Source organism: Callorhinus ursinus, unplaced genomic scaffold (assembly GCF_003265705.2).
Source record: "Callorhinus ursinus isolate GAN/ISIS: 27379988/994484 unplaced genomic scaffold, GSC_fseal_2.0 scaffold9, whole genome shotgun sequence".
In the NCBI taxonomy this organism is placed as follows: domain Eukaryota; kingdom Metazoa; phylum Chordata; class Mammalia; order Carnivora; family Otariidae; genus Callorhinus; species Callorhinus ursinus.
This window is the reverse complement of record NW_027397071.1, coordinates 24,069,606-24,357,963: the sequence shown is the minus strand read 5'-3', so window position 1 is coordinate 24,357,963 and position 288,358 is coordinate 24,069,606. Positions and strand designations below refer to the sequence as shown.

General features: G+C 38.1%; 5 protein-coding genes, 1 long non-coding RNA gene and 2 pseudogenes across 28 annotated transcripts in view; 5 read left to right on the top strand and 3 right to left on the bottom strand.

Annotated features, from left to right (window-relative positions):
- Positions 1–22,148, top strand: part of BTBD8 (BTB domain containing 8) — a 113,269-nt gene extending 91,121 nt beyond the window's left edge. For 13 of the 14 annotated variants that reach the window (XM_073896311.1, XM_073896308.1, XM_073896306.1 and 10 more), the window contains 9 exons: positions 3,055–3,237; positions 3,920–4,057; positions 4,942–5,071; positions 7,517–7,578; positions 11,346–12,051; positions 12,309–12,393; positions 12,797–12,936; positions 14,595–16,922; positions 18,203–22,148. In XM_073896311.1, coding sequence (XP_073752412.1) covers positions 3,055–3,237; positions 3,920–4,057; positions 4,942–5,071; positions 7,517–7,578; positions 11,346–12,051; positions 12,309–12,393; positions 12,797–12,936; positions 14,595–16,922; positions 18,203–18,672 — 4,242 coding nt within the window. In that variant the 3' untranslated portion in view covers positions 18,673–22,148. The remainder of the gene's footprint in view (positions 1–3,054; positions 3,238–3,919; positions 4,058–4,941; positions 5,072–7,516; positions 7,579–11,345; positions 12,052–12,308; positions 12,394–12,796; positions 12,937–14,594; positions 16,923–18,202) is intronic. The other variant, XM_073896309.1, reaches the window with a different exon arrangement.
- Positions 22,149–52,102: 29,954 nt separating this feature from the next.
- CUNH1orf146 (chromosome unknown C1orf146 homolog) lies at positions 52,103–87,096 on the top strand. 3 transcript variants are annotated; one of them, XM_025872187.2, is made up of 6 exons: positions 52,103–52,228; positions 72,848–72,959; positions 83,181–83,274; positions 85,335–85,503; positions 85,901–85,979; positions 86,645–87,096. In XM_025872187.2, exons 2-6 carry the CDS (start codon positions 72,891–72,893, stop codon positions 86,777–86,779), a joined length of 546 nt encoding a protein of 181 aa, XP_025727972.1. In that variant the 5' UTR covers positions 52,103–52,228; positions 72,848–72,890; the 3' UTR covers positions 86,780–87,096. The 3 variants fall into 3 exon arrangements, with proteins under 3 accessions (XP_025727972.1, XP_025727974.1, XP_025727973.1); XM_025872189.2 differs by lacking the exon at positions 52,103–52,228 and adding an exon at positions 52,382–52,423; XM_025872188.2 differs by lacking the exon at positions 52,103–52,228 and adding an exon at positions 70,585–70,632.
- Positions 87,097–87,551: 455 nt separating this feature from the next.
- Positions 87,552–120,596, bottom strand: GLMN (glomulin, FKBP associated protein). 3 transcript variants are annotated; one of them, XM_025872184.2, is made up of 19 exons: positions 120,498–120,596; positions 119,605–119,670; positions 119,075–119,200; positions 113,716–113,832; positions 111,921–112,029; positions 110,595–110,841; positions 108,593–108,695; positions 101,462–101,649; positions 99,589–99,642; positions 97,992–98,022; positions 97,798–97,887; positions 96,644–96,685; positions 96,125–96,198; positions 94,827–94,911; positions 94,230–94,336; positions 93,464–93,527; positions 88,561–88,684; positions 87,892–87,974; positions 87,552–87,791 (listed from the first exon to the last, which is right to left on the bottom strand). In XM_025872184.2, exons 2-19 carry the CDS (start codon positions 119,641–119,643, stop codon positions 87,675–87,677), a joined length of 1,800 nt encoding a protein of 599 aa, XP_025727969.1. In that variant the 5' UTR covers positions 119,644–119,670; positions 120,498–120,596; the 3' UTR covers positions 87,552–87,674. The 3 variants fall into 3 exon arrangements, with proteins under 3 accessions (XP_025727969.1, XP_073752406.1, XP_025727970.1); XM_073896305.1 differs by lacking the exon at positions 120,498–120,596 and adding an exon at positions 120,064–120,486; XM_025872185.2 differs by lacking the exon at positions 113,716–113,832.
- Positions 120,587–195,054, top strand: RPAP2 (RNA polymerase II associated protein 2). 2 transcript variants are annotated; one of them, XM_025872183.2, is made up of 13 exons: positions 120,588–120,740; positions 121,398–121,443; positions 125,439–125,553; positions 127,209–127,307; positions 127,470–127,535; positions 128,620–128,708; positions 140,214–140,249; positions 142,006–142,942; positions 148,679–148,761; positions 150,214–150,294; positions 160,991–161,059; positions 191,868–192,019; positions 194,754–195,054. In XM_025872183.2, the coding sequence occupies exons 1-12, from the start codon at positions 120,656–120,658 to the stop codon at positions 192,007–192,009; spliced, it is 1,848 nt and encodes a 615-aa protein (XP_025727968.1). In that variant the 5' UTR covers positions 120,588–120,655; the 3' UTR covers positions 192,010–192,019; positions 194,754–195,054. The 2 variants fall into 2 exon arrangements, 1 of the variants encoding a protein (XP_025727968.1); XR_003208419.2 differs by lacking the exons at positions 191,868–192,019; positions 194,754–195,054 and having other exon boundaries at positions 120,587–120,740; positions 148,704–148,761; positions 160,991–161,048.
- LOC112824673 (uncharacterized) lies at positions 163,709–241,781 on the bottom strand. Of its 2 annotated transcripts, none has more exons than XR_012379360.1 (6): positions 241,708–241,781; positions 240,945–241,067; positions 239,352–239,398; positions 239,011–239,204; positions 220,826–221,080; positions 163,709–164,776 (listed from the first exon to the last, which is right to left on the bottom strand). It is a non-coding gene; the product is annotated as an uncharacterized lncRNA (long non-coding RNA). The 2 variants fall into 2 exon arrangements; XR_003208488.2 differs by having other exon boundaries at positions 241,697–241,761.
- On the top strand, positions 172,293–173,258 carry LOC112824377 (mitochondrial sheath formation-associated protein pseudogene; annotated as a pseudogene).
- Positions 228,363–228,904, top strand: LOC141373451 (cilia- and flagella-associated protein 276 pseudogene; annotated as a pseudogene).
- Positions 241,782–271,424: 29,643 nt separating the features above from the next.
- Positions 271,425–282,785, bottom strand: GFI1 (growth factor independent 1 transcriptional repressor). Of its 4 annotated transcripts, none has more exons than XM_025872191.2 (7): positions 282,698–282,785; positions 280,106–280,312; positions 279,612–279,794; positions 277,342–277,832; positions 277,100–277,237; positions 275,895–276,060; positions 271,425–272,828 (listed from the first exon to the last, which is right to left on the bottom strand). In XM_025872191.2, the coding sequence occupies exons 2-7, from the start codon at positions 280,218–280,220 to the stop codon at positions 272,650–272,652; spliced, it is 1,272 nt and encodes a 423-aa protein (XP_025727976.1). In that variant the 5' UTR covers positions 280,221–280,312; positions 282,698–282,785; the 3' UTR covers positions 271,425–272,649. The 4 variants fall into 4 exon arrangements, with proteins under 4 accessions (XP_025727976.1, XP_025727979.1, XP_025727978.1 ...); XM_025872194.2 differs by lacking the exon at positions 282,698–282,785 and adding an exon at positions 282,349–282,619; XM_025872193.2 differs by lacking the exon at positions 282,698–282,785 and adding an exon at positions 281,158–281,917.
- Between the last annotated feature and the right edge of the window lie 5,573 nt (positions 282,786–288,358).

The following is a 288,358-nucleotide window of genomic DNA, read 5'->3' as shown; positions in this document are numbered from 1 at the left end:
GCTCACACTGAGTAGTAAGGAGCTAGATGAGCACTGGGTGTTATAGGTAACTAATGAATCATTGAACACTACATCAAAAACTAATTCTACTCCTGAAAGTAATATTACACTAAATGTTAATTAACTAGAATTTAAATAAAAACTTGAACAAAAAAACTAATGATGTATTATACAGTGGCTAAATGAACATAATAAAAAAAATGTAATACTTAGGTATTGGTAAAATTATATATCTGTAAAAAATAAAATCAAATATGAAAAAATATAAGTAAATAAAACCTCAACCCACAGTAAGAAATATATTTTACATTGTGATCTGATACACACATACGCATTGTGTGTGTGTGTGTGTGTCTATCAGTTTGAAATAAAAGTTTTATGGAATAAACCTTAAAAAAAAAAGAAAAGAAAACATACCCTTCCATTGGCTTTCCCTCCTTCCCTGTTTCACTTCCCTAATGCCCTCAGATTCTCTTGGGATCACTTCCCAAAATAAATAATCTGCATACAAGCCTGTTTCTCAGGCTCGAGTTTTAGGCAGAACCCAAGCTAAGACAGGTAGTAATGACCCAGCAATTCTGTTTCTAGGAATTTATCCTATAGAAATGTTCCCATATGTATGAAATAATTTTATTTACAAGATCTTTCATTACAACATTGTAAAGCAAAAAATCAGAAACAATGTAAATATAAGTAGAGGGTTGGTTGAATGATTTATCCATATTGTGGGCTATTATGTAGCTGTTAAAACAATAACAAGGCTCTTTATATTCAGATAAGAAAAATATTTAAGTTGTACTGTTAAGTATAAAGGTCTAGTATATAATATCATTCATATTAATGCCTCCATTTGAGTAAAATAAAGGCAATATTACATATATTTCTTGTGTGTGTATGTATGAAATAACTCTGGAAAGATACAGAAAATAAATAATATTGATTGGGAGGAGGGAAAATGGGTGGCTTAGTACTACCCTTTATATATTGTTGAAGTTTGGAGCATATGTTATGTTAACTATTGGATTAAAATTTTATGTGTTTGGTCTAGAAATGTATTACATTTTCTTCCTCCTTTGAACCTCAATCTTCTTTGAACTCTAACATTTAATGTTATGTCTTCAGATCAGTATTGGAATAAGATCACATACCACCTATGTTATCATTTATGTCCAAATTTAGTTTTCCAACAGATTCCAACATAAATTATTACTATACTTTATATTTGTATTTTTTTAAAAAATTGTCACAGCACATAACATTATGTGTGTAGTAAGCACTTTGTAGATAACCTGCCAAGTTTATTTGAATACCCTACATTTGGCTTCACCACCAGAACAGTCCCTATAGTAGAACAAATTGGGCTTATTGCCTAAAAGCACAGTTACTCAGGATGTCACCAGAGGAGGAAAGGGTTTTGGTACCAAAAAAAATAAAAAAATAAAAGGAATTATAGCAATGTATGATATTTTTACTCTAATAAAGTAAGGGAACTATATAATACATTTTAAAAGAATTCTTGGTAAGTGGGTAAAATGTTAAAAGTTTTGTTGTTCAAGGATTAAGCTTAATTCAGCTTAGGAATTCACATATAGACTCTCACCCTCTGATGATGCTAAGAAATGAACAAATATTTGAGAGTCTACTATGACCCAGTTTTGTACTAGGCCCTGGGGATATAGTGGTGAGCCAAAACAGACATGGTTTCACACTCAGTAATCATAAAGCCTAGTGAGGGAGACAGATAGTAATCAAGTAGTTGTGTTCATGATCAAATAATTACAAATGAATCAAGTACTCTAAAGAAAAGGGACAGGTTCTCTGATGGCATGTATAAAAGGGATCTGATGTAGGGCTAGAGATCAGGGAAGACAGAGTTGGAGTTGAGATCTGAAACATACAAAGGCTGTGCAAAGTTTACATCATGCAGCCTATGTTAAGGATTTCAGTCTGTCACTTCCAGATTTATCAGTTATCTATTGCTCTTTAACAGACTATCCCAAAACTAAGTGACTTAAAACTACAGTTTATTATTTCTCATAATTTTGTGGGTTGACCGGGTGATTCTTCTACTGATTCTTCCTGAGTTCTGTCCTGCAGCTGCTTTCAGCTGGTGGCTGAGTTGGAGCTTGGGTTCCCACTCTATGTGCTCTTTCTTACCCAGCTCCTTCGTGGCTTTGTGGTCCCAGAATTGCAAAAGCATAAAGACAGAAGCTGCAGGGCTTCTTGAGACCTTGGCTCTGGAACTTGCACAGTACCACTATTTCTGTAAGCAAGTGAAAAGGCCAGTTTAGATTCGAGGGATGAGTAAATAAATTCCAACTCTCAATGGATGGAGCTACAAAGAATTTGTGGCCATGTTTTTCAATCTGCTACATCTATTGGGTAACTATTTACTCATTAAACAGTTATTTACTAAGCATTGTTTCAAGAACTAGAAATCAAATATGAATAAGATAAAGTAATGTATATGTTGCCATTTTTTCCTTTCCCTTGCAGCACATGGTATTTGTAAATTGTCATTCTGCCTTCCATAGAGATCAGTATTCATGAATATTTTTTTCCTGTGGTATAAAAATGAATCATCATTAAATGAATAAAATATAAAGAGTCTTACCTAATTAGGAGGAAGAAAATCACTGGAGAATATAAGTAATTTTTAACCTTTCTAAATTTGTAATAAAGTACATGTATTTTATAGTCAGAAAAGAATTAAGGTTATATCAGTGTAGCCATACAATTATGAATGATATCTATAAGCACAAAAACTAATTCAGTAGTGAAAATCTCAGAGAGGTCAAGTTTTTCTTTGTACTTATATTATACCTCTGTTCTCAGGTTTTTTAGAGGTGGTTTGTTCCCAGCTCAGATTTTGCCCTTTTGGATAATTCTGAATGAACAAATAAGTATTATAAGTAATGACAAAGACATTAGCTACCTGGAATTTTGGGGTTTTTTTGCAGGAAACATCATAAGAAAACAAAAGTATTTTATTTGCTTAGAAAGTTATATTATGAATAGTAATTAACTTTTTTCCAATTTTTTTAAAATTACAAGAATGATAAGAATGCTGCTTTTCTTCTGATGGAAAGTGACAGGCTAATCATCAGTTTACCCAGAGTGAAATGGACAGAAGTAGCACTGACTATGGCATCTCAGCTGCAAGAAGAATGTATTGCATTTATTATAGAAAACTTCTCCAAGATCATTCAAAGTGAAAATTTTGCTCTTCTCTTACAGGTACTATGTCTAAAATCATATCCTATATTTAGCCCCATCTTTGTATTCTGATTACCATTATGTAAGAGTTTTTAAACGCAGGTTGCCTTTGATTAAATTAATGTGACTTAAATAAATTCCATAGCAGATGGCACGCTTGCATAGGATTTAGAGCAGTGATGGACAGGATTTTTGGCTCACAAGATAATGAAGGCAGGAGGGGGCAGGTATGAATGCACTGGCAAGGCATAATGTAACTCTGGCCAACAGTAGCTCTCAATCAGCATAAGCCATATTTTAGAAACCAGTCATAAAGATACTATTCTGTCAGTAATACACTTATGGTCCATGCAAAATTCTCGGTCTTATTGGGGATCCACTTGTTCTAAATTTAGTTATTGAATAAAGAACTTTGATTATTTATTTCTAGTTCTGTTTTTAGGACTATTTTGCCTCCTAGGAACAGAGTGTGTGTGTGTGTGTGTGTTGTGTGCAGATATTTTTTTAAAGGAAAGGGATTTTTATAATAATGGTTATTGTAACTATGTAATTATAATAATTATTATATTATTAACAGGGGATAAGATTTCTGGTTGACTTTATATGGCCAGTTATGATAAATGGTCTGTTGTTAAGCCAGACTTTCACATTTCTTACACATTTTACATGTATTCCTATTAAATAAAATTTCTTTGTTTTGTAGTCACAAGCAATGAGCAGCACAGCTGATCTATTGGACAAAATTTTAAAAGCAATTGAAGAAAACATTACCACTGAGAATAGTTGCTCTCTTCTTATGGCTCTGGACACGTTACTGAGCTCTGACATTACAAAGGAAATGGTATTGAAAGTGATGAAATTTATTTAAATGATATAATATTTGAATTGTTTTAAGATTTTAAAATATATGCACATTTTAAATGTTGCATGGTTCCTTGAAACTAGGTGATGGGGGGTTGGTTATAGTCCCTACCCTTGTGTCTGTTTGGAATTTTTCATAAAATAAAAATTTTTTAATTTCATTTACCTCTAAACAGACTTACTGCAAAAGTTCAGGATTTGGCAGTTTGACTCACTAATTCTAAACATAGTTTGGAACTTAACAATATTAATTGGTACAGTGTAACTCTAGTATTTCTCCCCTGTCACTATATTAAATGTCCTATATATAAACTTAAAGTTTTAAATAATTTTTTAGAATGTTTAATAATCAGTATTTTTATTTTTATAATATATTCTTAATTCCTTTTTGTCTTCAGGAAAAAATCATATTTAAAATTGGATTGACTAAGAAAAAGCAAAATTAAGATATTACTTATTTTTAAATATACTTAATCAGTGTAAGCTTATTGCAAATTATTGACATTTTGTATTTGTTCAACAAAAAAGATAAAAAATTTCATCATATTTATTACTGTTACATAGAGTATTTGACCTTGTAATGTCATAGTTGATTTGAAAAGGCTGTAGAAGGTACTCATGTAAAGGCCACTGGTGATTTAAAATAATGTTTGGTTAAAAGGATAAGGTTTAGCTTCATGTTCACTATAAAATTCTGTTTTTGAAGAGTAAGCCTTCATAAATAACATGTACCCGACGATTTAAAAAATCTAAGTGATGACATCATTGATCTAGCTTAGGAGTAAGTAGATTCGGAAAGGAATAATGACTGGTTGCTATGACAATGTGGCTCTCACCAGCTGCTGATTTGTTGCTTGAACACAGGGTTTTACGTGCAAGATCCAGGCTCTGCGTGATAAGCTCTGGATCTTCCTGGTTCAGTCTTTCTATGCTGTTCGTCACACAGAAAGCTGGAAGCTGATGAGCACAGATGATCAACAGAAAATCCAAGCAGGTATGTTAGCCTTGAGATTTTTTATCCTTATTTTATGATCTCTGTGACAAGAGATATTTTGAGGGGATGCTAATAAGTGGTAGGATTAATATTGTTTGCTTCTGTTCAATAGTAGCTTGCTAATTGAAACTAGTGATAGTATGTTTAGGCAGTTTTAATAAATCATGCTTTGCTGTTCTTGGAAAATGATTCATTTCCTTTATATATTTATTTATCAGTTTTTAATCCTACTCTGTATTAGCAACAATGTTCCGGCTAAATTTGCTTAAAAGCATTCTTATAAAGAGATTAGAAGTATAGGAAAATGTAATCCATGTAGAACATATTACCAAACATACTTTCTCTTCCTTTTTAAATATATTTTGCCGTAAAGCTTTTCCATCTTTTGCATAATATATCATTTCTTGTGGTTTTGTCTAAACTAGATGGCTTTATTTCACAATTGATTGGTTCAGTGATACGGTGTGTGCTATTGCGGAGTGTCCCTCAGGAGCCTCACAGTAGTCTCTGACATTTAATAGGTACCATTTGAAACGTTAGCATTAAATAAAAGATATAAAATGCTCAGAATGTATGTTTGTTTCAAAAATATTAAGATAAAAATTTTGAGGGTGTGGAACTAAAAATGGCTTCATGACTATTTTTGGGTTAAAGCAGGTGCCTTAGAAAAAATATTTGCAGATTCAGCAAGTATACTTTTAAAAACATTTTAAGAGACTATATTTTAGGAAACGAACGTTTTTGTACTATAAAACACGAAAGCCATATGTGATATATTCTTGATAGTACATAGATATGTTAAATTCTTTAATGGGATAGTCAGAATATGATTTGCTCTGTCTTGCATTATGAGCATAACATGATAGTGTAGCTAGATGTGAACTGAAGAGCACTTTTCACAGAAATTCCAACAAAATAATGAAAGAACAAAATCATGAAACAATGAAAATCACAAGGTCTTCAGGGGAATTTGAGATTTTTTTCCTTGTGACTATTTCTATACTGATTTTTAGATGACAGTTTTTACTACAAAAATCTATTCAGTGTGAAGAAATAAGATCAGCATTGCATGAGGTGTCATTCAGCTCTCTTCTGATTGGTAGTAAACTTTGTTTTTCTTCATTTTAGAGGATTTCATAGTTAAGTTGTGCCTTAAACAATGCTCTTTATCTTAATTCTATAAAGTGCTAATTAAAAATACATGCAAATACATATATATGTATACATATGTAAAATAAAATGTTATTGGTAATTGTACTAATTGTCAAAAAGAACTTTTCAATCTATCCTATCAGTGTAATAATATTTTTTTTTAATCTTCAGTATGTTGAATTATAATGAGTCCTGACTTACAGATAGTTACTGCATTGGGAAACCCCAGATAAAGGAATGATTCTAGATTGTCCTTGTTATAGCATTTCTTATATTCTAATTGAGTTACTGACCTTTGGGAGAAATCTTATATTAATTTCTTTTTGTATAGGATAGTGCAAAATCATTTGCTTACTATAAATCAGTCCTTATAATACCATTTCTAGGATCCTGCTTTGTCTTATAGCACAGATCCTATAGAACACAAGTAGTAGAAGATGCAATGGGAATGTTACATATAATTTAATATTTTTTTCATCAGCTGTTTCAATAAATATCAAATAATTTTGGAGATGATATTTCTTCAAATTATGTTTTAAATAGTTTGAAATATAACCTTCAAAAGAAATAAATACATTAGCTGAACTATATTTATATCTCTCATCCCATTATTTCTATATATTTTCCTGACGTCATTCAAATTCTTATTTGAAGAACATAAAAACATGAATTCCCCAATAATTCCCATTTAAACCTAATCTAGAAAGTGAATTTTTATTAATTCTAAAAAGAATGATATAGGTTTGAAGATTGTTTCTTGTTTTATTTTCAACAAGACCTTATTTTTTTCTCTTCTCTTTCCTTCTTCCTCATGATATCTCTGCAAAACCAGGAAATATTTGTAGTTAATTTCAACAGAGTATTTTTACATTTTTTTAGGATAGACACTTTCTCATATTTAATGGTTTATAAAATATTACATTTGCCACAATCCATAATTTTTTGAAATTTGGAGAACTAAATGAAACCATTTATCTCTAATAAAACTTCACAGCTTGAGAAAATTCTGGTTTTTTTGTAAATGTATGAATCCTCTCATGAGATTTTATACTTATTATTTATTAATTTTAATAATATAAAATCCAGAGACCAGAAAATAAGATTGAAAATGGGGTTCTTTAAAAAAGAAGTTCTAAAATATAATATGGAATTATTTGTGTGTACTAGATTGCTTTAGCCTTTTTTAAGTTACTTCCATTAAAACATAACCTTTTTCTGCTAGCATACTGTTTTCCCTCTACTTTTATGGTAATGTTAGTGTTTCCTATAAAAATAAATTGTTTCTTTCTACAGCTGCATTTGACAAAGGTGATGATCGAAGACTTGGCAAAAAGCCTGTATTCAGTAGTTCTCAGGTAAACTTAAAATTTTACAGGTCCAAATGAAAAAAGAAGCTAAATAATTTAAATTTCATTATTTTATATTTCAGTGATTGTTTAAATGTATTCTTTCATTAAGTAAAGCTGTTTCTTAATGAAAATAATTTTGAGTCTTTAATCAAGCAAATATTCTAGAAATTTTTTAATGATGTGGATTTTTAATATCCAGCTGGCATAGGAAGTGAAATATTCTGCCTTTTTTATTTCCTTGAAAACCTTTTTGGCAACTAACATATTGGAGCTATTCCAACAGATGAGAAGTTCTCTAAAATTCTAGACCTAATTCAATGTCTAATTTTCTAATTAACCTACTTCTTAAAGAAGATTTTAGTTGGCCCAGTTTTCTCTATACTAAGATTTTAATTCACACAGTACATTTTTGGTGTGAAAAAGGCAATCAGTACCAAGAGTATAGTTAGTTGTGTTTTACTTTAAAAGTTACTTGCTGTATTTATATGAGGTATCTAAAGTAGTCAAACTCTCAGAAAAACAAGAAGGAGAATAGCAGTTGCCAGGGGCTGGAGGTATAAGGAAAAGGGCAATTTTTCAGTGGGTATAGAATTTCAGTATTACAAGATGAGAAAGTTCTAGAGATTTGTTGCCCAAGGTCTATATAGTTAACATTACTGGGCTTCCCACTTAAAAATGGTTAAGATGGTAAATTTTGTCTTTTTTTTTTTTTACCCCTTCCCACACACAAATGAGTTGGTGTATTTATTATAATGTGAAACAGTTTTCTTCCCCTAAGCATGGAACGCTGCTAGACTCCCCTTTGACCATTCTTAGTTATACTGTACAGTTCCACAGAACATACTCTAAGAAGTGGTAACTTAGGATATTTTTCTCTATGTTTCCTCTTATCCCCAGTGTTTTTTTTAGGCCCCCTAAGAATTACCCTATCTGCCTTTCTTTCTGCTGTTATACTCACTGTTATCAACCAGGCTTTTCTTCTTTCCTTGCCTTACAGTGAAAGGGAACAGACTCTCATTGCTCTTCCTTACCTTCCTGGCATTCAGGTTGCCCGAAGGTTTATACTGTTAACCACAGTGGGAAGAAAACAGGGTAATATGTTCCCCTCAGAAGGGCAGTATACTGAAATGGCTGCTGGACATCGTATAATAAGAATTAAAACCTTGACTTCACTTTTTTTTTTTTTAAATCCTTACCTAGATTTCTACTGGTTTTGTAAGGCAGTGAAATGGAAAATGTGTGGCCTCCATGAGGCCAAAAGGCCGAATGCAGGGTACAGTTTTCCTGGGGCCTCTCAGCGTCATTTTTTATCTGCCTAAGGTGTTTTTGCCTACCCCTACATAGGGGCGGGAAAAGTTTGTGTGGGAGTGTGGGAGGGAAGGCTGGGTGGAGGAAGAAGGCTCTCCAGCCAAGCACAAGGGATGCAACACTGCCACCTGGCACAGTTGCCATGACAGTGTGGGCTTGACTTCACATTTGTTATCTCGGCCATATGTGAGCTTGCTTGTCTGTAAAAATGGACTGATAAAACCTAGCAGAATTATTGTGAAAATTAAGTGAAATAATTAATGTGCAGTTATTTGGTATGTAGTAAGTGCTTAGTAAGTATGGAATGAATAAATGTGTTTTACAAGAAGAGATGAGATCTTCTGAAAGTGGGAGAAGGTTAATGAGGTAATACAGATTTAAGAAGAGTGCTGGTACCAGAATACTTAAAGTAATGATGTCTGGGACTTGTTTCAAAATAAAATGGTAGTTATATATGAAACAAAACTGGCCAGGAGCTGATCACTGTTAAAGCTGGGTAATAGGTACAGGGAGGTTCATTATACTATTCTATCTTCTTTTGATTATGTGTAAATTTTACTACAATAAAAAGTTAACAGCAACAAAAAAGGAATAGTCCTGAAACCAAAAGGGTGTCTAAGGGGAATTCTCTCGAGAGTTGTCCTCTATTTCTCATTTTTCTCAATAGCATGTGGTCTCATATTTGTCAGTAGCATGCATCTTCCCACCTGGCCATTTGTATATAAGAAATACATGTAAACTTTGCAGATGTAAGTTAGAGAATGCCTAGGTATGTGTATACATTGAATCCTCATCATGCTATACTATGTTAATATAAAGCTTCTAAAGGAGTACGGTTACCCTCTATACTGCATAAATCTCACCCATAGCATGATGCTAAATTTAAAATAGACAGATTCAAGGACATGGTAAGTTAAGTAGATCAGTTTTAAGGGGGAGAAGAAGTCTAAAATCAGAACTCTACCTGGTTTTAGGTATTAAAAATAGAGAAAGGTTATTTTTTGAGCTAAGATTTGATCAAGAAAACAAAAAATGAGGACCAAACCTGTTTGAACTTTATAAATATTACATAGAATCCTGGAACACTGCACTGAGTAGGACCAGTCTCCACCCTCTAGAAATACAGAATATGAGGCCCAGAGATGTTAATGACTTCTTAAATATGCTAAGTCAATTAAAGATAAGAGCTAAGAACCTAATGATTACCTTTATTAGCACTACACCTAGCTTTTCCTTAAACTTAGCCAGGTTATTTATTACTTTGTGTGTGTGTGTGTGTATGTGTGCGTGCACGCACCCCCCATATATGTTATCTTTATCTCAGACAAATTTTTAATGTAAATGGAAGTTTTCTATATTCAGAAATATTAGCCCTTGAACTGTATACCAATATATGCTCAGGTTTGACAACATGCATCACATTTTTTAAGTACCCAGTATGTCATAGGCACAGTTCTAAGGGATAAAAAGATGAAGACAGCACAGGCTTTTCCTCAGACCTCTGCAGTTTCATACAGCTTTTCAAAGGGGGGTACGTATTTCATAGAGTGGCAATATAATCTTACAGTTTTATTCTGCACTTCCTACCACTTTTTAAAATGTTGTTTCCTTCCATAGGAAGGTTGGTTCTAACCAAAATGATATAGGCTCATTGTCTTCAGTGTCTTAAGTGTCCTCTTTCCCTCTTTTTAACTACTTCACCTGTTTTTAGGACCCCTTTTCCTCCACTTTCTCCATATAGCCAGAGCTGTATTACTACTGTTTTGTTTCTTCCAAAAGCCAAACTTTTCAGATGTACTGTCTCGTTTCCCAGGGGCCTGCAGCCCCCAGCTCCAAGGATTAAATCTTTAGTGATAAAATTTCTGGCATTTGGATAGGATTGAAGAGATAGTTTTTAATGAAAATCTTTATAATGTCCCTCAAATTATACCATATATAAGCCGGCATTATACTGTCTGCTTAAAGCAGTAAATCATGAGCTCAGGTCCTACTTCCATCCTTACAAGCATGTGACCTTGGTAAATCACATACCGGCTTTAATCCTGTTTCTTGTTTACGAAACAGAGATAACAATAGGAGCTCTCTCATAGGAGTATTGTGAGTATTAAGTGAGATAATGTATGAAAGTGTTTTAGCACAGAACCTGGGAGTGGGCCCTCAAAAAATATTGGGCATTGTTATCATTGACCCACGGCATCCTGACACCTCTCTACCATAACTTCACAAAGCTAAATAGTACGCCTTTTTAAAAAAGAATTGCCTTTTAATTTTTTATGCTATATTTCAGATTCAATTAAGGGAATGTGACTAAAGATACATTCAAATGGTCAAAGATAATTCAGATTTTGAGTGGCCCTATATCATAATGTGATCTTTCTCCTCTTTGAAAAGCTGGCTTATTGAAACAAAGTACTATAAGTCAAAGACTTCAGTCAAGTTATAAAGAATTTTTTTCTTCTTTGCAGCAAAGGAGACAAGTTTCTGACTCTGGTATTATAAAAAACAAATCTTGGAGAGGAAATATCAAGAAGGATTGTTGGAGTTATCCCTCTACTAAGCAAAAGATGAAATCTGATGGATTAGGAGCATCTGGACATTCAAGTACTAATAGAAACACTGTAAATAAAACCTTGAAACATAATGATTTAAAGGAAAAGGGTGGTACAAAAACAGCATCTAAGGTTACAAAAGAACTTAAAACTGGGGGGAAGAATGTTTCTGGAAAGCCCAAAGCTATAATAAAGTCCCAAACAGAAAACAGTGATAATGCTAAGTCAACAAACACGTCGCCTAGACAAGCTGTGGAAAGATCAGCAGCAGCAGCAAATGGACAGAAAAATTCATTAAATGAGAAAGGAGTGAGAAATCAGGAAGGGCACATTACAGGTGCCAGACCCAAGGTACTCACTGGAAACTTAAATGTGCAAGCCAAAGCAAAGCCTTTGAAGAAAGTGACAGGAAAAGATTCTCCATGCCTCAGCATCGCAGGGCCTTCCAGCAGATCGACCAATTCAAGTATGGAATTACTGATTTCCACTGAATGTCTGGATGAACCAAAAGAAAATGGATCAGTAGGAGAAGAGAAGCCTTCTGGTGATAAACTGTCCTTTTGTGAATCTCCAGGACAGACGGTGAAAAACAGTGTGGAAAGTACCAAAACTTCTACTGTAGGTGGGTTTTAGTACCCTCACTTTGAATAGCTCCTGACAGTTAAAGTTCCTAGAAAAAAATGATTCTGTGTTTGGATGTTTATTTAGTTTCAGATGCAAAAAGGCATTTATTTACATGTGCTCATGCAAACTGAGAGAAAACATACTTCTTCCCACATTAACGTTTATTTTTGGATATAGTGTCTGGCCAGTGAATTTATGCATGACTTTTACATATTCAGTGTTCTGTTTCATGACTGACTTTTTCTTAATTTACAGCAGTAAAATCTCGACCCGTTTCAAAAGTTACCAATGGAAATTCAAATAAAAAAGGCATTCAAGAAGAAACTAATATAAGTAGCAGGTAAATCTTCATTCGTTATTTTACCTCTATAGTAGCTTTCTCTGAAAGTTAATTATATGCTAACTTCTAGCTAAATATCTTAAAAATATCTTTTCTTCTTTGTTAGAGAATGTATTTATTTACACAATATTTTAAAACTTTATTAAATGAAAATAGTATGTGAAAAATGATTATTGATACAAAATGATAGATTACACTTGTGGAACTTGATTATGTATTGCTTTGTCATACTTGACCTGCAGGTTTATAAACTTAAAGACCTGTGAACATAAGGTTTTTCTATTTTTTGAAAAAAAGATACTTTTTAATTTCTTTGAGAAAAAAAATATTTCATATATGAGTTTTTTAAAAGTTCATGTGTTGCTATCTGAGTGCAGTACTGAATGCAAATCATTTTTCTTAGTGTGCTAAAGAAGGTCACTAGCAAAGGATATAGTGATCCAGTACCACAGGCAATTTTAAAGAAAAAAGGAAATGGCAGTGGATGTCCTACAGCTCAACAGAGGACAAAAAATGCCTCGTCTAATCTTGCTAAAACTCAAGGTAAAGCTGATATAATCCTGGGTATTACTTCTGTGTTTAAATTGAATAAGCAGAACTCTGATTTGGAACTTGAGCAACAAATAAGAATAGAACATGGTTTCACTCATTTTACATTTGTGTAATACTATAGAGATTTTACACACTTTTGCTTTTAGATAAGTTTTTTTTTTTAAGATTTATTTATTTGAGAGATCGTGGGCCTGCACACAGGGGGAGGGTCAGAGGAAGAGTCCCAAGTAGGCTCTGGAGGGCAGAGCTGGGGAGGAGGCGGGTGGATGGATCTCAGGACCCTGAGATCATGGCCTGAGCCTAAGCCAAAACCAAGAGTGAAACCCAGGTGCCCCTAGATAAGTATTTTGGTATTTCAGGGTGTGGGTTTGGTTTTTATTGTCTTTTATGAGAAATAATTAAGGAGTCACTAAGTTATCTGTATTTTTGGTCCTTTTATATATGATGCCCAGGTTTCTTCAGTTTCATTGATAACTATAGGAATTCCATGTGCAAAACCAGCACTAATACTAGAGCCCTTTAAAAAAGTAAGAAACAAACTGAGGGTTCTAGAGGGGAGGGGGGTGGGAGGATGGGTTAGCCTGGTGATGGGTATTAAAGAGGGCACATACTGAATGGAGCACTGGGTGTTATATGCAAACAATGAATCATGGAACAGTACATCAAAAACTAATGATGTAATGTATGGTGATTAACATAACATAAAAAAAAAGTAATGGTACAGTCATGAGAACTGTGATATATAGGAAGAAGAATTTTCCCTTTTCCCTCTGTGCTGTGCCTGTTGTTTTGCCATGTTCTAGGAAAGAAAAGCATACTGATCAGGTTGCATACTTTGCTGACTTAATAAATTAATTTGCTTTATGCATTAAGCATTCATGTAGGTTAAGAGCAGTATGTAAAAACCTAAAAACAATTTTGAGTTTGATAATGAATTAATACTGAAAGCAAATTTTAAAATAAGCCAGAGAAAAATTATTCATGTTCTAATTCTAGTAATAACTAAAAATTAAACATTTAAAAAGATTTGGCAATTCTGTTTGATAGTTTTAATTATCATCTCTAGGACTCAACCAGTGTAAACAAATAGATTCTCAAAATTAATCATTGCCCTCCAATTACCAGTTTTAGTTTCCACTGCACATCTAAGTAGTTAACCCAAATGATCTACAATAATAATGATCTTGTTATGAGAAGTAAATTAGTTTTGTTCATGTTTGACAGAAAAAAAAAACAGTAATTTCAACATTTCTATTTTATATTTAGCTTGATCCTTCTTTCAGCTGTGTGGAACAGTCTTTTTTTTTCCCCAAAAACGTCGAAGGGAAGACCCTTCCTGCTCTTTTGATATAAGAAAATCAGATTTTTCCACCCTCATTTATTTATGCAAATCCGATTCTGGCATAAGGATCAAGACTCTTGAGGAAGAAAGATCCTATTTAAGTAATTTTGCTAAGATGCTGGAATAGTCCCCATATATTTATAATAAAATATTTTTTATTTTATCATGTTACTAACACCTAATCTTTTGTCCTTTGTCATTTATGTCATTTCATTGTTTTATTTCTTCTAATGTAATTTAAAAACAGATATTGCATTTCATTCACAAACTAGAAAGTACATTATATTTTTTAATTTTCTTTTATTAGGATCTCAAGGAGAGTCACCAAATTCAGTAAAATCTTCAGTCTCTTCAAGGCAGTCTGATGAAAATGTGACAAAATTGAACCACAATACAACTACAGATAAACAAACACCTAAGAAAAAAATTGTCAAGCAAGGACACACACCTTTGCCTAAGGTTAATGCAAAAATAGCAGCAATGTCTAAAAACTTAAATCAGTCTAAGAAAAGTGAAACTTTGAGTAATAAAGATTCAAAACAGAAAACACTTCCTGGACAGGTTATATTGAAAACTCAGCCTTCTTCTCAAAGACCTTTAAAAAGTGAAACATGTGTTGTCCAAGAAAATATATTTCATGATGTACATGATAATAATAACAAGGATGATATTTCTGAACAGAAGCCTCACGAACCTCTAATTAATCTCACATCAGAAATCAGCAGTAGAGAAGCATTTCAGGCATCATGCAAACCTGACCCACAAAAGCCATTAAGCAATCAAGAGAAAGAGAAATTAGTATTAGAATGTCAAACTATTTCAAATCTGGATAAATCAATAAAGCATGAACTGGAGTCAAAACGGATTTGTTCACATAAAAGTGAAACAAAATTTTCCAGCGAAGAATCAGATCATCACAACACAGCTAAAATACATTGCCTTTCTGATGGGAGTGATAATGCAGATCCAAAATTTTATAACACCACTGTCCTAAAATCCATGATTTCAAATCCCAGTGAAAACTCCTTGAACTCTAATCCTGTTTGTGATTTAGACTCAGGAAATGGAGAGCAAATCCATTCAGTATCAGATAGGGAGAAGCAAGGAGGGAAACAAGATATAAACAAAAGATTAAGCATTAAATGTGTCAAAGATGTTTTACCATGTGTTCCTGAAAGGACAAATGGTACCTTAAATTCTGTCCAAGATGACAGAAAATCTAAAATTCATGTAGAAGAACAGAAAATTCCTAGTCACTTGTCTGATGACTCTGCTATGAGTGAAATCAAACATGCTACAGCAGACTCAGATATTTCCTCCAAGTGTGTTTTGGAACAAATATCAGGAAAAAATTCTCCTAAAGATATGGAAACAACAGAAACTCCAGAGAGCCATGAAACTCCAGAAGTTCCATTTCTGAGCCACTGGAATTTGAGTGCCAGTGGTCTGCATCAGAGAGAGAGTCCTGAATCTGACACTGGCAGTGCCACCACATCCTCTGATGACATAAAGCCCAGATCTGAAGACTATGATGCTGGAGGGTCTCAAGATGATGATGGGTCAAATGACAGAGGTATTTCTAAATGTGGCACTATGTTGTGCCATGATTTTCTTGGAAGAAGTAGCAGTGATACCAGTACTCCTGAAGAATTAAAAATATATGACAGTAACTTAAGAATTGAGGTGAAAATGAAAAAGCAAAGTAGTAATGATCTTTTCCAAGTTAATTCGACAAGTGATGACGAGATTCCTAGGAAACGGCCAGAAATTTGGTCTCGATCTACAGTAGTCCACCCTAGGGAAAAAGAAAATATTCTACGAGGCAGTGTCCATTTTGCTCAAGAAGTAGATCAAGTTTCTTCCTCAGCAGATGAAACAGAAGATGAAAGATCTGAAGCTGAAAATGTTGGAGAAAATTTCTGTACATCTAATTCAGCTCCTCAGCAGTTTCAGGGAATAATTAATTTGGCTTTCGAAGATGCAACAGAAAATGAAAATCACGAGTTTTCTGCAACTAAAAATTTTAAAAGATCAGTCTTACTTTCAGTAGATGAATGTGAAGAACTAGGATCTGATGAAGGGGAAGCCCATACTGCCTTTCAGCCTTCTGTAGATTCTCTTTCACCTTCTGATGTTTTTGATGGCATTTCTCACGAACATCATGGAAAGACATGCTATTCCAGGTACACACAAGGACGTGAAGGTAGTATTTTAGAATGTAAACAAGATAAAGGCAATAGTGTACATAAAAACGAAAGCTCTCTCTTGGGTCCCGGCAGCATTGACTCATCAAGAAAAGATAAACAGAGTGCTTCAGCCACAGGAAAAAAGTTCACAGTAGATGTCCTGTCCAAAGGAGGCAGACAGCTTCTTCCAGAAGATAAACAAGTAAACAGGGGAAGCAATGTAGATAATGACTTTCAGCAACGTAGCAAACTCTCAGATAATGATATAAAATCTCAAGAAAGACCATGTCATTTGGAGCTTCATCAAAGAGAACCCAATTCTGACATACCAAAGAACAGCTCTACAAAATTTCTGGACTCCTGTCGGAGTCAACTTCTGCCTCAGGAAGGTCAAGTGAAAGAGAACCATTCTACAGCTACCAAAAAAGCTAATATTGCTTTATCTGCAGGTAACGTACAGAAATAGAAATGCTAAATCCATAAGAAAATGAGTTTATAGAATTTTAAAGTTGTAGGTAGCCCCGAATGTTTTATTTTAGTTAAAATAATTACTTAAGCAACAGATACAAATTTCAAATGAAGACTTAAATTTCTTAATAATATGAAAAATAGCTAGTTAATCTTTATTGTTCCCTTAAAATCCTAGTGCAGAGTTAAGATCTAGTAAAATTTTGGTTATTATTAGAGCTAAACTATTAAGAGATTTTACATGAAAGAATAAAGAGAAAAACTTAGTTTGCTATTTAGTTATTTATGTCTAATTTAACATAGAATTCTTGACTATTAGAAATTTTATTATACATTGGATATGTTTTATGGACTATGCTAGTATATATCTAAGAGGTCTGTGCAATAACTATAGTAATATCACTAAAAGCACTGAACTATTTTAACTAGATTAATTATTACAATTTATATGCATTTTACAGAGATTAAGACTTTGAGGATCACTATAATTCTAAAATTTTCAAGTAAAAAGATAAATTTCCTAAAAGAGATTATATTTAGAAGCAATGATAATATATGAAAAAAGCCCAGGCTTATTTCATATGCATAGATGATTTCCTGTCTAATTGTTTTGTGTGTTTGTCTTCCTTATTATAGTAATTTAAACTAATGACCCACATTTAAAATATGCAATAGTGGCTGACTGCATAGCTATTGTATATCAGAACTAAGAAAAACGCTGATCAATAGCCCTTGTTCAGCAAAATCACAACAATAGGGAGCTCTTTAAAGTTGTATTTTTTTGTTTGTCCTTGCTTGCATCCTCTTTTGCATGTGCAATATACAAATAAGGCTTTAGATAAAATGTATTTATTCCCCTTTTGGAACTGACTTAACTTAAAGTCACCATCAAATAACCATGTCTTTTTTTCTCTTTAATTTCATATTGTAGTGAATTAGATACATGTGCACATTCTATGTTTATGTTTAAATAATTTTTGTTTTCTGTATCACAAGTTTTCAAATTAAAGTATGGAGAATTATTGTTAGTTGCCTTTGTTGATTTTGCTGCTAAACATCCTTCGGTTGTTGTTTTTTGTTTTTTTTTTAATATAGAAAAAGAAATGCCTCAATAATCTTGTCAATTTTGTATAAGTGTTATTTTTTCCATTCTGTTTTTTTGGACTATAACTATTATATTGTTTTAATATTGTTCTACAAAACTCTGAGGGGTACCAACATGTGCAATTTTTACATTGTGTAGTATTATGAATTATTTCAGGAGACATAGATGATTGTGACACACTGGCACAAACCTACATGTATGACCATCGGCCTTCAAAAACCCTCTCTCCAATATATGAGATGGATGTAATAGAAGCATTTGAGCAGAAAATGGAATCAGAAACACATGTTACAGACATGGATTTTGAAGATGATCAGCACTTTGCAGAACAAGATTGGACACTATTAAAGCAACTGCTCTCTGAACAGGATTCAAACTTAAATATTACGAATTCTGTTCCTGAAGACTTAAATTTAGCACAGTATCTAATCAATCAGACACTACTTTTAGCACGAGACAGCTCAAAACCTCAGGGTAAAGCACATGTTGACACTTTGAACAGATGGAGTGAACTAACCTCTCCCCTTGATGATTCCTCAGCAAGCATCACCATGGCTAGTTTTTCCTCTGAAGATTGTTCACCCCAAGGGGAATGGACAATTCTGGAACTGGAAACTCAGCATTAAGAGTATTAACACTTTGGAAAATTTTGAACTATGCTACCACTTTATTTTTTGATGCTTATATTATATCTAAATAATAATTGCATTAGCCAGAGATAGACTGTCCTTAATATTGAGGGAGTCTTTACAGTTTATTGAGGTAAACAATTTGTTTATTAATATATCATATGTAGAAAAAGGTGTTTTTCTAAAATTTTTGAGCATGTTTTATTATTAGAGAAATTAGTAGACTATAAAGAAACCCTTCAGTTTTCCTTTCCTAACTGATCATTTGTTCACTTGTTTATAATTCAAGAATTTAAAATGTTAATGCACAAGTAGATCAGCCCCTTTACTTTTTGCTCTGCGTATGGTAACAGTAATTTAACAATAAAAAACTTATTGTGCTTGTGTCAATTTATGTAGAATTAATCAGTGAGTACCATTCAAACTCAGATTGAGCCTGATAGCTGAATATTAGAAAAAACCTTCACTTTCCCAACATTGCAGGTCCAGGAAATTGTGAAGTAAATGCACTTCAAATTTCAGTCACATTGATACTGAAACAGAGAAATGGAATCCCTTGTAACTCTCTTTTTGGGGTATATCCAGAGAGAGACATCTGCCCTTGTTCAAAAGAAGTGGGATAACTGTCCATTTGTTTCACCTATATAGACTTTATAGTTAATCACTCTTCGTTTTCCATTCCATATTAGAGATATTTTGAAACTGTTCCAGCAGTAAGCCTGCACTAAATACTAATTTTAAAATGGGTACATGAGGCATTTGAGTTACTGAGTTAAACTGTGTGTGTGTATATGTGCACACACACACGTATGCTTGCTTTCTCCATGTGTCTATATACTCTAGTTCCTTATTTCCTTGATCACATTGTCTTTCAGTCTGTAATTTTGGTAGCAAGGCAAAGATAAAAATCTTTTCTATGAAATGGTACTGGAGAGTGATTGCTTGGATACCTGCTTGATATAAGTGGACACTGCTCTTAGGATGATGAAATTTAGTAGAATTAGCCTCTCTCAAAACTATGTAACTGAAAAAAAAAAACAACTATGTAACTAACACATAATTTCTCTAAAATTCTCTAAATTTCTCTAAAAAAAGTAAGGAAACCTTTTGGTTTAGATTTCCTTTTCTAAAATAACGGTTTTCAACAAATTAACAATAGAATGAATCTCTATATTGAATATCCACAATCATATTAATGCACAATCATTTGTTATTGTTGTATAATAACCTAATTATATTAACATTAGCCACTAACCTGTTATACTATAAATTTGCTATGCCTTTTTAAACTAGAAGCTCTGTAGGGTGCACTCATTCATTCAGTCAAGAAACGAGGCATTGGTTCTATGCACTGAGGTACAAAGATAAATAAGGTTTGATTCCTGTTTCCCACTCACAAAAAGGGTGTTCAGTTTCTAGTGAGGGGGGAAACCATGTAAGAGAAAGGTTAAAATATAGCATTGTAAGAACATTGTATTTTCAAGCCGGATGGGGATTTAGAGATTAGTCTAATCCCTTCAAATTCCAAAAAAATAACTCTGAAGCCCAGAGGAATTAAAAGATTGCCCAGGGTCCCACAGCTAATTCATGGGCTAGAACCTAGTATTCCTTAATTTTAATTTGATGTTATTTCTACCACACAACATGCTCATTTGATTTTTATCATAAAGCCTGAGAGCAAGTATATTTATAGGTAGTTTGTAATATAAAGAAGTAATGTATGATAGAAACAGTGCCAATTCCCAAGACATTGTGTTATTTCCTTTTCTCCAAATATGAAATTGTTTTATGTGTTCTTTTTAATAAATAACTTAGAAATTCAAAACTTTATAAATGAAATTTCTCTCCCAGGTCTAAGGTCTTAAAAACTTTTCTTCTTAAACTACTATACATTAAAAAACCATTCAGTTTCATGTCACATCTGCAGATAGGTAATAGGGAAGGCATTTTGCTTAAGTAGTGACCTCTTAGGTAATTTCAGGACATGTGTGTTTTCTTATGCTTTTTGTGCATCTACCAGTCTGTTTGCTGTGGGACTCTTTGGGGTAGTACTTCATGATTTAACAAACACAAAGGGAAAAATAATTGCTAACATTTATTTAGCTCCTATTATATGCTAGACACTGTGCTAAGTGCTTTAAATATGCACTAACATTTAATTCTCACAATAATTATATGAGATTTGTCTTTTTATCATCTTTATTTTACCCATGAGGAAACTGATAATAGAGTCCTTACCCTGGATTAGCTACCCTAGTGGAAGAAACTAAAAGAGAAATAACACAACTATACTATTATTTGGTAAGATAACAGTTGTATATGGTCAGAGTTGTGTGAGCCCAGAAGGAGAAGCTACAAACAGCTTGTCAGAAAGAGATTAGAGAAAGCTTCTTAGAGCAACTAATAGTCTGTGACTCCTTCAGAATTTCTATAAAGGGCTTAGTGGCCACAGTCTAGTTGGAAGTGTAGCCAGGGGACTTAGCTTGAAGATGTACTTGTATAGAAAGTACTTTGCTTTTACTTCGATTGTATGTTATAGATCAATAAAAATAGAAATGTCCTTAAAAGATGCTTTTATACATAGTTTATATGAAGTTGCAAACAGTCCAATTGTCCATACCAAAAAAAAATCTTATTTTTGATTTGGCTTGCTTTGGAAGACTGATAAAAGATTATGTAAACAGTCTAAAGCCCCTTTATACCATCTCTTGGAGCAACCAGGTAACCAGATGCTGGCTTTCAAGGATGAGTAAGAATTTGCTTGGTGATATGGAATACTAGACACAACAGTGCATTAAGAATGGTAACCAGGTTGTGTGTTGAGGATTAGGAGGAAGAGTGATAGGAGATAGAGCTAAAGAGCGTACTGGAGTTGGATTCTTAAAGTTATTATATACTATGCTATAGTGTTTAAGTAATCAAAATCCTGGATTTAATGAGAATTGTGTCTCCTTCCACTGTGCATTCCTTTATTTTTAACTCTCAATAGACAAGCTTTCCATGTTTCGAGGAAATAACCAACTACAATCAAAATGGGTAGTCATCAAAGTTGTTTTTTTAAGTAGGTAACAAAACCAGGTGTGTTTCAGAAAGATAACTGTCAGCTCTAGTGAAGATGGCCTGGTTTGGAGAAGGACCCAAGTCTCAGAATGCAATTAAAAAATAGTTTTGTCAACCTTAGAAATTGGAAATGGAGGAGAATCTATTACAGAGATAGCAGATAGATTGAGATTATAGAACTTGGTGAATGATTAGATGGTGGGAGAAGATTGAAAGGAATTTTATAATCGCTATCAAAAATAGCATTTATTCAGGGGCATCTGGGTGGCTCAGTTGGTTAAGCATCTGCCTTCGGCTCAGGTCATGATCCCAGGGTCCTGGGATCAAGCCCCGTGTGGGGCTTCCTGCTCAGCTGAGAGCCTGCTTCTCTCTCTCCTTCTGCCCCTCTCCCCCTGCCCCAGCTCGTGCTCTCTCTCTCTCTCAAATAAATAAAATCTTTTTTAAAAAATTATGAAATTGTAATGTGTCATAACATAGCTCTATATAAAGTGTAATCAGTGCATAAAGGAGAGAGAAATGATGGGATGATAACTTGGATAGGCTCCGTTATTATTGTAGGAGTTCACAAGACAAAAGAGGCACACTCTTGGCAAAAGGGGTTTAGAGGCAGTGGGGAATTCTAGTTGTTCCATATGGCTGGAGAGAAGGGAACAGATGGTAAGGGCAAGGGATAAAGTTGGATAGGGATGTAGAATCCAGGGAGTAACACAATCAGATTTGCATTTTATTCTCGTTATTTTTTTAAGTAGGCTCCATGCCTAGCATGGAGCCCAGTGTGGGTCTTGAACTCAAACCTGTGAGATCAAGACCTGAGCTGAGATCAAGAGTCAGACACTTAAATGACTGGGCTACCCAGGTGCTCCAGATAAGCATTTTAGAAAGATCACTCTGGGGGCACCTGAGTGGCTCAGTCAGTTGAGCGACTGACTCGGTTTCAGCTCAGGTCATGGTCTCAGGGTCTTGAGATCAAGCCTGGGGGGCTTGATGCTCAGCAAGGAGTCTGCTTGGAATTCTCTCTCTCCCTCTGCCTGCCCCCCCACACACACACACATTCTGTCTCTCTCAAATAAATCTTAAGAGATATTCTGGAAGCAGTATATAGAATGGAATGGAGCAGGGTGACAAAGCAGGGAGATCAGTGATGAGTATTCCAGTAACCAAGGCTTGGATGAGAGCCGTAGCCGGGGAGATAGAGAGGTGTGGACATATTTGAGAGATTTAACATGTGGGTTGGAAAAAGTTAGTAACTGATGTGGGGATGAGAGGAGGGAGTCATCTTAAAAGACTCAGGTTTCTGACTAGGGTGCCTGGGTGGTTGATGATATCATTAGCCAGAAATTGAAGCAAGCTTAGGATGTTTGAGCTGTCTGTGGGACGTTCAAGGGGCTGAGTACAAAATACTGTGGAATAGAAAAAAGCCTGAGAAGGAGAATGAAAAGGAATATTCTGAAGTAAGAGAACTAGTAGGCTAAGGTGAGGAGGAAAGAGTGATTAATGTATAATCTCACTACTATTCAGGGCAAATCAAGGCTAAGAGATTCCATTTGAACCTATCAAACTGAAAGGATTTTTAAAAAAAAATACAGTGTTAGCAAGAGTGATAAATTTCAGATACTTATGCATTGCTATGGGAATATAAATTACCTTTCCTTGTAAGTAATTACACAGTCTGTATCATGAATGTTTATAACTTCGTATCCTGAACCTAGTACTTTCCCTTCTTGGAATCTCCCATTAAGAAATAAGAATCTGAGACCTAGATATATTAGTGAAAATTGAAAACTAGCTGAATGTCAACAGTAGCAGAAGGCTAAATAAAGTATGGTACATCTATATAACACATTATGCAATGATTATAATTGTCTCCAAAACATCTGTTTAATGCCAAGGGAAGATGCTTAAAAGAAAAAACCCAAAATATATATTTATAATATCCCAATTTTTCATACTTATATAGAAAAAGGGACTTGAAGGAAATAAGATGCTAATGATGGTTAAGTGGTACTGATGATTTTATCTTTTAACTCACATATCTTTCATGTGTTCTACAAAGCACAGAAAATTAAGTAGGTTGGTTGGTTTGGGGGTAAGTAGAAGTAGTTAACAGTGTTGAATGCTGTTTGAGATGTCAACTAAGGTGCACACCTAGATTAGTTCATTAGATTTGGACATTATGATTTTACTGGAAGTTTTGTCAGTTGGTGTTTTTTATAGTAGGAAGGGCAGAAAGGTGAGCAGGAGGTAAAGAAGTAGAACTTACTCTTTCAAGGGAGTAGACTGAAAAGGAGACAGTGGTAGTTTGTTTTTAAGATAGAAGTAACTTCACTTTGAAAAGAAGAAGTTGGGAATAATCATTGAATCAGGACCATCAAGGAAGAGGCAGGGAGCAGTGGGATCAAGCACGAAGGGTCCTAACTGACAGAGGGCACTTAAAGGAACTTCAGGTATTTAATTCAATTAGAGCACCGAGGGGCGCCTGGGTGGCTCAGTCGTTAAGCATCTGCCTTCGGCTCAGGTCATGATCCCAGGGTCCTGGGATTGAGCCCCGCATCGGGCTCCCTGCTCGGTGGGAAGCCTGCTTCTCCCTCTCCCACTCCCCCTGCTTGTGTTCCTGCTCTCGCTATCTCTGTCTCTGTCAAATAAATAAATAAGGTCTTAAAAAAAAACAACAACAAAGCACCGAATGCATGTGGGACAGCAGTGGAAGATAAAGCTGGAAAAATACAGGCAGGCCAAAACATGAAGAACGCTGTAAGCCATGCTCAGGACTACAAACAGGCCATTTAGGGAACATATTTTTAAAAATTTTAAAAGACAAATACATTATAGGACTTTTATTAAGATTATATAAAAAATATTTTGGGTTGAGAAGAGACTGGAGGAAGGAAGACCTGTAAGGGGGTCATTGGAATAATTAAATAAAAAGACTGGCCCAAGCTTAGGTAGTAAAATCAAGGATAGAAATGAGAGGATGGATTTGAGAGATAATTGGAGGTAGAATGATCAAGATGTGGTTGCCATTTGAGGGTGAAGACTTGGGAGAAGAGATAAAGGTGATCCCCTACCCGTATCCCATAATTCTAACAAGTAAAAAAAAAATGGAAGGTAGATGGTTCCTGATTGGAAAAAAGATAATTTTCAATTTGGACATGTCACATTTGAGATTCAATTGAGACAACAAAGGTACACAGTATAACGTCTTTTGAAATTCAGAAACCCAACAAACTATGACCTTTCTACTCCCACCCCATCTTCTGCTAGTTTTGTGGAGGTTTGGACAGGTGAAAGTGGGGACTTGGTTTGGCTCAGTTTAATGATATATTGCAGGAGCTTTTATCAACTTGGAATTATCTATACACTCTTCTCCAGTGATATTTATATTATTTTCATATTGTAAATTCTTATACCAAGAACACTTTGAATCTGGCTTAGATATGAGAACTGTACATTTTTATCATGTTAATATTGCATGAGCTACTTTTAGTGTCCATGATTCATCTTTCATACAGTGGTTCCTTAACTACTTCCAAATTTAGCCAACATTAGCATAAGAATTTTAATTCTGAGAATTTCAGTTCTATTCTGATTCTACATTTTTATAATAATATCCCAATCAATTAAACAATGAATTTCCAAACAGGAAGATATTAAGAAAATATACTTTCACACAAGGACATATTTTTCCCTAAAAGAGTTTTCATATAAAATGTACAGCTTTTCTTTCCATTTATGCTCAATTTTAGCCTGGCAAGAGAACTTTATAAAAAACTGAAATAGAAATATACCTACATTTAAACTACTACATGCTTAGGAAGAAGATGTCTAACACCCTTACAAAACTGTTTTTTTACTTAGGTATATGCAACTCTCAAAAAAAATGCATAGTCTACTTTTAAAGTCAAAAAGATAAAATACTTTTACAGTTTTCCAATTTAAAGTATAGAGAACAACACTCAAGTTTAAGAAGTGAGAAAAATAACATTAAATTGAATCAGAGGAAAGGAATTAATACAGACAATAGTGGAACTTAATTAGAAATCAGAGATGAGTGAAACTGGTAAGTCTAAGAGCTGATTCTTAAAACAATCTCCACAATGGAGAGAAAAGCATAAATACACAATATTAGAGATGAAATAACAAAATAGTTCTAGAGAGATATAAATTACAAAAACAGGCTCAAAAAGAGAGAGAAAATATACAGCTTGGAAGAACTGAGAAAGCATTCAAGATCTATCATTTTGGAGTATGAAGAAAGAAGAAAAGCCTCCAGATGCAATTTAAGAAACCATCACAGTGTGATCAACAAAACCTGCCTAAAGATAGCATATAACAGAAAATTATGGAATAATATCACTTATAATACGCAAAATTCCTGAAAGACTCAAACAATTTAAGGTATGCAAGATGATTTAATGTAGGGAAACCTATATGTATAGTACATCCATATTATAATATGGATGAAAATATGAAAATATATGAAAAATAATACCTCCATAGATACCAAAATCTAACTTGAAACAATGAAGCCAAAAGAGTACTATACAAAAACATGCATAGTGTTTTATTTTTTTTAAATATCTTATTTATTTATTTGACAGAGACACAGTGAGAGAGGGAACACAAAAAGGGGGAGTGGGAGAGGGAGAAGCAGGCTTCCTGCTGAGCAGGGAGCCCGATGCGGGGCTCGATCCCAGGACCTTAGGATCATGACCTGAGCCAAAGGCAGATGCTTAAAGACTGAGCCACCCAGGCGCCCTTCACAGTGTTTTAATATAATCTTGAAATAAGGGGCGCCTGGGTGGCTCAGTTGGTTAAGTGTCTCCCTTCAGCTCAGGTCATGATCCTAGGGTCCTGGGAGCCAGCCCCACATCAGGCTCCTTGCTCAGTGGGAGCCTGCTTCTCCCTCTGCCTGCCGCTCCCCCTGCTTGTACTCTCTCTCGCTCTCTGACAAATAAAACCTTTAAAAATATGTATATAATCTTGGGTGGCTGGGTGGCTCAGTCGGTTAAGCGTCTGCCTTCAGCTCAGGTCATGATCCCAGGGTCCTGGGATTGAGTCCTACGTAGGGCTCTCTGCTCAGTGGGGAGCCTGCTTCTCCCTCTCCCTCTGCCTGCAGCTCCCCCTGCTTGTGCTCTCTCTCTCTCTGTCAAATAAATAAAAATCTTAAATAAATAAATATATATATATATATAATCTTGAAATAAAGTGCATGAACCTCAGAAAACTCATGCAACTCTGAAACATAAGACATAAAGTATAAGATTGATAATTTGGCTATGTAAAATTTAGAACTAACGTATGCCCCAAATACCATAAACAGAATGAAAAAGCAAAAGATAAATTGGGGGAAATTTTTGTTTTTTAACAAAAATTAAAATGCAAACAGCTGGTAAATAATGAAAATGTTTGACCAGACTCATGATTAACAAAGCATTAGAAAAAGAACCATAAAAGAAAAGGTTTTATTCCACGTTCATGGATTGGAAGAATAAACATTGTTAAAATGTCTATGCTGCCCAGAGCAATCTATACCTTCAATGCCATCCTGATCAAAATTCCAAGGCATTTTTCAAAGTGCTGGACAAACAATCCTAAAATTTGTATGGAATCAGAAAAGACAGTGAATCGCCAAGGAAATGTCGAAAAAGAAAAACAAAAGTGGGGGCATCATGTTGCCTGGTTTCAAGCTATATTACAAAGCTGTGATCACCAAGACAGCATGGTATTGACACAAAAACAGACACATAGACCAATGGAACAGAATAGAGAGCCCGAATATGGACCCTCAACTCTATGGTCAAATAATCTTTGACAAAGCAGGAAAAAATATGCAGTGGAAAAAAGACAGTCTCTTCGATAAATGGCGCTGGGAAAATTGGACAACTATATACAGAAGAATGAACTGCAACCATTCTCTTACACCATACACAAAGATAAACTCAAAATGGATGAAAGACCTCAATGGGAGACAGGAATCCATCAAAATCCTAGAGGAGAACATAGGCAGTAACTTCTTTGACATCGGCCACAGCAACTTCTTTCAAGATACATCTCCAAAGGCAAGTGAAATAAAAGCGAAAATGAACCGTTGGGACTTCATCAAGATAAAATCTGCTGCACAGCAAAGGAAACAGTCAACAAAACAAAGAGGCAACCCACAGAATAGGAGAAGATTTTTGCAAATGATACTACAGACAAAGGGCTGATATCCAAGATCTATAAAGAACTTCTCAAACTCAACACCCAAAAAACAAATAATTCAGTCACAAAATGGGCAGAAGACATGAACAGACACTTCTCAAAAGAAGACCTACAGATGGCTAACAGATACATAAAAAAATGTTCATCATCACTAGCCATCAGGGAAATTCAAATCAAAACCACATTGAGATACCACCTTACACCAGTTAGAATGGCAAAAATTGACAAGGCAAGAAACAAATGTTGGAGAGGTTGTGGAGAAAGGGGAACCCTCTTACACTGTTGGTGGGAATGCAAGTTGGTACAGCCATTTTGGAAAACAGTGTGGAGATTCCTCAAAAAATTAAAACTAGAGCTACCCTATGACCCAGCAATTGCCCTCCTGAGTATTTACCCCAAAGACAGAGATGTAGTGAAAAGAAGGGCCATATGCATCCCAATGCTCATAGCAGCAATGTCCGCCAGTCAAACTGTGGAAAGAGCCGAGATGCCCTTCAACAGTCGAATGGATAAAGAAGATGTGGTCCATATATACAATGGAATATTACTCAGCCATCAGAAAGGATGAATACCCAACTTTCACATCAACATGGATGGGACTGGAGGAGATTATGCTAAGTGAAATAAGTCAAGCAGAGAAAGTCAATTATCATATGGTTTCACTTATTTGTGGAACATACGGAATAGCATGGAGGACATGAGGAGAAGGAAGGGAAAAATGAAGGGGGGTGGAAATCGGAGGGAGAGATGAACCATGAGAGACTACGGACTCTGAGAAACTGAGGGTTTTAGAGGGGAGGGAGGTGGGGGGATGGGTTAGCCTGGTGATGGGTATTAAGGAGGACATGTATTGCATGGAGCACTGGGTGTTATACTCAAACAATGAATCATGGATCACTACATCAAAAACTAATGATGTACTGTATGGTGACTAACATAACATAATTACAAAAAAAAGAAAGAAAATGTTTTTAAAAATATGAATAGATTCAATAAGTAATAATAAATTTGATAAGTGAGAATATTATAAGTAAAATAAGTGAATATCCACTAACCCATTTTAATTAGGAATTACAAATGAAAACAAATTAGATGCTTTGCCAACCTTATAAAAAAATATTGGAACTAATTGGACTCAACTAACCAGTTGAAATATATTAAAGTAGAAAAATAATTCCAAGTATTACTATACAATACAAATTTAAATTATTGGTCAATTTAGATAACTTACCTGGAATTCAGTTTCACCTCAATTTTGAAAATCAAACTAGAATTCTGGGCAGATTATATTAAATGCAATTCAAGAACAGTGTGTGGGATGACTGTGCTTTTCATAGTCAATGAGATAAGAAAATCTAAAAATTACTAAGGAGGAAATGAAAATATTTTGGGCTGTCATATGTGGCACAAATGCCTGAGTCAATTTATATTGCCACACAGATTTATTTGTAGCATGTCAGTGTCAAGCAGCTATTATTACCATCACAGATTTAACACCGTTATTTGCTTTTTAAATTTTTCAATTTATTTAGAAGCAAAAAAAATCATAATTTCAATGTTTATTCTTCCATAATTTTTTTCTTAAAAATTACTGAACATCTCAAAATTTATTTGAACATAATGTTGACGACATCTTAGAAATGACAATTCAGTCAGTAGATTCTAAAGTTAGTAATACTACTAAATGAAGAAAAATATTTCATATGTAAGAATTCTAAGGGGAAAAAATGTGAGTTTTCCCAAGTATGTTTTTTGGAAAGGTGTGACTAGTTACCTGAGACATCCATGGGAGTAATGCTTCATTTGTGTATGAAAATAATCTCATTTTCATGTTTCATTTCCCTTAATTTTAATCACCAATAATATGATTATACCTTTATTAATTTTGATCAACTGTTTACCCTAAGTGAAAACTTGAAGTATCTATAGTTTCTTCCTTTACTTAAAGGAAGGATTTACTTTACTTAAAGTAAAGGATTTTATATTCTAAAAATTTTATACTAAGAAAAAACTAGAAAAGCAAGTTAGGAATCATATTCACAGCAAGTATGACCAAGATTTATATTCTTAATATATAAATACCTCATACATCAATCAGAAGAATGCTAGTAGCCTAGCAGAAAACTAGGCAAAAGGTAAAAACAAAATTAACAAAAGAAAAAATAGAAAGGATCAATAAAAGTATAGTGAATGATTAAATGTTTTATATAGCAGTAAAGAGATACAAAACAAAACATGTTCATCTATTAATTGATAAAATTATGAAACCTAATTTTGTCCAGAGTACAGTGACATCAGAATTGCATTCATATATTGTTGGTGTAAATTGGTGCAAACTTTCTGGAAAGCACATTGATATATTGGCAATAGGAATATAGGCCTTAAAAATCTTTATAATCATTGACTTGATAATCTTACTTTTAGAAATTTAATGAATAATCAGAAATAGTTAAAAATACATATATAGATATGTATATATATACACAATGTTTTTAAAGTCCTGAAATATAGGAATAATTTTATTTAGGTATGTTGGGATATCATGCCACTTTAATAAATATCATGTTTTATATGAATATCTGATGATTTGGGGAATGCTCACAATAAAATGAAGGAGATATTAATGTAAATATGTAGTATAATCTATTTATGATAAAGACTGCTATGATAGTCTTACGTGTCAGTTTGGCTAGACTATAGTACCCAGTGATTTAATCAAACACTAGCCTAGGTGTTGCTATGAGGTATTTTGTAAATGTACTTAGCCTCTATAATCACTTGACTAAGTACAGGAGATTATCCTCAATAATGTGAGTGGGCTGCAGGTTGAAGGCCTTACAAGCACAAACTGAAGTTTCCTGAAGAAATCCTGCCCTAAGATAAAAGCACCAACTCCTGCCTGAGTTTCCAACCTGATCTACAGATTTCAGAATGTCAGGAATCTTGTCACAATCCTGTGGGCTAATTCCTTAAAATAAATCTAATATATATCTCTGATTGGTTCTGTTTCTCTGGACAATCCTGACTGGTGCAACTGCTATATCCTACTCTAATATCATTCTTCTCCTTTTCCTTCCTAGTAGAACCCTGAATTTTATAGCTAGGCACTTGGCTACTCAGAGTAAATAGTACATTTAGACTTAGGAAGCTAATCTCGCAGCTAATTATAACCCTGTGGCCAAGTTCTTTCCAATGAACTATAAATAAAACTGTTGATTAGTACTTCCTAAAAGAAAACAATATCATTTATAACTGCATCAAGAATAACAAAATACCTAAGAATAAACTTAACCAAGGAGGTGAAAGACCTGTACTCTGAAAACTACAAAACACCAGTAAAAGAAATTCAAGACAACACAAAGGGAAAGATACAACATGTTAACAGATTGGAAGAACAAATTATTAAAATGGCCATATTACCCAAAGCAATCTACACTTGTAATGCAATCCCTATCAAAATACCAACAGCACTTTTCACAAAGCTAGAGCAAATAATCCTAAAACTTGTATGGAACCATGAAAGACCCAAATAACCAAAGCAATCTTGAAAAAAAGCAAAGCTGGAGGTATCACAACCCCAGATTTCAAGATATACTACAAAGTTAGAGTAATCAAAACAGTATGGTACTGGCATAAAAATAGACACATAAATCAATAGAATAGAATGCAAAGCCCAGACATAAATCCATGATTATATGGTCAATTAATTTTGACAAAGGAGGCAAGAATATGCAATGGGAAAAAGACAGTCTATTCAACAAACAGTGTTGGGAAAACTGGACAGCTACAAGCAAAAGAATGAAACTGGACCACTTTCTTACACCATACACAAAAATAAACTCAAAATGGATTAAGGACCTAAATGGGAGACCTGAAACCACCTAGATGAGAACACAGGCAGTAATTTCTCCGACATCAGCCATAGCTACATTTTTCTAGATATGTCTCCTGAGGCAAGGGAAACAAAAGCAAAAATAAACTACATCAAAATAAAAAGCTTCGGCACAGCAAAGGAAACAATCAACAAACCTAAAAGACAACCTACAGAATAGGAGAAGATATTTGAAAATGACATATCCAATATTATCCAAAATATGTAAGGAACTTATACAACTCAACACCAAAAAAACAAGCAATCCAAATTAAAAATAGGCAGAAGATATGAACAGACATTTCTACAAAGAAGACACACAGATGGCCAACAGACACATGAGAAGATGCTCAACATCACTCATAATCAACAAAATACAAATCAAAACCACAATGAGATATCACCTCACATCTTTCAGAATGGCTAAAATCAAAAATACAAGAAACAATAGGTGTTGGCAAGGATATGGAAAAGAAGGAACCCTCATGCTCTGTAGGTGGGAATGCAAACTGGTGCAGCCACTGTGGAAAACAGTATGGAGATTCCTCAAGAAATTAAAAATAAAAATACCACATTATCCAGCAATTTCACTATTAGGTATTTGCCCCCAAAAATGGAAGCAGCCCAAGTGTCAAGCAATAGATAAATGGAAAAAGATATGGTGTTTGTGTGTGTGTGTGTGTGTGTGCGTGTGTGTGTGTAGTGGAATATTACTCAGCCATAAAAAAGAATGAAATCTTGCCATTTGCAACAACATGGATAGATCTAGAGGGTATAAAGCTAAATGAAATAAGGCAGTCAGATAAAGACACATACCATATGATTTCACTCAAATATGGAATTTAAGAAAGAAAAATGAACAAAGAAAAAAGAGACAAACCAACTAAAAAGCAGACTCTTAACTATAGAGAACAAACTGATGGTTATCAGAGGGAAGGTGAGCAGGGGATGGGTGAAATAGGTGAAGGGGATTAAGAGTACATTTATCATGATGAGCCCTGAGTAATGTATAAAGCTGTTGAATCACTATATTGTACACCTGAAACTAATAAATACTGTATGTTAATTACACTGGAATTAAAATTAAAAATAACTAAAATATAGATGGTAGCCTTTAATATTATCATTAAATTTTTTTGCACACTGGGGCGCCTGGCTGGCTCAATCAGAAGAGCATGTGACTCTTGATCTCAGGGTCATGAGTTCAAGTCCCTTGTTGTGTTTAGAGATTACTACTACTACTACTACTATTAATAATGATAACAGGTAAATAAATGTCTACCCTTTGAAAAAACAATTTTTTTGCCCACCAAAACAAGTCAAATGAGTTTAAAAGCACGGAACTAACTAAGAAAGGACTCATTGGTCTTATTTCTTATTTTCATTAAAATTATGTGGGGTGCATGGTTGGCTCAGTTGGTGGAGCGTGTGACTCTTGATCTCGGGGTTGTGAGTTTGAGGCCCCACATTGGGTATAGAGATTACTTAAAAATAAAATCTTTTAAAAAATTATGTACGTATATGGTTTAAAAAGTGAAATCGTTCTGCAATTTTCTGTAGAAAAACAAACAAAAGTCAGTCCCCTGCCTGATTCTACCCACTCAAATCCCACTTCCTATAGCAACCAATTTCAAGTCTCTTAGCTATTTCTTGTTTGCTGCTATTTCTTTAAATAATATGAATTCCCTTTGACAGAATCTGTCACAAATTAATTTTTCAGTTTTAGACATTATCTGTTGTCTCACTTTGGAAGATGAGCACTTGGTTCTCATTCACCTACCCCGATGACCCAAAATAGTTGATTCATAATTTTAGTTGTGTCAGGAATTAGGGTTTACATTATTATAATTATGAAAATACTACTTAATCACTAAGTCGGTAAGTAACATGATTACTTTTTCTTCCCTTCTGTTTTTCCTTCTCCCTGGATTTATAACAGTGCTTTTTGTTTATCTGCTTCGCTTTCTATGTAAATATAATTTATTCATAGCTAAACCCTACCTCAGTTATCTAAGTAGTCTTTCAGTATGTTCAAACACATCAGGTATCCATTTCAATTTATCCTCCTGAAAATCTCTCTCTTAGAGCCTTCTAATTTGTTCCAATCTGGATAGTTTATTCTAGGGGTTCTACAAAGCTGTCTCCTTGGATCTCCCTTCACCTTCAACATGAAGATTCCTTCACTTCTCTCCTTATTAAACTCCCCATTGTCTAGGTCCCACATCTTCCTCTTTGTTTTATAGTCTTATTTTAGTAGAGTACTTCCTCCAAAGGAGTGCATGAGAGGCATAATTTTTGAGGACTTGAAAGTCAGAAGACACTTTTATTCTACTCATGTACTTACAAAGATAGTTTAACTGAATATAACATTCTTGATTGGGAGTAATTTTACTTCCAAATTTTGAATATGTTGTTTCCCGTGTTGTTGTTAAGTCTGATGCTATACTGGTTATTGATGTTTTGCAAGTAGTCTGAAGAATTTTAGGACTTTCTCTTTGTCCTTGATATTATAAAAGATTATGACCATGTACTTGATGTAGGTATATTTCATTCATTGTCCTACACATAAGTGAGGCCCTGTCAGTTTGGAAACTCATGTTCTTCCATTGTAGAAAATTTTCTTAGAGTATTCCTTCAATTATTTCTTCCTCCTCTATTTTCTCTGTTCTGTCTTTTTGGAACTCCTATTATTAGATATGGGACAACTTATACTTTTTCCCTCATATTAATCTCTTTGTCTTTGTCCTTTACTTCTTGGGGCATTTCTTCAAATTTGTCTCTCAGTCCTTCCATTCAGTTTTGCATTTTCATTACTGCTATTTTATTTTTTATTTTGTTCTTTGAAATTTTTGTTCTTTTTTTTTAAAGATTTTATTTATTTATTTGAGAGAGAGAGAGAGCACAGAGGGAGTGTGAGAGGGAGTGAAATTTTCATTTTTTTTTAAAGATTTTGTGTATTTATTTGAGAGAGAGAGAGAGAGAGAATGAGAGATAGAAAGCACGAGAGGGAAGAGGGTCAGAGGGAGAAGCAGACTCCCCGCTGAGCAGGAAGCCCAATGTGGGACTCGATCCCGGGACTCCAGGATCATGACCTGAGCCGAAGGCAGTCGCTTAACCAACTGAGCCACCCAGGCGCCCGAAATTTTCATTCTTAATAGTGTTTTGTTCTTGTGGTGGCTCAGCCGTTTAAGCGTCTGACTTCAGCTCAGGTCATGATCGAGCCCCGCATTGGGCTCCCTGCTCATCAGGGAGTCCGCCTCTCCCTCTGACCTTCTCCTCACTCCTGCTCTCTTTCTCTCAAATAAATAAATAAGATCACTGAAAAGAAAAATATAGTATTTTGTTCTTGCTCCTTGGATGCAGTTTTTTCCTCATCTAAACGTATAAATTATATATTTACAATTTTATACTCTCTACACAGTGAGTTTCTTCCAATTTGCTTTTTTCTATTTGTTTCAATCTCTATTTTTTACATTAGAGGCATTCTTTGGCTTTTTGCTCATATTTTAGGGACTCAAGTCTTTTTTAGAAACTATATGTGAGTTGGGCTTGTTGATGGTAGGCTTCTCTGCAGAATCAGCTGATTGGGTTCATTTGAAACACCAATGTCAGCATCTTGAGGATGTTTTCACCTAATCTAGTTAGATTACTCATAGAATAATCTTCCTATCCCCTGTCTGGAAGAAATGACCTTGATACCAATATTCTAAGAGCAATTGTGGGAAGAGGGCATCACTTTCTGTGTGCATGTGCTCTTTTATCCTCCTGTTTCCAACAAAGTCTACTTTCAGTTACACCTGTAGTCCCCCAATCAGAGACTGTCAGGTTACCCTCTCCAGAGAAAGAGCCCCTGATTCTGCTGAGGTGAGGGAGGAGGAGTCACCTGGTTATGTACAGAGCATCTTGAGTTCTGAATACTTCTTACACAGAATTTCAGTAATTCTTCTGCCTTTTAGTCACACCTCTGATACACCAGAAGCTCTGAAACAAATTCCTAAATCTCTGGGAGTTCTGAATTGCTTTCTGACTCTCCCCATTGCTAAGTTAGGCTTTAGCTTTCTTGGATTTATTAGATTAATTGTCACTCCTTTTGCTTCCAGCTTCCAAAACTGTTTTATCATCTCTACCATTCTCTTGTTTTATTTGGTGATGTATACTTTTATTTTTCTTTAAATATCTTCAGCACCATTTATAAGATTAAATTTGTTAATTTTGTTTAAGTTTTTTTACTATTTATTTGAGAGAGAGAGAGCACAAGTGGGAGTGAGGGGCAGAGGTAGAGGGAGAGGGACAAGCAGACTCCCCGCTGAGTGGGGAGCCCAACGTGGGGCTTAATCCCAGGACCCCGAGATCATGACCCAAGCTGAAGTCAGACGCTTAACTGACTGAGCTACCAGGCATGCGTTGTTTTAGATTTTTATGTTTTAAACTTCCTTCTTGTTTTTTGTGTCTTTTTCTCTACAAATCAGATTTCATTTGCTTTTCTGTAATGTTTTAAAAATTTAGATTTCCATTTTTAATTTTCCATACAGTTAACACCATTTTCCCTAAAACATTCTTTACCTTATATTTCTCCAACTCACAAGTATTAAATGTGTGATGACATCTTTTGAGTTTCCCCTATTGGAAATGAAAAATTAGCACAGCTCTCTCTCCACTACTCTCCTCTGGCCTTATGTCCTTTTCTTACTCCTTTGTGATACTGTTTAGATGTTTTGAGTGTTTGGATCCAGATTATCGTTCAGAATTTTTACAGTTTGTGTCTTACCTTTTAAGAGTAACTTTGACTTTTGTTTTAGCCCAGTTCTCCAGAAAACAGAACCTAAGGTAAAGCTTGTGGAACTGCTGTTTTATCAGAGGGTGCAGTCCCAGGGAAGCAACAGTGTGGGAAAAAGTGAAGTAAAACAGGGAAGGAAGGAAGCAAATACAAGGTAGCAAGCCATGCTCAGCTTCATGACAAATAGCCGCCTGCTTGGTTACACAAGACACCTTTGGAGAGGCCAAGGGAGCTTCTGAATCTTGGACCCATCAGGGGAAAGAAGGGTGAAAATTTAACTGCTTGCTCTTCCCTCTTTTCTCTTCATGGCTCAAAGTTTGCCCCATAGGAGTTAATTCCTCCATACTTACAGGCTGCAACATGGGCCCCTACTGGCAGCTACTGGAAAAGACAGAGCCTCCCTCCATGGATCTCACTGGGCCAGTGCAGCTTCCGGGGTGGCATGCATGATGGAGCCTCTGCCAAAGCTAGCCTTTAACACCTGCCTGGGAAGGCTGAGTCAGCTCGTGGTGTCAGGAGACAAAATCCAGTTGGAGCAATCAGGACTTATTATTGTAAGAATGGCAAGAGACTCTGACAGGTTCGTTTGGCCTGGGAAGCTGAGCCAGCGCTGAGACCAGGGAGGCAAGGCGTCAAAAGGATCTGAAGAGGGGCATAAATGAATGCATTACATTTGTGTTTTGCTTTGTGACTATATTTATAATTCTCTAGATTTATGTCTTCATTTAACTCGTTTGAGTGCTTATTGCCTGTCCTTATCTCTCAGTTGGCTGAAAAATAGCTTGGAGTAATTATCTCCTATAATTTAGTGTAGCAGCAGAGAAGTCTGAGGCGAACATGATTTTCTGTGCTTTCTAAGAAACATCTTTTGTTTCCTTCATAGATCTTAGTAGAACTTCTTCTGTAGCCTTGTAACTAAAAAAAAAAATGTCAGACTTGTCTAGATGTAGGTCTTTGTCATTTCTGCCAAAAAATGGCTATTTCTGTCTGCATCTATGGGCTTTTTTTTCTCATCATATATTTGATTTTCTCCCATTTGTTGTTCTCTTCTTCATGAATACCAATGACCTTTTCTCTCTTTTCCTGCTTTTATCTGTCCCACCTACCTCTGACCTATATCGCTTCACCAAGAGTATTTCAAGTAACCCTCATTATTTATTCAATATTCTTGCAGAGTCAAGTCTTTCTTTATTGCCAATGGGGATTTTAATTCTGTGGTTGCGTTATTTTTGTATCATTCCCTGTCCTTTATTTCAATCATAACATTCTATTGAATTTCCATTTCATCCTGTTTATATCTTTCTTCTCATACTTAATAGATGCATGTTTATAGAACTTGTGTGGCTTTTTGTACTCTATTAGGGATGCGAGTAGTCTCTTCAAGTTTTCTTTTGGGTCCTGTAGTAGATCATTTTTATGCTTTTCCTTTCTCTTTATGTTGCCATTTTCTTTCCCTTGTTCTGAAATTTTTTCCATAGGTTCCATGTTGAATTTTCTCTTACTCAGTTTCTGTAAGAGTCCTCAGACTTAAGTGTTTATCAACAGGTGGAATGCATATGTTTCTTTTGGTTCTGTTCCCTAGCCACTTATTTTTAACTTTTACTTATTTTTCTTAATTTAAATTCAGTTAGCCAACCTATAGTACATCATTAGTTTCAGATGTAGAGTTCAGTTACTCATCAGTTGCCTATAACACCCAGTGCTCATCCCATCATGTGCCCTCCCTATCCACTCGAATGTATGTCAGTTCTTATTTCAATTTCCATGCCTACTAGGCATTGAACAATTGAACTTCCACTCTACTGGCTTTGCCTACCTTATGGTCTGATCTTCTGTTACTTTGAAATGATGAGCTCATGAAAAACTACAAAATTCTTAGTTTACACTGCTCTTGGGTTCATCCTCTTTTTGCCCCTATCTAAAATGCTATATATTGGGACCATACTTTTCTCAGTATGCAGCCTTCTTCCTCCCTGCCCAGGTGTTTCCTTGGAGCTCTCTATGGATGTAGTACAAGAGAGAGATAGTGGAGATAAAGGGAGGAAGAGATAAAGAGATAATCAATATAACTCTAGCTGCTCCTTAGGCAAGTAAAAAATAAAAATAAAAATAAACAATTGGGATTACATTAAACCAAAAAATTTTGGCAAAGTAAAGGAAGCCATCAATAAAACAAAAAGGCAACCTACTGAATGGGAGAAGATATTTGCAAATGATATATCTGACAAGGGGTTAATATCCAAAATATATAAAGAACTTCTACAACTCAGCAACAAACAAACAAATAAACACAGTTCAATTAAAAAGTGAGCAGAGGAGCAAAGAGGCAGAACTTTCCAAGATGGCAGAGAAGTAGGAAACCTTAGTTTTGTCTGGGCCCGGGAATTCAGCTAGATAGCTATCAAATCATTCTGAACACCTGTGAACTCAACCAGAGATCTAAGAAAAGATTTGCTTCAATTCTACAAATAGAAAAGCCACCATTTTCTGCAAGGTAGGAGGTGCAGAGAAATGAGTCCAAAGCCATATACTGGAAGATAAAGGATAGAGGAGGGAGCCTCTCTAAGGCGGCTACCAAAAAGTGATACAGCAGCAGAGCACAAAATCAGAACTTTTAGAAATCTGCTCCAGTGAGGGAAGTCCCTGTCCAAAAGACACCCAGCTGACAAAGTAGGGCTGAATCCTACATGGGACAGTGTGGCCTCAAGATCCCCGGGGTCACAGGAAGACCGCAGGTACCTGAGTGTGGCAGAGCTCCCAGGCATTGGAGCAGGGAAGCTGGCTGCAACCAGCGAGTCCAGGAGTGGGCTCTCAGCTCTGGGTTGCCATAAACCTCGAACTGTAGCACAGATGGGTGACTGCAGGGGCCCAATAAGGGGCAGAACCCTCAAAACTCCCCTTCCTCCCCCAGAGGAGCAGCCACGGTGTGTGCTGCTGGAGTCTGCAGGGTTTGGAGACTCAAAGCCTAGTGTTGTGCCTGAGATAGAAATGCACAGTCACAGGCCAGGTGTGCACAGAGTGCAGATGGAGACCATGGAGACTGCTTTTCCCTGAGGGTGCACTGAGGAGCAGGGGCACAAGCTTTTGGCTCCATAGCTGGAGATTGAGAGGCTTCCATTTTCAATCTCATCCTCTAAAGTGGCGTGGAAAGCCTTCAGGAAACAAAAGCCACATAGAGCAATCTGGAGCTGCTTACTTAGCCTGGCCCCCTGGCATGGTGGTGCAATTCCAACCAGGTCAAAGACACCTGAGAATCAGCACAAGAGGCCCCTTTCCCAGGAACATTCCGGCTAAGACCAAGTTTACTGGTCACACAGAACTGTAAAATTCCAGCACTAAGGGAAAATAGTATATAGAATTCATGGTTTTTTCCTCATGATTCTTTAGTCTTTCAATTTTATTTTTCCCCCCTTTCCTTTTCAACCAGTTTATTATTTTATCAACTTTTTAAGTCTTTTTTAATTTTCATTTTTACAGTTACATTCTATCCTTTCATTGTATGTAATTTTATTTATACATATATAGGGGCACCTGGGTGGCTCAGTCATTAAGCGTCTGCCTTCAGCTCAGGTCATGATCCCAGGGTCCTAGGATCGAGCCCTGCATCAGGCTCCCTGCTCTGTGGGAAGCCTGCTTCTCCCTCTCCCACTCCCCCTGCTTGTGTTCCCTCTCTTGCTGTCTCTCTGTCATATAAATAAATAAAATCTTTAAATATATATATATATAATGTTTTTCTTTCTTTACAATTTTGGGATGCAGTTTCTTCTAACAAACAGACCAAAATACACACAGAATCTAGTGTATTGTTCTGTTCTGTTCACCTGTCTGCTTATATTCTCTATTTTTTTGTCTTTTAATTTTCATTTTTACAGTTACATTCTATGTTTTCATTGTATTTAATCTTATTTTTGTACCTGTATAAGTTTTTCTTTCTTTATAATTTTGGGATCCAGTTTTATAACAGACCGAAATACACACAGTATCCAGTATATTGCTCTGTTCTGTTCACCTGTCTGATTATATTCTCTCTCTCTTTTCTTTTGGTTTTAATTTTTTTTCAGTTTCGGGTCCCTTCTGATTTGTTTAGTGTATATTTCTCTGGGGTTCTTGTTACTATTTTAGTATTTTGTTCTCTCATTCATCTATTCTCCTCTGGACAGAATGACAAGATGGAAAAACTCACCTCAAAAAAGAGAACTAGAGGCAGTACTGACTGACAGGGACCTAATCAGTATGGATATAAGTAAGATGTCAGAACTAGAGTTCAGAATAATGATTATAAAGATACTAGCTGGGCTTGAAAAAGGCACAGAAGACACTAGAAATTCCCTTTCTGGAGAAATTAAAGAACTAAAATCTAATCAAGTCAAAATAAAAAAAGCTATTAATGAGATGCAATAAAAAAATGGAGGCTCTAGGGCTGCCTGTTTGGCTCAGTTGGTTAAGCATCTGCCTCTGGCTCAGGTCATGATCCCAGGGTCCTGGGATTGAGCCCGATTGGGTTCCCTGCTCAGTGGGGAGCCTGCTTCTCCCTCTGCCCCCTGGCTCATGCTCTCTTTCTTACTCTCTATCTCAAATAAATAAAATCTTTAAAAAAACAGAGGCTCTAACTGCTAGGATAAATGAGGCAGAAGAGAGAATAAGTGATATAGAAGACAAAATGATGGAGAATAAAGAAGCTGAGAAAAAAGAGACAAACAACTACTGGATCACAAGGGGAGAATTCAAGAGGTAAATGGTACCATAAAGTGAAATAATATTAGAATTGGGATCCCAGAAGAAGAGGAAAGAGAGATGGGGGCAGAAGGTATATTGGAGGAAATTATAGAGGAGAACTTCCCTAATCTGGGGAAGGAAAGAGGTATTCAATTCCAGAAGGCATAAAGAACACCCCTCAAAACCAATAAAAATAAGTCAACACCTCGACATATAATAGTGAAACTTGCAAATCTTAGAGACAAAGAGAAAATCCTGAAAGCAGCTCAGGACAAGAGGTCGGTAACCTACAAGGGTAGAAACATTAGATTGGTAGCAGAACTATCCGCAGAGACCTGGCAAGCCAGAAAGGACTGGCATGATATATTCAGGGTGCTAAATGAGAAAAATATGCAGCCAAGAATACTTTATCGAGCAAGGCTGTCATTCAAAATAGAAGGAGAGATTAAAAGCTTCCAGGACAAACAGAAACTAAAAGAATTTGTGATCTGGATACCTGGATGGCTCAGTTGGTTAAGTGTCTGCCTTCGGCTTAGGGCATGATCCCAGGGTCTCGGGATTGAGACCTGCACTGGGCTTGTTGCTCAGTGGGGAGCCTGCTACTCCCTCACCTGCCGCTTCCCCTGCTTGTGAGCTCTGTCTCTCTCTGACAAATAAATAAATAAAAACTTAAAAAATAAAAAAATAAAAATGAATAAAAGAATTTGTGATTACTAAACCAGTCCTGCAAGAAATATCGTAGGGGATCTTTTGAGCAAAGAGAGAACCCAAAAGTAACAGAGACCAGAAAGGAACAGAGACAATATACAGAAACACTGACTTTACAGGTAATACAATGGCACTAAATTCATATCTTTCAATAGTTACTCTGAATGTAACTGGACTAAATGCTCCAATCAAAAGACAGAGTATCAGGTTGAATAATAAAAAAAAAAAAATCCACCGATGTGCTGTCTGCAAGAAATTCATTTTAGACCCAAACACACCTCCAGATAGAAAGTGAGGGGTGGAGAACTATTTATCATGATAATGGATGTCAAAAGAAAGCTGGAGTAGCAATCCTTATATCAGACAAACTAGATTTTAAAGCAAAGACTGTAACAAGAGATGAAGAAGGACAATATATCATAATAAAAGTGTTTATTCAACAAGAAGATTTAACAATTGTAAATATTTATGCCCCTAACTTGGAAGCACCAAAATATATAAAACAATTAACAACAAACATAAAGGAACTCATTGATAATAGTACAATAATAGTAGGGGACCTTAACACCCCACTCACAGCAATGGACAGATCATCTAAGCAGAAGATCAACAAGGAAACAAGGGCTTTGAATGACACACTGGACCAGATGGACTTCACAGATATATTCAGAACATTCCATCTTAAAGCAACAGAATACACAATCTTCTCTAGTGCACATGGAACATTCTGCGGAATCAGATCACATACTGGGTCCAAATCAGGTCTCAACCAGTACCAAAAGATTCTGCATATTTTCAGACCACAATGCTTTGAAACTTGAACTCAATCACAAGAGGAAAGTTGGAAAGAACTCAAATACATGGAAGTTAAAAAAACAGTCTGCTAAAGAACGAATGGGTCAAACAGGAAATTAAAGGAAAACTTTAAAAAATTCATTGAAACAAATGAAAGTGAAAACACAACTGTTCAAAACCTTTGGGATGCAGCAAAAGCAGTCCTAAGAGGGAAGTATATAGCAATATAAGACTTTCTCAAGAAACAAGAAAGGTCTCAAATACACAGCCTAACCTTACACCTAAAGCAGCTGGAGAAAGAACAGTAAATAAAGCCTAAACCAGCAGGAGAAGAGAATTAATAAAGATTTTAGAGCAGAAATCAATGAAATAGAAACCAAAAGAACAGTAGAACTGATCAATGAAACTAGGAACTAGTTCTTTAAAATAATTAATAAGATTGATAAACCTCTGGCCAGACTTATCAAAAGAAAAGAAAAAGGACCCAAATAAATAAGATCATGAATGAAAGAGGAAAGATCACAACCAACACCGAAGAAATACAAGCAATCATAAGAACTATTATGAGCAACTCTATACCAACAAATTAGGCAATCTGGAAAAAATGGATGCATTCCTAGAGAAGTATAAACTAGCAAAACTGAACCAGGAAGAAATAGAAAACCTGAACAGACACATAACCAGTAAGGAAATTGAAGCAGTAATCAAAAGTCTCCCAACAAACAAGAAACCAGGGCCAGAAGGCCTCCTAAGAGAATTCTACCCAACATTTAAAGAATAATTAATACCTATTCTTCTGAAGCTGTTTCAAACAATAGAAATGAAAGGGAAACTTCCAAACTCTTTCTATGAGGCCAGCATTACCTTGATCCCAAAACCAAAGACCCCAACATAAAGAATTACAGACCAATATACCCGATGAACATGAATGCAAAAATTCTCACCAAGATACTAGCCAGTAGGATCCAGCAGTACATTTAAAAGGATTATTCACCACAACAAAGTGGGATTTATTCCTGGGCTGCAAGGGTGGTTCAATCAATCAATGGGATACACTACATCAATAAAAGAAAGGACAAGAACCATATGATCCTCTCAATAGATGCAGAAAAAGCATTGACAAAGTGCAGCATCCTTTCTTGATTAAAACTCTTTACAGTGTAGGGATGGAGGGAACATACTTCAATATCATAAAAGCCATATACAAAAAGCCCACAGCAAATAACATTCTCAGTGGGGAAAAACAGACTTTTCCCCTAATGTCAGGAACATGGCAGGAATGTCCACTATCACCACCATTGTTCAACATACTACTCGAAGTCCTAGCCTCAGCAATCAGACAACAAAAAGAAATAAAAGGCATCCAAATTGGCAAAGAAGTCAAAAACTCTCACTCTTTGCAGATGATATGATACTTTATGTGGAAAACACAAAAGACTCCACTCCAAAATTGCTAGAACCCAAATAGGAATTCAGCAAAATGGTAGGCTATAAAATCAATGCACAGAAATCAGTTGCATTCCTATACACTAACAATGAGACAGAAGAAAGAGAAATCAAGGAGTCAATCCCATTTACAATTGCACCAAAAACAATAAGATACCCAGGGATAAATCTAACCAAAGAGGCAAAGGGTCTGTACTCAGATAACTATAGAAGACTCATGAAAAAAATTGAGGAAGACACAAATAAATGGAAAAATGTGCCAGCTCATGGATTGAAAGAACAAATACTGTTAAAGTGTCTATGCTACCTAGAGCAATCGACACATTCAATGCAATCCCTATTAAAATACCATCAACTTTTTTCACAGAGCTGGAACAAATAATCCTAAAATTTGTATGGAACCAGAAAAGACCCCAAATAGAATGTTGAAAAAGAAAACCAAAACTGGTGGCATCACAATTCCAGACTTCAAGCTCTATTACAAAGCTATAATCATCAAGACAGTATGGTACTGGCACAAAAACAAGTAGATCAATGGAACAGAATAGAAAACCCATAAATGGACCCTCAACTCTACGGTAAACTAATCTTTGACAAAGCAGGAAAGAATATCCAATGGAAAAAAGACAGTCTTTTCAACAAATGGTGTTGGGAAAATTGGACAGCCACATGCAGAAAAATGAAACTGGACCACTTTCTTACACCATACACAAAAATAGACTCAAAATGGATGAAAGACCTAAATGTGAGACAGGAATCCATCAAAATCCTTGAGGAGAACACAGGCAGCAACCTCTTTGACCTCAGCTGCAGCAACTTCTTGCTAGACACATCGCCAAAGGCAAGGGAAACAAAGTCAAAAATGAACTACTGGGGCTTTATCAAGCTAAGAAGCTTTTGCACAGCAAAGGAAACAGTAGACAAAACCAAAAGACAACTGACAGAATGGGAGAAGATTTTTGCAAGTATCTTATCAGATAAAAGGCTAATAACCAAAATTTATAAAGAACTTACCAAATTCAACACACAACTAATCCAATCAAGAAATAGAAGACATGAACAGATATTTCTCTAAAGAAGACATTCAAATGACCAACAGACACATTTAAAAATGTTCAACATCACTTGGCATCAGGGAAATACAAGTCAAAACCACAATGAGATACCACCTCACACCAGTCAGAATGGCTAAAATTAATAAGACAGATGTTGGCGAGGATGCAGAGAAAGGGAAACCCTCCTACACTGTTGGTGGGAATGCAAACTGGTGCCCCCACTCTGGAAAACAGTATGGAGGTTCCTCAAAAAGTTGAAAATAGAGCTACCTTATGACCCCACAATTGCACTACTGGGTATTTACCCCAAAGATACAAATGTAGTGATCTGAAGGGACACCTGCACCCCAATGTTATAGCAACAATGTCCACAATAGCCAAACTATGGAAAGAGCCCTAATGTCCACTGACAGGTGAATGGATAAAGAAGATGTGGTATTCCACAATGGAATATTACACAGCAATCAAAAAAATGAAATCTTGCCATTTGCAACAACATGGATGGAACTAGAGGGTATTTTTTTTTTTAAGATTTTATTTATCTATTTGACAGAGAGTACAAGCAGGGAGAGTGTCAGGCAGAGGGAGAGGAAGAAGGAGACTCCCCACTGAGCAAGGAGCCTGATGTGGGACTCGATCCCAGAACCGCGGGATCATGATCTGAGCCGAAAGCAGACACCTAACCAAATGAGCCACCCAGGCATGCCGGAACTAGAGGGTATTATGCTAAGTGAAATAAGTCAAACAGAGAAAGACAATTATCATATGATCTCACTGATATGTAGAATTTACGAAACAAAACAGAGGATCATAGGGGAAGATAGGAAAAAATAAAACAAGATGAAATCAAAGGGGGAGACAAACCATAAGAGACTCTTAATCATAGGAAACAAACTGAGGGTTGCTGGAGGGGACGGGGGTGGAGGGATGGGGTAATTGGGTGATGAACATTAAGGAGGGCATGTGATATAAGTAGCAGGGGGTATTATATAGACTGTTGAATCACAGGCCTGTACCTCTGAAACCAATAATACATTATATTCAATTAATTGAATTTAGGTTAAAAAATGTTAAAAAAAAAAAAAAAAAGGAAGGACATCCTGACATGCTACAATGTGGATGAACCCTGAAGACATTATGCTGAGGGAAATAAGCCAGTCATAAAAGGGCCATATGATTCCACATATAGGAGGTCCCTAGATTCATAAAGAAGAAAGTAAAATGGTGGTTGCCAAGGGCTGGATTGAAGGGGTAATGGGTAGTTATTGTTCAATGGGTACAGAGTTTCCATTATGGAGATGAAAAGCTCTAGAGATGGTTGGTGGTGATAACTGAGCAACAGTGTGAATGTAATTAATGTACACTTAAAAATGGTTAAAATGATAAATCTTATGTATATTTTTATCACAATAAAATTTTTTAACAATTCTAAAAATTAATAAATAATTAAAGGAAAAAAGCGAGTAGGGGCTCTGAATAGTCCTTTTCCCACAAAAGACGTACAGATGGCTAATAGACACATGAAAAGATGATCAACAGCACTAGCCAGAATGGAAATACAAATCAAAACCACAATGAGTTATTACCTCACACCAGTCAGAATGGCCAGTATCAAAGAGACAAGAAATAACAAGTGTTGGCAAGGATGTGGAGAAAAGGAAACCCTAATGCACTGTTGGTGGGAATGTGAATTCGTGCAGCCACAATATGGAAGTTGCTCAAAATTAAAAAAGAAAAAAACAACAGTCATATGATTCAGTAATTCTACTGCTGGGTATATACCAGAAGAAAACGAAAACACTAATTCAAAAAAATACATGCACCTCTATGTTTATTGCAGCATTATTTACAATGGCAAAGATATGGAAGTGACCTAAGTGTCCATCAATAGAGGGACAGATAAAGAAGTGATATATATATATCAGTGATATATATAACAGATAAGGAAGAAGTAAATATATTGAATATATGTATATAGGAATATATATTCATATTGAAAATATGTGATGAATATATTTAGATATATAAAATTCAATATATGTATATTATATACATATACAGTATGTATGTGTACACCCACACACTATGGAATATTACTCAGCCATAAAAAATGGAATTCTTCCATTTGCAATAATATGGATGGACCCAGAGTATATTACGCTAAGTGAAGTAAGTCAGACAGAAATAGACAAATAGCATGTGATTTCACTTATATATGGAATCTAAAAAACAAATGAACAAATGAAAACCAAAAAACCAGACTCAGAAACTGAGAAAGACAGAGAACAAACTGGTGGTTACCAGAGGGGAGGGGTTTGTGGGGATGGGTGGAATAGGAAAAGGGGATTAAGAGACACAAACTTCTAGTTATAAAATAATTAAGTCATGGGGATATAAAGTCTGCTCAAAAAGAGGTACATACCTGGTAAAGTGATTACCACAAAATTTTTAGTTGGTGCACACCCTTGATCTGATGCAGGGCAAAGAGATAGATATTATGTATTTTTATGCTTTTTCATATGGTAAAACTTGACTATGCTTTGAAGGGTAGAAATTTCTTTATACAATTCAAAATTACCTTAAATTCAGCTATTTTTATGTTCTCAGATCTAGTTTTTGCTGGTGTGTTGAGTTTTCATCTTAGTCGCTTTTACATTACAACTGAGAACTGAAGGCAGTTTCCCTTGTCAAAAACAAGAATCTGTCGAAATGTCAAAATTTTGAGGAATCCACCATTAAATTACATTTATGCTCAATGATCACATTAAACCAAAAGTAGCTAAAGCGCAAGGGATTACCATTGAGAGTCAGCTGAGAACCAGGAGAGATTTAAGTCAAAGAGGATGAACAGAACCAGTGCGGTGGGAAAGTGCAAAAATTCTTTCTTAGTGCCTGAATAAAGAACTGAATAAAGGGTGCCTGGGTGGCTCAGTTGTTAAGTGTCTGCCTTCAGCTCAGGTCACGATCCCTGGGTCCTTGGGATTGAGCCCCGCATTGGGCTCCCTGCTCCGCAGGAAGCCTGCTTCTCCCTCTCCCACTCCCCCGGCTTGTGTTCCCTCTCTCTCTGTCCCTCTCTATTAAATAAATAAAATCTTTAAAAAAAGAACTGAATATGTTTTGCTTTGATTTTCTAAACCCATATACGTGCATACCCAAACCTATTTGGAAACAGAAAAGCTTTTGAAGCTAAACAACCAGCTATTTTTAAAACATACAGCTTAGGGGCGCCTGGGTGGCTCAGGTGGTTAAGCATCTGCCTTCGGCTCAGGTCATGATCTCCAGGTCCTGGGATCAAGCCTGTGTCCAGCTCTCAGCTCAGTGAGGAGCCTGCTTCTCCTTCTCCTTCTGCCTCTCACCGTGCTTGTGCTCTCTCTATCTCAAATGAATAAATAAAATGTTTTAAAAAAATAAAACATACGGCTAATTAAGTTGAGCCTGTTTTCAGTACAATGAATTGTTTAAATCTAATCATTTAAAAAATAAGAATTTATATACATGGTGAGATTTAAGAATATAGTACAATATCAGTTCCTGTATCAAAGAAAATTGATGAAAGGCTAGATTTGAAAACAGCCACTTTCTTTCATCAGATTTCCTCTATATTTTTCTTAGTCTTTGTGTGTGTGCGTTTCCTTTCGACAGTTTATAGCATCAAGGTCAGAATGTCAGGAATGAAGCAGATAACAAAAAGAACATGGAGTAGAGCCTCAAAAGAAAATGCTTGTTCAATATTTGCAATTGTTCAATATTTGCAATTGATTAAAAGGGAAAATATTGAAGTACATTGATTATCAAAGCATTCAAGCCACTAAGCAGATTAGAGGGTTTGCTGCTGCTGATGAAACTGAGACATCACACAGCAACACTAAGCTATTCTTCGTACTGTCTCATAACAGCTTGTCATTCTACAACTAATGTGGAAATATGGCATTGCGAGGTTTATGAAATATATATTTTTTATTGATTATATGCTTTCAAGTGCAAGCTTACATTTTCCATCCAGGAATAAATAATTTATGGAATTAATTTTTCATTATAACTTTCTCACAGCTGCTGAATTAGGAATGTTCTGACACTAACCATGAATGTAAATTGAACATATTTCTGTGTAGGAATTCTAGCGAGTAGTGAATCAGAGAGCTGGGCTGTTATAGAGTTGCCAAATATATTTGTGTAGTCAATTTCAATATAGTTGGACCTGAATTGTGTAGAGAACCTTTAAAAGCACAACTCAAACAGCCTGATTTGTTCTGGTAATGAAAGAATCACTGTAATATATAAGCCTCCCAAATAAAAACTTGTTAGCAGGGTTAACTGTTAAACATTTATTTCCAGTATATACCTCTCAGACAAATTAGTTAGACCCAGAACACCAAAGCTTGAAATAAATTATTTCGAGCCTAATAGTAATAAGACTAAGAATTTTAATAAAAATAGAAGCCCCCATTGGTACTATTCATATTATGGCCACTAACATTCAATGAAGTCTGATATGTTATTACTGAAACATGAACTAGAAGGTGCCTTCTATGTCAGGGCGAATGATACTTCAACATTTAAGTGTATTTATTAGTGTTTATTAGGTAGCAGACATTGTTCTAGGTGCTAAAGATTCATCAGTGAACAAAACAGACAAAAGTCCATGCTTTTGTGCAGTTTACATTCTAGTGAGAGAAGAAAAGCTGTAAACAATAAACATAATAAGTATGTATATTAAATAGTATGTTAGAAGGTAGCAAATGATATGAAACAAAACACAGCAGGTTAAGAGGGATCAGAAGTGGTTCTAATTTTAGACGAGGAAGTCAAGGTGGGCTTTATTGGGAAGATGACAGTTGAGCTAAGTAAGATTTAAAGGAGTAGAGAGAGTGAACTATGAATATAGTTGGGAAGAGAGTACCTTAAACAGAAAAGCTGGTGCAAAAGCCCTGAGGCAGGAGCATGCCTGGAGATATGAGGAAAGGAAGGAGGCCAATGTGTCTGGATTTTTCTTGATTGAAAAAATTAAGAACTGGGGGGCACCTGGGTGGCTCGGTTGGTTGGGTGACCTACTCTTGATTTCAAGTTGGGTGATGATCTTGGGGTTGTGGGATCAAGCCCCATGTGGGGTCTGCGCTGGGCATGGAACCTGCTTGGGATTCTCTCTCTCCCTCTGCCCCTCCATCTCTCTTTTAATAAAAAAAATTAAGGATAAATTAAAGGGGCGCCTGGGTGGCTCAGTCGCTGGGCGTCTGCCTTCGGCTCGGGTCATGATCCTAGCGTCAGGTTCCCTGCTCAGCGGGGATTCTTCTTCTCCCTCTCCCCCTCCCCCTGCTTGTGTTCCCTCTATCGCTGTGTCTCTCTCTGTCAAATAAATAAATAAATTCTTAAAAAAAAAGAAAAAAGGATAAATTAAAGGAGGGAAGGATGAACAATCAATACTATCTCCACAGTCTGTGGCTTTCTGCTGTCATTTGTGTACTCATGTGACCTAAATGATGTTTTCCAGATCTTACACCTGGGTCTTTGTGTGGAGGAGGAGCTCTAGAAGTAGGAATGTGGCCTAGACATCTGACTTAGACTTAGGTTTGAATCCCAGCCCTTTTTTTTACTAGCTATATTATCTTGGCCAAGAAACTTAATCTCTTTGAGCCCTAGTTCCCTCATCTTTAAAATGAGAATAACATATATTAACAGCATTTATGGAGATTAATAGAATCATGTATGCAAAGTATCTGGTATAGCACTTGGTACACAGTAGGTTCTCGATCAGATTAGTTTTCTTTCCCTCCCTATTCTGGTCAGTTACCCAGAACTTCAGTACCCTCCCCAGAAGGGACCCTTCTTTGCACTTGCCAGTTTCACTGCCGGAACTGGAGTTGCTGCTCTCAATTCGGCTAAGTCTCCTAGTATAACAGGTAGAAAGGAAAGGCTATTCTGCACTCTTACTTGTTGGGACTCTCTGCGGCTTAATTTTAGATGCTTCTCCTACCCCTCTGCAATTACCCTGTTCAAAACATGAGGACCTTCCAAGGAGGGTCCTCTGGCCGACCCAACCTTCCTGCCCACACCAGCAGCTGTGTCAATTCCTTGAGTTCTGAAATCCACACGGTGTGGCTGGAGTCAGCTCTTGATTAATTTGACCTCTCCTATCCCGGCTTTGATGTCCAACAGCGGCAGTAAAATAGCGCCCCTAATTTTAATACCAGTTATACAACTCTAAACTTACAAAATGGTTACTTCAGGGAATAATTAATCCACATTACAAGTGTGCTCCAAAGGATTTTTCCTGGAGCAGTATTGTTTTTCCCCCAGCAATTACGTGTTTTACAAAGGAAGACATAAATAGTTTGGCATCCTAACCATAAGTTCTAGGAAAGTGCTGGCTTTTCTTTTTTCAATTTTTACAGTTGTGAACACCAGTGCTTAATAATTTGCTGAGAGCCGAGAATACTAGGGCCTGAAACTTGCTGAGTTTCAGTCAGGTCTGAAAGCAATGGATTCCCACAGGCTTCTATTATGTTATACTTAACAGCCACGAATGAAAATGTGAGTCTTTATTTTTTCATAATTTGGATAAACCTGAAGCCACTTTGATTTTATATTGTCAATAACAGTAAAAGAATTGAGCCCACATTTTAGAAAGTTGTGAAAAGTCAACTCCAGGCAACTAAGTCAAACGCAAAAAACAAACTAACCCCTCCACTTTTTCCTAACCACTTAGCCCTTGGTGAAAACCTCGCAATCTAAAGAGTAGGAAAGGCGGGGCCGTCGTTAGCGAGGTCTGCGGCTGCGCGGAAGCCCAGCCAGTGGAGAGCGCGCACCGCGGCTAGAGAAGCCACGAACGCGCTTGGGCCTCTGTGCCCCGCCCTCCGTGCTTCTAGCTCCTTGGGGAACGTTCTGGAAGTTTGGGAGGCGACGTGGCCCCAGGGACCTGCTGGTCTGGTAGGTGTGTTTGCAGCTATCGAGGACCTGGTTCTTCACGTTGTTATTGCTTCCTTCTCCTGCGAGTGTGTTTTTTCCTCAGACTTGCCGAGGTGCTGTCTTTACCTCAGAGCTTTGTAGGAGTGAGAGAGGATCCGCCCCGTTCTTTTCTTCCTTTGAGAGTTGTGTGGCAAGGGGTTTCCTCATGTTTTTCAGGTAGAGTTGTAGACGTGTTTAGTTTTCAGAAGCCCTGTCGTCGTGCAGCCTGCGAATTTATATTTTATTTACGTTAGGTGTCGTTTGTAACCCGTCCCCCCAACTGCATCGGGGTGGGGGGGGGTAGAATCTCAAGAATGGACGCGGCCATGAAGATCACTTGTCAGTTGAGGCGACTGAGCGGGAACGCGATTTACGGGAGGTTTTTGTGCAGGGTTAAACCGATTTGAATTTGAAAACTTGAGAAAAACAAACAAAACCCTAATAGCCGAGAATACTAGGGCCTTGGAACCAGCAAAGACTTAAGACGCTTTGAGTCTGAGCCTTTTATTTTCAGACGAGGAAGCAGGCCAACTAGAAGTGCAGTGATTTGCCCAGAGGCGCGGAGCTGTGGGCTGGATGAGCCGCCGGCCTGGCTGCTAGTCCAGGAGTTTTTCCCCAGACATTCCGGGGGGGACCTTGCTGCCTCAGCCCTAGTTTTCTGGTTCATTTCTAGTCGTTAATTGTACACTCTTGGGGATCTACTGATCGCAATTCCTTTTGTACTTACAATTGCACAAAATTACTAAACCTCTTATGGCTTCAGTTAAATTAGTTTTAAATTGTTCGTAAAACCTACATATAAGGGTGTGAGGAATTAAATGACTATATATTATGTGACTGTATTATCAGGAGGGTGGTCATTAACTAAACAGTAAATTAAATTGTATGGGAGGGGAAATAAAAGTTGCAGTCCATTCCCTAGCCAGGTAGCCATTTACTCATTCAAAAACAAATGTGTGGGTTTTTTTTTTAAGATTTAAAAAAAATCTATTAGAGAGTATGAGCAGGGGGGAGGGGCAGAGGGAGAGGGAGAAGCAGGCTCCCTGCTGACAGGATCCCAGCACTCTGGGATCATGACCTGAGCCGAAGGCAGAGAGAGGCTTAACCAACTGAGCCACCCAGTGTTTTTTGAGTGTCTACTGTGTGCCAGGTGCTGGAGATACAGTGTTAAGTAAAACAGAAGGTGTTCCCTGCTCTCACAGAGGTAGTTGTCATTCATTCATTCATGCAATAAATGGGGAAATTATAGAACATTTGGTTTCAAACCAGCAGGAAGAACTTTCTAATATTAGAGTTGTTCAGAAGTAGAAAGAAACTGCCTTAGGAGATACTAACTAACACTAACTAAATGTGACTTTCATCTTGGTTAGTTGGTTTCTCAATTTTGCTTCAATATAATTTTGTATTAAATAACATGACAAATATAAATTTGATGTTAAGATGCTTATGATTTAGGGGAAATGAAACATGTTTATAAATAATTTTGTTGGGCAAAATATGGTAGGTGCTTAGCAGAGCTGGTATGAGGTGGGAAGGAAGGAGAGGTCTCATTTAAGTTGGAGGGGATCAGGGATAGTTTCTTCCAGCAGACAGGATTTTTAATGGACCTTGAAGGAGAGGTAGGATTTTTTTTTTTTAAATAGACATTAGTTTTTGGAATAGTTTTAGATTTACAGAAAAATTGAGGTGAAAGTCCAGAGTATTCCTACATACTGTTTGTTTAGTTTCCCCTATTACTGACATTTTGTATTATATGGTACATTTGTCACAATTAACCATTATTACATTATTATTAACTAAACTTCATAGTTTATTCTGATTTCCTTAGTTGTTTACTTAATGTCCTTTTTTTCTGTTCCAGGATTCCAGTCAGTATAACACATTACATTTAATTACAATGTTTGCTTAGGTTCCTCCTGGCTGTGACAGTTTCTCACACCTTCTTTGTTTTTGATGACTTCGATGGCTTTGAGGAGTGCTGGTCAAGTATTTTATAGGATGCCCTACTATTGGAATTTGGTGTGTTTCTCATGGTAGGACTGGGATTATGGATTATGGAGAGGAAGGTTACATTTTATCAGTGGTACATACTGTCAACATGATTGATGACTATTAATGTAGACTCTTACCACCTGACTGAGGTAGTACCTATCATGTTTCTCCAGTGTCTCTTGGAGGCAGTGTCAGGAGATTTGTCTCTTCTCCCCCATTTATTAATTTACTCAATCCTTTATATCAGTATGGATGTGCGGATATTTGTTTTATACTTTGAATTATATTATTTTATTTAGTTTGCTACTCACGCTGTTCCAGCTTTGGCTGTAGGAGTCTCTTTCAGTTGATTACTCTTTTTGTCATATTCAGCTCAGTGTAAGTTTTTCCTTTGTTTTTGTTTTTAATCACCTCCTTACTTTCTGTCACTACAGAATACTCTAGGCTCAGCTTGTATGTTTATTGTTCCAGTCCTAGAATAAGCCATTTCTCCAAAGAGCCCTGCTTCTTTTTATTGGAGAATGGTACTAGAAACCAAAGTCTGGCTGGTAGGTGTGATTGTTGCTGAGAAAGTATCATTTCTTTTAGGCCCCTCTCAGCAGAGCAAAGAAATATATACTTGTATGTACTAATCCATGTATGACCACACGTCTATAAGTATTTCTATATATATTCCTTTGTATTTCTGTTAAGCTGATAGTGATTTCATACTGATGTTGCCAACTCTAATCCATTACCACATGACTCATTCTAGCCTTGAAAGATAGATTAAAGATTTAGGCAAAAGTATGAGGAATAAAGTTTAAAAATGCTGTTATGAACATTCTTGTACAATTCTTTTAATACACGTTGTATGCATTTCTTTTCAGTATAAACTTAGGAGTTTAATTGCTGGTTGTGTATCTTCAACTTCAAGTATTTGGTAGATACTGCCTGTCAAGAACTCTGAAAAGTCTGAGATTTTATCCTACTTGGCCTGATATTGTTTGTTTGATTCTGGCAGAAGATACTTGATGCCTGGACCAGACACAGGATTTAAAAGAAAATTATGGCAAAAGTAGTAGCCAAAGATTTAGGTTCCTGATGGTTTCCTTGGCTTCCAAATCCACAAGAGGTAGATGTGTTGGAATAACATAAGTGGACTTAGACACACAGGCAACTGGTTACATTAACAGAGAGGAGCACTTAATAATGAGTGGTGATAAGCCTGCTCAATGCATTTCTCAGTGTTACTCATTGCAAATGAAAAATGAGTGGGTAAAGAGGGCCTGATATTCTTGGCATTTTCAGAAAAAAACATGCAGGGACACTGAGGGCCCATCAAAGATTACCCCAACAATCCCTAATCATCTTCCAAAATGGTTATATTAGTTTACATTTCAGCTACCCGTGTGTAAGAGTCCTTGTGCTTCATATCCTAACCAGTTTTTTTTTTTAAACTCTTAATCTTTATCACTTAAAATACAGCTGTTCTTAACTGGATTCTATAAGAGAATTAAACCTATAGAACATGATTTAAGTGATTCTTTTTTCATTTCTCCCAAGGATGGTACAAATCTAGTACCATTCTAGATGTATAGGAGAGAACCAAGATCATGATATACCATGAATGTCTTAGGGAGGGCTTGGAAAATTATGGCACCGGAATCAAATCTGGTCCTCCACCTTTGGAGCCAAGAATAATTCTTTATAGGGGTGCCTGGGTGGCTCAGTTGGTTAAGCAGCCAACCCTTGATTTCAGCTCCAGGTCGTGATCTCAGGTTCCTGGGATCGAGACCTGCATTGGGCTCTGTGGGGAGTTTGCTTAAGGATTGTCTCTCTCCCTCTCCCCCTCCCTCCACTTGTGCTCTCTTTCTCTCTCTCTCAAATAAATAAATAAATCTTTAAAAAAAATAATTATAGTTTTAAGTGATTGGAAAAAATATTTGTGACGCATGAATATTATGTGAAATTCATATCTTTGTATCCTTAAGTGTAATTTTAAGAAACCCAAACACATTAATTTGTTTACTTTTTGTCTGTGACTGGCTGCTTTCATGCTATAGTGGCAGAGTTGAGTCATTGCAAGAGACTGTGTGGCCCACAAAGCCTAAAGTAATTACTGTCTGGCCCTTCACAGAAAACACAAATAAATGGAAGACATTCTGTGTCCATGGATTGGATGACTTACTATTCTTAAGATGTCCGTACTACCCAAAGGTGTACGTGACTGTTGGTGCGAACCTCTTTCAGCCAGAATTTCCTGAAATGTAAAATTACATAAGTATTCTATTTTCCTTTTCACATTGGTTGTTCAAAACCCAGCCAAAAATGAAGTTTAGTGCTCAGTTGCTTATGTTCTCTTTTGAGCATTCCACACACTAATATATATATTTAAATATATTTATACACCATTCTCATTCCATTTCCTTTTATATAGACTTTATTTGAGAGAGACAAAAGGGGAGAGGGCACAGAGGGAGAGTGAGAGGGAGAAGCAGACTCCCTGCTGAGCAGGGAGCCCGATGTGGGACTTGATCCCAGGACCCTGAGATTATGACCTGAGCTGAAGGCAGACGCTTAACTGACTAAGCCACCCAAGTGCCCTCTCATTCCATTTCTAACTCATCTTTTGTGTTAGTATGTCTCCACTCTGTGCAGCCTTTAATTTTACTACCAAGTTGAAATCATTTGAGCTTTCTCTCTCCCATCTTGTCTCCCTAAGGGGTCTATGTTGGAAGGAGAAGCCTGGGATATGGATTCCTTGGTTACCCAGTTAAATAACATAATGTTTATTAAATATCTACTGTGGGACTAGTATGGAAGGAGACCAAAAATTGAAATATAGTCTGAGAATTCTTCATGGAAATGTTGAGGCATTATCTAAACTACAAAGTAACCATAGGATTTGAACATTCTAAGAGGAGTAGAAATAACAGACATCAAATTCTGTTACTTATAAAACAAGGGCCAGCTCTCCTTTTACTACATTGACCACAAGCATTCTCTTTTTAAAAAGTAAAAATTATACATTTAGAAATAACAATTTTAAGTGTATCATATCTCTTGTTTAATAGTAGTAATTAACATTTATTGAAGCTTACTATTTGCAAAGTGCATTTCAGTAATGACTACTTCACATATGTGCTCTACTGCTTTAAGTGCTTTATGCACAATAATACATTAATCCTCTTTTTTAAAAAAAGATTATTTACTTGAGAGAGAGTGAGACACACAGAACATGAGTGGGGGGAGGGGTGGAGGGGAGAGAGAATCCTTAAGCAGCTCCCTGCTGGGTGTGCAGAGCCCCACATGGGACTCAATCCGAGGACCCCGAGATCATGACCTGAGCTGAAATCAAGAGTTGGACACTTAACAGACTGAGCCACCCAGGCACTCCCATTATCCACATTTTACAGATGAGGAACTGCAGTATGGAGAAGTTAAGTGATTTGCTCAAGATCAAATAATTTACATCTAGTAGATAGCAGAACCAAAGATTCAAATCAGGGAGCCTGTCTAGAGGCCACACACTTAAACAGTACACCATATTGCTACTTCATGATGTGATTTAATCCTCACAGAAGTGTTATGAATGTAGGACTGTTACTTGCATTTTACAAATAAGACAGCTGAAGTTTAGAGAGGTAAAAATGACTTGCCCTAGTGCATATAACTAGTTGGTGAAGGAACCAGGATTTGAAGCTAGGTACTCCAACCATAGAATTTGTGCTCTTAATAATTATGTTATATTGCTCTGAAGATGAATACACAGTCTTTTAAAGAATAACCTTTAATACCACTTACTTTAGTCTTTTAAAAATCTAAAAACTCTTGGTCCCATTTATTCTAGGTTTTGATTTAATATTTGAGAATTCCCAGTATCTGTACCTCCCAAAGCCATGCTGGGTAGATTGCCAAGCCAGATAAACATTGTGCTCTTCTGAGTTTGTCTCAATTCCCAGTCCAGAAAGGCTTCCTGGGGCTTCCTTTCTTCCTTTAAGAACTCACTTTAGTGCTGCCCTCTTTTTCTCTCCGTGTACATAGAAACTTATCAATATATCCTCACCTTGGTGATTTCTGTGCTTTAAAGAAATGAAAAATAGTTGCTTCTTACAAAAATGTAGGAGAACTCTGATAATTCAGACTCTTCTTTTTCATACTGTTGTAAAAGATGTTACCACTGAAAGAAGACACTATAAAAGTAAAGATGTTTTTTCTAGCCTTATAAGCAGTGCAGGTTACTTTATTTAAAAGTTGAATGTGTTTTTCCTTTTGGAAAATAATTGGGATGTAGTAACTGCTGGTATCTTTTTCAGTGGTGACTATCAAGGTGTTTCAGAAGGGTTAATTTTCACTTCATAACAAAGGATTAGTTCTGTTATCTTTGTTTGATTTTAGCTGCCTGGCATCAATTTTGGTTCCATAGCAGCAAGAGTAAGCTACTGGTAATGAAGTAACTAGAATTGCTACAGATTTCAAAACTTGAGCATAAGAAATATTTTTAATAGCTCTAGTATTAAACACCTGTGCTTCTTACACAACAGAATTTAATTTAAAAATGACACACATCATTTTTAAATATTTTTGGAGCTATTTAAAAGCTTTTAAGAGATTCAGGCATTTTTTATATATATATATAATATGTACATTAAATGTATAATGTTTATATAATATATACTTATATATGTTTATTGTATAATACATACTTATATGTTTATTATATAATATATACTTATATTATGTGATGTATAATTATGTTATTTATAATGTATATTACATATGAATAATTATATAATACATATTTATATATAATGTAATACATTTAATACATAATATAAAAATATTTTTTGAGGTATAATTGATGTATAATGAATTGCACTGCATGATGTGATGTTTTGATACACTTACACACTGGTGAAACCATTACCGCTAATCAGTATAGTGAAGATACCCATCATCCCCAAAAGCTTCTTCCTGCCTGTTTGTAATTTTCCCTTCTGTCCCCATTATGCCTTCCTCATAACCATGGTTCTGTTTTCTGTCATTGTAGATTAGTTTGCATTTTCTGGAGTTTTATCAAGAATATATTCTTTTTTTTTTCTTTTAAAGATTTTATTTATTTATTAGAGACAGCATGAGAGGGGGGAGGGTCAGAGGGAGAAGCAGACTCCCCGCTGAGCAGGGAGCCTGATGTGGGACTCGATCCTGGGACTCTAGGATCATGACCCGAGCCAAAGGCAGTCGCTTAACGAACTGAGCCACCCAGGCACCCCTGAAATCCTGCATTTCTATACACCAATAATGAAGCAGTAGAAATTAAGAAAACAATCCCATTTACAATTGCACCAAAAATAATAAGATACCTAGGAATAAAGCTAACCAAGGAGGTGAAAGACCTGTACTCTGAAAACTATAAAACACCAATGAAAGAAATTAAAGACAACACAAAGAAATGGAAAAACATTCCATGCTTATGGACTAGAAGAACAAATATTGTTAACTCTTTTTAAAATGTTTGGTAGAATTAATCTGTGAAGCTCTCTAGTCCCAGACTTTTGTTCACTGGGAATTTTTTGATTACTGATTCAACTTGATATTCTGCTGTTTTGGGATGACATATTCTGTATATATCTGTTAGGTCCATTGGTCTAATTTGTTGTTCAGAGTCACTGTTTCTTTGTTGATTTTGTGTCTGGATGATCTATCCATTGACATAAGTAGGGTGTTAAAGTCCGCTATTATTGTATAACTGCCAGTTTCTCCCTATATGTCTGTTAATATTTGCTTTATGTATTTAGATGTTATTGTATTGGGTGCCTAGATATTTATAAGTATATTCTCCTGTTGGACTGATTCCTTTATCATTATGTAATGCTCTCATTTGTCTCTTGTTACAGTCTTCATTTTAAAATCTGTTTTCTCTAGTATTGCTACTTCAGCTTTTTTTTTTTTTTTGCTTTTGATTGCATATGTTTTCCGTCCCTTTACTCTCAGTCTATATGTGTCTTTAGGTCTGAAGTGAGTCTCTTGTAGGCAGTATTATAGATGGGTCTTGTATTTTTATTGATTCAGTCATCCTTTGTCAACAGCCATCACCATGGAGGCAAGACCCTCCTACAGTAAAAAGATTACAATTCCCTGAAAGCTCAGATTATGGTTAGCATTTTTTAGCAAGAAAGTATTTTTAAAGTAAGGTATATACATTGGTATTTTTTTAGTGCTATTTTGCATCTAGCAGACTATACAATATAGTATACAAAACTTTTACATGTACCAGGAAGCCAAAAAATTCATTTAACTTACATTATTGTGATATTTGTTTTATTGTGGTGGGTCCGGAACCAAATTCACAGTTTCTCCGTGGTATGCCTGTATTTAGATTTCTCTTATTTCTATTTTTTCATTAATGGTAATTTTTGTCTTTCTAGGAAAGTGTCCATTTTATATAGGTCATTAAATCTGTTGACACAAAGTTGTTTATAGTATTTCTTTATAATCTTAATTTCTGAAAGGTTGTCAGTGATACTCCTTCTTACGTTCCAGATTTGGTAGTTTATATCCCCTCCCTCCTTCTCTCTGTTTCTCTCTGTTAGTTTAGCTCAGTGTCAGTTTTGTTGATCTTTTCAAAGGCCCAACTTTTTATTTCATTAATTTTATCTGTTGTTTTTCTGTATTCTATTTTACTGATTGCTGCTTTAATCTTCTTTCTAATTGCTTTGGGTTTAATTTTTCTAGTTTTTTAAAATGGAGTAAGGTGCTAATTTGAGACCTTTTTAAATTTAGTCTTTTAAAGTTATAAATTTCCCTCTAATACTGCTTTAGCTATATCCCATAAATTTTTATATATTTTATTTTTATTTTCATTCAGTTCAAAATATTGTCTCATTTCCATTGTGATTAGTTTTTTGACTCATTTCTTTCTTGTGTGTGTTTAATTTCTTTATATAAGACATTTGTTTTTATTTATATTGATTTCTAATTTAATTCTTTTGTGGTTAGAGGACATACTTTATATGACTTTTGTTTCATGTGTTTTAGGTCTCTGTTAGATGGAAATACATTTATAGTTGTTATATATCCCTAATATATTGAGTCTTTTATCATTGTAAAGCATTTCTCCTTGTCTGTAGTGATGTTTCTTAATGTCTATTTTGTTTTTTATTAATATAGTCACTCCAACTCTCTTATGGTTACTGTTTGCATGGTATATCTTTTTTCTATTTTATGATTTTCATTCTGTTTATATCTTTGAATCTAAGACAGCATATAGTGGATTTTGCTTTGGCTGGAACATTTTATCTGTTCACATTTAATGTAATTATTTAATATGGCTGGATTTATGCCTGCTATTTAAGTTTTTTTTAAGAGATATAATCCACATAACACAAAAATAACCGTTTTAAAGTGAATTAAAATGAATTTTTAAAGTGAATTGGAGTGAATTTTAAACTCAGTGATTTTTAGCATATTCACTATGCTGTACAACCATCACCACCATTAAATCTGCCATTTTGTTATTTGTTCTTTATATGTCTTTGTTGTTGTTCCTCTGTTACTTTTTTACTACCATTTTTGTAATATATGAGTATTTTTTAGTTTACCACTTTAATTTCTCTGTTTTTTCTTTTTTCTTTTTTTTGTTGATTTTTATTTTACTTTTTTTTAGTTATTTTCTTAGTGCTTTCTCTTGGGATTATAATATGCATCTTATTATTTCAGATTAATACTTCTACTTGGCACTATAAAATGGATTCTCCCACTGAGGGATCTTAGAAGTTAAATATAAGAGATATTGCTTACAACCAAAATAATTTCTTTTGTTACTAGAAGCCTACTGTTAGTATTGTCAGCATATCTTATCACTAATGTTATAGGAACATAATTCATTGACCAACTACTTTAGTAAACACAACTGTGCTAAGTGTTAAGGGAATATAGTAAGGAGGTGAATTCATATCTCAAACAAGTAAAGGGAAATCTTCTAATGATATTATTTAGGGAAAGATAATTGTGGGATAATATTCGTCTGAGAAGGTTTTGTAGACTGAGATATGAAGTTTGCATTTGTAGAGATAAGAGGGAGTATTTTAGAAACTTGAGAGAATTTTGGAAGAGTTTAGAATGAGAATGGTGTATATATAAGTGATGGCAATGGAAATAAAAAAGGAATTAATCAAAATACCACAGGCTTCTTGTCTAAAATAGCAGATTGACCCCATCTGTTTATCTTTTCTTCTTCTCTGAACATTTGAAATGATAGTAAAGATTTTTTTTTAATTAACAAACACAAAGAAGGAGTAAAATAGCAAGTGAGAAATTTAAATGAGTATGAGGAAACGAAGACAGAGAGGAATGGTAATCAATTTGGTTATAAAAGAAAGTTATCCAAGTACCTACAGAGGGAGAAATTAATGAGAAGAGAGGAGTTTTGCCTCATGGACAAGAGGCTGAGTACTGTACTTGGAAGCATCAGGTATTGGTGCACATCAAGAGCAGAGTGTGGAAGGAGAAAAGATTGTTGAAAGTTCATATGCAAATCTATTAGAATTTCCTTGGGTTCTCTTCTCCATTCTGAACATTCAGGGAAATTCACCCTACAGTTCTCCAATGGAGAAGGCCGGAGGTTTGTTTCTGGAGACATTCATCTGGGAAGATGGATTTGGGAATACCGGGCACGTCTCTTATCTTATAAGAGATGTCTTCTGTAACGATCCAACATTAAATAACAATAGCCTCCAGCACTTATTCCCCATGTACTCTAATTTATTTTTCTCCATGGCACACATTGCTACCTTCCATCACTCTCTCCTTATCACCCATATTTGTCTTTTTTTTTTTAATTGCTGGAATCATCTCACTAGAATGGAAGCTTCATGAGGGTGGAGATTTGTTTTGTTCACTATTGTGTCCATAGTCCCTATAATATCAAATACATAGTATTTTTTTATTAATAAATATGTAAGTAAGAAAAGACAATTAAGGATTACTAGACATTTGAGGAAACCTTCCAACATGAAAACTAGATTAAATAATCAAAAAAAGATCTGTAGAAAACCGAGACAATGTGGACAACGGAAGAAAACTTTAAAAAAACGTAATTAGCTACCTCAGAGAGATGAGAGATACTGAATTCATAAAACAAAGAGATGCCATGAAGAAGAATGATCAGAGAATAAGAAAGTGCTCCTAGTAACAAAAAATATGCACATGTGGTAGTTTAAAATTTAAAAAATAAAACTCTCAGCTTCTGATTTCTAGTCTAGCACGTAATGGAACTAGTAATTCCATCCTAACAAGTAAAAAGCTGAACAAACTGAAAAATCAACAACAAATCTGTCAGAGAAGTGAGGTCATGTGGCAAACTTCTGCACCCAAAATTGTAGAGACAGAGGGATTGATACGAAGAATCACTTACTGGAGCAGAAACCAATAAGCAGAAACCTCTGCAGGTACCAGTACTGGGATGGAATGGGGAAACCTAAAGTGTAATTGAAGAATTGCTGGAGGCACTGTGTCAATAAGTAGGGGGACCCATTAATTAGGGGGCCCTGTCTTAGTGTGAACTGCCATAGCAAAATCCCGTGGACTGGGTGGGCTTATACAACAGACATTTATTTTCTCATAGTTCTGGAGGCTGAAAGTCCCAAGATGAGGGTGCCATCCTGGGTGCGTTTTGGCAAGAACTTTCTTCCTAGCTTGCAGACAGTGGGCCACCTTTTGCTGTAGCATCTCTTCTTTTAAGGGCACTGATCCCATCATGAGGGCCCCACTCTTGACCTCACCTCATCGAATCCTGATTATCTCCCAAAGGACCCATTTTGAAATACCATCAAATTGGGCTTCATTATATGATTTTGGTGGAACATCATTAGGTCCATAGCAGACCCCCACACTTTTGTGAGTTCTACCTCTGGGAGCTCTACCAGGTTCTCACAGTGAATATTGAAGAAAAATTCCTTTGTGATTCTGGCAGGGGGAAAAGAAAAAAAAAAACATTTTGAAATATGTGAGAGCATCCTGTCTTAAAAATTCTGCTCTCAAGATGGGGCACCTGGGTGGTTCAGTTGGTTAAACATCTGATTCTTGATTTTGGATCAGGTCATGATCTCAGGGTTGTGAGATCAGGCCCTGCCTTGGGTCCTGCACTGGGCATGGAGCCTGCTTAAGACTCTCAAAAAAAAAAAATTAAAAAATTTTACCAAAACCTAACTGTGTTGGTATTTTATCATAGACTAATCAACATGGGCCAAGGGAAATACCCAGCTTTAGCCCCCTGGAGGCACCCCCTCCCACCTAAGCAGGGGAAAAATCTGAGAAACACTGGTAAAATTCACAGCTCAGCATTGCAGGCTCCTGAAAAGACTGAGACCTAATATTAGAACTATAGAATCCTTCTCCTCCCCTTATACCTTACCACCATGTCACCAAAGGCCTGTGTACCAGAGTTTCTTTTACCAAGTAGGTCATGTTAGACTTTCAACAAAAAACTATAAGGCATACTAAAAGGGAGAAGACATAATTTGAGGAGACAGCACCAGAGGCCCAGATATAGCAGGGATGTTGGAATTATCAGACTAGGAATTTTAAACAACTGTAACTGATATGTGGGAGGCTGTAATGGAAAAGTTAGACAATATAACAAGAACAGATGGGTAGTGTAAGCAGAGAGATGGAAATTATAAGAACGAATAAAAAAAGAAGTGTTGGAAATAAAAGGATATAACAGAAAGGAAGACTCATCTGATGGACTCATTAATAGAATTGACACAGCTGAGGGAAGAATCTCTGAGCTTGAGGATATGCTAATAGAAACTTCCAAAACTGAAAAGCAAAGAGAAAAAAGACTGAAAAAAACTGAGCAAAATATCCAAGGACTGTGGAACAATTACAAGAAGTATAACATGTGTAATGTGAATACCAAAAAGAGAAGAAAGAGAAAGGAACAGAAGAAATACTTGAAGCAGTGACTAAGAGTTTCCATTTCCCCAAATTAATGCCAGACACCAAACCACAGATCCAGGAATCTCAGGGAACACCAAGGATGATAAATGCCAAAACAACAACAACAACAAAACCCCCCAAAAATACAAACTCCACCTAGACATATCGTACTCAAACTACAGAAAATCAAAGATAAAATATCTTGATAGAAACAACCTTATCTATAAGAGGAGCAAAGATACAAATTACATTACAGCAGAGCTTGCTGGTGCTATCACTTTCTGTGCCATGTGAGGACACAGTAAAAAGGTGGCCAACTGTCTGCAAACTAGGACTAAAGTTCTCACCAGAACCCATCTGGGATGGCACCCTGATCTTGGATGTAATTGCATGTAAACCATGCAAGCAAGAGAGTGAAGTGAAATACTTAAATTACTGAGAGAATAAAACCACTGACCTGGAATTCTCTGTCCTGCTGTGTCCTCCTTCAAAGTGAAGGAGAAATAAAGATTTTCTCAGATAAGCAGAAATTGAAAGATTTGGTTGCCAGTTGATCTGTTTTATAAGAAATGTGAAGAATTTCTTGAGAGTTATATGTTAGCTAACTGTATATTAACTAACTGGAATATGCACAAAACCTTAAAAAATAAAAATAAAAACACATTGTACAACCTAAAAAAAAATTTGAGAGAAGGGAAATGATAATGTCAGAAACTCAGATCTATCTGAAGAAAGGGAGAACAATAGAGAAGGAATAAGTGAAAGTAAAGAACTTATTTCTCTTATTTCTCATTCATCTAACAGATAAAAGCTTGTTCAAGATGATAGTAACAACAATGTATTTGATGGTTATAGCTTATGTAAAAGTGAAAAGGATGACAGCAATGAGATAAGGGATAGGATGGAGGACTTAGGAATATTTTTTGTTATAATATACTTGTACTATTTATGAAGTGGTATACTGTTATTTGAAAATAAACTTGGATTAGTTGTAAATGGATATTGCACACTCTAGGGCAACCAGTAAAAAAAAAAGTTTAAGAAAAAACTTTTAGAGCTAGTTAGGAAAAATCACCTGGAAAATGACCCTCCCCCCAAAAAAATTAAAACAGAAGACTAAGATCAAGCTATGAGATCTAATACCCAACTCATAGCAGTTGCAAAAAAAAAAAAAAGAATATTGGGAATATTAAGTATTACAAAATAGTTTTTTAGAATTGAAGAACATGAGTATCCAGATTAAAAGGTCTTGCTGAGTACTTAGTACAATGCAGGTAAAAAGATCTACCCAAAGACACTCTGTTGTGAAATTTCAGAACACTAGAGATTAGGAAAGACGCTAAACATTAAGGTACCAAAAACCTTCTGGAGAAAACAAATGAAAAATAAGTCACTTACACAGTAGGAATAGGAATCAACATGGTATGTCCACAGCTACACTGGTTGTCTAGAAAACAGAGTAATATTTATAAAGTTCTGAAAGAAAATATATCTAATAGGATATATAGGCACAAACATACATAAATACACACATATATTTATAAATATCAATCAAATGAGATAGGATAAAGATTTTCAGACATGCAAGGGCTCAAAATACATCTCTGTCCTTATTTATTGCCGTGCATACTCTTTTTAAGGGAACTACTGAAGAATGCTTCAGTGAAACAAAAGAATAAGTCAAGGAAAGGGAAATGACTCTAACACAGGAGAGAGGTGCTGGGAAGTCCCAGGATGACAGCTAATGAATCAGAGAAATACCCAGTTTATATTTTATCTGCAGGAATGGGAAGGCATCTCTAGGGAGAAAAATGTAACTGAGGGATTATTTGTGTTGGAACGTTTGAAAAAAGTACCAAAAGTCTTGTGAAAATAGTTTATTGTTTTGTTTTGGTTGAAAGGGTTGACTAAAGTATATAATGATGATAATAATATATTTGTATTATGTCATTTGATTTTCTTAATGATTCTGAGGTATTGGCAAGCCAGTATTATTCGTCTCATTGTATGTAATTATATGTGTGAAAATAGGCTTAAAGACGTTGAGTGATTACAGTATTAGAGGTAAGACTAGAACCCTGGTCTAACTCCCATTGTATTTTTTCTACTGTACTATGGATCTTCTACCAAAAGGTCTGAATGTATGCCTTATATTTGGCATAGATTCCACATACACTCCACATCCTCACTGAATCAAAGCCATAAGCACCCATTTTGTCTTTTGCAGTTCTACCCCTCCCCCTGCCCCCGATACACCACCAATATTCTAACATAGTTTTTCTTGTTGCTAAGATATTTTTGCTGTTTTACCTTTCACCAGACACTAAACTAAACTCAGTGACAGGAACCTTCATTCTGTTTCTAGAATTAGTCTTTATATTTGATCCCTCTGGCTTTTGATTTGCATCTATCTCTTTTATTTTTTTTTCTTTTAAATGTGTTTGGAAATTTATTTTTATACATTTAACTATGCATGCAGGGTTTTTTTCTCTTTTATTCCTGACTAGACTCTGCTGCAACTCATGGAACTCAACCCCATATACTTCTTTTAGTTTAAAACAACTTTGCATCTAATTGGCCTTCTTTTAGGCAAGAATAAGCATTTGGCAACTATTTCCAGAGTTGTCAGGGATGATCCTGAAGTATCATATATGGAGTACCAGGTACCTACTTTCCCAGTGGCCATTTGCTTCTTGCCGTTTTGCCACCAAGTCAGGTCAGTACATCCTTTTCAAAATGTTTCTTCAACAAAATGTTTTGTAAGCATGCAATTCTATTTGTATATTTATTATGAACTATGACATTTGTGCTCAGGGTAAAGACCCAGAAAGTCATTTAATTCACTTCTGACTACATATCATTCTATTTAATCAGGGGATTCTGATCATCATGAGATTTTGGTAATAGGAAAAGCTCTCACCAAGAACACAGCCTCTGTAGAATCTAAGTTTATTCATTACTACTTAAGAATTAAAGAATTCTTCTGCCTCCACAGGTTACTTTGCCAACTTGTACACTAACCACAGATCTGTATTCATAGCATAGTTTTTGAAAGCATTGTTTATTGCCTAACGTGTCCACATTTATTTGTCACCACCCATCACCCAACAAATCATCAGCTAGATCATGGTAGAATACTTTGGCTTCTGATTGGTTCATCTACACACCTGCCACATATATTTACTTATAAAATACCCCCACATTCTTTTACCCCCCTGCCCTTTGGTCAACCTGTTACAGAGAACTAGAGTTCATGATAGATACGCTGAGCTCTTGTTGATGCCTTGGCCAGCTGCATGTCAGATATAGTGAGAGGGTAGGTATGACCCAGAAGAGGAGTTCATGTGACTTCAGTCTATTCCTAAGAATCTGATCCCAGAATACTCAGAGTCTCCCCAGGTAAACTCAGCAAACCCTGCCTTGTTTACTGGGAAGAAAGACTGACATTGTGAGGATGGTGCCTTTTAAGCTAGCTTGATCCATCTCTGCACCACATATTTCTAACACATAAAGACACATGGCAGAAACCTTCCACTGTTAATGGCAGTCATCCAGAACTTACTTATTTGTTCCCAGCTTGCCATAACCTTTATTTTACTTCTGACTTCTGGACTACTGTTTGTATTTAGCAAAAGTGCCAGGCACTGTGATAGGCATTGGGAATACAAAGATGAATAAAACATGGTCCCTCTCCTTAAGGAGCCTCCAGTGAGAAGTCTCTTCGTTGAGAATACAACTATATAAACAAATTTAACTATATTAATGAATAATTTAACAGATATGCTTGGGCTACTATAGGTCCACAGAAGAGGGAAGTCCTGATTGCCTATGGAGAACAGGGGAGAGTTTTTTAGAGGAAGTAACACACAAACTGCTAATTTAAAAAAATAACTAGGAATTGACAAAGTGAGGGGAATTTTATTCAGAATATATAGAGATGAGGTGTGAAAAAGCATTTCTTGTTTAGGACTATAGGTTCTTCAGAATAGCTAGAGCACATGTGATACGTTAAGGAATGGTAGGACGTGAGCCTGAAAAGGAAAGAATTTGTACACCTTGAGTAGGCCATGGTGAATCATTAAAGGATTTTAATTGGGGAGGAATATGATATTTGTGGTTTTACAAGATAATTCCATGTTATTGCAAATTAATTATAATTGGAAAAGTTTGGGACCACATCATATGTCCATTGTAAATTACCAGAGATAATTTAAGGGTAGCAGAATATGCCTATTTGACATAAGGATTATTTTGAGCTGATTATTTTAAGGAATACAGACATAGGAGAAGCTCTGAAGCAGAATAGAAGTTATCCTTTTGTAAGGTACATTCACACTTTTGAAGAAAGTCTCCATTTTTAAGTATCTTCTTTGTATCAAGAAGAGAAGGTTGACTCTAAATCGCAAGAAACTTAAAGATGGCACTGACTTAAATCTGCATAACAAACCTTACTCTCCTTTACTCTGTTTTTCGTGGTACCTTCCCAGCACTGGCCTCTCCCATAACATCTTTCATTTGTCTTTATCTGAAGATGGTATTTAGGGTGGTGGCTTAGGCTCTCTCAAGGAATTAACTCATTTTTTTTCTGGTTATCTTCCATGTATATGTGAGGTATACATGTTAATAAAATGGTTTGTTTTTCTCTTGTTAATCTGTCTTTTATTATAGGGGATCTCAGCCAAGAACTCCTAAGGGTAAAAGGAAAATTATTTTCCTTTCCTGCATAAGGGTCAAATAAAGGGTGGCAAATCCATACAACAGAAATTATATAGCCTTTACATATTCCCTAAAAATATGTAAGGAAATAGCTTATGACAGATTATTAAATGAAAACACTTGAGTATAAGTCCTAAATATATGGAAAGATATACCATATTCATAAATGGAAAGACTCAATTTCATAAAGAATTTAGTTTTTTCCAAATTGTTTTATAGATAAATGCGCTTCTAATTTTAAAGATCCTCTAACAGTTTTAAAGCAACTGACATGATGATTTTAAAATTTATGGGGCGTGGTGCGCGTGGGTGGCTCAGTCGGTTGAGCGTTTTGGCTCAGGTCATGATCTCAGGGTCATGAGATCGAGCCCCATGTCGGGCTCTGCTTGAGATGCTCTCTATCCTCTGTCCCTCCCCCAACTCGTGATCTTTCTCTAAATAAATTAAATAAAATCTTTAAAAAAATGAATAAAATTTAGAGGGAAGAAAAAAGACCCAAGAACACATATAGCAACTACTGAAAAAGAAGAGTAAGATACTGAGACTTCCCATATAGAAATCAAGAGTTTTTATAAAACTATAAAAATTAAAAACAGCATGACATTGACTTGGGAATAATTAAATTGAACAATGGAATAGAATATAGAACCCAGAAGCAGACCTATGAATATATGGAAACAATGTGTCACTATGGTGACATTGCATTGCAAATAATGAGGAGAGAAAAGACTACCAAATAGTGTTGGGACAACTAGGTAGCCATATTTTTATTTTTTATTTATTTATTTATTCATTTTTAGGTAGCCATATTTTTAGAAAATGAAATTGGATCCCTACCTCAGATTCTATACAAAATTCTAGATGAATTAAACAAATGTGAAAGATCAAACTAAAAATTTAGAAGACAAAGAGAATATCTGTGACTTCTGGGTAGAGAAGATTTCTTAAAAAGCACTGAGAATAAATGAAAACATTGGTAAATTTGACAATATTGAAAATTTTAAGTTCAAATAATATAAAGGGGAAAAGGCAAGTCTAAACCAGGAGAAAATACAAATAGTTGACAAAAATTAGTATCTTGACTATATAAGGAAATCCTACAAATGAGAAAAAGAAAAGGAAAATCTAATAGAAACATGGACAAAAGACATACCCATTTCACAGAAATGGAAACATGGCTTAAGAGTGTCAGTGTCCATAATCTTCAGAAAAGTACCAAATTTAGACCACAGTGATACTCACTTGAATGCTACTAGATTTACAGTAATGAATTTTTACCTTTTCTCCTACCCACCTCAGACAACTGTACCTTAAACTTTTTTTTTTTTAAGATTTTATTTATTTATTTGACAGAGACACAGCAAGAGAAGGAACACAAGCAGGGGGAGTGGGAGAGGGAGAAGCAGGCTTTCCGCTGAGCAGAGAGCCCGACGCAGGGCTCGATCCCAGGACTCTGGGATCATGACCTGAGCTGAAGGCAGACGCTTAACAACTGAGCCACCCAGGCGCCCCTGTACTTTAAACTTTAGCACACTGATATTTTTGAAATTTTCTTATATAATTTTCTTTTATTATCTGGTTGCCAATGTGTACAGTACTTTGTGTTGTTCTTGCGCAGAGTACTCTTCCTTCCTTTAGTGCAGCAGTTCTTAAAAGTATGGTCCCTAGACAGGCATTAACAGCACCAATAGAAATACACATATACTGGCCCCACCCCTCAACTATCTTTTCAAGGATGTGTAGTGAATAGTTTTGTAGGTTAGAGATAGTATTTTCCTCTAGAGTACAGGGCAGTTTTGGTTGCAGCCCATTATAAAAATCAGGGATTCCTAAGCTCAGGGTTTCTTTCCTATAATACACCTCACTGTTTCTGCTGATATTACCTAGCCTTTTCCCCGTAACCATGTGGGAATTGGATTTGGGGAATTGCTGCAAGAGAATGAGGATCCTGGGGTGCCTGGGTGGCTCAGTCATTCAAGCATTTGAGTCTTGATTTTGACTCGGGTCATGACCTCAGGGTTGTGAGATTGAGCCCCACTTTGGGCTCTGCACTGAGTGGGGAGTCCACTTGAGATTCTCTCTCCTTCCCCTCCCCCTGTGTTCTCTCTCTCTAAAACAATAAATCTTTAAAAAAGAGAATGAGGTTACTTCTCTTCCTGTGAGTAAAAAAACAGGTAAAAAAAAAACATTCTTTGTCCTCTGATCCAAGAGTCTTATGTCTTTTGTTAAATCCATGAAACTGTGGCAGGCTAACTTTTTTTTTAGCTTGCAAATAACAGTAAAACCACAGACCTTTCACAGTTCTTGACACAAGTCTTCTTTCATGAAGTTAGTGCCCTGAAATGGGAACCATTGCTTTTAGTAATTGTTAATAGAGTTAAATAACAAAAATTCAATCGAGTAAATTTAAAAATCAGATTGGCTTCATTCAGTAAATCATGAATTGGGCAACATCCCAATTAGCAAGGGAAAGGAGCTCCACCAAGCTGTAGAAAAGGGGAGGTTTTTAAGGCTGGTGGAAAAAAGAAATTATTTGCAAAGAATGCATTGTTTCAGGCAAGATCGCCTTCCTGGGGGGAAAGGAAGGGATTTATTGGGTGGATTATTTATTTCACTAGTGCTGACCAGGTAATTTGGTGTTGACCGGTTAAAGGTTACATACATTCAAAGGGGTTGAAAATGTAGTTAGTTTAGATATTAAGTTTTGGTTTACTGATGTGGGGTTTAGCACAAATGACTCCATTTTGGAGTCATTGTTCTGTCTCCTTTTTAACAGTAGGAAGCATGGTATTGCAATAGGAAGCATGGTATTGAATAAGCTTAATGTATAACAAGACATATTTTTTAGTTTCAAATTTTAACTTTCAAATATTCGTTAGAGTGTCTCCATTAACCTAGTTTCATTTCTGTCTTTTATTTTCATTTACCAAACGTTTCTACATTGTCCTGTTTGCTCTTTCTTTTTATCAGATTGTGGCACCATTAGAAGCTGGGTTGATCCAGAGACAGACAGATGGCTGAAAATGGCAGAAAAGAAAAAATAAAATGGACAACCACTATTATTATTAGCTCATCTCTTAAGGTAAAGAGGCATTTGGGCCACTGATCTTTAAAATTAAAAGCAATAGAACAATATTTTAAAAGATCCTTAGCTTGATTATCCAAAGTTATATGGATCTGCAAGAACATAAACTAAATGTATTTTATTTATTTATTTTTATTTATTTTTAAGATTTTATTTATTTATTTGACAGAGAGACACAGCAAAGAGAGGGAACACAAGCAGGGGGAGTGGGAGAGGGAGAAGCAGGCTTCCCACTGAGCCGGAAGCCCGATGTGGGGCTCGATCCCAGGGCCCTGGGATCATGACCTGAGCCGAAGGCAGACACTTAGCGACTGAGCCACCCAGGCGCCCCAAACTAAATGTATTTTAAAGATAAATTCTAAACTTTACTGCATCCATTTTCAACATCCTACTTCTTTAAATATTTGAAGGTTGGAAATTTTTAAAAATTCTTTTGTTTCTCTATAAGCCTGTTCTAGAGATGTTAAAGGATTTGAGATGCAGTAATGCGCACATGTATATTATTTGTTTTTGAAGAAATAAACCACAGAAACTGATCTGTGTACCTTAGTGGCATTAGAGGGAGGCTGTCTCCATACAGTTTGGGTGGGGAAGGGATGGAAAGTTGATTCCATGAAGGCAGTTGGTCAGTCCACAACCATTTTTAGCTCCTCAGCTAACAGGATTTCTCCATTGCCCTGGTATTTATCTATAGACACTAGCTGATGTGTAGAGGGAAGGGGCAAGAAATGACTGTTCCACAGTAAAGATGAGAGAGGCAAGAATAAGACTAAAAATAAGATGTTTTAATCCATTCTGTCCTCCCACTGCTACCTCAAGCTGCACTTTGCCCTGTTGACTTTCGCCACCTAGCTCCGTAACACAAACCAGTTTAAGACAGCCTTAAGTATCACTGTTTTTTTCATGCTTCTTTTTCTTAGGTTTCTGGAATTCCTGTTTTTCTCTTAATTCTATGTCTTTTTCAGACTGACTTTGAGAGAGGGAGCCAGCAACCCATGCTAATTTGCCAAGAACAACTACTTCATAATTCATTTGTTATGTTTAACTGTCTTGCTTTGTCCTATTTCTGTTTCTTTTTTATCTCCTTGTCACTTTTTGTATTGATTGGTTTCTCTCTCTCTTTCTCTACCCCTCTCCCTCCCTCTTCCCTCTCTCTGTGTCCCTCTCCTTTCTTCCCTTCCTCCCTTCCCTCTCCCCCTCTTTTATTAGCTTTGGAAATTATATGCTCTATTTCTACTATTTTAGTAGTTTCCCTAGAAATTTTAACATGCATACTTATCTCCACAAAATCCACAGTGAATAATTACCTTTATTTTCCTCTTAAGGGACAAAAGAATCTTAGAACACTTTAATTCCAGTCATCCCTTTCTGTGTTATATCCTGTTGTCATATTTAGTGTAATTCTATTTTTTAACTTTTCTAAAGTTAGCATTTGTTTAGATATACTCATGTCTTTGCTACTGTTTTTGCTGTTCTTTCCTTCTTTTGGTTCAGACCTCCCATTTTAAATCACTTTCTTTTTATCTGAAGAATATAATTTAGAAATTACCTCAATGAGGATCTTCTAGAGGTAAAAACTTATTCTCAGTTTTTGTTATTATCAAAATATTTCTATTTTCCCCTTGATCTTGAAAGATATTTTAAAGGTCAATTTAATTGACGTATAACTTACATACAATAAAATGCACCATTTTAAATGTACAGTTTGATGAGTTTTGACAAATGTGTATACCTGTGTAACCACCACCCCAGTCAAAATATAGAACGTATGCATCACTCCAGAAAGTTCCTTCATGTAGTCATTTGTAGTCATTTCTTTTCTCACCCCTTGCCTCAAGCAACTATTGATCTGATATTTATCACTATAATTAGTTTTGCCTGTTCTAGAACGTCATATAAGTGGAATAATATAGTTGGTACTCTTCTGTGCCTTGCTTTCATGTTGTTGCATATAACAATAATTTGTGCCCTTTTATTGCTGGGTAGTAGTTTAGTGTATGAGTATACTACCCCAATTTATTTATCTATTCACCAATAGATGGACATTTGGGTTTCCAGTTTTTGGCTGTTATGAATTAAAGCTGCTCTTAATCTCAGTATAGGTCTGTATGTTTACATGGTTTCATTTCTTTTGTAAATACCTAGTAATGGAATTGCTGGGTCATATGGGTCATATGATTATTTTTATAAGAAATTGCACAACTTTTCTCAGCTTCACTACAGATGAACACTGAATCTATTTAACTGTGTAACTAAAATAAAAATAAATGTGGGGATTATGGTTTTATATTCCCATCAGCAATGTATGAAAATTCCAGTTGCTCCAAAGTGAAAGATATTTTCGCTAGATTTACAGATACTTTCTTTCAGCATATTGAGGAACTCATTTCACTAGATTCTGACTTTCATTGTTGCTGTTGATAAGCTAGCAATCAGTTTGTCACTTCTTTGAAGATTACCTGTCTTTCCTCTTTGACTGCCTTTTAGATTTTGGCATTCTATAGTTTTGGTTTTTTTTTTTAAGATTTTGTTTATTTATTTGACAGAGAGAGACACAGCGAGGGAGGGAACACAAGCAAGGGGAGTGGGAGAGGGAGAAGCAGGCTTCCCGCGGAGCAGGGACCCCAATGCAGGGCTCAATCCCAGGACTCTGGGATCATGACCCGAGCCAAAGGCAGACGCTTAACGACTGAGCCACCCAGGTGCCCCTGGCATTCTATAGTTTTAAGGTATAGATTTTTTTATTTTTTATTTTTTGAGGTATCGTGAATCTTTGAATTGTTATTATCAAGTTCTTATTCATCATCTCCTTTATTCCCTTGCTCCTTCCTGTCTGAACTCCCATTAGATGTATGTTAGATCTTCTCACAATGTTCTCTATGCATTTTGGCCTTTCTTTCACTTTTTCTGTCTTTAGGTTGCAATCTAGGTAATTTCATCAGTTCTGTCTTCCATGTCAGTATTTCTCTCTACTCCTATTAAACTCATCCATTGGAAGGTTTTTTGGTTTTCTGTTCTGTTACGTTTGACTTTTTCCAACTTATGAAATATACACAGAGAAAAGTATACAAAAGTATATATGAACCATTTAATGGAGTTATTGTAAAATGAATACCATGTAGCCAATCAGGTCAACAAATAGAACATTACTAATTCTCTTTTCTCTTCAGGACTTTATTATATCAATGATCAAATACCAATTGTATTAGATATTTATAATTTATTAATTATATCAAATGTGTATAACACCTGTACTTTTTCTGTAGCTGTAATTCCCACATTTATTTTCATGTTAGTTACACAGTTAAATTGATTCAAGATGTATCTTTGTTTTTTTTTCAAGTCTTTCTCAGGTATGATTTAAAAAAATTTTCTTCATATTGTTCCTATTTCATTTTAAGTACTGTAGATAGTTGATGTTTTTGTTGCTGTTATGGAATATTGTTTCCCCATGTTTTCAGACTATAAGTAGCAACTTTTGAGTTTGTGGTAATTTATTTTTAATCACTTCACTGAATTTTCATGATACATTATCAGTTGGATTTTCAAGGGAGGCAGTCATAAGTTGTGATTAGAATTTCTGACAGCTATATCTCATGGCCTTTTGCTGTAACCAGAGCATCTAAAATAGTGTTTCTGATTTTAATGGGAATACTTCCAGTGTTTTATTACACATGATATACCTGTTGCTATAAAATATTTGTTGTGTTAATATTCATCTAAGTTTAATTTATAAAGTTTTTCTGTTCATCAGAAATAGGTGTACAGGGGCTCCAGGGTGGCTCAGTCAGTTAAGCATCTGCCTTTGTCAGCTCAGGTCATGATCCTGGAATCCCAGGATTGAGTCCCACATCAGGCTTCCCGCTAAGCAGGGAGTCTGCTTCTCCCTCTGACCCTCCCCCTTCATGTGCTCTCTCTTACTCTCTCTCTCTCAAATAAATAAAATCTTTAAAGAAAAATAGGTGTTCAGTTTTTCAAATGCATTATTTTTTGTTGTCTGTTGAGAAGAACTTAAGTGACTAATCTTTGCATTTCTTGATTAAACTAGTTGGTCATTATCCGTTTTTCTTTCATAGTCTCTTAAAATTTGGTTTTCTAATATTTTATTTTTGAATCCTTATTTATTAATGATTAGGCTGTGGTTTTCTCTTTCTGTGCTATTTTTGTAGGCAAGAGGAGGTTTCCTTTTCCATACTTTTTTTTCATTCCTTTTGTTTATATCTGTGAAGTTATATAGTATGGAAATTGTTTGTTCTTTAAAGTAAAAGGAGCTTTTCTATTAAATTTTCTGTGCTGATAATTTTTTATGAACTGTAGAAAAATAGTGATTTCTATGGTTTTGCTCTGTTAAGTTTTATACAATGTTATGAGTCTATTTCCATAAATTATATATTTTTTAAAAATTTACCTAAGTCATAGAGGTGGTAAACTTCCTAAGTTGAAATTTATGAAATTGCCATTTCTGTTATTAAAATTTTCATACTGACATTCTTTTAAATTTTCTGATAAACTCTATCAGTTATTGAGTACCCTTTCCCACTTCTGTTTTTATTTATCTTTCCTTTTTCATGAGTAGATTTGGTAGACAGAATACTAGTTTTACAGAATACTAATAGGTATTAAATTTGTAGAAAGAAGTATTGGATTATATTTGGAATGTTTATATAAAATTTATACAAGTTTTTTTTACTGCACTACTCTTAAGAGCCTTTCATATGCTTAAATGCGTGGTAAATCCTCAAAAGGAGACAAAATAATATTCAGTGTTTCCCAATATTATTTGAATACAAGGAACATCTTTTAATACTTCATGGGACTAATAGTCCATGAAACATGCTTTGGAAAATCTAGTCTTAGCTCCTGGTTATTTTGAAAAATTAACTTTTAAAAAAAATTTTATTTTGTATTTTTTAAAAGATTTATTTATTTATTTAGAGACAGAGTATGCATGTGAGTGCAGGGGGGAGGGGCAGAGAGAGAGGAAGAGAATCCTAGACAGAGTCTGCACTGAGCATGGAGACAGACTCTGGGCTCGAGGCCATGACCCTAAGATCCTGACCACAGCTGAAACCAAGAGTCAGATGCTTTAACCAACTATGCCCCTTTATTCATTTATTTATTATCATTATTTTTAAAGATTTTATTTTTTCTTAGTGCATGAGCAGGGGGAAGGGCAGAGGGAGAGGGGGAATTGGGCTCCCTGGGAGCCTGATGTGGGGCTCCATCCCAGGACCCTGAGGTCATGACCCGAGCAGAAGGTAGACACTTAACCAACTGAACCACCCAGGCACCCCAGCAGGTGCCCCTTTAAATTTTATTTTTAAGTCTTTTTTTTTTTTTTTTTTTAAAGTAGGCTCCACATCCAGCATGGAGCCCAGCATGGGGCTTGAACTCACAACTCTGAGATCAAGACCTGAGCTGAAATCAAGAGTCAGACACTTAACTGAACCACCCAGGCACCCCTTTAGATTTTAGTTTTAATTTAATTTTGAAGATTTTTATTTTATTTTAAAGATTTTATTTTTAAGTAATCTCCATACCCAGTGAGGGAATAGAACTCACAACCTGGAGATCAAGAGTCTCATGCTTCAAGGACTGAGCCAGCCACGCCTCTCCACCCTCCACCCCTTTTCTTACTGGATCAGCAGTTGACAGATTGATAGGGCATGAGAGTACCCCCTTATGGCTTCTGACTCTATTTCATCTGCCTATTTATTTTCAAAGGTTTTTTTGTTTGTTTTTTTGTAATTTCTTCACCCACCCTGGGGCTCCAACTCATGACCTGAGCTGCATGCTCTTCAGTTGAGCCAGCCAGGCACCCCCAATGACTCTATTTTAAAAGAGGTTTCCTTTGATGAATTTTCACAATACCAGTTATTACTTTTTGTTTTATTGCTGAATAATTTCCATTGTGTGAATATGCTTGAAAAAGTCAACATTATTAAAAAAACTAGAAGACTAACAAAAGATGTAACAACCAAATGCACGGTCCTGGTTTGAAAAACCAGCTGGTTTAGTCAGTGGAGCATGCAGTTCTTGATCTCAGGGTCCTGACTTCACACCCCATGTTGGGCATAGAGCCTACTTTAAAAAAAACAAAAAACAAAACAAAAAAACAACTATAAAAGCCATTACTTGGCCAATTGAGGAGATTTAAATATTAACTGATTTATTAGTTACTACAAGGTAATTAATAGTTTTATTATCTCACTAAGCCTTTTTTTTTTTTTTTGGCAAAATCTCTGTCCAGTTTCTCTATTAATGGCACTACTGTTCTATCAGTTGCTCAGGCTTAAAGCTCTTGTAACACCAGCTCCAACCTTTTTGCTTCCACCCCTACCCACCCTCATATCAGTTCAGGTTTTCAGCACTTTTTTCACAGCTTTATTGAGAGAAAACTCACATACCATACAACTCACCTATTTAAAGTATACACTTAAATGGTTTAAAAGCATATTCACAGGGTGTTCAACTGTCATCAAAATCAATTAAGAGAACATTTTCATCACCTCCCAAAAAAAACTCTGTACCCATTAGCAGTCACTCCTCAGTAGGTTTTTATCACTTCTGATCTGGCTCCTTACAACAGCCTTCCAACTCATCATCTTCATTGCTCTCGTTTCAGTTTATCTCATGTACATCACAGACAATTCAGTTTCTCTAAAGCATGGTTTAGATACACCTTCTTAACTAGATACCTTCAGTGACTCCCCCAAAGGATGCTTGGATTCAAGTAAACGAATATCCATTAACACACATACTGTTCTGGGAACTGTGCTAGGTGCTGTAAACAAAATGGGTACTACTGAAAACTTCTTTTACCTCTCTAGTGCCTGTGCTCAGGCAGGGCCCTCCACCTAGAATGACCTCTTGACCCCCACCTCACCCTCAACTGCTAGAAATTTTTCCCAACTTTCGATGACCGTCTTCCCCAGCAATTGACTGAGAACTCAGCAGTCAATTGCTGAGTGAGTGAACTCTCCTGAAACTTCTCTACCCCCTTCACTTACATACACTTAAACCTCAGAACGTCCTGTGGCAGCAGCAGTGCTCCTTTCTGTGGGAACTGCCAGCTTCTCTCCCCACAGGATTGATTCCTCAGAATACCACCTCCTTTCCTCCAGTCATCAAAGACCTCTGCCACCCCCGAAAAATTTACTCTTGAATTTGGCTGTTTTTTTCTTAATTCAGTACTTTCTATATTTATCTTTATTATTCTCTTTTATTATAATTCTTTTAGTTGGCATTGAAAGTTGGGAAAAATTTCTAGCAGTTGGGGGTGAGGTGGGGGTCAAGAGGTCATTCTAGGGGCACCTGAGTGGCTCAGTGGTTAAGTATCTGCCTTCAGCTCAGGTCATGATCCCAGGGTCCTGGGATCGAGCCTCGCATCGGGCTCCCTGCTCGGTGGGAAGCCTGCTTCTCCCTCTCCCACTCCCCCTGCTTATGTTCCCTCTCTCGCTGTGTTTCTCTCTGTCAAATAAATAAGTAAAATCTTAAAAAAAAAAAAAAAAGTCGTTCTAGGCAGAGGGCCCTGCCTGAGTAGAGGCACTAGAGTATGATTTTTTTAAATTTATTATTTTTAATTGAAGTATAGTTGACACAAAATATTACATTAGTTTCCAGTATAGCATAGTGATTTGATAAGCCTTTACAGTACTATATACTCAACACAGGTGTAGCTACTGATAGAATATGATTGAAATTCATTAACATGGCATACATGGGTCCTTAGGATATGCCAGCAGTTATTCCTAATACCATCTCCAAATTAACTGACTTGTGTACACCTTACACACTTAATCATATAAGAATCATACTTTTGCATCTGAATGCCTTTGCCTTTACTCTGTGCTCTTCTCACATTTGCCTTCTTGTCTGCTTACTAAACTCCTTTCCACTTTAAAGGTTCACTCATATTTTATGAAGCTTTTTGACTCTTTTGACATGTTATATCCTTTCATAGTTTTTTTTTGCCAAAATTCTCAATCTTGTCTTTCATCTCCTTAAACATACTAAACATCACTGTTTTAAGGCATGTATCTATGTAAGTTCACTATATGTAACATCCCCTGTGAGTCTGTTTCTGTTGCCTGTTTTTTCTCAGTTCTCTTTCAAGTAATTTTGTCTCCGAATATTTTTGTGTTGGAATTTGTATTTGAAAAATTGTAGAAATAACTTGAGGCCTAGAATAGTGTTCCGTTCTGTTCCTCTAAAAGTCTTAATTTTATAAGAGAATTAAATCCCCAAAGCCCTAAGGGTTGCCACATAAAATACAGGACATTCGGTTATAACATTTGGGTTTTAGGTAAACAACGAAATTGGTAAAAGTACATCCCAAATATTGCATGGGAAATACACTAAAAAATTACTGTTATCTGAAACTTAGATTCAACAGGGTATTCTTTATTTTTATTTGCTAAATCTGGCAATCCAAGCCTTAAAGCATCTATTTTATGTAATAAATGAACTACAACTAGAATGGTACTAGTTATGTGAGAATTGAAAAAATAGTCACTCAAATAATTTTCTTTGTACATATAAGGAAACCTGATTGAGAAAGGTTACTCTAGAGAGTGCTTCTGCAAGGTGCTTGTAGTAATACAGTAAAGACAATTTCAGGGATTAAAAGGCTTTGGAGAGCTGTTCTACTTTTGTCAGAAGCCGTGTTCAGCCTCTCATCTCTTTCTGAATTGGCAAATGCCCTTAGGGAAAAGGTGGCCTAAATGTTGGTCTCATATCTCTGAATTTCTGTGTAGATTTTGGCCTTATAATTTTTCACTATCCTACTAGCTCTCTGATGCATTCAAGCAGATTTTAAAAATTGTCCAGCTTTTCTAGTTGCCTCAGCAGGAGGTTTGGCCTACATTACTTAGTCTGCCATTGCTGGAATCAATGTATAATTTTAAAACAGCAGAAGAAAATTCATGAAGAGCCATAGTTGTACTCCTGGTCAGGATCTGTTTGGCACAAAATACTCTCTTTAGGACAGAAAGGAAGCATATATTTTATACATAATTCCAGCCTGTATACTTAAAATATACACATTCTAAAGCAAAATGTAAAATTAATGTACCTAAGGGATTTTGTCTACTTGGAGAACAACCAGCTTGAGTTGTAACCAATCAGGAAACACTATTAACCACTTATATCTTAGTGGCTTGGATAAAATGATCTAAGTAATTCCTTGGATAGAGTAGAAAATGAGATGATTTTTAAAATAGTAAAGTAGAAACCCTGTTGCTGTGTTTATACATGTTTTCTGACTTGTCTAAGGCTTAAAACATTTTAAAAGTAAAGTAAAAGTGGTGCCTGGGTGGCTCAGTCAGTTAGGAGTCTGACTCTTGGTTTTGGCTCAGGTCACGATCTCAGGGTTGTGAGACCGAGCCCCATGTCAGACTGAGCCCCGTGCTCAGCAGGGAGTCTGCTTGAGATTCTCTCCCTCTCCCTCTGGCCACCCCCCTCTCCACCCCATGTGCTCTCTCTCTAAAATAAATAAATATATATTTTTAATAAGTATAAAAGTAGGGACACCTGGGTGGCTCAGTCGGTTAAGCGTCTGCCTTTGGCTCAGGTCGTGATCCCAGGGTCCTAGGATTGAGTCCTGCATTGGGCTCCTTGCTCAGTGGAGAGTCTGCTTCTCCCTCTGCCTGTTACTCCCCCACTTGTGCTCTCTCTGACAAATAAAATCTTAAAATTTAAAAAAAAGTATAAAAATAATGTATACAAATGTATACATTTGTATATACAAAGTATATACAAAAGTATAAAAGTAATGTACACAAATGAATTGGAGAATTGGTTGTCTCTTTGTGGTATTGTGTCTGGCACTTCATGGTATTGTGAACCATCTAAGAAACTCACTGCCACCCACCTTCCAATTTACATTAATGCATGTCAGAATCTATCTCCCAGTTGTTTTTTAACGAAGTTTGCATTTGCTCTGTTTCTTATAGTTCTTTAATATTGTCCTTAGTTTGTCCCTAAATAACTAGTGCACAACTCATTTCCAAACACTGTGTTTCAGTAGAACTAAATATTTTTGCTTTTTTTAAAGTGTTTTTTTTTCACCAGAGAGAACATTTACTGTCTCCTTTGATGAGCAAATATTTAAGTGGTTATAAAAGAAGCTATTAAACTTAATTTTTTCATTAGCTTTAATAAAAAGTCATTCATTCTAAGCATGTCTTAAGTTTGTGTTTCTGAAAAAAATTTTTTTAGAGTTGTGAAGTTGCAACTGCCCTAGAAAATCAAAGCCACAAGATTCGGTATTCAGATTCCGTGGAAAATGGATCAATTATATTTTCTCTTTCTGGTATGGTATATTTGTTAACTGTCTTAAGTTTCTTATAAAATATGTGAGTATAAATTCTAATAGTGATAGTTCAGTAACCAGGCAAGAAGCTTAAGGTATTATCTTTTGGGAGAAGTAAATGTATAAAACTTTTATTACTGCTGCAAAAGTAGTGCACGTGGCCAACTACAACATGCATTTGTTTAGATTATAATTGGAGGCACCTCGGTGTCTCAGTCAGTTAAGCATCCGACTCTTGATTTTGGTTCAGGTCGTGATCTCAGGGTTGTGAGATCAAGCACTGCTTCGGGCTCTGTGCTGGGCATGGAGCCTGCTTAAGATTCTCGTCCCCACCCCACCCCCCCGCCACTTCCTCTTTAAACAAACAGACAAAAATTATTGTTGAACTAAAGCTGAACTCATGGAATCTGGTAGAGGATAGTAAAAATGACATGCTTTGGAACTAAGATGCAAATAGAACAAAGCCATCTCTCCAACAGTCAGTACTTAATGTGTTACCAGTATTAACAAAGAGGCCAACATCACAACACTGGTCAAAAACCATATATAAAAACAATATAGGAGAATGTTTTTTCAGGATTTTGTACAAGAGTTTGCTGAATATAATGGAAACAAATACTAACTAAAAGAAAAGAGCCAAATAGAGACAAATAAAATTTCCTCAAATCATAAAACTGTACAACTGTCATGGGCAAAATACAGAAAGGAATTAGATTAGGATATGAGAAGCCTAAGGTGATGGGAAGGGAGCAGTACAGAGCATAGGTTTGTGGTAGGGAAATGACCAAAATGATAAAAGAGGTGGAGATAAAGGATTTTACCAGGAGGTTTGCAGATAGACTGGTAATTCTAGCAGAGGTTTTGGAAGACAGGCAGCTTTCAAAAGCTCCTAGAAATAAAACTCCAGGCTGAAAGTGGTCCAACTTCAAACTCATCCTTCCTGGTTGAATAGAGCCTTCTAGGGAGAAGTGAAATGTTTTTGAATACCTCCTGTGTCCCTTGGCCACTTTGTATACAGTATCTTATTTAATCCTCTCAACAAACCTATGAAAGAATTATTACATTCTTCTAGATGGGAGAACTTAGGTTCAGGAAGGTTTATGTAAATTGCACAAGTTCATTCAATTAGCATATAATCATATATAATCACTTTCCTCAGATTGTTTTCTCTTTTAAAGAGCTGTAATTGGATCAAATTTCCCTTCAGGACTATTTTTACAGGCCTGTTACTGTTTCAAAAGTCCTAGATTACAGGACACCTGGGTGGCTCAGTCGACTAAGCGTCTGCCTTTGGCTCGGGTCATGATCCCAGAGTCCTGGGATCGAGTCCGCATCGGGCTCCTTGCTCAGCAAGGGAGCCTGCTTCTCCCTCTGCCTGCCATTCCCTCTACTTGTACTCTCTCTGACAAATAAATAAAATCTTAAAAAAAAAATCCTAGATTATCTGCTCACTGTTTGAATAATGTTCTCTACAAAGGTTTCTCCAAGAAACAGTTGGAAGACTTAAGATTATCTTTGATTTCCAGCTTTTAAAAAAGTCATTATAACACACAAAAAACCACTTTTAACTAAAATTAGGCATTACTTTCATGTGTACAGTGCCTTGGTTTGAAAATGGTTACTGACCAAAAAAACTTTTTCCTCTAGAATAAGTTATCCTTTTATATAGAGCATTTCAAAGAATTAGCTAAATCATTTTGTAGTGTAAGAATTTTGTTAGGGGGGCCTGGGTGGCTCAGTCATTAAGCGTCTGCCTTCAGCTCGGGTCATGAGCCCAGGGTCCTGGGATTGAGCCCAGCATCAGGCTCCCTGCTCCGCAGGAGGCCTGCTTCTCCTCCCACTCCCCCTGCTTGTGTTCCCTCTCTCATGTGTCTCTCTCTCTCTGAAAAAAATTAAATCTAAAAAAAAAAATTTTGTTACAGTAAATTCTGTTCCTTACAGGTTTGCATCCTGGACACTTAGAGCTATATTATAGCTATTTTTGTTGATTCTACTGAGTTTACAAAAAATTTTCATTATTATAACAAAGTGATGTTTTATATTATGCTTACTTTTCCTAGGACTTGCATTTTTATTGATGGATGCCAAAGAATGCTTTATATCAGCTGAAGAAATATTTCTAGCCAAAATTGAGAAGTTTATTAATATTCACCGAAAGAGTTTTTTGGTTCTGTCTGCTGCCCTCCATGGGTCTGAGGAATGGAAACTGATGTTCAGGATTCAGCAGAGGTATGGAAGAATAGTACTACAGACTTTTCTTAAATCACATGTATTTACTTTAGTTCTTAATCCTTTTAAGCAGTTGAGTTATGTTTTGCCAAAAGATAAACATTGTAATGTTAACTTGTCATATTTAATAAAATGCAGGCCTAATGGCTACTCCAAGAATCAGGGTGACAAGTTTCAGAGTTCATGCTGATTTCTGAGATTTTCGTGCAAGACCAAAACAAAAGTGAACACTTTTTAGTCTATTAAATTTTGGGTATAAAGCCATATCATATCCTCTGTGGAATAGGTCAGGGCATGAATAAATTCATAAATGACAAACAATAAGAGGTTTCTGTCTCCTTTCCACTTAACAGATGTCTGTATAAGTTATATGATCTATTTATGAATTATTTTTCAGATTCCTGGGTAGTAATTTACGGATACTTCCAGTACACAACACAGTAAATGCTATTAATCTTATGTGCACTATAGCTAAGGTGAGTCACCTAGGAAAATGACGCATACATAGCACTCATAGATTTTAAGGTTCTTGACTTCAAAATGCACACCCTCGTGAGGAGGATTAACAAATACTCTGCTTCTGTTCCCCTCAGAAGTTGCTCTTTCAGCATGCAGCTCTTTGAAGCCTGAACTCAGCCTGTCATCTTCTCAGTTCACTTCCAGTAGCCACTACAAGAATGACTAACTTTAGGCCAAAAGAGCATTTGGCATATATACATTGTGTTGGCCCTACTGGTTTCTTAAATCTTCCTTCAAGTTCTAAAATACAGTTATTGATCAGGTTGTAGTCAAAAAACTGTCGAAGTGCAAACATACTATTTTATAGGATGATCTTCACAAGTTGTCCACTTGGTTTTCATGCTTGTCCTCCCCTGTGAAGTGTGCCCTAGGCAGAGTTAGGTGTTTCTTGCTCTTTCTTATGCCTGGAACAGATCTCCATATTAAAGGGGTTCTTAAAGTATTCAACTTTTGGCTTGTTTCAAAGACCAAGCATTTTTCTGTTACTCATAATTAACTCATACCTAGTATTTAGCACAAAGAAGTGATTTGATACCTGCTGAGTAAGTGAAAGTTTTTTCTATGACCCTGTAAAAATTACTTATTTCTGTAAATAATATTGCATGTTTGTAACTTCTTACAGACTGCCTCCAAACCATACACAGACAGCATTTGCTATAGAATGATAACAACTGAGGCTTACATCATTGAGCAAAGTCCTGTTTGGAAAACACTTCAAAAATTAAAACTGAGTAGTGATTCACTTAACCTAAATTAGAGTATCAATTACAAAAGTTCTTTTGGAAGAATGTTAAAATAATTACCAGTTAAATTATAATGTTCAAATATCTATTTAAAGATTTTTTAAAAATTTAAAATAATAAAATGTATATGATCAAAAACGATTTTCAGTTTTGTTGATAATTCATTTAATAATGTTTAGAAAAAATTGGTACATATATTATAAAACTCCGATGCAGTTTCTTAGTGATACAAATTAAGTTGGATGGAAAATATTTACTACAAAATAAAAACACAGCATTTTCTAACTAGCCCCTTAGACTAAAGGAAAAGTCACATACACTTTTTAGCTTTTCCACAAGGGCTGCCAGTATTTCTAAAATTAATGTTTGCGCATGCTTTCATATTATAACTGCTGCTAGAGAGATGGTGATGGACTCTGCCCCCTAAGACTCCTCCTGAGGTAGGGAAAGAAAGGGAAATTAAGAGAAGCAGACAACTGGCCTAACTGAAAACCTCTCTGTACACTTTTACGGTGGTGTGATATCCTATTTGACACCAGGAATTCTGAAGTGTAACAAAGCATCTAATTGGAACATAAAGTGTAAAATGTATTTATAAATTCACTACAACTGTATGAATGAGGGCAATACAAGTACATTTTATGAGATTATAATACAAAATTATTAGTTTGTATTGGATTTTCAACAGAATTTAGAATACATATATGGGCATTATTTACCATGTAAATTATCTTTTTTAAAACCAAAGAATACTACTAATCCATAATGTGTCATCACAGAAACCAGTAAATGAGAAAAGCTACATTTATTTTTCTAGCAGTATCTTACAGAAAAGTTTTTATAAAGGTATTAAATAATCATAATGGAAAATACAGTATTTTACTAGTTTTTATTTAGGAAATGGAGGTTTCACTTTATCCCAATAGTTTCTTCAGGGGTAGACTTTGTTTTTATTTCAATGAGTTCTTCTACTCGAGCCAGAACACTTTCAATCAAATCAAATGTGAAAAGAGCTGAATGTAGGACCTGCAGTGCCAAGGGAAATTAGTGTTATATTAATGTTGCTGTTAAAGCAAAAAAACAAAAGTCTTCAGCTGGATATAGCTTAGGAAAATTTCAGATCTACCTTAAGCTGCATTTCAGGAGGCATATTAGGGATCTCTTCTCCACCTACAGTTACAGAACAAAGATCTTTAGACTTCTGGACTTCTGTAAGAGAAGAAAAAAAAAGTGTCACATTTAACCATTAAAACAAATCTCATATTTCAATAATTTATAAGCTACTTTCATTATTATACCCATTACACTAAAAAAAAAATTTCTAGTAATACCTATAAGAAATACTCCATAGCTATACAGAAAAGAGCAGAAGATTATTATAGAATTGCTTGCTGACTTTAAAAAGTAATTCTGGATCTAAGATTCTTTTTCGTAATTTGTACAGATTTACTTGAGGGTGAGAATGGACAGAGCCATACCCAAGTTAGTGTAATATCCAAACAGAAATACTTGTAATACAATTAGATTCTTAATCAGAATTTGATTTTAATCTGGTTTTAAACCAGAATATGCTTCAATTTGGTTTAAATCTTTGTTTACCCGATTTCAGTGTTAACTGGCTCACACATCTGCTAAAAATCATTTCAATTATAAATAAAATGACTTAGCTGTCATGGTTCTATGTTAGAAAATAAACAGGTATGATGAAAAAGTTCTTTATTTTGAATATAACTGACAGTTCTAAAATCTGACTAATTTTTAGACCTAACCAAAAATGAAATTGCACATTACCAACCGTGGCTATTTTCTTGGCTATTTTTAATTTCTGCTTCATAATGTGCTTTTGACATATTAAGTCCTGTATGGAGTGGTTTTAAGAAATTATTCTCAATCTTTCCAAGTTCTGTCCATAATCCAGTCTGTTCAGAAGAATGAAAAAATTAGTTACTTGGTTCAGTATTTCTTGATTGCCTATTATTAAACACACGTTGAGAGTTGGAGAAACAAAAATCTAATCCTTGCCTTCCAAGATAGTTTACTGTTTGATACGTTCATTATTATATCTAGTTATTTTACATGAATACAAACAAAAATGTACTTTGGACAGTGTACTCATTAATACACCCATCCAATGCCAATGAGAAACTGAATTTTTAATTAAATATTTTTGAGAGAGCGAGAGCACGGGCAGGGGAGGGAGGGCAGCAGGCAAAGGGAGAAGCAGACTCCCCCCCTGAGCAGGGAGCCAGATGCGGGGTTCAATCCTAGGACTTTGAGATCATGACCTGAGCTGAAGGCAGGTGCTTAACTGACTGACCCATCCAGGCGTCCCTTGTTTTTGTTTTTAAAGATTTTATTTTAGGGAGAGTGTGCAAGCGGGGCAAGGAGCAGAGGGAGAGAGTGGGAGAGAGAATCTCAAGGAGACTCTGTGCTGAGCATGGAGCCCAATGAGGGGTTTGATCTCATGACCCTAAGATCATGACCTGAGCCAACACCAAGAGTTGGATGCTTAACTGACTGAGCCACCCAGGCAACCCAAGAGCTTCGTTGTTTTTAATAATAATATATGGCCCATAATCCTAAAACTGAGAAGGCAATAAAATGGTGGAAAAATTAGGTTACAGAAAATCTGTTATGCATTCTGTTCAGCATAATTCCACAAATCTTTCAAATGATGAACTGTAATAATTTTAGAAGCATGTAGGAGTGTAAGAGCTATGGAAGTAAGAACATTTTCTCTTATAAAAAGGTTACTAAATACTTAAAAAATACTACAAAGAAAATCATTTTAAGATTTATCTTCAATGTCTAGAAAAAGTAACTTAAGAAATAAAGTTATAAGGATAAAAATAAAAATGAAGTTTTCACAAATGTTTGCTTTTAATTTTTCCCAAGTAGACTCACTTACATAGTAACGAAAGTTTTTTCCGTTCTAAAGCTTACCTATATAAAAAACGCACTGTAGCCTATCCTCAAAAAAGGAAGACTAGGCAGTTCTAAAAACATAATGAAATTTATTGCCAGAACAGACTGAGACCTCGCAAAAGATAGTCAACCATGATAATGAAGAAATAAAAGAAGGAAATAATACACAAGGCATATGTTTCAATAAATGAAAACCCAAAATATGGATTATATGGAATTATATGTATGTGTATATATGTATGCCAGACATTTATAGCTTTTTTCCTAAATGAAAAGCAAATCTGCATACATTATATAATTCAGTTTTTCAAAATTCCTGATACTTGTGGCCTTTACAATCTCCCATGGTTTCCCTTGACCCTGCTTTCATTCAACATATTACAATATCAATTTAGGACAAAAATAGGTAAGCAGGCAGATGGGAAAGTATATGAGCAGATAGGACAGAAAGTGAGGGATAAAAATTATTATGGGCCGTGTTATTAGAATAAATTACTATAATTCAAAACAACTAACATTTAAAGATACCTAGCAAAATAAATAAATAAAGATACCTACCAAACAGAACACTAGGTATAAAAACTAAGTTGGTTTTACCAGCAGAGATGGAGGTTCAAGAAAAGTTTTGTGAAGCTCAAGTGTGGGAGAAGGTGCCTGTAACTTATGCAGAGAGATAATAGGGTGAAGAGATATAGGGTGAAAAGGGGAATGACTTATGAAAAGAATGAGTCAGCTGACAGCAACCCAAAATAGTAGGAAAAGAAATGGATTATTATTCAATTATGAATCACTTTGTTTTGTATTTGATCCTGTTCTTAATTTTCCTATATACCTTTCTGATTGCTTCTCAGCTTTTCATCTGACTAGTTCAGCTCTCAGCATGCTTAACTGATCCAAAATAGGTACTGGTAGGGGGTGCCTGGGTGGCTTACCCGGTTGAGTATCTTTTTTTTTTTTTTAGATTTTGAGAGAGAAAGTGAGTGAGAGAGCATAGGGGGAAGCAGAGGGAGAAGCAGACTCCCCATTGAGCAGGGAGCCCCATGTGGCGCTCAATCCCAGGACTCCAAAATCATGACCTGAGCTGAAGTTAGACGCTTAACCAACTGAGCCACCCAGGTGCCCTGAGCATCTGACTCTTGATTTTGGCTCAGGTCATGATCTCAGGGTCCTGGGATCAAACCCTGTGGCAGGCTCCCTCCTCAGCAGGAAGTCGGCTGGAGATTCTTTCTCCCCCTCTCCCTCTGCCCCTCCCTGTGCTCTCCACCCACAGGCTCCCGCTGTCTCTCAAATAAATCTTTAAAAAAAAAAAAAAGGTACTGGTAGGAGTCTGAATAAAACTACCCATAATTCAGCCTCACTAGGGTATCATTTTGTTTCTTCTTTAATCAAAATTTATAAAAGCTCAGAAGCTGTCATTTTTTTGATTAACCATAGCAGACAGATTCACCTGGCATGTGTGTATATGACCTATTATAATTGCACTTGGGAGAAATGCTTCTGTGATGAAGAGGCTCTTATGATGTCGCAGATATACCAGGTTGCCATCTTGGACTCAGTTTCTTTTGCTAATCTCCTTGGTATAATAATTCTTATAGTAACTTGCATGGTAATACTTTGGAATATTTGATTCCCAAGAAATTTTTTTTTAAAGATTTTATTTATTTGAGAGAAAGAAAGATAGTGAGAGAGCACAAGCAGGGGCGAGAGGGAGAAGTAGGCTGCCTGCTGAGCAGGGAGCACAACTCAGGGCTCAATCCCAGGACCCCAGGATCATGACCTGAGCTGAAGGCAGACGCTCAACTGACTGAGTCACCCAGGTGCCCCCCCCCCGAAGAAATTTTTTTAAACCATTAAATAAGAAAACAATCTTATAAACTGGTTATATCCTTTTCTTTACCATAACAATGTTCAAGCCAAATAAAAGCGAGGCATCTGTGGGTATAATAGGAGATATTCCACAATGCTAAATTGCTCTGTCTTCCCTCTCTAGGCAGAGTCCCATTTGCTGCCCCTGTAGCAGACTGTGTTCCTTACCTAATAAATTTATCACTCTTAATCAAAAAGATTCTTTTTCTCCCTGTCAGGCCAATCAGATCATTTCTAGGTATGGCCTTTCCTGATTACTAAAAGAGTAAACTCATACTTTACTCTAAGGACACCTTCCTGAAGCCTCAGGGCCTCCACTGCTGCTGAATTTCACTTACTATCTTTTCTATTTTTTACCAGAAGCTCCTTTAGGAGTCAGGATATACTTTGTGATTCAAAGGTTCTGGCCATTGCCTGAGGTCATAGCTATCTCTACCACTTACTAGGTATGTGCCCTTGTGCAAGGTAAAGATCCTTTCAATGTCTATACATTATCTCGGAAAAGTAAAAAATAAATAAGAAAAGTTGAAAAGGACACAGGGAACTTATTCTAATGACAGCAATGTTTTATCTGTGATAAAGATTTGGATTACACAGATCTATCCATTTGTTGAAACTCAGAGATACACACTTAAAATCTATGCATTTCATTTTATGTAATTTTATCTCAGAAAAACTACAGACATGTTTAACTGTTTACTGAAATATTTAGGGGTAAGTGTGCTGTTTGTAGATTACTATGAAGTGCATAAAAAAACTGGTGAACAGAAGGTAGAAAGATTGATACATGATAAAAGCAGAGTAAAATGTTAATGGTAGCAACTTGGTGATGGGTAAATCAGTGAGTGATCACTGTAAAATTATCTTCAACTTGGCTGTATGTTTAGTAAGCTTCACAATAAGATGTTGGGGAAAAATAAGCACTAGTCAATAATAGCAAATAACTATTTTTGCCTGAAGAGGGATGAACAGGAGGTCAGCTCACTGAATCTACTAAATTCAGTCAAAAGGGAGGGAAACTGCTACTTTTCTTACAAACTTTTCATTCCAAATCATGATTTACTTAAATTTTCTTTTACAAAGCTCTTTGGCATCCTTCTGTAAAAATCAAGGGCTCCTGGGTGACTCAGTTGGTTAGGTGTCCCGACTTTTGATTCAACTCAGGTCTTGATCTCAGGGTTGTGAGCTCAAGCCCTGTGAAAAAAATACTTTGATTTCTTTTATTATTTTCTTAAAAAAAAAAAAAAACTAACTCCAAAAAACAGATTAACTACACATGTGATTCAGGTAGTTACAGTTAATAGAGATGACACATTATGGGAAAGCAACTATTAGAAGAGAAAATAGGTAGAAAGAAAGAAGATAAAAAGCAAATCTAATTTTACTATATGACAAATCTCCCTCAAATAGTTTTTTGTCTTCACTGAATACCTCTAATGATGCACTATTAAGAAAACAAAAAACTTCCTACACGTTATCCAAAAGGTGATGTTAACAGATTTCAGTTTTAGTGCTGAAAATGCTTCAGTTAGTCATATCTGGTGAGGGGCTATCAAATTATCAGATGATTTTATTTTAGACAGCTTAGACTTAAATCATGACCTATAGATGGAGGCAACTGAACAAGACACCCAAACATATGCACACTTCAAAAATTTAGTTAACTCAGGACCTGCAACGTATCTTCCTGACAGGGCTAAGCAATGCTTGCAGCAAGATAGCAGAGGTTCAAGAGGAAAAGGAAAGGGAAGCTGGGTGTGGGTGGTAAGGGCTCCTGGGAATTAACTTCAAGTTTTAGAATAACTGCCGGTACTTCTCCTAGCCTTTGTTGTTGGGTAAGATATTTAATATTGGCTCGTGCATTTTGAATATACTGTTTCTTTAAAAAAAAAAAAAAACTCACTTACTTGATTGTCTTTCTCATTATCTTTGATAACCAAATATCTCAATAAATTTAATGAAGCCATTATCCTGTTAATTAAAAATACATAATTTGTTACTTATAGTACGGTTTTATATAATCAGCAATTTCAATGAATAAAATAAGTTAAAACCTAGGGCATATTTTTACAGTTATGTTTGCCATTAGAAATTATTCCCCTTAACACATCTTTTGGAGTAGTAATTATCACTCTTGTTCTCCAAGTTCACAAAATACAATTGTGAAAATTACTATTCTTTTCCCCTGAGGGAGCCTTGTTATCTTTAATACTTGAGAGTAACATCTCTTACTGCCTTAATTTTCAGACTCCTTTTATAAAACCACTTCTCATCATCCATGCTAGTAGACTGAACGTAAAATTACATGTTGTCCTAGAAAACAAAACAATAAAACCCAAACCACGTCTTATTTATATAAGTTATATATATGAAATTCTTAGTTTTTAGTCACCAATGCTATAGTTGCAAATCCCTATGAGTTGTGTATTGGAACACAGGGCACATCATAGGTATAAAATCATCCTGTTGGTCATAATTTTGGAAAGGAATTTTTAATTTTGTTTTTATACAGTATCTAATTACCTAAATATGAAAATCTTTATGTAATTTTATGAATTAGCCATAGATCCTAACGTAACAGGAAAATGCATCTTATTTGTTTAGGTTCGCCAAGCACGGGTTCCACATTTTATTGTGAATTTACTATGTGAACCTTAGTAATGGTCACCTTACCTATCTGAGTTTTGGAGTAAATCTGTTTCAGCACCCTCTGGGAGAAAGAGTACCAAATCTAGAAGTGAGATCAGCTGTGGGCCTGTAAACCATTTGTTATGTGTTCTCTGAAAAGCAAAATAAAAATTGGGAAAGGTTTTAAATAACAGTTAATTCATGTGTTTTTCTAATACCATCATACTATAAAAATAAACATTACACATTTAAAATATATTTTTTAAACTTTCATTTCCATTCTTTCACACTCTTTGTAGACACTGGGAACAAAATGCCAGTTGAAAATACTGATACATTCTTTGTTTTCAATATAGAATTACTGACTATTCATAAACAGTAGACTTAAGTTTCCATTAATATTTCAGAAGTATAGAGCAAAACAAAGTCATATTCTCAGCTCAAAGAATTAATACTATTTAAATATATAGTTAACAACATTTCAAAATTCAGGTTTTTAAAAAACAGAAATGTTGAAAAAATATGCCGACACTAGATATAGCAAAAGTCCATAGGGTAGAGTCCACATTAATGTAGTCCACAAATGAATGACTATATCCTACAAAATAAAAAAGATGATCAACACCTTAGCTATGCTCTTACCTTTAATGACACATCAATTTGATTTTTGATATTCTGAATAATGAAAGCCTCCACACCTGAATGATTACTTGTATTCAATAAGCACCTTAAAAGCAAAATTACAATACATTTGAACTTATCCTCAACTGCATTATACTTAAATGATGAAAATTTTACAAATTCAAATGGGCCATGTGTTATTTCTAGAAATACAACAATTAGTGAAGATAGCAATGTGTCAACCAATTACCAAGTCACTTGTGGGTTCTTGCTGTAACTGGCAAATTCTATTTTAACTGGGTCTTTCCAACAAGAAATTTCTATTAAACCTAATGTGAATCTTTTGTGCATATAGTTGCAATGACTTGACATGGCAAAAATGGGCACTAGTATATAATAGCCTAAAAACTCCCAGAATTACTCCCTGTGAAAGTAGACTAGTCTTGTTAGACTAACTTAATTACAAAGCAAGGAAACAGTATGAATGGCTTAAGAAGAAAGGGGGATTTCTTGGTAGGGATATAGGTAGATAAGAACAGGAAAGCTGGTATAAGACCTAAGCATCAAATTGAAATTTCATAAACCTGGTCTAAGTCTTATCAACAGAAGTGAAGATGGGATCAAGGGTGCTAGTATTGGCCAATCCTCAAAAAAGACTTCTTGGCATACTGACATTGCCCAAATCTATTTTTAACTCATTTTTATTTACTACAAGGTATGTCAACAAACTAGGTCTGCAGGCCAAATTCAGCCTGGTGCCTGTTTTATTGGAACACATCCAACCCCCACCAAAGAGACAAAGTTGAATAGTTGCAACAGAGACCGTGTGAATATATAAATGTGTATTTGCTATTTGGCCCTTTACACAGAAGTCTGCTGCTCTTTAACTTGGAAAGTTGCTAGAATCTTTTCCCCATTAAATAGCACTATTAATAATCTCTACTATTAACTTACAGTGAATAGCCTATCAAAGTTTTAACTCCAGAGCAATTAATTCCAACAGTGAATAATGGAGATTATTGACATGTACAGTTCTAGCAGGGGCCTTATCAATCTCTTATTTAATCTCTCTCTAGTCTTTTAATTTTAGAATATTTCCATTAGTTGAACTGAAATACTATTATTCATATAATATGTATCCATAATATTTGACTAACCCTTCTCTACCTATAGGGATAAAAGAATTTATTATAATAAGGCTTCCAAGTAGAGTCGACTTACATGTAAAACATACTTAAATACTATAACGTGGAATAATTAAATGGCATTAATTTGGTTTTTAATCAACTACACACTTGACAACCATTCCTGATACCTACCTAAATAATGTATATTTGCCTTGTGAATCCAACTTGTTAATATACAGTTGAAGCATAGCTAAGCTCTTTTTCCTCTAAAATAAAACAAATAATATTGTTACATAAAGTGGAGATTATAGTTGACTCTTGAACAAAAGGAGTCTGAAATGTGCAGGTCCACTTATGAGCAGATTTTTTCGATAAAGTATAATACTGTAAATGTTTTTTTCTTACGATTTTTTTCTTGTAATTTTCTTAACATTTTCTTTTCTCTAGCTTACTTTACTGCATGCATATAGTATATAATACATATAACATATAAACTATATGTTAATCAACCCTTGTTACCAGTAAGGTTTCTGGTCAATAGGAGGCTATTAGTACTTAAGTCTTTAGGGAGTCAGAAGTTATACGTGGCTTTTCGACTGTGCTGGAGGTTAGCACCCCTAATCCCTGTGTTGTTCAAGAATCAATTATAAACTATTCATTAAAATTTCTCACTGTAGTTCATTATTATTTAGTCCCAAAACATTTACATACCAATGTCTCAATGGGGCAAAGTGTCATTACTTTGACTAAGCCCTGGAAATTAAAAAATAAAATTCAGATATTAATAGATTACACTGACAATAGACAACTATATTATCAATGGTGGGTACTAATATTTCAAAGAAGTGAAGGTAGGAGATATAAAAATTAAGTAAATTTTTCCTGAGCCTCTTTATTTATTTATTTTTTTTAAAGACTTTAGTTGAGAGAGAGAGAGAGAGGAACATGAGCAGGGGTTGGGGGTGGGCGGGGGGGGCAGCGGGAGAGGGACAAGCAGGCTCCCCACTGAGCAGGGAACCAGATGCAGGGGCTCCATCCCAGGAGCCTGAGATCATGACGTGAGCTAAAGGCAGATGCCTAACTGATTGAGCCACCCAGGTGCCACTCCCTGAGCCTTTCATTCCACTGTTACATCTAAGGAAACTAAGTTCAATCCATTCTGTAATTAAAACTGAGGGGTGTTACAGAGCGTAAATTTAGAAGTCAATTGTAATTTACAATTTTGTCTAGAGTGGCAAAAAATGAAATTAGACAATGTGAAAATATAATCCATTCATTAAAAAACAGTGTTAATTTAGTAACAACAGCCGTGTTTTTCTATTTAAATAGTGGAAAAACATGTTTCTACATCAACATCTTAAGACCTACTTGGCTATGATAACTAACAAATAGTACAAAGTAAAAATAATCACGGGAGGAAAAAACAAAATGTCTTTCTAGTAATCAGTCCATGCACCCCTTGATGGAGTCCTTAGGACTTGAGTTATGAGTAGAGAAGTTTCATTTCCAAGGTCCCTACAGAAGCAAAGTGTCAAAGAAGAAAATTGTTTTTCCACAAGTGTTATGCGATCAACTATGATAGCCATTAGCCACATATAACTATTTAAGTTTAAATTAATTTAAAATTAAAAATTCAGTTCCTTAATCAACTTTAACCACATTTCAAGTGCTCAGTGTGGCTAGTGGCGTTCATACTGATCAGAGCTAGAACACTTCCACCATCACAGCAAGTTTTACTGGACACATGGCACTAGAGTTTTCAAAGGATATGGAGAAGAAAGTAGGAGAGGAGTCTGAAAAGACCTTTACTTAAGTTCACAATAGGAAAGGGGCTATGTCAAAATTAGAATACACATTTTACTTACCTGAGGTACAGTAAGAAAGCTCTTGATTTCTAAGTACTGGTGAAGTAGACTGTTGTCTTCTATTCTCAATAAACCATTCTCCAACAGATCCTATAGATTAAAATATATACAGAGATACATATATAGCGAAATCAACAGCTGTATTTGTTGACAATGGCTGTGTGTAAATTACAATGGGTGCAAACGAATCTTACCACTCCTTTGGAGAAAACAGACTCTTCTGTTCTGGAAGAGAATATTAAAATTTATCAACATGGCTTTCTTTTCTTTTTTTTAAAGATTTTATTTATTTATTTGACAGAGAGATAGCGAGAGCAGGAACACAAACGGGGAGTGGGAGAGAGAGAAGCAGGCTTCCTGCAGAGCAGGGGGCCCGATGCGGGGCTCGATGACTTGATCTTAACAACTGAGCCACCCAGGCACTCCTCAACATGGTTTTCTAAACTGCTTTAGAATGATTCTTCATTTTAGGAAAAATAAAGCAAAAACTGAAATTTAAAGACTTTAAAAATATATATCAGTAAGGAAAAATTCTTAGTCAAAATTCTTAATTCATGTTTGATCTGTCTTTGGACTTGGTTACTGACATCCGAATCTGACCAAAATCTGCCCTCTCAGGGCTTCTTTTGTAGTAACAAATCAATAGATCTTCAACAGCAAGTGCTAAGAAACCAATTATACATGATATACTATGTATTCCAGCTGATTAATCTGTAAACTCTTTCCAGTTCTTTTTATGCAACAAGTAAATGCTTTCCATTTGTGATAATATTTTTTTAAAGGTGTATAATCTTTGTTAAGTTAATATTTAAGCTCTGGGGCAAAAAATATTATCCAAGGCCTAAGTTCTATTCTAACCATGCAAGGAGTTAAAACTGTTGTTTTTGTTTAATGACTAAATAGTTTGGAAATCTTAAGAATATAGAACTTAAGATTCAAATCAATACACATTCTCATTGTATGAATATAACAGAGACTAAAAAGAATGTAAAATCATTAAGACATACATAATACAATAAATTTACAGAGTTAATAACTACTTGTGCCAGGAGACCCTTGGAAATTCCTGCCTTGTAGGCCGAGGCTTTGGACATTTGCCATGTTACAAATCTTCCTTCACCTGGGAAGAGATGGGATTGATAAACTGTCACTAATGTTCCTATAGGATACTACTGAAAGGTCCTGATTGATCGCAAGAGATAATTTAAACATGTTACAAGAAAACACAAAGCGTACAGAGTTTTGCAAAATTCTTAAATATCTATCTGGAAGAATTATACGTATTTGTCACTTTGTAATTTTTTTAAAGAGAAAGACTTGCATTCTTAATGCCTCAAATAAGAAAAGTTACTGTATATAATCACTGTCAATAATCTAATAATCTAAGTTATAAAAAGGTGGGGTCAAGACACCTCCTTCCTTTTGATGCAGTTCAGATTGTGTCCATGAAGCAAAAACATGGATAAATTTCTTTTACTGACCACCGCTTCTTAGATCAAGGAGGCTGCAGTGGGACAGAGGTGTTTTAATCTACCAACTTTTTTAAAATAAGGGAAGAAACCTCAGAAGCATATGACTGGAAATTACCTTAGAAGACAGTATTTTAATATTAAAAAGAGATTTTTTGTTCTAAAACCTCTTTGACTCATTTTTGTCTCATGTTTACATCACTGTTTTATAAAATAACCAATTAATTAGGGTCTGGCAAAGAGAAGGTAGTCTCCCCCACTCTTAACAAGAACTACTTTAATATTACTATTTAATTCTGAGATGCCATCTAAATGATCTTACCTTTGCAAAAAGACTTCAATATGCCCCATATTAAATTGCAAAAGGTACGATGGGCTAAAATAGACAACATATATATATATGTATATATCATCACATACACGTACATTTTTAGAAATTTTATATACATAAATACTGTTATGGGTTGAATTGTGCCCCCCTCTAAAAAGAAATGTTGGAATCCTAACCTCTAGAAAGAACCTCAGCATATGACCTTATTTGGAGATAGGGCCACCTTATTTTTTTTTTTTAAATTGGGATGAACAAGAACCTCCCCACCCTAGAGATAAAGTGAAGTCATTAGTGTGAGCCCTAACCTGGTATGACTGGTGTCCTTATAATAAAGGGAAATGTGGACAGAGATATACACAGAGAGAATGCCATATGAACATGAAGGCAGAATGGAGTGATAGATCTACAAGCCAAGGAACATCAAGGATTGCCAGCAAACCACCAGCAAACAGGGGAGAGGCATGAAACAGATTCTCCCCCAGAACCCTCCAAAGGAACCAATCCTGCCCACACCCTGACCTTGGACTTCTATCCTCCAGAACTATGAGACAAAAAATTTCTGTTATTTTAAAACTATCCAGTTTGTGGTATTTTATTATGGCAGTCTTAGCAAACCAACATACGTACCTAAGTCGTTTTGGTGGTAGTATGATTAAGAGTACAGGCTCTAGGGTCAGATGGAACTGTTTGGAAGGCAGGTATGCTAACCACTATACCACCACCACCTGCTCAGAACTGTTTGAATCTACCTATCCCACTAGTTAAGTTGTATGGTATTGACGGGTATCCTAACTTGTGTAAGCCTGTTATTTTCATCTGTAAAATGAGAATGCTGTATTTTATAGTATTGTAAAGATTAGATAATGCATACAAAGCTGTCTGCATATTGTTTAATACATGGTGAACATGAAAGTTGTAACCATTATTGCAGTATTTACATAGAAATATATCCCCAGGTATATTCATACATAAATATATAAGTGCACACAAAGAAATACACCTATGGCCTGCAAGATAAGCAAGCACGTAATCCTTATTATCATGGATATTAAAGTCCAAAAGGTATTACATTATAAAATTATATACTTAAAAAATAATTTTGATAAACTTTATGGGAAAGGGAGGACAAGGTTAAGAAAATTACAACAGGAAGATTCAACCTAAATTGGGTGATGAAAGACGACTTTTCCTCATAAAGTGCTATTTAAGGTTAGAGATGATCTAAGCATATACAAAGGCCCTACAGCAGAAAGGTTCATGACACATTTAAATAAGAAACCAAAAAAAGGTCTGTGTTACTGGAGCATAGTAAACAAGACAAAAGGTAGTAGAAGGTGAACCAGGACAATCAAGCAGGGACCATATTATGCATAAGCTTGTCTCATGTGAAGATTTTTAGACTTTAGAGCAAAAAGCCACTGAAGGGTTTTCATTAGGGACTACTCTTAGTTCTGAAAGAGTTGGATTAAAAGAGACTGAGGCTGGATATATACTCAGGATTACATGAGTAATACAGTTGAAAGATGATGGCAATTTAGACCACCCCATGGGTAACTGACCAGTTCCCTCCCTTACAGACCAGGATGATCCCAACAGCTTCAAAACCAAGCTCAAGGGTTTGGCTTCACACTTTGATTCTTGTCCCCATCATTATGTCTGTTTCAACCCTCCCCTCCCCCGCAACACCTTTTCACTCTGAGTACTACTGGCTTTAAAACGATAGGCAGTAATATTAATAAAAATAGCTTTTGTTTATACTTCATTTAAAATGTATTAGTACATTAATAAACATATACTGGAAATTAGGTTAATGAGTTTGATACTCCTTTTAGAATACATGAATAAACCAAACATTAACTCCTACCTTAAGACCATTGGAAGCTGATCAATACTGATGCCCTGTACAAATACCAGATAGGCCAGAGAAGCCATAGAGTCTGCTAACTGTTTGTCTTCTTCTTCCTCAAATTCAAGATAGTCCCAAGTCCTCTTTTTCCTTCCATGATTAAAAATCATTTTGGGGAAAGGATGTCCAATTGCTGATAAAAAGCCCTGTGAAATAGATAAAGTAAGCTATAGCAGGTCGGCTCTATTATGTTCTTCCCATCCTCCCAGCCATATTCACATCCTGTATAATCCCCTCCCTTGAGTGTCAGTGGGACCTGTTGGGACTTGCTTCTAACCAACAAAGTACGGCAAGATGCCACCCCATGATGAGACTATGTCATGACAAAAGTGAAAGGATTTTTGCAGATGTATTTAAGGTTCCAAATCAGTTGACTGGGGTCATTCAGAATGGTGACTGTCTTTGGTGGGCCTGACTTAAGCAGGTAGAAGCCTTTTAAAAAGGTGCCAGGCCCTTCTTCAGAGTCAGAAACTCACCTCTGTAGGCATTAAAGAACTAAGCTGCCATGTTATGAGAGGGCCTACAAGAGAGGGCTGTGGGGCAAGGAACTACAGACAGCCTCTAGGAGCTGAAAATGGTCCCTGACCAAATAGCCAACAAGAAAATGAGGACCTCACTCTATAGCTTCAAGGAGATAAATCTGCCAACAACCTGAGGGAACTGGGTGGAAAGATGAAAAAGTTTTAGAGATGGATGGTGATGACCGTTGCATGACAATGTGAATGTATTTAATGCCACTGAACTGTACCCTTAAAAATGGTTAAAATAGTAAATTTTATGTTATATATATTTTATCACAATTTTTTTTAAAAGTGCTTCAGAGGTATTTGAAAGCAATCTAAAAATGTGAGACATACAAATATCATGAAATGATAGTAAACTAACTACTCAGATGAAGAATACTCTAGGAACAGGGCTCCACTGACCACTGTCTTCCTAGATACAGAGTGGGCAGGAGGAACAATGGTCAGTGGCACAAGAGGCTTTGGAAAACAGTGCTGCTATCTCAGGTTGTAAGGGTTCTTTTGTCATAAGAGAAAGAGAAGCATGAGTGGACAGGACTATAGTTTTATCTTTTTTTTTCTTTTTTTTTTTAAGGAGGGAAGAAAAGAGAAAAAGAGACACTCAGGAAACATAAGGCCACTCCTATGCCTCCTATGTTATTTCTAACTAGAGTATACTAGAAAACATGTGATCTTCAGAATCCAATGGAATTGATTTGAATTTTGGCTTTACCACTTATCAGCTGTGAGATACTGGACAAGTTACCTAACTTCTCTAAAGCCTCAGTCTATCTAGAAAATGATATAATGTCTACGTCAAAAATTTATTGAGAAGGTTCACAAAAAGAGTATAAGGTTACAACTATAGAAGTCAAAGGGAATGACAAAAACAGCTAAATCAGAATACTGACCTTCCACATATTCACTCATTTATTTTAATAAATACTTGAATGTCAGGCACTGCGTCTGACATTGTGGGGAATTATAAAGTCAAATAAGACTTTTCCAGCCTTCAGGGAAGTAAAATCTGCTGATCCCAGATGGCTCCATTAGTCATTTCAGAACACAAAAAAGAACCATGGGAAATCATCCTCAGTCACAAGAGACTGCTATTCAGCTACCAGATGCTAAATATATACTTGCTGTACTGATTTTCAAAGCCATGCATTCCTGTTATAGCTATAAGACAGAAAGTTTACTGTACTTGGATTCTAAATGTCCTCTTAATCATGAAGCTCCATTTCTTCATTTGGCCAATACTAGATATATTTTTTTTCCCCAGAGTAAGATTAGCCTTTTAAAAAATCGTTACATATAACCAGATTCTTCAGTGCTGCTTTAGGATACATGGAGTCCACCTGTGTCCAAATTAGGACCTTCACTATCTACCCACACCATCCAGCAGTCTTGCTCATACCCAGGATGTACCTGCCACTCTATAATTTCTCATGGCAGCCTTGGCCCTTTTAGGCATGTTTCTGTGGTGAAACCCTTGGGACATTCAAGCAGTTCTATATCAAAATAACTTCTGCCAAAGGAGGGATAGGCGAGGCTATCAATCTCAAGCAGGCCACACTTACCTGAACTTCTCCAGCATAGAACAGAAGGCACCTCCTCACTTCATCTCCTACCCTGATTTCACCTCTATTTTTTTTTTAATTTTTAAAATTTTAATATAGTTCAAATCAGTGTGCCAGGTTCATTTCAGCTCCTTCAGTGCCAAAACTGAGGGCAGGGGCTGCTTTAGTTTCTCTGCCTTCTTTGTGTGTGATGACTAAGGTGTATACTAGGTCTCTGCTGTATCGAACTTTTAACTTCACCATTATCCTTTTTCTTGATCTTGATGGATTTGGCACCCTTCTGCCTGGCCATGAGCAGAAAGTTCTTGATTTTTTCAATTTTGCAAAGAATGGCTATGAGGGGTACAGGGGAGCGAGTGGTTGGCACAGCAAGTGGCAAAAAAAGAGCTCACCTCTACTTGACTGCTTTGTGATTCCTCATTCTGTCTCTACTCACAATGATCCTTCCACTGAGATCTTACGACCTCTTCCCTACACCCTCAACCTCTTCATAAGATACTTGCTCTATCTTACTGCTATAATTAAACCTGACTTGATTTCTGGTGCAAGATGCTCATCCTCTCACATCTCTTTACACAGCACAGTCAGGGAGGCAGCAGTGGGGAAGGGTGGTATGGGTAGAGCCTGGGTATTATCTTGGTTCGTCCTGCATTCTCAAGCAAAAGTACATTTTCCTTTGAGGCAGATGCCATACTCCCCTTTATCTGTCCTCATCTCTGCCATATGCTGACTGCCTGGTCATTTCCTCACATTTACTGAAGACTCTGGTACCTGCTCACAATCATTTTCTCTATCCAACTCCTGCCACCATATGGGAAAAAATTCAATGTTCATGTAGATAACTCCTCTAATAGGCCAGCCTCAGGGCTCTAGATTTCTGAATTCCGATGACCTTAATTTCTAATTCATTTCAGCATGTAATCCCAGCATTTGCAGCTATTCCACATTAGATACCTAAACCCCAAAATCTCATTTTGTGACTATAACTTCTTTTCTACCTCTGACTTCTCTAGTTCTGGGATCCCTTCATCTAACCTACCTATCTGTCCCCTTCTTTCCCTGTCCAACCAACACATTATTGGGTATTTGAACTACTTACACCCTATATTTTCTTCAGCTCCATCTACCCGATAAAATACCCGCTTGGGAAAATAACTACAATCCACCTTCTCTACTTCTATACCCAGGCAGTTGAGTACCGCTGGCAAAAAATCATACACAAATACAAACTGTTACCACTATAGTTGTGGTCTCCAACCTCAGTCGAATGCTCAGACTACTGACTAATGCTTTTATGGTCTTCTACCATCTCTTTCCTTTCCCTTCAGTATTCCAAACCCTTACCAATTCCTTGAAGCCCCCATTTCTAATTCTTAGATGCTTTTTTTAAGATTTTTTTATTTATTTGAGAGACAGGGAGAGTAGGAGAGAGAACACGAGCAGGGTGAGGGGCAGAGGGAGAAGCAGACTCCCCGCCAAACAGGGAGCCCAATGCTGTACTCAATCCTGTGACTCCAGGATCATGACCTGAGCTGAAGGCAGACGCTTAACCGACTGAGCCACCCAGGTGCCCTAGTTCTTAGATTCTTAAGGGATCTCCTTCGCCTAGAAATCTGAAGCCAGTGAGTTTGATTCCCTTCAATTTTAATTCCATTCCTGCTACAAATTGCCCTGCATGCATACCCATTCTTACCTCCTCTAGGTGTCCTTGATCCTGTGCTCAGCTGTGTGCTCTCGAGCCACATTATTTCAGTTATCCCATAGTAACACTTCTCTTTTCCTCTCTAAGGGTTCCCACCCCTTCAGTCTATAAATATACATGCTCAAGACTCCCTATCTCCCCCATTACCTTCCTACCCAGGAAGGTAATGTCTTCCCACTACTCTTCTTTCTTAGGCCCATGTCTTCCCACTACTCTTCTTTCTTATCCTCTTTTGAAGAACACCTTATACTAGTTGGCACCTTTTTCTCATTGTTCATGCACTCCTTTAACCACCCCACTGTTTTTTGTCTCCAACACTCCACTTAAACTGTTCTTGCTAAGATTATCAATGCCATCTCCCTAAATCCAATGGATGCTTTTCAACTGTTACTTTACAGTCTACATGTAACATGACCAATCACTTTTTTCTTCCTCAAACTCTACTACCCCAGTTTCTGTGATATCTGTACCACCTCTGTGACCCTTCTTTCTTGGTCTCTTTGGTGGGCTTATCTTAAGTGTTGGTACTCTGTAGGGTTCAGTCCTATGCCCTTTTCTTTTCTCACACTTAACTACCTCTTTAGATGATCTCCTCAAAATTTGATCATTCAAAATTTTCCCCTTCAAAACCTGCTCTCTGGGAATTAAATATATATCAAGAAATTACTATTAAGGGGCGCCTGGGTGGCTCAGTCGTTAAGTGTCTGCCTTCGGCTCAGGTCATGATCCCAGGGTCCTGGGATCGAGCCCCGCATTGGGCTTCCTGCTCCGCAGGAAGCCTGCTTCTCCCTTTCCCACTCCTCCTGCTTGTGTTCCTGCTCTCGCTGTGTCTATCTCTGTCAAATAAATAAATAAAAATCTTTAAAAAAAAAGAAATTACTGTTAATCTTGTTAGATGTCATAATGAATTATGGCTATCTTTTTAGAAGTCCTTATTAATTAGAGAAGCATACTTGAAGACTTATGGATGAAATGATAAGTCTAGGACTTGCTATAAAATACTACAGTAAAAAAAAAAAGATTGGCAAAATGTCAAAAATTGTTAAAGCTGGGTAATGGGTACATGAGGTTACATCATATTGTTCTTTCCACTTTTCTGGATTTTTTTAAATTATCTTAATAAAAAATGTTTTTAAAGCACAAAACACCCTGTTCCCTGCCCTGTATTCTCTATCTTGATCATCTGCCCAGTTACCCAAGCATAAAACTTCATCAATGAATCAACTTTTGAACTAAAATCCAATAATGACCAAATTTTGCTGATTTTACCTACTATAAAATTTTTTATTTTGCCCTCTCCTCTTCATCTCTACAACCATTTCCATAATAAGGATCCCATTATTTCTCACTTAACTCCCAAAATACACTTAAGGATCTCCCTATTTCTAATCTTATCTTGGTTAAATTCAACCTCCACTTATGTGATGAATCCAAAACAATTACATCACTCCCAGGCTTAAAATCCTGCAAGTTACCAATTTTCATATCTATCTTCTCAAAATAGGATACATTTATCATATATGGTAATGTTTATACTATATCCAGGGGATTATGCTGTATGCTAACACTGGCAACAATGAAGAGGCCCCAGTCTGCTGGGAAAATCCCTCCCCTTTTCTCCCTCTACATCACTCAGAGCCTCTTCTCTACTATCCTGACCATCAGCATTAACCCCATTAACTATGTAACCCTATTTATATTAGTTACCAGATTATTTCTTATCCTCAGAAATCTAGTTCCCCTAAATTTCTGGCATCTCCTCTTCTAAACCCTTCTCCTACCTCTTCTCAGATCTCAGGTACCCTCCAAAGTATGGCCTGTGGAACTCACAGTTATTAGCAAAATCCATTCTTCATGAAATTGTCTTTTACCTCTTTTGCTCTAAAAGAAATCTGACTCTTCTGAAAACAACTATTTTCTCTGCAGACTTCTCAAAGAGTTGCTATTTTTTCACCCATATCCACTATACCAAGCCTGGAAGTAAAATACCTATGCTCCTTGCTGCTCATCCTCTCTGAACCCCTCAGCTTTGAAACTCACTTCATGTGACTATCCAACATCTACCCCAAGGTCACTCCATTAATTGGGTTTTGGACATAATTCTTATAATTGTGTGACTTAAATGTACAACCAAAGAACTTCTAAAACCATGGACTCTCAGGTCCTTCACTGTCCAATGATTTCAGTCTCCACCAGCTCCTTAGAACACCCACCCACTCCATGGTCATACCCCAGACATTGTTATTAGTAACTGAACTTTTCCACAGTATTATTTCAAGCATCCTGTTCTTTAACCTCCAATCTTTTCAGCTCATTCCTTTTAGTAACCTAGCTCCAACAACTTGTCAGTCACACTAGGAACTACAATCCAGTGATCCCATCATCTTTTCCACTGTCTCTCACATTTAGTATATCAAAACTTCCTTACTCAGCTTAAATTCTATCATCCATCCATGTCCATCACAGTCACTTCCTTGCATACATGTCTTTCCCCTTCTCTTGCTTTGTAGAACTCAAACAGTTAAAACTCTGACCTAGTTAAATCCAACTTTCTTCCTATACAACTGAACATGGCTGAAGAAAACCCACAACCACAATGACTGCTCTAACCTGAAATTCATGACTATCAATCTCAAGTACATATTTTCCATATTTCAGATTAGTTCCCTAATATAGAATCCCAACACACTTAAAAATACTCTTGGATGCATTAAGCCAAATTACTTTTAAAATAAAACTTATTTCTGGAGTTATTTTGAAAATATTTATCATAAGTCTTAAAAGTGAGGATATCCTTTGGCACAGAAATTCCACTCCTAGAAATTTAAGAAAACAAATGAAGAAATATGCAAAGATTTGGTTAAAAGGATACTTATCACAGACTTAACAGTTAAAAAAAGAAAGTTGGAATTGTTTTATAATACTGAAAAATTGGAGAAAACCTAGAGCTAGATGGCCCAAGTTACACAAAAACAAAAAGACAATGTAAAAATATTCGTAATATGCTAAGAGAAACAAAGTACATTACAAAAGAGTATGTATAATGCTATAGAATCTTTAAAAAAATTATACCTATGTATATATTTATTTCTGACTACAAAAGCAAAGTCTGGAAGGTGTTGATTTCATTACCCCAATAATATTGCTGTTTATTTTCTATCCTTTTATCTATGCTCTACAAAAAATACATATCACCATTAATAATGTATCAATTTACATGCCCATGTGCAGTACATGAGAATATAGCAGGATAACATTTTAAATTATAGCAGATTTTATGGCAGATTAAATTAGCTATACTTACTATGATTTCAGATGCAAAACATCTTAAAGGATCATTTCCAGCTTCTTTGGACTGCTCAAAGAATTGTGCTGTCAGCAAAGGGCATTTCAAGCTTTTGAAACAACTAAGGTATAAGAAATGGGTAACTGTGAATAGAGTATTTCCTAAGTATAAAATATCTAGTTCTATAAACATATCAAAGTTAATTTTACATGAATAATAACTCAACCGCCTGTAAAACTGCTGATGTAATATCCTTCCTCCTGGGGGCGCTGGGGTGGCTCAGTTGGTTAAGCGGCTGCCTTCAGCTCAGGTCATGATCCCAGGGTTTCAACCCACATCGGGCTCCAACCCGCATCGGGCTCCAACCCGCATCGGGCTCCAACCCGCATCAGGCTCTCTGCTCAGCAGGGAGCCTGCTTCTCCCTCTCCCTCTGCCTGCCACTTCCCCTGCTTGTGCTCTCTCTCTGTCAAATAAATAAATAAAACCTTAAAAATTAACAAAAAAAAAATCCTTCCTACTGGTATTGGGGAAAGCATGAGAACACCTTGCTAGACTCTATGTATAAGATGCACTTCCATGTCTGGACTATATCAGTGGTTACTGAAGGTTTAAGGACTAGTGCTATTCCATGATGTAGTTTTCATTAGGTCAAGGAAAAATCAGGAAATGTAATTTTTTTCATAAAGCTCTATTTGTTTTATTTAGAAAACCAAACTTTATTCTGTGATTAAGCCTTCCCAATTTCTTTAGTTTAAATATCTTTATTTCATGAAATAATGGGCTCTATAAATGGCAAAAAATTTTTAAGTCCTAACCTGAAAAAACAGAAAGCTAACTATAGTTTTAGTCTCCAAAATTTAAAAGATAAAATTACTAGTCCATGTAATTCAATAATCTAGTCCAATACTGTCCAACAGAAATATAATACAAGCCCCACATATAATTTTAAAATCTTTTAGTAATCACATTAAAAAAGAAACAAGGGAAAGTAGTAACTTTTCTTATTAACCCAATATATCTGAAGTATTATCTCAATATGTCAGTATGAAAATTATTGAGGGGCACCTGGGTGGCTCAGATGGTTAAGCGCCTGCCTTCGGCTCAGGTCATGATCCCAGGGTCCTGGGATCGAGCCCCACATCGGGCTCCCGGCTCTGCAGGAAGCCTGCTTCTCCCTCTCCCTCTGCCCCTGCTTGTGTTCCCTCTCTTGCTGTGTGTCTCTTTCTCTGTGTCAAATAAATAAAAGCTTAAAAAAAAAATTGAGGTATTTTAGTATTCTTTTTAATAACAAGTCTTCAAAATCCAAGGAGCATTTTATACTTAGAGCACATCTTTTTTTTTTTTTTAAGATTTTATTTATTTGACAAAGAGAGAGATAATGAGAGAGGGAACACAAGCAGGGGGAGTGGGAGAGGGAGAAGCAGGCTTCCCATGGAGCAGGGAGCCCGATGCAGGGCTCGATCCCAGGACACTGGGATCATGACCTGAGCCGAAGGAAGACACTTAATGACTGAGCCACCGAGGCGCCCCCTTAGAGCACATCTTAATCTGGACTAGCCATACACCAAGTGCTTGACAGCCACACTGAACAGCACATGTTTACTGTATAGTGCCCCTGGACTGAATGCTGTTGGGTACTCTGTTACCATTTTTGCAGTCAAGTTGGATGTTCAACTGTCTGGTGCTGCTTCTGTTGCTTTCAAAAGGAAAGTAAAAACACAGTTCCCCCACAGAAAGACCAGATTCTTCGAGCTATACCTATTTCCCCCACTTTAATTATTCACTTACTGTGATGAATAAAAGTAAGTCATAGAAGAATATAAAGTAAACAAATGGATTTTGGTTTTTAATTTTTAAAAATGCAGAACATGGCATTTAATGAGGCACCCCATAATCTTCTAAAATTCAAAACCTGAAACTAGATTTATATGTCCATGGCAAACAAATACAACAAAGAAACATAAAATAACTCATCGGTTACTTAATTCCATTGTGAAATGTTACCAAAAATATACTTACAATTTCAGTAATTCATCCTTTAACTTTTCATTTTCATCTTCCAGTGAGTTTTCTTTGTCATTAATGACTTCTTCCACAAAAGGCTTAGTGAACCCTATTAAGGCCTTGCAACACTGACAAAGGCCATAGTCATCTGTTTGTCTTTGTTCTTCTGAGTATGGAACAGGAAGGAGAGATAGCTGACTCCAAAGAGTGGACAATGCTAATCCCACCGAATATGCCTTGTTGTTATGAAGTTTCTGAATCACTAAAACAGAGACCAAGTTGTGACTTGAGGTAGCTTCATCAAGTATGCTACACATGGGACCAGAAGTCCAGTAAATGTAGAATTATAACACGTTTAAAAAAAAACATTATAACAACTTTGAAATCAGGATGACATATCATAACTTAATTGGTAGTGTTTTTATTCCTCTTCTTAGTGGTGCATGAAATATTGGATCATCTTACAATCATGGCACCTTACAATAGATGCCACGAAATCTTGTTTAAGTTTGTTTCTAACGGTTTACATAGATAAGACAGAAACACTTTGTTCCATTATTTTTTGGTTGTTATAAGTATCAAATAAGAGAAAGTGTCTTTGTAAAATATAATGTAAAAAGGAGAGGTAATTTTACTATGTTTTCCTTTCTAGGAGACTTTGAATATTTTAAGCGGTACAAAGCTGCTTCATTCTCATTTAAAATGAATTTACTCTCACTTCTAGATTCTGGGTCCTTCTATCAGACTCTGAGTTATATATAAGTTATAAAATGAAAAAGTAGTCTCTTCCGATGGATAAATACTGTCTGCTTTGGTTGCCAAGGTCCACTGCTTAACAATAATGTTACTGCACTCAGTCATGGAGACTTTTCTTTCTACACTTGTTTCATTCAGTAGTTCTTTTGCTATTCCCAGCCCCGACTTCCCAGTGGAGATGATGAGCAATGCCTGTCCAATACTGTTCTTAACCAAGATACAGGACCCACCACAATGCTGACAGACAGAGTAAAGCGAGGTAATCCTTTAAATATGTTTACAGGGAAAATTCCAGATTAATGTTGTAGATAGGACGGTTAGGCAGAAAGCTATAGATTATAACATAATACCAGAAAAACAGCATGACATTCAACAAATGTCAAAATTAGGTACCCATCAGTGCCAGGTATTGTCATCTTTGTATAGGCAGCAGGATTCAAATTGGTACCGCAACTGCTAGTTTAAGCAGAGTACTCAATAATTAGTCATAAATTTTACTTTGGTATAGTGCTGACATTTTGGAGTAATATCAAGAACTTAACACAGATAAAATAAGAAACACTTAGATATCAAAATACTCATTACCTGTTTGTAATGGCTGAAGTAAAAGAAGGATAATTTGGGATATCTGTTTTCCAGAGGGCTCTTCAATCAGTTCAAGCAAACCCAACAATAATTCCTTTGGATTACATAACTATAAAAATATTCACAATTGAACCTGTTTAATACAAGTTGTATTTAGAGCCACATGATTACTATTTTTAAAAGGTAGCATATACTGAAAAAATGATTATTTTTGCTTAACAGTAAAACACCTCATACAACTGTTAAAAAAATACACTAACAAAACACAGAATCTGTCAAATCACTGTAAAACTACAAAGAAGCAAGAAGTCATAAATCTCTTAATAGACAACTATATTTGGGGTGCCTGAGTGGCTCAGTTAGTTAAGCCTCCGACTCTTGGTTTTGGCTCTAGTCACGATCTCACGGTTGTGTGATCAAGCCCTTCGATGGGCTCTGTGCTAAGGGTGAAGACTGCTTCAAGATTCTCTCTCCCTCTCCATCTCCCCCACTCTCTCTCAAATAAATAAATAAAATCTTTTTTTTTTTAAAGATTTTATTTGTTTTACAGGGAGAGACAAAGCGAGAGAGGGAACACAAGCAGGGGAGTGGGAGAGGGAGAAGCAGGCTCCCCACTGAGCAGGGAGCCCGATGCAGGGCTCGATCCCAGGACTCTGGGATCATGACCTGAGCCGAAGGCAGATGCTTAAAATAGACAAGGGTGCCTGGGTGGTTCAGTCGGTTAAGGGTCTGCCTTCAGCTCAGGTCATGATCCCAGGGTGCTGGGACTGAGTCCTGCATTAGGCTCCCTGCTCAGCGGGGAGTCTGCTTCTCCCTCTGCCTCTGCTCCTCTCCCCTGCTTGTGCTCTCTCTCTCAAATAAATAAAATCGTTAAAAAAAGAGACAACTATATTTTGGAGACTAAAATTCCTGGCTAAAGGAAAAGTTAGAAAAATAGGGAGAAAGAACAACTTGATTATCAGAACTGAGGTTTCCTTGGAGCTTTGCCTGTCTACTCTGAAAGCGACCTTAGTTTCCCAGGACTTAAGCAGGTAGGACCTTTCTATCTCACACTGCCAGGGTATTTACATGAATACAGTCTCTTTGTACTTTCTGAAGGGATAAAACTTTGCATTGTCTTCTGACTAGCCAGAATTACCTCACCTGCCTTCTTTAAAAGTCTTCATAGTTAATAACTACTCTCTAGATGGGGTTTCCTCTTTCCAAGTATATATTTGTATTTGCACTGATCTCTAGGTAGCTTCTTATGTCCTTTTCCTGATCCTCCTATACCATCATTTTTGATTTGTAACTCTAGTAACCTTTTATCAAGTCTCTAAGGTTGTTGGTTGCAATGAATCTACTTCCTCTTCCTATATCCCCTGTGATCATTTGCATTCTAGGTTCCTGATATTCTTTTAGAGAATATACCACAGAGAAAGAACACTGAGATTTGCTAGTTCCAATGCTGCTAACAGAACAGTGTGGCTTTAAACTATAACTGCCTCACTAAACCCTGAATTCCACATCTATAAAATAAGCTATTATTAAAAATAAAACTTCTTAGGTGTCTTCTTGGAGATTTTGAATCAGTGGGTCTGAGATGAGGTTAGATAATTCTTATATCCAGAAATTTGGAAAAACTGAAATGGACTTGCCCATCCAACTAATAAAATTGGGCCTTTTCCTCAAAGAATTCTCTCCTATATTTTCATGAACGAAAAGCTTTGTCACCCCCAATGAGCATTAAACACTAAAGGGAATTACAAAATACTGCTGGCTGTTGGACAAAGAGTACCTAATTTTGTTAACTCACCTTTACCAATAAATCAAGCATCAGATAATAATATTTTCTTTTCTCATCTTCCTTATTCCACAAAAGACATCGAACAACAGGACCAACAAGATTCCAGCCCATATTCTTGATAATGACCTGTAAAAACATTTTCAGAGTAAAGAAAATACTGCCATCTATAGGACTCTTACGGTGAACTTTCTTAACCTGAATGAAGGAGCTTAAAATTTCCTCTGAAATAGCTAAGATGAGGCAAATAAAGCCTACAGGATTTCACCCTGACTTCTTAGGGTTGGCTGCTAACAACTATCAACATTTTAAGATAGTTTTTAATACTCTCACTGAGGAAAGGTGAATGGGCATTTATTTTAAATCAGGTAAACTGGTCTTTTTCACAATTTAAATAGTTCCTCTATTTCCAAGAAGAGAGTTAATTTGTGAGCAAACACGTATTTTCATGGAGAATTTTGCTCTCCTGATTCATGAAGAAATCGATCCAATGCTTATGAACGTTTTAAAGTTCCTTGGAAAATCTGTACATATATTATGATTATGTAACTTATGTAAAAGAAGGGGATGCCACTTTATTTTCTCTCCTACTGTAAGTTACTTCTATTTTCAAAGATATTTCAGAATATTTACCACACAAGTAAAAGTTTATCTTTCTAATTAGTGATTCACATTCACGGTCAAAACCACTATTTTCGGAACTAGCAACAATATACTCCATTTCTCTGGCCTGCTTTCTATTTTAACTCATCAGTATTTATCAAGAATATACTACTATATGTCAAGTCCCTAAAATATTCTGGTGCTAGAAATAAGGCAAGGCAAGATCTCCATCCTGATAGAGTTTACATTCTAGGTTCACGCATTAAAAACAAAAAACAAAACACACACACGTCTAGGAAGAAGACAATTAAGTACAATAACCCCCGCCACGATCTCAGTCTTACAAGATAATCAAGGTAGAGTATAACGTATAGCAGGAGAATTGTCACTTCCATCTAGGAAAGGCAAGAAAGGCTTCCCAGAAGAGGCAGTGGCTAAGCTAAGGCTTGTTAGGGAAATGTGTCAGGCATAGATAGGTGGGAAATATATTTAAGGCTCTAAAATAGCAGTGTGTAAAGATGTAAGACTTAACATGTCCTACAGAACTAGCAACAGAATATGTTAGGGTACATGAACATGTAACTCACAAAAGAGGAAATACTGTTTATATTTTTGCTCATTTATCAATTGGACATTTTAGCATCTGTCTTTATCAATCTGCATGAGCTCCCTACATGTTAATATTCCCTTCTTGTATTTATGACAAATAATTACTTGGTTTTTTGGTTGTCCTTATTTTTTATATAGCAAAATATACTTATTTTTCTTTGGTTCCTTTCCTACTGGATTTTAGGTCTAAAATGGATTCCCTCTTTTAGGGATTCATAAACATTCATTTACATTTAAATATATATACATTTCACCTTTCTTTTTGTTCAGTACGATTTATGCTAAAAACATGGAGTAAGGGGCACCTGGGTGGCTCAGCTGGTTAGGTGTTCAGGTCTGGATTTTGGCTCAGGTCATGAGATCAAGCCCCGTGTCAGGCTCTGTGCTCAGTAGGGAGTCTGCTTGTCCCTCTGCCCATCCCCAACTCATGCACGTGCAGATGCGCACATGCTCTCTCTCTAATAAATTTTTTATTGTTATGTTAATCCCATACATTACATCATTAGTTTTTGATGTAGTGCTCCATGATTCACCGTTTGCGTATAAACACCAATAAAATCTTTTAAAAAAATGGCATAAAATGAAGGCTTAAATTGATTTTTAAAAAATAAATAGCAAAACAATCATCCATTTTATCTAATGGGAAAGACGGTTCAGCTGTTTTCTCTAAATATTTTCATACTAGTTATTTCCTCTGGCTGGCACACTCTTCTCCCAGAGAGCCCCATGGTTTACACCCCTCCTTCTGTCAAATCTCTGCAATTTCACCTAGCATGGTCCATCCCCCAGCTATGCTTTATTTTTCTCTGTAGTATCTAACATACTATATAATTTTTCATGTACATCCCTGTCTTCATTAGAATTTAAGATTCATATGGACAGTGATTTTTTTGTTTACTGCTATATCTATTCCTGGCATCTAGACAAGGGCCTGTTATAAAAAGGTGCTCCATAAATACAGGTTAAATAATATCTGTTATCTTTAAGTGTAACAAATTATCCTCCCTCCAAAGATTTGACATTCTGTTCTGTCTTCTATTTTTTTATGTGGCTAGACTTTTAATATTTAGGTCTTTAGATTTTATTTATCAGAATGAGAGAGAGAGCGAACACACACGAGGAGAGGGAGAAGTAGGCTCCCCGCCAAGCAGGGAGCCTGATACAGGACTCAATCCCAGGACCCTGGGATCATGACCTGAGCCAAAGGCAGATGCTTAACCAACTGAGCCACCCAGGCATCCCTAATATTTAGGTCTTTAATCAGAAATTTATATTATGAGCTTATTAATTTTTTGCCAAACTACCTCTTAGTCCAACATTAAATAAGACTATACTTGCTTTTTAAAACTTAATTAGCTCCTGTTAAACTCTACTTTTCCAACTAAGCACTTCTTTCCCTTTCCATTGGTGTACTTCTACCCTATAAGTGAGTCTCTGAAAATAATTAACTATATGAGAAATTATAGATTTGAATAAGACTTTGCATATGTGAAATGAAAAAAAATAATTTTCATAAAATATCTTGCAAACATCATTTCAGCTGCAAGGTATCTAGTCATTCTGTAAATAGTGAATATAAGGAAGGGGAATCAATACTATCCATAAACTATACTTGTTTAGTTTAATACTATCTACAGAGTAAGATTATCCCCAAATAACCTACGAGAATGCCAAAGTTTAGAGATTACTGACACGCCCAAATATCAAATAAATGTGGCAGAACAGGAACTGCATATAAATTTGTCCAGCTCCAAAGCCCATGTGTTTCCCACTACACCAGTAGTTTTCAATAGGGGCAATTTTGTTATCTACCAGGGGATATTTGGCAATCTGGAGACAATTTTGATTGTCATTACGGAGTGGGGGGCAGGGCAGGGGGTTGCTACAAAATACCTGAGTACTAATGTTGAGAAGCCCTGTACTATAGGACAAACTATTCATATGGCTTTTTTTTCTTTTTAATTTATACAAAGCAGAGTAAGAGTAAATCTTGATCAATCCTGATTGCATCACCTGGCAAGAAAATGAAGTCCCAGTCAGTCTGAAACACTGTCTTATCAGTGTCTGAACCTTTGAATTGAGCAGACCACACATTCCAAAAGTGATTCTCAAGCTATTAAGATAAACTCACTATGCTAAAAAATATCACAATCTCCTAATTTTCTTTGTTTTTTTGTTGTTGTTGTTAAAAGTGTTTATTTAAATTCTAGTTAACACAATCACCTAATTTTTTTTAAGGACTTATTTATTTTACAGAGGGAGAGAGAGAGGGAGAGAAGGGGGGGAGGGCAGAGGGAGAATTTCCAGCAGACTCCCTGCTAAGCACGAAGCCCTGACACAGGGCTGGATCCCACAACCCAGAGATCATGAAGTCAAGAGTTGGATGCTTAAATGACTTGAGCCACCCAGGTGCCCCAATCACCTAATTTCTAATAGTGATGCACAATTCTACATTTTAATCTCCTGTTTCTTGACTGAGCTCCAAATGTTACTTTTCAACTGCCTGCTGCATCTTAAACTAAACATTTCCAAAGTAAATTTACTTGCACTCCTTCAAGAAGTTCTCTCTTTTTAGGTTGCCCTTTTCTGTTCAGGATATAATATATTATCCTCTTTGGGGCTAGAAACCCAGTCATCTTTGTCATCTCTCTCTCTCAGCCCCACAATCAATTAGTCCCTGGTAACACTCCAAAACGTCCTTCTAAGTGCCACACAGTGCTAACTGGAGAATGGTTAAGAGCTCTGAAACCAGGATGCACAGGTCTGAACCCTAGATGTTACATAAAAACTGAGTTACTTCTGGACAAGTCACTTATCTTTCAGTGACTGTTTCCTTATCTACAAAATGAACTTAATAGTACCTTATGGGATTCTGGGAAGCTAAATAAGTTAACAGATGTAAAGCATTTAGGACAGCATCTGGCACATGGTAAATACTTAACAAGTATTAGCCGTTATTAAATTTATTATTATTAGCTGTAAGTAAGGTACTCTCAAAGGTTATCCTCTGAGAACACAATTGGGAAACATCAAGGAGTTAAAGAAAATATTAAATTTACTGTATTTGGGGCTACAAAGGTTCCATAAACACATATCAAAAACAAATGTATTAAATGAAATGTCCTAATTTTTCTTTAAAAAATTATTTTTAATAAAACAGGAATAAACCCTTTGAACTACAATGTGTGGTTTAAAAGTTTTAGTAATCTCCTGAACACAATCAAGGTGCCCTGGTTATAATCAAGAGGCCAGCATGACTACACTGTGATATCAACAAAGAAAACTTTCATGTAAATAAATAGTACTGTAAATGAAGAGTGCGTTCCTGGAAAGAAGATGGTCTTTTCTTGTATAAGAAGGCGAGTACAAAGACACAAAATTTGGCAGTGTTGCCAACACTGCGTCCCAGGAAAAGGTTGTTCCTGATCCCCCAAAGATCCTTTTCCCATTGTTGAGAATGACTTATCAGACAATCACAGCTGTATATCAGCCAGTAAGGCCATCTAGGTCTCCTCCTATTCTGATTCTATGCACCCAAATATTATCCTTTTTTTCTTAAGATTTTATTTATTTATTTGAGATAGAGATAAAATGAGCAAGGGAGGTGGCAGAGGGAGAGGAAGAAGCAGATTCCCCACTGAGCAGGGAGCCCCATGCAGGGCTCAATCCCAGGACCCCAGGATCATGACCTGAGCAGAAGGCAGATGCTTAACTGACTGAGCCACCCAGGCACCCCCCCAAAAATTATCTTACTTAATATTGGCTGAAGGAAGAGAATGTGCTGATCACTAAAAATGAGTATCTAGGTTGCCTGATACTTATAGTACTAAATGTAAATTAATAAATCAAATGCCACCTTTGATCCCTAAACCAGATGTAATCCCTGCTTTTATTTTAAAGTATTTTACTTATACTTCAACGATCACTTGTTTCATTTTTTCGCCTTCTTATTGCTAGTTTACATACTTTTCTCTTCCACCAGACTATAAGCACCTTCAAGTATATGAATAGCCCTAATTCCTTTTTTGTTTTCCACTTTCTTACTGTAGAAATTTAATTCTTAAATGTTTGATAAATAAATGAGTGGACAAATAATAGTATCATGTGGCCGTTATCTTCCCAGTAAAGGCTAAAAAGTACTCATAAAGATTGTACTTACCTTATTCTTTTCATTTTGAATAATTTCTAATAGCTGCTCTATATGCCCTTCATCTATGCATCTTTGGCCTGCTAACTGAAATAGGCCAAAATCTTCTTCTTTAAAGTCCTGTTCTTCTAGGATTTGCTGACAGAAACAAAATGAAGGCAAAACAAACATGTTTTGGTGAATAAAAATTCAGTAACTACTTGATTTATTCTCTCTGGAAAAAAAAGTAAATCTGAATTCTAGGTAAGTTGCACATAGCATATGTGTGAAAATTAGGATAAGCCTAAAAAGTACTTTAATGAATGATCTTGAAATCCAGTCCGCCAAAAAATTCTACAATAAGGATCAGTATTAAAGATTTAAAAGGTTAAACAAGTAGGTCACTTGGAGAAATAATCCAATCTGCCTTCTGGCCCTCCTGCTATTTATTCACAGGTCAAACAAAGCAAGGATTAAATAAAATAAGCAATCTGAATGACCTTAATTATAATTAAAAATAATCTGGTATTTAACTTGCATTAAAAAGAAAAAAAGTTACTTACACATCTCATTATTATGGATTGAAGCTCTTCCACAGCCATTCCTCGTTATTTTTCCTAGTTTTGATGCTGAAATATAAAACAGTTAATTACCAGTGCTATTAAAGTGTTAGTAAATTGTGTTTCATTCTGATGAATTATTAGTAAATACCGTAAGGAAAATGTGAAGTTTTAAAGCTGAAATGTTTTTACTGAAAGCATCTGAGCCTAAGGAGTAAAAAACTTGCCTCTTTTAAGTTTTCTAGGAGAACAGTTTTGAAAGATACACTGGAAAAAAAAAATCCTCTAGGGTACGCCCAACAGGAGCGCAAATATGGACTAAATAAATAGCTTTAAAAAGGCAAAGTATTTCTTTTCTGAAAAAATTTCTGAAAAGCGTTCCTGAAGTCAGTTCTAGTCATTAGGGAATTAAATTTTTTTCAACGTTCCCCCTTGACAAAAACTGGAGCCAATACAACTCACCCACAGTGGGTGAAAGTTCAGATGCCCACCGTCCCAAGTGTGACGCGGACATTCTTCTGTAAGAGATTTAGTCCCGCAAATAATCCAGTTGGTGTAATCCCTATAACGCACAGAGACGAAGCAACCAGCAGCGCTCAGGAGAACACCGTTCCGTCCCGCAAGCCATCGTTTGTCCCAGCGGGAAGACCCGGCCCCAGGCCCGCAGCAGGAGCACGGGTCAGCCGGTCCTCACGGCCGCGCGCTCCCGGGCGGATAAAACCCCAGCGCGCGTGCGGACTGCATCCAAGGGAAGCCATTTCTCCCGATTCCTGCTCGCCTAGGCGTTCGGGCCCCATGACCTCGCGGGGCCTTGCGGGCCGTGGCGCCGGGTCCTCCGCGGCTCACAGCTGGCCGCGAGCCCGGGCCCTCCCGGACTCCTAGGTGCGTCCACTTACCCGCCGGGCCTGTCGCCGCTCTCGGGGCCCTCCTCCACCTCCTCCGGCCGCGCAGGCCTCTCTCCGGGCCCCGCCCCGCCCCGGCCAGCCCCGCCCGGCGCTACGCGAGGGGAGGCGGAGCCTCGGAGGGAGACGACAGGTCCCGGCCTGAGCCTCAGATGACGCTGCCGATGGCTGACTCCGCTGGGCCGCGCTCTGCCGGTCTCAAGGCCCGGGGCCCCCGCGCCTCCAGAAACGCCGCAGGTAGGAAGAAAGCCTTCTCTCACGTTTGCACCCTGAGAACTGAGCCCCTACAGGGTTCCACAGTAAGGCCCGCGGGGCACACCGTAAAGACGGCTCCAGGAGCGGAGGTCTCCAGGGCAGAGAAGGCCGAGAGCGTCTCATCACTGACCTGGGTCTTCTTGAAAAGACCTCCGACCATACCCCCAGCTCTTTAGATTTCCCCCAGAACGGGTTGTCTCTGAGGGAAAAAGAGTAGAGGTGCTGGAGTCTAGAGCTGGCTCACTAGAGTGATCAAGTGAGCCCATCGTAGAGATGTACTGCTGCTTTGGTCCCCGGGTCCTCTGAGGTGTCACCCCCACCCCCCCCAAATATTCGGGGGACAGAAACAGGTTGTCCCTAAAAGTACCCATATCTCAGATTTTCAGGAGGACGTAACCGCCCAGCCGTGATACCTGAGAAAATTCAATCCCCCAAAAAATACATTTTAAACCGAGAGAAATCCGGAAATAACACAAGCAAACTGAATTCCCTGCCCATCTCATTTGTTTTACACACAGGATTGGAAAGTAATGTGTGGGGAAAAGAAGAAAAGGTTGTCTGCAGTTTGAGTAGGAATCTGTCCTGTAAACTAGTGTGTTTCTGAAGACTTGACCTACTGTTTTTTTATTATTATTGTAGGTGCTAAACAGACAAATGCCTTAAAACAAGAAGATGCTTCTAAAAGGTATGAGAAGTACTTGGACAACTGCATTAGCTTATCTGTTTATTTCATATTAATTGAACCATTTTTAAAAACAGTAATGGGTGATACCTTAGAAAAAATTATGGGAGAGAAGGGGAAGATCTGAGAAGCACTATAAATTCTCATATAGACTCATTATATCTCTCCACTCCAGGCTTTAAGAAAACCAAATCAAGACACTTTTAGATTGCTGGTGAAGGTATATGAGTATCTGTAGAAAGATTAAGGGAATAAACATTCCTGATTTAACCAGGTATTCCTTTTCCACCTCTTCAGGTACACTTGCCTTTTATTATTTTATATGCCAGAGACTCCAAGAAACCTTTACTGTTGTTTGTTTACATCATGTCTGCATTTTCAGCAAAAAGTCCTATTCTGTTTCTTGGCATCTCCTAAAAAGGCTAGATTTAGCTTCTGTCACAAAGAAGTTTCTAGAGTAGGAGTAGTCTATGAAAGTGATTAAAATACGTATGTCTATGGTTTATCCTTTTTAAAAAAAAAATTATTTTAGAGAGACAGTGAGTGCAGGTGTGGGGGTGCTGTGGGGAGGGGCAGAGGAGAGGGAAAGAGAAAATCTTACTCCCCCACCGAACACAGAGCCTGATGCAGGGCTTAATCTCATGACCCTGAGATCATGACCTGAGCTGAAATCGAGTCAGATGCTTAACCAACTGAGCCACCCAGGCACCTCTATGATTTATCCTTTATCAGGCAGGTATTGGCTTTCATTTACTCATCCTTTGAAAAATTATTTACCAAATTTGAGATATTCCAGACCTGTGTTAGGCCTTCAGGATATGGTTTTGAACAGAATAAACACAGTTCCTTTCTAGTGGAACAGAGAACTACCAATCAAATTATCACAACTGAATACACAGTTACATACTGTGATAAGTATTATAAAGGAAAAGACTATGATGTTATCAGATGAAACTAATAGGAGTTCAGATTAGCTGGGGATTATCAGGGAAAGACTCTCCAAGGAAGTAATAAGCTGAGACCTAGAGGTAAGTAGGCATTAACCAGAGAGTCCTGAGGAGAGACATCCAGCCAGAGATGGCAGTATGTATAAAGACCCTGAAAGAAGAAAAAGCTAGGTCAGTTCAAAGAAAGGAAGGATTCCCGTGGTAGTGTACGGCATTTTGAGCAAGGGAAGAAAGCATAGGAAAAACTTAGGACTCCATTCATGTATCTGGTGGGCCGTGGTGAGAAATTTGGATTTTCTAAGTGCCAATAGGGAAATTTCAAGTAATAGAGTGATGGAATTTAAGTTTAAAAAGTTTTACAGATGTTAGGGATGGTGATCATCTAGGAATGGAGAAATTGGATGGATTTGAGATCTATTTGTTTTTAAGATTTTTTTTTATCAGAGAGAGAGTGCACACAAGTGGGATGTGCAGAGGGAGAGGGAGAGAGAATCTCAAGCAGACTCTGCGCTGAGTGAGGAGTCTGACAAGGGGTTCAATCCCATGACCCTGACATCACGACCCGAGTGGAAACCAAGAGTCGGACACTTAACCGACTATACCACCGAAGCACCCCTTGCGATCTATTTTAGAGAATATTTCCCTGTGGAGCAGCATAATTATATTGACTTGGTTTTAAGGTACACTGCAAGAGTAAAGTTAATATTGATAATGATGGTAATTTGCAACTTTTCTCAATAGTGATCTGACCACAAACCAAAGGAGATTATATTTTATTCTGAGCAGTACAGTGTGGGAAGTATAAATACACTAGAATGTATTGTGGACAAATTACCCTGGATAAATGAAACAGTTAAAAATCCATGAAGGTAGGTAACCAAATAGTTGTTGAAGGAAGTGATCCTTTAGAAATCTATGCCAACTGAAAAATACTTCTACATTCAATCCAACCAAATACTATTAAGCCAGAAATTAAAGAACTTTGCAAAGATATAAAATAATTCTACTCTTTTCACTAAGTTTTTTATTTAAAAAGTTACTAACATGTAATGGGTTTACTATTACTATTATTACATGCATTAATAAGTGCTTTAAATTTTTCTCATTTTTAATCCAAATATGGTAAATATCAATACATATAAACCACATAAGCAGAAGTTCTAATTTTCAAAGTGTAAAGGAATGCTGAGACCAAAAAATTTGCGAACCACTGCTGTACACCATACTACCTGTCATCATTTAGGACAGAGGGCAACAGCAAGATAGGGCTGTTCATGGGAAGCAGCTCTAGGCATCAGTTAAGAGTGAGTGTGACTGGGCGCCTGGGTGGCTCAGTCGTTAAGCATCTGCCTTCAGCTCAGGTCATGATCCCAGGGTCCTGGGATCGAGTCCCACATCGGGCTCCCTGCTCGGCAGGAAGCCTGCTTCTCCCCCTCCCACTCCCCCTGCTTGTGTTCCTGCTCTCTCTGTCTCTCTCTCTGTCAAATAAATAAAAAAAAATCTAAAAAAAAAAAAAAAAAAGAGTGTGACTTACTGCAGGTTGAGGTAGTTAACACCTTGAGCCAGCAATTCCTTAGTGTGGGTTTAGACAGATCCTAGTATATGGCATAGCTTTTATTGGTAGGGAGCAATATGAGAAAAATAAAATAATGTTTTTCATAAAGCCAAATACATTTAACATAAAAAACCGCTTTTTAGTCTGTATTCATGTCTTTTATACTCCTTTGATGTAAGAATGGCCTTTGTGAAATCGTAAGAGGACAGTTGTTAGTTGCAAATTTCTTCTTGTTTTAATGTCCCTATTTGGCAAAAGAAAGAGTTGGCAATCTGGCATCATCCTTCTTTTTTGTAGATTATTGTTAATATATCTTATATTGTTTTTGTAGAATATTATTTTTCTAGGCAAGGAATTAGAGTCTAAAGTCTTGAGAGTCAATGAAAGTAGGGAGAAAAAATGAATACATTATAGATCCAGATATGAGAGCCAAGTCAAGGCCCAGGAGGCTGGCTGAGGTAGTTCTGGTAGGAAAGGAGAAACCAGTGCAGGATAGGAGCACGTAGGTTACCAAGATGGTTGAGTATCGTTGGTCCTATGGCAAGGTTTCTCAACCCTTTTGCACATTAGGATTATCTGGAGCTTGCAGTGGGACCTAGGCATAATATCTTTTAAAGAAATCTCCTTAGATGATCCTAATGTGCAGCTAGGATTGAGAACCACTCTCCTAGAGCCATTGTTTATCGTTATGTTCTGTGGTGTGTAAGGGCCAGCAAAGGCTGACAGTCCCACTGGTGCCAGGGCAAGGACCAGCCCTCATAGGAAGATTGTTTTCCTAAACTACATTGTCATGTCAATATAGTTACTTAATAAGATTTAATAACAAAAGTGAGTAAACACTTCTTTGCAGATAGGACTCTATCTTGTCAAACTGGGCTATCATTAACTTTTGAGAGTTGACACAAATAAATTTTTACTTGTAAGAACAGCTGAAGTTATCTTTTTCCTCTCTAATCTTTCCTGATTTCTAAGGATTTCAAAGGAAAAGCCTGGCTTTTTAGGTACACATAGGAGTGATTGAGAGAATATAATCACTAACTGGCAAAAAATTTCACCTCATTTTCTTCCTTGTGCTCTAAGCCTTGGAAATCAAATAGTCCTGTTATTGTGGCAGACTTCTATGTGTTAAAACTTTGAAAAATATTGTATCAAAAGTAACAGCATTAAAAAATATAAATTTAAATAGCAAAATAGCATGTTTATGCTGTGTTCTAAGACAAAATTGGCTATGATAAAACTTTAGAATAACTTTTAAATTTTACTTTGTTTATTTTTTTTAAAGATTTTATTCATGAGAAGAGAGAGGGAACACAAGCAAGGAGAGAGGCAGAGGGAAAGGGAGAAGCAGACTCCCCACTGAGTTGGAGCCCAACTCGGGACTTGACCCCAGGATCTGGAGATCAGAACCTGAGCGGAAGGCAGATGCTTAACCCTCTGAGCCACTCAGGCACCCCAAACTTTTAAATTTCAAATACTTTTTCATTTTTTAATTTTAGGAAAGCAGAACTAGAAGCAGCTGTGAGAAAGAAGATTGAATTTGAGAGAAAAGCTCTACATATTGTTGAACAGCTTTTAGAAGAGGATATTACAGAAGATTTCCTAAGGGAATGCGTATGTGTTAAATTGGGAAATTATTACATTTGTAGTATTAGATCTTTAAATCTGTGCAATATGAGACTTCCTTGTATTATCAAAACTGAATCTGTTTTTCTTCTTTAACAACTCTATTGCATTAAATTTAAAATGGAAATTTCTATTATATCCTCATAATCCTTAAGAGAAAAAAGAAAAGGATAATTAAAACTCAGAGCTTCCATTGCAAAAATAATTATTAGTGTGGGTCAGAGATTTTTCTAAACAAGAGGAATATAAATAGGACAGTATTTAAATTGATATAGGTAACTACATCAGAATCTGCATGCATGATGACACTAAAGACAAAGACAAACCAGAAATGCTTCATTTGAAACAAATACCTTCTATCACTCTTAGAAGTATTTTAGTCCCTGGGAAAACAGAAAAAACTTGTTCAAAAATGATCTCAAAGTTATGAAATAATTATGAGTTGAGATTTGAACATGAAGATATATCAAGGGGAGATATTTGGCGTCAGCTTATAACCACCTCATCAGTCTCCTGTACAGTTTTCCAGACGCTGCAAGATTTTGCATCCTGACACCTTTGATATACTTCGTTTTTTAAGATAGTTCTTTGAAAACAGGTAAATTATATTTTATTCTACATGGTTTATTTTTTGAATAATATATTTTTATTTTATTTTTTTTAAAGATTTTATTTATTTATTTGACAGAGACACAGCGAGAGAGGGAACACAAGTAGGGGGAAGCAGGCTTCCCGCTGACCAGGGGGCCCAATGCAGGGCTTGATCCCAGGACCCTGGGATCATGACCTGAGCCGAAGGCAGACACTTAACGACTGAGCCACCCAGGTGCCCCTGGATAATATATTCTTTTTTTTAAAGATTTTATTTATTTATTTGAGAGAGAGAGAGAATGACAGATAGAAAGCACAAGAGGGAGAAGGGTCAGAGGGAGAAGCAGACTCCCCGCTGAGCAGGAAACCCGATGTGGGACTCAGTCCCAGGACTCCAGGATCGTGACCTGAGCTGAAGGCAGTCGCTTAACCAACTGAGCCACCCAGGTGCCCTGAATAATATATTCTTAAAATATACTTTTCAGTGTTTTGCTTTGGAATAGCAAACACTATAGCACCACTTTTTTCTCCTGCCTCAGAATTATTTCATGAACTATATATCTACAAAGATGTATAGTCTTTTGGCAGAAGTTTTTTCAGGTTGTTTGTTTTTTTAATAATAGCTAACATTTGGGGCACATGGGTGGCTCAGTCGGTTAAGTGTCTGCCTTCGGCTCAGGTCGTGATCCCAGGGTCCTGGGATCGAGCCCCGCATTGAGCTCCCTGCTCAGCGGAGAGCCTGCTTCTCCCTCTCCCTGTGCCTGCCTCTCTGCCTGCCTGTGCTCTATCTCTCTGTCCACTAAATAAATTAAAAAAAAAATTTTTTTTTTTAAATAAAACTCTTTAAAAGAAAATAGCTAACATTTCTGAGTGCCTACTATGTGTCCAGTGCTTTTCTAAATGTATTTCCTTTATTTTCTCCTCTGATTCTAACATACCTGTGAGATAGACTTATCCCTACGTTTTCAGATGAGATCAGTGAGGCTTAGATAGATTATAAATGAACTTGTCCAGTAATCTAACGGGGAAATGCCCCTCTCATTTCCTTTTAGGGGAAGTTCATCACACCTGCTCACTATAGTGATGTCGTGGATGAGCGTTCTATTATTAAACTCTGCGGTTATCCCTTATGTCAGAAGAAACTAGGAATTGTAAGTAATTAGTTTTTTAAAATAGAAGCTTAAATTTTTTATATTTAGCAAAATACTTTGTGGACAAGAAATGAAACTCAGGTCATGAACTAATTACATGAGTTAGCCAAAGATATGATATGATACTTGAATTCTTCTTAAGCTATACTTTCGTTTTTTTAGGTACCAAAACAGAAATACAAAATTTCTACCAAAACCAATAAAGTCTATGATATTACTGAAAGAAAGGTAAGCTTAAAGGCTATTCTCAATGTGGCAGTTAATTTTTAATATACTAAATGGAATTTAAAAAGAATTGTTTGAAAACTTTGCCCTTTAGAAAGTAGCCACATTAAAAGTTTATTTGAAAATATTTCATTCAAGGTGTTAGAAAAAGCTGCTTATGCTTTAATTAATACTTGAACATTTAAAAATTAAAAGTGCAAGGGCACCTGGGAAATTCTGACACATGCTACAACATGAATGTACTTTAAGACATTATGTACTTATGAGACATTATGCTAAGTGAAATAAGCCTGCACAAAAGGACAAATATTAAATGCTTCAACTTATGTGAGGTAACTAGAGTAGTTGGATTCATAGTTACAAAAGTAGAATGGTGATTAAAGAGGCAGAAATGGGGAGTTGTTTAATGGTATAGAGTTTCATTTTGCAAGATGAAGAGTTCTAGAGATAGATGGTGGTGATGGTTGTACTACAGTGAGAAGGTATTTAGTGCCACTGAACGATAACACTTAAAAATGGTTAAGATGGTAATTTTTGTGTATTTTACAACAATTTTTTTAATTTTAAAAATTCTTAAAAAAATGTTTATAGGCACATTGTAGTGATAGCCAAAAAGTTAGAAACAACTTAATTATTCATAAACAATAAAGGTAATATACTTACACAATGGAATGTAATACCGAGCATAAATATATAAGGTACACCTACATGAATCTGAAAAATATAACGTGGAACAAAAAAACCCAGAAAACATAGCAGTACAGTTACATTTACACAAAGTTTAGAATTAGGCAAAACTGAATGATATCTTTTGTAGGTATGTGTATATAGATAGCAAAACTAAAGAAAGCAAGGGAATGAGGAACACAGAATTTATGATAGTGATTACTTCTGGGGAATATGGAAATGACTCTGGGACAGATACATGGAGAGCTTCAAAGGTACTATACATTATTTCTTATCTTGGGTGGTGGATTCTTGAGTTTTCATTATTTTCTTTGAACTACATATTTATATTTTCTGTACATAAATTGTGTTGCACAATAAGAGAAAAATAATTTGCTAATTTTAAAAATGTTCCTTTCAGTGTTTTTGCAGCAATTTTTGTTATAAAGCATCTAAGTTTTTTGAAGCACAAATTCCTAAAACTCCAGTATGGGTTCGAGAAGAGGAAAGGTAATTTAAATCATTACATATACGTTTGTTGATATAGTCCAACTTTTTGAGATATATAGAAAGTAGTCCTAGTTTTCTGTAGAATTTACCATTGTACACATTTTAATTGTGGGGAAATGGCTATATTTTAAGCATAGTTATTAAGAATTTTATACTTAAAATCAGAAAATTAATAATTATAAATGTTATTTCTTAGTTGTTTTAGCTTTAGTCTCAAAACTTGAACTTTGCTTTCTGCTATGCCAATTATTTCTATTAATCCTACTAGTATAATAATCCTAGAGTAAGAGTGTTAAAGTTTTCCAAGAGATACTGGATCTTAGGATCCAGCTGACCTGACTTTGTTGTTAGAAAACTATGTACTAAAAACAAACAAAAAATATGTACTAAGGGTAAAAAGTTCAGGTTACTAATTCACTCAATCTTTATTAAAAATCAGTACAGTATTTTATAAATTTAAAGAAATCCAATATAATTTTTAGCAAAAAGGCACATGAACATTTCTGGGGTTTTGCCTCTTGGGAAATGTTTAAACATTTGCAACATTTTAGTTGTTGAATTTGAGAGAAAATTTATTATTGAGGGGTAAATGCCATAATCTACCTTTTCTATAAAAGGTAACAAAAATTGTTGTGTAATTGAACTGTATTGTCCAATTTCAAACAGGCTTAAATGAAATAATGTCCCAGGGGCACCTGGGTGGCTCACTTGGTTAAGTGACTGCCTTTGGCTCAGGGCATGATCCCAGGGTCCTGGGATCGAGCCCCGCATCGGGCTCCCTGCTCAGCGGGAAGCCTGCCTCTCCCTCTCCCACTCCCCCTGCTAGTGTTCCCTCTCTCGCTGTCTCTCTCTCTGTCAATTAAATAAATAAATAAAATCTTTAAAAAAAAAGTCCCAAATAACTCATATTTCATAGAGAATATTTCAACACAAGGCATGTAGTAAGAGAGTATCAATGCTAAATAAACTTAATGATGTAAATGTAATGAGACCCAAGTTAACTAAAGATGTTTGCCTAAAAAAAGCTTATTAAAGTCTTATCTGATGCACAAGGTAATATGAAACCACTGTAGTTTGAACTAGCATCATTTGTACTGAGGAATAGTCCCTTTGTTGGCTGACACCTTTGCCTGCAGATCCAATGCTCTGTGGTTTAAAGTATGTCAAGGGGTGCCTGGGTGGCTCAGTTGGTTAAGCATCTGACTCTTGACTTCGACTCAGGTCATAATTTCAGGGTTGTGAGATTGAGCACCATGCCTTGTTGGGCTCTGCATTCAGCGTGGAGTTTGCTTAAGATTCTCTCTATCCTGGGGCACCAGGATGGCTCAGTCGGCTAAGCGGCTGCCTTCGGCTCAGGTCATGATCCCAGGGTCCTGGGATCGAGTCCCACATCGGGCTCCTTGCTCAGCAGAGAGCCTGCTTCTCCCTCTCCCTCTGCCTGCCTGCCGCTCCCCCGCTTGTGCTCTCTCTCACTATCTCCCTCTCTGTGTCAAATAAATAAAACTGTTTAAAAAAAAAAAAGATTCTATCCCTTCCTGCCGCCCCCCCCCCCCCCCATTCACATACTGTCTCTAAAAAAAAAAAAAAATTATGTAAAACACACCACCCTATGGCCTTTGTTAAGTGAATTACACATAATGAAGACTAAATTGTTCACTATTTCTCCACTAGCCTGACTCTTTTATTTAGAGGATAAAGAATTGTACCATTGTCCAAGGTGACTGGGGACCTAAGAGCACCTTTTTTGCTAACACTTTTTTTTCTTTCTTAACATTTCTTTCAGCAGAGCTACTCATCGCCTCCTTAGTCTTATGGCAGCTACATATTCCGTTCCTGAGCTGTTACAACTAGTGTTTCCTTAAGTTACCCTTAACTTTGTTTCCAGTGATACCTTCTCTACTTATTAAATTTAGCCCATCTTCATATCTGCTTCAAAACCATTTACCAAACAAGCCTTTCTATCACCTTCATATTCTTCAGATATAGTTATTGGTACTTCCTTCAGCTAATTTAAAAGTTCTTCCCTCTCTTTCCTAAAATCTTATTCTATGTTCAGAATGCCCACCTTTTCCCAGAATATGAAGCTCTGTCACTTTATATTTGTGGTTCTTGAAATTCCATTTTATCTATATGCCCTTCCCTACCTCACTAAAAAAGAAAGATGAAAATGGCCTTGGTTTCCTTAATCTATACAAATCAATTTAATTTAGATTCAGTGTGTTTAGTATGTGCTTAGTGTACGACAGGCTACCCACACCTGTATGAGCACATATACACTTATGAAACCAAATCTGTGAGTTTATTTTTTTGTTAAGATTTTATTTATTTTTTAAATGTTTTTTTTTTAAATATTTTATTTATTTATTTGACAGAGACACAGTGAGAGAGGGAATACAAGCAGGGGGAGCGGGAGAGGGAGAAGCAGGCTTCCCACTGAGCAGGGAGCCCGATGTGGGGCTCGATCCCAGGACCCTGGGATCATGACCTGAGCTTAACCACTGAGCCACCCAGGCACCCCCAAATCTGTGAGTTTAAATTGAAATGTTAATGGGATGGCATAACGAGTACACGAGTGAAACAAATTTGTACTTAATTCTAATGGGGACAAGTATTGGGGAGCCTTCAAATGCTTTTGAACAGAATTTGATCTGACATTGGTGTACAAGATGAATTAAAGAAGAAAAGATCATAATCAAAGAGCTGAAAGGCCCTTAGACACAATTTAACCCAACATCTTTATCAAAGGAGCTCAGAAAGATTAAATGTATTTCATAAGCTAGTGGTAGGTTCTGAACAATGCCAGGATTCCAGGTGATTGGAAGTAACTAGTGAGTAATCTACAAATATACAATTGTCACAGTGTACATAGTGTAACTGTAGCCCTTTTTTATGTATGATACTTGTCAGTATACAGCCATATTAATATCTTTTATATCTGCATGCATCAGTGTTACCTTAATTTATAAATTCTTATGGGCAAGCATTATGTTAGTTTATTTCATGAATCCACTAGAGGTCACTGTGTCTTCAGAGAATGATATTTTTAAGTGTTCTAATGATAAGAATTCTAGAATTCAGTGTTCTTTTCAAAAGCCTTTCTAGCTGGTGCACGTGTAAGCTCTACAGAAATGCGATTTTTAAAGAAAGTCTGTTCACAAATGGTATGGGGTATAACATTCAGAACCTATCTTCTTTTAAAGGGGAAAAAATGTTTCTTTTAAATGGCAGCATTTAGTATTTAATGCAGAGATATTTTTATTAACTTAAAGTCTCATCATAATAAATTACATCACCGTAATTAAATCATAATATAATTTTTATTTATTTTATTAATAATTATTAAATAATAATCTTAAATTTTTAAAAAATAAAGGAAATTTTAAAATCCAAAGAATTGAATGTTTTATCACAGTGACTTCCAAAATTTTTGAGCACCATAAGTATATTTTACATTATGATCTAATACATGTAACTCAAACAGAGTTTTATGATAACACTTTTATGTGTTATCCTTATAACACAAAAGCCTGTGATATTTTCTACTCTGTTACTTTTTTAAAATGCTGGTAGCAACCTATTTACTTGGTTGATTCTGATCCACAGTTTTAAGAGTACTGTTTTGTTGTATCTAGCTTAGGTTTTTAGTTGTGTTACTGTCAGAAAGTGTTATCCTCAACAGTAAGCCTCAGTTTCCTCATTTGCAAAGTAGAAAGTTGCATTTAACCTCTTAGTTCCCTTTAATTCTAATGTTTTACAGTTCTGAGTCAGTCACTGCCGCTGTAGTGAAAGTTTGCTAGATAGGAAATGTCTTATTTATAAAAGTGATGAAAATTAAAATTATCAGCATAAGATTAGGGAAAGTTATACTACTTTTAGGGAAGTCTGTCTCATTTACGAGTTTAGATTAAAAGTTACTGACTTAAATAATTTGAACTCTTCAGTCTGTAAAGATGAAGGTTGATAAAGGATTGGAGCAAAGTTTTTCAATTATGAAGAAAAACAGGAATGTTGTATAGCATGTCCAGAGCAACTTGAAGTTGACATCTTCAGGGACACCATGATCTTGCACACTATTTGGAAATAGAATATTGAATTTGACTCAATATAGTCTTTCTTACATTGCTGTGAAAGCTAATATAAATTTCTTCATCAGGTACCAAAATACTAAAATCTGTAGTGTCTCTTAACATTTTTAAGGTATTATTTTATATCACAGAAAGCTCACTACCTCATTGGTAAATATGTATAGATAGATTTAAGAAAGATTTAGACAAATTCATGAATTCTAGCTCCATACTTCTGTTGAGGCTTTGGAGTCAGAAGGGGCCCTAGAGGTTTTCTACTCCCTCATTTTTATTATTAAGGCATGAAAAAATTAGAATCTAGAGTATATCTTTAATGTCGTGGAGAATAGCAGTGCTTCTCACAAAATGTCTCCTGATGCTGTGTGAGAGACAAAACATTGACCTAGATGGACTGGGTGATGATGCAGTATGATGCTTCTCATGTTGTGAGTTAGAAATTTTTCACCCACTTGGTGGCCAGAAGCAGACCACATACACTGTGTTCCTCTGAGACACCGTGCTCATTTAAATAGTTGTATAGTTACACTTAGAAATCCTGTTTTGTTTGACTGTAGGCTCTGACAAGCCTTGGAAGTTTCTTTGTAACCTAAAATCAGGAGTTAAAACTAAGAAGGAAGGACAAATGTTGAGAATCAAATTATGGTTTAAAAGATAAAATTAGGGTGAATGGTTAATGCTGACAGAGCTAAAAGCGCCATCATGTGGCCCAGAGTAGGGGATTTTCACACATTGCTTCTTGGCAATAACAGTATAATCTCAGAGGTGCGGAAGCCAAAAACCTCTGCAGAACAACTTCTATAACCTCTTCCTGAACAGCCACTTCTGTTGCTTGGTATACAGAATAAAAACTTTCTGAAAGAGGTTTTTTTTTTTTTAAAGATTTTATTTATTTGTCAGAGGGAGTACAAGCGGAGGGGGTAGCAGACAGAGTGATAAGAGGTTTTAACATGTCTCAGATTATATTTGGAAAATTTCCACCACAGGGGGGAATTGTAGCCTGCTGCTTCTGTTGGTTTATGTTTAATACACGTATTCTGACCGACACAAACATACACATCGATATGCATACATTCACAGATTTTTTGGCACAAGTTACTTCTAATTTTAGATTCCTTTTGCTAAAGTTACAATTAATCATCTAATTATAATTCCATGAAAATAATATGAAGAACCAGTTTGAATGTTTTCTTTAACATCATTATTTTTGTTAAAATTTTAAGTTAATCTCAATAAGATTGAGAATTATCTCTGGGGCAACATACACTTTGAAGGGAAGTACATAAAGCAAAGAGAGATGGGACTTTTAACAAAAAGCTTTTGAATTTCATCTAAAGATAAAAAAGAAAGCAACATAACTTCGTGTCTCATTCTCTCTAAAACAGCTCAGAGCAAAACAAACTGAAGTTTTATATTGAACCTTTCATTTAATACCTCATTGAACTCAAATCCGTTTTAGTTCATGTATCATTCTCCATTTTATAGACTGGGAATCAGGGAGACTGTTAAGGTTACTCATCAAGTATCTAGAAACAATGTTCCGTATAGTTCTCTTTACCTGAAATCAAAAAATGGAAACAGAGGAAAATAGTAGCTTGTGAAGTATATTGAGTTCCTATGAGAGAGGGTAAGCAAAAGTGGCACCCTCACAACTTTGAGTCTTTTTTATGAGTTTAATTAGGGGCAGCATGTTGTAGAAAGAGCTTGGACTTTGAAAGACCCAAATTCAAATCCTAGATTTACTAGTTAATTAATTAATTAACCCCTCACAGCTTCAGATTCCTCATCTGTAAAAATAAAGTTTTAAGTTATGTGGGGATTAATGAAGTAATGTAAAAACCAGCTAGCAGAAAGTATGGGAAGATGAAAAAGCCCTGGGGCTGGATGGTGGTGATAGTTGTACAAAAGTATGAATGTACTTAATGCCACTGAACTGTAACTAAAAATGGTTTAAATGGTAAATTTTATGTAATGTGCATTATACCACAAAAAACCCCACCTCCCGTATGGTAGGCACTTAGTATATTCTGATTTTCCCCTTGCCTTTAGAGATTGAGTTTTCTTTTAATTCTTAATGTTTTTCCTCAAGAAATGTCATTGTAGAGCTGGATATTTATCATAAAACTATCTTAAATTGTATTCATGATTTAGAATGTTTACATTTTGATTACCCTTTCATTCAGCCATGCTTAGACCTATTCTTATATGGGCTATTCTGCCTCCAAGATCTTGAAATAAGAGCTTCCCGTTTCTCACCACAACCTCTATCTCATCTACAGCTATCACTCTTGAGTGTGCTTTGTGACCTCATTTTGACCTCCTATCTCTACCTTAGCTCTGTTCCAGGTTGGCCAGACCTTCATTAAGTTAGCTTTTTGAGCACTGCGGTCAGCAGTTACAGTACTGTCCTTTCAAACAATCCCAGATTCTTTCTCCCTTAACCTTCTACCATGTCTTCTTTCCCAAGCTTCAGTCATCTTTTTTTTTTCTGTGCTTGGGTTCCTGAACTTTATTGGGTAAAGTTCTCCCACGCTTTAGATAAGCTGTCTCATTTAGCATTTTAGTGCTTTAGATAAGCTGTCTCATTTAATTCAGTCTTTAGAAGACCCCTGGGAAATACTGTTACCCATTTCATGGATGATGGAACTGAGGCTCACAGAGGTTTAGTGACTCACCCAGGAACACTTGGCTCATATACACAGATTTGGGATTTAAACCCAGATCTCTCTGCATTCCTCTGGCCCGGTTCCAGTTTATTCTGTGTAGTCTCAATTGTGTGCTCCGTGTTTTTTCTTTGTTTCTTATTGACTATTTGACACATTCAGACCTTTTCTTCTCTTCTTAAACTTTGAACCCAAACCCCAATGCATAGTAGATAATTTAACCTACTGCTTAACTGAAAGGATTGAGCACATTCAGCAGAATCTCCTTAAGCACTATTTTCTACTTATGCTCTCTCATTTCTCTGCCTCATTGCGAATACAGTACTTTCTATGTTCCTGATTCTTTTCTCTTCTCACTGAGGCTTGTTTCATGATTTATTCCTATTTCAAGCTCTCCTTTCATACTGATTATTTTTCTTCTACTTTAAAAAGGGTGGGGGGTGGATCCTGAAAAATACCCATTAGATTTAGCATTTCTATGATCTTAGCAAGAGACATGTGAGCAGAGTAATGCATACAGATCCCAGGACGGAGAGGGTTGATGACTGAATAGGAGATGTGGAATTGAAAATTAGTGCAGACGTTAAAGAAAGCTTAAAATGAAAAATGGAGGGGGGGCTGCATGATTGACAGAAGGGTTTGTTTGTTTTTTCTAAAGATAGATTTAAGTATGATAACATCCTAAAAGGAAAGTGAAAAAAGGGAGAGGTTTATGGAGTAAAACCTCAGATTCATAGGATTAGCTTTTATAATACAAACTATCAAATCTTTATAGACCCGTCTGAATCCAGGGCTTTTTTTCATTTGCTCAACAAGAAGTTTTTATTTCTTCTCTAATTTTTTGTAGCAGCTCATGTATATCTCATCATACTTGCCACATATTCTCTTGAATTATATGATGCAAAATGTCAAGAGCCCTGCTGTCTTGGTTTGATTCCTGGCTTTACTATTACGAGCTATGTGACTTTGCACAAGTTACTGATTCTTTCAGTACTCAAGTCTTTTTATCTGTAACATGAGGATAATAGTAACTACTCATTCTTATGAGAATTAACATTTGTAAAACTCTTAGAACAGCCATTTTCCTCCTACTAAATTGTAACATCCTTAAGAATCTGTTTATATTACTTAGTATACCCAGCATAATTCATATAATAGTTCAGAATTTTATATTTGAAGGAATGATGGAATACACTCTGCTTTTGCAGGTTGGTGATTGAGTATAAGAATTCAATTGAGAATCACCGTCTACACACCCTTTCTTCCCTATAGTGATACTCAGATCCCAGTAGGACCAAATGCCAGACAGCTGCAAGGTACTGAACCTTGATAATTTTAGCCAAGAAGACTTGGGTGGGGATGTGGGATAGGAAAAATGAGAGAACTCCAAGTGGAAGTGGGAGGATGTAGTCAACAGGCAATAAAATTCTCTGTTGTGAAAGTTAGTGTATTATTTTGGCCAAAAAAGCTCTTAATGGGAGTTATAAATATCCCCTGAAGCAGTCAAGGCTAATCACCATCCAAGTGGTGTCCTTTGCTTTGAGGAACACCAAACCAAGATAGCTTCTATGACTAGAGTTTTAGTGAGTGGAAAGAAGTAGGGTAAACAGGATAATTTGGGTGATTGGGAAAAGATATGCCTCAACTGGCTGAGGGACTAAGGAAGAAACAAAAATAGATTACATTTTTACTCTCAGGCCCATTGCCTTATTTTGCCTTTCCTTCTACATTTTTTATTACTGGTTTTGGGGAATTCCTGAATTACAGGGGAATTCTCTAAAGCAGGGATCTCAAATACTGGTTTCATCCCTTATACTTCCTGATGTGTGGTACTGAGAAGGAATTTAATAGGAAAGAATGCCTTGATCAGGTAGCAGTGCCTCCCATAACTTAAGGAGAGGATTGGTAGGAGAGCCCATTCCCTGCAATGCCTCTTATGCTTAAGACTGACCAAAGATGAATAGATTATCTAGATAATATTATATGGTTGATGTTGTGATGTTTAATTATATAGAAAAAGACTTGCAACTCTGACATTTTTTGATTGGCAGTCTTTCAGTGTAGTAACTCAAATGACCTCTGGTTTCATCTATCCATTTAGCTTCACTTTTTTTAATTGAAAGTTTTTTGCAGTATCATGGCCTTCATGGCAACCCTATTTTGTCCTTTAAATGGGATTAATACTCAATGCCTTATCTTCTCTTTCATGTATACCTGGTTTCTTATGTTTTTTTTCTATTAATAGACTTTATTCTTTAGAGCAATTGTAGCTTTGTAGCAAAATGGAGAAGGAAGGTACAGAGATTTCCCATATACCCCCTACCTTCATTCATATATAACCTCCCCCATTACCAGCATCCCCCACCAAAATTGTACATTTGTTTCCATTGATGGGCCTATATTGACACATCATTGTCACCCAAAGCCCATAGTTTACATTAGGGTTCACTCTAAGCTTTGTGTGTTCTGTGGCTTTGGACAAATATATAATGACTTGTATCCACCATTACAGTATCATACAGAGTAGTTTTATAGTCCAAAAAATCCTGTGTGCTCCACTTATTCATCTCCCACCCCCCATAACCCCTGATCTTTTTACTATCTCCATAGTTTTATATTTCCCAGAATGTCATATAGTTGGAATTACACAGTATGTGTACCTTTTCAGGCTGGCTTATTTCACTTATTAATATGCATTTAAGTTTTTCCATGTCTTTTCCTACCTTGATGGTGGCTCATTTCTTATTAGTGCTTAATAGTATTCTGTTCTCTGAATTTACTACAATTTATTTAACCATTCACCTGCTGAAGGACATCTTGGCTGCTTCTAAGTTTTGGCAGATATGAATAGAGCTGCAGTGAACATCCCTGTGCAGGCTTTTGTGTAGACATAAGTTTTCATCTCCTTTGGGTAAATACCGAGGAGCAAGAGTTCTGGATTATATGGTTAGAGTACATTTAGTTTTTAAAGAAATCACCAAACTATATTTCAAAGTGACTGTACCCTTTTGCATTCCCACCAGCAAGAAATGTGAATTCTCTTGCTCCAAATGCTCACCACCATGTGATGTTGTCAGTGTTCTGGATTTTAGCTATTCTGATAAGGGTGTAGTGGTATCTCATTATTGTTTTAATTTGTATTTTGCTGATGGTATATGATGTACAGCATCTTTTCATATGTTTATTTGCCATCCTTATATATTCTTTGGTGAGGTGTCTGTGAAGGTCTTTGACTAATTTTTATTGAATTGTTTTCTGATTGTTGAGTTTTAGCAGATATTTCATTATTTTGGATAATAGTCTTTTGCAAATATTTTCTCCTAATCTGTGTTTTTTTCTTTTTATTCTCTTAACTGTATCTTTCACAAAGAAGAAATTTTTAATTAAATGAAAATTTAATTAAACTGGCTTACCAGTTTTTTCTTTCATGGATTGTGTCTTTGGTGTCCTATGTAAAAAGTCATCTAGGTTTTCTCCTGTTATCTTGTTCTATAGTTTTGTGTTTTATATTTTGGTCTGTGATCCATTTTGAGTTAGTTTTTATGAAGGCTGTCAGTCTTTGTCTTGATTCACTTTTTTGTAATGTGAATACCCACTTGTTCCAATACCATTCTCCTTTGTATTGCTTTTGCTTCTTTGTCAAAGATCCATTGAGTGTATTCATGTGACTCTCTTTCTGGGTTCTCTGTTCTGTTCTAATGATCAATGATCTATTTGTCTGTTCTTTGGCCACTACCACATTATCTTGATTACTGTAGCTTTAAAATATGTATTGAAGTCAGATAATGTCAGTCCTCCAACTTTGTTCTTCTCCTTCAATATAGTATTTGCTATTCGGGGTCTTTATCCTCCCCCAAAACTTTAGACTCAATATGATGATACCCCAAAAATAACTTGCCGGGATTTTGATTGGGATTACATTCAGTCTGTAGATCAAGTTGAAAAGAACTGACATCTTGACAGTATTGAGTCTTTCTGTTGATGAACATGGAATATCACTCCATTTTTTTTCTTCTTTGTATATTTAATTTAATCTGTTTTGTAATCTTTAGAAGGCACTTTTTCTAAGTCACTTCAGAAGTATTTTACAGAGTTTTCCTGTCCTCTTAGATTCACTTGCTATTAAATTTGTTCCTTTTTATACTGGCTTTCTAAGAGTTTTTTCTTCCCCTTTTTAAATATCTGTGATGCCTAGCCAAATATGATTTCTGGTATTGCATAGCAAAATTGTTCCTAGAATTAAATTAAATCACCTTATCTACATAGTTCACATCCATAAAAAGGAAATAAAAGAGCATTATAGTGCATTATCCTTGCCCTCAAGGAGCTTGTAGTTTAGTTAAGAAACCACACTTAAACATATGAAAAGTAAGACATATAGATAATAATTCTAGTATTAAGTCATAGAGGAGTACCTGATTAATATGTAATAATTGAATGGATAATTCTGACTCTGGAATTTACAGAAGGAAGTGATTTACTTTAGTAAATCACTTTAGTTGGGTTTTTCAGGGAAAGCTTTATTGGGCTCATGGAAATTGAACTTCTGAAGTATGAATAAATTTTGGAAAAGAGAGATTAATCCAGATTTCTTACAGATGAGTTTCACATTACTTCGTCCTTCAGTTTTTTCTTAAAAAAACTTTAAATGAACTATTTCATTTTAGTTGTATTTTCTACCCAATATAGTTATAACAAACACTCGAAAATGTTTGCCATAAGAGTTGCCTTCAATTTTCTATTGCTGTGTTTTGTCACAGGCATCCTGATTTTCAGCTGCTACAGGAAGGACAAAGGTATGGTTGAATCAGTATTACTTACCTTCTGTATATTCATGTTAATAGAAACATTAAGAGTAAACCAGGTGATATGAGCTCTTGGTCTTCCTGTGTTGATGCATTATGTAAGTGCCCATTTTAGCCCACACAAAGAAATATTTGCCTTGTACAGCTTTTTCTTTTGTGATAGTAAGATGATGTGTTTGATCTGTATGATTTATTGTACAGCTGTTCCTACCAAGGCAATCTAATTGAACCCGTTGAAATATGACACAAACACAGCTTCCATCTGAGATACTGTGCTTCTTTGTCAAATAGATTATACCAATTATATTTGTCGAAAGGTTTTTATAGTCTTATAGGATTTCAGAACTTAATATATCACTTATTATTTGGAAGAGTGTCGAAAGCATTAATAGAAATTCAAAGTTGTGATATTTTCTAAACTCTTGTGGTGGTGGTTGCCCAACTATAACCATCTCTCAAAACATTTTTTTTATCTTTTATCAGGATAAATTTTCCTGATTATTAGTTGCTACCTTAGCACATGGAATTGAGCACATGTGAGAGATATTTATTGATACATATTTTTAATTTACATATTTAAAGTAATATAGAAAAATATAATTACCTTAAAATTCCAAGAGAAATTATGAAACGTGAAAGTCAAATTGTTCTAATTTTTTTGAAATTATACTTACTTCAAATACAGGAAATAGTCCCATGGCTATATAGACTAGATTCTAACTAAAAAATGATATCTAGTACTGAATAAACTTGTCATCTTTTCTTTATTCCCATCTACAACCTTATTTTCAACTCTTTTTCTTTTTCTTTTTTTTATATTTCTACCTAGCATGCTTTTTTTATTTCTATTGCATTATTTTATTTCATTTTTTAATCATTTAAAAAATTAATAGCCCCTTTAGGGAGCAATTTTAGGTTTACAGAAAAATTGCCTGAAAAATAGAAAGTTCCCATATACTGTCTTACCACCTCCTGCCCCCCCGCTTGACCCAGAATCCTTACCCTAATCTTTTAAAGTTTTGATATGTGCATTTGCTTGAAAGTAGCTGCTTATCTATCATTGCATATCTCAAGTTTGTATAGACACAGCTGATTGAAAATTGAAGGAACATAGTCAAAGGGAAAACTATTTTTTATTGTTAGCATTATGTTGTAACTCTGGGTTTTCAAATATATCTTTCATCAATAAATGTTAATTTGCCAACTTTATTTTCTGCTATGACTTTCTGGTGTTTTTTATTCTATGGAATTTTCTGTATAACTATCAACCAGAATTGGAAAATTTTAAACGTGTCTTTTTATCCTGTTATCTTTCAAAATCTAAGCAGAGTTGCTGTAATATGTTTTTTGGACAAAGTGAGAGTGAAGTTTTCAAAAGAAAATCTTTTTTTAAAAAAGGTATATGAAATAGTCACAGAAATATAACAGGCAAAAATCAAAATAATTCATTAGGATGGAATTATCAAAGCTTTTTTTTTCTTTTTGCTGTACTCTTAACACTTTTTAAATAATGGGAAAAAAAGATGGAAAGAAGTTGGTGGAATTATAACAAATAAAATATAGAGAAAGTATAGATTTATAGTAGTCTTTGGAAGTGTGTGTATGTGTGTGTATATACATATCTATATGCTTATAAATGAGGCTTTGCCTAGGGAGTACAAACTTTTACCTTGGAAGTAACAAAATATAAATGCTATGGGACGTTTTGTTTTTCCATTATAGTTATTTTGTTTCTTTCCTTCTACAGTGGCCATTCTGGAAAGGAAGTACAGTTATGCACTAAGGCCATTAAAACATCAGATATTGACAATCCTGGCCATTTTGAGAAGCATTATAAATCTAGTTCTTCTAGCTCTCATGGTGATAGTAGCAGTGATAATGAGCAAGACTTTGTTTCCTCCATTCTACCAGGAAACAGACCAAATGCAATGGGTGTAAGTCCACAGCTGCACAAAAAAAGCATTATGAAAAAGAAAGCTGGTCAGAAAGCTAACTCTAAACATGAAGACAAAGAACAGACAGTAGTAGGTGTCACTGAGCAGCTAGGCAATTGCAGAATAGATAGTCATGAGAAAGCTGCTGCTTGTGAACTTCCTTTACAGAAAGTAAGTACTCAGATTTCTTCAAATAGTCCTTTGCAAGAAAAATTAGAAGCTACAGAAAATTCTGAAAATAAATACAGTAGTTCAAAAATAACTCTAGTAGGCATAAGTAAGAAAAGTGCTGAGCATTTTAAGAGGAAATTTGCCAAATCAATCCAAGTTTCTAGGTCAGCCTCTAGTCCGATGCAGATGTGTCCTGAAGTTGCAAAGGCAAACTTACTTAAAGTCCTGAAGGAGACTTTGATTGAATGGAAGACAGAAGAAACTTTGAGGTTTTTGTATGGCCAGAATTACGCTTCTTTGTGTCTGAAACTCTCTTCAGCCCCTCTGGTTAAAGAACAAGAACTTGATGAAGATGACATACACTCTGACCCAGATAGACATTCCCCTGCCTTGCAGGAATCTCAGCACAGCTTGGATGAGTCTTTACCTTTTAGGGCCTCAGATACAGCCATTAAACCACTGCCAAGTTATGAGAACTTGAAAAAAGAAACTGAAACATTGAATCTGAGGATAAGGGAGTTTTATAGAGGACGATATGTTTTGAGTGAAGAAACCACCAAATCACAAGACTCAGAAGAGGTATGTCTTAATGATGATAAGTTTTCTATGCTGCTAGCATATGGGACACTTAACCATAATAAATCTTGACACAGGAGTAATATTAAAGAGATAATTGTTAAATTTTCAGAAGGTTTGTTTAGTTGATCAGTTTTTTGGTTTAAAATGCCATCTCCAGGGGCGCCTGGGTGGCTCAGATGGTTAAGCATCTGCCTTCGGCTCAGGTCATGATCCCAGAGTCCTGGGATCGAGTCCCTCATCAGAGGCTCCCTGCTAGGCGGGGAGACTGCTTCTCCCTCTGTCTCTGCCTCTTTCTCTGACTCTCATGAATAAATAAATAAAACATTTAAAAAAATAAATGAATAAAATAAAATGCCATTTCCAGAGGCACCTGGGTCGCTCAGACCATTAAGTGTCTGCCTTCAGCTCAGTTCATGATTCCGGGGTTGTGGGATCAAGCCCCATATCCGGCTCCCTGCCCAGAGGGGAATCTGCTTGAGATTGTCTCTCTCCTTCTCCACCACCCCTCCCCCCTGCTGCCACTCGTGTTCTCTCTCTCTCATAAATAAATAAAATCTTTTTAAGAAATGCCATCTTCAGTATTGGCATCACAATTTTCCAAATAAGTTGAAATTTGGCCCCAGAAAATTTCATAAATGTGCAGTATTTTTCTCTAATATAGAAATAGCCTAGAATTGTGGGATAAAGTTTTCTTTAAAACCTAGTTCTTTATATAATATGTAGACTCTCTGAAGAGTTTTTTTTTTCCTACCAACAAATATTCTTTGTATTCTTGTGTTCTTTCAAATTTCTGCATGGGGTGTGTATCTTCGTATTTTATTTCCAATGGGACTATATACAGTGGAGTAGACTTACTAGTTGAATGGTAAAAATATTTGTATAGTATTTGGCAAGCATGCCCATTCAAAATAATATCAATGCAAATAATATAGTAAAGGAGACTTATTGGGAAATAATGGACATAAGAGAAAGTAGAAGGAGCACATCAGACCTAGATTTTATTTTATTTATTTATTTTTTTAAGATTGTATTTATTTATTTGACAGAGAGACATAGCAAGAGAGGAAATACAAGCAGGGGGAGTGGGAGAGGGAGAAGCAAGCTTCCCAGGGAGCAGGGAGCCCGATGCAGGGCTCGATCCCAGGACCCTGGGATAATGACCTGAGCCAAAGGCAGACGGTTAACGACTGAGCCACCCAGGCGCCCCCAGACCAAGATTTTAATATTTGCTCTCTCATTTACTTAGCTGTATGAAAAGTTGGTCTCTTGAGTCTGAGTGTTCATCTGTAAATGAGACTATAAATAGCTTTCCTTGTTCAGTTGTTAAGAATTTTAAAAATAATGTATGTAAATTTACATACAGTTAGTACTCAGTAAATAGTAATTATCTATAGAGATACAGTTAGTACTCAGTAAATAGTAATTATCTATAGAGATTAAATGTATGTTGCTGAGATTAAGGGGGAGGGGTTCTCTCAATATTTTTCTTACCCAGGTTTGTTTTGATGTATAGCTTGAGAAATGAAGTTAATAAAGAAGACTAGGCAATAACCTTGTTTTCTGACAAAACTTTGTTATTAAAGATTTCTGAGTAAATGTGGCTCTAAATTTAAGAACACATTTGGAAGGACAACTGGGTGGCTCAGTTGGTTAAGCGTCTGCTTTTGGCTTGGGTTATGATCTTATGGTTCTGGGATCGAGTCACATGTCGGGCTCCCTGCTCAGTGGGGAGTCTGCTTCTCCCTCTTACTCTGCTACTCCCCTGCTTGTTCTCTCTGTCTCAAATAAATAAGATTTAAAACACACACACACACACACATTTGGAGATTTAGAAAGAGGGTGAAAGTGGAAATACAGTAAAAATTTAGAAATTTCTTGTACTTCTACAGAATGCTCCCTAGCCCAGTACTATATTTTAAATTGCTTCAATTGTATTACTATACAGTATTCATAAGTTTTATAGTAAGCTTGGAGAAACCTTGATCTCTGTCACTCAGCTGCATAAAACTACATTAATGTATCATTTGTTTTATCATTTTTGTGCTATAAGCCTTAAACAAGAAAAATTACTTAAGAAAATTGTTCCTCTGTTGCATAATATTTTAAAACTTTTTCATTGAAGTATTAAGTGTACAACTCACTATCACAAAAGAACATAGCCTAGTAATCATTACCCAGGCCAAGATATTTGAGTAAAACAAAAGCCCCACTATGTCTCCTAATTATTACCCCTTTCCAAAATGAATAACTATTATAATAACATGGATGAGTTTTGCCAGTTTTGAACTGTAGTAAATTCACATAGTATATATTCTTTGGTTTCCTGTTTATTTCATGCATTGTTATGTTCATGAGTCATTTGTGTTGTTCCATGTGACTATAGTTCATTCTTTCATTGCTGCATAGTATTTCATAGAAATATGCCACAATTTATTCATATTAATGAGCATTTAGGCTTTTCAGTTGAGGGCTGTAGTGTTCTGAACTTTCTTGTCTATGCCTCTCTTCTAAGGTACATGTATTTCTGTTGGGTGTGTATCTAGGACTGGAATTTTTGGGTCATGATGTATGTGTATATGCGACTATATTGGATGGTGCCAGTTTTCCAAAATGGTTTTGCCAATTTTTATTACACTATGATTGTATGAGTTTCCACAATTCCACCTTCTTGACCAGTACTTGATATTGTTACTTTTTACCATTTCAGTGGTATTGGGTTTTGGTTATAATACATTTCTCTAATGATTAATGAGTTGAGCACTGTTTCATTTGCTTTTTGACCATTTGGAATGTCACTTTTGTTAAGTGTCTTTTCAAGTCTTTTTCCCATTTATCTGTTGCAATATCTAGGTATTTTTTTCTTACTGATTTTGTAGGAATTCTTTATTCACGATTCAAATCCATTTTTACTTGTGTATTTTGCAAATATCATCTTCCACTCTGAGACTTGCCTTTTCACTCTCATTAATGATATCTTTGGTCCAGTTTATTAATTGTTCTCATTAATGATATCTTTGGTCCAGTTTATTAATTGTTCCCTTTAGTGACTTCTTTAGAAATCTTTGTTATAGCCCAGGTTATTTCATCTTCTAGATTGTTTTTCCCTTCACAGTTAGATCTGCAGTTCACCTGAAATTGATTTTTATGATGAGGAGTTTGGGTCAGATTTCATTATTTTCCTTTGGGGAAATGTGTGCATATTAAAGTTTGAGAAACACTGTTGATTGGGGGAGGGCGGGGAGAGGTGTTATTCATTCTGTTAGTTACTGAGAGAGGTGAGAGAGGTGGGTAAAAAATCTGTCACTGTAATTATGGATTGGTTATTTTTACTTTCAATTTAGTGAATTTTACTTTTAATATTTTGAGACCATGTTATATGGTGTTAAAAAAAAAAGATTGTTATGTCTTCCTAGTAAATTGAACCTCGACATTATGGAGTGACCTTTCTCTACATTGATAAGTTTTTTTTCTTACTGTCTGTTTTGCCGGCATTAGCATTCTTTTATTAGTATTTTCAGGACTCTTTTTACTTAGGCTGATAATTGTTTTTATGTGGAGAATTTAGTCTGTTTACATTCAATGTCATAATTGATATATTTGGGTTTAATTCTGCCATCTCACTCATTGCTTTCTGCTTATCCCATCTATTCTGTGTTCCTCTTTCTCTCCTTTCCTGCTTTCTTTGAATTAAATATTATTATTTCATTGTTTACTCTCTGTTAGCTTTTTATACTTTATTTTACTAATCAGAAGTGGTTACTATAAAGATTAAAACCTGAATTATTATAAAAGTCCAATATAAGTTAATTTTTTTGCTTCCTAGACAGTACCTTAGAAACTTTAATTCCATTTACCCTCTCTGTGCTTATGTACTCTTGTTGTCTGTTTTTATTCTCTCTATATTTTAAATCCTATAAGACGATTTGTAGTCAGTATTCAGCTGGAGTTATTCACTTAATTACTCTTCCACTATTTTTCATTCCTTCCTGCATCTCCATTCTTCTATCTGGGATCATTTGCCTTGGACCTGAAGAATATCCTTTATTTTGATTAGTGCAGTTCACTAATGATGAATTTCCTCAGTTTTTATCAGAAAATTCTTTATTTTACTTTCACTTTTGAAAGATATTTTTCTGGGTATTCAATTCTAGATTAGCATTTCTTTTTTTTTTTTTCTCAGTCTATTGAAAATATTTCCTTGTCTTTTGGCTTCCATTTATTTCTCTTAGAGCTGCTTCTTTGAAAACATTGTTTTTCTTCCGCTAGCCATTTTTAAGACATTTTTTTGTCTTTGTTTACCATCAATTTTAGAATGCTTTGCTTAGGTGTGATTATAATTGTATTTATTCTTTTGGCTGTTGTAATACTTGAATCTTGATTTCTTTCATCAGTTTTGGAATATTCTCAATTATCTTTATAGGTACTGCTTTTGTCTCATTCTTACTTTCCTCTCTGTCTGGTACTCCAGTTACAGACATGTTAGTCTTTGTCATTGTGTCTCATATTCTTTTATGCTTTGCATTATGTGTGTATGTGGGGAGGAGTGTTGGGTGTGACTGTGCTTTATTCTGAGTATTTTCCAAATCTGTATTCTCTCTTCAGTCATTTCTATTATATTATTAAATATATCCATTGAGTTCTCACTTTTGAATACTGTATTTTTCAGTTTGAGAATTTTCATTTGATTCTTTTATATAATTTCTAGTTCTCTGCAGAAATTTTTAGTCTTGTCATTTTTCTTTGAATATATGTACATAGGTATTTTAAATAAAGTTGATAACTTCCATTACCTGTATTCCCTGGGGGCTGTTTTCTATGGGGTAATGTTTGAGATTTTGACCATATTGTCTTCTTTTTGTTTTATTATATGGCAAACATTGTATATTAAAAATTACAGATAACTTGAGACCCAAACTGATGTTATCTTCCTCTAAAACAGATTTATGTTTGCTTCAGGCAGATGATTTGTAGCGGTTCCAAATCGCTTAATTCAATCAGGGATTAAGATGATTTGAAGCTGGACTCCAGTCCCTGTAAGAGCCAGTCTGTTTCCTATTCATTCTTAGTCCTAGAATATGGTCCTTCTAAGTCAAGCTTGGAGGGAAGGGTTGCCAGTACCTCTTCCTTCTTGGCATTCCCCAAGCTTTAATGCTTATTAGAAAAACAATGCTCACGTTCTCAGTATCTGAATTGCTTCTTCTGGAATTAGTCACTGCCCTCTCTGGAATTACCTTCTCTAGAATCTCTTGGCCTTAATTCTTTACTGCCTTGTTAGTTCTCTGATGTTTTCAAACAAATGTGGGTATTTTCCCAGTGTTTTTTCAGTTCTCAGCAGGAAGGATGGTTAGAATTATTTTGTCTGCCATTTCTAGAAGTGGAATTCCCCATAATATATATATAGTATCTGCTAATTTTAAAGCTTTCATCTCCAACATTTGTATAGCATTTAGTAGTTTACAAAGTTCTTTTGTATACATTTTCTCATTTAATAAAGAAGGTATTAGTATCCCTTTATACAGATGAGAAAAATTTCTCAAAAGCAGGCATATGACTCAAGTTCACATCAGCCCAGTGACTGAACCAGTGCTCAAATTTAAATCTTCTAATAATTCTCAAGTCTAGTTTTTTTCTACCATACCCCAAGTGTGAACTTTTGTGTTTTACTCTTTATTGTTCTTGTCAAAGAAGAATGTAAATTTATGATTTTGCTTTGTTTTGTTTAAAAATGTGATTCAGCCTGATCCCACCTTTCCACTGATAGATTCAAGTTCTCAGAACCAGATTAGAAAACGCATCGTACTTGAAAAGTTGAGTAAAGTGTAAGTATGTAATTGTCATTCCACTTTACAATATTTAAAATTAACTTGGTATTTGTGGGTTCATAATTTATATTAATTTTTATCCTTGAGTTTTGAACAGTTTGAAAAATAATGTGAAAAGTTTACATGGATGTCTTTACCTGAGAAATTGAGGTTTTTAAGATATCCTGCCAAGGAAATATTGAAATTAAGTTTTGTGTGGAAGACACAGAAGTACATAATAAAGAGGAAGGTTGAGATTATGGGAGTAGAAGACTAAAGTCTGTCACTTCCACTTAATAATCAGTGAAGTCAGGGAAAAAAATATCAAAGCTAGACCATTTAAATACTGATTTGTGGTATATGTGTCACATCAGTTTCACGTGTGAATGAAACTTTATGAAGTTTTAACGGTCTGTTAACTCACTCTGCATACATATTTATAGAACCATTTCACACTCAGCAACTTAAGAGTTTTTGTTCAAGTCAACTTTGCACTTTAGTTTTAAACTTCCCATGGTGGAAATTATTTTTCTTGTAATTAGCCCAGTCATAAATGACATTTAAAAATTGTAATCTTGGTTTGTCTTTCAAAGGAAGTTTGAAAATCTTTTTCCCAGAGGTGTGAGGGCTGTCTTGAACTTTTCAATTTCTGTTTTCTTTCTTTAGCAGTAAAAATGTAAAGGTGTTTTCAGTCATTGTTTAAGGTCTGCATATGGATTAGGGGCACCTGGCTGGCTCTGTGGGTGGAGCATGCAACTCTTGATCTCACTCAGGGTTGTGAGTTCAAGCCCCATGTTGAGTGTAGAGATTACTTTAAAATTAAAAAGAAAAAAAGGCTGTGCATATGGAGTAGTCTTAATTTTGTAGTAGCAATGATAAGAAAAACATATCTTCTGGAAGCCTTAGTATTTTGAGCAGCCTACTCCTCTAAGTTTTACATTTTAAATAACTATTTAATATTTATTGAGTTCCTCTTATGTTAGGTTCCTCACAGATAATAAATCTGTTATTAGTTTTGCCTTTTATATGGTCCTCATACTTAGACATTTGTTTCTGTTTGATATTAGGTTAGAAAATAATAAAAGTCACCATGTGTCTGATTCATAGGACAAGATCTCAATCCTTGACTGTGGTTACACAGGTTTTGAAAGTTAGGTTGGATTATTGATACTTGTGTGTAATCAGTGGATAGGGATTTATCTGAAAATAGTTTTCTAGACTTTTTAGCTAATGAAAGTACCCAGTTTTAAATTTAAGACCCCATAGTTATGCTATTGAAGGAATTCTGTTTTTTTCTGGGTTTTGGCTGCAACAGAAAATGCCAGAGTTCTCACCAGTCAGAAACTAGCTTAACTGCCTCTACCTAAGTGCCATTATTACCTATGGAAAATCCAGACTTAGGCAAGAATCAAAGAATATGTCTGTATAATTAAATTATGTTTTAAAGGAAATCTAATTTTTTATTTTCAGAGTGCCTGGACTTGTGGGGCCTCTTCAGATCACATTAGGAGATATTTATGCACAACTGAAAAATCTCATCCAAACTTTCAGGTTGGTGTTAATAATGAAATTTTCCTTTTCAGTTATTTTAACTTCCTGTGATTGCCTTGCAGAATCCATAGAAAGACTGTGTTACCTAATGATCTATCACAACCACTAACTCAGGAAATGAATGGATAAACCCTGGCATGCTGCCATGGCCAACTGTTCCATCCTAGGAAATCCTGAGGGGGCTTGACTAATCAAAAGCATAGCTCCTGGCTGGATTTGCCCACACTGTTGTTGAACAAACTTGGATAAACTTGTCCCAAGAGAAGCCAATAACTCAAGAGACAGGAGTTTGGAAAAGAGAAAGAGAAAGATTTATTTTGGGTGCCAGCAGCCAGGAGAGGTGGCAGGCCGTAACAACCAGTCTCTCCACCCGCAAGATGGACACCTAGAGTTTTACAAGGAGAGGTTTAGGAGGGTCCGTGCAAGAGAGCAGGCAGGGAGCACATGGTCATGGGTCAGGGTCAGTATGTGCTCAGCCCGTGATCGTGGGCAGGGAAGGACACATGTGGGATGTAGTCTTCTAGGCATTCGTTTGCTATCAGGGCATTTCTGGTCAGGCAGTTTGGATGTTCTGGGGTATTGCAAAACAGCTTCATCAATGCCTCAAAGTACAATAAGAAATAAGCACATGAGTTTTAATTAAAACAGGAGCTATGTTAAGCAGTCTTGTCTAGTTCTGATTTTAACTGTTGGGGCTTTCTAACAAAGACATGAAAATGACTTACCTTTAGTGTCTTAGATCTAAGAATAGTGTTCTATTTTCTCCTCCACTAAACAGTATCTTTTATTAAATGCAGCATCTTCTTTGCTCCGTCGTTGATATAGTTAGTTTTGGATTGTTTATTGCCTAAAATTAAGGAAAATGATGTCTCGGACACAAAGGTGATTAGCCAGTAATATATTGAATCTTAGTGAATTAGTAGATACAGATCAGATGACCAGCACTGTGCTGCTATACACGATGGGCAATGCAAAAGAAGCATTATGCCTACCCTAAAGGAAAAACTCTCCTGTTAGAAAATAATTTGAACACAGTGAACAGTATACAACAGTGGGTAATTTAATATTGAATTGTGTGGAACGGATTTGAAGTGATAAGTATAAAGAAAGGAAGAAAAGAGAATATCAATTGTGAAACAGAGCAGTTGGGATTTTTCTAAAATTGTGAAGGTGAAAATATTCATCCGGGCTAAGACTGTGTTCTGTACCAAGAAGCATGAGGATAGGCCTCTAAATACTGTATCGGTAGAGGTGCACCAAATACACATTTTGGCCAAACGCCAGTGACCAAATATTAAAATCATTACTTGCCTGTGGCTAAAACTAGATAGCACCAACATTGAACAAACTTCTAAATTAGAAGAATTATTTCATCCAATAAATAATCAGTATGATTTATTGTTATCTACTGTAGTAATAATATTTTAAAAGTTTAAAATTACAGTACAAAAATAATTTCTTGACATTGTTAGGTGTTAGATTTCTCTTGTAGTCACTGTACTATATATCAGTAATACCAAATGGTCATTCACTTTCAACTAACACATTTAAAAACATCACTAACCGGGGCGCCTGGGTGGCTCAGATGGTTAAGCATCTGCCTTCGGCTCAGGTCATGATCCCAGGGTCCTGGGATCGAGTCCCGCATCGGGCTCGCTGCTCCTTGGGAGCCTGCTTCTCCCTCTGCCTCTCTCTCTCTCTCTGTCTCTCATGAATAAATAAATAAAATCTTTAAAAAAAAAAAATCACTAACCTTTTTGTATGCTACAAAGTGATTCAGGAAACTGTTTTTCAATAAGGTATGCACTAGAGGGATCTAGGATTCATAGTTTAGGCAAATCTCAAAAAACTTCATCCTCTGAAAAGGATCATTTGTACCACTTTATGTTTAAATATTTGGCCTTTTTAGATTCAAGACTATAGGCGTTGCTTTAAGACATCCTTGTAGAGTCTTTTGTTGTGAAGTTTGACTAAACAGAATGTGTTAGGGGTGTCTCAGTTTACTCTTTAACCGTTTTGTCTTAACATTTTTATTATTTTGATTAGAGATTGTATTGAGATTATTGCGTATCTATTTACATAATTAGATATTTTTTCAACTCATGATATTTTGAAGTGGTATTATGTTAAATTCATCATCACAAGATTCTAAGAATTCCCCAATAGGCCATTTTCTTGAAGATTTATAACTTAAATGGCAGTAAATAAGTAAAATTTAAACGTAGCTCTTAAAGCTCTTAAAGAACAAAAATTCAGGGGCGCCTAGGTGGCTCAGTCGTTAGGCATCTGCCTTTGGCTCAGGTCATGATCCCAGGGTCCTGGGACTGAGCCCCGCATAGGGCTCCCTGCTCAGCTGGAAGCCTGCTTCTCCCTCTCCCACTCCCCCTGCTTGTGTTCCTTCTCTCATTGTGTCTCTCTCTGTCAAATAAATAAAATCTTAAAAAAAAAAAAGAACAAAAATTCAATCAAGTCAGTTTTTAAAGATCTAATTGACTTTACTTAGTGGTTAATGAATTAGCATTTCATCTAACAAATGGAAGGATGCTCAGAGGGGTTGTACAAAATAGAAGGCATTTGTAGGCAGAAATGGGGCAGGACAAGGAAGTTATTAGAAAAAAAAAAGAAAGGATTGTTTCAGGCAAGGTCACCTTCCCTTAGAGGAAAAGGCAGGGGGTCTTCTCATGTAGATTACCTCCTTAGTGGTAATCAGGAAATCCCAGACTGATGGGTTTAAAACTCCAGATGCAACTACAGTTAGGTTAGGTGTAAAGTCTTGGTGGGTCTTAGCATAAGGGACTCTATTTTGGGGCCTTTTGTTCCTTTTTTAACAATAGTTATTTTCTAAATGTTGTGAATCCTAATATATAATAGAGTTCTGCAAAGATCGAATTATGATAAAATCTAATCTCTATTATTCTGCCCTAACATTATTTGAATTTATATAAACATTTTTTCCAAGATACAACATTCTCAAGAAAGTAATCTATTTAATGTATTTACCGTTTGTATTAACTGTTGATCTATTTTGCTAAATAATTAAAATTTTTTACTAATTGTTTTATACATAAAATTAATGGTTTTCACAGGCATCATTGATTACTGCACCATTTTATTTTTCTGACTGACAAAAACACATAAGGACATTTTTACTTCATCTAGAATGTTTAGACTTTAAAGTGAATGTTCAGGTAATAACAGTATATCTGAATGACATGATTGTTCTAATTACTGAGGTGGTTACCCTTATTAGATAACATGGAAACAGTGCAACTACAAGATCATTAATCACACACAAATATAAGAAACCTTGATGTTAATTATTTTTTAAATCTTTACTCTTTAGTACCTGCAGGTCAGAGTCTATAGCTTTAATAAAAATTGCTTAAATTGGCTTTGCTGCTGCTTTTTAGGAAAATGTCAGTTACTTAGAGTACAGAATTACCTCTGGTAAAATAACTCATGGGGTCTTCAGATTCTAGTAGGACAACTTCAGCAGGTATGTGACTATTTGTGGGCTAGGGCTTTCTACACGAAGTCTCTAAAAAAAAATGCCATATTGATGACAGGGACTAGTGTTGAGAGATCTTTTCAGTAGATCCTGGCAATGGAAAAGAGTTGACATAAATAACCATATCCTTCCCTTTGAAATGATAATCAATAATAGGAACTTGTAAAACAGTGATTCTCAAACCAGTTGTGCATCAGAATTACCTGGGGAGCTTTTAACAACTACAGATGCTTGGCTCTACCCCTAGGGATTGAGTTTCATTTGGTTACAGTTGGGTCCAGACATCAGTATTCTTTAAAAGCCCCCCAGGTGATTCTAATGTGCAGCCAGAGTTGAGAGCCTATTAGAACTTACACATAAAGCAGCTTTTTCAGCTCTTTGAAGAATCTTTCCCCTGTGAATAGAGCTGTCCTTTCCACTGAATTGCATCACAGTCATTTATCCAGAAATGTTACTTTGATTTACCTGCCATAGTGGTTCCATCAGAAGTTGCTTGGTAAAGATTTACTGTTATCAGTGTTGGGTCAAGATATTTTTCTAAATCTGATTTGAATTAAAATTATATTTTGACACAAGAAGATCTTGTGTTTTCCCCAGTGCCTGAAGCAGTGGTATAGAGCAGGTACTGAATACATTTTTTGCTGGATGAGTAAATGAATTCATGAAATCTTAAATTTGGGTTAACTTTGGGAGATTTGAGTATAGTAGAGTAGGAATTTCTTTAAAAAAAGAAAAAAGGAATTTATTTTTAATTGTTTTTGCCATTTTTTACATGCTTATCTTTTGACCTTTTTTGGTCATGTGCTAGATTCTGTTTGAGTTGCTCCAGACAAAGCAGTGAACAAAACAGACAAAAATCCCTTCTCTCACGGAACTAAATATTTAAGAACAATATATGTATTATCATTATCTGGTGATATGCCCTTTCCCTTTTCTCATTTCATTCTCTTCCTTTTTTCCCCAGAAGCAGGGAAAGGGGTTGGTACTGAGGAGGGGAAGATGGTTGTGATTTTTTATCTGTGACAGACTGGTCAGGGAAGACCTCATGGAAAAGATGCCATTTATAGAAAGATCTAAAAGTTGGTGAGGGAACAAGCCATCTTGTTGTCTGTGAAAATATATTAGGTACAGCAGGCCTGGTATATTCATAAAATATTAAGGATGCTAGTGAGGCTGGAGAAGTGAGCAGAGGAAAAGGTACAAAGAGATATGGTCAGAGAAGTACAGGGCAGGGAGTGGGTGTGGTATAGATTATATAGGCCTTATAGCTATGGTCATTCTTTCACTTTTACTCCAAGTGTGATGTGAGATGAAGAGCAATTGGTTGATTTTGACCAGAGGAATGATATGATCTCACATACATTTTTAACAACATCACTGTTGATTTGAGAATTACAGTAGATGGGCAGAGGCAGGAAGACCATTTAGGATGCTGTCTTGGTAATCTAGGCAAGAAATGAAGTGGACCAAGGTGAAAGCAGTAGAAGTAATAAGTAATTAAATTCTCTTTTGAAGATAGTTCCATCAGGATTTAATGACTGGTTAGACATGGGACATGAAGAGAGCCAAGGTTAACCACAAGATTTTTGGCCTAAGTAACTGGATTCTGGAAGGATTGCATAGCCATTTACTGAGTTGGACCTATCCGCAGGAGGACCTGGTTTTGGGGGAAGATGAGGAACTCAATTTTGGCTGTAGTAAGTTTTGAGATGCCTATGTCAAGGAGACCATTAGATATAGAAGTCTGGAATTCAAGGAAAAGGTTCAGGTTAGAGATCATAAATATGAGAGCTATCAGCACATCGTTATCTAATATTTAAAGCTATGAGCACCAAGGGAATGAGCATATAGAGAGGAAATGAGAGAACCAAGGGTAGAGGCCATGGAGATACCCAAATCAGAAGGTTTGAGAAAGAGTGCCAGTGAGAGGGAGGGAAATCAAGCAGGTGGAAGGCAGGTAAAGAAAGTGTCCCAAGGAGAAAGGAAGTATTAGTTGTCTCAAATATTGCTAATCGATTAAGATGAGGACTGAGAAATGTCCATTGAATTTGGCAACATGGATGTATTTTGTACATTTAATCCTCACAAGAACTCTACAAGGTAGGCAGTACTGTTGTTCCTGTTTTATTGAATTTTTAAAAAGTTTTACAGCTGTTGAATGTGTCCCAAGTATGGCCAAGTGACAGATCTGAGTATTGAACCCATATGTCTGTCACAACTTTTAACCACTATAGTGTACTTTATATCATCTGGACTTTTTAAAATTTTGTAAAACATTTTTAACTATGGGAAAAATTCAGATTAATGTAATAAAGATATGCATGTTCTCTACTCAGAATTAATAGATATTAATATTTTGTAATATTTGATCCAGATGTATTCTTTAAATTAAAATATTAAAGTTTAAGTCACTCATTTAGAAAAAAATTAATTGAATGCCTCCCTTGTTCTGGGTGTTTGGAATAAATAGGTGAAGAGAAAGGACTTAAGATGGCAGAGTAGTAGAGGACTCTATGCTTGCCTCATCCCTTGAACACAGCTAGATAAATATCAGATCATTCTGAACACCCAAGAAATCGATCTGAAATAAATAGGTGAAGAACATATAGATTCCTGCCACAAGCCAAAAAAACAAACAGATAATAAACAATAACTATATGTTAGAAGGTGATAGTAGATGGGTGCCTGGGTGGCACAGTCAGTTGAGTGTCAACTCTTGGTCTCAGCTCAGGTCTGATCTCAGCGTTGTGGGATGGAGCCCCACGTTGGGCTCTGCGCTCAGCCTGGAGTCTGCTTGTGTTTCTCTCTCCCTCTCTCCCTCCCCTCCCACACTCTTTCTGAAATAAATAAAATAAATCTTAAAAAAAAAGTGATAACTGGAATAGGAGAAGGAAGAAAAATGTATAGCTGGATAAGGGAGTCAGGAATCTGGGGCTGGGAAGTGGAAAGAAGTTTCACTTTTTTTTTTTAATATTTATTTATTTGAGAGAGAGAAGAGTGCACGTGTGAGCAGAGGGAAAGAGAGAGAATCTCCAGCAGACTTCCCACTGAGCATAGAGCCTCACACAGGGCTCGATCTCACCACCCTAAGGTCATGACCTGAGCCAAAATCAAGAATTGGACGCTTAACCGACTGAGCCACCCAGGCGCCCCTAGAAGTTTCACTTTTTAATATGGTGGTCCAGATAGGCCTTATTGTGAAGGTAACAAGAAAACTTACCTGGGGAAGATAGTTTCAGGCAATGGAATAGCCAATGCAAAGGCCTTGACATGAATTCCCCTTTGTTCCCTTTCCCAATCCATTCTCCTTTCCTCGCCCTGAAGCAGATGATACTGTGAATTTGATATGTATCTTTCTAGTCTTTGTTTTTATACTTCTCCTCATGTGTATCCATAAATAATACTGAGTATTGTCTGTTCTTGAGTTGTATAAATAATGTGATACCATACTTGCTGTCTTTCATTCAAGTTATGAGCAAAATATGTTGTCTAGTTCATTCATCATTTTGACCTGTTTAGTATTCTGTAAAAATGCCACAACTTATGATTTTTTTCCTATTACAAGCACATTAATATCTTTATACATATTTCCTTAAACATAAGTGAGAGTTTGTTTAGGGTTTATATCTAGAAGTGAAATAATAGAGCTATTCATATGCATTTCAGCTTTATTAGATACTGCCAAATTGTTTGATTGCTTACATCAACAAGTGTGTTAAAAATACTATTTCTTCATATTCTCACCAGCCTTTAGTACTTTTTTTTAAGATTTTATTTATTTATTTGAGAGAGAGAGAATGAGAGATAGAAAGCATGAGAGGGAAGAGGGTCAGAGGGAGAAGCAGACTCCCTGCTGAGCAGGGAGCCCGATGTGGGACTCGATCCCGGGACTCGATCCCGGGACTCCAGGATCATGACCTGAGCCGAAGGCAGTCGCTTAACCAACTGAGCCACCCAGGCGCCCAACCACCAGCCTTTAGTATTATCAGGATTTTATTTTTGCCAGTGTGGTGGAGTGAATTATTGCTTTTATATTAGTTTTCTAGATTACTAGTGAAATTAAACTCTTGTTCAAATGTTTACTGACATTTCAACTTTCCTTCTCTGTAAATTGCCTGCTTACATCCTTTGTCTATTTGTTTATTGGCTGGGGTTTTTTTAAGACTATTTTTTTTAAGATTTTTTTTTTAATTTATTTTTATTTATTTGACAGAGAGAGCACAAGCAGAGGGAGCGGCAGGCAGGCAGAGGGAGAGGGAGAAGCAGGCTCTCTGCTGAGCAAGGAGCCCGGTGGAGGGCTCGATCCCAGGACCCTAGGATCATGACCTGAGCCGAAGGCAGCCACTTAACGACTGAGCCACCCAGGCGCCCCAAGACTATATTTTAAGAGCAGTTTTAAATTCATAGCAAAATTGAGAAAAAGGTGCAGAGAGTCCCTGTAATACTCCTTGCCCCCACATATGCATAGCCTCCCCCATTAGCAACCTCCCAACCGGAGTTACACATTTGCTGCAGTTGATGAACCTACATTGACAACATCATTGTCACCCTGAGTCCACAGTTTACATTAGAGTTTACTCTTGGTATTATATAATCTGTGGGTTTGGATGAGTGTATGACATGTACCTATCATTATAGTATCATACAGTATTTTCACTGCCCCAAAGCACCTCTGTGCTTCACCTATTTGTCTACTTCCCCACCACCACCCCTGTTCCACAACCCCTGGCAACCACTGATCTTTCTACTATCCATAGTTTTACCTTTTCCCAAATGTCATATAGTTGGAATTATACAGTATGTACCCTTTTCAGACTGTCTTCTTTCACTTAAGTAATATGCATATAAAGTACCTCCATTGGGATGCCTGGGTGGCTCAATTGGTTAAACATCTGCCTTCAGCTCAGATCATGATCCCAGGGTCCTGGGATCAAGTCCTGCATCGGGCTCCTAGCTGAGCAGGGAGCCTGCTTTTCCCTCTGCCTGCAGAACCTCCTGCTTGTGCACGCTCTCTCTCTTTCTCTGACAAATAAAAATCTTTAAAAAAATAAATAAATAGGGACACCTGGGTGGCTCAGTCAGTTAAGTGGCCACCGTCGGCTCAGGTCATGATCCCAGGATGCTGGGATCGAGTTCCACATCAGGCTCCTTGCTACACAGGGAGCCTGCTTCTCCCTCTGCCTCTGCCACTCCCCCTGCTTATGCTTATTCTCTGTCTCTCCCTCTCTTTCTGACAAATAAATAAATAAAATCTAATAAATAAATAAATAAGTATCTCCACATCTTTTTGCAGTTTGATAGCGCAAAGCTTTGGGCCTGAATAATGTTCCATTATCTGGATGTACTACAGCTTATTTTTCCATTCACCTACTGAAGGACATTTTGGTTGCTTCCACGTTTTGGAAGTTGTAAATAGAGCTGCTATAAACATCTGTGCACAGGTTTTTTTATAGTCATAAGTTGTTGACTCCTTTGGATAAATACCAAGGAACATGATTGCTGATCAGATGGTGGAATATGTCTAGTTTTGTAAAAAAAGCACCAAACTCTTCCAAAGTTGCTGTACTATTTTGTATTCCCATCAGCAATGAATGAGAGTTCCTTTTGCTCCACATCCTTGCTACAGAGCCAAACATTTGACCATGTGATGATGATGTCAGTGTAGGTTTATCAGTTGTAGCAAATGTATGACTCTTGTGGATGGATTTTGATTCAGCATTTGATTTTGTCAATGTTCGGGATTTTGGCCATTGTGCTTGGTGTATAGTAGTATCTCATTTTCGTTTTAAATTGCAGTTCCGTTATGAGATATGATATGGAACATCTTTTCATCTGCCTATTTGTCATTTGTTTATCTTTGATGAGATGTCTGTTAAGGTGTTTGGCCCAGTTTTTCATTGGGCTGTTTGTTTTCCTATTGTTAAATTTTAAGTGCTCTTTGTCTATTTTGGGTAGTGGTCCTTTATCAGATATCATTGGCTGTCTTTTTTTTCTTAGTGATTTATATCATTTTTTTTTATTTAGAGCAGTTTTTCCAAATGGTTTCTGAGAAACTAAGTTGACTACAATGTATTTTGTTGTCATCAACTGCTAAGTGATAGAATTAATTTCTGGTATTTTAAAGCTTTTTGTTTTTTTATTTAAATTCAGTTAATTAAAATATAATGTATTACTGGTTTAGAGTCAGAGGTCAGTGATCCATCAGTTTTACATAATACCCAGTGCTCATTATATCACATGCCCTTCTCAATGTCCATCACCCAGTTACCCCATCCCTCCCACTCCCTCCCCTCCAGCAGCCCTCAGTTTGTTTCCTGTGATTAAGAGTTTCTTAGGATTTGTCTCTCTCTTTGATTTTGTCTTTTTTATTTTTTCCTCCCTTCCCCTATGATCCTCTGTTTTGTTTCTTAAATTCCACATATGAGTGAGATCATATAATTGTCTTTCTCTGATGGACTTATTTCACTTAGCATAATGCCCTCTAGTTCCCTCCACGTCATTGCAAATGGCAAGATTTCATTTTTTGATGGCTGAGTAGTATTCCATTTTATATATATATACCACATCTTCTTTATCCATTCATCTGTCGATGGACATCTGGGCTCTTTCCATAGTTTGGCTATTGTGGATGTTGCTGCTATAAACATTGGGGTGCAGGTGCCCCTTCAGATCATAAAACTTTTTTTGTTAAAGACCTAGTCTTATAATTTATTGTCAACTTTTATTTCTGTAAATTATGGATTATGACATCCCTTCAGTGCCTGCTGCCAACGTACCACAAGGTAGGAAGGTGCAAAAGATGAATTAAAATCAGAAATTGCTTATTAGCTTGTTAGCTTTAATGAAAAATTTGGGGAAAAATACAGAAGATATGGTTACAGGGAACTGTGTGTGTATTTTAATAAACCATGCAATTTAGTTGCCCGTATTGTTCCTATATTCCCATCCTAACAGTAATATTGTTATAAATATACAGAAGTGGGGCTGGAACATGTTCTTTTGAGATGGTCATTATCAGGTACTGAAGATCAAGCCACAGTATTCTGCTGACTCCTGTCAAACAAAAAAAAATAGAAAATAGTGCTCTTTGACACATGATGTCATAAAATCTGATTTTATGTAAAAATAGATGGTTTATGTATTTCAATGTAACAATCCTTTGGTAAACTTTATCTTCCTATCTTACAGATTAACAAATAGAAATATTATACACAAACCTGCAGAGTGGACCTTAATTGCTGTGGTGTTGCTGTCATTGTAAGTACTCCTTCAGATTTTAACTCTAAATACTAAATAGAATTTTGACTGAGGAAAAACCAAGTTATTCATTGATTTTATAAGCATCTTTGGAAAATGTACCTCTATTTTGTGCCTTACTTTCCTTTCCTATGTGATGAAATAACTTTCATGTAAAGTGATATGCCGGTATTTTGTTAAGCTTTAATTATTCTCTACCTTTTTTGCCATCTTTTTGTCTGAGGGCCTTTTTCTTCACAAATATTATTTGTTATCTTTTGAAAGAGGAGAACATCTCCATGTGGAATATATGTGGAATAGTCCTTTAATTTCATTTTTAACAATGCATTTTTATTAACATTGAATAGGTCTCATTATTTTATAACTGTAGTTTTACCAACATATTTAATGCTATTTCATTTTTTTTCAACATACTATTCATAGCTTTAGGAATGTTTTAATTTCCAAACTAATATACATCTTTAAAATCAAACAGATATAAAGGAACTATAAAGTAGATACTTACTACACAAGCATATATAAAACATTTAATACTCATTCACCTTTTAAGAAATCACTAGTGGTTTCCAAAGCTGTCTTTCAATAGGGTTAAAACCATCTAGTAAGTGTTGTGTTTTTCAGCTTGAATTGCAAGTCTTCTTTTGAGGACCATTCATTACTGCATTAGTGTTGCTACTTGCTGCTTGTTAGGTCATTGAAGCCCATAGGACACTGAATACTTACTGGACACTCACAGGTCAAGAAGTGTTACGAGCCAACCTCATAGCATCTCCAGCCCTGCTTTCTCTTTCTTTGATATTTCTTCAGTCTGACATGTTACTCTGGCTTCACTGTCCCAAGGAAGGCTGTTCTGGGAGGCATTAGAGTAGGCTTCAGTGAGCCAGCATCTGTGTCACCCAGCCAGATACAACTCACATGATTCATTAAATCAGAACACAGAAAATAACTTTACTTGAATGCCCTGATATAAATTTTTTATCACCCATAAGAACAAATCTTTTGTCATTTCTACTATTCAGTGTTCCAGTTGAATTGGTTATTTGTGAAACAGATCTTATTAATTTTTTAGAAAGTTCTTTCCATTTTATGAAATTTGTAAATATTTTGGTCACTAGCAAAAAAATATATCAGTATCTCTGCTCACCCACCATATCCTATGCCTGCCAATAAACCCTCATAGATAACTGTTAAACTGTACTTCTGCAATTCATTATACTAAAGAGGAAGTAACTTTTTTGGTTGACAAGTCACAGGCCTGCGCCAAGCAGTAATCTCAGAATCTTGCTTTCTAAGCCAGTAACTGGAAGTATTATCTTAATGAGCAGCTGCTTACTGAGGACACATGTTAGGTCCTACTTTTTTTTGTATCAAACTCTGGACACATCTTCTCCAAAATGTATAGCAAGGAACAAAAAAAGTATAGAAAATGAAATAATAAAGACTGCCATTAAAATTTCAAATGATTATGCCACACAAAAATAAGCTTTTAGTGTTTGATTTTAATAAAGGCCCCCATGTGACACAAAATATTGAAACCTTTGCTGATCCTTTTAGGCACTATTTGACTTCCCTAACTTTGGATATAGTTTAGGGAACCTCTTATTTCAAGGGTCAGTGACCCATAAAAATAGTAACTTAATTGAAGTTAAGAAACAAACTGCACACATCTTATTTGTATTGCATGTTGCACATTACGTGGTCAGTCTTGAGGTAGCAGTAAACACTGACTAGTTCCTTTTGTCATTCACCTTGAATCCTTTTCTTTCATTATATATTAACCCCTAGCTAGATCTGTCCATCTTTCTCCTGGTCCTTGGTCCTTTTGATACCTGAACAACTAAAATACTGTAGAGTTAGGGCTCTTCTGGCTTCTTTTAAAATCATTGGTCATTGTAGACACCAAGTCAGCTGACACTTTCTTGGTTTTTGCTTTTGAAATATTTTCTCATAATTCTAACTTGCCATTAGCCCTCCTTGCAGGTTATTCCTGATCCCTTCCGTTCTGTATTTGCACCTTTATATATTCACTAGCTGAATCCCCTTATTCTTTGGTCATCAGCTTCTAAGACTTTGTCTCCTGTCCCAGTATTATTTTATTTATTTCCTCTTTTCTCAGAAAGTCCCCTTTAGCTTTTCATATTTCTTCCCCCAAAGACTCTCTGGCTCAACTCATAAGCCCCTTCTTTCTCAGCCTTGTCCTTTTAATATCCATATTACTTTATGAGATGGGGATAAAATTAAAATACTTAGTGAAATACTAATCCCATTGACTTCTCTAAAGTATAATTTTACTTTGTATTTGCACTCCTCTACTACATAGTAGTCCAGAAGAATGAAAGAGGGCTGATTCTTCAACTTTCACATCTGTACTCTTACTAGTAAATAGGTGTTTCTGTAGCAAATCATCTTTTCCTCGTAACTTCCCTTGCAGTTTCACAGATGTATTAACATTAGAAAAATTTAAACCACAATGTGTAATCTGTCCGTGTATACTGATGGGAATTTTATACCCATATAATCTCAGGAAGGAATTGATCAAATCAAATTATATACTTCATCTTTGCACACCCAGTGAAATACACTTATATGTAAAAATACATCATGATCTATTCCCATTTCATTTAGATTTCTCCATATGCCTTGAATGGCCAATATGACTGCAATGTTTATGGATATTTATACTTTATACTCAAACCTTAAATAGTTGTCAAGAGCACGCAGAAAGACCTTTTAAATCAGAGCTTAAACAGTATACATTTATTTAGCAGTGAAGGAATTAATTTCCCTTTAGTCCCTTCATGTTTATTTAATAAATGTTATAATTAGCAAAGATTCTGAAGTACTCCTTACATAGAACATCTGTAATACTAATAATTGACTCAGTATTATTTTGTTTTGTTTTAAAGATTCTATTTATTTATTTGAGAGAGAGAAAACAAGCAGAGGGAGGGGTAGAGGGAGAGGAAGAAGCAGACTCCCCACTGATCAGGGAACCCGACACAGGGCTCAGTCCCAGGACTCTGAGATTATGACCTGAGCTGAAGGCAGAGACGTTTAACAGCTGAGCCACCCAGGTGCCCCTTTTTTTGTTTTTTAATAACTCATTAGAAATGCAGTAAAGTAGCCTGGTAATTGGTGTTACTGCTTAAGCACTTGCTTATAGTAATTTTTTAGCTTAGTTGAACTTTATCAGACTTTACTCTTACATACTATATGTTGAAATAATACAGAGTTGAATCTGATTTTCCCACAAAGTAATGCTCTAATACTAGGCTCTTTCCATAGTCTTGATGCATGATTTTTTATAAAGGTGTGTATAAATATAGAGACAGTCAGCTATAAATATTTTAGTGCCTGTATACTCTATTGTGTAAGGCTAGTTAATGTATTTATATAATTTTGATGTGTTTATATACCAAATTAGCAAGCATAATAATTAAAGTACATTTTGTGATGCCTCCTCATAATGTATCATATTTGTTTTTATATTCCTCATAATTCTCATCCTACTCCTAATACAAGAAAAACAGACACTGTAGAATCAATTTTCATCACGGTCTTGGTACTCAGTAGTTTCTTTGAGAATATTTTGACTGGTATTCTGAGAAGATTTTATAGCCATAGGACACCCCCATCAGCTTGATCCCTTTTCTCCTTTTCCTCTTCCCTTTGTTCTTAGTCTTCCCAGTCTTCTTTGAGCTCTCATTATACATCAGCCTGTAACACAAGAGGGAACTATGTTGACCGAAAGCTGAGAAATCTAGAGAAAGGTCCAGACTAGCAGCCAAAGAGAAACCATATAGAGGGCTATGGAGAATTAGATTAACTGGCCTAATTTACTTTATGCACAGCCCACATGCCAGAAATGGAAATCCGTTTCCTCACTGACTTTTCATGTTTAAAATGTAACTTTTCCACCCAAGCTAACCTTTGTAAATAGCCACTACTTTGCATTATGACAATCTCTGGTTAATTGTAGCATAGGAGTTGAGTGTCTTTTAGTAGGTAGCCAGAGAGAGGGGTAAATGTTGTTCTGTGGGAATGATTTGATTATCTAATGAAGGAGATGAATACTTCGTATTACTTAGAGAAGGTAGAGAGTGACTTGTGGTAGTCTAACATGGATACATGCTATTCCTAGTTTTATGCCCTTGGTGTTCTCTAATGGAAAGCTTTCAAGATCATCTCCAGAAATGTCTGCTTTCATTTTATTTATCTGAACTGTCTGTTTCCAGTGAACTGTGGCCCACTTCCTAGGCAGAGACCATGCAATAGTTTATTCCCCCTAAAAGCTTTCAGTATTCCCATTGTTTAGGGAAGAGCATGTTAAGTCCTGAGAAATGGTATTTAAACAAGCTCAACTTGACCATGATCACTAAACAAAAGCCGTCACTGGATATGGGCAGCCACTTTAGGTAACCATCATACAGACACTCAAGAGAGTCACTTCCCTAGGGTACTAGGCATGACTAGAAAGATGTAACTAAGGCTTTTTGCCTTAGCAGGTTGTTTTTTTAGCCCACCCATCACTAATTTCCTTAGAGAAGTTTGTGAGCATACCATGAAAAATGAAGAGATGGTTCCTTAGAAATTTATTGGTTTTCAGAAGTATTCTAAGGCCTTCCTTCTAACATTCCAAATTTGGTTCTGAGTAGCTGAGACCATAATGGAAGATCATTGAAATAACTTTTTTATTTTTCCTTATAATTGTGGGATTTTTTACATTTAATTGAATTTTTATTGAGATACAAATTCATATAACATGAAATTCACCATTTTAAAGTGGACCATTCACTGGTTTTTAGTATATTCACTATATTATATAAGGGTCATAACTGTCTAATTCCAGAACATTGCCATCACCCCAAAAAGAAACCTATCTATTAGCTTAGTCCCAATTTCCTCTTCTTTCAACCCCTGGCAACCACTAATCTACTTTCTGTTTCTATGGATTTACCTATTTTGAACATTTCATACAGATGGCATGATATAATATGTGGCCTTTTGTGTCAGGCATCTTTCACTTAACATGTTTTCAAAGTTCATTAATGTTGTAGCACATAACAGTACTTCATTCCTTTTTATGTCTGAGTAATACTCCATTTTCTGGATATACCACATTTTATTTACCCATTAATCAGCTGATTGACATTTAGGTTGTTTCTAGTTTTTGGCTATTGTGAACATTTGTGTACAAGTTTTGGTATGAACATGTTTCAGTTTTCTTACATATATACCTGAAAGTAGAGTTACCATCAGATGGTAGCTTCTTTGTTTAATCTTTTGAGGAACTGTTAGCCTGTTTTCCAAGGTGGTTTCACTGTTGTAAATTTCCACTGAGGGCTCCATAGATTAAACTGTAAAGGTCTTCTCTTCTTACCTCATACCCAGTAGTCATTTTAGAGGCTTATATTTGCAGTTTTTCCAAAACTTAAATATGCCTATTGTGAGTGATTTTATACCTTCATGGACTTGTAATATCAATTTGTTATGTTCTAGGAATTTCTCAATATGCAAAATGATTACTTATGACCCCCCGCCCTTTCAGAAAGACCATAGTGTTGAATTATAAGACCATATAAGTTGAATGTCTGAATCATAACAAGTGTTTGTGTTTTTTTTTTTTATTTCTCAGTATCCATAAAATTCCTCTTTTTGTTTGTTTTTTCCCTTGTGCAAATCTTGGATTTGTTTATCCTATGTTTACTATCACAGTACCATTGTCATAGTGAAGTTTAAGTATTTGTTTACTGAGGATTAAATAATAATTCGATTATTTCTAACCCCCCCATACTTATTGCTGAGAGTTTATATAAGAATATTTTTAGGGGCGCCTGGGTGGCTCAGTTCATTAAGCGGCTGCCTTCGGCTCAGGTCATGATCCCAGGATCCTGGGATCGAGCCCCGCATCGGGCTCCTGCTCAGCGGGAAGGCTGCTTCTCCCTCTCCCACTCCCCCTGCTTGTGTTCCCTATCTTGCTGTGTCTCTCTCTGTCAAATAAATAAAATCTTAAAAAAAAGAAAAATGTATTTTTAAATTGAAGTAACTTTGGAAATCCAGATATTTTCTAAAGAAAAAAATACTTGTTTAAATTTTTAACCAAGGCCAGTGATTTTTTCCCCCTCAGAATTCCTCATATTTTTGACAATTTTATAATGTTAGTGTTTTTAACCACAAGTAGTTGAGAGTCCCCAACTTAAGGCCACAATACATATTAAAGTCACCAAGGATCCTCAACACAAAGGTGTTCCTCATCTCCAGCAACAGTGGCAGCATTGGTGACTTGCAGGTAGCAAGCAGCACTGGGCCCTTGACAGTCACAGCCTTGACTTGAGGAGTCAGTCTCTGTATCTGCCAATGACATTTTCACATCCTGACTGAGCTCACTGAGACAGGCCTGGGGAGGCTAGGAAGCTAGAGACTCAAGGGCATTGTTATCCCCAGCCTCAGGGTTCTGCACGGTAAGATTGAGATAATGGTGCATATGGACACCACTGGTTGGTTCCATTTCAACGTAGAGCATTGAAAAAAAAGTTGGAGCCGCTATTCTGAGAGAATTGTTACATAGCAACAATTATGAAGAAAGGCTTTTCCAACTCTCATCTACAAAGCTGCTCTTATAGATCTGTCATAAGCAGGATTTAGATATAAAGTTTAAAGTCACTACAGCCCAGCCCTTTAAACAAACCTATGTGTAATATATCACTACAAAGTGAGTTACAAAGAACTTGTTTGCTTTGAATTAGAAATATCAATGGAAAGCATCCCGGCTTCCTTATTAATAGGTAATCCTAAAGCACTAAATACAAACATTATCAGGGCATAAACCATCTGTTATAAGAAAAACATTTTATTTTATTTGGCTAGCATAGTCTTTTGTAATCAAAGTTTTTATCTCCCTTTCCTAGATAATAGTTATGAAGTAGAAAGCCCATAATGACATACTTCTTCATGGTACCTTCTTCTTTTCTACTTTATTTTTCTTAGACGTCCTTAATAGTAATAGCCTCATATGCCTCTTGATTTGGGGACTTTAGCTTTGTGTCCAGGATAAAAGTAAATGCAATTTAAATGGATGTAAATAATTTTTATTAATCATTACAATACTTTTATTAAATGTAATTCCCTTACCTCTAGCTATGCAGAGGCCTCTTAAAACCCTAAATTCTGTCTCATTCTGGATTATATCCTGTTTTTTTTTTTCCTTTTGCACTGGCAGTGTAGCCTTGAACAGGTTTCTTAACCTCATTTTGCATTATTTTTCTTGTTGGCAAAAGGAGGGGTTAGACTGTATCCAGGTTAAGTCAACTTAGTAGTGTGAATTCAACTATGAGATGTTATAAGTAAGAAGTTATTCAAATGCAGTATGTAAAAGGCTAATGAAAGAGACAATAAGGATGAGTATATTTAGCATAAAAAACAATTTAGTTTTGCTGATAAAGAACCATGGTGACTCTGCCCGAGTATTAGTACTTAATGATCTTAGTCGTTAAGCTTGGCAAAGAAATGCACTGAATGATACGGCTAATCTAGTCACTCTTTCTGTGGAAAGATTACAAAGTACTAATAGAAGTCAAGGGGAGAAACACCCTCAAGATTCCTTTGTTGTCTTTCTACTACAGACTGACATTATATTAGCTGACATTATATTGCACTCCACATCAAAGCTGAGGAACCTGCAAAAGGAAGCAATGGAGTGATTTAGTACTTCAGTGTTATACTTAGAGTGGTGGAGAGCAAAATAAAATGTGTATGTTGATTGTTTTTAATGTAAAAATACGGGGGGGGTTGTGGGGAGGGTGTTTTTTATTTTTTAGATTTTATTTATTTACTTACTTGATGAGGGAGAGAGCACAAGGGCAAGCAGGGGGAGCAGCAGAGGGAGAGGGAGAAGCAGACTCTCCAGTGAGCAAAGAGTCCTATGTGGGTTCAATCCCAGGACCCCGGGATCATGACCTGAGCTGAAGGTAGACGCTTAACTGACTAAGCCACCCAGGCACCCTGTAAAAATATGTTAAAACTATTTTGCTTACAGAATCCTCACTACAATCTGTGGACCTCTTTTCCCTCTTCTACATTATTTTTTACATTTTATTCTAGGAATAAGTCTTGTCAGTGAATAGGGATGTCTAGAAAGCTGCTCATGTGAATTTTAGATTCTTTGTTCAGATCACATTTAAGGAAATTTTTAAAGTGGTTCTAGAATAACATTTTCCTTTTTTACTTCCTACTTTTTTTTTTTCATTCACTGAGGAAAAGATCTCAAATGTTCATTTATAAATCTTCTTTAAACTAGATATGGTAGAACGCCTGGGTGGCTCAGTTGGTAAAGCGTCTGCCTTAGGCTCAGGTCATGATCCCAGGGTCCTGGGATCAAGCCCCGCATCGGGCTCCCTGCTCAGCGGGGAGCCTGCTTCTCCCTCTGCCTGCCGCTCCCCCTGCTTGTGTTCCCTCTCTCTGAGAAATAAATAAACAAACAAACAAACAAACAAACTAGATATGGTAAGACAACCTGAGTTTCTTCTCTGAGATAGTATCATCTTGTTGTTAGCTAAAGGATTTAAGTACCTGACTTGTAGCTCTGATTTTTCTTCTAAAGAGTTGGTTTAGTCTTTTTTTGTGTGTCTCTAAACGATGCCATGAAAATCAACGTAAGTAGAACCCATATATGCCAGAAAAGGAAATGAGACCCACACTTTGTTGTAGCATCATAACTATAAATCAGTGTAGAAGCTGGCATCTACACAATAATTAAAAAGCCTCCAAATACTTAGAAATCTGAATTTAAAAATAGACAACCAAGGTGTATTGAGCAGGTGCTCTATACGTAAGACTGTATTTTAGGCACTGTGGGGGATACAAAGATTAAACAAAGCCTCTGAACTCAAAAGACTTTACAGCCTGCTGGATGTTGAGGAAAGGGGGAGATGAATGTGTGCACAGGTAACTACAGTAAAAAGTTAAATATATCAAATGGCAAAAAAAGCACAGACTATTGGGAATTTCAGAGAAGCAAAATATCTCGACCAGAAAGATTTAAAAAAAAAAAAAAGAGGGTTTTACAGAAGTGGGGTTTGTGATTGACCCAAAGGATAGAAAGGGTTTAAAGAAATAGAAATGAAAGGATGAGGGCATTCTGAGGCGCCTGGGTGGCTCCTCAGGTCATGATCCTGGGTCCTGGGATTGAGCCCCACGTCTGAGCAGGGAGCCTGCTTCTCCCTCTCTCTCTCTCTTTCTGTCCCTCTCCCTGACCTGAGCGCATTCTCTCTCTTAGTCACTTGCTCACTCTCAAATAAGTAAAATCTTTAAAAAAAAAAAAAAAGAAAATGAAAGGATGAGGGCATGGTAGGAGGTATCTGTAACATGGATAAAAAAGCAAAAAGAAGGGATTTGGTGAAGAGTACAAAATAACCATAAAGAGTGGTTGAAAAGCGGGGTCTATCATAGAGATAGATCCTTTCGTGGCAGATAAACTTACTTCAGTGGACAGTGAAAGTCATTTAAGTTTTGAGCAGAGTACTGTCATGAAACCTGCACTTTGGGAAGATTAGTCTTGCAGAGATCTGGAGTCAGATCTGATCCTGTCTTCCACCAGTCCTTCCAGTCCTTCAAAAGCTTCCAACTGCTCTTAAAGAAAAAACCTCTTATTGTGGCCCCCGCGGCCCTGTGTAGTACAGCCCCTTCTTCTCCAGCCTTCTCTCGCACCACCCTACCTTGTTCTCTTTCGCAGAACACTGACCTTCTTTCAGCCCTTCTCATCACACCCTCACCGTAGGACACTGGTTGTTCCCTCTGTCCAGAATATTCTTCCCTCCCCTCTTCCTTTGGTTAATTCCCCTTCATCTTTTAGAACCTGAGGAAACTTCCTCAAGAAATTTTTCTTGACTTCCTTGCCTAGAGCAGATGTCTTTACAAATAGACTTTAATAACACCATGTATTTATCTTTCCTACACTTGTTTTCAGTTTTGTATGTAATTGTACGATTACTTGATTAATGTCTGCCTCTGTCATTCAACTTGAAGATTGTAGGGGCTGGTTCTTTGTCTGATTTTATTCACCTTTATATACCCAGCACTTAGCATTGTGCCTAATTACAGATTTATAATAAATATCTGGAAGTGAATGTGTGAATTAATGTGTGAATGAGATTAATTAGCAAACTGTCCTTTCACACTCTTTGTTGACTTCTTCCCTCCTGCCTACAACTGCTTATTCATCTTTGAAGTCTAAAAAACAAAACAGAAAAAACTCTATCCTTTGTCCTTAACTTCACTGACCCCTCAGACTATCCATCCATTCACTTAGCAAACTTCTTAAAGACCTAGTCTGCTGTCAGTGATTCTAGTGCTTTTCAGTAATCTCTTGCATTCTTATTCTTGCCCACACCATTTATGAAATTGATTCCTCAAAGACTCCAGTAGTGATAGTATAGTTAACCAAAGAGTACTGAGGCAGTGAACTGAAATGATGACAAGGAAAATTAAATGGGAAAGACAGATGATAAGAGACATTACAACTCCAGAATCTACAAGGTTTAGCAATGTGTGTGTGTTGAGGGGATGGAGAATAAATGATTTCAAAATACAGGCACACTTCATTTGATTATGCTTTACGTTATGCTTCGCAGCTTGCATTTTTTACAGATTTAAAGTCTGTCAGCGCTATTTTCCAACAGCATTTGCTCACTTCGTGTCTCTTTGTCACATTTTGATAATTTTTGCAATATTTTAAACATTATTATTATATTATGGTGACCTGTGATCAGTGATCATGATTCACTGAAAGCTCAGGTGATAGCATTTTTAAATTATTTTTTAATTAAAGTGTATACTTCTTTTAGACATAGTGCTCTTGTACATAATAGACTACAGTATAGTGTAAACATAACTTTTATCTGTACTAGGAAATCAAAATATTCAGCCGGCTTTATTATGATACTCATTTTACTGTAATGGTCTGGACCAAACCCACAATATCTCCACAGTATGCCTGTATTAAGACAGATGACCGGGAAAATACTGGTGCCTCTAGGGAAATGGGTGGGAGGAACTAATTTTAAGAGATGGTGCATTTGGTTTAACACAGGCTCTACAAGCACCGAGGCTATTCCTGCTTGGGACTAGGAAAGGTTCAGGCAGATTGTCCACTTGGGTGCTTCCCCAGTAGGTAGTTGAAAATGTGGAATTGGAGCTAAAGAATGGTGAGTCTTCCCACGTCCAATGCCCAGAATCAGACCAGCACCCCAACATGGACCCTGAGTGCGATTGGGAAGGCATTAGTGCCCAGGGGCCACAATCCAGCTTGCTGGAAGGAAACTTGGGGACATCTGTAAGGAGAGGAAAAGGAAGGACCTGAGGAGAAACAATAAAGGAGGGCATTATAGATCCTTTGGAGCCAAGGACTAGAACTGACTTGCAAGACCTGTACCGACGAGGGGTTTCACGAGCACACTCCTTTGCCAAGATCTTGGTGAATAATCTTTCACCATGTTCTTGTGTCCTGGACATTGTTCTACCTGTTATCATGATCATGCTTGGCTGGATTCTTTTTGTTGCATTTGCATATTACATGGGCACATTTCTGGAGTTCACTCCTCCAGCTCTGAAGTGGAAAGAGAAGTGGCCTGAGGAGAGCAAGGCACAACTGAGGACCCAGGCTTTGGATGAAGAACCACAACTATGAGAACCATGTCGAAGGGATAGAAGTATCCCACAGAAAGGACCCTGGTGGAAATAAGCAAAGATGATCCTGGTAAAGCAGGATCAGATTACTAAAATAAATAATTTTTTTTTAAATGGTAAGGATAATGAGAGACCTAGACTTTGGAATCAGCACTGAAATGGTGAGATGGCAGAGGTAGAGGGTGTTAAATGCCAAGTCACGTTGAGATAGAAGCTGTGAAACAGCTGCATCCATGCAAGGATGCCTGAGCACTACAGAGAAAGCAGAAAGAGGGGAAAGTGGACATTTTTGAACATCACCTATGTGCAACACCTTGCTAGATTCTTTACATGCATTATTTAATTTGATCTTCACAATCCAGTAAGGTCAGTAGTGGTGTCCCACTTCCCAGAGGAAGAAACAGACTGGGAAGACAAGTACTTTGTCCAAGATCACACCGGGACTCAGACTCAGACTGTGTAACTTCAAAATGTGTGCACTTTTCTTGGCACGGTGTACTTCAGAAAGGTCTGTATCCAGCCAGAACACTGCCAGGGAATCCAAAGCAATTATGAGGTTAAAGAAGTGGTAACTACCTTTCTGAGAACCTGGTATTTATTGAAATAGTATTGAAAAAGGTATTGAATGGTATTGAAAAAGGACGAGGATGAGGGGGCGCCCGGGTGGCTCAGTCGTTAAGCGTCTGCCCTTGGCTCAGGTCGTGGTCCCGGGCTCCTGGCTCCGCGGGAGGCCTGCTTCTCCCTCTGCCTCTGCCTCTCTCCCTGCTCGTGCTCTCTCTCTCTCTCTCTCTGTAGCTCTGTGTCTCAAATGCATAAATAAAATCCTTTAAAAAAAAGAAAAGGACAAGGACTGATAAAAGCTGTGGCTTTGGCAATTAGGTGGTGGTAGGTGACCTTCAAGAAAGCAGTTTTTTAGGATGATAAGCATGGAGACCAGATGGCAAGGACAACTGCAGTAGACAGTTGTGAAGATACTAGACGTAGCACATGTTGACCACTCTTTCCAATTTGGTTGGCAGAAGAGAGGGAAGCGACTATAACCCCTTATGACATGGTAAATCTTCAGAAGACTTCTCAAGATAGTGGAGGCTTGGGCGTGTTGGTGGCAAGGAGCCAGGAAATGTCAGGTAGAGCACTTTGGGGAGTACTAAAAAGACACTGGGTGACTGGCAGCATGAGGCCCATGAAGAAACTGGGAATGTTAGCAAAGGAAAATTTGCCTGTTCTTCCCAAACCCCTTTCACCCACCTCTCTTTCCCACTGTTTCCTTCACATATTTCTCTCTCCTTGCCTTAAATGTATATTTGCTAACATTTTGCATTCTTAATTTCAAAAGTGAATGAACCAAACCTTGTATATTTCTCCTTCCAAAAATCCATGTTAGTATTATTGATTTTTTACTTGCTCTGATTGAGTCTTACCCTGCTCCACTGCAGGTCCTAGGAGAATTAAGTGTAAGGCAGCATTTCTAAGCTTGACCTATATACAGCCACTATGTTTAATTCTGGTGAATTTTTTTCATATTCATGATTTTTACCTTCCCTACCTTCTCATCTTTCATGACCCACAAATCATTCCTGGGGCCATATGCATGTACTTCACACACACACACACACACACACACACACACACACACATTTCTACATGAAAATAAGAGACTTCCCATTGTTCTAGAGCTTGTGTTTGGATAATACATAAGCAGTACTAAACCAGGAAAGATGTCTACCATAAGTGAGGTGAATTTGAAACTGTTTCCTTACCAAAACATAATCTCCTTCAACCAAGGGTATTGTTTAGATTACTTTTGTCTCCCTAGTGCCAAACATTCAATCTGGCACTTAGTAAAGTACTCAGTATTTATAGAATAAATCAAACGAATGAATGGATAGGAATGACTTAAATAAATTGTTGTTGATGTTATGGACTTAAACATAGAATTGGTAGCACTGGTAAAATGGCTTTGCACAGGAAAAAACAAAAATCGTTGCTTACTATAATGAGTGAAAGGAAGGACAGTGACCCTGTGTCTCTGTAATGATTCATATTTTCCAGGGTGGGTATGGTCTGATAAGGGTGTGACTATTTAGCCTAAAAGGAATCGCTACTTTTAACCAAATCTAGCATTGCTTTTTTGCAAATAGATTGTTAAAAAATCTTTAATGAAATTAATGAAAAACAGTTAAAGCTAGATGTAAATGTGAGATTGTTTTTTTAACTCCTATAATTATAAAATTAGTGAATATTTAAATTTTTTTAAATGTTTCTTTGATTTAAAAACTTGATTCCAAATACTGCTTTTCTCTTACCTTCCATGGACTTTATCTTTTATCTTCTGTGGACTGATAAAATAGAAGAATTGGTTAAAGAGCAGTTAATTACCAAGTCTGTATGGTATTGTACTAAATCTTTTATATATCTGGTACATCACAGACAGAATTCTGGAGAAATCTTTGAATGTTTTACATGTTGGTATTTGTTGAATTGGAAGCATTTATCAAATATTAACGGATCCTAATGGAAAATTTTACTCTAAAGGCAAACGCTTCCTTTAACTAGTTTTATGAATGTATTTTATTAACTAGTCTTGCAAAGTTGAATGAAAGTTTTAAGGAGAAAAAATGATTATTCCCATGTGTATTGAGTGTTTGTTAAATTCAAGATCCTAAGCGCCTAGTGTGTTTTTCCTCTGTTGTCTTTAAACACTTTCGTTTAGATTGTTGATTATAGAGACTTAACACCTTTTTAATATTCTTCCTGCCGCTGACTTTTCTCATTCTGATAGTTCTAGTTAACTGTAAAGTCACTTCTTGGAGGCAAAATTCAAATGCTTCCATTTTACTCCTTGTCTAAATATTTTTTACAAAGCTTTAGAGAAGACTTTAAGGCCAAAAGGTAAAATGAGGCTTGATGTTCTATTATTGCTGTTTGTGTTGTTCCACTATGCATTTTGAATGAGGGGTTTGAGAGTTGGCTTTCTGTCATTTTAGTACTGCTAGAAAAGGCATACTCTTGTCTTAAAAGACGAGGCATATCAAAATATACACAAGGCTTAATACTGAAAATTCCACTGGAGCAAAAATACTTGGGAAACTACTACAAACTGCTTGGTGAACACCTACAGTTACTGTGGAAATGAAATCATGTTACAGGAACTGAATTGCCTGTACTCTTTCAGAGTTCCATGTATTTACAGATTTTTCTTTCCATTGAGTTTTTCAACCCCCCCATTATGATGTTGTTCGTCATATGGAGGTTTTTAATAATAGTGAGTGGCAAATCAGCTGCACTGCAAAAATGTTTTGTAAGAATAAAGCAGTCACCAGGTTATAACTAGTATTCTTATGGTTTCATTGGAGAGAAAAATGTTGCTCATCTGAAAACAGATTTATACATCTTTCACATGTTCCCAGTTCCTAAAACCATAAAATTAAATGCCACTCATTCTCTGCAGTTAAGGTTATACATTAAGATATATGGTTATGCAGTTGACCCTTGAATGTAGTGGGGGCTGGGGCACTGACCTCCCCCCCCCCACAGTCAAAAATCCACATGTAACCTTTGACTCCCCCTAAACTTTACTAATAGCCTGTTGTTGACTGGAAGCCTCACCAATAACATAAACAGATGATTAACACATACGTTGTATGTTATATGTATTATATATACTGTATTATTACAATAAAGTAAATTATCAAGAAAATCATTAGGAAGAGAAAATACATTTATAGTACTGTACTATATATTTAAAAAAAAACAAAAAACTCCGTGTATAAGTAGACCCATGTAGTTCAAACCCATGTTGTTCAGGGGTCAACTGTACATTAAATGTAGAAGTAGGGGCACCTGGGTGGCTCAGTCGGTTAAATGTCTGCCTTCGGCTCAGGTCATGATCCCAGGGTCCTGGGATCGAGCCCTGCATTGGGCTCCTTGCTCAGCGGGAAGCCTGCTTCTCCCTCTGCCACTCCCCTTGCTTGTGTTCACTCTCTGGCTGTGTCTCTCTCTGTCAAATAAATAAATAAATAAAATCTTTAAAACAAATAAAAAATATATGTATGTATGTATGTATGTATGTAGAAGTAAAGGAATCCCTGGGTGGCTCAGTCGGTTAAGCATCTGCCTTTGGCTCAGGTCATGATCTTGGGGTCCTGCGATCAAGTCTCACACTGGGCCTCCTCCTCAGCAGGGAGCCTGCTGCCTCTGCCACTCCCCCTGCTTGTGCTCTCTCTCTTTGATGAATTTTAAAAATCTTAATAAATAAATGAAAGGAGTAAAGATATGTATTCTTTCCTCAAGGGAAAAGAATGCACATTTGGAAAAAAAAACTTCTTATGTAATTGGAAGGAATATATAAACTCTTGTATCTGAGATTAAGATGAGGAAGTAGAGTCAGCAAATGTAGATTTCTCTATTGAGAAACTTAATCATAGGGTAGGAGAGAGACTGAACAATTTGTTTTGAAAAGACACTTAAGCATGTTAATAGGGTGTGGAGAAGGAGCCGGTAAAGAAAAATAATCTGAAATTGAGAATGAGACGGAGGGGCGGTACATACCATGGAACAGGGTCCCAGGGGAGGCACAAAGAAATGGGACCATGGTCACAGGCAGATGGACTAGCTTGAACAGGGGAAAGCAAGTCCCTCGTCTGAGACTGGAAGCAGGTAAGTGAGGAATAGTGTGGCTATAGATAAGTTTGTAAGTAGAAGGGAGAGATTTTAAAGCATGCCTGACAACTTCATTTTTCATGAAGTTGGTCGGGTAGAGAGTGAAAATACCTGTAACAGAGTAGTCATTAGGAGGATGTGGAAAAGGCTGTATCCCAGGGCCAGGGAATGTTGACAAGTGACCCTGCATGGCCAGAAGAGGCCAGAGATCACGGGTTCGTAGCGGCAGCAGTCTCCTTCCTCCCACCCACCTCGCCCCAGGGGTTTTAACCAGCCTGCTGTAGCTGTGGAGAAAGCAGGTTGTAGCATCCACGTCAGCTTGCAGTTGTCATGAACGGGAAAGCGAAGACAAGGGAGCAAGAGACTCAGAGCAGTGCTGGTGAAAGGTTAATTCAAGAAATCAGCACAAATATAATTGGTAAAGGATAATGGCGTTATCGTAGGAAGGATGTTAGTCATCCCAATCAAACATTTCTTGCGTCTCTCCTCCCAAAGTGTACTTTCAGCTCTGACATTTCTCTCAGGTTGCAGACAAAACTTTATTTTTTGTTGGGCATCTCGATTTGGACATTCCTCAGGCAATTCAGAGTCTCAAATCCGAGTTGAGTTCATCTTTGGAAAGTCCTCTATTTCTTTTGGTGACATTTCCCTCTTCCTAATTATCCAGAGTTGAAAGCCGACCTGTTGGTGCTTCTCTTGTCCTTACCCCCCTATCCGGTCAATGCTAAGTCCTGCCTTTGTGACTTCTCCCCCCCAGGGGTTGGTCTCCTTTCCCAGTGCTGCCAACTTACGTCAGGCTTTCATTACTTGCCTAGACTGCTGCAGTTAGAGCCTTCTCAGACAGGTCTGCTAGCCAAGTGTCTCTTCCGTCAGCTTAGTCCATCCTTCCTCCAGCTTTAACAAAAATCTCACGAAAGCTTAATCCCGACAGGGCAGGTCTTTATTCAGAAACCTAGTGATGCCCCACTTCCTACCATGTAATTTTGCTTGAAATTGAAGGTTCTCTTAAAGTGGTCCCAACCTGCCTCTCCAACTTACTCCCTTGTTTTCTTACATTGTGTCCACTGTTTCCCCCACAGACGTCTTTGTTAGCACTCTGAACTGTGTTTAAAATGCCAATTGCCTTTTCATATCTATCCGTTCCTAGTCTTCAAAGCCCAGTTCAAATGTTGCTGCCACCTTAGAAGCATTCATTAACCTCTCAGAGGTAGAAATAATGACTTCCTTGAATAAATTCCTATAGATGAGACCATTCTTTTTTTTTTTCCCCCAAAGATTTTACTTATTTGACAGAGAGAGAGGGAACACAGCAGGGGGAGTGGGAGAGGGAGAATGCAGGCTTCTGGGATCGTGACCTGAGCCGAAGGCAGATGCTTAACGACTGAGCCACCCGGGAGCCCCTAGATGAGACCATTCTTTGGGACTCTATTACCTTCAGCTTTGTTACATAGCTGTTTGTGCAAAGATTTCATTTCCTTTGCTATTTGGTTTCTTTGAACTGTGTAGGTAACAAGTATAACACATAATCAGAACTACTCAGATGTATTCAGTTGAGGAATTGACAGTGGTTCTCAACATTCATTGTTCATTGGAATCACATAGGAAGTTTTTTAAAAATATCAATACCTGATTCAGAGATTTTAATTCATTGGTCTGGGGTGGGGCCTGGACATAGGCAGTTTTTAAGTTCCGCAAGTGATTGTAATTTGTACGGAAAGAATTGAGAACCACTGTCTTTAATTCTGGGGCAGTTATTAGTGTACCAGAGCTATGCTAAATCAGTTGATGTAGATATGTCTGCTAGGATTTGCTCGCTTTAAGGCAGTTCTTAACTTTCTTCTAAAGTCTTCCTTAGTTAATGGTGTTGGAAGGTGCTTTTTGGCTGTCAGAAAAGATGAATTAGAAACAATAGACTTGTCACTTTTCATTAGCACATTCTATTTTGTAATGATAGATTTTAGAAGTTATTTAAAGAACATATACAAGTGGGCCTTTGAAATCATAAGGTATACTCAGTTCTTAAAATTAATCAGATATGTGAGCTTGTGTGGTATAGTGGTTAAAAGTGTGGACTAGTGGGAGTACTTCTGGGTTATTTGCTCATCTCTTACTGACTGCGTGACCTTAAGAAAGTCACATCAGTCACAAAGCCTCACCTTGGAGTTCACACTTGCTGCAACTTCACAGAAAGGTTAAAGACCAACAAGTTAGTCTCATAAAGGGGGAAAAAAATCTTTTTATAAACTTGGAAATCACTGAAGCTTCATATATTTGACTCAGTGGTTGAGATCCTGCCACAAAGGGAACAACTGGGAAAAAGAACTGGCATTTCTTCAAGGGAAACGAATTCATTTACTCCCATTTAGAAAGCCACCCACCACCCCTATTAAAGTATCTGAATTCCTTGTCAGTTGTAAAACCATGTTTACTCTCTACATTTAAACAACATCTACAGCAGCTTAGGAAAGTGCCACAAGGTGGTTACCTCTGCACATGAGCCAGTCCATGTTGATAGATGGAAAAAGAAAAGCTGTTCCTCAGGGTGGCTTCTTTGGTTCTTTCCCTATGCCCAAGTGTGTTTTGTTACTTCAGGGAGGAAGCCAGGGGCCACAGATTACACAAATGTTTTTAGAGAATCACTGACAGAGTTGAATATTCTTCATTCTCCCCAATAAGAAACAAGCACAGTGAAAAAAGAGTTATGTTAAACCTGAAATCCTAATTACTTACATGCTAAGGAGCCCTGAAGTAGACAGATAAAATTCCTTTTCAAAGTTTATACTAGAAAATTTTTTTAAACCTGAGAGATAACATTTTGCAAAATGTCTTGGGTTTGTGTGAGTCCCCAAATTTCTGAAAATAGATGACATCTTGACCCAACGTGTTACAAACTGGTCACAGCTCTCTTGTTTCAGTTTTGAGTGTGTGTATGTATAGACAGAGGTGTTCTGGTTTAATCCTTTATCATTTAGCATTTGTTCTTACAGAGAAGAAGGGAAAATCCCAATTCATTTTTTAGAAGATAAAATATGGGTGAAGTAACAATTGTTACCGCAGGAAGAAAGGAGTAACAAGACTTGATTGGTAAGCAAGATGCCTTTGTGATAAAGGTGTCCGTTTTTAGCACTGTTCTTAGCCATTGTGACCCTGGATAAATCCCTTACCCGGTCCAAAGCCTGAGATACAGTCACCTGTCAAAAGGACACTTGCTGGATAGGTTGAGACTAAATCCCACTTGAGGAAACAAAGTGGTGGAATAGCCTTATAAAATAAGACTATGCAGCTAAACCTCAGCTTTTCGAGTCTGCACTTCCCCCAGCCATTAGTGGTAAAGATACCTCATCTGTCCTAGAAGACTTTTGTTTTTGGTTTATTTGAAGCCCCCCAAGTGTCAGGTATTGTAGTATCTATTCTGTTCTAACTGGTAAAGTGACGAGCCTAGTGCCTGTGCATGCTGCTTACCTTCTCCTTCCCAGCACTAACTTCTGAAGGATGAGAGAATAAGTGTTTAAAAATCTCTTTAAAGCCCAGCATTATCTTTTAGCAGCCTTGCATGTTCATCACCTTTATGCACGGTAATCAGCAGAACAGGTTTCCCTACTGCAACAGAACTCTGTGTGAACCCAGTCATTTCTCAAATCTGATAGGTACAGAAAAGTATGTGGCTTTTCACTTCCTGTCCCTTCCTCCAACCCCAAACCAAAGAGAGGCATGCTTTCTGGTGACATTTATTCACACAGACGTTCTCACAGCTCTTTCTTCTCTTGAGGCTGTGTTGACTTTGAGGAGTGTCGTTCAGTGTCATTTTACAATAGCCTACCGTTTTTGATTCTGTGAGTTTGGAAATCAATAAAGACTCAGGAAACTCTAAAAGTTGTTGCTTTTCTTCTAGTTTTGAGGGCAAAGTTGAAGGATGTCTGTGCTATATCATTTCAGGCAAGTGCCTACGTGATCTTCACACATATCACCCAGATGATTCAGGAAAGGGTAATCTGGACTGTGCTGTGATTTCCAGTGTTCCGGGAGCTGCATTATGTATTCTCCAGGAGGAATGAGTGCAATGAGCAAAGCAGTAGGGACCACAACGGGGAAGGCCTTGTAAAAATCCAGGTTCATGACTGACTTTGATCGCACTACAGGACATGGATAACAGAGTTCCCTCGGTTGTTTAGCTCTCCTTGCTCACTGAACCGCAGCTTTAACTCTTTATATAGCTTTCACAGTTGATAGGGCACAAACCAGGCACTCACCCAATTATAGGTGACTTCTCAGACACAAGCGTTTGTACAGCTCTAAATCCTTGGACATAATATGGGGTTTTTTTAAATGCCACTTTTTAATTAGAAATCTCTCTTGTTTCAGTTGTCACACTTTGAAAGTCCTCTCACTGCTGTGCATAATTCCTGTTAACCAGATGTTTGATAGCTCAGTGATAACAAATGGAAGGTACTGGTCCTAACCTGACTTGCACTCTCTCCTTTTGAGCTGTAGTAGCATATGTGGAGCACTCAGCTAAATAATGGTCTTACCAATAAGTTGCAGTATGACACTTGACTTTTTTGCTTTTGTTGTCATACCATTTACCATATGGTAAAGAACTAGTTATATAAGGCTGCCTGCCTTTTCAAAAGAGAGATTTGAATTGGTGGACTTTTAATGAGAAGTTTCCTTTCTTGTTTGTGATTTATACATTGCAAGGTATTATGTCGTTTTTTTCTAATTATATTCTCCAGCACACAGACTGTTTGTGGTAAGCCATACTTTTAGTGTCACCTCTAGAGGTTTTTATTCTTACTTAAAAGCCCTTGAAAGAAATAATTGAAACATAAAAAATCTTTTGTTTTTACTCACGGCCAATCACATTTTCTGTTACTTATTTTAAAGGTATTTCGTACATAAAACACATAAATACCAACTGGAGTGTATTACTGTTTATTTAAGTAGAAGTAGTTTTGGGGGCTTTATTTATTGTTTATTGTGGCTTTCTTTAGCATTCACTATTACAAGTTTCAGGAACAGAATAGAGGCTTGAGTCCCTTTCAGTATGTAATAGGATGGGAGTTCCTTAATGAAAAAGTTAAAGAGATAAGTGATTAGCATATCATGATTAATAGTGCACAGATAAGGAGTTAAGAGGAAAGGAGGAGCCTGGGGAGTCAGTTAAACAAAAAAAAAGGGGGGGATTGATAAGATCCTGAGATAGTACATCAAAGATAACATAGACATGAAAGATTTTATTTTATGGTATCTTTCTGTGAGGTAGGAAGTATGTTGTTGTTGTTTGAAGTAATGAATTTGGACAATGTATATTCTGGGGCAGTAGTTAAAGGGAGAACCTAGAAGGGGGTTTAGGGAAGAATACTAATCTGAATAAGGAGGAGTCAGATGGCATTTATGAGGAAAGATTAAAAGGAAATTATGAGAACTATTTTCAAGAATATGAAGAAATAACTTATAAGAGCTGCCCCACAAAAAGTCCCATGAAGGAGAAAATAAAATTCGGCAAGAGACATTTAGTTTATGTAGGAGGAACAATGGCTACAATTTAAAGTTTGTTCTCCATTGCAACATGCTGTACACAGAGGTGTAGAATCCCCCCTCCTTCAAGATCATGGAGTTAGTTATTTGCAGTCTTGTGTAAAGGGACCAAATTATTACATTAAGAAAGGATTGACGGGCGCCTGGGTGGCTCAGTCGTTAAGCGTCTGCCTTCGGCTCAGGTCATGATCCCACGGTCCTGGGATCAAGCCCCGCATCGGGCTCCCTGTTCCGCGGGAAGCCTGCTTCTCCCTCTCCCACTCCCCCTGCTTGTGTTCCCTCTCTCACTGTGTCTGTGTCAGATAAATGAATAAAATCTTTAAAAACAAAAAAAGAAAGGATTGAGTCTGTTTTCTTAGATCATATAAATCTTTTCTTTGTATTTGTTTTTATTGAAGTTTAGTTGACATACAATGTTAACTTAGTTTCAGGTGTACAACATAGTGATTCAACAGCTCTATACATTATGCTATCCTCACCACAGTTGTAGCTCCCATCTGTTACCACACTACGCTATTATACCATGGACTATATTCCCTATGTTGTACCTTTTATTCCTGTGACTTACCTCCTGTATCCCACTTCCCCTCACCCCTCTCCCCTCTGGCAACATCAGTTTGTTCTCTGTAATTATAGCTCTGTTTCTGCTTTTTGTTTTTTAAAGATTGATTGGTTTGACACAGAGAGAGCACAAGCAGGGGGAGCGAGAGGGTGAGGGAGAAGCAGGCTCCCCACAGAGCAGGGAGCCCGACGCAAGGCTCGATCCCAGGACTTCTGGGATCATGACCTGAGCCAAAGGCAGATGCTTAACTGACTGAGCCACCCAGGCGCCCCTGGTTTTTTTTTTTTTTCAATTCCACATATAAGTAAAATCACATGATACTTGTTTTTCTCTTTTTCCACTTAGCATAATGTCCTCTAGAGCCATCCATGTTATTGAAAATGTCAAGATCTCATTCTTTTTTATGGCCGAGTAATAACCATGGTGTGTGTGTGTGTGTGTGTGTGTGTGTATGCACATGCATACCCATCTTCATCATCCATCAGTGGACATTTGGGTTGCTTCCATATCTTATCTTGGCTATTGTAAATAATGGTGCAGTAAACATAGGGGTACATATCTCTTTTTGAAATAGTGTTTTTGTTTTCTTTGGGTAAATACCCAGTAGCGGAATTACTGGATTATGTGGGATTTCTATTTTTTATTTTTTAATGACCTCCATACTGTTTTCGCCAGTGGCTGTAACCAGTTTACATTCCCACCAAACAGTTCATGAGGGTTCCTTTTTCTCCACATTCTTGCCAATGCTTGTTGTTTTTGTATTTTTGATTCTAGCCAATCTGACAGGTGAAAGGTGGTATCTTTTCGTAGTTTAGATTTGTATTTCCTTGATTAGTGGTGATGTTGAGCATCTTTTCATCTTCCTGTTGGCCATGTGTAGGTCTTCTTCATAAATATTTGTTTTTAGGTCCTCTGCCCATTTGTAAATCAGATTGTCTTTTTTTTTTTTTTGGTGTTGAATTGTATTAAGTTCTAAATATATTTTGGATATTAACCCTTTATCAGATATATCCTTTGCAAATATCTTCTCCCATTCAGTAGATTGCCTTTTAGATTTTTGCATCCATGTTCACCAGACATACTGGCCTATAGATTTCTTTGTATATAGTGTCTTTGTCTAGTTTTGGTATCAGGATAATGCTGCCTTCATAGAATGAATTTGGAAGTTTTCCTTCCTCCTGTTTTTTTGGAATCATTTAGAAAGAGTCCTTATGAACTCTTATTTAAATGTTTGTAGAATTCACCTGTGAAGCTTATCTAGTCCTAGACTTTTGTTATTGGGAGATTTCTGATTGCCCCATTTGGTTTTGTTACTAATAATTAGTATGTTCACATTTTGTATTTCTTCCTGATTTCACTTTTTTGGAAGATTGTATATTTCTAGAAATTTATCCATTTCTTCTAAGTTGTCTAATTTATTGGCATATAATTTTTCATAGTAGCTTCTTACAATCCTTTGTATTTCTGTGTTGTCCACTTTTACTTCTCATTCATTCCTAATTTTACTTATTTGAGTCCTCTTTTTTTCTTTTGATGAATCTGGCTAGAGGATTATCAATTTTATTTTTTCAAAGATGCAGGTCTTAGTTTCCATTGATTTTTTTTTTTCCTTTTTAGTCTCCATTTCATTTAATCCTGATCTTTATTGTTTCCTTCCTTCTACTAATTTTGGGCCTTGTTTACTCTTCTTTTTCTAGTTCTTTTAGGTGTAAGGCTTGGTTGTTTACCTGAGATTTTTCTTGGGTCTTGGTAGACCTGTATCACTGTAAACTTTCCTCTTAGAACTGCTTTTGTTGCATCCCAGAGATTTTGGACCATTGTATTTTCATTTCCATTTATCTCCATGTATTTTTTAATTTCCTCTTTGATTTCTTGGTTGACCCTACTTGTTGTTTAGGAACCTATTGTTTAGCCTCCATATGTTTATGTTCTTTCCAGATTTTTTTTCTTGTATTTGAGTCCTGGTTTCGTATGATTGTGGTTGGAAAAGATGCTTGATATAATTTCAGTCTTAAACTTACTGAGATTCATTTTATGGTTTAACATGTGATCTGTTCTGGAGAATGTTCTGTGTGCACTTGGAAAGAATGTGTATTCTGCTGCTTTGGAGTGAAATGTTCTGGGCATATCTCTTAACTCCATCTGGTCTAATGTATCATTCCAGGCCACTGTTTCCTTATTGATCTTCTGTCTGGATGATCTATCGTTGATGTAAGTGTGATGTTAAAGTCCTCTACTATTGTTGTAGTACTGTTATTTTCTCCCTTTATGTCTGTTAATATCTGCATTATTTATTTAGGTGTTCCTGTGCTGGGTGCATAGGTATTTACAATTGTTATATCCTCTTGTTGGATTGGTCCCTTTATCACTATGTAATGTCCTTCTCTGTCTCCTATTACAGTCTTTGTCTTAAACTCTGGATAAGTATTGTTACCTTGGCTTTTTTTTTTCCACTTTCATTTGCATGGTCATATGTTTTTCCATCCCTTTACTTCCGGTCTGTTTGTGTCTTTCGATCAGAGGTGAGTCTCCTGTACACAGCATAATAGATGGGTTGTTTTTTTTTAATCCAGTCAGTCACCCTGTGTCTTTTGATTGGAGCATTAGAACATATACATTTAAAGTAACCATTGATAGGTATGGACTTATTGCCATTTTGTTAATTGTTTTTTGGTGGTTTTTATAGTTCTTCTCTATCCATTTCTTCTTTTGCTCTCTTCCCTTGTGATTGATGGCTTTCTTTAGTTTTAGGCTTGGATTCCTTTAATTTTTTTGTGTATCTGTTAAAGGATTTTGGTTTGTGGTTACCATGAGGTTCATATATAACATCCTAATTATATTACAGTCTATATTAACTTGATGGTTGCTTAAGTTCAAACTCATTCTGAAAGCACTACATTTTTCCTATTCATGTTTTATGTATATGCTATATTTTACATCCTTCTATTTTCTGAGTCCTATAATTTTTTAGATATATTGATTTTACTACTTTTTTAAAAATTGTAATTCAATGTAGTTAATATACATTGTTATATTAGTTTCAGGCATATAATAGTAGCAATTCAACAATTCCATATATTACTCAATGCTCATCACAGTAAGTGTACTCTTAACCCCCCTCACCTATTTCACCCATGTCCCCTCTGGTAACCCTCTCTTTGTTCTCTATAGTTAAGATTCTGGTTTTTTGGGTTGTCTCTTTTCTTTTCCCCCCTTTGTTCATTTGTTTTCTTTATTAAATACTACGTATGAGTGAAATCATACGGTATTTGTCTTTCTCTGACTGGCTTATTTTGCTTGGCATTAAACTCTCTAGATCCATCCATGCTGATATAAATGGCAAGATTTCATTCTTATGGCTGAATAATATTTCACTGTGTGTGTGTACCACATTTTCTTTATCCATTCATCTATAGATGGACACTTGGGTTGCTTCCATATCTTGGCTATTGTAAATAATGCTGCATTAAACATAGGGGTGCATGTATCCCTTCAAATTAGTATTTTCGTAATCTTTGGGTAAATATCCAGTAGTGCAATTACTGGATTATAGGATAGTTCTATTTTTAACTTTTTGAGGAAGCTCCATACTGTTTTCCACAGTGGCTGCACCAGTTTGCATTCCCACTAACAGCACACGAGGGTTCCTTTTTCTTCACATCCTCACCAGCACTTGTTTTTTGAGTTTTTTATTTTAGCCATCTGACAAGTGTGAGATATCTCATTGTGGTTGTTTGCATTTCCCTGATGAGTGATGTTGAGCATCTTTTCATATGTCTGTTGGCCATCTATATGTCTTTTTTAGAAAAATGTCTGGTGATTTTACTACTATTGTCTTTTAATATTCATACTAGCTTTTTTAGTGACCAACCTATTAATTTTATGTTCAGTTATGAATTTTTTTCTTTTCATAATTTTCTAATTATGACTTATCTTTTTTTGCTTAAAGAAGTCCTTCTGACATTTCTTGTAAGGCTCGTTTCGTGGTGATGAACTCCTTTAACTTTTGTCTGGGAGACTCTCTCTCTCCTTCTATTCTGAATACTCTTGCTAGTTGGAATATTCTTGGTTGTAGGTTTTTCCTTTCAGCACTTTGATTATATCCTACCTTCTGGCTTGCAAAAGTTCTACTGAAAAATCAGCTCATAGCTTCATGGCGTTTTCCTTACACGTAACCAGTTGTTTTTCTGTTGGTTGCTACTTTTAAGATTCTTTATCTTTACTCTGACATTTTAATTATCATATGGCTTGGTGTAGATATCCTTGGGTTCATCTTGTTAGGGACTCTCTGTGCCTCCTGGACCTAGATGTCTGTCTCCTTCCCCAAGTTAGGGAAGTTTTTAGCTATTATTTCTTAAGAATTTTCTGCCCCTTTCTCTCTCTCTCTCTTTCCCCTTTTTCTGGGACCTCTATCAAGTGAATGTTAGTACACTTGATATTGTCCTAAAGATCTCTTAACTTATTCTCATTTTTTAAAATCCTTTTAGGATTTTGCTGTTCAGCTTGGATGCTTTTCATTACCCTGTTTTCTACATTGCTGATCCTTTCTTCTGTATCCTCTCATCTACTGTTGATTCCCTTTAGTATATTTTTCATTTCAGTTACTTTATTCTTCAACTGGTTGGTTCTTTATACTTTTTATCTTTGTTGAAGTTCAGAGTTTATCCACTCAAGTCCAGTGAGCATCTTTATGACTATTACTTTGAATTCTTTATCATATAGATTGCTTGGCTCTGTTTCTGTTCCTGAAATTTTGCTTTGTTTTTTTGAAGCATATTCCTCCATCTCATTTTGTTTGATTTTCTGTTTCTTTGAATTAGGCAGAACAGCTATTTCTCTTAGATGTGAGGTAATGGCCTTGTGTAGGAATATCTCTGGTGTAGACTATGCCTGTGACTTTAGCTGGCTGGCTGAAGCCGTAACAGGTGTAGGCTGGGAGTCCTGGGGTGTCCCATGCATGTAGCACCTTGGTGGGATGGCTGGAGCCAAAGCGGGCAGCAGGGGATGGGAGTGGGTCCTACAGTGTTCTGCAGTATGGGACGTCCTGGCAAGGTGGCAGGAGCTGAAGCATAACCAGGTAGTCCTTGGGTACTCTGCTCAGGGGGATGCCACACCAGGACAGCTGGAACCAAAGTGGCCTTGGGCTAGGAGTCCCAGGGTGCTCCATGTAGAGTGCTCCTTGATGGGACAGCAGGAGCTGAAGCAGGTGTGGGCCTGGGGGTCCCGAGGCACTCCATGCAGGGAGTACCCTGACAGGATGGCTGGAGCGAAGACAGATGCCAGCCAGGAGGTCTCAGGGCTCTCTGCACTTCGGGCACCCTGGCAGGACAGCTGCTGCTGAAGCAGGTATGGGCTGGGAGGTCCTGGGCCACTCGGTGCAGTGGGTGCCCTCATGAGTCATCTAGAGCTGAAGTGAAGCAGGTACAGGCCTAGGATGTCACACAATGATTGTGCCTGTGTTACCTTGGCAAGACAGCTGGAGCTGTAGTGGGTGCTGTCCGGGGGTGGTTCAGTGTGCACTGCACTGGGGCTACCTTAGGGAGACAGCTAGAGCTCTAGCAGGCGATGGTTGGAGGGCCACCTGTAGGGGCAGCTGAGTTTGGTGTGGTTTGGTGGGCTAGGGGCCTGGGCTCACTGTGGCAGGTGGCTAGGGTGCCCAGACCCTGCTTTTGTCTGTGCTATGAAGTGGGAGGGGAACATAAGCCATGGCCCTCACCAGCACCTTTGATACTAGTGTGTTCCAGCAGCTCCCTGGCCTTTTGGCAGATGCCCTAGAACTCATTCCATTATCTTCCAGTTGTTCTTTTAATCTACAGCCTTTTTTTCCTGTGCAGTAGGGCAACTGGGGCTAGTGGGGTCCTAAGGGACTGAGGCTCACTGAAGCGCAGCAGGCCAGCTCCCGTCTGTGCTATCAGGGTGGACAAGGAATATAAACAATGGTGCTGGCCAGTACCTGGGACCCAGGGAGAGTGTTCTAGCCGCTCCCTGCTGTTTTTCAGATGCTCTAGAGCTGGTTCCTTCATATTCTAGGTGCTCTTTTAAAGTGCGTCTTTTTTATCTCTGCCACAGGGCTGAGCTGTACTTCTGGTCTCTGGGTACTATCTTCCCCACTGCAGTTGGCAAGATGGGGGTGGCGGGGGTGGGGGTTGGATTCCTGTTGTTACTGTGTCTCTCTCTCTCATGTCTTTCTCTGTGTGGTCTCTCTAGCCCTGTTCAGTCAGCCCTCAGTTCTTCAGGGGGAATTGCTCAACCTGTAGGTGTAGATTCACTGTGTGGAGGAGGTTAGCTGAGGGTCCTTCTGCATCATTGTCTTCCCTCCTTTGTAAACAAAACTTTTAGGTGTCTATGAACACATAATGAAGTTATTATAACTTTAGCCTTATAAGTTTGCTAGAGATGTATCACTGTTCCTAAAATATTTTATAACCCTGGCACTTGATAGAATGATTCTCAAAAGTTGCTTCTTAATCTTCCCTTGTTCTGCTCTCATATGGGCACATAGGTTGAGAAATCTAGCTATCACATTTACTTCTACTTTGAGGGTTAAATTTTAAAACATACTAATGGCACTTTGAGAAGTAATTGAGACTTTGTTTTCATATATGAATTAAATACTAGTCTCTTTGAAAGTCAGAAATTGTTTTGGATGTGCCATGTATACCATTTTTAAATATACACAAAAGCTACCTTTGTATGGAGTTGACAGATCTGATCTGCCTCCTGACTTCTTGGTTTTATTTTAGCTGAAGTAATCCAATCCCCAGTAACTTTGCTCGTATTGTGGGGAAAGAGCAACTTTATTCGTGTGAGAAAAGCCAGAGTTGACTTCTGGGTTCCACTTTCATGGCAGGAAGATGACTCAGGAAAAGCTGGCCACAAATGCCTAAGTTTGCCCAAGTGCCCAGCTTGGGCTTGGCATTAGAAAGCTTGTGTTATCCTGTTTCCTAACGACCTTTGGGGAATACCTGCAGATAAAGCTCATTAAAATGTCAAAACCTGGTAGTGCATTCTCCAGCTATAAAGAAATACAGGAGAGGTGGAGAAGGAATACACTACAGTGGTTTTCCCATGTTAGAACTCTGTGGATTTCACTGGACTTTTGGAGTCACCTAGTCTCCAGTTCTTGCTAAGATACCTTGAGAGATGCAGAGAACTTACCACCTCCTCCACGTCCCGACTGTCTTTAGACAATGTGACAAAGATTTCCTTTTACTTCTGCTTTCTGTATAAGATGGCTAAGCAAGCAAGAAGTCTCTGAGAACGTCACATTTCCTCTTCCACACTCATTACTGTGGAGTTGCTCCACTCTGATTCCTTGAGCTTTATTGATTGAAGTCAGAGGGTTATTTATATTTGATGTGCCTGGTGGCAGTGACCAGTGTTCAAAAAGCATCTGGAAGATCTTTGTGGTAAGTATAAGACTACTCAAGGATAAAAGAATTTTCTCGCCAAAAGCTTTCCAGATATATACCTTACAAAGGCATGCTCTCTGGAGATTATACATAATATATACATAATTATTATATGTAGTTATATATATAATTTGTGGAAAGTAATGGTCTTAATCTTTGATTAGTAAGCATGACTTAAAAAGTGTATAATGACATTTCATTGAAAATTACTTTTGAGAATATTATATGCAATCAGTTGTTTACTGGAAGTGACTTGGGAAAAGCACAGTGTTCTTTAGAAGATTGTATTAAGTGCCTTATAAGATATAATTCATCTATTTAGTGTTTTAAAAATAAAAATATTGGGCGCCTGGGTGGCTCAGTTGGTTGAGCGACTGCCTTCGGCTCAGGTCATGATCCTGGAGTCCCAGGATCGAGTCCCACATCGGGCTCCCTGCTAGGCAGGGAGTCGGCTTCTCCCTCTGACCCTCTTCCCTCTTGTGCTTTCTATCTCTCATTCTCTCTCTCTCTCAAATAAATAAATAAAATCTTAAAAAAATATATAAAAAAATAAAATAAAATAAAAATATTAAGGTTTCATCCAAAAGGTGATCCTATTTATCATTTATTTTTTTTATTCAGGTGATATAAACATTCAGTATGGTTTTAAAGCAGTTCTCATCTCTAAGCTTCTTTCCACAGCTTCTTTTCCCTAAGTGGAAAGACTTCATTTTCATTTCTGAGAACTTGGTAGCTTTTCCTGGCATAATGAAGAGCATGTTATAGATTCAGGCTCTTAGGTTTCCTAACACTATGTTTGATCTTTCATTCTTTTCCTGAGATTTCGTCTCTGCCTTTATTAGTAAAGACTTCATTTCTCTGCTGTGACAAAAATCCCCTCTGCTATGTAGAAGACAGGAGCCCCTTAGTCCTCATTTCATGGATATGCATTTAATATTTTTGGTCTTTTCAGACTGACCCCAATTCTTGGCATTCAGAAGCATTCTCAGGAAAATGTGGTGTTTACACAGTTTATAGAGACTTTGCTTGAAGAATTACATTTGAAGAATGAAGACCTTGAAAGCTTAACCATCATATTTAAAACCAGCTGTTAACCACGGAGTGGTGAGTTAGATTGTGTTTTGTTTTTTCATTTGTTGCCTGTTTGGGATCTCTTTCCATATTCAAAATTTTACAAACCAAGTATAGACCTCAAGATCTCCTCAGTTTGCTAAGGAAGAACATGATAGCCCTTAGTTCTCAGCCACCCTATCACTTTCTATCCACTCCTGTTACTTTCTGCCCCCGCCCCCCCCCTCCTTGTTACTCTTCCTTACAGGTTACTGGAGTTAGTTCTGTTTCTGGTACTCCAGAAAACTCTCCTACCAGCTTCACACTCAAACCTAGACCATGCCTCATGTCCCATCTTACTGGTTGAAGTAAATTGCTATTTCCTGGGAAGAAACCTAACTACTGCAGCCGTCCACTGAGGACACCCTCATCCTACTTCCGTCTCCGAGGAAACCATCCCCTACCCAGTCCCTACTTCAGTCATCTCCGGGGCAGATAACTAGATGAATGTGTAAGTCCCACTGCTGAACCCTGGCCCTGTTCCCCGGCACATAGCCCTCCCCTCGTCTCCCAGGCTCTCGCCTCTTTCACAACTATCAGAGCGTCCCCCCCTTCAGCCTGCCTTCAGCAAACCTCTCCCCTTTCCTCCACTTCTCACTCTGCTCTCCCAGGTGCTCAGATAGGTATTGATTTCATGTTATGATTGAAGAAATTCAGCTGAAACTACAAGTGAGACTCTCCCAGGGAACATTTTCCTTTTTTTTTTTAATTTCAATTTCTTACATTATACAAGCTTGTTGTAAAAATTGAAAAATACAAAAGTGCATATCTAATTTAGAAAAGGAAAATCCACCTCTCACTCTCCCTCCAATCCTGTGTACTCTGCAGAAACATGTTTGATATATATATATCATTTTTTGTAAAAACAGAACCAAAAAACTCTTCAAGCACATTTTTAAATATATGAGAAGGATATCTGAGAGAAGAATTTTGCCAGGGAAGAAAGAACATCCCTTTATTGAACATGCTTAAAAATTGAATTTAAGAAGTCAGCACTGTCTTCCCTGCCCAATTTATACCCACTGGCTTTTTCATATGACCCTGCTTCCCCCGAAAACCTTGTAAAACAAAAGCTTTTCCTCAGGGAGTGAGCTCAGTTTGGCCTGTATAAGCATTAATTCAGAGGCCCTTCTAAAAATACAGTGAAGTTGGAGTTCTTTGTTTTATTGAGCTACAGAAAATTGGAATAAAAAAAAATTGGTTAAATTTTTTTCAGATACAGAAAATTGGTTAAAAAAAAAAAAAAGTCTTAACCAGAGGTCCTTCCAGATCTGCTTTCGTGAAAAGTACCCAGTAAGAATCATTTTTATTAGCATATTTAAAACTTGTATATAAACAGATATTGAAAGTCCTCAAAAGTACTTTCACACCAGTAGATGTTTTTAAGTTTCCTCTGTGATCACTTTTTACTTACACACATAAACAATGTAAATCATCAAAAGTAAACCTTTGCCAAACCTTCAGTATTATAAGGGATTCTGAATGAATTGAGCCCTCATACATAATTTTCCCTATGAGAAAAAGAGAGTTGTGAATAGGTAGTTTTTTTTTCTCTATACATGATTTTTATAAATCATAAGTTCACTTGTATATAATGACTAATGTCTAATATACTTGCTAATAGTAATTTAATATTGAAAAGGTATTAATGTGTTTTCAGTTGCAAATATAATCCAGCTTTTTTTTTTTAAGATTTTATTTATTTATTCATGAGAGGCAGAGGGAGAAGCAGGCTCCCCACTGAGCAGGGAGCCCGATGCAGGGCTCGATCCCAGGACCCTGGGATCATGACCTGAGCCGAAGGCAGACGCTTAACCGACTGAGCCACCCAGGCGCCCTCCAGCTTTTCTTATGATAGAATGATAGTTAACTTTTGCTGCTTAACAGATTACGCCAAAGACTTTTTATCTCACACTTTCTATGAGTCAGGAATCTGGACACAGTTTAGCTTTGGGCCTCGGGCTCACAGTCTCTCCTGAGTATGCAGTGAAGCTGTCTGTTAGGGCTACAGTGTCATCTGAAGGCCCAACTAGAGGACAATCCCCTTCTAAGGTCACTCTTGTGGTTGTTGGCAGGATTTAGTTCCTCAGAGGCTGGTGCGCTCAAGGCCTCAGTGTCTCACTGGCTGTCGTCCAGGGACTTCTACATAGTGCATCTTGTACTTGTCATGTGCCTTACCCTCATAGTGAGCAAGATGGAAGCCACAGCTTTTTTGTAACTCATCTCAGAAGTGACATCCCATCACTTTTTCCATGACAAGTTACAAATTAATCACTAGGTCCACCCCACATTCAAGGTGAAAGGACTGCATAATGGCATGAATACTAGAGCCAAGGGTCGTTGGTGGCCATCTTCGAAGCTGAGTGGCAAAATTGTTCAGGAGTTCCCAGCTTCGTATGTAGTATATTCCAATGTCTGGGTAAGAGTCTTGAACTTCACACTAATTGAGGGCACCCCTGAACCAAACACATGCCCATGGGATTGCTATAAATTAACCCAATCATCCTGACAAAGCATGGGAGAGAAAAGAAGATTTTCTTGCTGACCTAGACCCATCACAGCCTTCCCTCAAGCTGAATGTGAGTTGGGTCTATTCCACATAAGTCACTATTGCTACATAATGAGGAAAAAATGCAATGTATATTGGGAAAACAACACACAGTGTTGTTCCCAAAAGCTAGTAAAATATTTTAGGTGTTTTATCCAAACTGTCTTTTTTGCTTCACAGGTATAATCCATGAAGACCGAATAGAAGATGATCGTCTATTCATCATTTCTGGAATTCTAGCTACAATAATGTTTTGGTGGTAACTGATAACTAGCTTTGTTCCAAGAAAGACCTCTTTAGATTTCAGTCCCCTGCTTCCCGGTCCCTAACTATACAGTGACTTCCCCTAGATAGAGGAGAACCATTTTTCCAACAAGGATAACCAAGTCCTTGCATCCCTAGCTGTAAGACATAGTATTTTTATTTACTTGAAAATGAAAATTGAAATCTTAAGTTGAAACGTTAATAAATATTGATCTTATTTATTGGTTGAGAGACATTTGAGAACATTCCCATTTTGGCCTCACAATCTAAACTCTAGATTCTTAAAACAGTGAAGAGTTCAATAAATGCAACCTAAGATGAAGCCTTTGGAAGTCTAGTCAGTCACTATTCTTTTAAAGAAACTGTGCTGTAAAATGGTCCTGAGCAGTGTAATCTTACAAGTCCAAAACAGGAGTATTCCAGAATTTTCTGGACTCGACTAAAAAAAGGAAACTAGTTTGTTTTCAAAATTTACACAGCTTTTTCAAAATGTCTGTCAAGCATGCAAGTTACAAGGCCTCCAGAGTGGTTAAGGGTGGTGGGGGGGGGGGCCCTTAGACAATTTGGGAAGCCTTACTGGAGGGCCAAGAAACAAAATAAGAATCAGATCTACACTCTTGGACACTGGAGGAAATGACAGCTGCTAGAAGTCTAACCATGGAAAGGGTCCAGAAAGCAGCCTGATGGAGTGAGGAGCTTAATGGACAAGAATCTACAAGTTCAGTAAGTCACAGGCTACAATGTACAGAAATCAGCTGTTTTTGTATATTAGCAATGAAAAATCCAAAAAGGAAGAAAATTCCATTCACAGTAGCACCAGAAAGAATTCAATACTTAGTAAATTTAACAAAAGAAGTACAAGACTTGTGGGGTGCCTGGGTGGCATAGTCAGTTAAGCGTCTGACTCTTGATTTCAGATCATGTCCTGATCTCAGTGTCTTGAGATCGAGCTGTGGGTTAGCTCATGCCCAGCACAGAGTCCGCTTGAGATTCTCTCTCCTTCTCCCTCTGCCCCTCCTACTTGTACACTTGCTCTCTAAAAAAAAAAAATCCTTAAAAATAACTGGAGTGTAAAACATACAATGAGGGGCACCTGGGTGGCTCAGTTGGTTGAGCATCTGCCTTTGGCTTGGGTCCTGATCCCGGGATCCTGGGATCAAGGCCCACGTCAGGCTCCCTGCTCAGCAGAGAGTCTGTTTCTCCCTTTCTCTTTCCCTCTGCCTCTCCCCTGCTCATGCTCTCTCTCAAATAAATAAAAATAAAAATCTTAAAAAAAAAAATTTGCATAATGAATACTATAAAACACCTTAAAGAAGGCATAGAGATAGTCCACGTTTATGAATCAGAAGTTTCAGTTATTAAGATGGTAGTCCTCCCCACATTGGTATAGACCAATGCAATCCCTTTTAAAATCCCAGTAGGCTTTTTTTGAAATATTTTCAAGCTGATCCTAAAATTTCTAGGGAAATACAAGGATTTCCAAAATATCCAAAACAATTCTGAAAAACACTTCCTGATTTCAAAACTTATCACACAAAGCTACAGTAAGCAATACAGTAGGATATCGATAGGCACACAGACCGGTGGGGCAGAGGGTCAGCTGGGAAGATGCCTGGGTAGGAGGATGTTAGGCTCCCCTTGCCCCATGGATACAAGTGGGTAACACTCACATCAGTAAAAACCCAAAAGATGATGCGAAGACTGGCAGGATAAACTCCACAACTAAATAAATGGTAGACAAGAGGCCACGTCAAAGACGGTAGAAAGGACAAAGACGTGGTCCAGGAGCAAAGCGGACTAGGGCCATCCACAGCGGGAAGGGAAACAGTGGCACAAAGGACAGAAAATAGACTTTCACACTGGGGAGCCCATAAATGGGGAGGACAAATCCCCATAATATTTGCCTTTGAAAGTGAGAGGAGGCCAATTTCTTGAGTTCTTACAACCACTGGGACTTAAGAGGCAGGAATTTTTAAATCAACGGGCTCAGCTCCAGGAGAGCCTGGAGGGCATTAGGAAGCAGAGTTCCCGCCCCTAGAGAGTCTTGGACAGATACAGCATAGAACCAGCAGTTTGCAAAACACCAGCGGTAGATGGGAAGGAGAGTGATTTGTTCATCTCAGAGCATGGCCTGGAGAGAGGGATCACAGGGAGACCCCTCTAGGGTCCCTCCCCTGCCCACCACATAAACAACGGATACCTGCAGGAATCACTGCAGCACTAACATTTGTTACCTAACTTGCTTACACCAAGCCCCACCCACACTTGTGCGGATCTACCCTTCCCAGTCATGATCACCTTAGTCCAGTCACTGGGCCCCCTCCCTGAGAAGACCCATGGAAACCCCGCCAACACCACATCTGACTGGCACGTGCAGGAACTCCGTTCTGGCGGGAGCAGGTCTCATTTCACTAACAGACCACCACACACCTTGTTAAACGCTGCCCACAATAGGCAAACACAGCCTCTGCAGACAACCGGACTGAAGAAAAAAGAGGGCAAGACTCAACAGCAGAGCACACACAACACCCATAGGAGACATTCCCTGAAGCACCAGGCCCTGGAGAACAAGGAACACTGCACGAAAGGACCTCTTCTACATAAGGCTATTATAGTCAAGAGCAAGAGAAGTAGCTGACTTTCCTAACAAAGAAATAGACATAGGAAGTCCGACAAAACAAGGAGACAGGGAAATAGCTCTTAAATGAAGGAACAGGACCAAACCACGGCAAGAAATCAAAGCAAAATAGATATAAGTGGTATGCCTGACAGAAAATTTAAAGTAATGATCATAAAGCTACACACTGGACCTGAGACAAGAGTGGAGGACATCAGTGAGACCCTTAACGCAAAGATACAAAAGAATCAGATGAACAACACAATAAATGAAATTTAAAATACACTTGATGGAACATAGAGGAGGCTAGATAAGAGGAAATAAAAATAACGACTTGGAAGAGTAATAGAAAGTAACTAAGCTGAACAAAAGAGAAGAAAATTACGCAGATTGAGAATAGTCTTAGAGAACTCACTGACTCCATTAGCGAAATAACATTTGCATTATAGGGATCTCAGAAGAGAGAGAAAGGGGGGCAGGAAATTTATTCGAACAAATAGCTGAAAAATTCCCTACGCATCCAGGAGATCCACATGTCCACATCCAGGAGGCACAGAGATCTCCCCCAGACGCCACCAAATTCAACCCAAGGAATTCCACACCAAGACACACAGTAATTAAAATGGCAAAAAATAGCAATAAGGGAAAAAATTTTGCAGCTTTTTCAGCAGAAACTTTGCAGGCCAGAAGGGGGTAGCAGGATATATTGAACATGCTGAAAGGGAAAAATCTAGAGCCAAAAATACTCCTATCTACAAGGATATTGTTCAGAATATAAGGAGAGAGAATTTTCTCAAACAAAAAAGGAGTTCCTGACCACTACTAAACCAGCTCTATAAGAAATATTAATGGGGACTCTGAATGGAAAGGAAAGACCTTAAGTTGAGAGTATGAAATGTAGGAAAACACAAAAGCAGTAAAAAGTATTTCTGTAAAAAAAAAAAAATCAGTCAAGTGTTTCACAAAAAATAAAAGGATGTAAAATACCATATACCTAAAATTTGTGGGGTGAGAAGAGTAAAGAATGGGTTTGAACTTAAGTGACCATCAACTGCTATATGCAGAAGATACTATATATAAATCTCATGGTAACCACAAATCAAAAACCAGTAACATATCAAAGAATAAAGAGAAAGGAATTCAAGTATATCACTGAAGAAAGCCAATAAACCATGAAAGCAAGGATCAGAGAAAATCTACAGAAACAACCACAAATAAGTAACAAATTGGCAATACTTATCAGTAATTACTTTGAACATAATGACTAAACACTCCAAATCAAAAGACATAGGGTGATGGAGTAGATAAAATAAGATCCATCTATATGCTGCCTATAAGAGACTCATTTCAGACTGAATGGCACCTGCAGATTGAAAGTAAGGGGATGGAGATACATTTATCAAGCAAATGGAAGTCCAAAGAAAGCTGGAGTAGTAATACTTATATCAGACAAAATAGCCTTTAAAACAAAGACTGTAACAAGAGACAAAGGACACTATATACTAACGGGATAATCCAACAAAAAATATAATAATTGTACATATTTATGCACCCAACATGGGAGCACCCAAATACATAACAGTTATAACAAACACGAAGGAAGTAATTGATAGCAATACAGTAGCAATAGGGGACTTTAATACCTCACTCACACTGATGGACAGATCATCCAAACAGCAAATCAAGAGGGAAACAGTGACTTTGAATGACACACTGGACCAGATAGATTTTACAGACATATTCAGAACATTCCAGCCTAAAAGAGCAGAATACACATTCTTTTCAAGTGCATATGGGATGTTCTTCAGAATAGATCACATGTTAGGCCACAAAACAAGTTTCAAAAACAACAAAAGAAAAAAAAAATGAAAGTACTCTCATGGATCTTTCCTACCACAACACTATGGAAATCCATCACAAGAAAAAAATCTGGGAATAATACAAATACATGAAGGTTAAATAACATGCTACTAAACAATGAATGGGTCAACCAAGAAATCAATGAGGACATCAAAAATTACATGGAAACAAATGAAAATGAAAACACAACAGTCCAAAATCTCTGGGATGCAGCAAAAGTGGTTCTAAGAGGAAAGTTTATAGAAATACAGGCCTACCTCAAGAAGCAAGAAAAATCTCAAAGCAACCTAACCTTCCACTTAAAGGAGCCAGAAAAAAAAAAAAAAAACAATAAATGTAACCCAGAACCAGTAGGAGGGAGAAAATAATAAGGATTAGAGCAGAAATAAAATAGAAACTAAAAAACTATATAGAGCAGATCAATGAAACAAGGAGTTGGTTCTTTGAAAAGATCAATAAAATGGATAAACCTTTAGCCAAATTCCTTAAAAAAAGGGGAGTGGGACCCAAGTAGGCAAAATAACTAATGAAAGTGGAGAAATAACCAACACCACAGAAATGCAATTATAACAGAATATTAGGAAAACCTTTATGTCAACAAAATGGACAACTTAGAAGAAATGGATAAATTCCTAGAAACCTATTACCTACCAAAACTAAAGCAGGAAGAAACAGAAAATTTGAACAAACCAATTACCATTAATGAAATTGAATCAAGTAATCAAAACACTTCCAAAAAACAAAAGTCCAGGACCAGACAGCCTCATAGGTGAATTCTACCAAACATTTAAAGAAGAGCTAATACTTATTACTTTCAAACTATTCCAAAAAATATTAGAGGAAGGAAAACTTCCACATTCAGTCTATGAGGCCAAAACCAGATAAAGATACCACAAAAAAATAGAACTACAGTCCAGTATCTCTCATGAATATAGATGCAAAAATCCTCAACAAAATATTAGCAAACCCAATCCAACAGTATATTAAAAAAAAAAAAAATCATTCACCACAACCAAGTGAGAGTTATTACCAGACACAAGGCTGGTTCAATATGTGCAACAATCAATGTGATAAATCAATAAGAGAAAGGATAAAAACTATATGATCATTTCAGTAGATGCAGGAAGAGCATTTGACAAATTACAAATCATTCATGATGGAAACCCTCTGCAATTAGGTCTAGAGGGAACATACCTCAACATAATTAAGGCCATATATGAAAAACCCACAGCCAACATCATAATGGTGAAAAACAGAGCTTTTCCCTAAGATCAGGAATAAGACATGGATGTCCACTGTCACTTTTTTTTTTTAAGATTTATTTATTTTTGAGAGCATGCATGAGTGAGCACCCGAGGGGGCGGAAGGGAGAGAGAAACTTTAGCAGACTCTACATTGAGTGCAGAGCTTGATATGGAGCTCAATCCCATGATCCTGAGATCACTACCTTAGCTGAAGCCAAGAGTCTGATGCTTAACCAACTGCACCACCTAGATGCCCCTTCTCACCACTTTTATTCAACGTAGTACTGGAAGTCCTAGCCACAGCAATTCAACAACATAAATAAAAGGCATCCAAATTGGTAAGGAAGAAGTAAAAGTTTCACTATTTGCAGATGACATGAGCGTATATACAGAAAATCCTAAAGACTCCACCAAAAAACTACTAAAACTGTTATGTGAATTCAGTAAAGTCGCAGGATACAAAATCAATGCACAGAAATCTGTTGCATTCCTATAACTAATAATGAAGCAGCAGAAAGAGAAATTAAGAAAACAATCCCATTTATAATTGCACCAATAATAAAATATCGAAGAATAAACTTAACCAAGGAGGTGAAAGACCTGTACTCGGAAAACTGTAAAACATTGGTGAAATTGAAGATGACATAAAGAGGGGTGCCTGGATGGCTCAGCTGGTTAAGTGGCTGCCTTCAGCTCAGGTTATGATCCCAGGGTCCTGGGATCGAGCCCCACATCAGGCTTCCTGCTCAGCGGGGAGTGTGCTTCTCCCTCTACCTCTGCTCCCCCACCCCCACTCATGCTCGCTCTCTCAAATAAATAAAATCTTAAAAAAAAAAAAATGAAGGGTGCTTGGGTGGCTCAGTTGGTTAAGCGACTGCCTTCGGCTCGGGTCATGATCTTGGAGTCCCGGGATCGAGTCCCGCATCGGGCTCCCTGCTCGGCAGGGAGTCTGCTTCTCCCTCTGACCCTCTTCCCTCTCGTGCTCTCTATCTCTCATTCTCTCTCTCTCTAATAAATAAATTTTAAAAAATTAAAAAAAATAAATGTGCCTTAACTTCTTTTTAAAAAAATAAATAAATAAAAATTTTTAAAAAAATGAAGATGACACAAAGAAATGGAAAGACTATTCCATGCTCATGGATTGAAAGAACAAATATTGTTAAATGTCTATACTACCCAAAGCGATCTATGCAATTAATGCAATCCCTGTCAAAATACCAATAGCATTTTTCACAGAACTAAAACAAACAATTCTAAAATTTGTATGGAAATACAAAAGACCTTGAATAGCCAAAGCAATCTTGAGAAAGAAAAAACTGGGGCACCTGGGTGGCTCAGTAGGTTAAGTATCTAACTCTTGATTTTGTTTCAGGTCATGATTTCAGGGTCATGAGATTGAGCCCTGTGTCAGGTTCCATGGTCAGTGGGGAGTCTACTTGAGTTCTTGCCCTGCTCCTCCCCCACCTCTATCCAATAAAAAAATCTTAGAAAAAACTGGAAGTATCACAATTCCAGATTTTTGCTATATTGCAAAGTAGTAGTAATTAAAACAGTATGGTACTGGCATAAAAACAGACACATAGGTCAATGGAATAGAACAGAAAACCCAGAAATAGACCCACAATTCTATGGTCAATTAATCTTCCACCAAGGAAGAATGAATGTGCAATGGGAAAAAGACAGTCTCTTCAACAATGGTGTGGGCAAGACTGGACAACCGCATGCTAAAGATAGAAACTGGACCACTTTCTTACACCATGCACAAAAATAAACTTATAAATGGATTAAAGACCTAAATGTGAGACCTGAAACCATAAAAATCCTAGATGAGAAGATAGGCAGTAATCTCTCTGAGACTAGCCATAGCAACATTTTTCTAGATAGGTCTCCTGAGGCAAGGGGAATAAAAACAAAAATAAACTACTGGGATTACATCAACAAAGTTTCTGCACAGTGAAGGAAACAAATCAAGAAAACTAAATGGCAACTACTGAACAAGAGAAGATATTTGCAAATGACATATCCAGTAAAGGGTTAGTATCCAAAATATATAAAGAAATGATACAACTCAATACGCACAGAATAATCCAAGAAAAAAATGAGCAGAACACATGAACAGACATTTCTCCAAAGACATATACAGATGGCCAAAAGACACACAAAAAGATGCTCAACAGTACTCATCATCAGCAACATGCAAATCAAAACCACAATGAGGTATTACCTCACATCTGTCAGAATGACTAACAAAAAACACAAGAAACAACAAGTGCTGGCAAGGGTGTGGAGAAAATGGAACTCTCTTGCACTGTTGGTAGGAATGTAAACTGGTGCAGCCACTGTGGAAAACAATATGGAGTTTCCTAAAAAAATTATATATAGAACTACCATATGATCCAGTAATAGCATTACTGGGTATTTATCCAAAGAATACAAAAAACAGTAATTGAAAGGAATATATGCACCCCTATGCTTACTGCAGCATTATTTGCAATAGCCAAACTATGGAAGCTGCCCATGTGTCCATCAAAAGATGAATGGGTAAAGAAGATGTGGCATTTATATACAATGGAATATATTTTTCAGCCATAAAAAAATGAAATCTTGCCATTTGCAATGACATGGACAGGGCTAGACAGTATAATGCTAAGTGAATAAGTCAGAGAAAGACAAATATCATATGATCTCACTCATCTGGGGAATTTAAGAAACAAAACAAAGAAGCAAAGAAGAGAGAGAGAAAAACTAAGAAACAGACCCTTAACTATAGAGAATACACTGATGGTTACCAGAGGGGAGGTGGGTGGATGGATGGGTGAAGTGGGGATTAAAGAGTACCCTTAACACGACAAAAAAAAAAAAAAAAAATCAATGGAACAGAATTGAGAGTCCATGAGTAAACCCTCATGTTTATGGTCAATTGATTTGCAATGAAGAAAGGATGGTCTCTTCAACAAATGGTGCTAGAATGTTTGGATATCAGATACAAAAAAGATGAATTTAGACCCTTACCTACCACCATATGCAAAAATAAATTCAAAATGGATCAGAGACCTAAATGTCAGAGCTGGAAGTATATAACTTTTAGAGCAAACAGGAGAAAACTTACATGACATTGGTTTATAATGAGAGTTCTTACATATGATGCCAAACATACAATCCATAAAGAAAACTTTAAGTTAGACTTCATCAAATAGAAGAGGAAGGAAAAGTTTCAAACTCATTCTATGAGGTCAACATTACCATGATACCAAAAACAAAATAAAACTACAGGCCAATATCTATGATGAATGTACACACAAAAACCCTCAACAAAATATTAGCAAACCAAATTCAACAATACATTTAAAAAGTCGTTCACAACGACCAAGTAGGATTTATTCCAGGGATGCAAAGGTGGTTTTTCAATATTGGTGCAATTTCAATATTGCAAATCAATGTGATATATCACATTAATAAGACAAAATATAAAAACCATGCGATCATCTCAATAGATGCAGGAAAAAAAGCATTTGGAAAGGTACAACATCCATTCATGAGAAAAACTCTCAACAAAGTCGGTTTAAAGGGAACATACCTAAACATAATAAAGGCCATGTATGAAAAACCCACAGCCAACATCACTCAGTGGTGAAAAACAGCTTTTCCTCTGAGGTCAGGAACAAGACAAGGATGTCCACTCTCTCACCACTTTTATTCAACATAGTACTGGAAGTCCCAGCTGCAGCAATCAGACAACATAAATAAATAAAACGCATCCAAATTGGTAAGGAAGAACAGAAGACATGATACTATACCTAGAAAACCCTAAAGACTCCACCAAAAAACCTATTAGAACTGATAAATGAATTCAGTAAAGTTGCAGGACTCAAAATTTATAGAAATCTGTTGCCCTTCTCTACACTAACAATAAAGTAGCAGTAAGAGAAATTAAGATAACAATCCCATTTACAATTGCACCAAAAAGAATAAAATACCTATAGGTCTTTAACCTCCTCCTTGGTTAAGAAGGTAAAAGACCTGTACTCTGAAAGGAACTGAAGACCACACAAGTGGAAAGCATTCCATGCTCGTGGTTTGGAAGAATTAATACTGTTAAAATGTCCATACTACCCAAAGCAATCTACAGATTCCATGCAATCCCTATGAAAATACCAATAGCATTTTTCACAGAACTAGGATAATCTTAAATTTTGTATTGGACCACAAAGATCCCAAAGAGCCAATGAAATCTTGAGAAAGAAGAGCAAAGCTGGAGGTATCATAATTCCAGATTCAACATATACTGCAGAGCTATAGTAATCAAAAGAGTATATGGTACTGGAACAAAAACAAATAGATCAATAGAACAGAATAGCCCAGAAATAAACCCATGCTTATGTGGCTAATTAATCTACAACAAAAGAGGCAAGAATATACAATGGAGAAAAGACAATCTTTTTAATAATGGTGCTGGGAAAACTGGACAGCTACATGCAGAAGAGTGAAATGGGACCACTTTCTCACCCATACACAAACTAAACTCAAAATGGATTAAAGACCTAAATGTGAGCCCTGAAACCATAAAACTCCTAGAAGAAAACATAGTAATCTCTCTGACACCAGCCTTAGCAACTTTTTCTAGCTATGTCACCTCAGGCAATGGAAACAAAAGCAAAAATAAACTATTGAGACTACCCCAAAATAAAAAGCTTTGGCACAGCAAAGGAAACAAAATGAAAAGGCAACCTACTGAATGGGAGAGGCTATTTGCAAAGAAAGGATAGATCTGATAAAGGGTTAATATCCAAAATATATTAAGAACTTATATAACTCAGCACCAAAACAAAACAAATTCCAATTAAAAATGGGCAAAGGAAATGCACACCAAGAAAACAAATAATCCAATTAAAAAATGGGCAGAAGACATGAACAGACATTTCTCCAAAGAAGACATACAGATGGCCAACAGACACATGAAAAGATGCTCAGTAGCACTCATCATCAGCAACATGCAAATCAAAACCACAATGAGGTATCACCTTGTACCTGTCAGACTGGCTAAAATCAAAAACACAAGAAACAAGTGTTGACAAAGATGTGGAGGAAAAGGAACTCTCTTGCACTGCTGGTGGGAATACAAACTGGTGCAGCCATGGTTAAAAAACAATATAGAGGTCCCTCAAAAAATTAAAAATAGAACTCCCCAATGATCCAGTAATTGCTCTACTGGGTATTTACCCAAGGAATATAAAAACACTAATTCAAAAAGATATATGCATCCCTATGTTTACTGCAGCATTATTTACAATAGCCAAACTATAGAAGCAACTCAAGTGTCCATCCATAGATGAAAGGATAAAGAAGAGGTGGTGTTTGTGTATACCGTGTGTGTGTGTGTGTGTGTGTGTCTGTCTGTCTGTCTGTCTACATATACATATGTAGACACACAATGGAGTATTACTCAGCCATAAAAAAGAATGGAATCTTGCAATTTGCAACAACATGGATGGATGTAGCAAGTATAATTATAAGTTAAATAAGTCAAAGAAAGACAAATTCCATATGACTTCACTCAAATGTATAACTTAAGAAACATGAAGAAAAAAAAAGAGACAAAGCAAAAAAACAGACTCTTAACTATACAAAGCAAACAGAGGGTTCCAGAGAAGTGGGTAGGGGCTGGGTAAAATAGGTGAAGGGAATTAAGAGTACACTTATAATGAGCACGGAGTAATGTACAGAATTGTTGTATCACTATATTGTACCGCTGAAACTAATATAACACTGTATGTTAATTATACTAGAATCAAAATATTTTTTTTAAAGTGGGCAGAGGGATGCCTGGGTGGTGCAGTAGGTTAAGTGTCCAACTCTTGGTTTCAGCTCAGGTCATGATCCCAGGGTCCTGAGATCAAGCCCCACATCAAACTCCACACTTAGCATGGAGTTTGCTTGAGATGCTCTCAATAAATAAATAAATAAATCTTTTAAAAAAATAAAAATAAAAATGGGCAGGGGACCTGAATAGACATTTTTTCAAAGACAATAGATGGCCAACAGACACATGAAAAGATGCTCAACCGTATTAGTCATCAAGGAAATGCATATCAAAACCATAATGACCCATCACCACAAACTAGTACAGATGGCTAGAATCAAAAAGACAAGAATGACAAGTGTTAGCAGGGATATGGAGAAGACAGCCCTTGTGCTTTGATGGTGGGAGTGTAAAGTGGTGCAGCCACTGTGGAAAACACTATGGAGCTTGCTCAAAAAATTAAAAATAGAAATAACATACAAACCAGTAAACCCATTATTAGGTATTACCCAAAGAAAACAAAAATACTAATTCAAAAAGATATATGCACCCCTATGTTTATTGCAGCATTATTTACAATAGCCAAGATATGGAGCAACCCGGTTCCAATGATGAACCCAAGCTCACTAATAGATGGATAAAGAAGAGGTGGTATATGTGCATATACATATATATAATGGATTATTACTCAGCCATAAAAAAGAATGAAATCTTGCCATTTGTGACAAGATGGATGGACCTAGAGGGTATTATTCTAAGTGGAGTAAGTCAGAGAAAGACAAATACTGTATGACTTCACTTATACATGGAATCTAAGAAACAAAACAAATAAAAAAGACTTTTAAATACAGTGATCAAACTGGTAGTTACCAGAGGGGAGATGTGTGGAGAGATGGGCAAATACATGAAGGGGATTAAGAGGTACCAACTTCTGGGGCGCCTGGGTGGCTCAGACGGTTAAGTGTCTGCCTTCGGCTCAGGTCATGATCTCAGGGTCCTGGGATCGAGTCCCACATCGAGAGCCTGCTTCTCCCTCTGCCTGCCACTCCCTCTGCTTGTACTCTCTCTCTCTCTCTCTGGCAAATAAGTAAATAAGATCTTAAAAAAAAAAAAAAAGAGGTACAAACTTCCCGTTATAAAATAAATGTCACAGAGATGAAAAATACAACATAGGGAATATAGTCAGTAATATTTTAATAACGCTGTATGGTGACAGATGGTGACTACACTTAAGATGAGCACTGATTAATGTATAAAATTGTTGAACTTATATGTTATACAACTGAAACTATTAACATATGTTAGTTATATGTCAATAAAAAAAAAGACAAGAAATAAGTGTTGGTGAGGATGGGAGAAAAGAGGATCCTTGTGCATTGTTGGTGGAAATGTAAATTGGTGCAGCCACTGTGGAAAACAGTAATGGGGTTCCTCAAAAAATTGAAGTAGAGGGGTGCCTGAGTGGCTCAGTTGGTTAAGCATCTGCCTTCGGCTCAGGTCATGATCTCAGGGTCCTGGGATCAAGCCCCGCGTATGGCTCCTTGCTCAGTGGGAGTCTGCTTCTCCCTCTGACCCTCCCCTCACTTGTGCTCTCTCTCTCTAATAAATAAATAAAATCTTTAAAAACACTGAAGTAGAATTACCATATGACCCAGTAAATTCCACTTCTGGGTATTTATCCAAAGGAAACAAAAACACTAATTCTAAAAGATATATGCACCCCCATGTTCACTGCAGCACTATTTACAATAGCCAAGACATGGGAACAACTTAAGTGCTCATTGACTAATTAAAGGATAAAGAAAATGTGCCATATATACACAAGAGAATATTACATATCCATAAAAAAGGATAAGATTGTGCCATTTGAGACAACATGAATGTACCTACAGGGTTTTATGCTAAATGAAAGAAGTCAGACAGAGAAAGACAAATACCATATGATCTCACTTGTATGTGCAATCTACCAATAAAAGTTTTAGAATATTTAAAAACCAAGCTCAACGATACAGAGAACAGATTGGTGGTTTCAAGGGAGGGTTGGTAAAATGGGTAAAGGGAGACAAAGGTACCAACCTCCCATGATAAAATAATTTAGTCCTAGGAATGTAACGTATAGCATGGTGACGATGGTTAATAATACTGTATTTCCTATTTGAAGGGTGCTAAGAGAGTAGATCTTAAAAATTCTCATTACAAGAAAAACATTTTGTAGCTATGTGTGGGGACAGATGTCGACTAGACTTACTGTGGTGATCATTTCACAATATATACAAATATCAAATCATGTACATCTGAAATTAATAAAATGTTACGTTGATTATACCTCAATAAAAAAATTTTTAAACAAAATTTTTAAAACTCATAGATGACAGGGCCCCTCCCTCTGGCCTACTAATGACAATTCTCCAGGGTAAAGAGGGGAAGAAGCTGCTATATCCCACTGCTCCCCTCTCTGGGCCCTGAGACATTTCTTTACTTTTCTCCCCCACCCTGCAGGTGTAGGGCCCTCAAGTAAGGACACAGTAGCTCACCACAGAAACATTAGGAAGCCAAATGAACTAATGCCCAATTGGACCACAACCATCTCTGTCCCCCGGTCACCTCAGGACTAGCAGCTTTGGGGGTGCTGCATCTGCCTCCTACACACCCCTACCAGGTTTATATTCGTTCAGGAGGACCAGAGCAGATTTCAGTTCAGCTCCAAGACCTGTGCTATATCTTGGTTTCTAAATGTCTTTTTCCAATAAAAGGAACCAAGTCTGCTTTGGAAATTGGTTCTAAGTTCTAGTTCCAAGGTGGAGGTAGAAAAAATACAAGATGAGCCTGGAGCATCTCGCAGTATCAGAAAGTAAACAAGTCTTTCCTGCTGAAGAAAGGCGTGCATGGCCTTCCACTGCAGACTCATCTGCAGCATCCACTGCTCAGGCCACTGAATGGGTAGGAAAAACGATTGGGTGATCTTAAGCTAGCTGTTTGTCCCCAGGCTCTTAAACAGAAAACAGAAGTAAGGTCAGAAAATAAACATCAGTTTTGAAATAAATCAATGAATAATACTATTTGAAGACAGTGCTCCTTGCAGGAGGTGGACCTTAGTCCACCCTTTGAGAGTGGTTTCAACTTAGTGACCTGCTCCCATAGAACAGGGAAAGGAAAAACACCGCCTTTACCAAGTGATGAAGGTTCACATCCCTGGTGCTATAAGGTGCCTATCATGTGCCCCCTGATATGTGTGATGAGAAGGCACTTCAGTTCTGTGGTATTCTTCCCCAAAACCATAACCTGGGTCTAATTATGCAAAAACAGACAAATCCAGTTTGGGCACATTCCTTCAGAAAATTTGGCCAGGACCCCTCAAGGCTCAAAGTCATGAAAAACAAGAAAAGACTGAAAAGTCATCACAGATCAGGGAGACATGTAAACTAAATGCAGTATGGTATCCTGATCTGGATGAGAACAGAAAGAGGACATTAATAGAAAAACTGGTCTGGAGTTTAGTTAATAGTAATAAACCAATACAGTTTCTTAGTTTTAACAAATGCGCCAAGGAAATGCAAAATGTAAATAATGGGAGAAGGTGGGTGAGGGGTATGCAGGAACTCTGTACTTCTCCCCAACTTTCTGTAAATCTATAATTATTTCAAAATAAAAAGTTTATTTTATAAAAAAGTACGGGCTGGCCATGAGCAGGGATGCAAAGACAAGACAGGCATTGCCCTCAGAATCTTCTGCCTTCCTACAGGAGGGAGCCATGACGAGGTTAAATGCCTTGAAGGAACAAGCACCCTGGTTTGCCTGGGACAGTCCCTAGTTTATACCCATTATCTGAGCATCATGATTAATTACAAGCACCCCCTTTTACATCTGAAAGGATTCTGATTTGGACATTAAATTTTATGGTCATACCACGGAAAAGCACAGAGTATGCTGTGGTGGTCAGAGATAAGAGGGAATACTTGTGATGTCAGCGAAGGATGGATGGGGGTTAAGAAGTGGAAATAGGCAGACAGGAAGGAAGAGATATGGCTCAGACTGGGGCAGCCTCAAGAGGAAGGGCCCAGAGGCAAGTAAGACCCAAGGTGTATTCTTTTTAAGACACGGAAGTCTGAAGTTGGAGAAAACGGAGAAAAGCAGCAGACATGATTAAGAAGATGGGGTCAACTGGGGTTGGAAGCACATTAAAAGGATTAGCACTCTCCTGGGGCAGTAATGTATTTTCAAGCAGATGGGAGGGGAGGGACTATACCACCCTACAAATGAAAAACCTACAAAATCAACTTTCTTCAGAAAGATCCTTTTCCCTGGGGCCCTTATCTATTCTTCCCTAACTTCTCCTATACTTTCTCTGGGCCCTTGATATATACTGAGCTCCAGCTCACCCAAGCTAACCTCAAGGTATGGTGAGGTCCCTCTGTACACTGATATTGCCATTCGTTCAGTTCTCAACATACACAAGATTCAAGCAGCTGCTTCCCTAGCCTTGGGTGTCTGACCCAAACTGCGGTTCAGTCATATGCTCTGCTGACTCAGAGCCTACACGCCTCCTCTCCAGAACGACAGTCCTTGACCCCGCATGTGGCATTCTTTACCACTGAAGTAAAGGGTCACCTTCAATAAAGCATAACCCCCAAGCCTTCCTGTGAACTCCAAATTTCAGAGAATGGGAAGAAACGTTTTACAAAAACCCTGTTGCTCTTACAGGGAAGAAGACTCGCATTCTAAATAGTTTTACTATGAAAAGTAAACTGTGATTCAGTTTCACTTTCTATTTAAATACTTCAGGAACTAATTCATATGCTGTTATTTTCAGAGAATGATGACTTTATATATTTTTTAAATCTTGTCCTTTGAATTTCATTCCCATGTGATTCTCAAACACTTAAAAATCCCCAAAATCCCACCAAGCTTAATATACTTAGTGAAGTCTCTATAGGGAATTATTTAGCATCTTCTGCTTATAGTCCTCTCCAAAAACCAGCTAAGCTTCCTACCCTAAAGATTTACCTAGACCAAAAGTAAGCGACACCATTCTGAAATCTGAGTGTCTTTAATAGCTGCACACTATAAGCCCTGGTAGAAAAATCAGAGTAAGAATGTCTAGAAGCCCACCTCTCCAGGTTATGGGTACAGTGGGGAGCAGGGGGTACTTTTCCACCACAGTGTGCCCAGGAGGCCTGAGACTGGGCCTGGCTTCTGTGGCCTCTGTGGCCCAACCTGGAGGCTGAGAGGTGTGGGGCAGTGGTGGCTGGGGATGCCCTGGGAGCCCGCAGATAAAATTCTCCGATGAAATTTGGTCTTCCTCCACGAAACTTGCTTTCTCTGGGAATTCCTATGTCCTTTACCAAATTAAATAGGAATAGGAACTTTCATAAAATCTGAGCCATCCAGCTCTCTGCTCTAAATTTCCAAGCCTTTGCATGTCCTTCCCTCAGCAAAAAATGCTCATGTTTTAGAAAACTGCCAGTGAAGTAACGGGAGAGGTGGAATTGAACCAAACACGTTTATGTGAGAGCAGCTTCCCCAAGCCCTTCCCTATGAAGGAGCAGGCCTCCCTTCTGGGGCCAGTGGAGAGAAGCCCGCTCCAAGGTGCTAGTTTTCAGCTGGCTTCCCAGCACCTCTGCAGTCATAACCAAAGCGAAGGAGAATATTGCATGACTTCAGAAGAAAGCCGGCCACCTTGCAACATCTTCAGGAAATTCTGCACTCCCCTAGGGCTTGCAAAACTCCCTATGTCTTGCAGACCAAAGGCAAGATCTCAGTCACCTAGCTCTAGTTTGCATAATTAAAGAAAGTGGAAGCTAGTTATTTTCTGGGCGACCCTTGGCCCAACCAAGCTCACAGGGCCTGTGACAGAAATAAGATAGCAATAAAATGAACTATGGTAGCAGTGAAAACTCATTTTCCTGCTACTTACATGAGCAGGAAAAGCCAGGCCCCTGGATGTTCATCCGACCCCTTAACCTGCGAGGCTCACATGGCCAAAGCAGTGTCCACTGAACGTACGCTAATGTTATTCTTTTGAAGATGGACACATGCAACTTAATGTAATTTCATGTCACAATCCCTAAGACTTTTCAGAGAAACAATTTACTAAAATCTTCTATACCTTTTATCTTCCTTTCTGATGTGGAAAAGCATAGCCTGTGATCTGTTAATTTGCTCACTATCACATCTTTACCTCTTTCTGGCCCTTCTTCCCCTGTCCTATTAACATACTATCCAACTGTGGGGAAAAAATTAAAACACAAAAGTTTAAAACACACGCGCACACACACACACACACACAGAAGTTTAGAGCCACAACCAGTATGACCACACAGGGAGAGAGAGAGAGAAAGTCCACCTTCAAAGTAAGCCGAGCAGCTCTACCTCTTCCACATGTGGCATCCAGACAGATTTCCTTTGTACAAAGAGTCTTGCTACTAGGGGAAGACATTTGAAAATCACCGAGTTACTCTAAACCCCCTCACTTTAAAGAAGCACAAATCAAGACACAGGTTTACTTGGTGGGAGGTCACTTTTAGCAATCGCTGGAAACCAGGTCTCACACTCCCAGTCTGTGGCAAAAGTTCAATTAGCGCAGGAGAGACAGAGGAAGCTCCACGCGGGCCTCTTTCAATCAAAAGCCACCTGGGATGAGGGCAGCCACCCTGTCTACGGAGCTAAACTAAGAGCCCTCCGCCCCCGCCCCCACTTCCGTTGCAGAACAAGGGTCACTGCCACAGGGAGAGCTGAACCTGTGGACTGGGTTCTGGTTTGAGTCAGAGCACAATTTGGTTTTTATGCCCAGAATTTTTTTTTGTTTGTTTGGATCCTCCAGCCTTGTTTAGAGGTTGAGAGACCACGGGGCCACCTAGCAGCCCTGGGTTTTTCAGAGTTTGGGAAAGCAACTCAGTTGCATTAGGAGTTTCTCAGAGAAAGCTTCTAGGACAAAGAAGGAATATTTACTAAGTGGGAGAGGAAGCTACTGCTGAAGACCTTTCTAACCCACTTCTGTAAGGTTCACTTCCATAAAACCAGTAAACATACCTATCACAACTTTGTTTCTCTGTGAGTAAAGCCTTGAGACTTTGTGTGTGTGTGTGTGTGTGGAAAGTGACACAGCAAGCAAGCTGGCTTGCTCTTGTTAGCAAGACTGAGGATATCTACAGAAGTGTGGTTCTGGGTCATTTTGGGGATGGGAGTAATAAATTTAACATTAATATGAAGGTCTGTGACAGTTTCTGGCTTTTTTTCTTTCTTTCTTTTTTTAGGAATATATGAAATTTCACAGTCTTCATCTTGTGCAGCTCCAGGCCCTGGGAGGCAGGCTAGCTGGGGGTTAAGCACAGGGTGGGTAGGCCTAACCTGGCAGGCTGAGTTTTTTAGCATCTAGGCAGCATGGAGTTTTTGAGTCTCCCCTGAAGTTGTCCCCTCCCCCCACACACAGTCTACATTCCTGGGGAGGGTCCTAATATCTGCCTGGGGCTTTAGAACCATGCACACTCATTCATTCATTCAACCAAAATTTATTGAGTACTCACCTTAGGCCAGGCCTTCCCATCTGGGACCACTCACTAAGTGCCCTCCAGGGTGCTCTGTGCCCTTTCTCAAAGAGGCACAGAGGACCAGATTCTGCTGTCTCCTGCGCTCCCCGCAGTAGCTTATAGTTAGCCTGCACTATAAAACATTCAGTAAACCCATGCGCACAATAGGCAAAATGGGAAAAGGCTAGGATTTGTGGCCAGACTGACCCAACTGAAATCCTACCACTGGGGCAATTGGCAATAACCAGCTGCTTGATCTTGAGCAGGTGGTTAAAGTTCTCTGAGCCTCGGCTTCTTTAGATGAAAATGGAGGAAAAGAAAATATATTCCTGGGATGCCTGGGTGGCTCAGTCGGTTAAGCATCTGCCTTCGGCTTGAGTCATGATCCCAGGGTCCTGGGATTGAGTCCTGCATCAGGCTCCTTGCTCAGAGGAGAACCTGCTTCTCCTTCCCCCTGGTTGTGTGCTCTCTCTCTCTCTCTCTCTCTTCCCCCCACCCCAATAAACAAAACCTTAAAAAAGAAAAAATATATTCCTTACAGGGAATTTGTTTAATGGGACATAAAGACATATTAGGTAAATATGTAGGGACCACCAGTGTTAGGTAAAACCTTTTTTTAAGATTCAGCACAATTTTTATTTTAATATATTTCAAAGTAATGCCTGTACACAATTACAACAGTAACACCTACATAGCTTTTACTCTGTACCAGGCACTATTCCAAATATTTTACATAGATTAAACTAGTTCGCCCCAACAACAACCTTCTGAGGTAAGTACAATTACCTGGTGTTCAACAAATGATGTGCCTGAGGCACAGAGAAGTTGAGTGACTTGCCTAAGGTCACACAGCTGGCAAGTGGCATGACCTGGCTTCAAATCATGTCCATATTCACACAGTTCAATAATGCAAAAAATTCTATAAGACTTGTTTTGAAAAGCAGCCACTCTCTGCATTTCCTTCCCTGGCATCCTCACTCTCTATATAACCCATGCTTATAGAAGATGAGGATTTAAGTTTTTTTCACCATTACTGGAAACCACTATATCCCACTCACACACCACCCTTCCCCTCTTCCAACCTTTCAGTATCATTTTTAAGTTGGATGTAATGTTTACATCATCATCACTTCTAACACTATTACAGGCTCTGCAGTGTTCCACCATTCTCTTTGCTCCCTATACAGCTAGTAACTAGAGTTAATACTCGTCTTATTAGTTTGCTTATCTTCTACGCACCTTCCACTAATCCATCACCAAACTCTCCATGTTAATCTCCTCTCCATTTATTCACACACATCGGAAGTCCGTCGAACCCTTGAACACACATCTCCCAGAGCCTTTCTGCTCCAATCTACCCTGGACACTCCTAGTCCTCCTGCACAACCATATCTTGGGAGCTCCTTTCATCATCCCTAGAATTACTTTTACTTCTTCCTTGGGCCAGTTCACCTGGGTCCTTTACATTTTTATGAAGTTGAATTTCTCAATTTCTTTCTTTCTTTTTTACGTGTGTGTCTTTTGTATCCTATTAAAGAAATCTTTTCCTACTGTGAAGCAGTGAAATTTTTCTAAGATTTCTTCTAGAAGTTTTATAATTTTAGCTTTTATGTTTAGGTCTGGGATCTATTTTTAGTTGCTTTTTGTGTATGCTGTGAAGTGAGGGTTGAGATTCCTTATCTCCATATAGATATCCACTTGATCCAGCATCATTTCTTTAAGAAAAATTGTCCATTTCCCCATTGAAATACCTTGGTCTCTTTGTCAAAAATCAATGGACTATTTATGTATGAGTCTTTATCTAAACTCTCTATCGAGATACCTGGGGGGCTCAGTCGGTTAAGCGTCTGCCTTCGGCTCAGGTCATGATCCCGGGGTCCTGGGACTGAGTCTTGCATCGGGCTTCCTGCTCAGTGGGGAGCCTGCTTCTCCCTCTGCCTGCCGCTCCCCCTGCTTGTGTTCCCTCTCTCTCTGACAAATAAATTAAATCTTTGAAGAAAAATAAAATAAAATAAATTCTCTATCATCTTCTATTAGCCCACACATCTGTATTTATGCCAGTAACAGAATGTCTTGATAACTGAAACTTTATAGTGAATCTTCAAATTCAGTAGTATAAGACTTGCTTCCAACTTTGTTCTTTTCAAATTTGTTTTGGCCATTTAAGGTCTTTGCATTACCCTATACATTTTAGAATCAGTTTGTGATTACACTGAATCTACAGGTCAATTTAGAGAAACTGTCTTTTTTTTTTAGAGAAAGAGAGGGAGAGTTGGGGAAGGGGCAGAGGGAGAGAGAGACTCCTAAGCAGGCTCCATGCCCAATGCGGACCTACATGAGGCTCGATCTCACAACCCTGAGATCATGACCTGAGCTGGAACACAAGAGATGGATGCCTAACAGACTGAGCCATACAGGTGCCCCTGGAGAAACTGACATCTTAACAACATTAAGTCTTCCGTCCACAAACATGGCATCTCTCTCCATTCATGTAGGTCTCCTCTAACACAGCAATGTTTAGTAGTTTTTAGTGTACAAGTCTCAAACAAATCTTGTAAAATGTCCCTGAATATTTCAGGTGTTTTTTGTTTGTTTCTTAAAAAATAGACTTTATTTTTTAGAGCAGTTTTAGGTTTACAGCAAAATCGACGTAGAGTTTCCATGTAACTCTGCCCCCCCACCATACATACGCACAATCTCTCCCAGCTAGGGTGCTTTTTATGCTACTGTAAACGATATTTTTATTTTTTATGTTTAAAACAGTTTAAACTTTTTTTTAAAGTTTATTTATTTATTTAAGTAATCTCAGCACCCAACAACTCTAACCCATGACTCCGAAATAAAGAGTCGCATGCTCTCCCAACTGAGCCAGCCAGGTTCCCCTCTAAATGGTGTTTTTAAAATCCCATTTCAAAATTGTTCATTGCTAGTATACTGGGGAAAAAATTAAACATTAATCTTGTATCCTGTGAACTTGCTGACCTACCTATTAGTTCCAGTAGTTTTTCTGGAGAATCCTTAGGATTTTCTACATAATCAGGTCATTTGCAAATAAATATTATTTTACTTCTTCTTTGCCAATCTATATGTCTCACCTTACTGCTCTGGCTAGAACCTTCAGAAGGATATTAAATATAAGTGGTGAAAGCTGACATCCTTAGGTCTTAGAGGGAAAATATTCAGTCTTTCACCATGAAGTAAACCTCATTTGTAGGTTTTCATGGAGGCCCCTTACCAGGTTGATGAAGTTCCCAGGTACTCATAGTTTACTGAGAGGTTTGTCTTTTTAAATCACAAATAAGTTTTGAATTTTGCCAAAGTCTTTTTTAAAAGATGTATTTATTTATTTGAGAGACAGAGTGGGGAGGGGCAGAGGGAAAGGGAGCGAAATCCTCAAGCAGACTTCCCACTGAGCTTGAGGCCTGACATGGGGCTCAATCCCAGACCATGAGATCATGACCTGAGTCAAAATCAAGAGTTGGGCACTCAACTAACTGAGCCACCCAGGCACCTTGCCAAAGGCTTCTGATGCATCTATAGAGATGATATTTTTTCTCTTCATTTCTACTAATGTGTAAGTTAGACCGGTTGGTATTTAAATATTAAATTAACCTTGCATTCCTGGGATAAGCCCCACTGAGTCATGATGTATTTTCCTTTTAGTATTCATTTTGCTAGTAGCTTGTTAAGGATTTTACCTATGATCATGAGAGATATTGGTTTGTAATTTTTTTTCTTGTAATGTTTCTCTCTGGTTTTAAAATCAAAATAAGATTGACCTCATAAAATGAGTTGGAAAGTGTACTATCCAATTCTACCTCTGAAAGTTCTGCATGGCTAAAAGATTGGTATTACTTCTTCCTTAAATGTTTGCTATAATTCACCAGTGACACCATCAGGGCCTGGGAGTTTTCTTTGTGGAAAAATTTCTTAATATGAATTTAATTACTTTCATTGATATACTGATATTCAGGGATATTTCTGAGTCAGTATTGGAAATTTATGTTTGCCAAGGAATTGTTCCATTTCATCTAAGTTTTCAAATGTATTTGCATAGTTATTCATATCCTTTTATTATCCCCTTAATTAATGTATGATATTAGTAATGTTTTCTCTTTTCCCAGATCCTGATAATTTGTGTTTTTCTTGATCATTCTATTTTAGATGTTATCAGTTTTATTGATTTTTTTAATTAAATTTTCTGTTTGATTTTCTCTTTTTTCTATTTTTTGGTTGTTTTCTCATCTTTATTTAATTTCCTCTCTTCTACTTCCTTTGGGTCTAAATTCTCCTCTGCCCCTAGCTTCTTTTTTTTTTTTATGGCTTTTTTTTTAAGATTTTATTTATTTATTTGAGAGAGAGAGAATGAGAGCGAGAGAGAGCACGAGAGGGAAGAGGGTCAGAGGGAGAAGCAGACTCCCCGCCGAGCAGGGAGCCCGACACGGGACTCGATCCTGGGACTCCAGGATCATGACCTGAGCCGAAGGCAGTCGCTTAACTGACTGAGCCACCCAGGCGCCCTGCCCCTAGCTTCTTAAGGTGGAAGTCTAGCTCATAGGTTTGAGACCTATCAAAGATATAAATTTTTTTTTAAAGATTTTATTTATTTGACAGATAGAGACAGCGAGAGAGGGAACACAAACAGGGGGAGAGGGAGAGGGAGAAGCAGGCCTCCCATCGAGCAGGGAGCCCAATGCGGGGCTCGATCCCAGGACCCTGGGACCATGACCTGAGCTGAAGGCAGACGCCTAACGACTGAGCCACCCAGACGCCCCAAAGATATAAATTTTTGATATAAGTTTTCTTCTAAGGACTGCCTTAGCTGCATCGCATGAATTTCGAAAACTTTCTTCTTCATTCAAAATATTTACAAATTTCCTTTGTGATTTCGAACTTTACATTTAGAAGTGTGCTGTTTTTTCCAAATATCTATTAATTTTTAATTTAATTCCATTCTTATCAGAGGGCATACTCAGTATGACTTCAGTTGTTTTACATTTATTGAGTCTTTTTTTTATGGCTCATAACATGGCCTAATTTGGTGAATGCTTCATATGCACTCTAAAGGAATGTGTATTCTGCTGTTGTTAGGTAAAGTATTCTGCATCAGTTTGGTCGAGTTGGCTGATATTATTGTTTATTATCGTCTGTATCTCTACTAATTTTGTCAGTTTGTTCTATCAGTTACTGAAAGAAGAATATTGAAATCTCTAAAAATCTTTTCTCTATCAGTTTTTGCTGCATGTATTTTGAAGCTCTGTTATCGGGTGTATACACATTTAGAATTGTTATGTCCTCTTGACGAACTGTGCTCTCAATTATTATGAAATGACCCTACTTATTCCATGTGACATTTCTTGTGCTAATACTTTGATATTAACATAGCCACTCTAGCTTTCTTATGATCGGTGCTTGCATGGTATATAACCTTTTCATCCTTTCACTTTTAATCTGTGTGTGTATTTATATTTTAAATGGGTTTCTGGGGCACCTGGGTGGTGCAGTCAGTTGGGCGTCAGACTTGGTTTCAGCTTTGTCATGATCTCAGGGTCATGGGATCAAGTGCTGCATTCGACTCTGCACTCAGAGCAGAGTCTGCTTAGGATTCTTTCTCCCTCTCCCTCTGCCCTCCCCCCGACCCTGCACATGCTCTCTCTCTCAAATAAATAAATCTTAAAAAAATAAAAAAATAAAATAAAATGGGTTTCCTCTGAACAGTGCACAGTTGGAACTTGCTTTTTTTATCCAGTTAGTCTGACCATCTCTGACTTATAACTCGGGTTTTTAATTATTAGGATAGTTGGGCTTAATTCTACCATCTTTGTATTTGTTTTTTTGGTCCTATCTGTTCAGTGTTCTTTTTTTCCTTTTTTGCTGCCTTCTTTCATGATAATTGAGTATTTTTAGCACTCCATTTAATCTACAATATTGGTTTATTAGCTATACCTCTTTGTTTAGGTTTCTTTAGTAGTGCTCTAGAATTTTAAACATGCATATTTTACTTATTACACTACACTTTCAAATAATGTTATATCACTTCTGGTATAATGTAAAAACCTCATAACAAAAATATGCTATCATTTCATTTCTCCCATCCTTTGTGCTACTATTGTCACACATTTCACTTCTATAGATGGTCTAAATCCTACGACGCATGTAATTTTTGCTTTAAGTCAACATTTATATCTTAAATACATTTTAAAATGAGGGAGAAGAGAGTGTCTTATATTTACCCACATATATGTCATTTCAAGCACTCTTCATTCCTTTGTAGAAATCTACATTCCCATCTGATATTTTCTTTCTGCCTGAATAACATTTTTCACGCTGTAAGTTTACTGACAACAAATTCTTTCAACTTTTGTTTGTATGAAAAAGACTCTATTTTTTTTTTGGCCTTCACTTTTGAAGAAGCTCCACTTATTTCCAAGTTGTTTTATTTATTTTTATTTTTTTCTTTTGGTACCTTAAAGATGCCGTTCCACTGTCTCCTGGTTTGGATAGCTTTAGATGTAAAGTCTGTAGACTTTCTTATCTTTGTTTTTCTGTACACAGTCTTATTTCTATCTCTTTATCATTAGTTTTTAACAACTTGATTATGATATAGTTTGATGTGAGTTTTTGTGTATGTAGGTTTATTCTGTTGAGTTTCTTGTATCTTTGTCTTAGCATTTTCATCTAATTTAGAAAAATTTTCAATTTTTTTCTTACTATTATTTCTTAGTAATCAGAAAGACTTTTAAGATTTTTGGAGAACTTTTCTGTATAACTCCCTCTCATCTGGAATTCTTCCTCACAACTTTCAGCTGCCTCAGTTTCCCTGAACTCCAATCTCTGTCCTCAACTAAGTGAGACTACCATGCTATACTTGGGAGTCCCCTCCCAGCTCCATGACCTGGAATGTGCTTCCAGGTAGAACCCTAAGTGATAACAGAGCTTACCTCACTTGTCTCTCTTCTCTCAGGAATCCCGATCTGTTCTACCTCTGGTCCAATATCAGAAAACAGGCATCTCATGCTTTTATACAGTTTCTGGTTATTTCTGTGGCAGCTCTTATTACTCCATCATGGATTAAAACAGAAGTCCACTTATGCTTTTCTAAAAATCCATTTACTGACAATTTTTGGAAGGTAGTAGAGAGTAAACACGTATTCAATCCACCATGCTTAGCTGGAAAGCCACCTCAATTTTAAAAACTGTAAACAGAACATAATAGTTTTAAAATTAATAAGTACTCCAAACAGTGAGAGATAATTGTTTTCAACTTTTCACCAAGGTGTCTGTAGTCAGCTCAGTGAGTGAATTACAAATCAGGTTCCACATTTAGCTGTTTTCTTTACCTTCTTGCAGTTGGATCTTCTGATAAATAAATTGGGCCAAAAGCTTGTTCTGGTTGTTCTCCAAGCCCAACACTTATTAACTTTGCTTAGGCTGGTTATTCAAGCATCTCCACATTAATATGACTTGTATGTAATTTTGCTCTGAGAAGTACAATTTTGAACAATATCTTTATAGTTTTGGTCTCTTTACATTTACTGACAAAACTAATCAGGTTCCTACACTCACTCTAGAAAATACCACTTGATTTACCAGAGAGGTAATCATACTTTGTTTGAAAATTATGTTAAAATTTGGTGGCTTTGTGCCACTATAGGACAAAGTGTCACAAGGAACAGTGCCCTTGGGGACCACTACAATGCAATAAAGTCCAATTTTCAAACATCCAGTAATGTATTTCCTAATTGAACATCTCTATTCTAGCTATTATGGTAAATCAACAATCTTACAGATTATTTTGTCCTAGTTCATACAGATTCATGCTGCATATTCATACTGAAATTGTATTCAATATTTACACATATAGAATTCTGTATTATGCTATTGATAATATCTTCATCATTAATGGCACCCTTCAATTATTTTTGATTCATGAGATTTAATACAACACAAAAGTAACAAAAATGTAAATTTTTACAACTAAGAATCTTAATACTATCATCATGTAAAACACATTATACAAAATAATCTATAATTGACCACTGAAATTAGCTATCATGAACTGACCAATATAGTCCTTGCAGTGAATGGCATAAAACAATTATTAAGAAGGTAGTAGAATTTCTATAGAAGTCTTAATTAATCTTACATTTAAAATTAGCTAAGTAAGGGGCGCTTGGGTGGCTCAGTTGTTAAGCATCTGCCTTCAGCTCACATCATGATCCCAGGGTTCTGGGATTGAGCCCCACATCAGGCTCCCTGCTCAGCAGGAGGCCTGCTTCTCCCTCTCCCACTCCCCCTGCTTGTGTTCCCTCTCTTGCTGTGTCTCTGTCAAATAAATAAATAAAATCTTTAAAAAAAAATTTTTTAAATAAAATTAGCTAAGAGTATGTGAACAAAATTGTTTCATCATTTTTTCCTCTAAAATCATCAATCCACTTGCAAACTCCTTGATAAACCACCAGAGTTTCATAGACCATCTCTGTTAAATCCGGTTTCAAGGATACAAATTTGTATTTTTAATCAGTGGTAGTAATTACTGATTCTCAGTGATTCATATATAGAAGACATTTAATACCCATCTAATAAATTATTAAGCAATGGTTTTTGGGTTCATACATGTTAAGCACTATTCCAAACTCTGAGGATAAAGCAGTGAACCAGACAGATATTGTTTCTATTCTGGAGGCACTTCCTATCTAGTGGGAAGAAGGAGACAGTACAAAGAAAGCAGGTCAATTCAGAAAATGTTAATGATATAAAAGAAATAGTGTAATGAGATAAAGTGTGCCTTAAAGAGTTACTTTGGATGGGGTGTTCAAGAACGATCTCACTGAAGTTACTGTTGAACAGCATGCTGAGTGATGAGAAAGAGGCAGGCACTGAAGAGCTGAGACCATTCTAGGCAGAAGGCCCAGCAAGTGTAAAGGCTTTGAGGTAGTGGTAATGGTTTGGCCTTTTGGGGGAACAGAGAGAAAGCTGAGGTATCTGAAGCAGATTGAACAAGAGGAATATGGGATAAGAAGAGGTTGGGAAGGCAGGCACACATGGAGCAGAGTAACAGAGCCCTGTGAGCTGTGGTGAGTCTGGGAAACTACTGGAAGACTGTAAACTGGGGAGTGACTAGAGCTAATTTACATCTATGAAAGATCACTAAATGTCCCATGGAGTACAGAGGAGTTGGGGAGAAGCAAAGTGAGAACAAAGAGACCAGTTACAAGAGTATTTAATAATCCAAGCAAGATGGGGCACCTGGGTGACTCAGTTGGTTAAATGACTGCCTTCGGCTCAGGTCAAGATCCCAGGGTCCTGGGATCAAGCCATGTCGGGCTCCCTGCTCAGCAGGGGAGTCTACTTCTCCCCCTCTCTCTGCTCATGCTCTCTCTCTTGCTCACTCTCTATCTTTCAAATAAATAAATAAAATCTTTAAAAAAAAAAATCCAAGCAAGAGGTGACTAGGGTGGAAGCAGTACAGATGCAGAGAAGTAGATGGAGTTGGGAAGTATTTTTCATACAGAACAAGTAAGACTTGTCAATGCATTGAATGAATTAATGTATAAGATAATTAATGAATAGTCACTAAAATGGGGAGATCTGAAAGAAAGGTCAGCATGTGCTACAGAAGTTAAGGAAAGCTTTCTGGAGGAGGCAGAATGAAAGCTGGGGGCTTGAGAGATGAGCTAGCTATGGCTAAGAAGTACAACGGTAGGGGTTCAATTGCAAACAAAATCAGTGAGATGGGAATGACGGGAATGAGCTTCAGTGTGTCTGGGGACTCATGAGGAACAGCCTGCTAGCTGGATGTTGAGGAATGAGCAGAGTGGGATGGAAAGGGGCTGGATCGTGGAAGATCTGGAAAGCCTAGAAGGGCGAACTCTGTGTCTACGCCTATCCAATCCCCAGAATAGCTGGAGCTTGGGCTTCCTACCAAGGAGACTGGCAATGAGCCCTTTCTCCAAGTTCCATGCCTGAACCCAGACACCCCACTGGGCCAGGCAAGCTCAGATTCATAGATCCTGCACCCTCTGTGACTGGACCAGAGACTTCCCTGCCACGTGTGAGCTCTACAGAGGCAAGGATGCTGCCTGTGTCACACATGCTTTTCCCCAGAAGCTGACACAGGGTGTTTAGAATAAATGACTGGCTATGACGTGGATGTAAGGGATGGGACACAAAAACTACTCAATGCCTGAACAGCACCCCTGTAAGTCACCCGCCTCCTCCATGGAAACAACAGCCGCCTTTTATTTGGTGGTGTATAATGTAGGCCAAAGGTGCTAGGCACATTTCTCACATTTTTTCACTTAATATGCACAACATCCACCCTTTAAGCTATGCATTTCTACCCACATTGCACTGATGGGGGAACTGAAAGGCAGACAAGTTAAGGTCACATACTAGCAAGAGGCAAAGCCAGGTCTCCCACTGGCCTATAGCTAGTAGAGGTAATCTCCTATCACAAAATGAAGCTCTTTCTACTAGTCTTAAAGTAATTCTGTGGGTGAAAACACTGGAGTCTCCCACCTGCCACTCTGGAGGGCAATTCAGCAGCCCTTTAGTTCGCGCTCCCACCTCAGCAGGAAGCCGTTGATCAGATTAACAACCCACCTGCTCCCACACCAGAGAGCAGGGCTCTGAGGAAACAGAACTGGGCTTGGTTGGGCTCTCTGTGGGGGCCAAGGACCCAGGGACATCTTGGGCCTTACAACTGGGAAGCCACTTGGTGCTTTTCCCCTCCCTGGGAGGAGACTCGAATCTGTTCTTTGACCTGTCAGCATGAAGTAATGGGAAGAACACAGGATTTGGAGCCAGAGAGATGTGGGTTTGAGTCCTGATAAGCTTTATGATCTTCGTCAAGCCACTTAAACTCTCCATGTCTCAGTTCTTTCAGCTGATCTTGGTCAAGCCACTTAGACTTTCCATGTCTCAGTTCTTTCAACTGAAGAATGGTTTAATGCCACTTCCCTCATGGAACTCTCTTGGGCATTAAATGAGATGGCATATTTAAGGAGCCCACACGACAGCCAGCACCCAACAGTGCTCTCAAGCAAGAGCTCTCCTTTCCTCTCTCAACTGGATAGGGCAACCATTATTGGGTCCACTTATCAGATGAGCAAACTGAGGTGCCAAGAGATTGAGTTGCCTACAGCTAGTAGAGGTCATCTCCTAACTCACAAAATGAGGCTCTTTCCACTAGGTTTGTTTGTTTTTTCTGGCTTCTCAAAAGCAAAAACAGGTCATTCTCCCCAAAACTGGTTGTTTTGCCTTGAATATGTAACTGTCTGGGCCCTCCTTCTCTTCTCTTTGCTTCCCTTCTCTAAATCCTTACCTCACCAGTCTCTTTAACACACAAATCAGAATGATCATCATAAAGTAATAGAGTCACAAGCAGAACGAGAGGTAAATACAATTCTCTCCACAGAGGAAGACAAGCCCTCTCTGTTGGTGCAAAATCATGACTCATTCGAAACCTTTTATGATGGCCAGATGCTGAGCACATCTAAATTGCTTCAAATTGCTTCTACAGTGTATGTTAGTGGTAGGGAGGGGAACAACCAACATCTATATATATTTATACATTTACCAGGAAATGTGTTTATACTGTTTTCCAATCAGGATTAACCACAAGCCAGGAGTTCCACACCTAATGAATAGGCTAAACCCAGCCCACTGTCAAGAGTGAAAACTCCATCTGAAACATAAGATTTTAAATCAAAATAAATGTTAGAAGAACATGGTTCTCAGGATTGTTGGGCAGCCAGAGCTCTTTCTAGCAGCTGGCAGGGTGAGTGATGGCTGTTTCTGAACTCAAACTTTATCCTGGAAGCCTTAGAAGCTAGGCAAGGGAGGCTTCCAAGGAAGGAAAGGATCTCTTTTTAGCCAGCAACTGCTCCACATTTAGGTTGTTGGAAATTACTGGTGTGATCTCTGACCACCCAGAACCCATCCCTGAGTTGACCCACAGCCAGCAGCCCAAGTCACTCTGGAGCCACAGCTTGGGTTCTTCCTCAAGACAACCTGACCCCAGAGATCTGTGTGGACTCACTATGCCTAGATGTTACATCTTGTAGACTTAGGTCACTGTCCAAAAGGTAAAACTTCTCATTTGTTCTCACATTCTCAACCCCATACTGTCCCATGGCTCTTCTCCCAAACACCAACTGCTCCTCTTTCCTGCAAAATTTCCATCTGTGACCACTGGAATCCTTTATTCCATGGCAAATCAATCCTTCATCCTTCACCTTATCACAGAAGGCTCTCTTCTCTTCTTGGACTTCCCTGAGACACAGTTATCCCCTGATCACAAGCATCTTCTACAGCCATCCTGAGGGATGACTTCTTGTTCACTCATGCCTATGTATCTACCTGGTTCAGCAGATGAAGCCCCAAGGTGGGATCAGTGTCCTCAGACTCCTGTGTGTTTCAAGACCATTACTCTCCTCCAGTGTAACTCCTTTGGGGCTCACACTATCTAACTACACCAGCTTCCCTGCATTTCTCTGTCTCCCTACTCCTGCTATCCTCCTGGAGCAGTTCAGTGTACAGGGGGAGAACCCTCCAATGCCATGCATTACGTTCCTTACATTGAATGACCCTGATCACCCTTCCACATCCATCACCCATTGCCACAGCCACATTGTTCCTCTTGTCACTGGGGAGAGGGAAAGAGAGAATCCTAAGCAGGCTCCACACCCAGTGCAGAGCCCAACATGGGGCTCGATCTCACAACCCTGAGATCATGACCTGAGCTGAAAACAAGAGTAGGATGTTTAACCGACTAGCCACCCAGGTGCCCCACAAATATGCCATTTTCTGACATGGCCTCCCAGCCATCTAGCTGTGGCATCTGTTTTTCAGCCTCTCTGAGATCACTAATCCCTTGATCCCTCATCTTTCTACTAGTCCATCATCCCCCAGCCTTCTTTCCTTTCCAACAAAACCGTTCTCTCATCCACACCCTCTATGCCTGCACTCCTTTTCTTCTGCTGACCCCCAATCCTCTGCACCCTGTTCCATTCAACTTCTCATTCTCCTTTCTGCACTAGCAGCTGAGAGCTACAAAAGAAAACACATGCCCCCACCTCCCCACAAACATACCTGCATCAGAGACTGCTGGTTGCCAATCCCAATGTCTATTATCACTATTTTAGAATCCTGATTTGGAATAAAAAAATCCTTATAATCTTTAGAATTTTGATCTTGAACAAAAATATTTCCCAGCATCCCTTGGAGCTAGACATGACCATATAATTCAGTTCTGGTCAATAAGGTAAGTAGAGTTATTGTGTGGAAGCTTCTGGGAAATTTCTTTATGATATACCTATGATGTGCCCTTTGTTTCTTCTTCCCTTTCCTCCATCCTTCTACTGGAACATGGATGTGATGCCTGGAGTTCATCTTAGACCATAATGATGAGGACTACATCTGAAGGATAGCAGAAGATAAAGCTAGAAGTAGTCTGGGTTCCTGGGAACTACAGCGCCTGAATTGCCTATAATAGACTTCTTTGTGTAAGAGAGAAATAAACATTATTCTATGTACTCCACTGTTTTTTAGACTTCTGTTACTCACAGCTGCTCACAGTGGAAGAGACTCCTACTAACACAATGCCCTGAACACACAACCAATTCTTCTTCTAGTACTTGGTCTGCTTCCTTTCCTAACATTCTCAGGCTCCAGGCCAACCCAGCCTTGTCCCCACAGACCCCAACACATTCAATTCCCACCCATTCCCCAATCTTACCATGTAACTCTACATTCTTTGGTAAGGTGGCTGAATGAATATATGATAAACATAAAAAAATTTGTAACTTTATTCTACTGGCAAGCATTAGTAAAAGAAATGAGTAAAGTATTACGTTTAAGCAAATAAAATTATAATACACTTAGAGATCTATTTAATAAATACACAGGCTTAAATGAAATAAATGTATTAGAATATATACAACAAGATCTTGATAATGGAAATTTATGCTATGTTCTTGGGGAAGAAGACCCTCCTAGTTTAAAAAGTCAGCTTCCTCAGACTAATACGTACACTGAATTAGTTCCAATTAGAATCTAAACAATAATTTTAATGAAATTTCATAATTATCTTTAAATTCACATGAAAAATGACTGAAAATAACAAAGAAACACATAAAAAGAACAGTTAGTCTTGCCATATAGAACATACTATAAAGTCAAACAGAAATGGAAAACTGGTAAAACAAAATAGAAAATCCATAATCGACAGCCATATTTATGAATTATCCCTTGGAAGAAAGTAAAATGGACTCTAATCTTATATATTACACATAAAAAAAATCCAAATGGATAAAAATATGAGAGCAAAATAGTGAAAAAAATATTGCAAGAAAACTTTGAAGACTATACTATAAACTGAGGATAGGGGAGATCTTCCTAACAAAGACTGGAAAGTTGGAGGCTCTAAAAAAAGATGGAAGACCCTCAGACCAGCGTCTCACTCCGCATTTTACCATGCCTTTCACCAGAGACCCTTTCCAGCACCCTACATTGGATAATGATTCCTACTTGGGAAAACTCTGGGCTTCCAAGAAACTGCCGTATTAAGAACCCAACTCACCTTGCTCAGCAAAAGGAACCCAGGAGTCAGCTCAGATCAACTCCCACAATCACCTTCATGAGGCAGGAGGTTTATTTTTTTGATCCTGAGATACCAAAGGATGACATGGATTTCTGCTTAGCAGCCTTGTACAACCACCACACAGGGACATTCAAGAACAAAAGTGAGATAGATACTCTTACACTAGGAGACCACCCAGGAAACCCATGGAATTATCAAGACTCAATACCCTAAAGTATTGTTACCCTTTACTCTGCTACCTTCCATCACTTTCTGAGCTAACATCAGACACTGGATCAACCCTAAGAAGGAGTCTATCCACAGCATCCAGGGATCCATAGTGTCCCCTCACAGTGAGGCCACCAATGGAGGCTACTCCTGAAAGAATGATGGTAGCTTCTTCTCTCTACCTAGTGTTGACAGGCCCCTGGACTAATTAATCATAGTGGCACATCCTGACATCTACCTGAATTAAACAGATTTGTGACAGATAGAAAAAAAATACGAAAGGTATATTTGACTATAAACTTTACAACTTTTGTACCACTAAGGCAACAGAGAAAATATATGGGAAAATATTTGTAATACAAATTTTAAAAGTTAATTTCTATTAAGAAGTAGGTGAATATGATCCAAAGAGTATATTAAAATGACCCCAAAGATCATATGTGTATGCATATATGTGTATGTGTATGCAAAGATTTTGTTGGGGCTCCAAAGGGTCCTCCGTTAATAGCACCCCTCTTTCTTGTCCAAGATCCTGAAAAAGTTGAAAGAGTAAAGAGTATATATGGGAGCCAAAATACTCTATTTTTAATGATAGAGGCTAAGTTCCCAGCCTGTATTCCCACCAGACTGTCACCCCTTTAAGCCTCTCCTCTACTAATCCTAGGTTGCTCACAGCCAGGCCACCTATCTACATCCTTTTTCATTCCGTTTCTAGGAAAGAAGGTGGCTCTTCTGGTAACTCTTAAGGCATCTAGCTTCTCCTTGGTTCACTGTTTCTGAGTATACCCTTACATCCCTGAACTGATCATAGTTAATAAGTAGAATGAGACATGACAATTGGCTTAAACCATCAGACCCTTGCCTGAAGCTGGAGGGAAGGGTGTCAGTAATACTAACTAGGAGGCTAACTATGGGGGAGGAATGGATTTCCCGAATGGGAAGTCCAAGAACTTCCTGCAAGAAAAGAGGGAAAATGGAAGTGCAGAGTTAACCAGCAAATGTCCCCCACCCAGCCTTGGGTACAGAGTCAGGCAACAGGCAAGCTGAGACCTGAAGAATGAAAAGGAATTGGCAGGGAAAGGACAGGTGGAAGGCATTCCAGGCAGAGCAAATAGCACGTATAAAGCTCTGGGGATAAGAGATACAGGACACAGGCAGGAACTGCTAGGATTTCAGTGTGCCTAAAGCACAGACCTGGCATCCCTGCCCTCAAAGACCAAACAAAACCTAGGTAGTATCAGTAAACTTTTGTGGCCTAAAGAACTAGCATCCCATGAGTCAGCCTCAGCCCTGGACACAGCTCCTTATTCCAACAGTCCCTTAGCCCCCCACCCCTGTTCTGCAGTGCCCTCCCCAATCTCAAGGAACACACAACTGCCAAAAAGCACCCAAAGCTTAGACATAAAGGGCTGGGGCCCAGGCTGCTAGGCCTCCAGAGATGACTCTGCCCCACAGGTATACTCTGGCTACCAGATCCTGAAGACATAGCAACTAGAGCTGATGGAGGGCTGGGGAGGGACTAGGAGAAGACTAGGGGCAATCACAGCTGCCTGAGGGCAATCTGGAAAAAGCTGACTGAGTGAGACTTCCCAAAGCCTTTGCTGGCCTCTTCCAGAAGCCTGGGAAACTAACGCCCTCCAGCATAAACTCTGGAGCCTTAGCACCCCTTTCAAGACATATGGAAGTGAAAAGGCCCACAGTGTCTGAAGATCTAGATGTTGGCTTTGTCACTCACCAGCTCCCTAGAGGCTGAAGGCCTTTAGGAGTCTCTGTTCAGAAGCTCCCAGACTCCAAGTACTCATGAAGGGTCTAGGGAAATGCGCAGTGTTAACCATACCATACCCACCTGATCACCAACGTGCACAGAGCTTGGACTTTGAACTCACACAGAACTGGATTTGAACCTTGGCTCTGCTACTCACTGTGTGACCATGGGCAAGGTACTTTACATCCTGATCCTCAACTTTCTTATTTGCAAAATGGGGATGGTAGTGTTGAGAAGATTAGATACAATAACATATATGAGGTGCTAGATGTGACTATTCTTCATAAGTTTTAGTTCCTTTCCTTCCCTTGATGCCACCAGGCTCCTTTCCCCACTCTTGGATCCTTTCTCTTGTTCTTCAGACCCTATCTTGTCTCCTATTCTTGCTGCGAATAGACTGTCAGGAAGCTTCATAGTCCTGTCTGCTTAGAATAACTGCCTCCCAACCCAAGGCACTTGCACTTGAGGAGACTCAGGCAGTCATAAGTCACAATCACTCAGTCATGTGAACTGAACACTGTGCCTGGTTTTATGCCAAGTATGGGGGAATACCATGGCAAATAAGGCACAGACTCTTCCTCAAGAAGCTCTGCTCCAGTGGGAGAAAACAGCACAGAAGAGCTTATAATAATACAGCACAGTAACTGAAGAGGTAAAAGGGGACATACCCACTGAGTCTGGGGGCATCAGGGAGGGGATGACAGATCAGGTAAGTCTTAAAAGGATGAGTAGGTGTCAGCCAGAGGAAGGAAGGTGAGGAAAGAGCAGAGGGGAAAGCATTAGCAAATTAAGGAAAGCACATAGAACCTGGACTGTGCAAAGAAATGGGCAGTACTGGGCTTCTGGAAAATAAAGTGGCCTATAGGAGATGCCCAGTTATGTTTGGATAAGCATAGAAAAGAGTCTGATGGGATATACACCAAACTGTTTACCTACATTGAGGTTGGAAATATGGGAGATGGGAGTCTTTCAGGTTTTACTTTTTTTTTTAAGATTTTTAATTTATTTTATTTGAAAGAGAGTGAGCACGAGCTGGGGGGAGGGGCAAAGTGAGAGGGAAAACAGACTCCCCACTGAGCAGGGAGCCTGATGCGGGACTTGATCCCAGGGTCCGGGGATCAAGACCTGAGCTAAAGGCAGATGCTTGACTAACTGAGCCACCCAGGCGCCCCCAGGTTTTACTTTATATCCCACTACATTGTTTCAAATTGTTACTAGTGTGTATAAATTTTATAATATAAATAGATCCTTTTTAAAAAATGTAAAAACAGTTAATTTTGGCTACAATGCATATAACAACTTCGAATGGGGCAAGTCTAAAGCAGAAAGACCAGTTATAAGGCTACTGCAGGTGGTGAAATCCTAAACCAGAGAAGTGGCTATGGGGATGGGGAGAAGGAGAAGTCAAGGGTGTCAAGACTGTAGAATTGTGTAGGTGGTGGTCCCTTTACCGAGACAAAGTCCATGAGCGAAAACAGATACTAAGAGGTCAAGGAATTGAGGACTCAAAAGTCACCGTGACATGTCCAACAAGATTTCTGGGTTTTCTGGGATCCTAGGTGGAAGGGATAGGCAATGGAGCCTTCATCCTGTTTATGGCTGTATCTGAGCCAACATTTACCCTTTGCTTTCTAGTCTCAAGACTCTTGTCACTATAGTCTCAGCCTGGCCTAGTACATCCCGAGCTCTAGAAAATCTCCTCAAATGGAAAGGGCCAGTACAAGCAAACACCTGGGCATCCTGGGAAAGGCACTTGTCCTGGTGCAAGCCTAATTCTCTCTTTGACCATGAGGAAGCCACACTCCTCAGTGGGCCTCAGTTTTCCCATTAGTAATTTAAAGGACCAGAGGGAATCATTTTTTTAATTTTTTTTTTAAGATTTTATTTATTTGACGGAGAGAGAGAGAGTGAAAGCAGGAACACAAGCAGGGGGAGTGGGAGAAGCAGGCTTCCCGCATAGCGGGGAGCCCAGTGCGGGGCTCGATCCCAGGACCCTGGGATCATGACCTGAGCCAAAGGCAGACACTTAACAACTAAGCCACCCAGGCGCCCCCAGAGGGAATCATTTTTAAGACCCCCTTCCAACTCTCATATTCCATGATCCAATAAACCACATGAACAGACAGACTCCTACTTAGCGTTTTCTGAGCAGGGAACATTTAAAAATCTGGTTTTCTGATGTAAAAGCTTGCTCAGAGATCATAGGTTCTGTGTTAATTAGCCATGGGTAAGAAAGCATTAAGGCCTACAGTTAGCTAGATTTCAAACACAATGACGAAAGGATATCACACCGAATAGATGTTTGACTTCAGAAAAGTCCTATTCTTTAAGCCCTTCTTTGGTGCCACTATACAAACCCAGCTTCAAATCCCCACTTAGGAGCTGTGTGACCTTGGGCAAGTTATCTAGTCTTTCTGTGTATTGGTTTTCTCTGACATTAAATAGGGATAATAATAGTATCTACTTCATAAAATTGAGATGATTAAATGAGTTAATATTTATAAAACAGATATAACAGCACCTGGCACATAAGAAACATAACACACATGATTGTTAAATAAAATAATAATAATACATATAGTCACACTTCCTGCCCTCCAGGAGCTTAGAGCCTAGAAAAAGGCCATTGTAACCCAGCACAAGGAGAGAAGCATGAACACAGCAGCCTAGAGGAGGGTCACTCTACTTGGCCAGGCCAGAGGGCAAAGAGGCATAGGAGAGTAGGAGTGGAGGGTGTCGTGGAGATTCCCGAAAGAGGTGAATCTTGAAAGAGAAGTAAAGCTTTATCAGGTGAGGAAAGGGAGAAGGAATTTCCAAGCACAGAGCACCAAATGATCAAAGGCATAGAAAATGCAAGTAATTCAGAATGACTGAAGCATAAAGTACATGTAAGAATGGGGAGAGGAGGAAGCAGTCAGGGAAGAGTAGGGAGATGTGAGATGGAGAGGCCAGCGGACCCCAACTCAGGTCAGATCAGTGCTGAGATCTATGTAGCACTGGCATGAACTCAACAGTTGAAAATCTGAGGTAAGTTGAGAATAAGGAAAAGATCATGCAGAACAAAAGGAACCAGGAAAGAGCCTGAAAATGTGTTACCGGAGAGGTAGAAGAACTCGAGTAAAATAGAAGGAAAAAACATTTTTGAAAGGAAAAGATAAAAAGTGACAGTTGTTGCAAAGAGATTAGGCAGGATAGGGTCTGAGAAGACTTGTGATTAGTAACTGATGTTGACCTTGACATCTGACAGAGAAGCTTCAGTGATTGTGGACAAGCGAGGATTGCTTAGAATTCAGTAACCTGGAATTAAAGGTTGAAGTGATGGCAGTTGGCTACTCTTATCAAAATGTTTATATTTTACAATAAAATATGTATCTAAATACTTAAAATATGCACTCAGGAACTTCTCTGCAGAAATTTGTACTAAAGAAATAATCAGGACTATGTGCAGAGATTTATTTACAAAGGTTATACTCTTATGTTAATTATAGCAAATAATTGGAAATAATCCTATGATATGATTTTAAATGGCTACATAAATAAAAGTGCATCCATCAATGAAAATTTAAGATTTATTTTATTTTAGGGGAGCCTGGGTGGCTCAGTCGCTAAGCATCTGCCTTCGGCTCAGGTCATGATCCCAGGGTCCTGGGATCGAGCCCCGCGGCCGGCTCCCTGCTCCATGGGAAGCCTGCTTCTCCCTCTCCCACTCCCCCGCTTATGTTCCCTCTCTCACTCTCTGTCAAATAAATAAAATAAAATCTTAAAAAAAAAGATTTATTTTATTTTAGAGAGAGAGAACAGGAGGAAAGAGCAAAGGGAGAGGGAGGGGGAATCTTCAGCAGACTCCACACTGAGAGCTGAGCCCAACGCAGGGCTCCATATCACAACTATGAAATCATGACCTGAGCTGAAACCAAGAGTCTGATGTTTAACTAACTGTGCCACCCAGGAGCTCCCATACAATGGAAATTTTAATGCAATGATTAGAAAAATACTGACACAGGAAAAGTGTCAAGTTACAAAAGAGAACATCCAGAATGCCCTCTAAGTCTAAGTGGATCTCAAAGTCTTAGAAATAAGATTGGAAGGATATAAACCAAAATGTTAACATTGGTGGTTACCTCTACAAATGTGATTATGGGTGCCTGAAACATGTTTGATTGTGTGTACTTCCCAATTTTCTACTACATTATTTTTGTAATGAGAAAAAGATATTAAGAGCTTAACAGTACTGAAAAAGGAACATGATTCACTTCAAGAGAAATATGGTTGGCTTTCTTATAGGTTGAGGAAGACTTGAGCTTGTTTATGTGTGAAGGGGAAAGAGGAAAGATAGAAGCTAGGAGAGAGGGAGTAAATGAAAGAGCCAGGCTCTGAGAGAGAAAGGGGATCCTGGGCATGAGGTGAAAATGGCGGAGGACCAAAAGGCAGTGGGAAAGAGACCTGATCGCGGATGCACCATCACCTGCCACTCAGTGTGTGCAGAGCAGGGAGATTAAAGGGATGGTGGAGAGTGGAAAAGGTTTACAACAGCTGCTGGAGGGAATTAGGAAGTCAATTAGCAATAAATGAAGGGATTGTAGAGCGGCTCCAAGGGAGGGCCCAGCTGCCACTGAGGAGCAGGACTTGATCCCACTGCCAGTTAACATATTAGCTGCAGCCAAAGAGAAAATGTACGGCCTGGATCTAACCAATGAATGTCTAAATAATATCCAGAAAATATGACCCAGAATAACTGCAACACTAAGGACTATATTAATGTACTAACTAATTTAAGCCCTGCTTTTCTAGTTTGGTCTCAGGCAGTTGTACATCTTCACTGTCATCATTATTTTTAAAACTGCTTGTGTTGGCTAAGCTTGTAATGTGTTAGTGTGAAGCAGAAGCACTGTGCTTTCCACCTTATTTTTCTACCAAATAAATACCACGAGGTATGGGAAAATGAAAAAAAAAACATAAATAAAGGAGGTGGGAAAAGGTAGTGAAAGATTTAGGGAAATGACACTTTATCAGTCAAAATGATGAGTGTTAAAACATCACTAATCTATTGGCGCACAATACATAGCCAGCTGTTTCCAGGGCTGTTGTGCTTGTTCATTCCCTAGATGAGTGTCTATAGAAGTCTTCCTAGTGTCCGATAATAGTCTCTTTACTTCAGCCTTGCAGGTAGGTAACGAAATTATTCCTGTCTCATAAATCAATGGTATCAGACTTTCCTATCTGACCAGTATAATCATTCTAATTTACCTTGAAGGGGAAGTATCAGGAAATTCACGATTGTTAGAACAAAGCAGAATCCTCATCTAATATAGTTTGTGCTTACTGGAATTACTTCCTGAACTGAGGGAAAGCAGCTACCATCTGTTAGGCATCTACTATGTGCGTGTTCTTTGTGAGGCCCTCTATTTTCACTCTCTCGTTTAATCCTCCTGATAGTTCTGCAAGGAAGATATAATTTTCTTCATTTTACAGACAACAAAAGAAGCTCAGAGATGGTAAAACAGTGAAAATGATAGCACTGACCTCATAAGACTATTCTGAGTATTAAATGAGATAATAAATGTGAAGCATTTAAGAGCAGCACAGAGTACTCTCCTCATAAACATTAACCACAATAATGGCTATTAGCCATAATAATATTCCAGGATTTATGCTATCATTTGACAAAATAATGTGGGTCTTCTTATCACTATTCCCATTTCACAACAAATGAAATAGGTTTAGCCAAGGTTATAGCAAGATCACTATAGGCAATATATCAACTATCACTTTCACTAGGCTCTGCTAGGCCACCATGCTTCTGCACTAGATTCAGGTTCATTATATCTTCCCTTTGTTCCCAGTCAAATAACTTTACAATCCCTTGAGGGTACAAACCAATGAGGGTGAGGACAACCCAGAGAAGCAGCCTGGGCTCCAAAAGGAATAAGTCTGGAATCAAAAAAGCACTAAAACATAAAAACACAGAGAAAGGAAAGTCTTTTCAACAAATGGTGCTGGGAAAACTGGATATCCACATGCAAAAGATTGAAATTGATCTCTTACCTTACACCATACACAAAAAATCACTCAAAATGGATCAAAGACCTAAATGTGAAACCTAAAAATTCTTAGAAGAAAATACAGGGAAAAGTTTCATGATAGTAGATTTGGCAATGACTTCTTGGATATGACACCAAAAGCTCAAACAACAAAAGAAAAAATAAATTAGACTTCTTCAAAATGAAAAACTTCTGTGCATCAAAGGACACTACTGATAGAAAGAAAAGGCACTTTTCTCTACAAAATGGAAGAAAATATTTGCAAATCACATACCTGATAAGGGACTGATATTGGGAACATATAAAACCTCTTACAACTCAACACCAAAAAAACCCAGTCAAAAAGTGGGCAAAGGACTTGAATAGCTATTTCTCCCAAGAACATAAATGGCCAAGAGGCTTGAGAAACGGTGCTAAACATCACTAATCACCAGGGAAATGCAAATCAAAACCGCAATGACATACCACTTCACACCCATTAGGATAAAGATTATTTTTTGCAAATGGTAAATAACAAATGTTGTCAAGGATGCAGAGAAATCAGAACCTTTATGCACTGCAAATAGGAATTTAAAATGGTGCTGCTGCTGTGGAAAATAGTATAGTAGTCCTCAAGACATTAAACATAGGATTAGCGTATGAACCAGCAATTACACTTCTAGGTATATATCCAAAAGAACTGAAATCAGGAACAGACATTTGTACACCATGTTCATAACCATTATTCACAATAAGCCAAAAGGTAGAAATTACCCAAATGTCCATCAATGAATAAATAAACAAAATGTGGTACAAACTTACAATGGACTATTACTCAGCCCTTAAACAAGGAAATTCTTAAACATGCTACCATGTGGGTGAACCTTAAAAATATAATGCTAAGTGAAATAAGCCAAAAACAAAAGGATTAATATTGTATGGTTTCACTTACATGAGGTAACTAGAGTAGCAAAATCCAGAGATAGAAAGTAGAATAGTGGAAAAAAAAAAAAAAAGTAGAATAGTGGTTACCAGGAGCCAGGGGAGAGAATAATGGGGGAGTTATTGTTGATTGAAACTGAGTTCAGTTTGGGATGATGAAAAATTTCTGGAAATGGAGAGTCATAATAGGTGCACAATAATGTGAATGTACTTAATGCCACTGAATTGTACACTTAAATATGTTTAAGATAATATATTTTATATTATATATATTTTATCACAAAAAATCTACTAAAAAAGTACTGTACCTAGAAAAAAGATGGGAAAGAAATAAATTTAAAAGTTCACAGTGGTTATCTTTAGGGTGTAGGATTATAGGTTCTTTGTTTCCTTCTTTACATTTTATTATTTTCCATATTTTCTTCAATAACCTTTTGAATTAGAAAAAAAGTGTTTCTTTTTTTTTTTTAAGATTCCATTTATTTATTTAAGAGAGAGTGAATGAGCAATAGAGAGAGCACAAGCCAGGAAAGAGAGGCAGAGAGAGAAGCAGACTCCCCACTAAGCAGGGAGCCCAACTCAGGGCTCGACCCCAGGACCCTTGGACCATGACCTGAGCCGAAGGTAGATGGCCAACTGACTGAGCCACCAAGGCACCCCATGTTTATTTCTTTAAACTGCTGTATTACCACTGGGATAACAACAGAGATGATATGCCATCAAGCACCAATTTTTAAAATATCAATAATGATTTTCTTCAGAGCAAATAATCAGTTCATCTTAACACTATACACTGAAAATAGTTAAAAGGTACTCTATCAACCTAAACAAGGAGGTAAACTGAGGCAAGTTCAAATTACCAGAAATTTGAGTTTATTTGGGAATTGCAAAGGGAACTGCAATTTGGGAAACATGCTGTATCAAGCTACAGGGTGTCCTTTGAGGATTTGGGGCAGGCTGTACTTATGAGTAAGGAGTACAAAGAGGGGTAAGGCCTGCCAGGGAGAGATTCTTGGTGGATGTTCTTTGGTCAGGAGAGAAGCCTTGATCTTCTGTAAATCAGGCATTTACAAGAAATCAGTCTCTCAGTTAAATTCCATTCTTCTGAGGGAGGATGCATGAGGGTCTCCAATTCATATCCTCCAGTTCAATTTTACATTGAAATCCTCTCGCAACTTCATTAATTTATTATTTATTTAGCCATTTCCTTATTGGTGCACATCTAAATTGCCTACAATTTTTGTGCAATTACAAAAATGAAATAAAATCCCTTGAATATTTATCCTGGTAAGGTCCTGTAACAATTTCTAAAGGAAAAATACCTAAAAGTGAAATTGCTGGATCGTGTCATACACTTTTAATTTACACTACTTAACCATACTTTCTAACCCATGTGGGCCAACCTAAATCTTTCTCAGAACAAGGTATAAACACATAGGATGGGGATTTTACTTTCAATAGACACAAAACTGAAAGAGGGAACTTTGTGTTTTTTCAGGAAGCCCACATAACTGAAAGTGAGTGGGTGAGGAATGTTTGGTGGAGACAGGATAGATTGAGAGATTTTACTCTGTGTTCTTCACTCACCTTTTTACCTTCTTATTTTGACAAGAGAAAACCATTTTGGGTAACTGTCTATAGCTTGTTCCAACAAATAGAAGGAAGACATTCCAGTCGAAGAGGTTGCCCAACAACAGAACTAGGATTTCCTGAGATAGCTTTCCATCCTTTGAATTGTTCAAGCTCGAGTGAAATGGTCCACAAGAGAAGCCACACAGTGTCTAGTTAAAAAAGCACAGACCTTGGAGTCAGGATGCCTGGATTTGAATCCTGGTTCTGATACTTAGCTGCGAGACTTTGGACAAGTTAATTAGCCTTCTGTGCCTCAATTTCTTCATTAGTAAAATAACAATGATAACAGTACCTACCTTACAGATTGTTATGCATCACTTGTTCTCTCCAGTTTTAAAAATATCTTTCAAAAGAAACACAGAGGAAGTTAGCTTTCTAAGATTATATGCCTTGTAACAGTTTAAAAAAAATCCCCACAGAAGTTAAATCCAAGATGAGTCTGGGAGAGGGAAGAAGACCTAAGGATAAGACATTGATCAAGAATTTTGGCTCCCAATCCCCCAGCACTAGGAGCAGCATCCTAACAAGGAAACTAATAAAACACAGGAATCAGAGAGAATATTATGAGAGAATTCAAAGTACTTCTAGGAAATTCTCTGAAGAGAAGTAGAAAGGCATGCATTATATCCCACCGGAAGGCAATCAGGCACTGGGGTTTTAGTTCTAAATCTGACACTGTGCCGCCTTGGCCAACTGACTTCACCTATTTGAGTCTCATTTTCCTTAAAACTAAATCATCTCTCTGCACTTTACTCTCATCAGCTCTCAAGATCTTTGACTCTAGCAATCACTACTCAAGTTGAAGAGATTTGATGGTCTGGGCCCTCACACTGAGACAAAGGAAAGTCTGTAGAATGCAAAACCCCTCCATCAAGAAGGCAAATCAAGAGAACCCTAGAGGACTGGGATGTGGAATTGGGTGCTCATTGAGGACTCTGTTTTCTAGAGAACAATTTGGCTTAGCTGCCTTTTTCAAAGTCCTAGAACCACAGACTGCCAGAACTGGAAAGTGCCCAGTCTCACCCTCTCACTCTGCAATCAAGAAGAGGCTCAGAAAAGCTAAGTTCACTGGCCAAGGTCATCCAGCAGGACATGACAGAGCCAGGACTAAACATCAACCTTTTGATAGATCAGAGTTTTTCCCACTACCCCTGCTTTCTGGAAATGTGGGAGCTCAGGGCCTAGCACACGGCAAGTGATCACGTACATTTGGTTTGTACTTGAACAGCATCCTGGACACAAGCAGGACTGAGGGTAAGCAAAGGAGACACTAGTGCCAGGTGCAAAATTAAAGAAGAGGGGGTCAAAAAAACTCAGTATTCAAAACAGTATTTTAATGCACTATTTAAAAATAAAAAATTGAGGGGCACCTGGGTGGCTCAGTTGGTTAAGCGACTGCCTTCGGCTCAGGTCATGATCCCAGAGTCCTGGGATTGAGCCCTGAGTCGGGTTCCCTGCTCAGCGGCAAGCCTACTTCTCCCTCTGCCTGTCGCTCCCCCTACTTGTGCTTGCTCTCCCTGTCAAAAAAATAAATAAAATTAAAAAATAAATAAAGATAAAAAACTGAACAAAATACAAAATATAAAAACTTCAAAATAAAGACAGAATCTGAACCTGCATTTGTACAACCCTGCTTCACCCATCTTGCTCTAATCCTGGCCCTGGTTCCAATAAATTTTTTTTTACAAAAAAAGATTGACAAGCCACAGCCACAGTTTGCAGATTTTATCCTTTAAAATATTGCACTAAAACTTTATTTATCTTGATTTCTGAACTTTTTGATGCCCCCTTGAATTTTGTGCCCAAGGCGAGTGCCTGACTTTTTTCACCCTAGTCCGGCCTGGGCAAGAGAAGGAATGTCGGGTGCAGGTCACCAGGGCATGATGTACCTAAAATCCATGGTTTCCTAATCTTGGGTCTGTGGCTCCCCGCATAGGAGTCTGCGGATGGGTTCTGGGGATCCATGAATCTCCTCCGGTCATAGGCAAAATACTGTGTTTACATATCTTTTCCTGGGAAAACAAAGGGTCTTTTATTTTCATAGTCTCAAAAGGACTCCAAAAAGGTTAAAAACCCTGCCACAGAACAAGGCAAAACCACCCCACCTGCCATTTTCCTGTGTCTTCATCCCTCTTTATTATTCTTCCTGCATAAAATATGCATGCATAAGAAAAACACTAATATATTCATTCTCACAGAAGTGCAAAGGACCTAAGACAAAAGCCCTGGGCAGTTTATTCATTGTAGCTCAAAAACTTTGGGCCAATATTAAGAGTCCCTTGGGGCACCTGGGTGGCTCAGTCGGTTAAGCGTCTGCTCAGGTCATGATCTTGGGTGCTAAGCCCCCATGAGGCTCCCTGCTCAGCGGTCTGCTTCTCCCTCTGCCCCTCCCCCCTTCATGCTCGGGCACTTTCTCTAAGGACGCAATTTAAGTAATAGGTACAGGCTTCTGCGGGACATCTCCCGCCCCGCCCCCCAATCACACGTCTAGGCGACTTCCTTAACCCTTCCCTGGTGTTTCTCATCCACAACCAACACCCTTTTGACAGTCAGTTGTGAAGAGAGGGAAAGACAGCACCTGCTAAAAATGAAAGGATCTGAGCTAAGGAAGCAGCTCAGCAATGCCATAACCTGACTTTACCAAGGCTTCACCTTGAAGACAACCAGGCCTCAGAAAGGCTCAGACACCAAGGGCGCAAGACCGCAAGACCGGAAGCGCGGAGGCGGGACCCGCGCAGGGGCTCACGGGGAGGGGGCAGGTCACGTCACCGAAGTGCCAGGCAGGCCCTGATTGAAGGTTGATAAGTGGCTCCTTGTTTCACGCTACCACTGTTGCTGCAATCAAAGTGGCAAATATTTACCTTGGAATCTGACTGACTGAAAATATTTGGTTGGAGCCAGATGCGTCGCGTGTCTGTCCCTGAAATATTAGCTAAAGGAGTGATTTCGGAAAATAAAATGGTGGGTGGGGTGCCTGCCTGGCTAAACTATTTACTTTCCTCCGGCTCCCGCACAGCGTGTGGAGCTTCTGACAATCCCGTAGGGAACGTGAACAGCTGGGAAGCAGGCCAGACTAGGAGAGAGAGTCTGTTTTGCATTGGGCGGATAGTTTTACATAAATCAGAGATGTGGAAATAGACATCTTCCTTAAAGGCTCTTGAAATGTTCTCAAAACGGTTTACCCAGGAGTAGTAAACTGTGAAGTGGTTTTGTTGCATCTTTAGTTCTAGAGTACATCTAAAATAAGGGTATTAGTTACTTGGGAACCGACAACTCCGTTCAGAAATGCTGCCGCTTTCTGAGCCGCTTGTCTGTCCTGAGGTGTGGGCGAGACGATTCATACAGCTTAAGGTTAAGCAAGATGCTTATTATGCGCCTGGCACTGTGGTCAGCATTATTGGCCCGTTGTCTAGGAATTCTCACAACCAGAGCAAACCCAGATGAGTTATTAGCTAGCTCTATTTTCCAGACGAGAATCAGCTTCAAAAACATTGAATGACTTATCCAAGATCTCAGGACTCGAGTGTCAGAGCTGGGATTGGAACCCAGACAGTCTGACCCTCTGCTCTTTGCCTCCCCTTGAGAGCGCCAGTGATTGTGAGGTGCATCTCTGGTCTGTAATTCTACAGATGAGGGGAATGAGATTCATGTTGCTGACGGGAGGTTTTATGTGTCTGTGGCCAAAGGTGACCTCTTAGATTGATCCTGTTTGCTATCTCATGCGATACTAGGAAATGCTGCTTGTGAGGAAAGTAGAACTAAACATAAATGTAACTAAAATAAGCTTCTATTAAAAAAAAAAAACTTTAGGGCGCCTGGGTGGCTCAGTCGTTAAGCGTCTGCCTTCGGCTCAGGTCATGATCCCAGGTTCCTGGGATCGAGTCCACATCGGGCTCCCTGCTCCGCGGGAAGCCTGCTTCTCCCTCTCCCACTCCCCTGCTTGTGTTCCTGCTCTCGCTATCTCTCTCTGTCAAATAAATAAAATCTTAAAATAATAATAATAATAATAAAACTTTAAAAAAGGAGTCGATATTTTATCTCTTTTTCAAATGTAAAGAGAATACAAAGTATATGAAGGTGTGGACTCAACTGATAGAAACTTTGTCTCCCAAGGGCAGAAACAATCAGAGGAGGTAAATTGAGCACTTGATACCCATTACAGACTATGCCCACTTGCTCCAACCTTCCTTAACCTACTCTTTAACTAGAGTGGGTCTAAACACATGACATTTTTTTTTTAAAGATTTTATTTATTTATTTGAGAGAAAGAATGAGAGAGAGAGAGAGCATATGAGAAGGAAGAGGGTCAGAGGGAGAAGCAGACTCCCTGCCGAGCAGGGAGCCCGATGTGGGACTCGATCCCGGGACTCCAGGATCATGACCTGAGCCGAAGGCAGTCGCTTAACCAACTGAGCCACCCAGGCGCCCTAAACACATGACATTTTAAAAGAGGTTACATTAATCAAATAGTTACTTTGAGAACAACCAATTGTTTTCAATTGAACTAATCATTTTTTTCTAGATCTGATTCTGTGTTAACAGAAGCCGTTTATCAAAATATAATTTCTAGCTTCCCAGTCACTTAGCCTAGAAACCTTCAAATTATCTTAGTCCCTGAATCACCTTTGCTACTTACATTCTCCTCAAAACTTTCAGTGGCTCCCCTCTGCATTTAGATGACCACCTACCTCTAGCCTGGCATTCTAGGCCCTCCTTGATCTGTCCCAGGATAACTGGAAGCTCAATCATGGGAGCCAAGAGAGTGCAAAGTCTAATTCCATCCCCACTACTGAATAACTGAGGGGATTTCCCTTTTCTGTAGGCCTTAGTGCCTTCATCTGGAAAATGAGGGTGTTGGGATAAATGATTCACTGGTCCTTACAATTGGAACATTCTTTGCATCTGCCCCTTAAGCCTTCTTTCCTGTGTATTCCCTTCATATACCACATGCTTTAGCCCCCACTATACCCAGGACCCAGCACATGCCCTGCAGAGTCCTATCTCTGCCTTTCTGCCTTTATCTGGAATGTCCCTCCTCCTTCTTCTCCAGATGACCAAATCCTTTGCTTAAAGACTCAAATATAATGCCAACTACCTTGTGAAGCTTCCTTGAATTCCTTGTTGGGAAGTCACTTATTCAGTCTAGGAATTACATAACCTGGTATCTGACCCTCCTTTTGAGCACAGAACCGTATTTGGATTATTTATATATCTTCAGGGCCCAGGTTATCTTTGTATCCTCCCTAATGCCAGGCAAAAAGAAGGCATTTAATTAAAGAGCAGCAGGTAATGAAATGAAATGTTAGCTGGTATTAACTACCAGCAAGTAGAAAATGCCTATTAAATGTGAGCTATTATTTTTAATACCAATGATAATTATAGATGTTTATTGAATGAGTAGAATGAATGAAATAACTTGCAAGCCAAAAACATCCTATGAAAATATGCCAAGTTTTGTTAGGCTGGGTCTCAAGACAAAGTAAAAGGACATACACTCCTTAGTAACATCCAGGAAATCGAGGCAATATTTGGGGTGAACTTTTCTAGTTGTATGCAGGTAGACATGTTTAAAATTTAAAGAGCTACAGGAAACTTAAAGTTGTGAACAAGTAGTCTATATCAGATTTTAATCTCAGCACTTTGAAATTCTCAGTTGCAATAAATATCCTCATATATTGAGTACTTTTTAAAAATTTGAACTCTAAAATAGAAAAAATAACATGACTTCTTTATCAATTTAACCAAAAATAACACATAAATAAATTTCAAATTTGGTGGTCAAATATTACAGTGAGCTAGCTCAAGTATTTTAATATGTTAATGCCTACAGGTACATGTCCTACTGAGAACAAACAGAGCATTACCAATGAATGAAGGCAATAAACTGCTGTTGCAGACTGTGGAATATCTGCAGCTAGGGAAAGAAAATGTCTCCGTCTTGAGGAAAAAGCATTTGACCATGAATGCGGCTCTGTACCAAAACCTCACCTTGGCTAATGAGAGGGTGCAACAGCAAGACCAGAGGGTCAGGAAATGGAGAAATGTTTCTCCCCAGATTCCATCCCACTTCACCCCAACCCCAAATAATCATCGCTAACATTTTGGCATATGTTCCTCCTTTTTTTCCCTGTATGTGCTAACTTTATTATTGTTACTATTGATTTTTCCAGAATAGGATCATAGTTTATATGCCGCTCAGAGACTTGCTTTGCAATAAGTCAAATTCCTAGCATTATGCTATATGGGTGTGCCCGCAACTTTCCTGAAGCGTGTTTACTGATAGTCCACAGTTTTAAACAATGCTTTGGTGAACATCCTTGTACACATATCCTTTTGCTACAACACTGCTTTCTGACAGGGCTGACCCCATCTTCAGGAGCTTCAAAAGAGGAACCTTAGTTCAGCAGTTTTTTATTGATAAAAGAGTCAATCAGCAGAGCAATTTCAAGGCAGATTAGATAGAAACCATACTTGGGAACCGAAGGACTCACACCACACCCAAATTCAAAGGGACTTCCCAGGAGGCTTTCTGCCCTTCTCCCTCAGCAGCTATCACACCTACCAGGTTTATCTTTGGAAGCTGAGCCAGTTATCTTCCATACCTGAGTTCCCTCTGCAACAAGTAGATCTGGAGGGCATTGATCACACGTGTGTAAAATGCACAAAGCGTAGGCATTCGCATCTATGAATTAGAATGATGACAGAGAGATTCAAGAAGTTTAATATTCAAGACATTCAGCTGAGAGGGGTGTATTTGAAAAGTCTTTGTGTAGGGGTGCCTGGGTGGCTCAGTTGGTTGAGCGACTGCCTTCGGCTCAGGTCACGATCCTGGGGTCCCAGGATCGAGTCCCGCATCGGGCTCCCTGCTCAGCAGGGAGTCTGCTTCTCCCTCTGACCCTCTTCCCTCTCGTGCTCTCTATCTCTCATTCTCTCTCTCTCAAATAAATAAATAAAATCTTAAAAAAAAAAAAGAAAAGTCTTTGTGTAACTGGGGGAAAGGAGAGTGGGTTTGTTTGGCAGCTTACATACATACTGTCTAGCAACCCAACTCCAGTGTGTTGGTGCAGAGCTCTGAGCCTGCCAATTCTTCCAAGAGCCTCTGGAATTCTTTCCACCCTGGCTGGGAAGGGTGTCTTTAACAAGTCTCCTCTGGGTGGAGGCTTTGCTTTAACCCTGCTCAGTGGCCTCCAAGTTCGTCATGCTCTGGTATGAGCTAGAAGAGCCACTGCTTCCTATCTGGTGGGGCCCGAATTTATTGTGAGTTCAAGAGGGCTATAAACTATTTCTTTTTTTTTTTAAAGATTTTATTTATGTATTTATTGGAGAAAAAGAAGAGAGAGAGTGTGCGCGCTTGTGTGCATGTGTGGGGGGGAGGGGCAGAAAGAAAGGGAGAAGCAGACTCCCTGTGGAGTAGGGAGCCCTATGAGGGTCTTGATCCCAGGACCCTGAGATCATGATCTGAGCCGAAGGCTGATGCTTAACCAATTGAGCCACCCAGGCACTCCAGTTATTACTGTTACTTTTTTTCTCTTTCTTGCTTTACCTTTTCTTGAATTGATTTTTTTTTCTTTTTCTAATTCCATTTCTCTCTAATTGGTTGGAAAGTATGTGTGCTTATATTTATTATTTCAGGAATTAAACTAGCTAGTTTAGCATGCTGATTTAACAAAATCTGACATTCATATCTTTACTTCATTCCTAAATAATCAAGAACATTGTATGATTTTAATTCTAGTATAAGCCCAGTATTTTAATTCTAGTCTATTTTCCCTTCAAAAATTAAGAGTATGTTGTTACATTATGTTGTTCCATAATCAGTGTTTGCTGAGATATGCCCTCCTATTTACCAAAATGTTTTTGTTCAATGGCTTTTTTTTTTTTTTTTACATCTCAGGCTTTTCATTTTTTTATTCTGCTAAAGTATATCCTTTATGATTTCATTTAGTGATTGTCTTCAGGTGATGCATGCTCTCAAGTTATTGAAGGGGAGGAGTTGTTTTTATTGATTTTCTGTTTTGTTTGCCTGGAAAAAATATTCTTTATATGATCCTTTTTTTGGAATATAGCTTTGTTGAATGTGGAATTCTAAGTTGATGGCTATTTTCTCTCAACACCTTGAGGAAATTCTCACATTGTATTCTCTTTCTTAATTGCTCTTATAAAATGAAATGTCAGTCTAATCGCTCTTTTTTTTTCAAGATTTTATTTATTTGACAGAGACACAGTGAGAGAGGGAACACAAGCAGGGGGAGTGGGAGAGAGAGAAGCAGGCTCCCTCTGGAGCAGGAAGCCCGATGCGGGGCTCGATCCCAGGACCCTGGGATCATGACCTGAGCCAAAGGCAGACGCTTAACAACTGAGCCACCCAGGTGCCCCTAATCACCCCTTTTTATAGGTGGTTTTCTTTTCTCTTTGGCTACTTTAAGATTGCTCCTGTTTCTCTCTCTGTCTTGCATAAATTTGTTTGTATTCTGCTGTTTCACTATGATGTACCTAGGAGAGAATTTCTTCTTACATATGTTGCTTGAGGTTCACTGAATTTTCTGGATCTAAGAAACACTGGCTCTTTTACATTCTCATTCTTTTTTTTTTTTAAGATTTTTATTTATTTGAGACAGAGTGAGCGAGAGAGGGAGCACAAGCAGGGGGAGGAGCAGAGAGAGAAGGGGAAGCAGACTCCCCACTGAGCAGGGAGCCCATGCAGGATTCCATCCCGGGACCCTGAGATCGTGACCTGAGCCAAAAGCAGATGCTTAACTGACTGAGCCACCTAGGCACCCCTACATTCTCACTCTTATATACTTCTGGAACTCTGTTGGACCTTCACACCCTAGTCTTTTTATAACATACCCCTTTTTTATCTCACTCTATTACATGTGGATAAGTTCTTTAGATCCAGGTCTCTAATTCTTTCTTCAGCTATGTCTGGTTTCTCTTTAATGCATTGATATATTTTTATACAAATTTACTGAGGCATAATCAACATACAATACACAACACATATTCAAAGCGTACACTTTGATAAATTCTGACACATGCATACACTCATGAAACCATCACTACAACCAATATAATAAATCCTTCACCCTTCAAAGTTTCTTCATGTCTTTTTTTTTTTAAGATTTTATTTCTAAAGTAATCTCTATGCCCAATGTGGGGCTCAAATTCACAACTCCTTGGTGACACACTCCAAGTGGGTCAGCCAGGTGCCCCTCCTCATCTTTTTGTATTGCTTTTCTCCAGTTCTTCTGTACCACTACCCTTCATCAAGTAACCATTGGTTCACTTTCTATCCTTATAGTTTAACTTGAATTTTGTAGAATTGTATACATATGGAATGATATAGTATGGCTCCTTTTTTTTTCTTGTCTGATTTCCTTCACTCAACAAAATTATTATGAAGTTCATCCATGAACATTGTTAGATCTATATATAGTTTATTTTTATGGCTGAGTAGTACTCCATTGTATGGATATACCACAGTTTTCTTATCTTGTCACTTGTCACTGGACATTTCCAGTTCTTAGCTATTACAAATAAAGTTGCCACAAACATTCATGTGCATCTTGTTATGGATATGTGCTTTCATTTTTCTCAGGTAAGTATTTAGGAATGGAATATCAGAATTATATGGTAAGTGTATGTTTGACATTTTTTAAGACACTGCCAAAGCGTTTTCTGAAGTGGTTGCACAATTTTACATTCCTCTCAGCAGTGAATGAGAGTTCCAGTTGTCTATATCCTGGCCTTCATGTGGTATTATGAGGTTTTTTACTTGTGGCCATTCTATTAGCTATGTAGTTATATCACATTGTGGTTTTAATTAGCATTTCTCTAATGACTAATGATGCTGAACATCTTTTCCTGTGCTTATTTGCTATCCATACATCTTTAGTGAAATGTCTGTTTAAATATTTTACCTAGGGGTGCCTGGGTAGCTTGGTCAGTTAAGCATCTGCCTTCAGCTCAGGTCATGATCCCAGGGTCCTGCTTAGCATGGAGCCTGCTTCTCCCTCTACCTTGTTGCTTCCCCTGCTTCTTCTCTCTCTCTCACAAAAATAAATAAAATCTTTAAAATAAATAAATAAATAAATGTTTTTCTTATTTTTAAATTGGGTTGTCTCCTTATTATTGAATTATAATAATTCTCTACATATTCTAGATAAAAGAATTTTCTCAGATACATATTTTGCAAATATCTTCTCCAAGTCTGTAGCTTATCTTTTCATTTTTTAAATTGTGTTCTTTGAATGCCAAAGTTTTTAAATTTTTTTGTTTTAATTGGTTCTTTGTTTAATTTCTTTTATTTTTAATTTAATTTTATTATATTATGTTAATCATCATACATTACATCATTAGTTTTTGATGTAGTGTTCCATGATTCATTATTTGCATATAATACCCAGTGCTCCATGCAATACCTGCCCTCTTTAATACCCATCACCAGGCTAACCCAAAGCTTTTAATTTTGATGGAATCTAATTTATTGATGTTTTCTATTATAGTCATGATTTATTTTTTATTTATTTATTTATTTATTGAGATTTTTATTTATTTATTTGTCAGAGAGAGAATGAGAACATGAGTAGAGGGAGCAGGCAGAGCAAGCAGAGGGAGAAGCAGGCTCCCCATTGAGCAGAAAGCCTGATGTGGGACTCGATCCCAGGACCCTAGGATCATGACCTGAGCCGAAGGCAGACGTTTAACCAACTGAGCCACCCAGGCATCCTATAGTCATGATTTTTGTGTTATATTTTTTAAAATCTTTGACAAAGCCAAGGTAAATAAGATTGTTTTGTATATTTTTATGTAGAAAATTTATAGTTTTAATTCTATGTTTTAGTCAATGATACATTGATTTTTTTTAATATGGTAGGATGGAGAGTCAAAGTTGATATTTTTCCATAAGGCTACTCAATTGTTCCAACACTATTTTTTTAAAATGTTTTATTTATTTATTCATGAGAGTCAGAGAGAGAGGCAGAGGCAGAGAGAGAAGCAGGCTCCCCACCTAGCAGGGAGCCCGATGCAGGACTCGATCCCAGGACCCTGGGATCATGACCTGAGCTGAAGGCAGACGCTTAACCATCTGAGCCACCCAGGCGCCCCATTTCCAACACTATTTGTTGAAAATATTATTCTCCTCCTCTCCTCCCCATTGAATTACATTGGTGCCTTTGCTGAAAATCAATTAAACTTATATGCCTGGATCTCTTTTTTGATTCTATTATGTTACGTTCATTTGTTTGTCTAACTTTACACCAATACCATACTGTCCTAATTGCTGTAGTTTTTTATTTTTATTTTTTTAAAGATTTTTGTTTATTTATTTAAGAGAGAAAGAGAGCATGAGAGAGAGATCATGAGCAGGGGGAGGGGGAGAGAGAGAAGCAGACTCCCTGCTGAGCAGCCCCCACCACCTGCCCCACCAGCCCTGACCCAAGGCTCAATCCCAGGACCCTAGGATCATGACCTGAGCTGAAGGCAGACACTTAACTGACTGAGCCACCGAGGCGCTCATTGCTGTAGTTTATTAATAAGTTTTGAGATCCAATGGTGTAAGTACTACAACTTTATTTTTGGTTTTTGTTTTTGTCTTATTTTCAAAGTTGCTTAAGTTATTCTAGGTCCTTTACATTTCTATATAAATTTCAGAATCCATTGGTCAATTTATCAAAAATCAAAATCTGTTGGGATTTTGATTGGGATAGTATTGAACCTATAAATCAATTTGGGGAGGATTGGTATTTTAATTATCTCTAGTCTTCTGATCCATGAACATGATATATTTCTCTCTCCATTTTTTTAGGTCTTCTTTAATTTCTTTCACCAATGTCTTATAGTCATTATTATATAGTTATTGTACACCTTTTGTCAAATTTATTCCTATTTCATATTTCTATTCTGTTATAAGTGGTATTGCTTTTGTAATTTTTATTTCTAATTCTTCACTGCTTACATAGTTGATTCTTAAACAACACAGATTTGAAATGTATGTCCACTTATGCATTGATTTTTTACAGGTACTGTAACTGTGTTTTCTCTCCCTTATGAATTTCTTAATAACTTTTCCTTTCTCTGGCTTACTTCATTGTATGAATCCAGGACATAACACATATAACATACAAAATATGTGTTTATCAACTGTTTATTGTTATTGGTAATGCTCTGGTCAACAATAGGCTATTAGTACTTAAGTTTGGGGGGAGTCAAAAGTTATATGCAAATTTTTTACGTGTGAGGGGTCGGTGCCCCTAAGCCCTGTATTGTTCAAGGGCCAACTGTATATAGAAATAAAATTGATTTTTGCACTATGATCAAGTATCCTGAAAATGTGCTCAACTCCCCACATAATACTTCTAAGTGCTTTTGTAGAGTCCATAGGATTATCCACAAAGATAATCATGATGTCAGTAAATATAGTTTTTTTCTTCCTTCCTAATCGACTTACCTCTAATTTCTTTTTCTTGACTTATGCACTGACTAGAAACTCTAGTACAGTGTTGCAGAGAAGTGCTGAGGCCAAATATGCTTGTCTTATTCCTCATCTTAGGGGGGAAGAATTCAGTTTTTCACCATTAAACTTGATATTAGCTATAAATTTTTTTATAGATGTCCTTTATTAGGTTGAGAAAATTCTCTTCTATTACAAGTTTCCTAAAAGGTTTTATCAGGAATAGATGTTGAATTTTGTCAAATGCTTTTTCTGCACCTATTGAAATAAGCAACTGGTTTTTCTATTTTTTAGCCTGTCAATATGGTGAATTATATAGTTAACTTTAATAATAATCTTTTTTCAACATATATCTATGTATTTTAAATAGAGAGAGACAGCATATGTGCAGGGGGAGGGACAGAGGGAGAAGAGAATCTTAAGCCAACTCCGTGATGAGCACAGAGCTGGTCACGGGACTCAGTCTCACGACCCTGAGATCAGGACCTGAGCCAAAACCAAAAGTCAGAGGCTTAACCAACTGCATCACCCAGGGACCCCTATACTAGTTAACTTTAAAATGTTAAACCGAGTTTATATTCTTGAACTAAAACTCTCCTAGTTATGATATATTATTCTTTTTAATTTTTAATTTTATTTACCTTTTTAAAGATTTTATTTATTTATTTGAGAGATAGAACGAGAGAGAGCGAGACACAAGCAGGGGGAGAGGCAGAGGGAGAGGGAGAAGCAGGCTCCCTGCTGAGCACGGAGCCTGATGTGGGGCTTGATCCCAGGACCCTGAGATCATGACCTGAGCTGAAGGCAGACTCTTAACCAACTGAGCCACCCAGGTGCCTCAGAATATGGTCAATTTTGGCAAATATCTTTTTTTACTTTAAAAAGAATGTATATTCTGTATGTACTTTAAAAGAATGTGTATTCTGCTGTTTTGGGATGTAACGTTCTATATATATCAATTGGATCAAGTTTTTTAATGGCGTTACTTATGTCTATTCTACCAATTATAGAGAGGGTAATGTTGAAATCTTCGACTGTAATTGTGGATTTATCTATTTTCCTTGTAGTTTTGTCAGTTTTGCTTTATGTATTTTAAAGCTCTATTTTTAATTGCATAATATTTATGATTGTGTCATTTTCTTGAGAAACTGTCTCCTTTATCTCTATGAAACGTCTCTCTCTTTGGTAATATTTTTGCTCTAAATCTGTTTTGTCTGACGTTAAAACAGGCACTCCAGCTTTCTTTTAATTAGTGTTATCATGGTATATCTCCTTCCATTCTTTTACTTTTAACCTATTTGGTTCTATATTTAAAAGTTTTTTATTCAGCATATAATTAGAATTTGCTTTTTCTGTCCATTCAGATAATCTGACATTTTTTAAGATTTTATTTATTTATTTGAAAGAGATTGAGAGAGAGAGAGAGAGAGAGAGAGAGAGAGCACAAGCAGGGGGAGGGGCAGAGGGAGAGAGAGAGGGAGAAGCAGACTCCCGGTGAGCATGGAGCCCAATGTAGGGCTCCATCCTAGGACCCTGAGATTATGACCCGAGCGGAAGTCAGACACTTAAGTGACTGAGCCAGCCAGGCACCCTGATAATCTCTGACTTTTATTTATTTATTTTTTAAGATTTTGTTTATTTATTTGACAGAGAGAGACACAGGAGAGAGGGAACACAAGCGGGGGGGTGGGAGAGGGAGAAGGAGGCTTTCCGCTGAGCCAGGAGCCTGATGCAGAGCTCAATCCCAGGACCCTGGGATCCAGACCTGAGCTGAAGGCAGACATGCTTAACAACTGAGTCACCCAGGCGCCACCTGATAATCTCTGACTTTTAATTGGGATCTTTTTCTTTCTTTCTTTATTTTTATTTATTTATTTTTATGGATTTTATTTATTTGACAGAGACACAGCGAGAGAGGGAATACAAGCAGGCTTCCCGCTGAGCAGGGAGCCCGATGCAGGGCTCAATCCCAGGACCCTGGGACCATGATCTGAGCCGAATGCAGACGCTTAATGACTGAGCCACCCAGGTGCCCCTTTTTTTCTGTTTTTAGAAAGAGAACACAAGTGGAGGGGGAGGGGCAACGGGAGAGGGAGAGAGATTGAATCTTAAGCAGGCTCCACACCACCTGATGCTGGGCTTGATCTCACCACCCTGAGATCATGACCTGAGCCAAAATCAAGAGTCAGACGCTCAACCAACTGTGCCACCCAGGCTTCCCCTAATTGGGATCTTTGGAAATGTGCTGCTAATACAGTAGCCACTAGACATTTATGCCTATTAAAATTTAAAAATCAGTTCCTCAGGCACACTAGCCAAATTTCAATAGCCACATGTGGCTAGTAGCTGCTGTATTGGACAACACTGGTTTAAATCCTTCACCTTTACATACAATGGAATTATCGATATGGTTAGGTTTGAGTCTCACATCTTGCTATTTGTTTTCTATTTATCCTATCTTTTCTTTGCTTTCTTTTTATTTCTGGAAGTTCTATTTGCTTAATAATCTGCTTGGTCATTCTTTATTGTCATTATTCTCTGCTCAAAATTTCAAATAGTCATTTAATTTCCTTAAATATATTAAACATAGGTATTTCATATTTTGTGTCAGTTCCAACGTCTGAAATATTTGTGGGTCCCTATTTGCTAAAATTTGTTTCTGATGGTTCTGATTCATGGTGTCTTATTTTCATTGTATATTTTGTGATTTTTTTTTTAAAGCTGTCCATTTTCATTGGAACCAACCAGTAGGAATTCTTTTGAGATCTGAACTAAAGTTCAGATCAGTTTCCTGGGTGCTACCAATGTGGAACTATAATTAGATTAAAATTTTAACTTAAAATTCCCCATTTAAACCAAAATGAATCCTGACAGAAAATACCTGTGAGGACCAACTGGGTTTATGAATTCTCAAGGGGGAATTCTGTCCCTTCACCAAGGTGAAGATAGGCATTTCTTCATTATCTCCTGTGCAGTGTGATTTCTTATTCAACCTTGCACTGACGGTGTGATAAGGTGGCTTTCCTATCAGATTCTCTACCTCTGTCAGCCTACTTTAACTCCAGGCTCCATGCTCTGCTTCCTCTAGCTGTCAAGGAGGAAAGACTCCTAGAGTTTGAAAAAAGCCTCAGGGTGATAGCTGGCTTGGCAGATTTCCTACTTTCATTACTGGTTTTGAAATCAACAAATTCTTTACTTTGGATGTATTTAAAATTATTTAAAAATATTTTACCCAGAATTTTAGTTACTTCAAACTGGAGGGTTGTTAGGATATTTAATCCACAATACTACCACAAGAAATGGAAATTTCCAGCTCTATTATTTTTCAAACTGAGTGTTAGGTGATAAATTTCAGAATCAATTGTTAACAATAATAGCATAATAACGATTATATGTTGGATGCCTGCTCTGATTCAGGCATTTTGCACATATAATCTCCGATCTTCACAATAATCCTACAAGCAGGTATTATTCTTTCCATTTAACAGATAAAGCAACAAGGATTGAATTATCCAGTCACACAACTGGTCAGCAAAAGAACTTGAACTCTGCTCTTTGCAATCAAACCCCATCTCCTTTTCACTCTGCAGAGTCTTTTTTCTTAATATTGAAAATACACAGTGGCTTTTATATTTAACAGCAGGTGGTGAAAGCAGGTTGAACAGAGAAGAGATTTTTAAAGGATAAGATCTTCCCAATATTTAGGCTCCCATCATTTTACCCCATATCCCTGAAACTCTTCATCAGATTCAAAATTCTCTGCAGTGAACTGGTCATGCAGAAACTCACTTCATTGCGTTAGAAGCCAGAACACTCAGAACTCCCTATTCCCCTGCTATTTCCAAAGCTCCAAGTGATCTTTATTTGTGTGAGACACAAAACCAGTTTCTTTCATCTGAATTCTGTTTTAGACCCTAATATACCTAATAGGACTTTCTCATAACTGCAGCCTATAGATGTCATTTTTCTTCATTTTGGGGGGTTGGTGGCTTTTGTCCTTAGCAGCTGTGGCCTTCGACTTTATCTGGGTTTGCAATCAGGAAGCTGTGATACTTCCTGAGACTGTTCAGAGTACAATTTACACAATACAAATTGAGTTCACTTTCTTCACTTTGGAGTTGCCCTGGGGTCCTGAAAGGGTTGACCATACTTTGTCCAGTTTTCTACAGGTTGAATCCAGCAGTTGGTGAGAACCAACCTCTGTGGTTTACAACCACTTTTATTTCCTGGGCAACATACGTAGAGAATTTGGAAAGAACGCAATGATTAGGTTGGAGTCTAGAAAACCGTTAAGAAGGAGGAAGTTTATCAACTCAGTGGGAGTAAATCTCCAAACCACCTTCAGAATGCTAACACGCACACACTGTTTCTCATTGCCATGCCCAATCAGCAGGTTGTTGAAGAAAACCAACCCAACACCAGAGGCAGAGAGAAGTTGGAAAAGAATCATCATTTTTAGATATTCAGATTCCTTGGCCAAAGAGTCAGGAATGGCATTGATTGGTGCCACTTATTATATATAAGCTTTTTCATTTGTGAAATGCTCCCAAAGCTGTGACCATGATTCTGTATATAAAAGTTGTTTCCTTGCCAGCTACATTTTAAAACTCTGTGATGAATTAACCTATTTTATATTTATTGATATAATATTTATACCAATTTTAAATACTGTTAAAATTTTTGATTAATTATTCCAATGACTAAAAAGAAAGAATAATTATGTAACATGATAGAAGTACTAATTATCACTATAATGGCAATCATAGTACAATACATAAATGTATCAAGTTAATCTGTTGTACACTTCAATTTTATACAATGTTGTATGTCAAATATATTTAAATTAAAAATATCTTTATAAGCTTATTACTGAGTTTGTGTGCTAGGAGTCTTGTTTCTGGGCCTTCCTCCATAGGGTCCCATCTTTGTTCATTCTGGTGAGAAGACTGGGGTAGGAGAGGGACAAAGACACAAGTCAGAGTCTGTGTGAACAGATTTGGTAAAGAGAAATGGATGAGCACAGGAGTGGCCTGAAGTTTGGGATCATGTCTGAATTAGAAGTGTTCAGCTTTGCTGGTCTCCACAAACAATGATGATCCAGAACTAAATGTCTACCACTCACTGCCTGACTACTAGAAAATAACATGGTGTTTTTGACAGTTATAGGGTCTGTCCTCTGAAATCCAAAGTATTGTCCCTAAACCCCACAAAGTCCCTGTGAAGTGAATGAGTAGTATTGGTATTACCATTCCCACAGAGAAAGGGGTGGGGGTAGATATCTAGGCATGAGACTGCTGACTCTCATTAAGCTGAACTATCCCCTCACCCATCACACCCACAGAACACTAGGCTTCAAATCTTGACTTCAACACTTAGTACCTGTGTGACCCTGGGCAACTACCTTTCTGAGTTTCAGTTTTCTCATCTATAATACAGACATAATGACAACTACCTAACAGGAATTTTGAGTTGGGAAAATACTGGCAAAAAACTTGACACATTATCAGCACTTAAGAGATGTATGTCTCCTCCCTTCCCCCACAGTTCACAGAGCCTAAGTTGTCATTGCATGTTTTCTATACTTGGAATGGAACAAAAGTATCTGAGTATCCCTGAGGCTGGGATATATGCAGTCAAACCACACTCCACAGAAGATGTGCTAAACGAGGTATTTAAGAAAGTGACCACATGAGGGAATAAAAGAGACATTTATAATGGCAACCAAAACAGAAAAACCCACAAGGACACAATGAAAACTGAAACCACAATAATCTCTAAATAGAGAAGTAATAATTGTAGCCTATATTTAAGTGTACGGGAAGCAAAGGTTTGGGGAGGGGGGTGCCTACCATGGAGATCATGCTTATTTTTTCCAAGTTTGTGGAGAGAACTGGAGCTGATTTTTTTTTTTAAGTCACAAAATGTTTCAGCTTTTTCTAGTCTTACCCCAAATGTATACAAATAAAAGAAGAAATAGGGCGCCTGGGTGGCTCAGTTGGTTAAGCGACTGCCTTCGGCTCAGGTCATGATCCTGGAGTCCCGGGATCGAGTCCCGCATGGGGCTCCCTGCTCAGCGGGGAGTCTGCTTCTCCCTCTGACCCTCCCCCCCTCATGTGCTTTCTCTCTCTCTCATTCTCTCTCTCTCAAATAAATAAAATCTTAAAAATAAAAAAAATAAAAAAAATAAAAGAAGAAATAAAGCATGATGCTGAAGGGAATGTGCTAGGGCTAGGAGTATACAGGTAGAGTCAATGGTATTGATAAAATTCTAGTTTTTAAGTTTGGGCTGGGATCATAGTTGTTCAATTTATTATTATACCCACAATTTACAGTTTCATTACATATATTCTTTATGTAACAAATGTTACATAATAAAAATTTTAAAGTGAATTGGAAATTGCTCAGTGAGTTCCACAGCAATAAAAAAGAATAATCAATATCTACAAGGAGATTCTATCTGCAATCAAAATGATATGTGTAGTCCCACTTCCCAAATGCTGCCAGAAACATATTTGCATTTCTGATTTTAGAATCAGAAAGTTAGTGAGCAAGGAGAGTATAGCTTTACCTCTGGACATCAGTAAAGTGCTGGATCAGGTGTCTCATACAATTGTATTTATTCAGGGACACAGAGAAACCTGGGTCTCCATCAGGTAGATGGAAATAACTCAGGTGATGGAATCAAAGGGCACCAGGCAGTGCAATAGTCTCAGGCTTGGGAAAGATTGTAAATTGCAGCCCTCGGAAATGAGTGACTAATTTCTTAAATATCCTTGTGAAGTGTTTGAAAGAAGAAATATACTTCTGTTAATTGAATGTTTGTGATTTAGTAAGTAAGATTATCAGGATTTCCAGAATAAAAGTTTGTCATGCTCTAACTGAGAAAAAAAACTAATCAATGATATAAGCTGGCCCCAGAGAAGGGTGCAAATCATCTGAGATCAGCCTTGAGGGCCGGATTACCTGGTTCTGTCTCTCTATAGAACCCTGATGAATATAACACTTCATAGGAATATTGTTAGGATTAAATGAGAAAACATACGCAGAGAACTTAGCGCAGTTCTTAACAATCAGTAATTCTTTTTTTTTTTTTGAGAGAGAGAGAGAGAGACACGTGTGGGGGGCGACGGAGGGGGGAGGGCAGAGGGAGAGGGAGAGAGAGAATCTTAAGCAGGCTCCATGCCCAGTGTGGGGCTCGATCTCGTGACCCTGAGATCATGATCTGAGACGAAACCAAGAGTCGGTTGCTTAACTGACTGAGTCACCCAGCTGCACCTCAGACTAATTCTTAATAAGTGGCAGTTACTAATATTAGAACATATCAATAATGATAAAAATATTAATGATAATAGGACTATTTCTTGAGGCCCTTCTCTGTACCAGGCTCTTGACATATATGATATGATATTGTTGCTCTTTTTTTTCTTTTTGCTCTAGATTTATCTTATAAATGTGTTTAATTTATAAGGTGGGTGGTGAGTAAAGGAAACCAGATTTTTCGAAGAGATAATGATCACAGTGAAACTGAAAGCATAAGCTAAGGAGAGATCAATCACACCTTTTTCTCAGGGACAAAAAGAGCTTTTGGATATCCACATTGTATTTGATACACAAATAAGGAGTAAAACTGGTTCCTACACACCATGGGACTAAAAAAAAGACAGCTACACTTTCTAGTTAAAAGATGGCTGCTTATACTCTGAAATTGGCCATCATCCCATGTAGATACAGCTTGGCACATACTCTACTATGATAATGTGGAGAAAGTGCACCTCAACTAAATGCTGACAGCAGATGCTCTGTGGCCTGGAGAAACAGTACTTGCACTCTTAATGTTAACCTTTCTGGGTCCTCACACTTAGATTAAAACCATGAGGGGTAGGCTGTTCCTAGCCTCTTGCTCATTATTCTGAAATTCTTAGTGTCGATGGTAGACTCGGGTAAGATTAAAACATTACTCAGTAGGTAAATACTTGAATGTATTACTAACATACTTCCCCCAAGAAATTCCATTGCCCTAAACTTAGACTAAAACTTCAACAATTTTTAAGTAATATTTATTCATTCAAAAAAAGTATTTACTATATACTAGGCACTTTTATAGGCACTGAGGATGCAGTAGTAAGTAAAACAGACATGATCACTGACTTCATAGAGTCTAAAATCCAATGCAGAGTCAGGTAATAAACAAGAAAACGAACAAATTGCAAGTCATCAGAAAATGCAGAAAAGAAGAAAACTTGTGAACATAATTACTCTGACACAGCTCAACCTTTTGTGAAACCCTCTTCTAGATTCTCTGGGGCTGAGTGTCTACAGTCTGGGCCCCTCTGGTACTCTAGAATCTTAGGGAATAAGCCCAAGTGGTCATCACTTCTCACAGCATGAGAATTGGAAGAAGAGAAGATGAGGAAGAAGTTTCATAGCCATGTTAATATTTGCACACACACCTGGTAAAATGGGGCTGGCACCATGACCTAGGGTAAGACTACACCCTGGGAGAGGTGGTCATCTTGATCTTTGGGAACTTCAGGAAGTGAATAAACTTCCTGGTGAATAAAATCCTTGGGGGCAACACCAATCACTGTTTTTCACTATTGGACTGTAAGAGATCCTCTCCAAGCTGGGTGTTTTCAGGGCCCAGCCACGGGTTTTGACAGGATTACAGAACATAAATGGTCAGAGCTGGAAAGTCCCTTAGAGAGCACTTAGTCCATCCTCCTCACTGTACAAAGAAGGAAACAGGCTCAGAGAGGGGATAAGCCCAAGTTTTAAAAGCTAGTTAGGGCTCTGGCACAGACTGGCTAGATGCTCACCGGTCCCCATCTTCTCTTCCTTGGCACAAAGGAGGATTACATTTTCCAATCTCCTTTGCTTGCTTTGATTGGGATCATGTATTGGTGTTCCGGCCAATGGAATGTAAACAGGAGTGACCCATCCTATTGTCCGGTCTGTCTTTATAAAGTCCCCACATGATCTAAATCTCTAGCTTCATCGTCAGCCAGCTAAATGCAGATAATCCAGCAGAGGATCCCAAGAAATCCTTAGAAGAGGGCAGCACCATTAGACAACCACAGATGGGGGTGGAGATCTCTCAATCACCTGTGAAGGCAGCAACCTGAACACACCCAAACCAATAAATAAACTTTATTGTGTAAGCCACTGAATTTTTGGAGTAGTTGTAGCAACTAGTGCTCCTTACTCTGACATACACATACACTGGCAGTTTAGAGACTGTGATGCTTAATTTCATGTCTCAGTTTAACTGGGCCATGGGGTGCCCAGACATTTGGTCAAACATTATTCTGGATTGTCTGTGAGAGTTTTCTGGATGAGATTAACATGAATCGACAGAATGAGCAAAGCAGATTTTCATTCTTAATGTATTTAGGTTTCACCCAATCAACTGAAGACCAAACCAAGTGAATAGAACCAAAAGACTCCAAGGGAACTATGCCTGCCTGATGAGCTGGGACATTGGTCTTCTTCTGCCCTTGCATTAGAATATATAGCATCACCTCTCCTGGTTCTCAGGGGCTCTCCTTCCCAGGTCTCCACTGGCTGACTGCCAATCTTAGGACTTTTCAGCCTCTGTAATCCCATGAGACAATTTCTCATAATAAATAAATCTCTCAATCTCTCCCTCTCTCAGAGAGAGAGAGACAGAGAGATAATACTATTGGTTCTATTTCTCTAGAGAACCCTGATTTATACTGAGCCTGTACAGCAGACCTCTTGACTCCTGATTCCATGCTGTTTTTCACAAAACTATACGGTTTCTCTAAGCTAAGAGAGAGAAGATTCCCCAGGAAACTTCATGCTCACTTCCCATGCTTGGAACCTCCCCGTCTTGGACCAACCATGACCAGTGAAAAATAAATCTCCATGTGGATGCCAGGGGATCCCTAGGGATATACAAACGATAAGTTCATGAGTGCCCTGGGATCAGCTGCACCTCCAGCACTAGTGCTTGGACTGCAATGTGTCCTCCAGTCTACTGTCCACTACTTCATGTGTCTGATAAGACCACATGTGCCCAGCAGTCTGTCAGCTAGAGAATTCTATTTTTTTTTTTTTGAGAGAGAGAGAGAGAGAAAGCAGGAGAGAAGGGGCAGAGGGAGAAGGAGAGAGAGAATCTTAAACAGGCTCCACGCCCAGCATGGAGCTCAATGCAGGGCTTGATCTCATGACCCTGAGATCATGACCTGAGCTGAAATCAAAGAGTCTGACACTTAAACCCCTGAGCCACCCAGACGCCCCTAGAGAACTCTATCTCGATCAGTACTTCTTCATACCAGTAATGACCTCAAGCTTGAATTGTGAACCAAGTAAAAATTCAGTAGTAAAGTTTTAGTGTAGTATAACTTTGCTATAATCTGATTTTCTTTAATGTAATAACCCATATATGGTACAAACATAGAACCACAGTCCATTAACACAAACTTAAAAGCATGTACTGACTAGAATTCCTTACTGGAATATAAAATGGAATAATCTGGATCTCTTTTCCATAGCTCCCCAATGTTAACACTCTAAGGAGTAAAAGGACTTAGCTGGACACTCCTGAAATACGCCTCTATAGCTGTCAATTTAGAAAACCCCTTAGAAAAAAAGGAAGGGCTTAAAAATCAGAGAACCTTTCGATTGGAAAAGTTTTAAAGTTCACTTGATTCTATCTTTATTTTTAAATTTTTATTTTAAATGTTTTTTTCATTTTATTTTATTTACATATATTTTTTAATTTAAATTCAATTAATATATAATGTTCTTTTATATAGTACCGAAACATGATACAACCAACGACCATGCAAAGATAAATCAGAAAGATGGTATGCAAAAATATGATACTGTTGTGGGATTCCCTTGGCTGAGTTAAGAACTTATTGTTCTTGCTTATTGGAGTCCCATGAACAATTTTAGTTAAAGCAAAGAGGAAGTCGAATTTGTGTGAAATCTCTGGGAATGTATGTCCAAGGGGTGAAATACAGACAAGTTTACCAAAAGGTAATAAAATATTGGTTTCTGACTCTTCCAAAAAGTCATAGGAGATATCCAGTTAGCTTTCCTTACCCTAAAAACAACTAAGGAATTGCAATTGCAGCAAAATCTTATAGAGGCATGCCATTCAGTTCTATTTCTCAGAAAGTGCAATCTAGAAGTTGTCTAATTCATGTTAAAAGACAGAATTGAAACTGCGCTTCCTATTTTACCAAAAATAAAAAAATTCTCAATGAAGTTCATAAAACTAAGATCAAGAAGCAAATCTAACTTCCTGCTTTTGTTTCTCCTCTACAGTTACAACAAATTCAGGCTAAAAAAAACTGAAAATTGGGATTTTTTTCCTTGAATACGAGAAAATAAACAGGCAGAGTAAAGCAGCATCTTACTCTTTTGGACAAAGTAACTGAGTACTTTTCTCCTACAAAAGTGTGTGTGATCAGAAGGACACACACACACATACATACACACAAGCCTACACACACAAAATCAAACAGTATCAGAAACCAAAGTTTTGATTGGGGATTATATTTTACTCATGTCTGAAAGATTTCAAAAAGTAAACAATATTTAGTTGATGCTTTTTACAAAGATACACACCTAAAGCATAAGGACAAAGAAGGTGTCAAAATAAAGGATCAGAAAAGTACTACATAAAACCAACCAAAAGAAAGTTAGCATAACTATATTATCATTGATAATTAGGAAACATACATTCTTTTCAAGCACACATTATCTATAAATATTGGCCATAGATAAGCTTACAAAGTAAATCTCAACAAATATCAGAGATTAGTATCACACGGGTCATGTTCTCTGATCAAGATGTAATTAAATTATAATTCACTAATAAAAAATTACTGGAAAAAATGATTGGAAATTTTAAATGCACTCCTAAGTACTCCCTTTGTCAAGTAAGAAATCTTATTGGATAAAATGTAAAAATAAATGACAAGAAAAATATGCTGTAAAAGACAATAAAATAGAGACGTTTGACAAAATTGGCAAGAAAAAGATAATGGCACAAATAAACAATATTACAATGAAGTATTGAACATAATTTTAGGTATAGAAGAGATTTTTTTGAAATCAGAGAATACTATGATTTTTTTATACTATCTCATACAGTTGGGGTGCTTCTGTGGCTCAGTTGGCATCTGCTTAGGCTCAGGGGGTGATCTAAGGTGTTGGGATCAAGCCCTGCATTGTTTAGGGCTCCCTGCTCAGCGGGAAGTCTGCTTCTCACTCTCCCTCTGCCCATCCCCACCTCCCACCCCAGCCTGTGCTCTCTCCCCCTCTCTCTCAAATAAATAAAATCTTAAAAAAATTGTTTTAAATAATAAAAAATAAAGCATATACTATTTCATATTGTTTTCATACTGATTTTTAAATATAGTGGCAATTAATTTCTTAAAAGAAACAGAACATTTCCTGAAATATGTAATCTATTATAGCCGGTTTAAGAAGAAAGCAAAAATCTAAATAGAACTATTGTCACTAAAGCTTAACATATACACTCCCCTTTTTCTTTACACACACACACACACACACGCACACACACACACGCACACACGCACACACACACGCACACACACACGCACACACACACACACACGCACGCGGCCCAGATGAGCTCTATCAAACATTCAAGGAACATATAATCTCAGTCTTTCACAAACTGTTCCAGAAAACAGAAAAAGAGGAAATGCTGTCCTAGTCATTTTGAAATGAGTTAAACCTTAATATCAAAACCACTTATGGGTAGTATAAGAAAGAAAGATTAAAAGTCAATTTCACCAATAAGCATAAACGCAAAAATCCTAAATAAAGTTCAGCAAACGAAATCAGTAATGTAGATTTTCAAAATAACCAAGTTGAGGTTTGTTCCCCCCAGCAATACAAGGATAATTTAACATTAGAAAATCTATAAATGTCATTCACCGCACTGACAAAGTAAAGAATAAAAGCCATCAGATTTAGAAATTAAATAACACACTTTTCTCAACAGATGCCTCAAAATTATACAATAAAATTAAATACCCAGGCACACAAGAAATTCTTACCAAATAAAAATAGAAATTCTTAACCTGATTTTTAAAAAGTTGTCTGTCAAAACCTACCCAAAATATCACACTAAATTATGAAAAATTAAAAGCATTTCTCTGGAAGTTAGGAATAAGGATGCCTCTTATTCTGCCCCTGTTCAATACAACCTTGTCTAATGCAGCAAGTCAAGGAGAGTATGTTAGAAAGGCCAAACAAAGCTACAAACATTTGCATATTTTATGACTAACTTACATAGAAAAATCTGAAATAATCTACAACAAGCTAAAAAGAAGGTTCAGCAAAGTTACAGGATACAAGGTCAATATACAAAAAAATAATAATTTTGTTCCCATATACCAGCAGCAGGTAGTTAGAAAATGCAGTTTTAAAAAAGAACTACAAGAGCAATGAACAAATAAAAAGAGAAAATTATGCCAAAAATTAGTAAATGTTATTAAAAGATGTAAAAGAAAACTTAAATAAATGAGCAATATACCTTATTTATGGATAGGAGGAGTTAATATCAAAACGATTTCCATTCCCCCCTATTAAATAATAAATGAAGTGCAAATAAAAAACCCAACAGAGTTTTTAAAAAACAAGCAAGAGCCAAGATATTCCTGAAGAGAACAAAATAGGTCAGAGAGAAGCTTTCCTTACTGGCTACTAACTGTTTATTATAAGTTAAAACACTATGGAAAAAAAAAGACACAATGGCTTTGGCATACAGATGGACAAAATGACCAATGGAACAGATTAGGAAGCCCAGAGATAGAACCATACAGAAATAGAAACTTGACAGATGACAGAAGTGGCTTTACAATTAGGGGGAAAAGAATGTAATCTGCAATAAATAATTTTGGAGTAATTTGTTACCTATGTGGGAAATTTTTTTTTAATTAGATTCTATTTCATGTCATACACATATAAGTAGATTAAAAAGCTAATGTTAGGGGCACCTGGGTGGTTCAGTCAGCTGAGCGTTCAACTCTGTTTCAGCTCAGGTCAGGGTCTCAGGGTTGTGGGAGCCCTGGGTTTTGATATCTACTTGCAATTCTCTCCCTCTCCCCCCTCCACTCTCACGCACGGGTGCGCCCATGCACGTGTGCGCTCTCTCTCAAATAAACAAATAAATAAAATCTTTAAAAAAATAAAAAAGTTAATGTTATAAGCAAACATTTTAATGTTTTTAGAAGAAAATACAGGGAATGAGCTTATGACCACCAATCAGGGAAGAGTTTCCTAATTAGGATATAAAAAGCATAAACCACAACCTGAAGACTGATGTATTTGACTACATTAACACAAAAAATAAACAAACCCTTCCTTCAACCAAAACAAAAAGGCAAGCTACAGACTGGGAGATGTGGGCAACACATTTAAACTAGCAGAACAGTGAGTACTTAGAATACATTTTAAAATATAAATTGATATAGGGGCTTCTGGATGGCAGCTGGTTAAATGTCTGACTTCAGCTCAGGTCATGATGCCAAGTCCTGGGATGGAACCTCGTGTGGAGCTCCCTGCTCAGGGGGGAGTCTGCTTCCCCCACCCCCCGCCCCACCCCCGCACTCCACCCCTCCCATCCCCTGCCTCCCTCTGCTTCTTCCCCAAACCCATGCTCTCCCTTTCTCTCAAATAAATAAATAAAATCTTTAAAAAATAAAATGAAATATAAATTGATGTAAAGCAAACAACCCAACTGAAAATGGACAAAGTACATGAACAGGCATCTCACAGGAAAGGAAACCTGTCAGGCCAATAAACTTATAAAAGGATACTCAACCTCACTAGGAATCAAGAAATCTAAATTACAATAACATTTCACATCCATCTGATGGCAAACATTTTTTTTTTTGGATTGGCAAACATTTTTAAAGTCCGACAATACCAAATGTCGGTAAGGTGCAAAGAAATAGGAATTTTCCTACACTGTTGGTAGGAATGTAAATTGGTACAACTACTTTGGAAAGCAATTTGGTAATTTCCATCATTTCCACTCCCAGGGATATACTCTAAAGAATCTTGCTCACAGGAGATATGTGAAAGATTGCTTACTTCAGAATTGTCTATAATAGAGAATATGGGAAATAACCAAAACTCTCCCAATAGGAGAATACAAAAATAATCACCAAGTATTCATACAATGGAATTCTTTATGCAGCAGTTAAATAAATGAACAAAACTGCATGTACCAAATGGACAAATCTCAAAAACAAAGTGTTGAGCGAAAAAAAAAAAGGTAAGGTGGCAGAAGGATACATACACTATGATACCACTTATGCTAAATAGTATTATATATAGTTTATGGTAATATGTGTAAGTAAAGGTATAAAAATAGTCATGGCAAAGATATGTACCTATTTTGGTATAGCGGATGCCTCTGACAAGAGAAGAAAGGGAAAAGGGTTAGGGAGGAAATATTCCACAAGATATTCAACCATGTCTGTAATATTTTATTTTAAAATAAAACCTGAAGTAAATATGGCAGAATTATGTTTATTATATTATTTGTGATTTCTCATATGTTTGAAATGTTTTATTTAAAGAGTAACTTCAAAGTAAAACCAGGAAATAGATTATCTAAATGACTGATAAAATCCTAATAAATACTAAAATCTCGATAAAATTTAATCATTAAAATTGTCAAAATTCTCATTGTAAAGTATAAAAATTTCAGTTTTAAGTATGTGTCCATATTATAAATAAGTATGAGCTATCTAGACATAAACTGTAAATTACCCTGATCACAGGGTTTAAAATATAAAATATAAGTATACACACATGTAGGTAAAGATCGAAAAGCAGCACTAAAAATAAATTAACATAAACTTTTAAGCTAGAAGGGTTTGGGGTGAAACTTCTTTAATTTTTTTTTTAAATCTGACTTAATAAAGGAAATGTTGCTAAAATAAATGTATTATGTACTTTCCGAAAAGTTTTTTCCATAGAAATAATATAGGGAGAAATGAAGGGGGGTAAATCAGTGGGGGAGATGAACCATGAGAGACTATGGATTCTGAGAAACAAACTGAGGGTTCTAGAGGGGAGGGGGGTGGGGGGATGGGTTAGCCTGGTGATGGGTATTAAAGAGGGCACGTTCTGCGTGGAGCACTGGGTGTTATGCACAAACAGTGAATCGTGGAACACTACATCAAGAACTAATGATGTAATGTATGGTGATTAACATAACATAATAAAATTTTAAAAAATAAAAAAAAAACGCAGGAATAAAAACAAAACCAAAACAAAACACCTCTACTAGACTTATGCCAGTAGAGTTAGGGAAGCCTTAGGAATTATCAGGCCAACAACCCAATTTTATTTTAATGAACATGAGAATAGAGCTTTGGCATTTATAGAACTTCCCACAAGTATCATTTATTTCTCAAAAATAACCCTCCCCCCCGAGGTAAAAAGTATTCTTAACTTGATTTTTCAGAGGAGGAAACGAAGATCTTGAAAGATTTAAGTGATTGGCTCAAAGTCATATAGTTAATTAGAGGAACATTGGTACTAGCACTCAGATCTCTCACACCTGGCCCCATATTTTTCCATGTCTTTTAAAACAGAAATTTAAAGTACAGAAAAGTTCAGAGAATACTGCAAATACTCAGAATTAACAAATGTTGAATTTTTGTCATTTTGCTTGAGAATTTTTTTTCTTTTAGATTAAAAAAAAATTAGACAGTTGAAATCCATTTTGTACCCTGAGGGCTCCCCAGAGATGATCAATATCAATTTGGTGGGTATCCTCTTGGCCCATACCTTTCCATTTTAACTTCGGATATGCATCCATAAATAAGTTGTTTTTGCAGGGTTTTTTTCACCCAACATGTTTTTTGAGCTCTATTAGGTTAATGCATAAAGTTCAGTCATTTTAATTGCTATGTGATATTCTGTTATATAAACATACAGTGCATTCTATTTATTCATTTCCATTTTCCTACTATATATATTTAGTGCTTACTCAATAAGCATATGGGGAAGTGTTCTAGGAGTTTTTATGTATTAGCTTCCTTAATCTTCATGACAAATCCATGTGGAAGGGTTGTTATAACCCCTGTTGTACACAATGACGAAACTAAAGGAACAGACAAGGAATTTGTCCCAGGTTTCACAGCCAATAAGCAACAGATCCAGAATTCAACCCCAAAGGAGTTGAATCCAGAGCCCCTACCCTTGACTTCTAGTCTACATTACTTGAGCCTACTGCTCAAGCATCTTTACCAGTACCGCCATCCCTATTGTACAAATACTGTCCCTAGAGCCCTGCCATCCCCTGGTAGGACTCTGCTTGAGTCTATGGCCAGCACGTGTTCTGACTGATTGGTGCCTGTACCTACTTTATGGCTAAGTATTTTGAAGAGCATGCCCATTCTTAATTGGCCAGACACTTAGCTTGTTTTCAACTCTTCACCCCTACAAACAAGAGAACCTGGAAATAGACATGCTGAGTCATAGATTATATGCACCAAAGGTTTTACTAAAAACTACTGATTGCTCTTGATCATTGGTTATACTAACGAACTAATAAACTATATTAATATGCTAAAAAAAGAAATAATATAGCAGCAGAGATTTAAACAAATAGTTCTCTAGAAATATAGAGTACAAAGTAGTCAAGTCCTTTCAGGCCTTCCTCTAAATTCTTTCTGTTAAATGATCAGGTTAAACAAACAGGCACACCACAAAATGATGTGGGTCAAATCACTATCACCACCCAATTTTCAAGGGCAATGACAGTCAAGAATTCACCTGGGACTGACACTTTGCTATGCCTTTAATTAAGGCGGAGCTTTTAAAACTCAATTGTTCCATTCGTGTCTCAAATCAATCAGATGAAATTCACCTTTTACGTGGCCTGAATCCTGATAGCTCAGCACACTTGATAGGTAATTTAATCATCTCCGGTGTAGATGAATGCAAACTCAAATTAGCTAGTGAAAGAGCTGGTCTTCTCTGAGAGAGCTGTGCTTTTCCACTTTTATGCAAGAGCTGAGCTTCACCAACTGGCTAGCTGGAGGTGTTATTAAAAATTTAGTGAAAGAAACAAAGGTGTGCCCTGGTGTCTCTTGTTACCCTTTCTACTGTTACTCGGGCAGACAAAAGGCATAGAGCCTGCCTCATGAATAATGTGACATGGAATATTCACGATCTATTTTTAATGGAGTCAAGTAATAACATTAAAAGAGATATTTGCAATCTTCAAATTTCACACGGTAACAGTCACAGTAATTTGTTTTGATTCTGAACTGAGGATATCAAGATGTATTTTTTTTCTCTAAAAAGGCATACTGTTAACATCAAAATTACAACTTCTCATTTATAGCATAAACAAGGATTATGAAAATGGCTCAAAAGTTCTAAATGTCATAAGAGAAGGACAGGACAGATAACTAGACTTCAATCAGTCTACTTACCTCTCAATGCAACTTCTTTACTTTTCAAACCAGGTTGGAAATAATCAACCAGTGTGCACAGTGAATTCTGTAAGAAGGACGTTTTGTGATCTTTATTCATGGGGAATTTTGTTTCCCAGGACACGAGGAAGAGGTTCCTGGATGCTATACCTGCTCACCCATTAGTTCAGGAAAATTATCTTAAAACATTATAAGCAAATTTAAATTTTGAATGACAGTAAACTGACAGGGAAAGGCATGGGTGTTGAAAACCAGGTGAGCATAGCCAAGGACTGAGATTTGGAGAGACTGGAGAAAAGCAGTTTCAAAGCCCCTTTACCCACCAACTCCAGAGAGTCCTGTGTTCAATTGGTTTCCTTCAATTTCTCTTCCCCTTGTGCTCTAGAAAGCAGAGCCAGTCAGGATGAAGCAGGGATTTTACTGTCTTTGCTTATTTACCTATGTCAGCAAGTACCTATTGATCTCCTATTGTGTGCCAGGCACTGTTCTGGGAGCTGAAGATTCAGCAGTGACCCAATAAATAAAGCTCCGCAGGACACTGTGCTCACTGCTGTGACCCTACCACCTAGAACAGTGCCAGGCACAATATAGGTACTCATCAATATGTGTGAAGTTGATTTGAATTGAAATGGACAATCTACTGGTGGTCACCATGAGCCAGACATACTTTGGCTGGGAGACGTTAGAATGAGCCCAAGTAGTCGGGATTTAGGTCAGAACCTTATTCCCTTATTCTTGGTTTCATTCTCGTAAAGGACTGCTTCAAATCAGCAAGAAACCCCCACAGGTGGGATAGAGCCAGAAATAACCCAAATTCCAATTTTTACTGCCCCTGATGCGTCTTTAGATTGAGACTTGCCTTAGGTGAGACAACTAACCAATATCACATACTTTCTCTCCCTTCCAGTCTCCACAGAATCAAATAGCCTGGGTTGGACTGGCATGACAGACCATATCCACGTTTTATTGTCAAGGAAACTGGAAGCCAAAGAAGTTGTCTAAGTCACACAACATATTGGTGACAGAGCTGTGACTAACATTCTATTTCCGGACCTAAGACCTGTGATTTCTTTATTTATCTGGGAGCCTTCTGGCCTATAAAAAAAAAAAAACAAAACACCAAAAACCCACCCACCAACCTACCAACCCACAGAAACAACCCTGAAGTCCTCAGAAGTACCTATGTTCATGTGGGACCACTAGGGACTTTAAAAGGTAGGAGCTTAGTTTTGTATACCTCGTTTTTCTGTTAAGAAAGAAGGATCTTTGAGGTATAGAAGTAAAAAGCAAATGAAAATCAGAGCAATTGCATTTTCTTCTCTTCTGGATATTGGCTTGCCTTCTTTACTTTTAATACCCCACGGTAGTTTGTCTTTCAGTGCCAACTCCCACTACAGACTAAAACAAAGGTCTTTCCCCAATTTCCTGCCTAAATGAAAAGCAATAGGTCAGAGTCTTAATACTTTATTAACTTAAAACATCATTCTAATAAATATGTATTAACAAACATAATGCACTCCAGAAGATCTAAAAACATTTACAAACCTCATCAAAGTAAAAATACCACTTTTTCTTCTTTATAGTACACATGGAGGGTCACTCCACATGCCTGCTAGCTTAGACATCTTAAAAATATCAGCTTAACATTAAAAAACTGAATATACACACGCATCTTGGAAGTATCTGTTCAGCTATTTTTGTTGCTGTTGTTGTTTATTCTTGATAAAATCCAAACGTGTCAGAAAAGAAGGGTCAAGATTTTGTTTTGTCTTCTCTGAATTCCCTAGGAGGGAAAAAGCAGATCCAGCCACTTGGAGGAGGTACAACTGTTAGCTTCTGAAGGGCAGGGGCCGTAACTTTAATCTCTGGCTCCCCCATACCTAGCATAGGCCGGGAACCTGGTGGTCAACAAACACCTGCTGAGTGAGGGGGTGGTATCTTGTCCAGAGGTGTTGCTCTGTCATCCCAGCTCCTCAGAGGGAGCCTTCACAAGCCTCCTGCAGAAAGGACTCTCCTGTCCTCTCACCACCAAGTCCACGTGTCTTCTGCTCCTGCTTGGAGCAGGCTGGACAGTGTATTTTGTAATTTTAAAAGCATGAAACTCCTTCCCCAAATCCGTTTCTGAACCAGTCTTCGAGTGGGAGAATTGATCCCTCCAAGATTTATAGGCAGCACCCAATAGAAAGGGATTAAGACTCCCCAGAAAGAAAAACAAAAAGTAACACTCATTTTTCATTCTAGATAAAAAAAACATTAGCATGTGTCCACCTTGTAGATGGTGACCCCTCCTCTTCCACACAAGTATCTGGAGTGGGGCAAGAGGAGGGTAAAAACCTGAAGGACTTTCCTGTCTGTGGAGCAGGGCTGGGAATGCGAAGAACTGCAGGGCCTGAGATTTTAGCTGATCCCCCCTTGACTTCGAGTCTTCAGGTGTCAGGGAGCCTATTTGGTGTGTCCAAAACCCAGTGAGTTATTTGGTTCCCACTCTGGGCTGAACTTTGAAAGGATAACTTATCCCTTCTGGCAGTTCCCAGAAGTAAGGTGAAGGGGCTCACCCTGCTGGGAGTTTTGGACAGGAATGGAGGGCCTGAGAAGTCAGACGTGGACGGTGGCATGTGGGGAGGCTGCCGTCCGTAGTGTTGTGTAACTGCTCCTTGCAGCCAATCAGGGCCTTCATTTGAGCCCATGCTGGGTCTCCCGGTGCCGCCTGAGGTCCACCTTCCTCTGGAAGCCCTTCCCACACAGGTCACAGCCAAAGGGTTTGAAGCCTGTGTGCTTGCGGCTATGGGTGATGAGGTTGGAGCTCTGGCTGAATGCCTTCCCACACACCTGGCATTTGTGGGGCTTCTCACCTGCGAGGAGGGAGGAGGGGAGGGAAGGAAGTATGAGCTTATGATCAAGCTAGAGGGGACTCACTGTGACCCACATGCTCTTGGCAGCAGCTGGCTGCACCACAGCCTAAGACCTTCAAGCAACTTGGAGGGTGACGTGTTGCAACGCAAGTCCTGGGAAGTCATGGGTGCAGCAAGTGAAAGGGAGACTTTCTGAGCGGGGGTTCCCAGCAAAAGGCCTCAAACCGTTTCCTGCTAAACGGAAACAGCAAAGGCCACGTGCCCAGACTCACAGCTGAATCCACCCTGGCAAGATACCCCTGACTTTAGAAGCAGAGCGCTCCCACAGCAGATGTTCAATGTGGGGGTGGGGGCCATGTGACTCTGCTCTAATTCAGAGGAAGTTTTCAAATCTGAGTTTCCAAGTGGGTGTTGGTTTGTATGGACCAGTGAGCCTGCCTTCTTTCTTGCTTTTGAAGGATGATAGAATGCATCTGAAGCACAGACATGTCTCAAAGTCTTATTTTTAAAACTCCACATTTGGGTCACAAAGTATTTCTTAAATAGCAGATCCTTTCCAACTTGATTTTATTTTCTTTTTATAAGGATTCTTTATATCCTTGCAAGTGTTCACCATAAATTAATAAGTAACAAAGAGAAAAAGTTTCAGGGGCGCCTGGGTGGCTTAGTTGGTTGAGTGTCCGACTCTTGGTTTTGGCTCAGGTCATGATCTCAGGGTTCTGAGATCGAGCCCTTTGTCAAGCTCTGTCCTCAGCACAGAGTCTGCTTAAGATTCTTTCCCTCTTTCTCTCCCTCCCCACACGCTCTCTCTCTCTTTCTCTCCCAAATAAATATCTTTTTCAGTATTGCTGGTTGTTTCCTTCCTTTTATAACCTTGTAGAGGAGAAAAAATATCTTTTACCTCTACTTTTCTAAGTTCTAGACTGGGACCCCTGTAAAAAAATAAAAATCTTAAAAAAAAAAAAAGACAAAAAAAGTTTTGTCTTCCCCCCGAATTCATGTGCTGTTTAATATTTGGGTAAATAACATGAATTTCCAAAGAGCCTTAGCATGTCATTATTGTCAGGGCTTGGTCTTGGAAAAGTGCACAAAATAGATGAGGTTTGTTTTTGAGGAAACTTCTGTCCCTCTTGCTGCACCCCTTTCTGTCTTCATGTTTCAGATTTCTTTAATAAGGAACCACCCATCAAAATTTAGCCTATCCCTTTAGTCAAACAAATCTGAGAAACAAATTCTAGCTATGATGTGAATGTTTGATAAAGACTTAATGTTTCATTCAGTCAAGATCCTAGTTGCATTTTGGGCGCCTGGGTGGCTCAGTCTGTTAAGTGTCTGTCTTCAGCTCAGATCATGATCCCAGGGTCCTGGGATCGAGCCTTGCATCACGCTCCCTGCTCACCGGAGAGCCTGCTTCTCCCTCTCCCTCCGCTTGCCACTCTGTCTACTTGTGCTCTCTCTCTCTATCTCTCTGTCAAATAAATAAATAAAATCTTTTTTAAAAAAAGTAAAAAAAATCCTAGTTGCATTTTGGTAAGGGTCCTGAATACCTTTACTTAAAAGGAGTGAGTTAACGGAAATTTCAGGTAAGGGATCATGATTAAAGTAGGATATTTTTCTGGGTTTTCTGAAGGGGGTCTACACTGCCCAAACATATTTATAAGCATCAAAGGTAGGTATTTGGAATACACTGAAATTTGCTTTAAATCAGTATGCATATTCTGGAATAAAATAGTCAGAATTCTGGGTCTCTTGTACATGTCTTATTTACTATTAAAGAGACTGCTCCTGGCATTAAAACTGCCACTGATATACAATCAAAATGTTAGGTCTTTACCTAACATTCCAATCCCAGGATTGGAATCCAGAGCATTCCATGGCCCCAAGATTTACTCTCAGTCTGATCTTCGGTAAATCACTTCATCACCCTGAGTTTCATCACCCTAAGGCTACTTACTGGGGTGGCAGTGAGGATCAAAGGAAGGGATAGGGGTGCCTGCGTGGCTCAGTCAGTTAAGCGTCTGACTCAGGTCATGATCTCAAGGTCCTGGGATCAAGCCCCAAGTCTGGCTCAGGGGGGAGTCTCCTTGTCCCTCTCCCTCTGCCCCTCCCACTCATGCCCTCTATATCTCTCTCAAATAAATAACTAAAATCTTAAAAAAAGGGGGGGATAGATTTTTTTAAGAAGGGATAGGTTTGAAAGCAGTTTCTAAATTATGAAGTATTATAATAGGTAAAGAGTTACCATTATTATGGCATGAACTCACTGATATTTTGAAAAGGGCAGTAAGTGAATAGAAGCTTTCTACATCTACCAACCCTCATGGCTCTGAAAATAGAATACAGTAAACAGTGGTCAAGATAATACACATTTGAGGTCAGGAAGACCTGAATTTAAGTTCTGGCCCTGTTGCTTGCTATCAGGGCCCTGGACAGGTTACCTGACCCTTCTGTGCCTCACTTTCCTCATCTCTAGAATAGGGATAAGGAATAGTCTCTACCTCCCAGACTTCTTGTGAGTGTAAAATGAGATAATGCATTTAAAAAGTGCTTAGCAGACAGCTTAGTAATATTTACCATTGTTTTTTCCTCCTCAATCAGAACAGGCTTTTAGACTGCAAGAAATACAGCCAAGAGACCACACATAAGGCTTCCTGCTTCCCTAAAAGGCTGGGTGGCAGCCCTGGAGAAAGACCTCACTCTCTGGAGCTTAGTATTTCACCCAGAGCAGGCAGCAGTTGGAGCAGCAGCTAAACTAGAGGAAAATAGTTTTTGCAAGGATAGAGAACCTGAGGTTGGCCTTCTGAATGGTTCTTCAAATGCAGCGCCACACCAAGGGCCCTCTGGGGAGAACCTTGTATGTAAATGAATCTAAGAGAATCTGCCTCCTTGTTTTCTTGAACACACTGCAGTGATTAACTCCATCTAGAAGGCCTCATCTACCACTCACTCTGTAGCCAGAATATCAGAGCAAAGGCGAATTATATTGGCCTCAGAAGGAAGAACAATGCTCTTCCACGCCAGCCTTCCCCAGGTGTTTTCAGACAAGCCAGAGGGCTTTCAGCTTACCAGTGTGGATGAAGGTGTGTTTCTTCATGTCTGACTTCTGGTGGAATCTCTTGCCACAGTACTGACAAGGGTAGGGCCGGGTGTCTGAGTGGATGAGCAAGTGCGTAGACAGCGTAGATGACCTCTTGAAGCTCTTGCCACAGATCTTACAGTCAAAGCTGCGTTCCTGTGGATAGAAAGATGTGGCATTCCTTTTGTAGTCATGTAGGCTGCCGTCTTCTTCACCACCAACCTGACCATAAAATCCCCCAAACCAGGGCTCTCCCTTCCTTCAGGCTCCCCTTCCACTTAGCCTGCCCCATCATCCCTGTCTCCAGATTTATTTCCAAACTCCACCCTCCCCACCCCAGCCTCTTCCCCTTTAACACTTTTTCTACCCAAACACTTTTCACCCACAACCCTCCACACCCCATGGCAAAAACGTATCCCCACCCTGCTTTTTTGACACCCATTTACAAACACTTCTCCACCCTCCTCAAGAGGAGGCTTAGACCTCAGTCACTTGAGACCACCGCGCCCTCTAGCCCTTGTTGAGAGAGATGGGAGAATGGTACTCTTTTTCGTAAATAAGTTTCTGTAAGTAAGCATTCACTTGTCATCGTTACTTGCGTACTTAATTGCTTATCTACCCTCTGTCATTCAGCTAAACTGAAAAATTCCGTGGGGGCATCCTGTCAGGGACCTGCTGTGTTCCATGATTCTCAAGAGCCTAGCAGCTGGAAGTTGGACAACAAATACTAATAAAGGAATGCATGAAATAACAGCAGGACAAATATGCTCCTGGATGCTCTCAATGAGCTGACATCCCTTCCTTTCAGTTGGGAGGGGTCAGTACAGATTAAGTGACAGCCATCTGGTGAAAAGAAGCGAGGCAAAAAAACCAGAGCTAATAAATCTGATATATCAGCAGCAAGGGCGCATAGAAACCCTCCTCAAACCCAAAGTAACGATCTGGATCACCCTCTGGAGGCGTACAATGATGTGACACCAAACTCTAGGGCTGCCTCTAAGACTGAGCCGGCCACCTTTCCCTACACACCTACATCTGGGCAAAGGGACATGGTGGAGGAGACTGGGGGCAATCCAGGGAAGCCCAAGGGAAAAGCTGCCAGGCGGAGGGTGGCCGGTGCTGCACAGACAAGCAGAACATCCCCGACTGTGAAAACCTGAACAGGGCCGCCCGAGGCCATACGCCCCGCCCTTACCTGCGAGTGCACGGCTTTATGCTGCTCCAGGCTCACCGCGTGCCCGAAGGTCTTGCCGCACATCTCGCACGCAAAGGGTCTCGTGCCGCTGTGGGACCTGCGCACGTGCACCTCGAGCCCGTGCGGCGTGGAGAACACCTGAGGCGGGTGGGGCCGGGAAGAAGGCCGCTGAGAGGGGCCAAGGGGCGTGGGTCGGGGGCGCGGGCGCGGGGCCGACAAAGCCAGGCGCGCGGGAGCCTCACCTTGCTGCACTTTATGCACTTGTAGGAGCCGCCGCCCAGCAGCAGGCGGGTGCACAGCAGCTCCGACTCCACCTTGACGCCGGCGCCCTTGTCCGCGTGCAGCCCGTGGCCGCGCTCCGCATACAGCCCTCCGGCCGCCGCCGCCGTCGGCCGCTCGTACAGCCCCGCCGCCGCGGGCCCGAAGTCGCCGTAGAGCCCCAGGCCCGCGCCGCCCGCAGCGCCACCTCCTGCGCTGCCTGCCCCCGGCGCCCCGGCCCCCGCGCCGCCCGCAGCCCGCTCCGGGCCGTAGAGCGCCGCGGGGTGGCCTGGCTCCGGGGCGCGCTCGCAGAAGAGGCCCAGGCCGGCGCGGTGCTCCAGGGCCGCGCACGGCCGGTAGCTGTGCACCAAGTGCCGCAGGTCAGAACCCGCCAGGCCGCTCCAAGAGTACGGCTTGAAGGGCAGGGGCAACGGCTGGGCTTCGTCCAGCGATGGGCACGCCGACTTCTCCGAGGCTGTGGAGGCACAAGGGGGCGTCCGGTTAGGCTTCAGACGGCGGGGCGGAGGCCGCCCGGCGGCGTCTGCCAGTCGCCCGGCGCTGGTGGAGTACTCCGTGCGCCAGGCGCCGCGCTAGGTGCCATGACGCCCCCGGGAAAAAACGCGGACCCGGTCTCTGGGGCCTCGAGGATCACTGGAGGCGGCAGGGCGGCGAACGGATAATTAAAATGACATCGGCCGAGGAGATGGGTAAATTTGGCGCCAGGGCAGCGGAAACGACGTTAAGAGGGTCCTTGCTGGCGGGACCCGAGCACTTCGCGGTCCCGCAGAGAAAAGCGCGCCAAGCTGTCTGTGCTGGAGAAATGTTCTGAGCTGAGCTAAGCAGGAGAACGTGGCCACAGTTAGGGTCTGGACAGTGCTCCTGCGCAGAGCGTCCAGCGCCCAGTGCCAACACTCTCCCGGCCCCTACAGGTTCCCACTCCGTCCTTTTTCTTTCTGGGGTAGATAAGGAGGGAGGGGAAAGGACCAATAAAATGCGGCCTGGCCTACCGAAGACATCTGTTTGGAAAAAAAAAAACAAAAACGGGAAGGTGTTAACATTCCTCACAGTTATTAAATAGCCAGGGCAGGTAGCAAAGGGGCAGTGGCAAGAGGGTTTGGAGCTTGAACTGCCTGCCAAATACTCCTATTCTCATTCCTGTCATAGTTTTATGAGGGGGAAAAATCCAAATTTTTCATTAAGGTTTAGCCACCACCTGCCAGGGACATGGCTTTCCCATATTCGTGGCCTTCTGCACCCCCTGCACAACGTGAATTTTGCTAAAACCAGATATCCAACGTATCCTTTCTCCATTTGCATACGAATTTACAAATCTGTTCCCACCCTACACTCCGGGCTAGCCGTTTCTGTGACAGGCTGTACCCCAAGTTTCCGTCGGAGAGATTCCTGCGGCACCCAGTCTTGCAGGGCCGTGTCCTGCACAGCCAAGAAGAATCCCCCAGTCGCAGGCTCCCAGACACACTCGCTGGAGTTATGGCTTTAGTCAAGTCAACGCACTGTGTGTGGGATGGGGTTGGGGCTGTCTTTTAAAACTAGTGAGTGCAATCTGGAAATAACAGGCACTTGGCAGAATCCGGCTGGTTTGCGTTCTCCTTCCCTGGCCAGTACCCAAGACTTGCTCCCACCCAACGTTTGCGCAAGCCTCAATTGCTGTCTGGAAATTAAGCCAACGGACTGGTCCCCAAGACTAGGCCAACCCAGCAAAACGAAAACTGAAACAGGACCCCCGATCCACGCCTACGAAGACTCAGAGGAGGGCAGAGATTTTCAGCCCGACCCGTCCCTCTTGCTTGGCACCCAGCTCTGCCAGGCGCGTTGCTGCAGGAGCCAGAGGAAGTTTTAAAGACTGCCCAGGTCTCTGTTTGAGACTGGGAGGGTCTGGATTTTGGGATCCCAGCTCTTTCTAAACAGTCAGCTGATGAGAAAACGAAATGTCTCAGTTGCTGTCGGTCAAGACGACTCATTTACTTTCTCTCACCCACCATCTCTGCCAAACGAATGTTGGGAATGAACAAGCCGGGTCCAGCCGCCTCGGATCCAAGCAGCAGACCCTGCGAACAGGCTAACTCAGTCCCGGTTCAGAAGCCAGATGCCTCCCCCACGGGCCTCCTTACCCCATAAACAAGCGCTCTCCTCTCGGAAAGACTCTCTGCCATCCTTTTAGCATTTCTCCACCCAAAGCCGCCTCAGTTTATTCCTTGCCGCCTCGGCCCCAGAGCTCCCAGTGGGTTCCTACCTGGAGACACAGAGGGCGACGGAGGCCTCCAGAAGTCCTCAAACTCTGAGCTCCGGTCGCAGACGCTGCCCTCACAGCTGCCCGGGGATGCGGAGGATCTCTCTGGGACCTCGGTCAACTGTGCCTCGGGGGACAGACGACGCCGGGGCTCCGTCTTCGCCCCGTCTGCGCTCGAGGTGCTGTCTGCGGAGAGGAGGGAGGATAGGAGCTCAGGCTGGGCCTGATTGGGTTCTGAAGTGGCGCCCCCCAGACCGTGGCACCCTGGCGTCCTCGTCTTTTCCCAGACCTGGCTGGGAACCCTTCCGGATCCGAGGGCGGGAGCAAAGAGGCTGTGGCACCTAGGCGACAAGCCCGGAAGGGACCCGGACGGTAGGAAACAGAAAAGGCAGCAAAGGGGGCGTCAGGGTCTCCCTGCCGGGTTCCTGGGGGATGGTGTGGCGGGGCTCAGAATCTACATCCCTGGAAGCCCCGCCCGGCCCCCGCGCACTCTGTACCTGCTCCGCCTGACGCCAGGACATTCTCCAGGCGTAGGGAATAGTCGCGTCCCGGGGAGCGCGGCTGGTGGTAACTGTGAGCCTTCTTGCTCTTGACAAGGAACGAACGCGGCATGGTGGTCGGGCGCGCTCCCCACTCGGCTCCCTGGAGCCGCAGTCAGCCCACTGTTACCCGGAGTACTTGCTCAGCCCCAGCCAGGCGGAGACCTGCGAGAGGAGAAGAACCGGGTGGAAACGCGGGTCAGCACGCTCCGGGGCTCGGGACTGGGCAGCCGGGTGGAGAGAGAGCTCCGGCCGGGAGGAGGGAGGAAGGCCCGCAGGAGGAGGGGCTTGGCCCCGCTGCGCCGCGCTCACCAGGTGGCACTCGGACAGGTGGCGCGAGCGCGCCGCCGCCGTCACAGCTGAGCGGTAAAACCCGTCTCGGGGCCCAGGCTCAGGCCTCTTCCTTCTGCCCTGCCCACCCCCCCTTGGCCCCTCCCCTTCCCTCGCAAAACTCGCTCTGGCAATCAAACTTTCCGGAGAGCCGATGTCCCCAACTGGCCAGTTACCCCCGCTCGACCACTCACTGCCTGCCTGGCCCTGTTTTCGGGCTGGGGAAGAGGGCAGCAGGGACGCGCTGATCGATTTAGGGCCGAGGGATGTGTTCGCGCTCGAGGACCGGGAAGGGGCTAGGAGCCAAGCCCTTCTGGAGCCTGCTAGAAACTGGAGGGGGGTGGGAGGGGAGGAGCGCACTAGGCAGGCTGAGGAGCAGGGTCGGGTGACAGCTGCAGAGGAGCTGAGGGCAGCAGAAGCTGGATAAAGAAAGGCAGGAGAGAAGAGGAACAGGAAGGTGGTGGGAGGGGGTATGACAGAGGACCGACCCCGGCCCCTAGTGGAACTCGCATCCCGGGGATCTCCCTCGCCCCTCACTCGTGCCTCACGCGAGGAAAAAGTTGGTCTGGAGACGCAAGTGCCGCGGAGGCAGGCAGAAGCCTGGGGCAAGACACCCCAGACCATGGAGACCTAACCTCGGAAACCAAGTCCTGGGAAAAAGCACTTTTCGTTCTGCTCACCGAAAACCTTGTTTTAGGGGAAGTCGAGCCCCATTCGCCCGCGCTGGCTGTGAACTGCGCTGTGTCTGGAGTCCGCGGAGAACCAACAGTTTAGCGGACGCGGAGAGCGCAGGGTGCTCCGCGGCGGCCAGAGCGCGGGGGTCCAGGCGCGGGAGGGAGCTGGCTGCCCGCGGCGCCGCTCTCATTAACCCCCAATCAGTTCACCTAATCCCGGGGTCGAAACCTGAGCCCGGCCGTGAGGCGGGGCAGCGCCTCCAGCTCCGCGCGGGGCTGCTGGGGGCGGAACCAGACCGGCTACTAGGTCTGGGGAAAACGAATTTGCCTTCCTCTCGATGGAGGTCAGGTTCACACGGGAGCTGCAGGCTCTTCGGGCACAGCAGCTCTCCATGGTCTTGTCTAGTTCAGGAACAAGTGTGCTGGGGGACCACGGGCCGGAGCAAGACCCCTAGTCCTTGGCCTTCGCGAGGCTTAGGCTGCCAGATTCGGAGCTGCCTGGCTCTCAGGGCAGGATGCAGGACAGTAAGACTGCCCGTTGGCGCTCCGAGCTCAAAACGAGTTCTCAGGGACTCGTTCCCTAGAGGGCATTCCACGTCCCACTGTGTCCCCCTCCCTGGGGGTGGGGTGGAGCGGCGATAGGCTCGGGAGAAAAGACGGCTGGGGCATGTAGTGGAATCTCAGGAGAACTTTCAGGAGTCCTAAGAGCCAGAAGGCCCCTAGGAGTGAGGGTGCCACCTGCTCCCGTCTGAGTCCGCCCCTAAGGTCGGAGGTTTGGAGGTGCTGGGGCCGCCCCAGGACGCAGTTCGGCCACCACAGTTTTCCCTGGGCCTCTGCTTGCGCCGCCACTTCGGCCGTATAATTAGACACCACAAACTTAAAAACGAATTCCTTAGACAGCCATGAAACTCAGAGGTAAAGGAATACGGGGTGAAATGGTCTCGAGGGCCCTCGTGAGGCTTGGGTCTGCGTCGGCGCGAAGTCGGGCGGAGGTGGTGACAGAGGGGGAACTGTCCGCGCGGGCGCTGAGCCTGTGCTGGCTGGGATCGCGCGGAATCAGGAGGGCACCCAGGCGTCCTCTCCACCCAGGCCGAGCCCCGCGCCTTTCTCTCCTGCCGGCTGGCCCGGCCCGATCCTGGGAGAGCGGAATGGGTTGGGGGGTGGTAGGGACGAGGGCTGAGCGCGTGGGAAGGCTACCTGGCGCAGCAGCTGGCGGCGGGAGGGCGGGGCGCCCCCCGAGCGCACGCGGCCTGGGGCCTCTCTTCACGGTCTGGGCCCGGGAAGGCGGGAGTGGAGGCGCCGACGGGCAGCCTCCTGAGCCCAGCTGCCACCGCCTCCCCACCAGATGTTTCCTTCCCGGATGAATCCTGCTCCCCTGCGCCAAAATCCCTTGCGGATAGGGTTCTCGGGGCTCCCGCACAGCGGCCAGCAGCCGGGGGGGATCCCGGCAGCGCCCTCTGGTCGCCCCCGCAGTGGCGCTGCCCCGTTAGTCCCCGCGGCCGCCCCCACCAGGGGGGCAGGCGCAGAACAGGCGCAACAGACCTACCTGCGGGGTCAGGGCGCGGGCACTGCGCTCCGAGAGTTTTCAAACTGAGCTGCTTTCGGGAGAGCCTGCGCGTTCTCTCTCTCTCTCTCTCTCTCTTTTTTTTTTAATCTCCTTCCGAGCTCAGCCCCCAAAACCACAAGCTTCACTTCCTGAGCGTTAAGGAGTAGCTCTCTTAGCCCTCTCAGACCTGCCCCCCCAACCCCCAGTCTGGGCGCGCTCCTTTGCGCAAGGGGCTAGGAGGCGGACAGGGGGCCCGGCCTCTTCAGCCGCCCTCCCAGGAGGTCCTTGGCGTTTTTGCTCTGTGGGACTGCGGGGGTGGGGAGACCCGGAGGGCCCAACACCCAGGCACTAGAAATGACTCAAAAGAAAATGAACCATTCTTGGCTCTTGGGAGACTTCCGCAGCGAGAAGAAGTCACAGATTCAGGACACAGATTGACTGAAGCGCCGGGGAGTGGGAGCGCCAGCTCGGAGGAGGTCTCCCCGCCCCTGTGGCCCCGGACGCCTCCACCCCCACCCCAACCCCGCCGCCTGCTTGGGCAGGGGCCGCCCCCGGGTCGGGGCCGTGAATCACCACCGGCCAGCGGTGTCGCCGGCCTGGAGCCCGGCGAGTGGCCGCGGCGTCCGCAGAGCGAAACCTGCCCCGCTGCCCCGAAATAGCTTGTTGTGGAAACACTTCGGGATAAATACGCCCAACAAGGCTGAAAATACCTTGACACCCAATCCGAGAGGTTTGCTCATTTCCCTTCGGATTTAGGTAATGGTTAAATTTGGAAGAGGTGGGCGAGCGCCGAGCCCCCGGCGGAGAGGGCGCTGGCGGCGCGTCCCGCGGGCGCCGGGCTAGGCTGGCGGGCGCGCCCTCCCCACGCTGCGCTCACCCGCGCTCTGCCGGGTCCCCTCCGCCCGCGGCTAATTTCCGGTGGTCGGAGCTGCGAAATTAAAGACTGCGCGGGAGGGAGAGCGCTGGGGCAGCGGCGGGGGCAGCGGCGGGGGCAGCGGCGGCGGCGGCTCGGCTGACCCCGCCCTGCCCGGGCCAGCCCCGGAGAGCGGTACCTCGGGCACCTGGTCCTGAGAGGAGCGATAGAGCGCCATAAAAGGCACCACCCCGACGACTATTGAAGAGTAAATCTTCGCTCGGATTGTGTTTTCCTTGAGGGTAGGCACGGATCTTCACTATTATGTCCCTGGTACGCTCTAAGAAACGTCTGTGGACTGAGTAAATGAATGAATGGAGTTAATTAAGTAATTCTATTAATAGAACAGGGGGGGAAATGTAAGCCTCACCCATAAATAAACAAATGCAGCAACTTCCAACGCTAGATGTCTGCCATGATCCATAGAGTGTGGCCTGTTGTGTATGCTTAAACCTGAACCCTTTCCTGACGGGGGTGGATATCGTTGTAATTACGTTACTTTCCTAAGTGAATTGAGTTAGATTTTGATCACTACTTCATGCACAGTTAAATCTCCAGTGCCAGAAGGGAGAAGGGAGTGTTGCTCCTCAGTTCTTGCAAAATAACGTACCATATTTTAGATTAAGCCAACGTTATCATGGAAAAATAAGGTCCTTGTAGCCGTTTTGCTAGAGAGAAATGTTTTTTAGAATGATTTTTAATTTGCTTTGTAAACCCGAAGATTTGCAGAAAATATTTGGTTACTATGGCCGTAGTTCAACATGTTTTAATAGATTAGACATTTTATATAACAATGGTCCTACCCTGACTGTGTGCCAGGTGCTGGACTAGACACATCTTAATAGTCTGCTTAGCTATTCTCCTTACACTGCTGTTCATTTGTTCAACACCCCTGCCCTTATAAATTCGTTAGCACCCAGAAGTAAACAGTCTTAACCAGAGGATTACAAATATTGAATAAACTGAAGGGAAATTAGGCATTTTAAAAATAAGCTTTTAATTCTTATATGCTTTGTCCGGGCCTAAAGTATAAAAATTTCAAAGCATTCCAAAACAGATCTTTCCCTTATTCCTTCTATCTTATGCAACAGTAGAAAAAGGCAGATTTTAAAAGAAAATTGTAAATGGAACAAAAGAAAATGTATTATCAACCAAGTTCTAGAGAAATGGTTGAACCATTTCCTTTGCACATGAGCAAGTTCAAAGTCAAAATTTCTTGAAAAGGCACTGTGACTAGTAGTTTAGTTGAGTGTTGCTGTTTGAAGTCTCAGAAAACTTGAGGGAGGCTATGAAGGGGACAAATAATCACCTTGTACAGTATCACTTTAGAATAAATCCCTTTCATTCAGATTAAATCTAGTCATCTTGCTTAGTTTGCCATTCACCTCCTCTGAATTTGCAAAATAAAACTGAGGGCTGGAACAGGGACACCCAGAGAAAAGCAGGCGGGAGTGAGATGGCACAGAATTTCTCTTTATAATCTTTTAAGTTTTGAACCAAATGGGTGTATTACCAATTCAAATAAATACACATAAAAATATCTGACTGGAGCGATCAGGTCATTTCCCAGGTATATAGTGTTGACTTCCACACTTAGGGGAAACAGAGGAGAAAATAAAAAGAGGGGTACCCAGAAAGGTTAAGAAACGTGCCAAGGAGCAGCTAAGAGCCAGCACTGGAAAGTGATGATGCAATGAACTTGACTTCCCGCTACTTCAAACTACCTCTCATTTACCACTAAACGGAGAATGAAGAGAATAAGACTGCCCTGCCCCCAAAGTGCACATTTTCAAAAGCTAGAAAATATCCCTCCCCCAATGTGCTCCTTTGGAACTGAAATAAATCTAATGGTAAGCAGAATTAGGCTTGGAGCATAATTTTCTATACATATTGGTTTTCCAAAAAGAGGGTGTAAAATTTGCTATTTTGTCAGTAATTTATTATTATTAAATAATAACATATCTGTAGATGCCAAAAGACAAATGATGTTCTTCATATCACAGACATTTCCAAGCCCTGGCCAGTGGCCCATTTATTTCAAGTAGCATCTCAAGATCAGAATTCCCCTACAACAAAAGATTTGAGACTTTAAAAAAAAAAAAATTGTAACAGGCTACTGCCAGTTTCTTGTTTATATTTTCACAAAGCTTTACAGCTACCATCGCTGTTCTATTTGGGGTAGGCATAAGAAGAGTGGGGATCTTGAAACCACAGAGAGGGGCAATGGCCCACTTTCCAGCATACTTTTCTGTAGTGTTTGCCTCATTTGATGCTCACAGCAATGCTACCAAGGAGGGGAAAGAGTCCAGGCTTTTTGCAGATAGTCCTTCGTTGAAATGAGTCTCTGTTCTGCCAGTGAGTGGCCCTGTGAACTTGGGAAAGTTAGCTCAACCTTCCCAGCCTCGGTTTCTCACTTGTAAAGTCAGAATAACTACTTACCTTGCAAGACCATGGAGCAACCCTGTGATACCCCCTCTTCACGGGTTCCTCTGGGCCCCAAGAATGGACGAATTCTCCCAGTGAAGGTCTTAGGTTTAGCCTTCTTGTTCCATGTCCTGCTTCAATTTATTCAACTTTGCATAAATAAACTTCATTATAGTAATTTGCAGGGACTTGGATTTTTTTTTTTTGAAATCAAAGGTCGGAAGAAAATTAATCAAGGATCAATTTCCATTTCTAGATATTCTGTAGATTTATTTAGGGCAAGTTAAGGGAGTAACTGCGTCAGGACTTAGTGTGCCCATCTTTAAAACAGGAGATGCCTCCCATGTGTCAAATACCCTGAGCTATTGGCTGAGAGTAGCTATGGAAGACATACTGAAAGTAAAATCAATGTTTAATAAACACAGTAAAAATAAAAAAATCACAGGATGGGACTGGACATGAAGCTCCTTCATAAGCCAGACAAGAGATTTTTGTGTATAAGAAGGCAGTGGTTTATTTTTTAAAAATATTTTTTACTATAAATTATCACATACTTAATTTGATAAAGAAAAAAAGAAGAAACCCCAGTAAAACAACATTCTAGTATTTTTGCTCTGCCTTAAAAAAAACCCACATAGGGGCGCCTGGGTGGCTCAGTTGGTTAAGTGACTGCCTTTGGCTCAGGTCATGATCCTGGAGTCCCGGGGATTGAGTCCCAGATCAGGCTCCCTGCTCAGGGAGGAGCCTGCTTCTCCCTCTAACCCTCCCCCCTCTCATGTACTCTCTCTCTCTCTCATTCTCGCTCTCTCAAATAAAAAAATAAATCTTTAAAAAACAAAACAAAAAACCCCCCACATAATTATAACCATATCATAGCTACAAAAGCGTATTCTTTTTTCAGTGAATATTATAATCATATTTCTATTCTCTTTATTTTTCAGATTTTCAGTAAAAATAACAAAATAAAAATCATAGCAATCATTTTCCTTGCTTTAATATTATCTTTCATCATTCTCTATTGCTAAAATAGGATTCTATCATCAAGATTACTATAATTCATGTAATCACTCCCATCTTAGTATTTAGTTTGTTTTCAGTTTTTACTATTTTAAATAATGTGATGGAAAGTTTTCCAGATATAGTTTTGCCCACATTTTAAATTGTTTCTTTAGGATATATTTTTAGGGGTGGAATTTCTGGATCCAACAATGAATATTTTTAAGGCTCTTGATACATACCAGAAAAAGTGTTTTGGATAGCATATTTATGTAATGCATACACCGAAAGAATTCATATCACTTAACAAATAGTTAACAGGTTATAAAAATTAACTATGGAAGAGTTAGACCTTGGTTAAAGACCAGACATTGAACAGGTCTTTATTTTGTACACAAGAAGCATTTGTTAGACAGTGGTCATACCCTGTCATATTGCCTTGGTTTTTTTCCTCTTGGTATTAAAAAATGATTTACCTTTTGTCTTTGGATTGGCTGTTTTGGTGAGTGTAGTCAGATAGAAATACAAGTTTTATATATTTTCTAAATTGAGTTCAAAGAAAATAAATGCGGAGTGATAATTGTGTGATACCTAATTCAAATGTCAGGTAATATAATTGTCTCCCTTCTACTCTTGTGAGTGGCAGGCTATCAAAATAAAATTCAAATGACACTATAAGTCAGAATAAGATTAGATGGTATCATCATTTATGGAAAATGGGTAATGCTTTTTTACCAACATATGTAAAAATTGGGAAATGGGGTAAAGGAGAAATTTGGAGATAAACAAATTAATGTAAGACTTATACTATGAGTAAGACCCAATCTCGTATTAATATTTGGAACCTCTTCTAACAAAAAGAAAAACACTGTTTTCTTTTAATAAATATTTTGCGACTGATATATCTAAATGTCACATTATAAAATATACTCCATTATTATGAAAAATTTAAATTACACTTTTACATTAAGGATTTCAAACATCTGAAGACATAGAGGTGCTCAGCTTTGGTGTTCAGAGTTCAAATAAGAACGTTGTTAACCTCACCACATATATATTTTTACATTGTTCCTAAGAACAGATTGACTGAATAAAGTGTCATCTTATGTGTGGGCTGTATGAGATGACTCTTCATAGAAACATACCCAGTGTGAACTTTTATGGAAAAAAAAAAAGGAGTAGATTTTACTTGGTGAATGGAAAATGTAATGAGAGAGAAATGTAGAATTATTTTTCTTTTGAGTTTTTCATCATTTCCTCCAGGATGTTTGGTTATCATTTTACTCTACCCCAGATGAAACACTTCCCTTTAAACAGTAAAGCCTCTA

Coding starts and splice junctions, on each gene's coding strand:
- GLMN (XM_025872184.2), bottom strand. CDS start 119,643: ATGGCTGTGGAAGAGCTTCAATCCATAATAATGAGATGT. Junction 98,023..99,588: donor ATTGAAGTCTTTTTGCAAAG/GTAAGATCATTT, acceptor ATTCTCTTCCAG/AACAGAAGAGTCTGTTTTCT. Junction 87,975..88,560: donor TAGCCAAGAAAATAGCCACG/GTTGGTAATGTG, acceptor CTTCTCTTACAG/AAGTCCAGAAGTCTAAAGAT.
- RPAP2 (XM_025872183.2), top strand. CDS start 120,656: ATGACGCTGCCGATGGCTGACTCCGCTGGGCCGCGCTCTGCCGGTCTC. Junction 140,250..142,005: donor CTGCTACAGGAAGGACAAAG/GTATGGTTGAAT, acceptor TTCCTTCTACAG/TGGCCATTCTGGAAAGGAAG. Junction 150,295..160,990: donor AATCTCATCCAAACTTTCAG/GTTGGTGTTAAT, acceptor CCTATCTTACAG/ATTAACAAATAGAAATATTA.
- GFI1 (XM_025872191.2), bottom strand. CDS start 280,220: ATGCCGCGTTCGTTCCTTGTCAAGAGCAAGAAGGCTCACAGTTACCAC. Junction 279,795..280,105: donor CCTGGCGTCAGGCGGAGCAG/GTACAGAGTGCG, acceptor TCCTCTCCGCAG/ACAGCACCTCGAGCGCAGAC. Junction 272,829..275,894: donor ACACACCTTCATCCACACTG/GTAAGCTGAAAG, acceptor CCCTCCTCGCAG/GTGAGAAGCCCCACAAATGC.
- CUNH1orf146 (XM_025872187.2), top strand. CDS start 72,891: ATGGCTGAAAATGGCAGAAAAGAAAAAATAAAATGGACAACCACTATT. Junction 72,960..83,180: donor TTATTAGCTCATCTCTTAAG/GTAAAGAGGCAT, acceptor AAATTTTTTTAG/AGTTGTGAAGTTGCAACTGC. Junction 85,980..86,644: donor TTATGTGCACTATAGCTAAG/GTGAGTCACCTA, acceptor AACTTCTTACAG/ACTGCCTCCAAACCATACAC.